Below are 240,982 nucleotides of genomic sequence, written 5' to 3'. Positions count from 1 at the left end.
TTATGCAAAATGAAGACTAAGGATTTCCTGAAAATTGAGGCAAGCTCTCTAGGAGGTGAATAAACAAGCAAATTATTTCAATTGTTTAAAAAGGACAACAGCTTACCAATTTGAAGTATATCTCTCACCCCAGCAGTGACTTCCCTTTTGTATGTGTGGCTATGTTTAATGGAGACTTACAGGTTTTATTTTTAATGGTTCTGAGGGGAAAGGGACTGGAAGTTTTGTGATGAGGACAAGAATAGGGAGGACTTTTAAAGTGGAGGATGTGTGCCAACTTGATTAGTGACATTGCGTACTCAGATACTACCCAAGGGAGGCAAACCTAAATGTAGATGGCTTGCTGTCTGCAATACCGGGAAGCAAAAGAAGTATAGAAAGGGGTAAATGGGTCCTTATGTAGCCTGCTGGGATGGTTCCTTTCCGGTTGCTGTTACACATCTTTAATAGCTCCTTAGCCACAGAGTTTGGGCTATTCACTATCCACTGGATGTTAAGTGTGAACTTCACTTTTCCTAAGAATTACAATTTTGTGAAGCACCATCACCATCAGAGATGTAAGATGCAGCTATCTCGTCAGACTCATCCATCAGCCCAGGCCTGTATGTTTGCCCAGCCTGGGGTTCATTAGGAAAGGTAGTTGTATTCTATTTCTGAACTCCTTCCCCTTAGTGGCCACTGAGGCAGTGAAACACTTCACAGCAAACTTAAAATCATTGAGTTCTTCCATGTAATAAAGTTTTCTGGCAGTAGGATTGGATAAATGAGCCTCAAGATGGGAAAGAGACACTCTCCCGAAAGGGGGAGCTTTGCTGTTTGATGTCTTTTTTCTGAAATCCATGACCTAGCGTTAGTCAGAAGCTGATAGTCTTTTTACCTATTTAACGTTAACATTCAGCTAAGGGCACCCTGGTAACCCCCAATTAAAGGAGTCTACCATGTGCCTGGCTAGCTTCCTAGGTGTTAAATGTCTAGCCTTCAACAACTCTGTGTATATGCAAAATTGTCACACTTGGCTCTGATTATGAAGTCAGCGTGTCCCCCACCGAACCAAGTGGCCTTTGCCTATGTTCATGTCACTTAGTGAATTTGCCATTGCAGGATAATCCCAGGATTGCCCATGTTTTTGCCTATTTCACTTTCCAGTCCACTGTGAAGCAGGTGGTTAGAGCAAAATGGAACGGACGTAGTTTCCTCCTATAAAAGCACTGGAGGGCACTGCTTCCAAGTCAGCAAATAAGCCACCTTCAATATTTGACCCTTACTCACTTCCGGCCCCTTGGACGAGGCTCCTTCCAGTGAAGTCCTGGCACAGTGCTGGTGAGCACAGGATGGACAGGAATTGGCTGAACAACCCTGGATGAGGCAGTAAAGAACCGGGGTCCCCGACAAGTGTAAGCCATTACCCGACCGCCTAGAGCAGGCTAGTTTCCTGAGATGGTGGCTTTTTCTCAAGGTTTAAATGTGTATTCTGTTTAGATGAGCCCTTTAGGGCAAAGGCTGAACAGCTCTGGTTGAACCAGAAAGCTCTAGCCTAGCCAAGTGATGGAACGGAGGTCCTGAGAGATTTGGGATTCATTTGTAATTTGGTATAAATCTGGGTAAGGCTTTCTTTTCCCACGCATACATTCTTTTTTTTTTTTTTTTAAGAACTTTTATTGAGATACTGTTAACATACAATAAACTGCATATATTTAGACTGTACTATTTGGTACCCCAATCTCCCAATTCCCCCCCAACCCTCCCCGCTTTCCCCACTTGCCCACGCATACATTCTTACAGTGACTACAGACAGGGCCAAGACTCCTCGGGGGGGCGACAGGTATGGGATGAGCCCACTTTACACCAACGGCGTGAAAGAGGAAGAGAGGCTCCGGGCGGGAGCCAGGTCGTGGCGGGCTTGCGAGGAAGCGGAGGCTGAGCCGGCGCGGGGCGGCCTGGCCACACAGGCATTGCCCCGCGGCCGGCAGGCGGCGCTGTCCGCACCCGCGCCCGCCCCTCTGGGCGCGCGACCCGGGTCAACCCCGGCCCGGGGAAGTGTCCCTCTCTGCCGCTGGATCCCGGAGCGGGGGTCAGTGTCGCCCCGCGCGGCAGCCGCGGCCTCCAAGTCCCGCGGGACTCTGGGCCCAGGGAGGCGCCGGGGCCCCGGGGTCAGGAGCGGGGCTCGATCCCGCGCGGCCGGGAGGCGGCGCTGGTCCCAGGTCCCGCGAGGGCCAGCGGACCTCGGGAGGGGGCGCCCGATCCCGCGCCGCCGGCGCCGCTTCCCGGGAAGTTTCAAGTTTGCCAGCCCTGGCGGAGGGGCCGGGGCTTCCGGAACCGGAGGGGGCGAGAGGAGGGGCCGAGCGGCCGGAGAGGCGCCATGGAGGAGGGGGCACCGCGGCAGGTGAACGGCGCGCGGAGGGGACGGGCTGCGCGCGCGCGGGCGGCGGGGTGGGGGGCGCCTAGTTCACCGCGCGGGGCGCCTGGGGCTCCGGCCGCGTTCCCGGCCCTCCCCGCGTCCCTTCCCGGCCCCCTCCCCGGGCCCCCCTACACCTTGGCAGGGCAGTCCTGAGCGCTGGGGGTGAGTCGTTCCTGCCCCCCGCAAACGTCCCCAAGTCACCTCCAAGTGACTCAGAGCAGAGCCTCCCGTCAGGCCAGCCCATGAGCGCGTCTGCATCCGCAGTCAGGGCCACCAGGGTAGGCACCAAAGTTTCCTAAGATCTGTTCTTCCAGGTAGGACTCTAAGGCTGATGATGTGCATCCGCTGGGAAAGCTAAGTTGGGGGCTGGGGGGGTGGGGTGTGCAGGCACCTAGGGACCGGTCCTGGGGCGGGAGAAGGGTGTGTGCGGCAGGCGCAGGGCGCCAATCCCTCGCGGTTGTGGGGTCCTTCCCAGAGCGCACAGGCAGGCGGGGCGTGGGGACCCCAGGGGGAGGCGCCTAGCCCAGCGCCCGGGCGGGAACCTGCGGGTACACAGAGGGCTCCAGCCCAAGTGGCCAGGGGGCGGGCTTCCCGCCGGAGCTGGCAGTAGGTTCGTGTGGGCACCGGGACGAGGCTGTGTGTCTGTTATTGGGAGGTGGGGGTGGGGTGGAGGTGGAGTTCTAGCCCAGAGCTAACGGGGGTGGGGACGTTTGTGTACAAGACAGCGCCCCAGCCGCGGGGCCGAAAGGGAGAGGTGTGTGCGCACTTGGCAGGATTCCAGCCCGGAGCAGGCTGGACCATGGGCTCTGCTCAAGGGTGAAGTGTTCTCCACAAGACTCCTTGAGTGCCCCCACCCCTTGGGCAACTTTCAGGGCTGCGTCTGTCCCCTCCCTCCCTCTTCCTCCGGAGGTCCCTCGGCCTGTTCCAGCCGTGGCTTGTACACATTTTCCGATTTCCTGTTAACCTCCGCCCAGCAGCGGCTGCTGGGTGACTCAGGACCCCGGTGCCGGGCCCCCAGCTCCATGGGATCTTTGTTTGCTCAGGCCTTTGGCTCTGGCCCTCTGGCCTGGGGCCCTCAAAGGATTTCCTGAGCCCCACCCCTGCCCTCTGACAGACGGGCCAGCGGGCCAGCGCAGGCCTGGGGTGGGGGGGTCCCTGAGGCTGGGGTAGTCACCCCTTCCACTGGGCTCAGGAGATGGAGAGCCGACAGGTAAGGTGGAGGCTCTGAGAGAGTCCTTGGGGTGGGGGCGTCATGGGTCACCCTGGGCTGAGGTCAGCTTTGGCACCCGTTGGTTTGAAATGGCCTCTGGGAAGGAGGTTTTCCTCTTTCTTGCTCCCACTTGAGGTGAAGTAGTGAGAGAGCCTTCTACTTCCTCCCAGGAGCTGAGCTGGGAGTGGGCCCCTGGAGACCTGCTCAGCCCCTCTGTGCCTCTGCTTTGCCACCTGAGGTGTTGGAATGTCAGGGGAACAGCCTTGGCTTCTACTCAGGCCACAGACTGCACTGTCTGTGTGACCTTGGGAGGGCTCTTCTTAGTGCCAAACCTCTTTTCTGGTCCCCAGACCTTAGACTGGATCACAGACTGAGAGCAGCCTGATTAAGTGTGGCTGGCAGGGAGAGGCTGGGGCCCAAGAGATGGTGCCTCTCCCTCTCTGTGGTGGCTTTGGGCAAATTACTTACCCTTTCTGTGTCTCAGCTTCCTCATTTGTAAAATGGGGATAATAACTGTCCCTACCTCATGGGGTTGCTGTCAGGATCAACAAGTTAATATCTGCACAGCTCTTAGAACAGAACACCAATAGGCATTAACAATTTCCGCCCCTTACCCTTCTCTCTAATGGCAGAGGACAGGAGCATGGGCAGGATAGTCTTGGGGTTTCCATTGGCTTAGGGATACTAGCGCTAAGATCAGAGATGCTTCCCAAACCGTGTGTGTCAGTCCTGGGTGCCGTCCACACCTGCCTGCCTCCCCCTCCTTCTGTGATGACCTGGGGCCACGGAGGTGGGGACCGAGGGGCCTGACGCCTCTGCCTTTCCACAGCCGGGGGCGGGCCAGCGGCCCCCAGGGGATGAGAAAGAGGCGATCCGCCGGGCCATCCAGAAGGAGCTGAAGATCAAGGAGGGTGTGGAGAACCTGCGGCGGGTGGCCACAGACCGCCGCCACCTGGGCCACGTGCAGCAGCTGCTGCGGTCCTCCAACCGCCGTCTGGAGCAGCTGCACGGGGAGCTGCGGGAGCTGCACGCCCGCATCCTGCTGCCCGGCCCCGGGCCTGGCCTGGCTGGTGAGGGAGAAGTCTGAGCAGGCCCCTGGGGACAGGAGGCAGCAGGCTGACCCAGCTACTTGGCCTTGGCCCTGACCTCTCTCAGAGCCTCCTCATGTAGCCCCTGCTCAGGAGGGGCAGGGAGGAGAGAGCTAGGTCAGGCAGGGCTCTCGGCGCTGGGTGAGGTGTTCGTGTGCCTCCCACTCTTTGTGCACAGAACCCGCGGCCTCGGAACCTCGGCCGCTGGCAGAACAGTCAAGGGCCCGGCACCTGGAGGCTCTACAGAGGCAACTGCAGGTAGAACTGAAGGTCAAGCAGGGGGCCGAGAACATGACCCACACGTACGCCAGTGGCACTCCCAAGGTAAGGCCCTGGGATCTGAGGGGAAGAGATTTGGCTCTCAGATTATTAGAGAAGGTGGTGATCCAGCTGCTATTCTGATAGGGAAGTGCAACCCAGCCACTGACTTTGTAAGGGAGACAGTCTCACCCTTAGTCTGATGGGGGAGGCAGAGCCCCAAATCTCAACTTGGTGGGAAAGGCATGGCTCGAACCCCTAGTCTAACAGAGAAGGCAAAACACCAGTCTAATGGGGAATCCCAGCCCAAGTCCCCAGTCTGGTAGGGAAGGCCCAGCGCCTGTCCCAGCTTCCAGCATGGTGTGGAGGCTTGTCCTGATCTCATAAGGGAGGCTTGACCTTAGCCCTCCCTTGTCTGGTCTGATGGGGCAAGCTCTGCCCCAGACCTAGTCTAAAAAGGGACGCTTGACTGTAGTATCTGGCCTATCGAGAGAGGCTTAGCTTCAACCCTGGACTGATGGGGGAGGCACGCTCCAGTTCCCTGTCTGACCAGGGAAGCTCTGGCCTGGTCCCAGCCCGATGGGGCATATGTCACAACCTCATAGGAGAGAAAGCTTCTGGCAGCTGCCCAGCAGATGCTCCAGGACAGCCAGCTGAAGGTGGCCCTGCTGCGAATGAAAATCAGCAGCCTGGAGGCCAGCGGGTCCCCTGAGCCAGGTGAGGCTTTGAGAAGTGGGGGTGGGCAGGGCGGAGCAGGGCATGGGGCTGAGGGCTGAGCCCCCTCCTCCCAGGTCCCGAGCTGCTGGTCGAGGAGCTGCGGCACCGGCTACGCATCGAGACTGCTGTGGCCGAGGGTGCCAAGAACGTGGTGAAGCTGCTCGGTAGCCGGCGAACGCAGGACCGCAAGGTGCTGGCCGAGGTCAGATCGTGGTCCCCTCCCCCTGGTGCTTCTGTCTGGGTGGTACCAGCCTCTGCAGTGGGGGGAGACACCCCTGGACTGGCCATGAGGGGGCGGCAGCGAGCAGACAGGAGACACATTCATGTCTAGACCTCATCCAGGGTGTCTGCGGGTGGCCTGAGCCGCTGTCCCTGCCGTTACCCCGTGGCCCTGTATCCCCTGCCTGTACCCCTTCCGCAGGCTCAGGCGCAGCTCCAGGAGTCCTCCCAGAAACTGGACCTCCTGCGGCTGGCCTTGGAGCAGCTGCTGGAGGGACTGCCTCCTGCCCACCCTCTGCGTGGCAGGGTGGCCCGGGAGCTACGGACTGCTGTGTCTGGGAGCCCCCAGCCTTCAGGGACACTCGTGAAGCCCACCGCCATGACAGGTACCCGGGAGTCCCTCCTTCAGAACTCTCCTTCCTTTCCAGGGAGGAGCCTGAAACACAATGGGGAAGAATTTTAGAGAAGACTTCCAATCCTGGCTTCACCATCCCCTAGCTCTGTGACCTTGTGCAACTGACAGCCCCTCTCCAGACCTCAGTTTATCACTCTGTCAAATGGAGGTGCTAACAGCACCTACTTCATAGGGTTGCTGCGAAAGTTCAGTGAGTTGTTGCGTGTGAGGTGCTCAAGACCGTGCAGGCGCAGAGAGCGCTCAGCAGTGAGGCTATGATTGAAGTGAGGAACCAGGAGAGTGCTTAAAGTGCCAGTGTTAGGGAGCTCGCAGCCCTGGAGGCCTTGATACTCAGGCCCGGGCAGTTTGGACTATTAGAAAGTTCTTCCTTTTCCCAAGCTGGATCTGTCTCCAAATCTGACAGTGTTAACTCTGGAAGGCCTGAGCTTCCCACCTGGGACGCGGTGCCAACCAGAGAGCCCAGCCCCTGCCCACACAGAGCTGGTGCGGCGTAGATAGGCCACATCTCACTGTGAGCGGAACTGAGAAGGGGAAGTACGGGGGCTGGAAGGGCCCCCTCCCCTGGCCTTGGGGAATCAAGGAATGCTTCCTGGAAGGGGTGGTGTCTGAGCTTGGCCTTGAAGGGCTTATGGGAGTTAGCCAAGTAGACAAGTTGGGGAAGGTGGGGGTAAGGGCTTGTTAAATGGCCTAAAATTCAGATACTTGGGGCCACCCCATATCCTGTCTTCCAGCTAAACACCCACATTCCTCCAGTCATTCTTCCTAAGATGATCTTCCCACGCTGGGCACTGCCTTGGTTTATAAGGTCTCTCAGAGTATAACCCTTAGGCCCAGACTCCCTAAATGGTGCTCTTAGGCCCAGTGTATGTCCTCAAGAGCTGCTAGAGCCCCACTGCTTCCTCTACCCTTTGAGGGACAAATCTCTAATGACCCTAAAAATGGATCTGCTCGGTTGGCAAAACATGCTGGTACCCATGGCAGGAGGGGGGGCTGAGCTGGCGCTCCTTTCCGCTGTACAGATGGAGAAACCGGCCCAGGGGAGAGGTGGGACAGGGCAGGCAGCCAGGCATCCTGCTTCTTCCCAGGCTCTCATCCCTGCCATGGTGCTATCTCTAGGCCCTGAGCCCTGGGCAGCGTGTCACCATGCACTGTGGTCCCATGCAGCCTGGCCGAGGTCTGAGTCTACTCTTCTGCCTGTGTGTCCCTGCTTCTTCCAACACGTAGAGAGTGCGCAGGAGAGGAGGACCAGTTGGTCGGCCCCGAGGGTGGCAGGTGGTTGCCGAGGCCTAATGTGGGCAGGGTCTGGGTTTAGCTCCCTCCAGGAGAAGGTAGCGTTCCTGGGGCCCCAGGGGTCCATTGGAGGATGGCACCTAATGACGGCCCCCCACTACGCTCCCCGACAGGGACGCTGCAGGTCCGCCTCCTGGGCTGTGAGCAGCTGCTGACAGCTGTGCCTGGACGTTCCCCAGCGGCCGCGCTGGCCGGGAGCCCCTCCCAGGGCTGGCTTCGGAGCAGAGCCAAGCAGCAGCGTGGTGGAGGCGAGCTGGCCAGTGAGTAGGGGGCGTGGGGAGCTGGGGAGCAGTGATGGACCCCGCTCCTGGCCTGCCCTGAGCCCCAGCTCTGGCCCTGCAGGTGAGGTGCTGGCTGTGCTGAAGGTGGACAATCGTGTCGTGGGCCAGACGGGCTGGGGGCCTGTGGCCAAGCAGTCCTGGGACCAGACCTTTGTCGTCCCCCTGGAGCGGGTGAGGGCTGCCCTTGTGTGGACAGGGGTGACCGTGGGCCACGGGGTGGAAGGCCGGCCAGGTAGTGGCTGGTGCCGTGCTCCACCCCTCAACCTGGCCTCCCCCTCGTAGGCCCGAGAGCTGGAGATTGGGGTGCACTGGCGGGACTGGCGGCAGCTCTGCGGTGTGGCCTTCCTGAGGCTGGAGGACTTCCTGGACAATGCCTGTCACCAGCTCTCCCTCAGCCTGGTGCCACAGGGCCGGCTCTTCGCCCAGGTGCCCACCGGCCCCTGCCCTCTGACCTCGTGGGTCCCTGGCTCCGTTAGAGCAAGGAGGGCCTTTCAGACTGTGCCCCCACCCACACATAGGGGTGGAAATCGAGGTCCAGAGGGAGGAGATCTCCAGGAAGGAAGGGTTCCCAGCCCCTTTCTGAGGACTTCACGGGAGTCCAGCGGCTGCATCCTTTTCCTGACTGCCCTGCAGCCTATGTGACCCTGGACCAGTCCCTCTCTTCTCTGGGCCTCAGTTTCCGCACTGGTACCAATGAGGATGTTGAATCCATCTCTCTGAGTCCTTCTGGCTATTGCATCTGTTGACCTGGGCTCAGGCTGGGAGCCTGGAGGCTGAGCAGGTGCCCGTGGCAGGTGGGGTGGGAGGGGACTGGTCTTCAGCCCTGCCCCCTGCCCCCTGCAGGTGACCTTCTGTGACCCTGTCATTGAGAGGAGGCCCCGCCTGCAGAGGCAGAAACGCATTTTCTCGAAACGCAGAGGTGTGGCGTGGAGAAGGCTGGCGAGTAGGGAGTAGGGCTGGGGCCCTCAGGAGACCCCAGGACTGAGCCCCCTTTTGCCCCAGGTCAGGACTTCCTGAGGGCTTCCCAGATGAACCTCAGCATGGCGGCCTGGGGGCGCTTGGTCATGAGTCTGCTGCCCCCCTGCAGCTCCCCGAGCACCCTCAGCCCCCCGAAAGGGTGCTCCCAGACCCCAGCCACACCCCGGGGGGCGGCTGACCCTGCCTCGCCCAGGTGAGGAGCCTCGCCCCAGGCTGCCTGCTTGTCTGCGGAGGAGTCCCCTCTCTCCAGATGCAGACGGCGCCTGTCCCTGTCGCTCTCCCTCTGACCCGTCTATCTGTCTCGCACGGCTGTGTGTCCACTCCCCGCTCCAACTCCCCGCTATTCCATCTGCCTGTGCTCGGTCATGTGTCTGCTTCCCCCCCACAGTAACTTCCCACCCAAGAAGACCCCCTTGCGAGAAGAGATCCAACCCCCACCCAAGCCCCCGCGCCTCTACCTGCCCCAGGAGCCGACCCCTGAGGAGATGCCGGTGAGGGGCAGCAGGGCTGGTCACCCTGGGGGCTGCCTGGGTGGGGGCGGCAGGGCTGGAGGGACAGAGGAAAGGAAGCCCCGCTCTGCCCTGACCCCTCTGCCCTCACAGCGCACCAAACGCCCCCACATGGAGCCCAGGACTCGACTCGAGCCGTCTCTGCCAGCCTCAGCCACCAGGTACCCCTGGCAGGCTTACCTTGGAGTTTGAGATTTTTGTCCACCCGGGAGTTTGCGTGTCAGACATTCACACATCACCCCGGGGTCCTTGGCTTGCTCTCAGGTTCTCACTGGCTGAACCCACATTACTGAGCTCAGCCTGCCTGCCAGACCCCAGGAAACTGCAGTCCCAGGTGCCCCCACCGAGGCTCTCCAGCCCCTGCCCCTCCCGCCCCACAGGTGGGGACAGCCCAGGACCAAGCATGGGGCGGGCTTGGAGCAGCTCTTGGTGGAGCCCCAGCCCTCGTCCCAGGGGCTTCCTGTACCCTCTCTCTTGCAGGAAACCCCCCCGGCTTCAGGACTTCCGCTGCTTGGCCGTGCTGGGCCGGGGCCACTTCGGGAAGGTAGTGGACTGAGGAGGTGCGGTGGAGGGGGTGGGCAGACCCCAGCATGTTAGCGAGGGGGACTCGGGGGTCTGTGGGGCAGGGAGGGGGGAAGTAGACTCCTGTGCTACCCACCTGGAGCCTAACCTCTCTCCGGTCCCCAGGTGCTCCTGGTCCAGTTCAAGGGGACAGGGCAGTACTGTGCCGTCAAAGCGCTGAAGAAGCAGGAGGTGCTGAGCCGGGATGAGATAGAGAGGTGTGTGCTGAGGCCGGGGGGCTCCCAGCACCGGAGCACCTGGAGGGTACCCAGGATGGCAGGCCTGGGCTGGTGGCCCCAGAAGGCAGCTGAATGCTACTGGGGCTCATAAGAGGTGACCCTGTGGGGCCAGCCAGGCCTGGGCTCTCTTTTTAGCAATTGTACTTGTTAACTGTGTGCCCCTGGTCCCCTCTTCTCTGCACCTCATCTGTGAAATGGGAACAAGGTGGTTGTACAGATTCAAGACCTATGTGGGGGACTTCCCTGGTGGTCCAGTGGTTGAGACTCTGCACTTCCACTGCAGGGGTGCTTGTTCCATCCCTGGTTGGGGAACTAAGACCCTCATGCCATGTGGTGCAGTCAAGAAAAAAAAAAAAAAAAAAAAGGTCGCCCCTGTTGCGTATGAACCATCCCCTCTACCTGCCTGGCACTTTGACTTAAGAGCCAGTGACCCAGGGGTGTTGCGTGGGTGACAGGGCACAAGCAGGGGAGGTTTTCATTCCCTTGTGGGTTCCCTCCTTCCCTCTAAAGCCCACACCCTCCTCTTGCAGCCTGTACTGCGAGAAGCGAATCCTGGAGGCTGTGGGCCGCACGGGGCACCCCTTCCTGCTCTCCCTCCTTGCCTGCTTCCAGACCTCCAGCCACGCCTGCTTCGTGACTGAGTTTGCGCCCGGTGGCGACCTCATGATGCAGATCCACGAGGACGTCTTCCCTGAGCCCCAGGCCCGGTGGGTTCCCATCGCTCCTGTCTGTCTCTTCCAGCGAGCCTTCCCTGATTCCCTGTACCTGGCGACCCCTTCATCTTGCTTCCTCCAGGGTGCCCATCAGCAGAAGAGCATGGAGGCGGGGATGCCTTGTTTCAAATCCTGGTTATCAACCCTCACAGCACTTGTGACCTCAGACCTCAGTTTGTGTAGCTGTGAATTGGGCTAATAACAACTATTTCATAAGCTTGTTGCATTGATGACCATAACATTTAGAAATTGCGGAGCACAGGAACTGGGGAGCTGTAAGTGACTGCCAGCTGGAGTTGTTACTTCTTGCCCAGCAGAGTGTGGGCTCTGGAGCCCGGGTTCACGTATCAGCTCTGCCACCAGCTGTGTGACCCTGGGTGGGTCATTTGCCCAGAGTCTCAGATCCTCATTTGAAAAATAGGCATGATGGAGGGTATCCACGGTGGGCTGCTGGGAGGAGGCCAGCATAGGCATGAGGACACTCGGTGTCATCCCTGGCACAATCTAGGATCCCAGGAAGGGCAGGCTGTTATCTGGAGGAGCCCCGCCCCCGCCACACATGAGGTTCCTCCCAGTCTCTCACCCACATCTGATTCTGCCCAGTACATCTGGGGTTCGCAGGCCATGGCCATCTTGGTGCCTCCCTGCCCTGGGCCTGAACTTCCCCCTGCACCACCCCTCCAGGTTCTATCTGGCCTGTGTGGTCCTGGGGCTGCAGTTCTTACACGAGCAGAAGATCATTTACAGGTAACTTGCCCCCCAGGTGCTGGGGGAGTGGGCGAGGGGGCAGATGCTGCCCTCCTCCTGGGCTGCTCTAGGGTAGGTGGGACGGCTGTTCCCTGGGCCTCAGAGCTTCTCAGCCCCTTTGATGCGCCCCACCTTGCCCTCAGAGACCTTAAGTTGGATAACCTTCTGCTGGATGCCCAGGGTTTCCTGAAGATCGCAGACTTTGGGCTCTGTAAGGAAGGTGAGTGTGTCCCGTCCAGGATCCCGTGTCCTCCAGCCATGCTCACGCAGCCCAGGCCGGCAGGGTGGTGGGCAAGTAGCAGCTCCAAGGAAATCTGCCTCCCAGCCCTCATTCCAGGGACCAGCTGGACACATCGGCTCATCCTTCCCAGCCCTAAAAGCTCTGAAAGAGCCCCTTGCCCTGGGCCAGAGGGAGAGCCTGGGCTGGCAGAGGGCACTGGGTTCTGCTTTCTGTGGGACCCTGGCACACAGGCTTGGCTGAGGCTCGATTCCTCATCCGTCAGGGGGCGTGAAAACCGTTCCCATCTCCAAGGCTACGGGGTTAGGGCTTGGCCCGGGGATCAGTACGTGGGGTCATAAGGCTTGGTGGTTGGTTTTTTTTTTGGCTGCCTTGGGTCTTCATTGCTGCACGCGGCCTTTCTCTGGTTGTGGCGAGTGGGGCTACTGTTTGTTGTGGTGTGCGGGCTTAGTGCCGTGGCTTCTCTTGTTGTGGAGCACAGGCTCTAGGCGCGAGGGCTTCGGTAGTTGCAGCACGTGGGCTCAGTAGCTGTGGCACAGGGCTCTAGAGCGCAGCCTCAGTCGTTGTGGCGCACGGGCTTAGTTGCTCCACAGCATGTGGGATCTTTCCAGACCAGGGCTCGAACCCGTGTCCCCTGCATTGGCAGGCGGATTCTTAACCACTGCGCCACCAGGGAAGCCCCCGCGGTTGATTCTTACAACTGCAGAGGTTCTTGTGGATGACCCACCATGCCGGCATCAGTGTGGATGTTGGTTTGCAGGGATCGGCTTTGGGGACCGGACGAGCACCTTCTGTGGCACCCCGGAGTTCCTGGCCCCGGAGGTGCTGACCCAGGAGGCCTACACGCGGGCGGTGGACTGGTGGGGGCTGGGCGTGCTGCTCTACGAGATGCTGGTGGGCGAGGTGAGCCCTGGGCGGGGGGCTGCTGGGGCCTCCAGGTCGGGTGGGGTGGGGGTGGGGGTGGCCCATGAGCCCTGCTGAGCCCCCATCCCCGCAGTGTCCGTTTCCAGGAGACACTGAGGAGGAGGTGTTCGACTGCATTGTCAACGCGGAAGCCCCATACCCCCGCTTTCTGTCGGTGCAAGGGCTCGAGCTCATTCAGAAGGTGATCGCCGCAGGGTCCAGGGCTGGGCCGGACAGCGGCTTGCGGCTCTTGGGGCGGGGGTCTCCCTAGCCGAGAGGCTGGGGAGGGGGAGGAGGGCAGTGCCTGGGGCCGAGCACCCTGAGTGAGCACCTGTCCTCTCCCCCAGCTCCTCCAGAAGTGCCCCGAGGAGCGCCTGGGGGCGGGCGAGCGGGATGCCGAGGAGATCAAGACACAGCCTTTCTTCAGGGTGAGTGGCCAGGGCCGCCGTGGTCCCCGCGCCTGGCACAGTGGGGACGTCGAGGGCCCACGGGGCTCCCGTTCCCGTCGTCTGAAGCACCTCTGCCCTCGCCCCCAGACCACCGACTGGCAGGCCCTGCTCGCCCGTGCCGTCCGGCCCCCCTTCGTGCCCGCCCTCTGCGGCCCCACCGACCTGCGCTACTTCGAGGGCGAGTTCACGGGGCTGCCGCCCGCTCTGACCCCGCCCGACCCCCGCAGCCCCCTCACCGCCCGCCAACAGGCCGCCTTCCGGGACTTCGACTTTGTGTCTGAGAGGTTCCTGGCGCCCTGAGGGCCTCCCGGCCTCTCCACCCCGTGCCCCCGCAGGCGGTTAGAGCCTCGGCCTGCCCACCTGTCTGCCCACCTGGGCGCCCTGGTATTGATGAGCCCTTGGGACTCAAGGTGGCAGCCACGGGCTGCTGTCACGGGCTTCGCTCAGTCACCGGGCAGAGTGCCGCCCGCCCCCTTCTCCTGACCACCTGTCCCCTGCCCCCTGCGAGACCTGGACCAGAAAGGGTGGCACGGCAAGGAGTGGTTGGTTTTTTTTTTTTAATACTTGACTTGCATTATGGATGATTAAATTTATAAAACTGTGCACTGGAAGCAGTCTGGCTTGGGGGGCGGGTAGAGGTCTCCGAAGCCCAGGTCCTTTGTGTCTGAGCCCCCCCATGGGTCCTCGTCCTCCTTTTCTGCCTTTGGAGGGCAGAGCTGCCCACCGAGGCAGGGCTCTGCCCGCCCACTCCACTCTGAGGCCTGGGACGCGTGGGCAGGAGTGAGGAGCCCCAGGCCCTTGGAGGGCCAGCCCCCTGGGTGCAGCCCCAGCCCCCTGGGTGCAGCCCCTCTGGTTTTTAGGCACAAGATGGTGGCCCGGACTCCAGCGACCCTAAACAGCCTGGCTGCTGCCTTCCTCCTCCTCCTCCTCCTCGGCCCAGAGGGTCTCCCAGGACCCTGAGGGCCATCCGCAGAAGAAGTGGGCCAGGTTGCGGGTTAGGCCGCGGTCGAAGGGGTTGCCGGGGCGCTGGCGGAGGTAGGCAATGCGGTGTGAGGAGATGAACTCCCAGGTGGTGGTGTTGTTGGCCACCAGGTAGAGGTGTGAGGCTAAGAGCAGGCTGGCCACTAGGGAGAAGAGTGACAGCAGCAGGAAGGTGGCGAACAGGAGCCCACTGGACCGCAGCCAGAGCCCCCAGGGCTGGAAGAAGCGGAGGCCAGACCTGCAGGGACGGAGAGGGACAAGAACTTAGAGCTGGGGGGGTGGGGTGCAGAAGAGGGGGCGGCGGGCTGCCCCAGGGAGCCCAGGTGGGTCAGCCATTCAGGAGAAGGTCTAAGGCTCCTGCAGAGGGAGCCTGGCTCTCTGCACACCCGGTAGGTGCCTGCTGCCTGCCCTCCCCTACACCCAGGGCGCTGGGGGAACCCACCATGCCAGGTACAGGCCCCACAGAAGCACCACCAGCTGCAGCACCAGGTAGGCCACGAAGAGCGGGTGGTTGCGCTCCCCCACGCAGTTCTCCATCCAGGGGCAGTGGTGGTCGTAGCGGCGGACACAGCGACGGCACTCACGGCAGTGCCGGGCCCGCAGGGGTTGCTGTGGGCACAGAGGGAGTCAGGCCTCAACACCAGCTCCCCTCTGGGCCCGACAATGAGGGCAGGAGGTCAGGGCTGGCATCTGGGAGGCCTTCCTGGAGGAGGGATGAGGTCCAGGAGTTTCAACCTTGCCCGCCCCCTGCCACGGATGTCCCTGCATCACCCACCAGCACCATGCAGTATCTGCAGCGCCGCACGGGGATGGCCTGAGGAACCATGGCTGTCTGCTCTTCCTTGGCCTCCTCCTGAAAATGGGGGGACAGAGTATGAGATGGGGTTCCCTTGGGAGGCAGAGGACACTGGTGGGTAGCTCCCTTGGGAGCCAGCTTAGCTCTGGGTGTGCACATTTTGGGGCCCATCCCATGTGTAAAGGTGGTAGAGTGGGGCAGAGTGCCCTGGATTGCTGTGTGACCTTTGCCAGTTACTTCCCCTCTCTGGGCCTTGGCAATTTCCTCATTGTAGCATTGTAGCATGGGGCTCTACATCTGGCAAGACGATTCCCTGGGATTCCCTAGGAAAGGCCTCAGCAAAGTCCAGCATGAGACTGTGACTGGGGCCTTGAGTTCCCTGTTGGAGGGAGGAGGTGTTTGGGCCCCTGGTTACCTGGGGCTGGGGCAGGACATTCACGTATCCCGGGTCCATGAGTGACACAGCCAGGTAAAGCAGCAGGGAGCCCAGCACCAGGAGCAGGAAGGTGAGGGGCAGGAGCAGCTCCCCCTGCTCTTCCCACTGCCGCAGTGCTGGAGAGGCCAGAGGGGGAGAGTGAGGCTGGGGCAGTAGAATAGGAGGGTGAAGGGGAGGGGTTAGCTGCAGCTGGGCAGTGTGTCCCTGGCTAAGGGAAGGCCTGGAGATGGAGTCTGATGAATGGTCAGGTGTGGCCACTGCATAGTGTTCAGGAGGAAGAAGTTCAGGTCCAGCAGGAAAAAAAAAAAAAAAAAAGAAGAAGAAGAAGCAGTTCATCTACACTCCCTGGAGGGCAATAGGGAACCATGGAAGGATATAGGGTCAGCTATGTTTCTGAAAGCCCTTTTACTGCTGGAGTAAAGGTGGATCAGAGGGGAGGCCTATCCAGGACACGGAGAGGAGCATGTCTGGACAAGGGCACTGGAAGGAAGGGTGGAGCAGACGGGATGGACAGAGTGGGGTAAGGGGGCTGATGGGGCCAGACTTGGCTGGATGTAGGGGAGAGGGAAGAGGGGTCTGAGGGGTCTGGCTCTGAGAATGGGAGAGGCTGGGCAGGTCCGAGATGCTCAAGAGACAGAACTAGAGGAGGGCGGGGCCCGCAGGCTGGGATGCTGCAGAGGGACAGTACAGGAGCCCAGGCCAGGAAGGGTCCAGTCCATGGAGGTGACTGAAGGTTTCTGGGGGGCAGGGGGCTGAGGAGGGAGGGGCAGGAGACAGCCAGATAGCAGAGAGTAGACGACTCTGGTGCCCCTTGACTTTAAAAGGGAGCGGAGGAGGAAGGAGTGTTGCATTGGGGGTTTTTTTTCCGATGGGGAGACAGCCGGTTTTTAGGCTAAGGGGCAAAGGCAGTGGAGGAGACGTGACGTCTTGGGAGGAAAGTGAGAATGCCCCGGTCCGGGGGCTTAGGCTGGAGCAAGGAAGGACGGGTGTCAGCTGTGGTGGTGGTAGTGAGGGAGGGTGAAAACTTGTGCTGGAGGTGGCCTGTGGCAGGTGAAGAGGGGGAAGGGTGGAAGGGGGTCGATGGGATGAATGAATGCTACCAGAGCGAGAATCAAGGATGAGGACATGAGGGACAGGCTGCTCCCCTCTGCGGTGTTCTCTTGCCTGAGGGTGGGGAGCCTGGACTTGGGCAGCTAGAGGCCACGGGGCTGGGCGGGATGCCAGTCCTTCATCTAGTTGATCCTTGGAATCTTGGGAGTCAATTCCTGGGAAGGGTCGGGCGGGTCCCAGGATCAGGGGAGATTGGGGCTCGAGTCGGTCGTCAGATCTGGTGGGCACCGGGTGGATCCTGAGACAGACAGGGTATCTGGCAGCAATCAGGAAGATTCTGGGATTAATTAGGGATCAGCTGGGTGGTAGGCGGAAAGCAGGTGGCTCTTGGAATGAGAGATGGGGAGGGGGCCTCAGGAGCTGGAGGAAATAGGGTGAATCCCAGGATCTCCTGGGCTTTGGCAAGAGACTCAGTGAGACCCAAACATCTAGGGAACCCCGCGGAATCGGGTGGGTCCGGGGTCGCGCGGGGTCCGGCTCACCGGTATCATGCAGGAAGAGCACCAGCGTGATCCCCCAGGTCAGCACGGTGTGCCCGGTCCGCACCAGGACCCCAGGGCTGAGGAGCGCCCAGGGCGCCATCGCCTCCGCCCGGGGCCCCACCCGGAAGAAGCGCTCAGAGGGGCGGGCCCTCCGAGGGAGAGGGCCCGCGGCCACCCGAGGATTGGAGGATGCGGGCTGTGGGCGGAGCCGGATTGGGTCAGGGAGGCTGTCTATTGGACGGCAGCTGCGGCCGAGTAGGCCCTCGAGCCAACAGGTGCCTGAAAAGGCTGAGGGCGGGGCCGGCGCGCGCGCAGCCGGTAACTCCCCCAGCCCCACCCCCACCAGCCAGGTAACTTTCGAAAGCCGGGGAGCAGTCGCGAGTCTCGCTCGACCCAGCCACACTGGGCTTCCACCACCAGCCTCAGGGCCACAGTCTTACGCATGCGTGCAGCTTCCTGGACGCTTCAAAGATCCAGGTGTTGCGACTGCAGCTTGCAGAATTGTGCCTGGTTCGAGGATGTGATGCCTGAGGCCTCGAGGGGGACAGGACTCTCCCAAGGTTGCTCCGTGGTGATACCCTTACCTCCTCCTATTCATTTTCAGGTATTGCAGGTGGGATGAGAGCAGAGTGGAGGTACGTGGTGCAGATTCTGGCTATGAGGGGCCCAACTTGGGTCAGAGTCACAGATCCCAGCGCTGTCCCTTCCTACCTGTATGAGCTTGGGCAAGTTACTGAACCACTCCGAGCTTTGTTTTCTGTCAATATAGTGGAGACGATAACAGTACCCCCCTCCTGAGGTGGCTGGAGAACTAAATAATGGAAATAGAGTGTCTAGCACAGGACTCTGTCTCCCCAGCTCTAAGCCAGCGCCTACACCCTCCTGACTTGCCCAACCCAGGGCTTCAGGCTATTCTACGATGAAACCTCATCATTCACTGCTTACACTCCTTCACTGTGTCCGCAGGGCCTTCTCCATTCAGCCCTGTCTTTCCTCCTGTTCCTCCCACTGATACCAACATCCACCTTCCTCCATCAGATGGGCGCCCTTGCGGCTCTACAGAGTAGTCTTCTGACATTTGCTGTTTTTGTCAGCTCAACATCCCCTTTTCTGTTGGGGAACTGACTCTGCCCCATCCTGTGTGGTTCTGGAGGAACTGTGTCCCTCACTCCACAGAGTGGTGGGAGACAGAGTGCGGGCATGTGACTGGAAGGCCAGACATGGTCCCCATCTCATTATCCCCAGTGATTGGTCCTAAGTGGTGGGCATATGACTTGGCAAGGCCAATCAGAATCATTTCATGAGAGTACTGTATAGATGCTGAGAGAGAAAGGGGCATTCTTTTGGATCTCAAGCATAATAGGATATAATGGCAATTGGCGGCCAGCTTTATGCTATGTGGAGAGAGACTCTGGCAGGAGAGACGGAGGCCAACTACAAAGAGACATAGAGTTAACCAGCACTGAAGGAGGGAGTGAGAGACAGTCTTAACAACATTGTCTGGGCCCCCCAATCCAGCTGTGCCTGAAGCCGATCTTAATGCTAGCTTCCCAGTTGCATTCATCAGTGACATTCCTCCTACCTTTCACTAAGTGTTTGGGTAAGTGTTTGAGCTGAGTGTCTGTCACTTGCAACTCCGTCTTAATTACTACAATGGCTGCATGACTTAGTGTGCTGAGTGGGGACATCTACCTACTACATTATCAACTTAAATAATCCTGAAGCTTCCATGAGTCAGCCACTATGCTGGTGTCAAAGATAAATAAAGTCGGACACTAGTTAAAGTTGTGAGGACAGATTTTAATCAGTAATATACTATTGCAGTAGGGAAGAGGATCCAACATGAACTGGATGCAACTTTGATTTGTACAGAGGTGTCTGGGTTTTTTAAAGGGACAATGAGGGAGCAGAAATGGGGAAGGGGAGGGGCTTGAAGAGACTCAGGGAAGTGAAAAATTATTGATACAAAGAGTGGGTCAGGGTAAATGCTGATTAGGCCAGCTGTGTCTGCTAGCTGGCAATAATTGAAATTAGGCTTCTATCCTCCCACAGAGACTGGGAGACAGAGGCCTGATCCTTCCTGATGATTACATTTTAAAGGGATAGCTTTCAGGTCCTTGAGAAAGACGCTCCTGAGTTATAGAAGTTACAGATACACCTCAAAGGGACAGAGGAAGCATTCACAATTGTAAGCCCTTTTTAGTTAATGCTCTAAGAAAGGGTGGTCAGGGGCCTGTTATCAGGTGTTGGTTAAAACAGCCAGTAAATTCTTTTGGCAGCCTGGAGCTTTCTCAGGCAAGCACTTTAAGGGGGGCTAGGGTCATCCTTGAGATGACTGTGTTAGGGTTTAAGTCTTTTAATGTCAGAGAAGAGTGGACGAAATCACTTGTGCTGAGGAATCCGTAGTGTTTTGGGTTTTTTTTACTGTGGACTTTTCTTAAAATTGATTATTTATTGGCTGCATTGGGTCTTCGTTGCTACACATGGGCTTTCTCTCTAGTTGCGGCAAGCAGGGGCTACTCTTCATTGTGGTGCATGGGCTTCCTCACTGCGGTGGCTTCTCTTGTTGTGGAGCATGAGCTCTAGGTGCTTGGGCTTCAGTAGTTGCAGCACATGGGCTCAGTAATAGGCTTAGTTGCTCTGCGGCACATGGGATCTTCCTGGATCAGGGATCGAACCCGTGTTCCCTGCATTGGCAGGCAGATTCTTAACCACTGCAGCCACCAGGGAAGTCCTAACGTGGACCATTTTTAAAGTCTTTATTGAATTTGTTACAATATTGCTTCTGTTTTATGTTTTGTTTTTTTGACCCTGAGGCATGTGGGATCTTAGCTCCCAGAACAGGGATTGAACCTGCGTCCCCTGCATTTGGAGGCGAGTCTTAACCACTGGATCAGCAGGGAAGTCCTGAGTCTGTAGTTTTTATAGGCCAAGATTAAGGCCTAGCGGAGAAGAGCGCTTGGAGCCTGGCTACAGTTTGGTCTAGGAGAGAACCTCTGTCACTGGGTGCTGGGGACACACCCACCTGGCATGTGTGGGAATGGTTCCACTTGATCTGGGGCCAGTGCCCTGATTGTTCTTTGGGGAAGGGCTCTCCCCCACTGGGTGCAGCCTCAGTAGTACTTCGGGACCTGGAAGGCACTGCTGATAGTTATACTAGGACAACAGGTGTAAGCCAGGACCGTCCTGGGCAAAGCCAAGTCAGCTCGTGGTTTGGCCCCGGCTCCTTCATCCCCGCCGGCTGGTGCCCTCGAGCCCTCACTCTGCTGCAGCGATATGGGCTCCTTCATGGTTCTCCCCGCAAGGCCCTTCTCCTGGCAGGGCCCTCTGTCTAGGGCGTCCTTTCCCTGGCCTGCTACAGCCAGGCCTGGCAGCCCGGTCTTTTTGTTGGATTCAGCTCACATCTCCCCTTGTAAGAAGTCTCCCCTGTCTGTACGGGACGTCGTGCTGTCCCTCATCTGCACATGTGCTCTCCCCTCTCCCTAAAGGGCTGTAGCCCAGCTAACTTGTCTGTCCTGTCCCCTCCCACTGGCCCACAGGAGGGGCCTGCTCTGTGCTCCTTTCTCCCTGCTCCTCGCACACTAGGTCATGATCTCGTGTTTAACATTTGTCTCTACCATCAGACAGCCATTCTGGGCAGGGGCCCTGTTGGTCTGTTGCCAGCTGTCCCCTCAGTGCCTGGGCACAGGGGTGTGGAGAGACTGCAGAGGGAAAACAGCCCGATCTGCCACCTGTCCCCAGTCTGCAGTTGACCCTCTGGGGTGGGCACACAAACCAACCCAACACACCCTCACTCAAGGCCCACTGCCCGAGCCAGCCCAGGCCCCTCTCCAGACCCTATCCCTTCCGCCAAAAAAGACACTCTGCTCCACTTTGCACAAAAATGTATTTCTGTGACATCCCAAAGTACAGACATTTACCCAGGCCCCAGGTGGTAAAGCAATGCAATGTGAGCTCTGTCCGGGGTCTGGCTCAGGCCACGTGAGCATGGAAGGGAGGGGCAGATGTGGCCCATCTGCTAAGCTGAGGGACTCGGGCAGCTGGCCTTTCCCAGGGCTGGGAGGGAAAGACCGCAGGGGAAAAAGGCCAGGTGCCTGTCCCCTGGACTGCTCATCCAGCCTGTTCTGTCTGGAGGCAGAAACACCAGGAGAATCCAAAAACAGGCCCAGGGGAGGAGGAGGGAAGAAAAGCCACCCCCAAGGGCTGCCTGCAGAGTCAGCTCTGCTCCCCGGCCCCTTGTTCCAGAGGGGCCCCCTCACCGCCGTCAGTGCTGTGAGAAGCAATTCGGAGTGACGTCAAGGGAGGAGCACAAGGTATTTGGCGATACATTTGTGTCTCACACGTCTCTGAAACACAGCACGGAGGTTTCCGAGGGAAAGCCTGGGGCAGAGCGGGAGGGGCGCGGGAAGGGCTCCGAGTGCCGAGCGGGCCACTGCAGGACGCGCCACGTGCTGGTCTGGAGGTGTCTGCCTGTTGCCGCCGGGAAAGCCTGGCGCGCGGACCTCCTGCCTGTGAGAGAGGTGTGGGGTCCTCTGGGCAGCAGGGCACCAGGGCGAGTGAGGCAGGCTCAGTTCTGCTGGTGGGGTGCCAGGGCACCGTGGGTGCTGTGGGCCGATGAGGGGTGGGGAGTGAGGGAGCAGGCCCCTGGCTCTGGAAGGCGCTGGCTTCCAGGGCAGGGGGCAGGTTCCGGATATGTTTGGCAGAAGGGGCAGTGGAATCTGCCCGAGTTCTGACCAGCCCTGGGCTGGGGCCTTCGACAGCCTGGGACCTGGTGGGAGACTAGGAGGCAGCCTCCGTAGCAGCGTGGCCTCAGGCAGGCCCGGCCAGAGGGCGGCAGAGCCGCTGTGAGCCCTGCTCCTTGAGGGCGCTCTGAGGCTGGGGCTGCCTGGACCTAGGCAGGTACAGCTCACTTCCATGCCCCAGAGGCCCACAGCCGGGAGCACCAAGGCATCTGGGAGACCCAGTGGGGTTCGTTTTCATCTCCAAACCCCATCAGCCGCACCCAGGAACCTAGATGGCGTTCTCAGGCTTTGGTGGGTGGGTGAGGGTGCTGGAGTGGGCTATCAAAAGCCCACTGCCTCTCCTAACGGGAAGCGAGGCTGAGGTTGGAGATTACAGGGCAAGGGCTGGACACTCACAAGGTTAGAGGCATTTAGTCTGGCAGGGGTAGGAGTGAGTGTGGCAGCGATGAAGGCTTTGAGTTGGGGCTTGAGAATGGCCAAGGAAGCTGCAAGGACTCAGGGAGTGTTTCTTTTGTTTTTGTACAGAAATCATACACACAAAACTTCACACTTCCTAACCAAAAAAAAATAATATATATATATATATAATATATATATCTCACTAATGTTAAGGAAAAGCGTCAATTGTGCAAAAGTCCCCCTGTGTCCCTGCATCCAGTGGGAGGCTCCCCGGGTGGGGATCTGCCAGCTGGGCTGCTTGAGAGCGCTTCCTCCCGGCCTCACGGTCCAGAGCAGTGGCGGTCATGGGGGCAGAGGCCTCTATCTGGACGTGTCCATGTTCTCCTCTTTAAAGTTACTGCAGTGCTCAATCACCTTGCTGGAGACAACGGGAGAAAGAAGATTGGAGGGCAGGCTTGGCTTGAGGTGGGCCCAGCCCCTCCCAGCCGATCAGGCTGCTGGATTTATCAGCACATCTTAGCCGTGATGCTGATGCTGAGTGAGATGAAGTGTACGACGTGGTGGGCAGAGTGGCCGGCGTGTGCGGGGTACCCAGGAAATGGTACTTTTGGCCATGAACACCATCAGCCCTGTGCTCCCCTCCTACCTCCCCAAGCCCCCTTTCCCACCTCTCAACACCAGGGCATCTGTGGTTAGGGGCTTCCCTGAATCAGCTCAGGCCTGATCTCCAAAACCTTCGCTCTTTTTTTCAGCAACATCTTCCCTCTTCACTTTTTCCTGGTCCTTTCTCTTCCCCAAAGTCTACTGGTGGTCCCCAAACTGCCGGCACGTCAGATTTGCCCAGAGATTGTGATCCAGTGGCAGGGCTGGGTGGGGCTGGGGCAGCTGTGCTTGCACAAATACCAGGGCCCAACACCCTGCAGCAGCCAGGTCCCAGTGCGGCATTTGGGAACCACCCCTCATGCTCAGATCTCCAGTCTCTCTCCCCCTCTAGTCTGGCCCTTGGGAACTGCTGTCAGGTGTCACCCTGAACCCTGCACAGCCTTCCCATTTACACTAAGCCTTCGGGTTGGTGGCAGGAGTGTGTGTGTGTGTGTATGTGTTCACTACAGCCTCCATGGGCTAAAGAGGTGCCACAATGCCTTTTAGGAAGTCAGGGATGCCTGGGGTGGGACAGGACTCGTGAACGGGCTGAGGGATTTCTCCTAAGCACCCTGCCATCAGGCTGACCAGCTCAGGTACACATCTCAGGTCTTACAGAGATGTTCAAAGTGACTGGGGTAGGTTACGGGTCAGTCTTACCCAGTGCTTCTCAACCCTCCTGGGAGCCCTGTTGACAATGTGTATTCCAAGACTCACCGCCCAGACCCACTGGAAAAGAAAATCGAGGGTGGGGCTGCACGTTTTTTAACAATGCTTTTAGGTGAATCTTTAGGGAGACTGGAGAAGCACTCATTTTACCATTCCCAAACTCAGACAGATCTGTCAGTTAAACGTTTAAGCAGTGCCTTTTGCCAAGAATAACTGCAGAATCAGGCAGTGAATCGTCATCTGAGGAGCCTCTGGGCTCCAGCCCCCCCCACCCCGCCTCAATACTCTTTATTCTACACTGTGCTTAGAACTGAGGTAAACTTAACTCCGTTCTCTTCTAAAATGGATCCTGGAGAAAGCAAGGTCGTTACTGCTAATTGTGACACGCAGCATCTCTGAGAGTCTCTCTTGTGCACCGATGGGTGTGAGATGACGGTAGATGGTATTTTAGACCCACTGCCATGTAGTGGAACCACACGGCAGCGGAAGGCCTGACGGCTCTACATGTCCAGGACCTTCCCGTTCAGAACCTCATATGCATTCTGCCTGATCCCTAGAATGTGTTTTACTCTACTCTGTCCTCTCTTTAGCTGGAATGTCTTTGGCCAAAAATAATGACAGACTCTGACCTGACTTGCTAATGCCCAGGGATGAGAGGATGGGACTTGCTGGGAATAAAAGAAAACCAAGCTTACAAATGAGGGCAAGATGCTCCGTTCAGAGCTTGATCATCCAGTTTCCGGCCACACTGTGGCCAACATGACACGCAGGGAGGCCCCAGCTGGACATCAGTATGCTGTCCCGCCTCCACACTCAGCTCCAAGTTGTCCCCGGGAATTTCAGCCATTCCTAACCACGAGGGGGCCCAGCTGTGTGCCTCGCTCCCCCAAGTCTAGGCTCCGAGCAGAAAGTCTGCCAGTCTCTCACCGGGCCATCTCCTTGGTCTCCTGCCGCGCGGTCGCCGTCTTGATCATGTCCCTCAGGAGAGGCATCCCACCTTCTTTGATCAGCAGAGGGCAGTACTTGTCCGCTGTGGGGTAGGGGCAGACAGCAGGTGACTGGGGGGCGGGGGGGATTTCTATCAGCCTGCTGCCCAGAAACCCACCCTTGTTGCGAGGACTGCCCTCCCAGAAGGGGGATGAAGACGTGGCCCCGAGTGAGAGCACGGCTGCAGCCCACCATGAGCCATGTGTGCCCAGCCCCGGGGCCCAAGTTCCTGAGGCCACCTGGGGGAAGTGAGGGTGAATCCCCTGGAAAAGCCTCTTCCCTTCTTTGCCCCACAGTGGCATTTTCCCCCCAGATGTCACCCAAACCAGCACCTTCTATTCTCTGAGAAGTTTCTGTAAAAATAGAGCTTCCGAAGCGCTGCGCTTGGGTATCCTGATCCCACAGATCCAGGAGCCTGTATTTATTTGTTCTTTTGCTAAATACCTCCAGCCAGGATGGAACCAGCAGGCCTACCTATGGGGTGGCTTCATGGTTCACTCCAACAAAGAACATTCTGGGGGTTGGTATCCCAGGGCTATACACTCCACGGAGAACACGGGCATTTCAGTGGCCCTCCAGCAGCTCTATACAGTAGGAGCTATTTTTATCATCTCCATTTAATGATGAAAGAGCTGAGGTTCAGGGAGATGAAGTAATCCACTTGAAGTCACTCTAGAGGTTTGTCTGAGGGAGTCCCGGCTCAGGGCTTTCTCTGTGCTATGCTGCCTCTTTGAGGTAAGGTGCTACATTTTAGTAAGACTAACCTCAAGGAATAATTAAAAATTGGCTAATGCTTGTTGACCAGCTGGTATGTGCGAAGCACTCTTCTAAACACTTTACACGTCTTATTTCACAGCAATCCTGTGTGGAAAGTACTATTATCATCCCATTTTAAAGATGAGGCAATTGAGACACAGGTTGAGAAACCTGCTCAAAAAAAAAAAAAAAAAAAAAGAAAGAACGAAAGAAAGAAAGAAACCTGCTCAAAGTAACAGAGGCAGTCTTCGCCCAGGGCCTGCACTCCTATCCACTCTGCCAGTAACAGGGCTGAGTAGCATCCAGGCACCAGGGCTCAGAACTTTCCTCTGGTTCTCTTTTCACATCAATCTTATGAGGTGTTAATATCCCCATTTTACAGAGGAGAAAACCGAGGCCCACAGAGGCTAAATAACCTGCATGAGATTACATAACCAGTAAAGGAGAGAACTAGGGCTCAAACCTGGTCTGCCATCAAAATCTCTTAGTGTTGCACCCTCTTTTTCCTCTCCCCAAAGCCACTGAGCAGAGAACAGTTCAGGCTCTTCTAAGGGAAGGCAGGTGTCTCTTTGAGGAAATGAGTGAGAGCTGTTTTAAAGTTCTCTCCTGGGACTTCCCTGGTGGTGCAGTGGTTAAGAATCTGCCTGCTAATGCAGGGGACACAGGTTCGAGCCCTGGTCCAGGAAGATCCCACATGCCACAGAGCAACTAAGCCCGTGCACCACTACTACTGAGCCCACGTGCCACAACTACTGAAGCCCGAGTGCCTAGAGCCCTTGTTCTGCAACAAGAGAAGCCATCACAATGAGAAGCCCATGCACTGCAACGAAGAGTAGCCCCCGCTCACTGTAACTAGAGAAAGCCCGCGTGCAGCAACGAAGACACGATGCAGCCAATAAATAAATAAATAAATAATACAATTTCTTAAGTTCTCTCCTATTCTCTCGGAAGTCTGTTTCCTCAGGGGTTAGTTCTTGGTTTTGGTTGGTCTTACCCTGCCTTATAGAAGGCATGGAGATTCTTGACTGTTCACTCACATGGAAGCAGGAAACATTAAGAAAGCCGTCTGGGCTCTCAGGATGGGCTGGCTCACCTGGGAGGGGCCTGCCATTATGTGGGGTGTCCCACCAACGCCGGAAAGTGGAGGGCTGGGTGCTGAGGCACACACGCCGACACCAGCTCTCATAGTGCTCACCCGATCATCACCTCCCTGAGGGCAAGTCTGCTTCAGCTGATGAGTGAATAGACTGCGAGTGGGTACTCACGGTAGACAGACACCAAGTTGTACAGGGCCCAGGTGGCCCAATGCTGGCTGACAGGTGAGATGCCCTGGGGCAGGAGGCGAAGAATTGGCTCAAATGACCTGTAGGAAGAAAAATCAAGGTCACCTTTTTTTTTTTTTGGCTGTGCCGCACAGCTTGCAGGAGCTCAGTTCCCCAACCGGGGATTGAACCCGGGCTACTGCAGTAAAGGCCCAGAATCCTAACTAACCATGAGGCCACCAGGGAACTCCCTCAAGGTCACTTTTGATCCACCAGGGAACTCCCTCAAGGTCACCTTTGATGCCGAGCATTGGGGGAGTGCATTGTCTCCCGCTGAGGGTTTTTCCTGGCTGAAGGTCCTGTGCACAAACGATGAGCAGGCCAGTAGGATGGAGGGGATATGGGGGCATCCGGTCCTTCAGCCCATTTCAGGCTCCACAAAGGGAGCTCCCTTGTGAGAGGGGTCATGAGCATGAGGGAGGGAGGAGGAACACAGAGCAGGTGGTGCAGAAACTTGGGACCACGGCAGGGAGGACAGCCCCAGTCTGAGGGATGGGGGGCTGCGAAGGACCCTGGGAAGCAGAAGAGATTGTGCCTGCACTTTCCATAATGGCCTTCTACGGGCCATCTGGAGTCATGGTCCAAAAGCCTGAAAAACGTATGTGCAACCTCCACCCCTGCCCCGGGCCAGTGATTCCACTTCATCTCTCCTCGGAAATGACAGGAGTTGGAATGTTGGCAAAGCCACGAGCAAAAGCCTGTTCCTCCCAGCATGGGTTTTCAACTTCAATATCAATCAGTATGTGACGGCCCAGATGCACACAGAAAGTGACTCAGTCATAAAACGATGAGGGAGACCCATAGCTGCGGCTGGAAATCCAGTCATGAGATAGTGAGACGTGATGCCAGCTGGGCTGGAGGTAATTAAATCTATGCACAGAAAACTGCTGGAAGGGGAGATGCCAGAATGTTAGGGGAATGCTCTTTTAGGGAATTAATGGTTTCCGTTTTGTTTCCTGTTGTATGTCTGTATTTTCTCCCCCCCCTGCCCACACACACAGCTGAACACGTATCAAATGTTTGTAGACGATAGGCTCTGGGTACACACAGGTGTTGATGTGGGGAAACAGGCACCAAGCTGTAGAGGTGAGATGTGCGCCTTCACGTGCTGTGTTCTACATGGACTACACCTCGGTTAGTAAGACCCGACAGAGGACTAGGAGAAGGGCAGGCAGCTCTCATCAGACCCCGTTGAGCAGGAGCGTCCTGTCCCAGCACTTACCCCACATCCGCACCCGCCCCTACCCGCTCCGCACCTGTAGTTGATGTTTCTCCGTGAGTTGATGTCCCAGCTCTGGATAGCTGCCCACATGCGCTCCTCCACTTCCTCCCGCTGGGGTTCACAGATGCCCCAGGCCTCAGGCCCATCAAACATGATGTGGGAGAGGACGCCGCAGGCATTGTAGGAAACCTCAATCCCATCGGCCTTGCTTTCCAGCAGGTTGCTGCCAAGAAGAGAGAAAAATGGAGTCCTGATCCCCAAGTCCCTCTTCAGATACCAGCTGCTGGATCCCAGCTCACAGACCAGACGCCAGAGGTACTATCGATTTCTTTATCTCTTATTATCCATGTCCAGATGAATTGTGTTTTCATTTGTTTTTTGGCCATGGCTTGTGGGATCTTAGTTCCCCAACCAGGGATGGAACCCAGGCCCTGACAGTGAAAGCACGGAGTCCTAACCACTGGACAACGAGGAATTCCCCAGATGACTTCTAAAGGGGATTTGAGGTCACTTAAGATATAGCTACAAGAGGACCATTTATGGAGGGTTGAAAGAATAAGAAACTGCATTATAGAGTGAAGGCAACATTTCTAACAGAAATCTAGGCTAAGGGCAGTTGCTGCAACTGAGCACTGACTAGAGCTCTGAGCATCCTGGCAGCCAAGGCAAAAAGGGAAAGGAGAGAAGTACCAACCTGAAGACACTGATGAATTGGGAAGTCATCAGCTGGGGCCGTAGCTCCTTCACCTCTGCCACGTTCCCCAAGAGTCCCAGCATATTCCGATGTAGCTCCTGCTTCTCTGGGAACTCCTGGCAAAATGAGAGCCATTGGGGTCATATCAATGAGTACTTAATTAGTGCCTGATACTGGTAACCTAGAAGCTTTATGAGCTCTGTCTGGCCATTTCAACTAGACAAATAGTGGGTGCAATCTGCTACCCTCCTACCTCCCAGTACACCTAGGACAGTGCTGGGTACACACTACAAGGGATTAAAACAGTAGGGCTCCTTGCCACAAAATTGAAGGCTGAGTGGAGATCAGACCTAGAAAATTAGGAATGGCACAAACATGATTCTATTTACCAAAGCTCAAAATATTAGTTTAAGGGAATCTTTTTGGAAACTGGAGCAAGCAAATAAAGAATGAGTTTTAGGATGAACAGACCCCCCTACTGGACAGAATTCTGTCTGGCTGACATTTCAATGGACCCCAGCCAGACCTGGGCACTCTGAGGAATCATGCCGAGGATAGGGCTGGGTTTTCCCTTGGAGGTAGGGCTCTAAGAGAGGGCCCAGCCAGGCCATCTGGGTCAGGGAAGACCTCTGGAGTGCCTGTTAGCCGCAAATCCTGGGCTGGTGGGCCTGTGAGTTGGCCCCCACTGCCCTTGCGTGGGGACCATGGGGAAAGGGGTTGCTGGGTGACCTGGGGACAGAAGAGCAGCCATGTGGGGGTCAGGGAGGCTGATGCCGCTGGAGAGGGCGCTACCTTCAGGCAGTCCAGGAAGAGCTTCATGCCGTTGAAGTTGAGGAACATCTCGCAGTTGTCGGGCGTCTCGTCCGTGATGTTCCACAGGGCGCTCCAGGAGAACTCCATCACCTGGTCACACTGAAGCGAGGAGAGGGCTCAGCACAGGTTCACCTGGATGGGCCCGCAGGCTCCTGGCCCTGCTGAGGGGGTCCCCTGACACAAGGTGGACACGCCCCCAGGGGCAAACCAGTCACCCCTCAGGCTAGGGGAGGGGCAGGGAGGCTCCATGAAGACTCGACTTACTATCTTGTCCAGCAGCTTCTTCTGAATCAGCTTCAGCATGGTCTGTGGGCAGAGAGGAGAACTTGAGGGGGGCCGGGGCTTCAAGAGCTACCATGTCCCGCAAGAACCAAGATGGGGGAAGAGTCAGCAACTCTATTCCTGTTAATACATCCTGACGAGACCAAATCTGTTTATTTGGGAGGCTGCTGGAAGAAGTGCAACCCACAGATCTGGTACTTGGCTTCAGGAGTCCTGGGTGCTAGTCCTGGCTCGACCTTGATCCCGCGTGGCTATGGGCGTGGCCCTCCCCGTCCTACAGGCTGCAGCCTCCGCAGTGATGAATGAAAGGTGGAGCCTGGCTGTGCCTTCCTCATTCTTCCCTCCCTTTCTTCAGCAAAGGTTTATGATCTCCCCAGTGTGCACCGGGCCCTGTGCTAGGAAGTGCTGGGGATGGCATGATGGAAGGAACAAGTGTGGCATCTTTCCCTACAGCGCTCCCACCCAGTGGGTAGGCCGACATTAAACAGTCGCTCAGATGTTTTATTTCATCGCAGTTGGGAAGACAAGAGGGACACCTGGTCTGAGGAGGCAGGAGTGACTTGTACAGTGGGACCTAACAGGGGAGTGGAGAGAGAAGATGACAGAGTGTTCTAGGTGGAAGAAATCTATGGGCTGTAAGCAACATTCACTGTTAGGAAATTCTTCCTTCGGAAGTAGCTTTTCTTTGGCTGCTCCACGCGGCATGTGGGATCTTAGTTCCCCGGACCAGGGATTGAGTGGGTGCCCCCTGCAATGGAAGCGTGGGGTCTTAATCACTGGACCACCAGGGAAGTCCCAGGAAATTCTTCCTTTGGTCCAGCCTAAATCCTCCCTTCTGGCAGTAGGACTATGGAAGAGGAAGGGAGGGAGGAAGGGAGGGGCAGCCCCCCCCACCAAACGCACCACAACAAAGCCCATCTTGCCCACGGCCTCCTTGTGGTCATTGTCCACCTGGCAGACCAGGGCGTTGCACAGGTGCACGGCAATGCGCTGGATGGACTCGTCCTGCCGCGTGGGGTTAAGGATGCTGAGCAGGAGCTCGTTGACTCGGCGGTACTGGAACTCCAGCTCCTCAGGGATGCTGAAGTTGCAGAGGGTCAGGCAGCAGTTCCGCTGGACCTGGGCAGGGCCGGGAGACAAGCGGAGCACAGTCAGGGTCAGACTTGGGAGCTGGACTTGAGGGGCTCTCTAGAGGTGAGAGATCATCCCAAGCTGTGGTGGTCCAGGAAGGCTTTCTGGAAGAGGAGACTACAAGACTTTTTTTTTTTTAAACATTTTTAAAAAACGTGAACTGTAATATACAGAAGAGTGCATAAAACACAAATGTATAGTTTTGCAGATAATTATAAAGCAAACGAGCTTTTCAACAACCATGTAATCACCACCTGGGTCAAAAAATAGAATGTTGCCAGCACCCAGAAGTCCCCATAAGTCCCTTCCTGATTGTAAGCCCCTCTCCCTATGAGATAGCCCCATCCTGTCTGTCTCTCTCGTTCTCCCTCTCTCTCTCTTTCTTTCAAGATTTATTATTTATCTATTTATTTATTTATTGGCTGTGTTGGGTCTTCATTGCTGTGCGTGGGCTTTCTCTAGTTGTGCCGAGCAGGGGCTACTCTTCATTGCAGTGCATGGGCTTCTCATTGCGGAGGCTTCTCTTTTTGTGGAGCATGGGCTCTAGGTGTGCAGACTCCAGTAGTTGCAGCACACAGGCTCAGCAGTTGTGGCTCGTGGGCTCTAGAGTGCAGGTTCAGTAGTTGTGGTGCACAGGCTTAGTCACTCCAAGGCATGTGGGAACTTCCTGGACCAGGGATCGAACCCGGACCAAGAATCCACATTGGCAAGTGGATTCTTAACCACTGCAGCACCAGGGAGGTTCCTGGCCTTTCTATTTGAGAGATTCTCCAGCATCTTGCGGCTTTTTGTTCCACCATAGGTTTGTGAGATCCGTCATGTTGTTATTAGTAGCTGAAATGCCTTCATCTTCTTCACTTGCAGTACAGAATTTCAATTTACACATCCAGTCTACTGCTGGTGGATGTTTGGGCAGACTTCAGTGTTTGGTTACTTCAAACAACTTCCTGTAGGTGCATCCTGGTGTCCACGTGTGTGGACTCCTCTAGGGCCCCCACTAGTGGGGTGGAGCTTCTGGGTCACAGGGTGTGCATGTCTTCAGCTCTACCAGGTAACACCAGAATGTCCCCAAGGTGGCTGTACCAGTTTACACTCCCACCAGCAGCATGGAAGAGTTCTAGTCGCTCCACATCCTCAATTTTAATTTGTGTTGTCTGTGGGTTTATTTATTTATTTATTTTTTACAGTATTCTCTGCACATTTGCCTCATAATTTAATTTCCTTCTATCCTTTCTCATTAGCTATTGGAAGTTCACCATACTTCATTACTTGTGTAAATTAGAGGACATCACCCTTGTTAACTCTGTCCTTTTTTCCACTACAATATACACACATTTTGTAATTTGAGAAAAAAATTTAAATTATAAAAGCAAAACTTACTCACTGTAAAAAGTTCAAATAATACTATCTTAGCAGAAAGTTAAAGTGCCCCACTTCATTCTTCAGAAGTAATCGCTGTTAAAAGTTTGACGCACAACTTTCTAGATTCTTCTACCATGGAAATACAAATATATATTTGGGGGAGGGGAGAGGTGAAAGAAGGTTTTATCCATATTGGTCCAAAACTTCTCTTCACTTAACATGCAGGGCCATCGATCTTTCCACCTTAGGATGTACAGATTTACCATCATATCCCGTGATGTGGGCAAATTGTACATTACTTTTCCAGATCCAGGCCCCTGTTGTTAAAACATTTTGGTTTCCTCTGACTTCTTATTTAATCAAGAAGGGAGGATGTACATGTATCTTTTTCCTTTAAGAACATTTCTTTCTTTTCTTTTTTAAAATTTTTATTTGTTTTTGGCAGTGTTTTGTCTTTGTTGCTGTGCACGGGGCTTTCTCTAGTTGTGGCGAGCGGGGGCTACTCTTCATTGCGGTGCACAGGCTTCTCAGTGTGGTGGCTTCTCTTGTTGCAGAGCACAGGCTCTAGGTGCACAGGCTTCAGTAGTTGCAGCACGTGGGCTCAGTAGTTGTGGCTCACAGGGTCTAGAGCACAGGTTCAGTAGTTGTGGCGCACGGGCTTAGTTGCTCCATGGCATGCGGGATCTTCCTGGACCAGGGATCGAACCCATGTCCCCTGCACTGGCAGGCAGATTCTTAACCACAGCACCACCAGGGGAGTCCCTCTAAGAGCATTTCTAACTGTGGAATTTACGCCAAAAGACAAATGCATTCACAGTTTTGTCAAGTTCTGCCAGTTGTCCTGCGAAGAGGTTGTCCAGATCATATCTCACCAGTGGACAGTGGGAGAGTGTTCTTCCCCTGGCCTTTGCCAACAGGTGTCATCAATTTCTCAAGTCAAAAAGTGATATCTTGTTCCTTGAATTTCTGTTTCTTTGAAAGAGTTTACTAACTTGCAAGTCTTCAACCAGCATTCTTTTCTCGTTAAAAAAAAAAAAAAAAAAGACATGCCTTTTACCTGATTATAAAATCAATCTCAATGCAGGAAAAACTGTTGCTCTAAAGTCTGCAGTTGGCAGGCAGTGGGAAAGGGGGCCTTCTCAGCCCTGCAGAGGCTATGTCCCCACCAGAGGCTTTCTGGAGGAAAATGCAAGAATACATACCACATGCTTTAAATGTATACAGACCCACTGCTCCAGCCATTCTCCTTTTAGACATGTCTCTCTCATAAGGAACATCAATTACATGTATTCGGCAAGGCCTCATTTGAAACAGCAAAACATGAAAAGCAACCTCAATGTTCAGCCGTGGGGCTGACTCAGTAACTGCAGCCTGTGTATTTGGGGGAGCCCCGTCGTGCTACTCCGTGGGGATGGGGCTTGGCCACTGCCTCTGTGCTCCAGCCCAGAGTCAGCACCAGGGCGGCCTCTCCCTGGATGAGGACCGCTTCACACTGTGCTGGCACCAACAATTAGGAAGCTCGACTGTTAAAACCAGCTGCCCTGGGGGAGTAGAGCTGGGATTAGAACTTTCATTTTCTGGTTAGTACATTTTCTATTACTTGAATCTGTTTGTTTTCGAAGCATTAGGTATCTCACTTTTGCAATCACAAAAGAAACACTGCTTTTAAAATTTTGTTGTAAAACGTTTTTGATATGGGAGATGTTCACATTCACAAGACACTGTTGAAATGAAAATCCACGTTACACAAACAGTACAAACAGAATGGTCCCATTTACTAAATGAATGTGCACAGACTAAAAGCCACAACAATAGACATCCAATGTTAATGGTGGCTATCTCTGTGTGCTGGGATTACGGGTGTTTTTGGTTTTTTTTTGCTTAATACCTGTAATTTTTTTCCAGTAAACATTTTGATTACTTTTATAATAAAAGCAGTTAATGAAAAAAATACCCACCCCAGCAGAGTGTTACTGGGCAGAAGGGCTGAGGAGTCAACATGAGCAAAGGCCCAGAGGCAGGAAGACAGGGCCCCTGGGGGAGGGCGGCAGAGGGCGATGGACTGGCTGGCTGGGGACAGGTCCCGAGGCCCTGAATGCCACGTCCCAGAGTCTGGGAGTGATGCCGTGGGAAAGGGGGGTTGGGAGGGGGCGGTACAGAGCCAGGAGAGAAAAGGTGAGAGCAAGCGTGGCACGCAGAGGGAACTGCGAGCCTGTTGGCCAGGCTGGGACACAGGGTGAGCAGGAGGCGGGGTGGCTGGGCCAGAGTGGGCACCGGGTGGGGGCTCACCGTCACCTCCTGGTAGGATTCCATGCCATTCAGCACCACCTGGATGACCTGCCGGCGCAGCTTGACACTCTGCTCTGAGCGGTACTCGGAGTTGGTCAGGTAGAAGAGGGCAGCACTGCCTGTCACCTGAATGTTCTTGTCATACTTGTGGCACTTGAGGGCCGTGATGACCAGCTGTATGAAGACAGGGTACGGGCCGGGGTTGGCCAGGCCTGTCGAAGTTGTGCACAGACAGGCGTGGGGCTGTGCGAGGGGGCTTGGGACAAGTCCTCTGGGGCAGGGCTTAGCCTGATCCTGCTCCCTGAAGGCAGAAGCGGGGGCAGGCCACGGTCCTGGGACAAGGCCAGTGCTGGGGGGCCAGCTAGGGGCTGAGAGACGGGGTTGGGGCTTGGGAGGTAGGACGGCCGGTGTCCTGGGGAAGAGGAGGGGTGTAGAGGAGGCAACGGTGAGAATGTACCAGAGCCCAAGGGCCCCCAGGGTCGGGGCTGACCTTCAGGGCCCGCAGAAGCTGGTTGCAGCGCTCGATGCGTGCGATGTCAAACAGCAGGTTGATGGCCCGTGAGGTGATCTCCGGCCTGTGCTCTGTGTAGGCCTCGATGGCGTTCAGCACCTGCTCCTCATTTTTGTCACCGCTTACCTGGAGACGGAGCAGGTTCAGAACATCCCGGAGGAGGCCAAGTGGTGGCATGCCCGATCCCAGCGCCATCTGTAGCCCCAGGGCAGACACCCCGCTCCCTCCTCCCCGGGGGCCCTGGTCCTCTCCTCCACACTCCCACTCTCACTTTGTAGGCCGGGATGTGTGTGAGGCGGCACAGGGAGGTCTCGAAGAGCCCAAGGAACTGCAGCGGCCTCTTCAGAGCTCGGAAAGGCGTGATGCTGCTCTTGGCAGGCTCGATGCTGAGGGGAGAGGGCGTGGGGTGAGTGGCCGGGGGTGCGGGGCTGCCCTGGGTTCAGCACAAGCGAGGGCCTCGCCCTGCGAGTGGCGAGGCATTTCCTTGGGGCCCTCTGCTAGGGCCTCCAGCCTCATCTCTTTTGTTTTTCTAAGGCAGGGGACAGACATAGACCCCACCTCTTGATGGGATGGTGACAAGATCACATTGTAGAAAATCCCACCTGCCGTTCTAATGAGGATGTATTACCTTTAGGTTCTCCCAACAGTCATGAAGGGACATGCCCATCAACCAAACCCCACTCCAGTCCAGCTGGGGAGAGGGCTTACACTCAACGACAGCTGGATGGATTTAAATCAGCTCTTTCCTCCAACCAACCAACCCGGGGACCAGCCTGTGTGCCGTAACACCTAATGAGTGGCGGGTATGCCGGCCTCACCTTAACACCACCACACTGGCTCCGGGCAGTCTGAGTGCCGTAATCTCTCAGTTATTCCCCGTGCTTGTACCTCCAGCCTTTGCACATGCTGTTCCCTCTGCTAGAACACCCTTCCTCTGGCAAACTCAGAATGAGCTTTCATTACAGCCTGGATGCCATTCCTCCTCCTCCCTCCTTCCTGATTCTCAGGGCAACCTCAGAGCCCTGTGCTTCCCCCACCGCAGCCCCCGTAATGACCTGTCTGTCCCCACCAGCTCATACAGACCCAGAGGGCCTGATTCGTTTCCTTCTCTCCAGCATCCAGCACAGCACTTGGCAGAGGGGTGCTTAGTCAGTGTTTGTTGAATGACTCCCTGCTAGCAAACATGGCAGGTGGGTCCCCACCTGGTCTGTCCTGCTTCCTCGTCCATCTTGGAGATACTGCAGTTCTCCAGGATCATGTGGCCAGAGATGTCCAGGGACATCAGGTTCCCCAGCTTCTGCACAAAGAGGCTCAGCACCTTGCGAGTCAGCTTGAACTTGTAGTAGCTGGAGAGGCGGTCTCGGGAGATGTCCAGGTGTCTGGAGATTGGAGTTGGGGGCACAGGTCAGGAGCTGGACACAGACTGGGGCTGCCTCGTAGACCCCTGCTGTTTCAGTCTGTGAAAGGGGACGGCCCATCCCTGCCACAACCACTCCAGGGCATTCTGGGAAAAAACGTGCTGGGACCCAGGTGCCCTGAACAGCCCCGATCAGACTGAAACAGTGGGTTTAAGGACTGGGACTGTGTCTCCTGTCCCCACCTTCTGCCTGGCCGGGGGCTCAGGAACCTTCTGAGACTGACAACTCCTCCCACCCGCAATGAGCTCTGGGCCGGCAGCTCACCGCAGCTTGTGCAACTGGACGATGACACGGATGTGGTCGTCCGATAGGTCCATGTTGTAGAGCACGAGGGACACCAGGCTGTCTTTCCACTGGGTTAGGAAGGCTGCGTCGCTCGTCTGGATGCCAGAGAGGTCCAGGGCAGCCAGCGAGTTGAGCGGCTGTAGCAGGGACTCCACAGGGACCCCGTCGATCATGCGGCCCAGGTTGAGGAAGCGCAGGCGGCTAAAGCCCTCGAAGGTGAAGTCCTTGACCAGCACCTGGCAGGTGGGGTTGACGAGGCACTCGTCTTCACAGCCCCCCGGGTTCTCCTCCTCGTAGAAGATGTTGGCACAGCCAAAGAGGCTCAGGGACACCAGGGTGTGGCTGAAGCTCCTCAGCGTCTGCAGGCTCTTGGCGGACAGCTTCTCACAGTTGGTCAGGTACAGCTCCACCAGGTCCTGGCGGTGGGCACAGCCCCGTCATCCTCTCCGCACCCCCAACCCAGCCTAGGCCTGGCCCTGGGCCACAGGTGGGGCTTGGGGAGGGGTCTGCACAACGGGAAGAGTGCTGGAGGGGCCTCGGATTGCTGGACTGGAGGTGCGCGGTCCTGCCCCGACTCCCTGTCTGACCGTCTTGGGTGGCCTCCCATGGCCATCCCCAGTGCCTGGTGACCAGGTCTCACCTGCTTGCGAATGGCTTCCAGGTCCTGGTCCTGCACCAGGTCCTCGCGGAGGTGGATACGGGTGAGGCGGGTACTGCGAGGGTCCGAGAAGAGGCTAAAGAAGCTCTCGTGTGGCTCAAAGTTGCAGGCGGCATTGACCAGCTCCACATACCTGGGAGGGAAGGAAGCCTGGATCGGGGGAGGGACCCTCATCCTCCCCTCAAGGCCCAGCACAAGCCCTCTCCTCCCTCCGAAGGCTTCCCTGATCACCCCGGCAGCAATCTCCATCTCCTCCTCTTCCTCACAGTATCTGGTTGGATCCTGACTACCCTACAGGTGAGACTAAGGGAGGCCCCAGGAAGCTGGAGTCCAAAGGTAGACCACCTAGTGATGAAGGGGCCTCTTATCAACAGCAAATCCCAAGCTCTTCCCCCTCGAACTGTAGATGCTTTTGTAACAAATGTACACGTCCACACTCCCCATCTTCTTTTTTTAAAAAATGTTTATTTATTTATTTGGTTGCACTGGGTCTTTTTAAAAATTAATTAATTAATTAATTAATTTTATTGGCTGTGTTGGGTCTTCATTGCTGCACATGGGCTTTCTCTAGTTGCAGCGAGTGGGGGCTACTCTTCATTGTGGTGGCCTCTCTTGTTGCAGAGCACAGGCTCTAGGTGCATGGGCTTCAGTAGCTGCGGCACATGGGCTCAACAGATGTGGCTCATGGGCTCCAGAGCACAGGCTCAATAGTTGTGGCACATGGGCTTAGTTGCTCCGTGGCACATGGGATCTTCCTGGAGCAGGGATTGAACCTGTGTCCCCTGCACTGGCAGGCGGATTCTTAACCACTGCACCACCTAGGAAGTCCCTGCACTGGGTCTTTGTTGCAGCAAGTGGGCTCCTTAGTTGTGGCTCATGGGCTTCTTAGTTGTGGTGCACCAGCTCCTTAGTTGTGGCTCACCGGCTCCTCAGTTGTGGCATGCAAACTCTTAGTTGCAGCATGCATGTGGACTCTAGTTCCCTGACCAGGGACCGAACCTGGGTTCCTGCATTGAGAGCATAGTCTTAACCACTACGCCACCAGGGAAGTCCCCTCCCCATCTTTTTTCTTTGTTTAAATAAATTTATTTATTTATTTACTTTTGGCTACACTGGGTTTTCGTTGCTGTGCACAGGCTTTCTCTAGTTGTGATGAGTGGGGGTTACTCTTTGTTGTGGTGCACAGATTTCTCATTGTGGTGGCTTCTCTTGTTGCGGAGCATGGGCTCTAGGTGCCTGGGCTTCAGTAGTTGCAGCATGGGGGCTCAGTAGTTGTGGCACATGGGCTCAGTTGCTCCATGGCATGTGGGATCTTCCCGGACCAGGGATCGAACCTGTGTCCCTGCACTGGCAGGCAGATTCTTAACCACTGTGGCACCAGGGAAGTCCCTCCCCATCTTCTTTAATGCAGCTTCTGGTTCCTTGATCAGCCCTTCCAGGACCCTGTGCAACAGGAAGACTGAGCCAAGGGGTTTGGAGTTCCCAGCTGGATACAGGGCAAGCACTCAATAAAACTCTGTTGAGATAATAGTGGATGCAAGGATCCTGGTCTGGTGGAAAAGGCTGTGGAGTCAAACACTCTGGAATCTAAATCCTGGCTTGGCTGTTCACCATCTGGGCAACTTCACATGAGTAAGTGAACTTCCCCAGACCTCAGTTTCTTCCTCTGTAAAATGGACACAACTCTGCTCTGCAGTGTCCAATCTAGTGCCTGACCCAGATTAGATGCTCAGAACATTTTTACAGGTTGGGCTCTCAGGTCATACACAGATTCCCACTTTTATAGGCAACTGTCTGGTCTAACCATTTCCCTCTGGGCATCTGGACCAAACCCCCAGCAGTCAGGCATGTATATCATCCTTCTAGCAGCCTCTGTTAGTGGGGGGGCCCTTGGAAAAGATACACAGAGATTTTTTTGAATGATCTGATCCCAGCTCAGGGGTCCATTAGTAAGGCACTGGTGCGTAAGCATGTAAGTGTTCAGGTTCACACACAGACACATGTTCACAGGCACACACACAAACACACACACACACAGAGGACAGCATACAACTCCTTCATTTATATTACATGAGAGGTTTCTACACCCACTCATAGGTGTAATGCACATCTGCAGTTTCACACTCAAACCTACCCTGTGCTGTAGAAGCCCATGTGTGTGCACACACTCCTTCACGTGCACACCCCTCCACACACACACCCCGACACGCACAGTTACAACTTTACGGTTATGGAGAGGCCGGTGTTCTGCACCCGCGGATACCCACGTGTGTGCACAGCCCCACAGCGCGCACACACAATGCGCCCAGTTTCTCCGCACACACTCACGCGGCGGCTCGGACCCTCGGCCCCGCCCCGCGCCTGCTCACTCGTTGACGAGCCGGTCACAGATCTCGCTGGGCAGGAAGATGTCTGGGTGGAGCCGCAGAGTCTCTCTGTCCAGCAGGTAGCCCAAGGTGCCGTCCAGGTTGCGCAGGCAGAAGTCGGTGCAGAGGGCCATCAGGGACTCGGGGGTGTCAGACGCCATGCTGGAAGCAGACAGGTGGGCCGCTCCAGGACAGGGGCCCCCAGGGGCAACGGTGACTGCCCGACACTCACAGGATCATTGGCAAGGCCACAGGCTGGGGAACGGGAAAGAAGCTAAGTGAGCCACGCATGAGGGCCAGAACCACCAGCTGCCCTGCGTCCACTCTCTGAGTAGTAAAACTGAGGACCTAGGTGGCATATACAAATTAGCAGCTTAGCAGGGTCAGGGCCCGGGACTCCTGATTCCTTCCTTCCTTCCCTGCCCCGGCCTGTTGTGCTACCACCTACGTGTGATTTGACCTGCAAAGAGCAGGGGCGTGGTCTGAATATTTCCAGAACCTCCCAATGTCTGTGGGCAGATGTGTGTGTTGGGGATCCAGTGCTTGGGTGGGGATTACAGAGGCTTTTTTTCCCTTTTTTTTTTGTTTTGGCCATGCTGCACAGCTTGCGGGATCTTAGTTTTCTGACCAGGAATTGAACCCAGGCCAAGGCAGTGAAAGCACCGCGTCCTAACCACTGGATCACCAAGGAACCCTACAGGGGCTTTAGTTAACAGCCACATTGGGGTGTCCATTGCTGTGTAACTTAACCTGTATACAGCTGTCACTGTTTGAACACTTAGTGTGCCAGGGCTTTACAGACGCGTCATCACCGAATCTCACTGTATATGATTAAGAATGAAGGCTCCTCCCGAGAGAAATGAAAATATACATCCACATAAAAGTTGTACATAGTGGGGACCTCCCTGGTGGCGCAGTGGTTAAGAACCTGCCTGCCAATGCAGGGGACACAGGTTCGAGCCCTGCTCCGGGAAGATCCCACATGCCGCGGAGCAACTAAGTCCGTGCTCCACAACTACTGAGCCCACGTGTCACAACTACTGAAGCCCACGTGCCTAGAGCCCGTGCTCCGAAACAAGAGAAGCCACGGCAACGAGGAGCCCACGCACCGCAATGAGGAGCCCGTGCACCGCAATGAGGAGCCCGCGCACCGCAACGAAGAGCAGCCCCTGCTCGCCGCAACTAGAGAACGCGTGCGTGCAGCAACAAAGACCCAACACAGCCAATTAAAAAAATAAAAGTTGTACATAGTGGTATTGGGACTTCCCTGGTAGTCCAGTGTTAAGACTCCGCACTCCCAATGCAGAGGGCCTGGGTTCGATCCCTGGTCAGGGAACTAGATCCCACATGCCACAACGAAAAGATCTCACGTGCTGCAAGTAAAGATCCTGCATGCCGCAACAAAGATCCTGCGTGCCTCAACTAAGACCCGGTGCAGCCAAATAAATAAATAAATAGTTAAAAAAAAAAAGATGTACCTTAAAAAAAAAGTGGTACATAATGGTATTATCCATAACAGCCAAAAATGGAAACACCTCAAATGCCAATCGACTGATGCACGGATAGACAAAAACAGGGTGTATCCAGGCAATGGAATCTTATTCAGCAATAACAGGAATGAAGTACTGACACACGCTACAACACTGCACCTTGAAAATGTTACGCTAAGTGAAAGAAACCAGTCACAAAAGGCCACATATTGTATGATTCCATTTGTATGACATGTTGAGCCAGAACAGGCAAACCTACAGAGACAGAAGTAGATTAGTGGTTGCCAGGGGCTGGGAGGTTGGGGTGGGGTGGGGTGGGACTGCTAATGGCTGTGGGTTTCTTTTCGGGGTGAAGAAAATATTCTAAAATTGACTGTGGTGATGGTGGCACAACTCTATGAATATATCCAAAACCCACTGAATTATCAACTTCAAGTAGATGAACTGTAAGGCACAGGAATTACGGCTCAATAAAACTATTATTAAAAAAGTAAGGTCTCGTCAGGCAGAAAAACACAAATACTGTTTGTACGATATCACTCATGTGGAATCTAAAAAAATAAAACAAACTAGCGAACATAACAAAAAAGAAACAGACTCACAGACACAGAGAGCACACTGGTGGTTACCAGCGGAGAGAGGGAAGGAGGAGGGGCAGGGTAGGGTGAGGGAGGAAGAGGTAGAAGCTCCCGTGTACAAAATAAATAGTCTCTAAGGGTGTATCATACAGCACAGGGAATATAGCCACTATTTTATAGTAACTATAAATGGAGTCTAACCTTTAAAAATTGTGAAGCAGTATGTTGCATACCTGTAACACATAATATTGTACATCAACCATACCTCAGTGAAAAAAAAAAGTGGGGAATTCCCTGGCAGTCCAGTGGTTAGGATTCCATGTTTTCACTGCTCAGGGCCCAGGTTCAATCCCTGGTTGGGGAACTAAGATCTCGCAAGCTGCAAAGCGCAGCCAAAAATAAAAAAAAAAGTGAAGTCTCCTAGTATTTTCATGACCTTGAAGTAGGTAGAGCTTTCTTAAGTAGGACTTGTAGGTAAAAATGATAAACTGATATGCACTGAAGTGAAGAACCTTCATTCATACATACACAAAAATTAATTTGAGATGGACCACAGACTTGTATGTGAAAGGTAAACCAGTAGATTTCTAGAATAAAGCATAGGAGTATATTTTTATGATTTTAGAGTAGGCAATAGTTTCTTAAATAGGTCACAAAAACATAGGGAAACTGATAAATTGGACTGCCTCAAAATTTTAGATTCTTTCCTCAAAAGGTACCATTAAGAGAGAGAAAAGGCAAGCCACAAACTAGAAGATGTTTCCAATAACATATCCAACCAGACTTGTATTCAGAATATATAAACAACTTCTACAGATCAGGACATAGCATCCAATTAAAAAACAGACAAAGGACTTGAACAGGCATTTCATAAAGGATAAGGAAATGGGACAAGAAACATAAAGGAAAGGAAAACCACAATGAGACACCACTTTGCACCCACCAGAACGGCTCACTGGAAACAATAATACAGGCAACACAGAGCCTGTGTTACAGTGAAGCCATGGAACAAGGGGAGTCACCCACACTGCTGGTGACGGGTGTGAACTGGGAGTGTAACTGGAATACTGTGTGACACTATCCACTAAAGCTGAACAAACACATATGTTCAATGTTCAGCAGCTCCACTCCCAGCAGTGCATATAAATGGTCACAAAGAGACACAGAGGGACTTTCCTGGTGACGCAGTGGTTAAGAATTTACCTGCCAGTGCAGATGACATGGGTTCAATCCCTGGTCCGGGAAGATCCCATATGCCAAGGAGCAACAAAGCCCGAGAGCCACAACTGTTGAGCCCGTGTGCCACAACTACTGATGCCCACGCACCTAGAGTCCGTGCTCTGCAACAAGAGAAGCCGCCGCACTGAGAAGCCCACGCACCAAAGAGTAGCCCCCACTCGCCACAACTAAAGAAAGCCCATGCACAGCAACAGACCCAATGCAGCCAATAAATAAATAAATAAATAAATTTATATTTAAAAAAAAAGACATAGCAGCGCTATTCCTAATAGAACAGAACCTGAATGTCCACTGACAAGAGAATGAATATTACAGTCTGCTCACCAATGGAACACTACACAGCAATGAGAATGCACCACTTCACAGCAGCTTGGACGAACCTCACAACGTTTAGGGAAAGGAGCCAGGCGTGAAAGAGTGTATACTCATATACAGAATGAATCCATTTATGTTTTACTCCCTTAAGTTATAAAACAGGAAAAGCTGGGACTTCCCTGGTGGTCCAGTGGTTAGGACTCTGCACTTCCACTGCAGGGGGCACGGGTTCCATCCATGGTCAGGGACCTAAGATCCCACATGCCAGGTGGCATGGCCAAAAAAAAAAAAAAAAAAATTGTTTTTAATTAGAAAAAAAAAAAGGAAAATCTAATCAGTGGTGGCAGAAGTCAGGACTGTGGTTACTTTGGGGGTTTGGCTCAGAGCTGAGAAGCTTCTAGTCCCTTATCTGAGTGCTGGGCATACAGGCGTGTGCACTTTGTGAATATTCAGGGAGCTGTATATTATGACGTGTGCACTTTTAAAAATGTATATTGCAATTCAACAAAAAGTTAAGAAAATGGCCTGGACACCAAAAGAGGTCCACGTTTAAAAGGGAGTCAGGGTTCAGCTAAGTGATATTTTTACTGACTGTGCATCTTCAGCTACAATAAGCAGCTAAGAGAGAATGAAAACTGAACCTTCCCATTCAAGTTGAATGAACAAGACAGAAAACGATCCACTATTTATAGACCCGAGGACAGTCAGGAATGAGTTCCAGACCATTTTCCTATGACAGTCGACATCAGAAAGGGGAAAAAATAGGCAAAATGAATCTATGGTGTTAGAAGTCAGGTGATTACCTTTGCACGGAGGCAGTGATTAGAAAGTGGCCGGAGGCCTCTGGGAGGGCTGGGACAGGTGTGTACAACTGTGGAAATTCATTAAACTGTCTACTCATGCTTTGTGGGCCTTTCCTTGTCTCTATTATCCTTCAATAGCTGTTGCATTTTTTTCGTTTAAGTGAAGGCTCTGTGGTTAGACAGATCTATGTTTCAGTCCAGTTCCACAATTCACTGGCATATTACTTAACCTCTCTGGGCCTCAGTTTCCTCATCTGGAAAATGGGGACAATAATCCCCACTTCACAGGGATGCTGGGAAAATGCCTCGTCTCAGGCTTGACACGACTCAGTGCACAACAAATGGTGGTTATGAGCCCACCTTACAGATGAGGAAACTCAAGCTCAGAGACAGGGGCTACTCTGTCCAAACTGGGAATGGGAACGTCATCTCTTGGAGGGTTCTGTAGGAGTTTAGGGCCCAGCATTGCCCCTGGCTTCTTGGAGCCTCTGGGTCCACATGTGAGCCTTCCAGGCTGCTCAGGAAACTGAGTGGGCGGCCACAGAACACTGTGCCCTTTGCAGTGGCCAGTTCTAAGTTCTGGCAGCACCACTCACTGGTGACCGTGCGCTAAGAGCTCTGGAGCCAGGCCAACCCAGCTCCAAGTCTCAGCCCTGATGCTTAAGAGCCGGTGAACTTGGGCAAGTGTCTTCACCTCTCTGCACCTCAGTTTCTTCTCTAAAATAGAGAACACTGTGTGCAGATGACACGGAACAATATAGAAAGGGCTTAGCATGGTGCCTGGCACATAGTAACTGCTCATGAAAAGGCAGCTTTCATCACCATCACCATCATCCCCTTCTCCTACCTCACCTGCCCTGGGCCCTAGAGCAAGGTCTCTCTCTGCCCAGCTCCAGGCCCTTTTCCCCAGGCCTGGGTCTCCTGCCACGAGGCCCATTGTGCCAACTGTCCCACTGGTGCCATGAAGCCCTCGAGGAAGAGCACAATAAACAGGCTGCCTGGACTCCGGGCCTGGCCTTCCCCTGCTTGCACTCACTTTCAGATCTTCGAGAGGGCAGCAGCCTCTTGCCTACAAAAGTGGACCCAGAGGGAGCACCACTGGCAGGGAGACGCGCCCTGCTGGAAACCGCAAGTCCAATCCCTTCAAGCAGTCACTCAGGGCCTCCAGAAGTGGAACCAGCTCTGCGGCCTACTCACTGCCCGCTGATTCCCTACTCCAGCTGAACTGGCCTCCTTCGTTGTACTGGCAATAGGCCAGAGGCACAAGGTCACCTTCAGACCTTCGGTCATCTACTTTCTACTCTACATACTGCTCCCAGCCCCCACAAACGGGGGGGGGTTGGGGTTGGCAGTATGTCCCTCCTCCAGGAAGCATCTCCCAACCACTCCAGCCTACATGACCTTTGAACTCTCCTCTTTGCTCAGCTGTTGTCTATGCACCCTCAGGCCTAAGTGTCACTTCCTCCGGGAAGTCTTCCCTGACTGGCCAGGGTGCTCTTGCTGTGTGCCCCCACAGGCCCTACCATAACAACTAACATTTTGGATTGATGCTGCTTTAATTATCTGGCTTCCTGGCCAGATGGCCAGCTGCACAAGGGCAGGAACCGGGCTGTCTCCTCTGGCATCATCCCTGTACTCAGCCCAGGGTTACTGTCTACTGAGCACTGTGGGTCCAAGGGTGAGCGAAACCAGTCAAGGTCCACGTCCTCATGGAGCACACTGGCTCTGGAGGGAGACAGACATCCACCGAAGAAGCACACAAACCCACGCCACGTTACTGGGCCCAGTGCTCTGAAGGACAGGGTGGGACCTGGGCTTCTGGGTGCCTGTGCCAGGGGACCTGCCCTGGACTGGGGAGTCTGGGCAGGCGTCCTTGGAAGTGACATTTCAGCAGCGATTCAAAAGATGAGTCATAGTTCACTCGGGTGGCGGGGAGAGAAGGGAAAGGCGTCCCAGGAAGAAGGATAAGATGCTCACAGGCTGAAAGGGCAGAGGGTGTGGGACACTGGCACCACGAGCCCAATACCACGACTACTGGCTGAACAAAGGGCTGCTCACCCCACGTGGGCCTGACACGTTGCAGGGTTGTAGCACGTGCAGGGAACCCGGCAGGCAAGGCACACTCTCAGATCCTCCCACCCACCGTGCCCAGGACAGTGCTGGGCACCCAGTGGCCCCAGTGGAACCCTCACCACTCTGGATGAGAGAGCCAGCCATCAGGGTCTTTGTCCTTTTTGCAGGATGAGATGAGCCCAGTCACCCAGGTAGCCGCTCTGCCCTGCCCTGCTCCCCAGGTGGGAGACACACCACCTTGTCAGCCACCAGGATCACCAAAAGCCTTCAAAAGGTAACCAGGGCAGATGGCATGAATCTGCTAGCCATCTTTGGGCAGTGCTGACCCCGGGCATGGGGGGGGGGGCCGGGGGTAGGGTGAACTGGAGGAGGAGGGAGCCGTCCATCTCAGCACCGAGGCTGAGAGGCCTGGGGGCCACATCGCCCTGCCACTTGGGCCCCTTCCAGCTGCAGCCCGGCACTGGGCAGAGGTGGCCATCTCTACCCACCCCATGCCCAGCCCCTAGGACTCCTCACTCTTGTGACAGGCACCAGCCATCTGGGATTCTGGCAACCGGAGACAGAAGGAACTCCGATGATGACAGAACAGCACACAGTAAGAAAAACCCTGTGTCCGTCTCCATCCCATCTCTTGCATGGATCCACCATGACCTATGACATCCTGGTGGGTGGGGGCAGTGGGGAGTGAACAGCAGCGGCCATCTCCAAGTTGGCTGCTTCCTGTCTGAGCTCCTTATGGGCTTTATTTCATTTGGTCTCTAACTTAACCAACAGATGACAGTCGCTAGGATCCTGTGCTTGCGGCTAATTCATCACTTGTTTAACAATTTGTCTACCGACCCCTCCCCCAGCCCATGAGCTCCAGCACAGGAACACTTTCTGCTTCCGCACTCCTGGATCCTCGGGGCCCAGCCTGTGCCTGGCACATAACAGAATAAAGGTTTGCTCTTACCTGAGTTACCACACGAAAAAAACGCGAGGTAGAGATTGTTACCCCATTTTCTGATGAAGACACTGAGGCTTGTCTAAAATCACACAACTAACAAGAGTGGGACGCAATCCAAACCTAAACCAAACCCATGCTCTCACCAAACCATCCAGTCTTCTGTCCATCCAATGGAGGGGGAAGAGAATCCTAGGTCCAAAGGAGGAAGCATGGGACCCCACCAGTGTCCTGACACCCAACCGACAGAGAGGCTGGGGAGCCAAAAGCTCTGAGCCTTGGAGCGGCACCCACCCTGTGAAATATTAACCCAGGAGCTGGGGGAAAAGCCCAGACAAATATCCTATTTACAGAGGCTGGAAGCTTTCCAGGAGGGAGCAGATCACAGGCCAGTAATGGGGGTGGGAGGCTGATGTGAAGGGAGTCAGGGCAAGTGCAAGGGGTCCCCTGGGGGCAGGGGTGCAGGTGAGGATTTGAGGGCATCCCAGGAGGTCGACAGCCTGCAGAGAATAATCTGCAGGGGGGGTTACATTAGGAAGATGTGGAAACGGAATGAGAGGGGAATGCACACCCCCCCTTCCTGGTGGCACGGAGGCAGAGGGGCCTTACGGATACGTGGCTTCCAGGCTTCCAATCCAACAAAGACTGCACTGAGCACCGTATTCCAAGGACTCCGCTAAGTACTCCACATGCACTAACTCACTTAATTCTCCCAACAACTACACGAGGCAGGAGTTATAATCCACAACTTACAGATGAGGCAGCTGAGACTCAGTGGTGATGTAACTGGCCACGGACTAGGTATATGTACATGGGTCTATATGTACATATCAATATGTATACACGTATTCATTAGTTTGAGACCCAGAATTTTGAGCTTTCCATGCATAGTTTCATTGAAGCCACAAATAATCTATAAGGACACATTATTTTGTTTTCCAGATGAAGAAACTGTGGTTCAAAGGTGTGCAATGATGTGCCCAAGTCCCCCAGTAAGTGCCTGGCTCTCGCCACCATTATGCTACGGGCAGGAACTGTTTCTCCCAGCCTCAGCTCTCCCTTCTACGGCATGAGCCTTCGCCTCCTTACAACCTGGAGTGTCCTTGGGCAATAAGCACAGATGGCCAGACATCACTGGGAACTGTCCTACGGGCATATATCATTTTTTGATCACAGGACTAGAAGCCTCCTGAGGACAAGACCCAGTGTGGCCCATGGGGTTTCCATGACCCAGTAAGCATGTGACTGGTTGGCTGCAGGTGAAGGAGCCTCAGCTCCATGAGGTCCCCAGGCAATATTTTCCAGCCTCAATATCCACCAGGGTCCTTATCTGTCAATGGGTTGCCAACAGCACCTACCACATGGGGTTGCTGAGAAGATGCCATGAAATAATAGCAAGAAGGTTCTAACCACTAATTATGGAGTGATTTCCTAAGACTAATGCTTGGAGAGATCATTCTGCTCATTTCTGAAGCTGGAAAATCAGCTTCAGTGATTGAACCAGTTATAGGATGTTGGTCCCAAAGTGAATGATCCCCCAGGGGTCTCTGAACTCGCACTTCAGGAGTCAAGAAGAGCTGAGGTACTGAAGGCCTCTGCCCAAAAATAAGTCTGCAGAATCCTGGTGGTGCTGATGATAATAAGAAGTGTTTTTACTTTATAGAGGGCTTTAGAATGCACCGAATTCTTTCAAAGCCTGTGTCTCATCTCATCGTCCCGGGAGCCTTCAGTTAGTGTAGAGATAGGAAAACTGAGGCCCAGAGAAGGGATAGGACTTGCCCAAGTTTACACAGTGAACCAGCAGCAGAGCCGGGCTTGAACCCAGCTCCCCAGATGACTAGCCCGAGGTTCTACCCGCAACAACCGGCTCCAGCACCCTGGCTCTCAGCGTTGGTGTGCTCTGACTTTTCATTTTCAAATCTTCTGGCCCAGCTGCCCTGCTCAGCTTATGACCCAGGCCTGATGACACAGTCCAGGCTTGGGGGTTGAGGAGAGAGAGCAACCATTGTTCCATTCCCTATAAGGCAGGCTGCAAAATCTCAGCCTCTGCTGGGCACGTCTAGGATCAACGGGCTCCATCAGCAAATCAGCCACACACACCCCAACCACATGAACAGGGCCAACATATACTGCCCCTCCCAACCCATCTCCATGTCATATTTATTTCAACACCATCATTTAGCCTATATTATGTGGCAGAATGGGGATTTTCTGGGCCCTTTAAAAAAAAAAAAAGCCCCCATAACCTTCCGCTGGCGTCAAAAAAGCCAGGACCAACCTACCATGACAGTGACGTGCAACCACTGTTCCCATTGAGGGGTGACAGCCGGTTCCACCTTGTCTCCCCCACTGTTCTGCAACATTCTACTAGTTCAGGGAGGCAGCCAAGAGCTGGTGACATCACCAGCTGGTGCTAAAAAGAAAGCATTTGAGGTAGACACATGCAAACATTTCCTCACCATCGTCACTGCCATCAGCACACCTGCAACGTCCTGAGGACTTAATATGTGCCAAATAGTGCACTAAGCACGTCCGTGCATGACCTCTCATTTAGCCCAACAACCCTATTTTACAGATGAGGACACTGAGGTGGGAAAAGGTCTCTCGCCCAAGTTCTCACAATCAGAAAGCAGGTGGCGTGACCAGATTTAACTATGGTGCTCTATGGCTGTCCTTTCAAAATTGATTCCATCAATGGTCATTATAAAGATGGAGAAAGAGTACTTACAATACCAGGCCAGAGCACAATGGCCATTTGTCATCTAGAACAAATCTATACTTTCTCTGACCACCAGACACTTCAAATTAGTACAGTTCTGAAAGGGTGCCCTGATAGACACTCTGTGACCCTGCATCACATGAACAGCCCCTGGTATCCTCCCCACCATTATCTGGTCCCTACTCTTCTCTACCCTCCTTGTCAACCACTCTTCCCCTCCTTCACTCTGCTCCAGCCCTAATGTCCTCTTGCTGTTTTTTAAAACCATCAGATATACTACCTCAGGACCTTTGCACTTGCTGCATGGCTTACTCCCTCACTCCCTTCAGGTCCCTGCTCAGATATCACCTTATTAGAGCCCTTCTCTGATCACCCTCTATAAAAAAGGGCAACCCCACTCTCTGGCCCTTACCACAGCCCTTCCTGTTCTTCTTCTCTGCCCTACATATATTTTTCTTCACCTTACATATATTTCCGATTTGCTGAATGCACAAGTGATCTGAAACAGAGAGAGCCCCCTCACCACTGGCAACCACGTCCTGCTCTAAGTACAGTCTCCTAAGACCCTTTTCAAAGCTGTCCTTAATGCTCATTCTAACCAGTTTGAACCCTGAAGAGAAACATTCTGTGGGAAAGATCATATGCAGTGATTTTTCCATGGAGGCATCAGGCATTGCCCCTCTGATTTAAAAATCAAATGCGCTGACAGGCACAAAGACTGGAAATCTTGGACTCCTTGGGCCAAAAAGCAGCCAAGTCAAGTTCCACCCACAGAGCGATAGTAGCCAGCAGTCGGTTTCACTTTCAACTCACCTATCCAGCTCCCTTGGCCCTTAGGTTTGCAATCCCACCCCCTCCCTTTCCCACCCTGTTGGATTTCCCCACACCTTGTCATCCCTGAGCACGGCTTTGGGGGAACTTAAGCTCATCCAACAGGTAGGAGGGGCAGAGGCTGGCTTTTGCAGCTCTGCATCTACCCCCATTTTGTAGGGGCATGCGACAGGGCGTCATTTTCTTTCTGGAGGAAGGGTGCTCACTTTTAAAGGCATGTTTCTCAGACCTGGCAGCAGGAGTAGAGAGAGGAGTCCTCCCACCACCGGCCGAGATGGACCTTTGCAAATGGTTGCAGCGGCGATGGTGCGGCACCGAGGCAGGAGAAGAAAGGGGGAGGACGCAGATACATCCCTTGGCCCCGGGAACGGACGGGGTGCTTCCTCGGCGAGGAGGAGCGGAGGATGTGGCCCAGGAGAATCCCAAGCCAGAGCTCCTGGGGAGGCAGGGGATCTCGTCAGGCTAGGGCCGGGGTCTGGGGAAGACGGGGGTCGACGGGGCGGAGCTTGGGATCCCAGGGACCAGAGCTCCGGGCGGGATGAGGGTCGCGCCGAGGGGACCCCGTGGCCTTTACCTTGCCCTTAAGACTGCGGGCGGGGCTGAGGGCCGCCGGGTGCTGGCTCCGGGGCCCGGCCCCTCCCCCGATCCGGCTCCTATGGCTCGGAGCCTGCAGCCGCCGCCGCCTCCGCTGTCAACAAACCCGCGGCGCGTCACTTCCGGGGCCGCCCCTTAGCAACAGCGAACGGCTTCCCCTGACGGGTCCCGCGGCGAACGCGGGCGGCAGCGGCCGAAGGTTCCGGGGACCCGCGGAGCCTCTTCTCCTCGGCGCCGGCCGGGTCTGCGGGTGCAGGAGGGGGCGGTGGGTCCCCACTCCGGTCCTTAGCGTGCTTCTCACGGGCTCTCTCTGGGCTGGGGAGGCTGGAGGAGTCCCGCTCGGTGACACCGGCTTCCGGGCCCGCTCGGGCCTGCGGTTCCCCGGCGCCCAGGGAATGGTTAAGGGCGGACCGACTCCACCTTCCTCGTCAGCACCGACGTGCCTCCAGCGCCAGCCCCTACCTCCAGCGCCTTATTGAACATCTCCGCCTGGCTTCTCCGCAGGTAGCTCACACCCACGCGTCCAAAAGCGGTCACCATCTTCCCCCCAAACGCGCTGCTACTTCTCCAGCCAGTGAATGCGCCCTCCAGGCAACTCGGCTGTCACCTGGGAAATGGGGAGCCGGCCTTGGCCCCTGCGTTTTCCTCAGCTCCTCGTCCAGTCGCCAAGTCCTAAGGATCTCTCAGCCTCTCCCCTCCTCCTCCAGCAGTGCCCGACTCTGTGCACCATCATTTCTCTTCTGGATTTCTGCAACAGCCTCCTAATGGAACTCCCTGCTCCCTCCCCTCATTCTCTCCACAGTTCCACAGTGAATTTTCCAAAACCAGTAAATCTGATCAGGGCACTCCTCTGCTTATAACCCTTAACGTAGACGACAAGGATGTTCTGTCCCCCTGTCTCTCTCCACGCTCTCCCCTTACTCCCCCCCCTCCCCCGCAGCTTTTCATTCCCCATCCAGATAGTTTAAAACGTTTTTGGTTCTTTTAATGATCCTCTTCGCTTCCATAGGCTCAAATGATTTCTTCCCTACTAAAAATACTTTTCTTGCTTCCATCACTATCCAGTACACATTCCTCCTCCTTCTGGTCTCAGTTTAGATGCTACTTTCTTGACACGACCCTGCACCCCCCCCCCCCAATAATTAGTTTTGTGGATGTTTTCTTCTGCACAGTATCTTTTAGTCTTTGACCATTTATAAGTATGTTTGTACAATTTTGAATCCTTTAGAAAGTCTTTTGATTGTGAATTATCAAAATAAGATGTCCTTGTTAAAATAAAAAATCTAAACAATACAGAAATATATTGTGCGAAAAAGGAAAAGCCCCATTGAAACCCTACCCCAACAACAATTTCATTCCCTTCCCCAGAGGGTACCACTCTTTAACAGTTTGGTGAGTATCCCCTTAGTCCTTTAAAGATATGCATGCATATGTAAGAGCTAAAACTATAAAACTCTTAGAATATAAAGGTGTAAGTCTTTGTGATTTAGAGTTAGGCAGTGGTTTCTTAGATATGACACCAAAAGCATAAGCACAAGAGAAAAAATAGACAAACTGGATTTTATCAAAATTAAAAACTTTTGTGCTTCAAAGGGCACCATCAAGAAAGTGAAAACACAACTCAGCATGGGAAAAGATATTTGCAAATCACATACCTTGTAAAGAACTAGTAATTCAGAATATGTTAAGAATTTATGATGAAATAGTAAAAAGGCAAGTAACCCAATGTAAAATAGGCAAAAGACTTGAATAGACATTTCTCCAGAGAAGATATGCAAATGGCCAAGAAGCACATGAAAAGATACTCAACATCATTAGTCATCAGGGAAATGCAAATCAAAACCTCAAAGCGATGGACTTCCCTGGTGACGCAGTGGTTAAGAATTGGTCTGCCAATGCAGGGGACATGGGTTCAAGCCCTAGGGAGGATCCTACATGCCGTGGAGCAACTAGGCCCATGTGCTGCGGCTGCTGAGCCTGCGTTCTAGAGCCCGAGAGCCACAACTGCTGAGCCCACCTGCTGCAACTACTGAAGCCTGAGCGCCTAGAAGCCCGTGATCCACAACAAGAGAAGCCACCACAATGAGAAACCCGTGCACTGCAATGAAGAGCATCTCCCACTCCACGTAACTAGAGAAAGCCTGCAACTAGAGAAAGCCCACGCCAGCAACAACGGAGACCCAACACAGCCAATAAATAAATAAAATAAATTAAAAAAAAAACTCTCAAAGAGATACAGTTTCATATCCTAGGATAGATATGATCAAAGAGATAGGCAATAACAAGTATTGGCCTGGCCAGGATGTGGAGAAATGGGAACCTTCCTGCATTGCTGCTGGGAATTGAAAATGGTGCAACAGCTTTGGAAAACAGTTTGGCAGTTCCTCAAAACAGTTAAACATAGAGCTACCATATGACCTAGCAATTCCACTCCTAAGTATATACCCGAAAGAAAATTTTCATAGCACCATTATTCATAATAGTCAAGAAGTAGAAATAACCCAAATGTCCATCAACTGATGAATGAATATGATATGGAATAATACAGTCATACAATAGAATGTCATTTGGCAAGAAAAAAGAATGAAGTACTGGTACATGCTACAATATGCATGGAACTTGAAAACATTATGGGAAATGAAAGATACAAGTCACAAAAGATGATACACTTACGATTATATTCTTATGTCCAGAATACACAAATCTATAGAGACAGGAAGTAGATTAGTGGTTTCCTAGGGCTGAGGGCATGGGGGAACTAGGAATTACTGCTAATGGGTATAGGGTTTCTTTTTGGGGTGATGAAATGGTCTAAAATTAGATGGTGATGATCATTGCATGGTTGATGGTTGATAGTTGGATATGTACAGTTCTGTGGATATTCTGAAAAACAGTGAATTACTCACTTTAAGTGCATGCTCTAAATGTGTGTGAATTATATCCCAATAAAGGTGTTAAAATGCATTTATATACATGTGTATATGTAAATTCAATGCAGGATGGATTTAACAATATAAATACGATCATGCTATACAAATTGTTCTGTGACATATTTTTATCACCTTTTATGTCAGATCATATTATTGCTGTTTAATTCTTTTGAATGGTTGCATTGTATTCCAGTAATTGCACAGTTTTCTTATTGGTGGAATTTGGTTGACAGAAAAAAATATTGCTCATAAATTCTACCAGACATTTAAGGGGTAAATAATACCAAGTAATACCAATTCTACACAACTTCCATAAAACTGAAGAGTAGGGAAGACGTTCCTACTTATTTTATGAGGCCATCATTACTCTGATACCAAAGACAGGCAAAGACATGACAAGGATATAAAACTACAGGCCAACATCCCTTGGGAATATAGATGCAAAAATTTTAACAGAATTTTCAACAGAATAAATACACAATAAATTGAATTCTTAACAGAATAAACTGCCACAGAGTTTGTGGCAATTTGTTACAAAAGTAATAGGAAACTAATACAATAGTCTGTGTAGAACAAAGTTCTGTGGAATCTACAAAAAAGCTTCCCAAACTAATGATTGAGTTTAGCAAGATTTCATGACAGGAGACCAAGAAAAGCAATTCAAAATAAATAATAATGTATTATAAATTAATTTATCATTATAAATAATAATGAAAACAAAAGGCAATTTTGTTTCTGTATTCCAGTAATAAATAGTTAGAAACTGAAATTTTAAAAAATACCATTTACGGTAGCATCAAAAAATATGAGTTAGGAATAAATCTGACCAATTATGCGTAAGGCCTGTACACTGAAAACTACAAAACACACCTGAGAGATTAAAAACCTAAATAAGCGGAGCCATGTGTTACGTTCATGGACCAGATGATTCAATAATGTTAGGATATCAGTTCTTTCCAAGTTGATCTGTAGTCTCAAAGCAGTGCCAACCAAAATCCCAGCAAATTTTGTTTCCTAGAAATTGACAAGTTGATTCTGAAGTTTATATACAATGTGAATTATCCAGAGCAAAAGCCAAAATTGCCTTTAAAAAGGAACAGAACTGATGGACTTACACTACTTTTTTGTTAAAGCTTTTCTAAAATGTTAATTAATTGGCTGCGTTAGGTCTTCATTGCTGCTCGCGGGCTTTCTCTAGTTGCAGAGAGGGCAGGCTACTTTTCGCTGGGTGAGCTGGCTTCTCATTATGGTGGCTTCTCGTTGCGGAGCACAGGTTCTCCGTGTGTGCATGCTTCAGTAGTTGCCACACTCGGGTTCTAGAGTGCAGGCTCAGTAGTTGTGGCACACAGGCTTAGTTGCTCTGTGTCACATGGGATCTTCCCAGACCAGGGATGGAACCCGTGTCCCCTGCATTGGCAGGCAGCATTCTTAACCACTGTGCTACCAGGGATGGACTTACACTAATTAACTTTAAGACATTATAGAGCTACAGTATATGGCACTTCAAGGCTTACAGAGCTACTTAAACAGTGTTGTGAGGCCAAAAGTATAGACAAGGAGATTAGCGTCGTGCAACAGAGAGTCCAGAAACAGACCCTGCACGTTTATGATTGATTTTGCCAAAGTTGCAAAGGCAATTCAGTTGGAGAAAGGATAACCTTTTCAACAAATGGTGCTGGGGGGACTTCGCATGTTGTCCAGTGGGTAAGACTCCATACTCCTAAAGCAGGGGGCCCGGGTACGATCCCTGGTCGGGGAACTAGATCCCGTGTGCATGCTCAACTAAGCATTCACATGCCACAACCAAGAAGTCCACATGCCACAGCTAAAGATCCCTCATGCCACACTGAAGATCCCGCATGCCACAACAAAGCTCCAGCGCAACCAAAATAAATAAGAAAAAAAATTTTTTTTAATGGATGTTTTTTAAAACAACAACAACACTGGACAAGGAGCAGATTCGAAGGAAGGTACTTTGCTAGGCATAACTCCACGCTCCACCCACTTCTGCCAGGAAGAAGACAAAGAAAAGAGCCATAGTAGCTGTGCGCATCTCTTCAACTGACTGGAAGCCACTTTTTGTAACAATAATAAACTACCTAGAGCCTCAGTACTTGGAAAAAAAAAAAAAAAACCAACAACAACAACAAATGGTGCTGGGACAATTAGATATTCATATGAAAATAAGTGAACTTTGTTACATACCTCACACTATTTATAAAAATTAACTCAAAATGGATCTTAAACATTTAAAAATGGATCTCAGATCTAAATGGAGAACCTAAATCATAAAACGTGTAGGAGAGGGACTTCCTAGGTGGCGCAGTGGTTAAGATTCCACCTGTAAATGCAGGGGACACGAGTTTGATCCCTGCCCCAGGAAGATACCACATGCTGCAGAGCAACTAGGCCCGTGCACCACAACTATCGAGCCTGCGCTCTAAAGCCCCTGAGCCACAACTATTGACCCCATGTACCACAATTACTGAAACCCATGCACCTAGAGCCCGCGCTCCAAAACAAGAGAGGCCACCACAATGAGGAGCCCGCATACCACAACGAAGAGTAGCCCCCGCTTGCTGCAACTAGAGAAATCCTGTGTGCAGCAATGAAGACCCAACACAGCCAATTTAATTAATTAATTAATTAATTAATTAAAAAATGTGTAGGAGAAAATCTTTGTGATATCAGAGTATGTACACGTTTGAGGGACATGATATCAAAGGTAGTACGGTCTTTATCAAAATTAGGAACTAACGCTCTTTGAAAAAAACACTGTTAAGAGTATATAAAGGTAAACCACAAACCACAAGAAAATATCTGCAAATCACATATTTTATTTTATTTTTTTAAGGTCTTTATTGAATTTGTTACAATGTTGCTTCTGTTTTGTTTGGGTTTTTTGGCCGGCAGGTTTGTGGGATTTCAGCTCCCTGACCAGGGATCAAACCCCCACCCCCTGCATTGGAAGGTGAAGTCTTAAGCACTGGACCACCAGGGAAGTCCCCACATATTTTAAAAAGATGTACCAAACACATTAAGATGGCTATGATCATAAAAATAGAAAATAACAAGTGTTGGTTACAGTGTGGAGAAACCGAAACAGTTGTGCACTATTGGTGAAAATGTAAATGGGTACAGCCACTATGGAAAACAGTATGGCAGCTTCTCAAAAAATTAAGAATAGGATTACATATGGTTCAGCAATTTACCTTCTGGGTATATACCCCAGGGTATTGAAAACAGGGTCTTGAAGAGATATTTGTACACCCACGTTCATAGCAGCATTATTTGCAATAGCCCAAAAAGTAGAAGCAACCCAAGTGTCCATTCATGGATGAATGGATAAACAAAACATGAGCTATTATTCAGCCTTAAAAAAGAAGGAAATTCTGACTCATGCTGAAACTTGGATGAACCTTGAGGACATTATACTAAATGAAATAAGCCAGTCACAGAAATAGATAAATACTGTATTATCTCATTTATGTGAGTTACCTAGAGTAGTCAAATTCATAGGGACAGAAAGTAGAATGAAGGTTGCTAGAGGCTGGGGGAGGGAGAATGGGGAGTTGTTTAGTGGGTGTAGAGTTTCAATTTTGCAAAATGAAAAGAGTTCTGGAGATTAGATGCACAACAATGTGAGTGTACTTAACACTACTCAGTTGTATGCTTAAAAATGTTTTGGATGATAAATTTTATGTTATGTACATCTTGCCACCATTAAAAATAAAAAAGACTTGCATCCAGAAAATCTAAAGAATTCTCAAAACTCAATTTCAATAAGAAGATAAGCCATTGAATAAAAAATGGGAAATAGGGACTTCCCTGGGGGCGCTGTGGTTAAGAATCCGTCTGCCAATGCAGGGGACACGGGTTCCGTCCCTGGTCCAGGAAGATCCCATATGCCAGGGAGCAACTAAGCCCGCAAGCCACACCTACTGAGCCTGTGTACCACAACTACTGAAGCCTGTGCACCCAGAGCCCATGCTCCACAACACGGGAAGCCACCGCAATGAGAAGCCCGCGTATCACATCAAAGAGTAGCCCTCGCTTGCCACAACTAGAGAAAGCCCACACACAACAGTGAAGATCCAACACAGCCAATAAATGAATAAATAAATAAATTTATTCAAAGAAAAACAATGGGAGGGCTTCCTAGGTGGTGCAGTGGTTAAGAATCCGCCTGCCAGTGCAGGGAACACGGGTTTGATCCCTGCTCCAGGAAGATCCCACATGCCGCAGAGCAACTAAGGCCATGGGCCACAACTTTTGAGCCTTCGCTTTAGTGCCCATGAACCACAATTATTGAGCTGTGTGCCGCAGCTACTGAAGCCCACATGCCTAGAGCCCGTGCTCTGCAACAAGAGAAGCCAGGGCAATGAGGAGCCAGTGCACTGCAATGAAGAGCAGCCCCCGCTCACTGCAACTAGAGAAAGCCCGTGCGCAGCAATGAAGACCCAACACAGCCAATAAATAAATAAATAATAAATTAATTTTAAAAATGGGAAATAGATTTGAACAGATAACTTCCCCAAAGAAGATATATAGATGGCAAACACATGAAAAGATGCTCAACATGATTAGTCTTTAAGGAAATGCATATTAGAACAACAGCAAGATACCACTACCCATCTACTAGAATGTGTAAAATAAAAAGACTGACCACACTACGTGCTGATGAGGGCGTAGTACAACAGAAACTTGCATAGACTTCTGGTGTGGGTGTAAAATGATACAACCATTTTGGAAAATGGTTTAGCAGTTTAAAAATTTAAAATTCATCCAGCCATTCCATTCCAAGAAAGAAGAAAGTATATGTACATATAAAGACTTGCACATGAATGTTCATAGCAGCTTTAGGAGTAATAGCCAAAAAATGGAAACAACCCAAATGCTCAACCTAGATGAATGGATAAACTATGGTTGATTCATCTAGTAATGGAATCTACAGCAATAAAAAGGAATGAAGTGCTAATACATGCTACAACATGCACAAATCTCAAAATAATTATGCCGAGTGAAAGGAGTCAGATAAAAAAATCAACAATTCTAGAAAATGCAAACTAATCTGAGGAAGAGGGGAGGAGATACAAAAAGGCAGGAGGAATCTTTTGGGGTCAAGGGATGCGTTTATTATTTTTAGTTATATATGTGTCTAAACCTATGAAAATGTACACTTTAAATATGTGTTATTTACAGAACATCAATTATACCTGGAAGCTGGTAAAATTATATTAAAGTGAAACAGGGGAATTCCCTGGCGGTCCAGGGGTTAGGACTCCACGCTTTCACTGCTGAGGGCCCAGGTTCAATCCTTGGTTGGTAAACTAAGATCCCAAAAACCAAGAGGTGTGGAAAAAAAAAAAAAAAAAGAAAGAAAGAAAAAAAAAGAAAAAGAAAAAAAGAAACCACTGGGGAGAACCTATACATTTCAATATAAAAAGTTTTTTTAAAAAATGGTATTAATTCTTGTCAAATTGCTCTGTGAAAAAGTTGCATCAGGGACGTCCCTTGGTGGCGCAGTAGGTAAGAATCTGCCTGTCAATGCAGGGGACGGGCTGGATCCCTGGGCGGGGAAGATTCCCACGTGGCTTGGAGCAACTAAGCCCATGCACCACAACTACCAAGCCTGCGCTCCAGAGCCCGAGAACCACAACTACTGAGCCATGTGCCACAACTACTGAAACTTGTGCACCTAGAGCCCCTGCTCTGCAACGAGAGGCCACCACACTAAGTCTGAGCCGCCACTCGCTGCAACTAGAGAAAGCCCCTGTGCAGCAACAAAGACCCAACACAGCCTAAAAATAAATAAATTTATTAAAAAATATATATGGACAATTACGCACATATGTACGCACATATGTACACACAGGTATAGAGAAAAAACATTGTAAGGCTGCCAGCTGTTTTTTTCTCTTGGGAAGGATCCTGAAATTTTGGCTTTGCTTTTCCATTGCTCTGATATCATGGTAAATCTCATGTTCACGAAACTCAAAAGTCAAGGAAACACTGAATTGTAGTCCTGCTCTTCCATCCAATATTTACTGAATCATCTGCGCGGTGCAGTCACCTCTATAGGCGTGGAGGGTTCAGCAGTGAAAAGACCAGCCTGGAGGCCTGTATAGTTTAGCAGGGAAGGGCTACATCCCTGAAATAACTCAGTCGCTTATTGCAGGTGAGAAACGTGAAAGGAAGAGAACAAGGTGACAGGTAAATAACGTAGTTGGAAGCTGAGGCCCAGGAAAGGGCAAGGAATAGCCTTCGGCCGGCGCGCAAAGTCTGCGCGGTCACCTGCGCGTCCACAAACTGGGCGCACTAGGTCCGCGGGCCGGGGGGCGGGGTCTTGTTCCCTGCGTCCTCTTGCCCCACCCACCCCGCCGGGCCGCCAGAGGGCGGCGGGGAGATGGGGTGGCACGTGAGCTGAGCGGGGCGGGGCGGGGCGGAACGCGCGCGCCTGCGGCTGAGTTTCCTGTCGGAGGCCTTTGCCCAGCGCCCCGCGTCCCTGAGGGGCGGCGGAGGCGGCGGCGGCGGCGGAGCAGGCAGCTGGGGGGATCCGGAAGTCAACACCATGTTGAGTCTGCACAAGAGCCGGTAAGGGGCCACCGGGGCCGACCAGCCAGGCCACGCCTGGCCAGGTTGCCCCCTCTGACCTGCGGAGGGGGCGCGCAGATGCGACAGGAACCGGGACCTCCCCCTCGTGCCCCCCCCCCCCCCGGGCAGAAGGTTTTGGGCGCCCACTTTCCAACCTCTTTGCTGTGGGCCTCAGGGGGACACGGAGCGGGGACACCGCTCCTGCCCCTCAGTGTCGCCCCTTCTGTCTCTCTCTCCCGCACCCCAGATCCCTTCCCCTGGTGTCTCCCTCTTCCAGGGCCTCGATGCCCGATCCCACCCCCACCTCCCGTCCCTTTTTCCCTTGTTAACCCTTTGCCTCGGTACCCTCCTGTGTCCAAATGCTCCCCGCCCCACGTGCCCTTTTCTTACTAGAAATGCTAGAAAACCTGGATTCTCCAGTTTGTTCTCCCCTCAGGCCAAATCCTGCAGCGTTGGCTAATTTTGTTCACTCTTCAGTTTTCCTCCAGAACTTGTTTTTAAAACCTTTTGTCCTTGCCTGCGGGCAGGCCCAGAGGTCTTCTAATGGTCATATATTTGAGCTTGGAATGCTGCCGATTACACAGCTTCTTGTCTACAGATCAAATTACTCCTGATTCCTAGGGTTTTTTTGAGTTCAGATAGCGGCAGTGTGGTTTGGGCCTGGCCAGCAGGAAGTGCCCCAGTATATGCCAGGTCACGAAATATTAGAATGTGTCTAATTTCATGGTGCTCATTTGAGAACCTCTAGACAAGAATATCTCTACATTCCTGGGCTTACAGGAAGAAGTGATTTCTAGTTCTCCAAAACTGCCTTTGGCCAGGATTTTGCCTGAGCTTTGCCATCTTTATGTACCAAAAGAGTGGGAGGAACAGGTTGGAGACTGGTGGTGTAAGGGAGCTGTGGGCTTTAGGAGTGGTTGCTAAGCCTGTCATCTTGGGGTTTGGTTGTTCCTCATTTGCCTCCCCTCCCTCCTCCTAGGATTGCAGATTTCCAGGATGTCCTGAATGAGCCCATGATTGCCTTGGAAAAGCTTCGTGAACTCAGTTTTAGTGGTAAGAAGCAACTCTCTGTTTTCAGGGGTTTCCTAGAGCAGTGTTGTGACTAAGATGGAGGGGAAGGTGCCCAAGGCCACCCATGGCCAGTTCTGGGGGGCCAGCCTGCCCTCTGGGACCATCTTCAGATTCTGTGGAGCTGAACAACCAGTGACTACCCTGAGCTGGGAGGGAATTCCTGGAGCAGTGGCGGCCGCAGTTAGTATGCCTGTAGGCCTTAGGGTGCTTATTGGCCTGTAAGTGATGCTGATTGCTTCCTGAGAGTAACTGGAGGGTGGAGGGGAGACCTCTTGAGTCGAGGTCAGGTCTCTCCTCATGCCTCAGCAAGCTTCCTGTCTTGTAGAATTTGGTTTAGCTGCAGAGTGGTTCCTGGTTCTCTCCCTGGCTTAGGATCAAAGCCAACTCAGGCAACAGTGAACTTTGGTTAATGGTAAAATTCCAGCCTTAAGACTGGAATTTCACTTTAAGGAGCTGAACCCCAGCAGTTTTTGACTTTGCCCTCCCTGGCCTGGTTAACTTTTCAGCGTAGAGACTTTTGCTTGTCTTTAAGCATACCCCAAGGTGTTCTGGGTGGCTTCCTGTGACTGCTCTGCCCTTGTGACTTTATCAGCAAGGAAAGCTCGAGTCGCCCCCTTCATTCCCATGCAGATTCTGAGGTGGGGGCATTAGCTCCTGTTCATGGTACTAGGGAGACCGTAGTAACAGCTGCTTTAGCGAGGTTCATGACAGGAGAAGTTTGTCTTTCTGTTTAGGAGTGATATTTAGGCCCTAAAGATCGTGAGGGGTTCTGGGATCTGTGCTGAGCTGACACATCTTCCAGGGCCCTGGGGAGGCAGTGGTTATGAGTCAGGCCTGTGTGTGAGTCCTTGACTGCTCTGTCTTTACGGATGAGTTTCTTTATCTGTAAGATGGGGACAGTGGTGCCGATCTTCCCTACTTACTAGGGCTGTAACGAGGATTAAGTGAACTAATGTCTGTAAAGCACAAACCACTTACTATTCATAGCTTAGTTTCTGTTCCACAGATACTTATGGAATACCTGCTGTGGGCCATGTCCCGGGCTAGATACTGGGACCGTAAGACAGATTTCGTCCTCGTCTTTCTGGGGCTTACCCAGTAGTAGGGGTTAAAGATGTTAAGCAAATATACAGATTAGATTATACAGTCCCACTTGCGATGGCTGTTGTGAAGGAGAAGTGATGGCACCAGTATTGTTTATGTCAAGGGACCTGACTCTGGGAAGAGATGGTGGTTGGGAAGAGACGGTGGTTGGTAAAGGCTGCTCTTGAGGAAGAAATATCAAGGATGAGAAGGTGTTATCCTCAAAAGAACATGCCAGACAGGGGTCACGGAGAGAGGGTACACACAGGATTAGCATCTAGCCTAGTAATCTTTCTGGCAGAAAATGATCCTTGAAGAAGTACTTCTTGCCCATTCCACTCCCTGCTGACTGGCTCCGAGGTGGAGGACTGGGGGGTTCTGGGACTCTGCGGGGGCGTGACCTTTGCCTGCTGTGTCCACAGGCATCCCCTGTGAGGGCGGACTGCGGTGCCTCTGCTGGAAGGTGGGTGTGCCTGTGCTGGGGCTTCTGCTCTGCTGAGAGTCCCTGGGTTCCTGCATGGGCTGCCCCCACCCCCGGCCCCTTCTTCCTGTTCTCTGTCTTTCCTTGCTTGTCGCAGGAAGCTTTTCTGGGAAGTTCTGGGTTTTCTGTTTCTCTTGGCGTCCCCTCCAGGATCCCCTTGGGGATGGAACACTTTGTAATGCCAGTGAAGCCCTCTGCTTCCTGGTCCAGACAGCGCAGTGGAAGTGATGCTTATTGGGACAAAAAAAAGCTTGTGCTTTGCCTAAAGCCTTTCGCTGAGGTGGGAGCAGAAGCCCAGTGTCCTGGTTTTCCAACCCCTTTGAGCACAAGGTTTTGTTATCATTTGGAAGAGTCTGTATGAGGAAACGCAGTAGACAGGGCTGGTTCGGGATAAAGGAGGGGGAAGCCAGTGGGGAGAAAACGGGAGGCTACCCCTAGCCCATACCTGCGTTCCTGGGTTTTATTTAGCCCATCTTGCTGTCTCTGGGCTATATCAGACATTTTCCTTCAGGCCTCTCAGCCTCCGTCCACTTCCAGGGTTGGGCTGGGGGAGGTGCCAGAGTTTTGTTCTTCTCTGTCTGTGCAGATTCTCTTGAACTACCTCCCCTTGGAGAGAGCCTCATGGACCTCCATCTTGGCCAAGCAGAGGTGAGACCTTGATGGGGGGAATGGCGGGAGGGCGTTGGTATCAGACAGAGCGGGTAGTGTGAGCCCGGCCCCCTTCTTTTGCTGCCGCTCTGCTCCGGGCTCCCTGGGTGAGACCTCTGGGCACCATCCCTCTTTACTCTTCCCACCAACAGGGAGCTGTACTCTCAGTTCCTGAGGGAAATGATCATCCAGCCTGGCATCGCCAAGGCCAACATGGGTGTGTCCAGAGAGGATGTGACCTTTGAGGACCATGTGAGTAGGGGTCAGCAGTGGGGACTGAGGCTGCAGAGTGGGGAGCGGTGTGGGCTTCGGAGGGGGCTCAGTCCCTCACCCCAGAGGCCGGGTGCGGCTGGTCTGGGGCCCCTCTGGCCCTCCCAGTGCCCCCTTTCTGTGTTTGGCTGTTCAGCCCCCGAGGGCTATCGTCTCTCCCTGTTCTCCGCATGCTCCGGGCCCAGTCGGGACTATAAGCGATGGCTGAGGTCCCGGGAGTGTATGTGCAGCGCTGCGCCGGGTCCTCTGTGTGCATTGTCTCCTTTCCTCCTCAGTCCCCTTCCTTGAGGAAGGTCCTGCGATACTGTAGTTGGAGTCAGAGCAGGGCAGGCAGGAGGATAAACTGCCCTTCTGTTCGCAAATACTGAGCTCCTCCCTGGTGCTTCGCATTTGGAAAGTGGAGATGGATTGGACCCAGGCCGATCCTCCAAGGACTGGAATTTGCGACTCAAAGCGTTAATGAATTAGATTCAAAGAGACCTAATGGTGCAATATTCATTCATTCATTCAGCGAGTGTTTCGTGAGCCCCTGTTATGTGCAGCATTCTAGAGCTGTGGACAGGAAAGACAGAGTCCTTGCCGGGCAGGGAGGGAGGTACTCAGAGCAGCCTGCGGGGCTCGGCTGCTGGGTGTGGAGTGTGATTGAGGTTTGGGAGGCTGTGGGGGCCTGTGCTGCCCCTCGACTAGCTTGCAGGCTGTCAGCCACAGCTGAGTCTCTGGTGGGAGTGCTGGTTCGGGGCCACTGCTCAGGCCTCCAGACTGGTATCTGCTCCTGGGGTCCTAGCCAGCCAAGGTTAACAGAGCATCTCGTTCCCGCCCCCCACAGCCCCTCAACCCCAACCCCGACAGCCGGTGGAACACGTACTTCAAGGACAACGAGGTGCTGCTGCAGATCGACAAAGATGTCCGGTGAGCAGGGCCCTGGGGGCTGGGAGCCGGGCCCTGGGGCTTCTGAGGGCTTTCCAGTTCTCCTGCCCTTTCCCTTCCCAGCTCAGGCCCACAGGCAGTGTTTGAGGACTTGCTGGTGAATTGTCCTGGGAGTTGGCAGCAGGCCTGGGCTGGGGCCGGCTGTGCGGTGAGCGCCCGGCTCTCCGCTCTCCCTGCCTTAGTTTCAGCTGCAGCCCAGGCGTCTGTGGATTCACCTGCTCCTTCCTTCAGCAAATACTGAGGCCCCGCCACATGGCAGGCTCAGTGCCAGGCCGGGGGTTGAACACGGAATAGATAGACGTGGTCCCTCTCCTTAAGGAGCTTAGAAGCTGCGGGAGAAGATGGGAAGACAGGTGCTCAACAAAGTAGATCTTCCGTGTCACTGACGTTTCTGGTGAATGCACTGAAGGCAGAGTTCAGGCTGCCTCAGGGTGGTCGGGAAGCCTCGGCTGAGGAAGCAGCTGAGATCTGAGGAGTGGGGGCCTCGGGAGGAGGGAGGGATGGGCCGTGGTGCTGGGCCAGGAGCTGCCCACTGGAGGCCCTGAGAGCCTGCAGAGCTTGGCTGACAGTAAAGCAGTGCGAAGGCCACTGTGCCTGAGGCCACGCCGGAGGCAGGCAGGGGTTGGACCTTGGACTCCATCCCAGGGCCGTGGGGCAGGAGTGACAGGGTCAAAAATGTGTTGTTTTTTTTAAAACTGTGGTCTGCCCTGTGTGCATGTGGGTGCTGTTCCCCTTGGTAGAGAAGCGTGCAGACGCTGGCTGTGCTGTCCTGTTGGGTTGGCGAGTCCTCTCCCACAGGAGAGGCCGGGAGGCCTGTCTGCCATGGGCCTAGGAGTTAGAGGCTGGGTCCTGGAGTCTGCCTGCATGCTTTCAGTTCCACCTCCACTGCTTGTTAGCTGTGCTTCCAGTTCCTTGCCACGTGGGGCTGCTCCTCTCCTGTGCTCATTGTGCCAAGGCCCCTGGTGGGACCCCAGCCCCCCGTGGCTGAGCTGAGAGGCCGAACGGGCTGCCTCCTTTCTCAGGCTGGTGTTGGGGAGCTTCTACCCACGAGGTGTTTAATAGCCCCTCTGTTGCCAGGAACCACATCTTGAACCCGGTTCTGGGGAAACAGGTTCTTACCCTGGTAGTGATTGTAGCATGTTGTTCAGTGTTCCTAGAGGGCAAGTCTGTAATGTGCTCTGTGTAAGAAGTCTAGAAAACGTGTGTGTACCGCAATACATATATTTCAGAAACTTGATCACGTTCTAGAGACTGTCTCCCAACTTGCTTTTTTCTCTTACTCGATCTTGAACATCTCACCATGTCAGCTGTGTAATATTTGTTGTTTAACGTGTAACTTAACTAAACCTCTTTTACCATTTTAAGCCATAATACAGTTAATACTTTTGTACACATTAGATATTTTTGACATGGAAAGATGTTTATGGTTTAAGAGAAGAGTTAGATTGTAAGACCCTAAGGACACGCTTAAAAATGTCTGTGTGTGAGTGTGTGTGTGTCTGTCTGCAAATACACGTAAGATATAGGGGTATGTATACATAGGCAATGATTATATTGCTTTTGAAATAAAATGTTATTAGGTTAAAACACACACACACAAAAGGCTTTGGGGATGTCTGGGGCACCCGGCAGCAGGGTGCTGGTAGGATGCCCAAAACCTCCGTGCTGAGTGACAGTGCTCTCATGTTCCCTCTTGACAGGAGGTTGTGCCCAGACATATCCTTCTTCCAGAGGGCTACCGAGTACCCCTGCCTCCTCATCCTGGACCCCCAGAATGAGTTCGAGACCCTTCGTAAGCGGGTGGAACAGACGACGCTGAAATCCCAGACGGTGGCCCGGAGCCGGAGCGGGGTCACAAATGTGAGAGGCACCGTGGCGACCCCAGGGACTCCCTGTGACAGCCTTTCCCTTCCTGCTTCCCTTGGACTGGTGGCCACAGACCATCGGGCCCCTGACAGTCTGCCCTGCTGACAGTTACCCAGAGCAACCTCAGTCCTGCCTGGTCCTCCTCTGGGCTCTTTCTGAAAGTCAGGCATCAAAGGCTGGTGTAACGGGTGCGAGGGAGGGCCCCTCTGTGCAGTGAGGGAGCCACACTTGTGGTTGGTGGTGGAGACAGGTGCTTGGAAAAGTGACTGCAAGTGTGGTGAGGAAGTGGAGTGGGACCTAGTCTGGTCATCAGGGAAGACTTCCCTGAAGAAGTGACATTTAAGCTGAAGCTTGAAGGATGAAGAGGAAAGAGCCTTCCAGGTGGAGAGGAGGGCATGTGTGGATGGCTGGAGAGAGTGGGGTGTGTTCAAGAAAGGGAGGAGTCCAGCATGAGGTGGGGTGAGGCAGGGTCGGGGAGAGGGTTGCTGGAGAATGCTAGAGAGGTGAGTGGTGGTGTGGCCACGTGGGGCCTTTATCCTGAGGGCTGGGGATGCTGGCGGCATTCCAAGAGCAGGGATGTGATTTAAGTCTGCCTTTGTAAAAGATTGCTGTGGGCACTGTGGGGACATTAATTGGAGGGGGCAGGAATGGAGGTGTCCAGGCAAGGGTCGGTGGGGGCTGGGGCTGGGGTGGAGTGGAGAGGGATGTGAGAGACCTAGGAGAAGGGAACGATGGGTCTTGTGCTGGCCAGGTTATGCTGAGTGTTTGAACCTCAATCTTCTAGCAGATTCCTGTGATTCTGAGAAGCTGCTTACAGCTAAACAAGTATCTTGTCTTATTCCTTAACTTAAATCCACTGCTTTGGTACCTAGAGATTTGAGTTCCTCAAAATTTTTCACTGTCCAACAACAGTGGAAAAATCCTCTGTAACCTCCAACAAGCTAGAGACAGGTACTACTGCAGAAGCTCGTTTTCCCCTGGTGGAGTGACCAGTCAGGGCTTTGTGTTTCCAGGAGAGCAGCCACATTCCCCCACGGGTGATGGAGTCATTCTGGCTGATGCCCAGGTTCCACGTGTTGTGGACAGAGCTGGGAGTGTCAGGAGGTGTCAGATGCTCGGCTAAATGACCCTGTGGCTGGCTGGGTTGGTGGTCCTCCTGCTTGGTTGGCTGCTGATGTTCTGGCTGCATGGCAAGATGGGGACCTGGTTTCTGTTGTTAATTTGGCTACAGTAATTGGTGGCTGAGAACCGATTTTAGGTTTGGACCTGGTCCTGGTGTAAGAGAACAAGACCACAAGCTCTATCGCTAGACCTCTGGACCAAGCACAGTTTAAAGCTGACTGTGCTTGGACCCTGGGCAAGAAACACCAGACTCACCTTCCTGGGCCTCCGTCTCTTCTGTAAACTGGGCGTGATCATTTCCACCCTGTCTGGCTTTTGAATTGCCCAGAGGATGAAATGAGGTCATGGCTGTGAAGATTCTTGGAAAGCTGGAAAGTAGTGGGCACTCTCTGAGGCCTGGACCTCAGGTTCTAGAGTCAGCCAGTCTGGGCTCACTTAATGCGAGATGTGTGAGGAGTGGCCTGACACTTCTGAGCCTCAGTTTCCTCATCTTGAAAGTGATGTTGACACTATCCTAAGCTGTACAGGGCATTAAACAGGAAGGCTTGTAGAAGAACTCTGTCTTGCACATAGAATACTCTGGGTAAACATTAGTGATGTGTGTATATGTGTGTGCACATGTACACGCGTGTATATGTAGTGGAAAAGGGAGTTTAATGTCCCCAGGCCTCTAGGCTTCCAGGATGGCTTCATACTCTGTCCCTACGTGGGTGTGCCTGTGGCTGTCATACAGGTAACTGCATGCACCTGAATCTCTCTCTCTTTTTTTTTTCTTGGCTGCACCATGTGGCATGCGGGATCTTAGTTCCCCAACCAGGAATTGAACCCGGGCCCCCTGCATTGGGAGTGCAGAGTCTTAACCATTGGACCACCAGGGAAGTCCTGGCCTCTGAATCTTTACGAAGCTCCCGAGGGGTCCTGATGTTGGGGGCCTCTGCTCTATTGCATGAGTTTTTAGTGCGGATCATCCTCTCTTCATTCATCTCCCAGCTTTTTCTTATGAAAATTTTGAAACATTCAGAAAAGTTGAAAGGAATACAGTGCACGCCTATATACTTTCTACCTAAATTCAACAGTTGTTAACCTTTTGCTATGTATATGTGTGTGTTATATATAGACAGAGAGTAAACTGCAGGTGTCCTGACCCTATACCCCCAGGTCCTTCAGCAGGCATCCCTGGAGATTAAGGACATCCTCCATACCATGGTCTCATCTACGAAGATTACCCATAATCTGTAATAATACCTCATATCCAATCCAGGATCGGGTGTCCTTGTTCATACCAAGAATATTTTTGTTGTTTTAAATCCAAACCAGGACCTAGTCAGGGTTTTTGTGTTGCATTAGGATGTTTTGTTTTTTTAGTCTCTTCATCTGGAGCAGGCCTCCATTCCCCCTCACCCCACAACACAGAGTCTTAACCAAGTTGTCTGTTTTGTGTTTGATATACTTTTAAAGTTTTTGTTGTTGTTGTTTCAATTTTTATTTATTTTTGTTATTTATTTATTGACCGTATTGTCTTCGTTGCTGCGTGCGGGCTTTCTCTAGTTGCGGTGAGTGGGGGCTACTTTTTGTTGCAATGCGCGGGCTTCTCATTGTGGTGGCTTCTCTTGTTGCGGAGCACGGGCTCTAGGCATGAGGGCTTCAGTAGTTGCAGCACATGGGCTCCGTAGTTGTGGCTCACGGGCTCTAGAGCGCAGGCTCAGTAGTTGTGGTGCACGGGCTTAGTTACTCCACAGCATGTGGGATCTTCCTGGACCAGGGATCGAACCCGTGTGCCCTGCATCAGCAGGCAGATTCTTAACCACTGCGCCGCCAGGGAAGTCCCAAAGTTTTTTCTTTTAATTGAAGTATAACTTAAAATAAATGCACAAATCTCAGGTAGACAAGTAGATGAACTTTTCCTTATGTGTACACACATGTAACTGCCAACCAGATCATGACATGGAACATTTCCAGTATCCAGAAAGGTCCCTCATGCCCCTTCCCAGTCAGTACCCCTTTCCTCAGAGGTAAGCACTGTTCTGACTCTTATCACCGTAAATTAGATTTCAGTCCAGCTGACTCGTAGAATGTCACACATTCTGGATTTGTCTGCTTGTTCCTGGTTGTGTTGGGCACGTTCCTCTCTGCCCTGGGTTGCCCATGACATGGAAATTCGGTTTCGACTTACTGGTGAACATATCTGGTGAGAACATACTGTCGGTAATGCCACCCACCTTCTTAACGGGCTCCTCCTCCTCTCCCCCAGATGAGCTCCCCACACAAGAACTTGGCGCCCTCAGCCGTGAACGAGTATGAGGTGCTGCCCAACGGCTGTGAGGCCCACTGGGAGGTGGTGGAGCGGATTCTGTTCATCTACGCCAAGCTCAACCCTGGCATCGCTTACGTGCAGGGCATGAATGAGATCGTGGGGCCCCTCTACTACACCTTTGCCACCGACCCCAACAGTGAGTGGAAAGGTAAAGAGACGGGGCTCCTGGCTGCCCACGTCCCTAATGGCTGCCTCCTGGAAAAACGGACCAAGGAGAGCCAGGCTAATGGGCTTTATCAAGCTGTGCAGCTCACTTCCCTATTTTGGGCCTCCTTTTTCTCTCTGTCGAATAAGGGGGTTGGTCTGGATCACCTCAGAGATCTTTTCTGGCTTGAACTTTCTAGAATGTTAGGTGTTTACCGATCTCTTGATATTTGTAACTGCGTTTCTGGTAGAGGAGAACTGTGTATACAGGAAGCTGACCGATAGAAAGGATGTAAATCAATAATGGTTCAAAAAATGTCAGCAGAAGAGCTTGTAATCGGTTGCTAAGCCAGTGTACATTGTTGCCAGAGGTGTGAGAAGAAAGAAGTGGGAACTCCCTGGTGGTTCAGTGGTTAGGACTCCATGCTTTCACTGCTGGGGGCGTGGGTTTGATCCCTCGTTAACTAAGATCCCATAAGCCCCATGGCATAGCCAAAAAAAAAGTGGTGTCTTTAGTCTGCGAGGGGAGAGTGGTCAGGGACAGAGGAGGGATGCAGCCTGACCAAGGCAGGGTGAGTTGGTGAGGCTCTGAGGTGAGGTGAGGGGGAGGTCTCATGTAGGCACGCGGTGGGGTGGGACTCGGCGGGGCAGCAGTTCTCCCGAGTGCTGCCCTCACCCTACCCGTCTCCCAGAGCACGCCGAGGCAGACACCTTTTTCTGCTTCACCAACCTCATGGCTGAGATCCGAGACAACTTCATCAAGAGCCTTGACGACTCACAGTGTGGCATCACCTACAAGATGGAAAAGGTGTACTCCACCCTGAAGGATAAGGACGTGGAACTCTACCTGAAACTGGTGAGGACCCCCAGGACCATGCAGGCCAGGGCAGACAGACAGCAAGGGGCAGAGAGCAGCAGGCCCAGGCTGAGGCCTGGCTGGACTCTGGGGATTGGAAGTGGCTGCTGCTGCCAGGGACCTGGGTGCTGAGGCAGGGCTGGGGCACCGGGGCAGCGGGTGGTGGGAGCCTAGCAGCCTGGGGGTGGGGGGTGGATACAGTGCCCCGAGTGCCAGGCACGGTGCAGGGCGTTCACCTTATGCTTTTAGTTCAGTCTGTTAGAGCCTTCCAGGAAAGGAGGAATAAACTTCATTTTTAGAAATTAGCGGAGTGGCATTCCATGTTTATTTCAGGAACCGGTTCAGTAAAAAGAATGTTTATTTTTTAAACAAAACTAGTTTTGTTGAACAAGAAAATATATATAAACATATCTTTTTAAGCAGATATGGAATTATGTCTTGCTGTCTTGTAACACGCTTTTCAGTCAGTAGTATTCACTGTGGCTGACCAGCGGGGCTCAGCTCCGTGGGGAACAGTTGCCTTGTGGGGTTGTCGTATGGAGTAAATAAATGAGATATTTAACGTGTTAAGCACAAGGCTAGGCTTGTAATGAGAGTCCAATAATTGTTTCTCTGTCTCTAAATCCAAAGTTATAATCTGTGTAGCATTTTAAAAGAATTTGGGCCATCCTTTATACATCTGAGGAGCTGATGTAAAAGTTTGGGTATCTGGCTTCGCTCAAAAAATCAGACAATCTGCCAGCATTGGCTAGCAGCAAGCAGCAGCTGCCCCTTTCACTGAGCGAGGCTCTCTAGGCGCCCGGTGCCATCCCCGCCTCAGTGTGCCTGGCGCTCGTGCCCGGCCTGCCGCTTACCTGAACTCCTGTCTAATAGGCTGCATGGTGTTCCGTGGCCACCAGCCCACACGGATTCTCGCACCCACCCCGCACCTCTGTCTCCCCAGCAAGAGCAGAACATCAAGCCCCAGTTCTTCGCCTTCCGCTGGCTGACACTGCTGCTGTCCCAGGAGTTCCTGCTGCCTGATGTCATCCGGATCTGGGACTCCCTGTTCGCTGACGACAGCCGCTTTGACTTCCTCCTCCTGGTCTGCTGCGCCATGCTCATGTGAGTATGGCTGTGAGCAGGGGGCGGGCAGGGCTGCTCTCGTGGGGCTGGAGTGAGCCTCTGGGATTCTCAAGGGCGCATCCAACCCGACTCGCTGTGGCAGGAGCCGGAAGGGGCCTGGTGGCCCTGCACTCAGAGTGGCCCTGAGGCCCAGTGCTTTTGTTGCTTGTTTTTCTTAGACTGATCCGGGAGCAGTTGCTGGAAGGGGACTTTACCATAAACATGCGGCTTCTGCAGGTAATGGAGTTTGGAGGGGCGGGCTCGGTCTTTAGCCGTGAGGCAGACACTTAGCAGGCGGCCACCCCAGGCCAGCTGCTGTGACAGGCTGCGTCACGTTCAGGGGAGGGTAGCAGGGCTTAAGAGTCCAGACCCCTGAGGCAGATCTGGGTTTGGATCTGGGTTGAATCTGGCTTTGCCATTGACCTTGAGTGTGGTGTGGCCTTGAGTGAATGAATGCCTTGGCTTTTCTGAACCAAGTGCTCTGCGTAAGTAAACCATGCCTGGGCCACAGCCCTTATCACCTGGTACGTGGTGATAATGCCCGTTGGTGAGCGTGCACAGACCCGGGGAAGGAAAGTGTGTGCCTTAGTGGTTAAGAACATGGGCTCAAGACTCAGGCAGTTTTAGGTTCATATCTTTGTTTTACTGTGCTAGTCACATGACTTAAGCCAAGTGGCAACCTCTCTAAGCCTTAATTTCTTTGCCAGTGCCTGGCCTGGGGTTGGTTTTCAATAACTTCATTGACTAGATCTGCAAGACGGGCAGGTTGATAGTAACCCCTTATCGGGCTGTTGAGGTGACCCAGTGACCTCATGCGTGGACGGTGTCCGCCAGCCCTGTGCCAGGCTCATTGTGGAAGGAGCTCAGGGGTCAGTGGCAGGAGGTGGGGAGAGGCGAGGCAGGTGGTATTGGTCCTAGGGAATGGGCTGTGAGATCTTTTGGGTGGTGACTGGTTGGGTTGGTTAAGTTAGTGCTGCAGTGGGTGTAGCAATAGCTTCATGCAGGGTTTGGGCAGACTGGGTGTGTCTGGTCTCCTGTGGTCCCTGCCCCTTAGGCCCAGGGGCCAGCATGGTGACAGGTCCACTGGGGAGGTTTGGGAGCGGCAGAGCTGGTGAAGGGTGGGCTCACTTCACAGGCATACTGTTGGCTTTTCCCTGCCTAGGATTACCCCATCACAGACGTCTGCCAGATCCTACAGAAAGCCAAGGAACTCCAAGACTCCCAGTAGCCTGGCATCAAGAGGCGCGGGTTTGGGAGAGAAGCTCCCGCCAACCCCTGTGCCCTGGCTTCTGGGATGTGCAGAAGCCCGTGGGGTCCCAGCCGAGGGGCCGCTGCAGGATCGGCCTGCCCCAGGCCTCACCTTGGCCGCTCGCACCGGGGGCCCCGCTGTGCCCCGCTCTTTCCTAACCACCGAGCCCTGGCTCCTTCCCCCACCCCTCCAGCCCTGGACCCTTTGCCCAGGCTGCTGAGCAAGGCGGGAACTCATGAGGTTGCTTCCTGGGGCTGGGGCTGGGGCAGACTGTGGACCCTGGGAGCTGGTAGGGGCCCTCCCTGCCCTGCTCTGCTGTTCCCTTCCTGCTCTCCTGCTCCGTCTCCTGGGCACTGGTCGGGGAGGTGCTTGGCAAATGAGCCAGAAACTGCTTCTTCTGGAGGTTGGTGCTTGGGCTTCTCCACGGGGAAGGTGACACTGTGAAGGAGCTAAGAGGCTGCCAGGCCCAGGTCACACTCTCTCCCCTCCCCACTGAGTGTGTCTGTGTGTAGTTGTGGGTTGCTGTGTATGTCTCTTAATCCTCCTGGTGTCTGTCTGTGTGTGTGAGTGTGTGTGGTGTGTGTGGAGGGAGGTGACTCCTTCTAGGTCTCTGCTTCTCTTTGTCTTGTCACCTCTATGCCTCCATCCCCCCCTCTCTCCCTCCACCTCTTTCATTGAGGGTGTGTGTGGCTCTCGCGCTGTCCACCCCTCCCTTGCTCTCCATCTGCCCTCTCTTGGGGTGCCTTATCCCCAGCCTCTCCCCCACTCTCCCCTCTCTGCTCAAGAACCCTGGAGACAGAATGAAGAGTATGGCTCAGCATAGCTCCTGGAGGTCAGTCAGCCTTGGCCTTTGCAGCCTGTTCCTATCCCCCAACTCTAGGCTCCCAGGGCTCCCAGTCCACAGTGCCTCACTTGAGGGCACTGAACCCGTGCCCAACCACAGAATTCCTGGAAACCCAAAGCTGCTGAGAACTGATGGCCCGTGAAGCTTTGAGCGTCACCCTCCTGTCCAGGGCGGGAGGAGGGAGTAGAGGAGAGCCGGGTCTTCCAGAGGTTCCCCCAAACGTCCTTCTCTCCCAAAGGAAAAAGGACATTAAGGTTGGGATCCAGGTGCTTCTAAGATGTAGTTGTTCTCATGGCTTCCAGGTGCCGACCCAGGGCAGGCGAGTCCCAATAAAGGCAAGTGAGACTAAAGGGAGCTTCTGTGGGCCAAGCATGGCTGAGCTCAAAGGCCTGGGTCCTGCAGGCCAGGAGAGCCACGTCTCCCGCAGGCAGGGGAGCTGAGGAGGTGCTGGCCCTTCTCTGGTCTCCTGCTGGGGCTGTTGCCAGGATCTGGGGCAGGATGGTTCTGAGTAGGGGCAGCTGGCTCCTCCCACACTGGGCTGTGGGAGGAGTGGGCTTATTCTGACCAAGTCCCTTCCTCCTTTTGTGAGGAGGCAGGTGGTTTGCACCTGGAAGGCTGGGTAGTGTAGCACAGGTCCTCTTCATCTTCCCAGACTGGCCTGCGGGGACCCTCATGTCCCCCAAAGCCTTCCTGAGTCTGGCAGCCCAGACTTGTGGCTGTGGGCTGGGAACAGCTTCCCCTAGGCGGCTCCTTTCCAGGCTGTTCCTTGGATGCTTCTGGGACTTCATGCACTTGCCTTTTTCCTCCTCCTCTCCCAACACAGTATTTGGGAGAATTTTACTATTTATTCAGACTCCTGGTTATTTATTGAAGATTGGTAAGTGCTTGATTTGGGGATGAAGGGTAGGGCTGGGAAGGTGGAAACCAGTTGGAGACATGGTCTTCCTCCTGACCTTCCAGGGCCAGTCAGCATTCTCTCCCTCTGCCTCTGGGACCTTCCTGGTTTTCCAGTAGGTCCTGTCTGAGAGGGCTCTGAGCTCTGTAACAGGAAACGAGAGAGCTGGTATCCTTGCCAGCCTCCAAGACTCTGGCATGGGGTAGAAATACACTGCTTCCCAGCAGCCTGGCTCACCCTCTTCCCAGAACTTGTCAGCTGGTGGTTCAGTCCCAACTTGATCCCTTCACAGCCTGAGGCCTGGGCCACAGCCTGGGACCCAGCAGACACTGCCCAGGACATCTGATGCATTCCTTCTTGCCTGTCCTTATGTCTGTCCTCCTGGGACCATACTACTTGAATCACTGCATCTAATTTGTCTCAGTGGCAGACCTGGGTCCAGTGCCCTCTCTGACCTTGTGATGAAGGTCAGAAGAGCACAGGGACCATGTCCAGGTTAGACTGAGCTCCCCAGTGGGAGGTCCTGCCCTTGGCAATTGCCCCTCCCCAGACTCTCAAGGGAGGTCCCCAGAGAGCCAGCGACCCCGAGGGTTCCTACTTGGGAAGCTGCCTCCAGGACTTTGGACGCTTACAGAATTAGCTGTATGAATTCAGCAGGTCTCACTCCAAGGGTCAGAATGTTATTCTGCTTTTTTTTCTTCATCTGTTTTGTTTTTTGAATCAATGCTGTTGATGACAAGTTGTCTTTAATAAATCATATGTTCTTTGCAATGGGCGCTGGTTCAGTGATGGGCTGAAACCTTCAAGACCTCAGAGCAGAAAAAAACGTTTGGTCAAAAAATGGAGTCAAGGAGGCTCTTAGAGTGGTCAAAGGAAAAGGCTAGGAAATTGTTGGACTGTTTAATTCTTCTTTAACAACTGCAATTCGCAGCTGGCAGTAGAAGAGCGTGTGTACTGGGGCAGACGGTATTATATCATGATTTCATAGCAAGTTATTTTTTTAGATTGAGAAAAAATTGAAATCCAACAGGTCGTTAATAGCCCACATCTGGAGAAAATCACTGATAACATGTTGGTCTTTTCATTGATGTAGTTTTTATTACGTAATTGTCATTTTCTTGATATAGAGTTTGGTATATTGTCTCCCTCCTCACGTTAGGTGGTGAGCAAGTTGCTGTATGATTTTAAAATATTTTTATGGTCTATGTAGTCTTCTAATAGGCTAAAAATGTCCGAAACCAGTACCTATTTCTGAATATTTTGCTTATTCCCGAAGCCTCTGTTATAAGTAATACGGTGGGGAATCCTTGCGTTCCTGATTTATTTCCCCAGCTCAGGCCTCTAAGTGATTTACAAGGTATGAACCTTAAGGCTTTTTGTTTTTTGGGGTTTTTGCCCGCTGCGGGGCTTGCGGGATCTTAGTTGCACAGTGGGAGGATCCCTCGGTGGAGACCTGAGGGGGCGGGGCGGGGCGGAGCCGGTCCTGGGGGCGGCCAGTCACGCCCCGCGGCGGCGACGCCACGCCCCCCCAGGTTCCTCTCAAAAGGTCAAAGAAAGGGCGCTGGGACCTCCCGTTGGGCTGGCCCTGACCCTTACTGGGGGTCTCTAAAGTATAATATTAATACTTTGGAGCGTTCGTGAGTGCGAGGGACCCACGTCCCGCCGTCTCACGCCTCCACGCGGCGGGCCCCGCAGGCCTGTGCGGCCCCTTTAAGAGCCTCCCGGGCCGGACGTCGGAGGTCGCGGCGTTCCCTCGCCGCCGCGGACCGCTCCGCATCCGCTCTGCATCAGCTCCGCGGCCACACGCCAAGGCCATGCGGTTGCTTCGCGCCGGCTGGACCCTGGCGCTGGGCGCGGGGCTGGGTGCAGCCGCCGAGGGCTGGCGGTGGCGGCGGCGGGCGGACGCTCGGGCGGCGCCGGGACTGCTGAGCCGGCTGCCCGTGCTGCCCGTGGCGGCGGCGGCGGCTGGGCTTCCCGCCGTGCCCGGGGCTCCGGCGGGCGGCAGCCCCGGCGAGCTGGCCAAGTACGGGCTGCCCGGGGTGGCGCAGCTCAAGAGCCGCGAGTCGTACGTGCTGTGCTACGACCCGCGCACCCGCGGCGCGCTCTGGGTGGTCGAGCAGCTGCGGCCCGAGCGGCTCCGCGGCGACGGCGACCGCCGCTCCTGCGACTTCCACGAGGACGACTCGGTGCACGCGTACCACCGCGCCACCAACGCCGACTACCGCGGCAGCGGCTTCGACCGCGGCCACCTCGCCGCCGCCGCCAACCACCGCTGGAGCCAGAAGGCCGTGGACGACACCTTCTACCTGAGCAACGTCGCGCCCCAGGTAGCCCCGGCGGCGGAAGGCGCGGCCGCCGCTCGCCTCTGGGCCTCGATTCGCTGCTCTGCAGAATGGGAAGGCTGCCCGGCGCGCGCTCTCCGCCAGGCGCCTGGCTAACCACACCGCGCGCCGCAGGCCGGAGGGCCGGAGCGGCGCGGCGCTGGGCACCCACACTGCACTCTGATCTTAACCGAGGGCCCCCTGCCGCCTCTCTGATCTTCAGTTTCCTTGTCTGTAAAATGCGGGTAAAACTGGTATTCACCTACCTCTCGCAGAGGCGCTGGAACTGAAAACACCATGCACATAGATAAAAGTACTGAGCGCACTTCCTGGCCCAGGGCAAATATTCAGTAAATACCAGCTATAATGAGGGAAGTGATTCTCAGACAAAGTGACTGGCCCAGTGTCACACAGTGGGAGGAGCCCCAGGCAGTCTGTCTAGAGGACCCTGAGCTTTCAGCCATTGTCCTACCCTGCCTTCCTTCCAGAAGTAAAAAGAAAGATAGCTGCACGCAGTGGCAGTTACTAGCAGTCACTGTGCACCCTGGACTGGCTGCCCAACCTCCAGCCCTGTTCCCACCAGGGCCTGACACCCACGTGGAGGGGGATGTCTGGCTCTGAATGAGACCGGTGACGTCCCAGCCTCTGACCTGACCAGTGCTCCCCCAGGAGCACAGTCCCCTCCCTACCCACTTGACTAGACACTGCTCAGGACCCCCAGAGCTCAAGTGGTGGAGTCGGGAGCAGATTCCTGACCTTCCCCACTGAGTTCTGCGTGGGTTCAGACTGGGAAAAAGAAAGGAGAGATGGTTGGGAGAGCAGATCTTCCCATGAGCCCCTGGGGCAGGGGCAGGCCTCTTTCCTTCTGGGCGACTTGCTCTTTGGAGTTGAGAAGCAGCTTTGAGACCCGGGATGCTAGTTAGTGCTCCTGCTCTAGATAGGGGCCAGCTAGCACCTCCTTGAGCTCTATCCCAGCGCCACCCTCATGACTCTGGCCTAAGTGACTCTCCTTCCATGAACCTGTTTCCTCTGCATGCTTGTCCCCACCCCCCACCCCCTGCTGGAACCTTCTGACTTGGTCTCAGTGCCTGCCCTTCAGGGCCCCAGATGGGGGCGGGGGCAGCCCTCTGACTGCAAATGTCCCAGCCAATCTCACCGAAGCCCACCTCTCCTGCCAGGTGCCCCACCTCAACCAGAATGCCTGGAACAACCTGGAAAAGTACAGCCGTAGCCTGACCCGCACCTACCAAAACGTCTACGTCTGCACCGGGCCGCTCTTCCTGCCCAGGTAAGGCTAGAGCTGGGGGGCCTGGAGACACCAGCACCTCCCAGTCATCCTGTCCAGGCTCCCCCCAGGCTCTGTGTCAACACCACCAGGTCCCCAGTCATCTGGTTTCTTGGCAAGTCTATCCATTCCCTGCCCTAGGCCCCCCAATTCTGTGAGGGTGAGTCAAAAATTATCTGCACTCTGGCTGTATAACTTAATTAACTTTGAGAAAAGACAAATACCTCATTTTTCGACAAAATCTCCTTGCTTTTCAGTACACGTTTTCCCTGACCCTGAGCCTTCACTCTTGTTTCTCTGCAGCCCAGCCTCCCAGGTAGAAGGGACTGAGCTCCCCTGGGCTTGCTTGGTGAATTTTCTAGCCTGCTGAGGACTGGGATGAGTGAGGCTAGAGATTGTGGCCAAATAGCTGGCTCTGCCTGGAATGGAACCCAGGCCCTGTCACCTAGTATCTGGGTCCTGTGGGCAAGTGACCTCAACATTCTCTCCTGTGAGATGCAGATAATACCTGTTAGCTACCACATGCTTGTTTAAGGGATGGTGGATGTCACTATAGTAAGGGCACAGCCCGGGCTTGCTGAGGTGGTGGTTGGGGCAGTGATACACTTCAGTTCGCAACTGCCTCCTCTGGCCTGCTGAAATGGAGGGACTCCACGGAGGCCTAGCCTGAAGTCACCCATCCAGTGTTCTGGGCACCTGCTCTGCCCCAGGCCCTGTGCTGGTGCTGGGAATTCCTCTGTCACAGCCCTGCCTGTTTGGTGCTCACCCTCCCCAAGGAGAGACAGACAGGCATCAAGTGTCCACACGGATGAATGTGAAAGAAGGCCTGATTCTTTCTGCAGCGTTTATTGCAACCACCCACTCTGCCTGACCCAGTGTTGGGGGTGAAGCAAACAGGGGAAGAGTGAGTCTCTACCCTGCAGGGAGCTCCCAGCCTTCTGAGGGAGCCAAGCTGGGCAAAGAAGCCTCACACTGAGGGGGTAGTCCTGCAGGTTGACACACGTCAGAGGTCGGGTCAAGGAAAGCTTCCTGGAGGCGGTGGCCTTGGGTCTGACCAAGCCTCCCAGGAGCCCTGAAAGGCCCCGTGTGCCCGGGTCTGCTCACAGGATGGAGGCGGACGGGAAGTCCTATGTGAAGTACCAAGTAATCGGCAAGAACCACGTGGCGGTGCCCACCCACTTCTTCAAGGTGCTGATCCTGGAGGCAGCAGGCGGGCAGATCGAACTCCGCTCCTACGTGATGCCCAACGCACCTGTGGATGAGGCAATCCCACTGGAGCGCTTCCTGGTGCCCATCGAGAGCATTGAGCGGGCCTCGGGGCTGCTCTTTGTGCCAAACATCCTGGCACGGACGGGCAGCCTTAAGGCTATCACTGCAGGCAGCAAGTAAGGGCAGCCCTAGCCAGACTGTGGGGTCGTGGGGCCTGGGTCGAATTAAAGGTGTTTATTTTTGGAGACAAGTCTTAAGTGTGTCTGTCACACGTGACCTGTGGGAACCTCTGGCTTCACCGCCGCTTCTTTGCCATCTTGAGCTCGACAGAACCTTCAGCTGGGCCGGGCACCTGCCTGGGTGAGGCCAGGCTGCAAGGCAGCCAGGGAGATGAGGATGGCTTCCTGGAAGAGAAGCACAGCAACAGGCTGGGGCCTGGAAGGCTAGTGGTTCCCCGACTGCCTAGGACCCAGCCCCTGGGGGTATGCTGCCCTCAGCTGGGCCCAGGAGGGTTAAGGACAGGCCCAGCTTCATCCTGCAGGTCTGTCACCAGCCAGGAAAGGGCCTCACCTCTCTGCTCCTCAGTCTCCTCCTCTGTAAGATGGGGATGATCATCATAATACCTGCCTCCCAGGGTCGGGGAAGGGGGAGGGGACAGGCAGGAGAGCCCCTGTGCAGGTGTCAGGAGGGTGGGAGCAGGGGTTCCTGCTGGGAGGCTGTGGCCGGCGCGCGCGCAGCACTCGGCCGTGGCAGGGCCCTGAGCGACAGGTAGACTGAGGCCGTCCACCTGTTTGGTCACCACCCTTTGAGACCAATGGAAGCAGTGGCACCTTCCCCTAGCAGGTGCCCACAGGCACAGCAAGCTGTGCTGCCCTCGGAAATGGCTGCCCAGGTGGAAGGCTCTCAGAGCTGGTCGCATCCTGTCTCCCATGGGACAGAACTGCCAGCGTGAAGGGCTGCCCTGCCCACCAGGGTCAGACCCGGGGAAGTGGAACACGATGGAGCGTACAGCTAAGGGAACAGGCCTGGAGCAGGGTTGGGTGGGGTCTCCTGGGTCAGCCAACCTGGGAGCAGCTGGATGGGCACCAGCGCCCAGGACTTCTGACTCCCAGGTCACTCTTAACCCATCCCTGCTGCGGTTCTGCCATGGTGAGAGGCCGAGGGGCTGAGGAGACCGCTCCAGAGAAGGCTGGCGCAGGGCAGCCCTGGGCAGGGTGGGGGTGCGGAGAGAGTTGCAGCCCTCCTTGGACAGACCCCGAGGCTCCGGCCCCTGCTGGTGGTGAACTGGCTGGGCCTGGAGGTTGGGGAGGCGGGCGGGTGGGCTCACCTCTGTGCGGATGGTGCGGCTGCCCTGGTTGGGGCAGGTGTTGACGTACAGGTCGAAGAGGACACTGGGTTCAGCCACCTCCAGGTTGGGGTCAGCATCCACTCCAGCTTCCAGCCCTTGGAGGCCCCCAAACACCACGAGAGCGTGCCTGGCGCCCACAGGAGGGGATCACCGACTGCCCGTCAAGGCCCACTGAATGCAGGCCCCGCCCCCAGAGCCCTCAGCCCCCATACGCAGCAGGGGCCCAGTCCCTACGGCTTTGCCCCCACCAGTCCGGTCCCCTGCTCCATTCCTCCTCCTCTGGCTGAACCCACCTGAAGTTGGGAAGCTGGGCGGAGGCCACATCTGATCCTCGCTCTGATGTCCCGATGGTCAGGTCATAGCCGTCCTGGAAGGGGGCCTCAGCGAACACAGCACCTGGGGGGAGGCCAGCTCACTGGGGGCCCCGTTCCCCACAAGCCACCACCACTTGGCTGTGTGTGTATGTGCTGGGCTCATGGTGGAGGTACCCTTCACTCTTGCTGGGAAGTCAGGGATGGAGCAGGCAGAGGCCACGCCTGTACTAGTTGGGGAAACAAAGCAGCGGGTGGGGAGGAAGGAGCTCTGAAACAAGCAGTGGACCTTTCACTTACTTGGCCCTCTCGCCCCCATTCCCGACCCCATGGCAGACTTTATTAAAGATGCTTTTCCTTAGATGTCCTTAAAAGCATTCCAGGCAGTGAGTGCACTCAGGGTGACCAAGGCCCAGAGAAGGAAAGGCACTTGCCCAAGGACACACAGCAAGTTAGTAGGATTAGGACCCTGGTCTGACTTTTGGGTCAATCAAGGCTCTCTGTGGCCCCCAGACAGAGAGAGGACGGATGTTCACAGGAAGAAGCTGTGTCCTTACTGAGGCAGGAGGCCAGGCGGACCGTGTAGCCCCAGTAGAGACCAGCTTTGGTGCGAGGGTCCTGTGACGACACGACTTTTCCACGGTAGGTCTTGCTTTCTGGAGGGGAAGCAGACAGGCTAAGAAAACAGGGCGAGGGGACAAGGAAGTGGAAGGCGGCGGCTCCGAGCCTGCAGGCAGGCCGGGCTGGGGACGCTTCAGGATACCTGGGAGCTGCTGCTGGTTCAGCCGCACCGTCACCCGAAGTCCAGGCTCCAAGTTCTTGTCAATCTTCACCTCCTGAGGAGAAGGAAGAAACTGGTGCTGTTCCCCACAGGACAGCAGGGGTCACTGCTCTCCCAGACACGGGGGCACATCAGGGGTCCAGGTCACCCTGTGTGCCCCACTCCCTGGCACCTGGGCCAGATCTGCTCCCGAGACCATTTTTGCAAAACGACTACTGCGAGACACTGGGCCAGGCCTGGCACAGGGTAGGAAGTACAAGGGTGAGTCAAAAATTATCCACACTCCAGTTATATTAAAATTTCTGTTGGCCGCACTGTCTTATCAGCACTTTCCGCTCAAGGCTACTGTCCCCCCAGTCACTGCTGTGCAGGTGTGAACGTATTACATCAGTTCATTTGTAACTGTGGTGCGAGCAAAAATGGATGCCCCACCTGTGATTTTCACGAAAGAAGAGCAGTGTGCAGTGATTCGTTTTTTGTGGTCTGAGGGTGTGCACGTCCACACACTTCTGCCCACACTGTCAACACTCTGCAAAAACTTCGTTTTTAGGTGTTAAAGCATCCTCCCTATAGTCCTGATCTTGCTCCATCAGACTTTCACCTGTTTGGTCCCCTGAAAGCAGCCATACGAGGACGAAGATTCACTTCTGATGAAGAAGTGAAGACAGTGAGTGGTGCATTCATGGCTCGCAGCTCAGCCTAAAACATTTTCTAATGAGGGAATAACAGAGCCTGTTGACAGATGGACAAAGTGTATTGAAAAGCAAGGAGATTAGGTTGAAAAATGATATATTTGTCTTTTCTAAAAGTTAATTAAATTCAACAACCAGAGTGCGGATAATTTTTGACTCACCTGCATATTTCCTGAGTAGCTGAAATCCTAGTTTCCTGCATTCTGGTGGCTGTCCACTCACTAGCTCTAGGAGTTGGACTGCTCACTTACCCCTCTGAGCCTGTTTCCTAATCTGTCAAACAGAAGACATTCCATAAACAATAGCTATTGTTACACCATACAGGACCTGGTGTGGAGGAAATGCTGACTACGTGGGAGCTGTGATGAAGGACACGTGATGTTTGTGTTCTGTCCCAGTTTTTTGTTTGTTTGTTTGTTTTTTTTTGGCTGTGCTGCATGGCTTGTAGGATCTTAGTTCCCCGACCAGGGACTGAACCCGCACCCTCGGCAGTGAAAGCATGGAGTCCTAACCACTGGACTGTCAGGGAATTCCCTTATTTTGAATTCAGGGTGGAGCACTTGCTTTCTCTTTTGAGGGTTTCACGTGCCTTTCTCCTTTCATCTGGGTCTGGCGCATCCTGGTCTGCTTTTAGGCAGTTACCTCAGGTCTGTCGTGTTTGAGGGGAGAAGATCCCCACACATTGAAATGTTCCTGCTTCTGACTCTAGGAGACGTGAGATTAACAGGAGGAAATGAACGCGCCGATCCCTGGCTCAGTCTCACACTGGAGCCGCCCCAGAGGGATTTTGAACTTGATTTTGCCAGGTTTTGTTCTGGTTTGTTTTTAGCGCAAGGACTACCTTCTGTTGATGTGCTTTTTAAAACACAGAAAATTCTGCTCCTGGCTTTATCTGTTGAGCCCTATTTTAGGCACTTCTCTGGCCCAAATCTGCATCAGTGGGGAACTGGCAGGCAGAAATGCCTGGGGTCAGGGCTCCCCATCCATGTACCCTCTGTAGCCAGGGCGTGCCTGGGAAGTATGTCTCGATCCACGCCCCCAATGCCTACCTTCTTCATGCCACAGTTGACAAAGGAGCCCTGGCCCAGCCGGGTGGGCCGGTCCACCACAATGCCCTCTCGGAACTCGGATTCCTCATCCTGACGCATGTGGTGAGGGCTGTCCAAGGGGTTCAGGAGCCCTGTGGTTGGGGAGGGGCCAGGAGGAGTCTGGGAGGTGTAAAGGCACACGTGGTGGTGGGGGTGAGGGTGGGAACCCTGGTCCAGGTTCCAGCTCTGCCACAGCTCTGCCGCTTACCACCAGGCACAGGCCTTGCCCGCCTGGGCTTGCTTTCCCAACTGTACCACGATTTCTCAGGGTCTGGGCGATGATCCATGGGAAGTGGGGGTCAGACCCCCACCAGCCTTACCTGCAAACTGTAGATCCTGATGCTTGGGGAAGAATGCCTTTCTCAGGTACCTAGGAAAGGATGCAGATCTTAGGAAGTTGCCAGGGAGACCACCTCCCATCCGACCTGCACGGCGACCACCCTTCCCGCACGCTCTGGGAAGTCTGTCCTTCATGCTCTTACTGTGGACACTCCAGGTACTGCAGGATCCGGGCCAGCTGCACACACGCCTGCCCCTTCTTGCCGACTCCCCTGAATTCCCCCTCCACAGTCCTGGAGAGAGAAAGACAGGGCCCAAGCCCACTGGGTTCCCTTAAGAGCTCCTCCTTGCAGTATGACCTCTGCAGCGCCCCTGCTTTGCAACTCCACCCACTAGGGTTACAGCGGGGGCACTCAGACAGGATTCTCAGCCTGGGCAAGTAGGCAGGGAAAAAAGTGAAGCCCATCCAATCCTGACAGCCCCTCCTCTCTCCCTGAGCCCTGGGACCCGCTGGATGGCCCCTCACTTGGCATCTTGACCCTCTTCATCAAACACCACAATCTCATCCACGCAGAAGATGACGCAGGCTCTGGCAATCTGGCCGGCCAGGTAGGTGCGAAGCTCGGGTGACTGGGCGTTGTCCAGGATGGAGCCTGGCAGGGCCACGCTCAGGGTGTAGTGCCGCCCTGGGCAGGACAAGGGTGTTCGTGGTCAGTCTGGGAGGCCAGAGCCATCCCTCCCCTCCCTTCCTCTAATCCCAGCGCCAAGAGTTAGAGAATTTTCCCACTGGGAGGAATTTTGAGATAAGCAACATAGACCCAACTCCCCTCTCCAGGCCTCAGTCTCCCCAGGAAGAAAATAGACTTGATGGTCTCCAGGGCACCCATGAGCAGGGCATACCACTGGGCAACGCCAGGGAGTGGTTAGAGGCCTATATTCACATCCTCTGCTCCCTACCGCCTCAGTTCTCCAGGCATCAAATAGGGCTAGTAATGAGAGTTAATATTTATTCTTCGTGCCTTTTGTGTGTGTACATTTAACCAATAACCCTAGGAAGGGACTTCCCTGATGGCGCAGTGGTTAAGAATCTACCTCCAATGCAGGGGACACAGGTTCCAGCCCTGGTCCGGGAGGATCCTACATGCTGCGAAACAACTAAGCCCGTGTGCCACAACTACTGAGCTCGTGTGCCACAACTACTGAAACATCCACACCTAGAAGCCCGTGCTCTGCAACGAGAAGCCACCACAATAAGAAGCCCATGTACCACAATGAAGAGTAGCCCCTGCTCGCCACAACCAGACAAAGCCCACACAGCAATGAAGATCCAACATGCCAATAAACACATAAATAAATTTATTAAAAAAAAAAAAAGGCAACGAAAAAAACAAAAAACCCCCTAGGAAGTAGGTACCACCATGATCCCCACTGAGAAGTGGGGACCCTTTAGCCCAGAGAGATCAAATATGTGACCCAGGGTCACACAAAAGGCCAGACAGCTGGCTCCACAGGGACCACTACACTTACCCTCCCAAAGTCATTCAAAGGGAGCCACATGAGATAAAGAGCTTCCCTGGTGTCTGAGATGGCTGACATGCTAAGTTTCTATCCCCACTGTCATCATCATCACTGGTAACCACTGGGCTTACAGGGTACAATATGGCCCTCTGAGCCTTCAGAACTTTGGGTCTGGCCGAGGAGGAAAGATACAATTTGTTAGGGTAGATCCGGATGTACAGACACGAAGGACATCCAGGACACAATGTGGGATGAGAAAAATCAGGTCCAGAAGTGCGTGGAGAAAGCAGTCTCATTTTTGTAAAACTGTATCTATATACCTGTCTCCACGTATATAAGTCAGTCTTAACATAATAGCTGGAGAAACATTAACTGCAGTCTTCGCTGGGATTTTTCTTTTCTTTATCGTTTTCTGAATTGTTTGAGGAGTTTTGTTTTGAGCATGTATTATTTAATGAGAAAAAAGAGACATTCTTATTATGAAATCAAAATAATTAAGGACTATCCCTGGTGGCGCAGTGGTTAAGAATCCGCCTGCTGTTGCAGAGGACATGCGTTCGATCCCTAGTTCAGGATGATCCCACATGCCAGGGAGCAACTAAGCCTGTGAGCCACACCTACTGAGCCCGTGTGCCACAACTACTGAAGCCCTTGCGCCTGGAGCCCGTGCTGCACAAGAGAAGCCACCACAATGAGAAGCCCGTGCACTGCAACAAAGAGTAGCCCCCACTCACCACAACTAGAGAGAGCCCACTCACAGCAACGAATACCCAAAGCAGCCAAAAAATTTTTTTAAATAAAAATTATAAAAAAATAATAAAAGTGGGCTTCCTAGGTGGCGCAGTGGTTAAGAATCCGCCTGCCAATGCAGAGGTCACGGGTTTGATCCCAGCTCCAGGAAGATCCCACATGCCACGGAGCAACTAAGCCCGTGTGCCAAAAAAAAAAAAAAAAAAAAAAAAGCCAGAGGTCATCAGAATAGATTAAAAAAACAAGACCTCATTAAAAAATAATAATAATAAAAGTGAAATTAAAGCACGGAAAGTGATCAATATAAAAGTAAAAAATAACTATCATTACAATGATGAGGTTCTGGAGGCATAAGGTTATGATATATGATGCTTACCCTCCACAGAATTGAAATCTACCTAAGTAGGAAGTTAGGACTCAGTTTTCTGGGTCCCTCGCATTCTCTGAGCCTCAGTTTCCCCATCAGGACAAGATGTCTGGACCCACTGGCCCCTGGGGGGCCCTTCCAGCTGTGCCATTCTCTGCCCTGCCCAGGACCTGACTGCTTACCCCGATCTTCCCTCTGGGCAGCTGCCTCCTCCTCCTGCTGGCACTTGGTCTGTTCCTCCTGAGCTCGCTGCCGCTCCAGTTTTTTCATCATCTTGAGATTCTTCCACTTCTTTTTCTCCTCCTTTTCTGGATAAGAGGACACCCCGATTGGTGGAGGGAAGAGGGACTTGGAGGTGAGGAGGACCTGGAGAAGTCCAGGAGATGGTGTCCTCTCAGCAGGGTCAGCCTGGGCTCTCCAATGCTGCTGAGAGAGCAGCCAGAGGAGCCTCCCAGGGCTTCTGGCCCCTTCTTCTGCATTTTGGGTACTGTGGGACTTAAAGGGGCCACATCTGGTGGCTTTTCCCCAAGATTCAGCTGTGCACTGATGGAGTGGCCCGGGGGAGAGGTGAGCACAGACACTCAGCTCCTCATTGCGCCCACCCCCCAGTCCCACACTTACTCTGTTGCTTCCATTTTCTCCACTCCACCCTCTGGCCATGTTCACCCTGGAGTAGGAGTGGGAGGAGATATAGGAGTGAGGCTGAATGGTCACATCTGAGAGGGGGTCCCACGTGCTGCTCCACAGCTGTCCCCTTTCTTTAAATGGGGGTGGTGAGGGACTTCCCTGGTGGCACCGTGGTTAAAAATCTGCCTGCCAATGCAGGGGACACGGGTTCAATCGCTGGTCTGGGAAGACCCCACATGCCTCGGAGCAACTAAGCCTGTGCGCCACAACTACTGAACCTGTGCTCCAGAGCCTGGGAGCCACAACTACTGAAGCCCGCTCGCCTAAAGCCTGTGCTCCACAGCAAGAGTAACCCCCACAACGAGAAGCCCACGCATCCCAACGAAGAGTAGGCCCCCACTCTCCGCAACCAGAGAAAGCCTGCGCGCAGCAAGTAAGACCCAACACAGCCAAATATTTAAAAAATTAAATAAAAAATTGGGGTGGTGAGGAAACCAGGGAACACCCCCCCACACACGCTGTTGCCCAGAGAGGGCATCAGGAGGGCAGGGACCTGTTGTACCCCCAGCGCCTGAGACCACACCTGGCACATCGTAAGCATTCAACAAATTGGTGAATGCGTTCCCACTGGAGAGAAGAGGAAATAGGTTCAGGGGGACAGCACATGCCCACTGCCATCCTGGTGTCAGAAAAGATACACCACGAAAGGGCTCGGAATTCCGATCCGAGTCCCGTCTTCTGAATCCGGGCCCCGGCCAGAGTTGCCACTAGCGGCTCGGGCAGTGAGTTACCCGACGCTGTCCCGGCTCTGACTAGAACCCCGGCTCCCACCTCCGGTTCTCATCCGGACAGGGGTGCTTGAGGCCACGAGCATGCGGCACCTCGGGGATTCCGGCCGCGGAGTAGCGACGAGCAGGGAGCTAGAGGTGCGGCCAGGCCCCGCCACTGGCCCCCACGAGGCTCTTTCTCTTGCTCCCACCCCGCGCCCTGCCGCCGGCTCCCACATCCCTCCACCTACCGGGCCGCAGGGCCGCTTCCTCGCGCGCTCCGCCATGTTGGCTGCACGCCGTCGGCCCCGCCCAGCCAATCAGACGCACCCCTTCCGGCAACACCTCCTCCGAGCCGTCCAATCGGAGAGTCAATGGCGCGCGAGGGCGTGGCCTAGGTGCTGGGCTGTGAGAGCGCGTGGGCCCTGGGCCGGCTGCAGGGGGTGGGCTCCTGGGGGTGGGCGGGGCTCAAACGCGCAAGGTATCAGGTGCTCTCCCGAACGCTTGGACCATTGGAGAGCTGCCCTCAGTCTCCGGTCGAGCTCGAAACTGAAACCTCAGCTTGGGACCCTGAGGCACAGAGCCGGAGTGCGATTCAGACCTGGCAATAATTTAATCCTATTATTTTATAGATTCGTTCATTTGCTCTCTCCTTTAACTATCAGACTTTTTTTTTAGAGCAGATTTAGGTTTACCGAACATTGAACAGATAGTACAGAGTTCCCACATAACGGCCACTCAGTGTCTGTTGTTAACATGTTACGTTAATGTGTACATTTGTTATAGTTGATGAGCCAGTATTAATGCATAGTTCATAGTTTCCATCAGGGTTCACTCTTTGTGTTGTACACTCTGTGGGTTTTGACAAATGCATAATGTCATATATCTACCATTACACTAACCAACAACGTTGATTCACGGCCCTAAAAATCCGCTGTGCTCCACCTTCATCCCCCACCCCTCAAGCCCCTGGTAACCAGGAGGCCCCTGATCATTTTTACTGTCCCTGTAGTTTTGCCTTTTCCCGAATGTCATATAGTTGGAATCAGACATTATGCAGGCTTTTCAGACTCCCTTCTTTCATTAAGCAATATACATTTAAATTTCCTCTGAGGTAGGAGATAGATGGGCCCCTGGGCCACACAGCTGGTGTTTGTCAAGTGGAGTAAAATTGAAGCTTTGTTCTCACCCAGACACTCCAAGGACAAAGCTAGTGGCAGAAGCTGAGCTCTGCTGAAGTAAAGACATAAGATGACCACTCCTGAGGTCAAGGAAAACGTCCCTGTCTGCACATGCACAGGAAGGCTCCCTGGGAGTCAAAAAGGGAGGGGGCACCACCCCATAAGTGTGGACATACACTCACAGGTCTCTGCGGTGGGATCTATCTTAGTGAAAAGTTGTGCAAATGCATCTTGGGGAGGGTCCTAGGACCAGTTAGTTGTGAAAAAAGAAATGAGATAATTGGCCAAAGGTAAACAAAGACCCAGAAGAATTGTCCTATATAAGTAATTTTGCATTCCTGCTCATTAGAAAGGATGCCCATACAATTTCTCTCTGGGTGTGCATTTCTGCCTTGCTTCTGACTTAAAACTTTCTCTGTGTGCTCTCTCATACGTTGTGCTATGTCTCCACTAATAAACTTTGTACCTGTTTTTACAGTTTTTGCCTCCTCAAAACAGTCTTGCTTTTAAATGGGGGAAAGAGTCAGGGCCCCTTTTCTTCTAGCCTCTAGCTCCTGGTGGTCTATCGATGAGGATTCCTGGTTTTCACTCTGGTTACCCAGGTTCAATTCCTGGGCAGGGAACTAAGATCTCTCTTCAGGACCTGCTCACTGCGGTCTCTCCGAGATCACCCCCATATCTTCTAGTGGCTTGATAGCTCATTTCTTTTTTTCTTTCTTCTTCTTCTTCTTTTTTTTTTTATAGCAGGTTGAAGATACTAATACTAATTTTTTAAAATTTATTTTTATTTATTTGGTTGCACCAGGTCTTAGTTGTGGCTTGCTCCTCAGTTGTGCCATGTGAACTCTTAGTTGCGGCATGCATGTGGGATCTAGTTCCCTTACCAGGGATCGAACCTGGGCCCCCTGCATTGGGAGTATGGAGCCTTACCCACTGTGCCACCAGGGAAGTCCCTGATAGCTCATTTCTTTTTACTGCTAGGTACTATTCGTTGTATGGATATGCCACAGTGTGTCTATCCATTCACCTTTTGAAGGACATTTGGTTGCTTCCAGTATTCAGCAATTAGGAATAAACTGCTGTAAATATTCATGTGCAGGTTTTTGTGTGGACATGACTTTTCAGCTCATTTAGGTAAATAGCTCTGGAAGTCTGATTGCTGGATCCAAGAGTAAGACTATGTTTAGCTTTATAAGAAATTGACAAACTGGGACTTCCCTGGTGGTCCACTGGCTAAGACGCCACGTTCCCAATACAGGGGGCCTGGATTTGATCTCTGATCAGGGAACTAGATCCCACATACCGCAACTAAGAGTTCACAAGCTGCAACTAAGAGTTTGCATGCCGCAACTAAAAGATCTTACATGCAGCAACGAAGATCCTGCATTCTGCAACTAAGACCTGGCGCAGCCAAATAAATAATAAATAAATATTTTAAAAAAAGAAAAGAAATTGCCAAACTGTCTTCCAAAGTGGTTATACCATTTTGCATTCCTACCAGCAAGGAATGAGATACACTTTCTTTTCTAACTAAATTTGAGTCAAAGTTCATTCAATCAACAAATATTTATCACGCAGATCCTATTTTGAGGCAGGAACTCCCTGTGCTAACTGCCAGGGACACAATGGTGAGCAAAAGCAGATACTGATTTGGAGTTTGCAATCTAGTGGAGGAGAGATTAATTTCTAATTCAAAGTGTGTGTTAACATTACAGGTGTTGGGGCAGAGGTTAAGAATCTGCCTGCCATTGCAGGGGACGGGGGTTCAATCCCTGGGCCGGGAAGATCCCACATGCCTTGGAGCAACTAAGCCCGTGTGCCACAACTACTGAGCCTGCGCTTTAGAGCCCTCGAGTTACAACTACTGAAGTCCGCGTGCCTAGAGCCTGTGCTCTGCAACAAGAGAAGCCACCGCAATGAGAAGCCCGTGCACTACAACAAAGAGTAGCCCACGCTCGCCACAACTAGAGAAAGCCCGAGCATAGCAACGAAGACCCAACGCAGACAAAAATAAATAAATAAGTTTATCTAAGAAACAAAACATTACAGGGGTTATGTTTATTTCACTGTTCCCCCCTCTCCCATATCTGAATGAAAGGCCAAGTCATTTATGCACCTCAGTTTGGCTGAGCTTACTCAGTCTAAGATCTGGAGCTTCTGTAGAGCCATAGATTTGAGTGACGGGCAGATTCTGTATTGGTTCATGAGACATGAAACCTTTGGTCAGGGTGATTCTATCCAAATAATCTATGGGTTTACCCCCTGGAGGACTCTCTTATCATCAGGCTATGTGTAGTACGGCTAAGGGGCTCCAAGCCTAAGTCCCTGAGTTGTTATTTTATTTTGCAATCTTGACTTTGGAACGGTGATAGTAGTATAAAGTCATAGTTTGGAAAGGAAGAAAGTAAAGCGTCCTATGTCATAACATCAAGTATGTTCCAAACAGCAATTCTCTGACATCAAGTGGGTGCCCTACACTTCAATTCTGACAAGTTGGCATGGACCTCATAGATTAAGGGATTAGTCGCACAGGACTGCCTCCCACTTCAGATGCCAGCAGCAAGTGGGGTTCCCAGACACCCACACTTCTGCCTAGCTGACCACAAATTCCAGCATTTCCATGACTGCCCTCCTCCCCCCGTTAAAATTCAATACTTTGCTGAAACGATTCACAGCCCTCAGGAAAGTGCTATACCTACAATTACAGTTTTATTATAGAAGATATACAAATCCGGAACAGCCAAATGGAAGAAGTATAGACACCAAGGTCTTTTTTTTTTTTTTTACTTACTCTTATTTTATTCAATTTTATTTATTTATTTTAATTTATTTATTTTATTTTATTATTATATTTTTGGCTGCATTGGGTCTTCGTTGCTGCGCGCAGGCTTTCTCTACTTGTGGAGAGTGGGAGCTACTCTCTGTTGCGGTGCTTGGGTTTCTCACTGCGGTGGCTTCTCTTGTTGTGGAGCACAGGCTCTAGGTGCGGGGGCTTCAGTAGTCGTAGGGGTCTCAGTAGTTGCAGTGCTTGAGCTCAGTAGTTGTGGCACACGGGCTTAGTTGTTTCACAGCACGTGGAATCTTCCCGGCCCAGGGATGAAACCTGTGTCCCCTGCATCGGCAGGTGGTTTCTTAACTACTGTGCCACCAGGGAAGCCTGGAGATCAAGGTCTTGCGGGAGGAGTGTGCAGGGATTCCATGCCCTCTCTGGATGGGCCAGCCTACCAGCTCATCGTTATGTTCACCAACCCAGAAGCTCCTCGAGCCTCACTGATCCAGGGTTTTTATGTGGGGTTTTATTACATATGCACAACTGATTAAATCGTTAGCCATGTGACTGAACTCAATGTCCAGTTCCTTTCTCCTCCCTGGAGTCTGGGTTTGGGACTGAAAGTTCTGACCCCCTAATCACATGGTTGAAGGAGTTCATTTTGAGTAACAAAAGACACTGCTATCACTCGTGAAATTCCAAGGGTTTTAGGAGCTCTGTGCTAAGAACCATGGACAAAGACCAAATATGTTTTATTATACTATATGTTCCCATCATACCGGGTTTTGATATGAGCAAAACCCATGAGCTTGCTATGCAAATGCAACTTCAAGACAAGTCCCCGGTACCACCTCCCAAATGATTTCAGGAGCTGCATTGCTTTCCACTGGCAGGCCGATCCCTGGAATCAAATCCCACTTCTACCTTTACCAGCTGGATGGCCTCAGGCGAGTCCCCTTGATTTCTTTTTTTTTTTTTTGCAAGTATTCATCAAATGTTTATTACCTGAATGAATGACACATAATTTCATCCAACAGTCTTCAAATTGCTTAAAACTATAACAATATTTAACTTTTCAAATTTCATATGACCTTACTCTTTCTGTGCTCTAGTTTCTAAAAGCCTGATAATTCTTTTTCTTTCTTTTCAAAAATTCGGCATCATAAAATTGTTTTAGTTCGAATGAAAAGGTACACAGCAGTAAGCTGGAAGCAAGACCTTAGTTCTGGGGCCAGGAGTCCTAACCACTGGACCACAGGGACCAGAGGCTAGGGCCTGGGTCCTTAGTTCTTGCCTGCCTTGTCAGGAATGAATTCAGGAGAGGAGGCAGAAGGTAAGGAGAAAAGTAAAAGTTTAATTGGAAAAGCAAAGTACGTGGGGAAAGACACACGGGAGAACTCAGAGAGAGGCACGCCTTTGGGAAGTTTAAATCCTTTACAAGGGGGCAGTTTTCCAGGTCTGTCTTCCTTCTGGCTAATCATCTTGCCTTGTCCCTCCTGGCTGATTAGTCTCAGGACCCTCCTCATAGGTGCGCACGCACCTCTCCGTCAAGATGGATCCTGCCATGAAGGCATCTGGGAGAAGCAAGACTCATTACGGCCTGGAGCTGTCCCCTGATTTTGACCCCCCAGGAGCCTTTCTGTGCATGCGTAGCGTCTCCCTTGCCCCAAGAAGTGGCGGGAGCGGAGATCCCTCAATCCTTTATCCGAACAAGGTTTTGTCCGTCTTTGTTCTTGCCATGACTGTTATGTTAAGACATCCGCAAGAGACAAAGCCTGGCTATGTACCCTGTCTCTGTCATTGCTTCCATTTCGGAGAGCAAACAGGAGGCTGATTTTAAATGCCTAACCTGAAGCCCACCTATCTCCTGTCTCAGGAAATGCAAACAGCAGGCTAGTTGTAAGTGTCTGGTCTGAAACCCACTTTTTCCTGCCCCACGAAATATAAACAGGAGGCCAGTTGTAAATGTCTAAGCTGAAGCCCATCTATCTCCTGCCTCACCCTCACCTCCAAAGTGGTCTCCTCTCTTGTAAGATGGAGGCAGTAACTCCTGTCTCACATTGTTATTTAATGAGATGGGGGGCATGCATGTGGCCAGTGTGCTGGGGTGTACAATAAATGTTAGGGGTGACATTCCTTTCCCCTTCTGTCTAGTTATGTAACCCCTGGCAATCCTGGCCTGGACTCTGATCCATGTGGGATGCAAATGCTTGTGTCTTCCCTGTTAGCCACTCAACTGAGGTCCCATCACACCCCCCCCCCACCCCCAACAGCAAATACCATCTGAGCCCCCAGGCCTGGTTTTACCATTAACTAACTGGGTGACTTCGGACAAGTCCCAAGTTCCTGCCCTTCTTTGGGCCTCAAAACACATTTGTACAAAGACAGTCTGGGATCTGAGGTTCAGGGAGGTGGGCAGTGCCTTCCATGCTGACTAGGCTCCCGTCAGCAATTAGCACCAGGGTGTGAAGCAGAGAGAAGCAGCCAATAAGTCTGAATAACTTAAAACTTTATTAAGGGCAAAAAGTACTGGCTTGAGGACTCAAGCCTAAAGGTAACTTCCCAAGATCAAGCTTAGATAAGGAAAGAGGGATATCTGAGGCCTGGCTGGGGCCAGGACTGGGACCCAAGGCCAGTACACTACTGCACTCTGCCCTCTGAGTCCCAGCAGAGTTTGGGGAGGCCAGAGGGGACCCAAGACCATAAAGCCCAGCACAGGGAGGACCAGGGAGAGGCGCCAGTCAGGGCTCAAAAGGGGGGGCTCCTCCTTGGGGTCATTCTCTGTTACAGAGAAGGGATCCTCCAGTACCATCTACCTCCAACCTGGGGATGGCTGAAACCTAGACAAAGACACAGCTCTGCAGAGTGTGCAGGGACCAGGCAGGGAAGGGCCCAGGGGGTGGTGTCAGGGCTCGAGCTCATCCTTCCACTTCTGCAGCTTCTTGTCCATGGCCTGGAGTGTGGATTCATCCTGAACCAACACAGATAGGTCCTACCTCTCTCCCCACACCCCCAGGAGGCCTGGGCAGGCTTCGGGAGGTCTTCCCTCCCCCAGCCCTGTCCTTTACCTTCATGAAACAGAACCGGATATAGTGGTCAAAGAACTTCTGATGTGGCACGCTGAAGAAGATGGAGACCGGGATGGCCATCAAGCCCTGGGGAGGAGGAAGCCCGTGTCTCAGTGGCCCCACAGCCCAGCAGGCCTCGGCGGGGCTGGGGGGGGCGGTCCAGGGGGTCAGAGAGGTTCCATGATGAGGTAGGAGAAGGAAAATTAGCTTCAATGCGGCACCTCCCAGTGCTGTGTCAAGGTCAGAGGAAAAGCATCCCACAGCATCATTCCAAGTCCCTCCTGATGTACAGAGGGGAGAGGGAGGCTGAGGGCGGGGAAGATCACACGGCAGGTCAGGGCAGAGCCATAGAATAAATGTCTTAGAATCATAGCTCTGAGCTGGATAGACCTCAGAATTAATGGGTCAACTTCTCACTGTACAGATGGGAAGACTGAAGCCCTAAGAGGGCAGGAATTCCGGCCAGCCCATAAGGCATACTTGAGCAAATTAAAAAAGGCTCCCATTCCCTGAAACGGATGCAACCCTGTACCACGGCTCACAGCAGCAGCTGGGCTGGATTTTGGCGTATCAGCCCTCGGTCAGGCACCCTCAGCAGCGCACAGCCTGTAAAACACACACGGTGGCCGTGGCAGGGGCCCAGCCCACCTTGTTCTTGATCATCCACTTGACGAAGCGTCTGTCATAGGGCTCATCTGCAGCGCCAGGCAAGTCGGGCATCTTGCTCTCTGGGGGACAGAGGCCACGCTGAGCCCCAGGCAGCCTCCAGGGCCCCACACCCGGCCCAGCCCGGCCAGTCCCACTCACGGAAGTCCGAGATGTCTGTGATGAGGAAGTAGCTGCCTTGGGGGATCACGGGCCTCAGGCCCACAGACTGCAGGCTTTCTATCATGTGGTCACGGCAGCGCTGTATGGCCTGTGGGAGCTGCACAAAGTAGCTGCTGGTTTGGCCAAAGTGCAGCTGCTCCCGCTCAAAGCTCTGGGCTACTGCGGCCTGGGGAGGGCGGAGGGACAAGCGGGTCAAGAGTGACCTGACCCTGGAGCCAGCCCGAACTCCTCTCTTGCCCGGCTGCTCTACCCCCCCGCCCTCCCTCACCTGGGCCTGCGTGGGACAGTGAAAGATGGAGTTCTGGTGCACAGTGCGCAGGTGCTTCAGGAGACTGTCCGGGCCCAGGACCCAGCCCACCTGGAGCAGGAACACAGGTAGAGGACGAGGCCCTTCGGGGCCTGACCAAACCCTTTCTGGGTTCCCAGGCCCGCCTCTCCTACCAAAGACTGTAGAGGGAGGGGTCACCCTGACCCTCGTTGACTCACCTTCCAGCCGGTGGCACTAAAGGTCTTGCCAGCGCTGCCAATGGTCAGGGTGCGTTCCCACATGCCAGGGAGGCTGGCTGCCCAAGGCCAAAGAGAGCAGCTGCTGAGATGGGGGCGGGGGCAGGGGAGGGGTGGTGGCCGGGCCCCAGCGGGCACCCAGGCTCTCAACGCTGCGGACTCCACTCTGTGCTAAGCTATCTGCAGGGCTTATTTGAGCTCACCCTCGATGACAACCCCGGGAGGCAGGTGCCACTGCATTCCCGTCCTCAGAGAGGTGAAGTCACTGCCCCAGGTCACCTGACCTGTGTGGGTCCAGACCCCTTGGTCCTAATCACCAGGCCTGCGCTGACACCCAGATTGGGCTCGAGGCCCTGCCACGAATCTCCAGGGGAACGGGGGCACCCTGGCCGGCTTGGCTCACCGATGCTGACGTGTTGGCACCCATCGTAGACCAGCCACTGGTAGACCTCGTCGGTGATGCACACCACGTCATGCTGCTGGCACAGGCTGGCCACCAGCTCCAGTTCTGCCCTGGAGAACACCTGCAGGGACCGTCCCCAAACAGAGAGGTCTGCTCAGAGAGATGAAAAGACACAGCCAGAGCCAGTGCTGAGGGCTTTTCTGCCCCATCCTATCCCTGCAATAGTCACCCTGTGAGGTCAGTTGTGAGACGACAGAAAAAATATACATATTGGTTTCTGCCCCGGTTCCTGGCACAGAACTCCTAAAATCCTTGTAAATTACTAAGTGGTAAGAGCACTAGAAGCATCTCTTGCTCTAATAATTGGTCTTTGATCCTGACCTTAACATAGGGCTTGGAAATTCTTGTAAATTCCTCAGTGATGAGAGCACTAGAAGCATTTTTGTTCTTATAAGGTGACTCTGAGTGGGCTCCTGGATTGGGGCTGGTCACCAAAAACACCAAGAAAGCCGTGATTAGAAGCCTGAAATTTCCAGCCCCCACCCTCCCCCTCCCCCGCCACTTCTCCAATGAGGGGAGAGGGGTTGGAAATGGAGTTGATAATTGAAGCCTCCATAAAAATCCCAATAGGACAGGGTTCAGAGAGTGTGCACGTGGGTGAGCATATCTGGTACCAGGAGGCTGATGCGCCCCAGCTCCACAGGAAAAGAAGCACCTGTGCTCGGGAACTTCCCAGACCTCACCCTACGTGTTTCTTCATCAGGCTGTTCATCTGTATCCTTTATCATACTCTTTAATAAACTGGTGACTGTAAGTAGGTGTTTCCCTGAGTCCTGTGAGCCACTCCAGCGAATTAACGGAACTGAGAAGGGGGTTGTGGGCACCTCAGATTTAGGTCAGAAGCACAGGTGACAACCTGGACTTGTGATTGGTGTCTGGAGTGGGGTGGGGGGGAGTCTTGTGAGACTGAGCCCTTAAACCTGTGAGATCTGACACCACTTCCAGGTAGATAGTGTCAGAATTGAATTAAATTGAGTTGACCTGTGGGACACCCAGCTGGTCTCACAGAATTGCTTAGTGTGGGGGGAAAAATACCACATGTCTGGTGTCAGAAGCATTGTGAGTGTGATAACTGTGTGACAGTAAAGGAGAAAAACAGGTGGAAGGCTCGGTCTTCCTTTATATCGGTTCTGTCACGTACCCATTTTCCAGATGAGGAAACTGGAGAGGTGAAGTCTCTGGCCCAAGTTCATGGGGAAGTCGTGGAGGCATCCAGCCCACTCTACCACACAAGCCTTGATACCTTCCCTGGGGATCCCTGCCCCAGGCCCTGGGACCCCTGGGAGCCTCGGTCCCCAGAGCGCATCGCAGGTAGCCCTCCCACTTCACAGACAAAGAAACTGAGGTCCCACGGCAGCGCGTGAGTAACAGCAGGGACATGAGCCAATCTGGAGGGGTCCCTGGAGGAGGTCTCTCAGGTACCTTTCCCAGGGGGTTGTTGGGCGTGTTGAGGATGAGGGCTTTGGTGCGAGACGTGAACTTGCTGGCCAGCTCCGTGGGGTCCAGCTGCCAGTTGCTGCTGGAATCCAGTTCCCCCTCCTGGGTGGGGCTCTGCAAGAGCAGATGGGAGGGGGTGGCAATACTTACCCACCTGACTTTCATCTCAAGGGATTCGGCCTTCCTCCCCCCCCAGGCATCTGATCCCACTGTCTCTCCTCTGGGGCTCTGGACCCTGCTCCCCGCATCCTGGAGAAACTGGCCTCCTTCACCTCCTTCCTTCTTTCCCACCTCCCGGGGTTCAACCCAGCACACTCCTTGGACCCCTCTGCCCGCCCACACCCCCACCAGCATCCTCACCGGCTTCAGGGACACAAACACAGGGCGACCCCCTGCCATCAATGTCATGGGCTCGTAACAGTCAAAAAAGGGCTCGATGATGATGACCTGGTACAAGGTCAGATTGCTGGGGTTGGCATCACGCTGACCCTTCACCCCCCACCCAGCCCTGGTCTTGCCCACTCACCTCGTCCCCTTCATCCACCAGGGCCTGGAAGGCTGTGAACAGGGCCCCATAGGCACCCACAGTCACCAGCACATTCTTGAGCGGGTCTATCTCCTGTCCCAGCAACTTTCCGAAGAAACTGGCCAGGATCTTTGTCAGGGGTGGGTAACCCTGCCGGGACAGCAGGAATCAGCTGCCTGGCTCAGCCTGGGCCCACCCTCCCGCTCAGATGCATCCAGGCAATTCTAGCACCTTCCAGCAGCAAGCCTGGGGGCAGAGTCAGCTCCTGTGGGGTGAGTTCTTTCATCTCAACTTTAGTTAAGATGCCAGCACTTGGCAGGAAGCCTGCTCTGTGCCAGGCCCAGCATCCAGGGCTGGGATTGGTGGCGAAACAGAGTGCATGTCTTCATGGAGGATGGTCCAAAAGGGCCCTGAAAATAGCAGCAACTCCACACTTTCAACACCTCCCTTTAAGTTTAAGAAGTACTTTCATGCCATCTGATCCTCTTGGCAGCCTCGCAAGAGAGGTATTATTTGATCTCCACTGTTTGACTGGTAGAAAAACAGTGACCCCAGAGAAAGGAAATGACTTGCCCAAGGTCATGCCAGTTGAAGTGCAGGAATAGGACTTTACGTTGCAGCTTGGGAAGCACCCCACTTTGAGAGAAAGATTGGATTCATATACTTGTTTGCTGAGGACACTTACAAAACACTCCAGGCTAAGCCAAGGGACTGAAACCTAAGGTCTAGAACTTAACTAAATAATTCACTAAACCAGATTTGACTGTATAAAATTGAAAAATTTCTGTACACCAAAATATTCCATGAGCAAAGTTAGAAGACAAAGGGAGAAACACTGCAACATAAGAAAAAGAGATAAGATACTTAATATATAAAGAGCTCGTTCAAAGCAATAAGACAAAGATATATACTCAAATGAAAAAAATGAGGTCAGTCAGGAAAGAAAAAGTGCTGAGGCCCAATATGCATGTGAAAAGAATGAACATTCCTGCCAGCTCTGAGACCAGCCTGTTGGGTGTGTAAGTAAACCTTACTAGAGGGCAATTTGACAATATCTAGAATAGGCTGAAACACATACACCCTTTGATTCTCTTGTTTTACTTCTTGGGATTTATCTGAGAGAAATATTCACATATGTGTTGGGGCTACACAAAGAGACATTCACTGTGGCATTGTTTAATAGTGAGATAGCCAAACCAGATCACCAGCGTAGGGCTGGGTAAATAGATTATGGCACATCTAGGCAATGGAATACTATGCAACCATCAAAAAGAAAGAGGCTAATGAGGTACATATACACAATGGAATACTACTCTGCCATGAAAAAGAACAAAATAATGCCATTTGCAGCAACATGGATGCAACTAGAGATGATCACACTAAGTGAAGTAAGTCAGAAAGACAAAGATACATACCATATGATGTCACTAATACATGGAATATAAAATATGCCACAAATGAACCTATCTATGAAACAGAAACAGAATCAGGGACAGAGAGAATAGACTGGTGGTTGCCCGGGGTGACGGGGGTGGGAGAGGGATGCACTGGGAGTTTGGGATTAGCAGATGCAAATTGGTATATATAGAATACACAGACAACAAGGTCCTATTGTATAACACAGGGAACTCTATTCAATATCCTGTGATAAACAATAGTGGAAAAGAATATGAAAAAGGATGTATGTACATGTATGGCTGAGTCACTTTGCTGTACAGTTGTAATTAACACAACATTGTAATTCAACTATACTTCAATAAAAAATAAAGAAAAAGAATGATGCTGTTTTGACATGGAAAGATGCCTATGTCATACTATTTAGTGAAATAAGTCACAGAATATTATTTACAGTATGAGTCCATTTGTGTTAAAAACCACAAATCTCACATACACATTTGTGTTTATATAAGCATTTTTAAAGTTAAAAGTTCCAAAGTCTAAACACTCAGCAAAGTAGCAAATTGTTAGTGGTTATCTCTGGATGGTGGGATTGGAGGAAACTTACCCCCCTATCCCCAGAGGTGCACACCAAAGTTTAAGAATCTACTCCAAGGGCTGGTAAATATTTATTCTGTGATTCTTTAGAGAAAAACTTTGGATTTAGAGTCAAAACGATCAGCAGCTTGTCTTTCAGGGCTCAGCTTAGGGGTCACCTCCTTCAGGAAGCCTTCCCTGATCTCCCAGGTTTCATTCCCTCCTTCCTGCTCCCAAGTACCCCATTCTCCTCCATCACAGCATATCAACTACCTTTGTCTTCTGCTTTTGTTTTGGTTTTTAGTCTGCTTTTCCCACTAGACCATAAGCTCCCAGCTCATGCTTTTTTTTTAATCTGTCTTCCCCCCAGATCATAAGTGTCCCAGGGCCCGGAACAAAGGAGACAGCAGGTGAACACTGAACCATGGCCGAACTGAATTCCTGAGGCTCTGCCCCAAGAACTCTGACACCCAGAGAGGCCTGCTGCCCAGAAAGATCTGTCCCTTCCTCCCCCAGACCCCCTCAGAGGTTCATGTCCGGGGACCCCCAACAGGGCTGGGAGACTCACAAATGCCTTCGTGTACTGGTTCAGCATGAAGTCCCCGCTGACAGCGTGCTGAAAGGCTTCCGTGGCGAAGTCCGGGGGCGGGAAGTCTGGGAAGCCTTGGCCCAAGTTCACGACATCGGCTTCACTGGCCAGCTTGACAAACTCCACCCTGGGCAACACACAGAGGGTGGGTACCAGTCCAACCCTCCACCCGGACCTGGCCTTCCACTCGCTTCCAGGACCGGGTGAGCAAGGCATTGGGTTTGTTCTAGGAAAACTGGATAATCAGCATCCACCCTGGCCTGGAGACCTGTGGTCATAACTAGTTCCAAGCTGATCACATGTCTTAGCCTAGGGGCTTTCCAACTTTCCACCAGGATCCATAGTAAGAAATCACTTTAACATCTCAAACTCTGTAGAGCACAAACATGGACTCAATGTCCTCCTTCCGGGGTGATCCACTGCAGTATTTCCCATCTTATCCACCTCCAGTCTCGAGAAATACTTGTTAAGCGCCCCTAAATGGGTCTCATGACCCGTTCACGTGTCTGTCAGTACCACACTCTATGAGACATGTTCTGCTCCTCGGTCACAGCAGGGACGGAGAAGCTGGGGTTCGCGCGACTTGCCCAGTGGCTCCCAGTTAGCACAGGCAGCCTTTGGGTCCACATCTGTCTAAAGCAACAGTTCTGCTGTTGACAATTACCCTGGACAGACTGGGGCCCCACCAGCCCTGCCATCTGCCATCTCTGGTCCCGACCACCTTTCTTCCAGCCCTGCCTGATGGCCACCTCTTCAGGGAAACTGGGACAGAGGCTGAGAGGCTGGATGAAGAGGCTGGTATGTGGTTCCAGGTTGGTTGGGGGCAGAGGGGTCAGGCTTGGTGGAGTTGAATTTGCATAACTATAAATATCATTATGTCTAAAATTGGTCATTTTCTCTCCAGAGCTCCACAATGTCTCTGAAGACACAGAATTGCTGAGGCTCAGAGAAGCCAGTGACCTGCCCAGAGTCACACAGCAGCTAAGGCAGAGCTAAGATGCAACGTCAGGTGGTGGCTGCTCCGTGGTGGCTGGCACGGGGGAGTCAGGCTCAAATACCCTACAGAGACCGGCTGCCCTATAGTTTGGGCCCCTAGGATCCTGATCCTCAGGCCACCACCCTGGGGTCAGCAGGAACTTGGGGCCTTTTGTGGCCCTCATCCCTCCTGGCACTCCTCCCCTGTCCTGTGCATTCCTCCCAGACCAGCTCCTGCTCTGCCCTGCCTTTGCATGAGACTTAGCCTCTCCCGGCCTCAGTCCTTCCTTCTTTACAATGGGTGTGACAGATTTAAGAGTCTGCTGGGTCTGTGAGTCAGAAAAGATTCTTCCTGTCTCTCCCAGACAGTCATTTCCTCCCTCTGAGTTGGACTTTACCTTATCTGCAAAATGGGCCACAAGCCTGCCCACCTGCCTCACAGAGAGGACCGAGGGTGGCAACCTGGGGAGCAGGAACCTGGAGGCTCAACCTAGAGGGCAGTTGGACGTTATGGGGCCTTTGGGCCTGGCTCCCCCATCCCAAAGACCACGGTGCATCAGAGAAGATGGAGGTGGAAGATTTTTGCAAAACATTTTTGCTGTATAGGAGGGGAGTTTGAAAGAAAACATGGTCCTCTTCTTGGTAAAAACAACAGCCTTTTTTTTTTTTTTTTTTTACACATATAGAGGTAGCTCTATGCCCTTGGCCAAGGGAGGGGTGGGCCAGGAACAGGGGTTGGGGGGGGAAGCAGGAAGGTCCTTAAAACTTTCTCACACATCTTCCATTGCATCTATCGTATCATTAGTGACAAGGGGCACATATGTCTTTCATATTTAGAATAAGTCAATAAAGAAAAGATGTTAACCTCTGCAAGTGTCGGTGAGGGGCTGCCTATGTCTTACCTTCTTATATTCCTTAGCTTTGCTTGTTCTGTACTAAGTGTGAAATAAAAGAATCCCTGGAAAGCCCTCAGCGTGGTGCCTGGGTAGTGGCCATCGCTCACACAGTATTTCACCTCATTCTGCCAAGACCCTTCAGGCGAAACGGAATTATCTCCATTTTCCAGCTGGGGACCTGAGGCTCCGAGCAGGTGAGTCACCGGCCCCAAACGCCACAGCCAGGCAGGGTGAGGCTGAGATCTGGACCCAAGCTGGCTGCTGGGGGTCTCGCCTCTCATGGGCTGTGGCTGCAAATCTCCTGTCCGACTCCAAAGCCATCCTGGGTACCACTGAGTTACTGCAGACCCAGGGACCACCAGCCCCGTCCTGCCTGCGAGCCCAGGCCCCCCCCCGCCCCCGGCCCGCTTCCCTCCCCAGCCCTGCCCGGCTCACCATGGGTTGTGGTCGATTCTGTCCAGCCTGCGAGCCTGCAGCCGTTTGGCCATGGTGAGCTGGAGACAGAGCAAGCGAGGGTCAGTGGTGGAGCCCGGCAGCCTGGGACCCCGGGTGGCAGCTACCCTGTGACCGCAGCCTCCCGTGCACTCCTCTCCTCCGCGAGGAGGCAGAGGGAAGGACTCCCAGAGAAGAGAGGGGGCGGGCTCCTCCTGCCTCCCCAGGCCGCCAGCTCCTCCCCGCTCCACCAGCCTGGACTTGCCCCCCTGCTGCCCAGGATCCACTTGTCCTGGGACACAGTCTGGATTCCTTCAGGTTAAAGTTTGGCCCAGGAGGGGCTGGGGCTGAGGAGGAGGAGCAGGAGGCAGAGGGAGAGCGGAGCAGGGCAAGGACCACGGCGACAGTGACGGCAGCAGCCTCTTGCTAAGCACTTCCGTTGACTTCTCAGAACCACCTGGTTGGGCCCATTGTACAAATGAGAAAGCGGAGAGGCGAGCGGGGAGAGGGATGTGTTCACGATCACACAACAGATACACTCAGACTCAGTCCTGTTGAAGACAAGGACATGTTCTGACTTGGGCAAAGGGGACACTTGCTCGGTCCCGGGCGGGGGGGCAGCTCAGGGGACCTCCCCTCCCCTTCTTCCCTGTGTTCCTTCCAGGCCAGCTTCCCTCTCACCCACAGGTGTGCAGACACTGGCCAGGCCTAAGAACCACCAAAGTCAGGTCCTAAGCCTGCCTTGGCTGGGTGACATCGCACAGGTGCTTTAGCTCCTCCTGCCCTCAGTCTCCCCATCAGTATAACAGGGGCCTGGGCTTCGTGGTCCCTCAGAACCTCCCGGTCCTGTGGGTTGGGGTCTCAGACGGCCGACAGGTGGTGGGGCCACCAGCTGTGGCTAACAGCGAGCCCTCACTGTTCCTCCTGGTCTTAGTCCCCACAGCACCCCTATCAGAAGGGCCAGGATAACCCCCCTCTAAAGATGAGGACACTGAGGCTCAAAGAGGTTCAGGGACTTGCCCAAGGTCTGAGGAGGAGCTGGACAGGACCATGGTCAGGGTGGCAGCACCAGCAGGGCTCCGAGCACTGGCCCTTGCCCTGGAGGAGGGCCTGGGGATGGTCTGTACACGGGCCAGGCTTTTCCACTGCCTGGGAGTCCTGCTGATGTGAGTGATTCACAGAGAGCCCAGCACGCAGCCTGGCACCTCGTGGGTACTTGGCTAACATTGGCATCCCTGTCCCTTCACGCATCTCTGACACCTCTCAAGAGGCCTGGCACTCAGCACATGTCAAAACAGTTAAAAACAAGAGCATGAGTCCTGCCAGGGAAAATGATGTTGTCACCAAAACGTTAGCCAGCAGTGATTACCTTTTTTTTTTCTTTTTTTTTTATGTACCTTGTGGCCCTGAGGACAGGGTGGTATCTTTTTTTTTTTTTTAATTTAAATTTATTTATTTATTTTATTGACTGTGTTGGGTCTTTTTTTGCTGTGTGCGGGCTTTCTTTTAGTTGTGGTGAGCGGGGGCTACTCTTCGTTGTGGTGCGTGGGCTCCTCATTGCCGTGGCTTCTCTTGTGGCGGGGCTCGGGCTCTAGGCACGTGGGCTTCGGTAGTTGCAGCACATGGGCTCAGTAGTTGTGGCTCACGGGCTCTAAAGCGCAGGCTCAATAGTTGTGGCACACGGGCTTAGTTGCTCTGTGGCATGTGGGATCTTCCTGGAGCAGGGATCGAACCCGTGTCCCCTGCATTGGCAGGCGGATTCTTAACCACTGCGCCACCAGGGAAGCCCTGATTATTATTATTATTATTATTATTTTTTTTTAGCAGTGATTATCTTTGGTTGGTTAGTTAACAGATTATTTTGTCTTCTCTTGCTTATGATGTTCTTATTTTCCAAATTTTCTAAAATAAATGTTTTCTTTTTATGATTAAAAAAATGTGGGGGAAAATTATATTTTAGAGGAATGTTTATAAACGTGATATACTGAAATCAATAAAACAGGGTTTCAAATAGCATCTATGCTATGATTATGTTTAAAAAAATATTCCATATTTGTATATATTTTTTCTATGACCATATGTGAATAGAAAAAAAAATTTAGAAGGAAACATCAAAATGTTAACAAAGGTTCTCTCTGAGTGGTGGAATTATAGGTGATTTAATTATAAGTGTACTTTTCTGTTTCTAAGCTTTTTGTATGGAGATCATATATCTGATTGATTCTGATTTGCGTATTTCTGCACGTTGCACTTTCAGATGTGTCTTAGAGTCTACAGCATGAGTTTAATTGGCAATTTCCCCCTTTACTAGTTCATAAAATAACAGTGTCTCTTAATATTGATGGCATTACGGGTTCAATGATATAAGGAATTACTTTTGAATTGGATGTGCATCATAAAAAAATAAAGCAAAGATGAGTCAGGGGCAGCGGAGGGGGTGTGGGTAGAGGTTGGAGTGAGGGAGTTTGAGGAGGGTTCGGGTCGGTGAAGGAGTAGAGGGGTACGGGGCACAGAGAGAGCAAAGGAGGTGAATGGAGTTGAATGCATTTAGGAAGGAGATAAAAAAGGGGGACCCCAGAAACCTGGGGTGCTCAGTGGAGTGACCTTTGAGTATGCCACACACTACTTGGATAAGTAAGGGACCAGCGCCTGTTCTTGAGCTTATGCATATGATATTTATTCAGCCAACACTTATTAAGCACCTACTGTGTACCAAACACTGGGCTGGGCACAGGGGGTGATGGGGAGGCAGCAGCACCAAGGAGACCATTCAGATGCACAGCTACAAGTTCTAGATTAGAAGCAAAGGCAAGGCAGGGGCCCACACCCAGGCTGCAGTCAGAGAAGGCTTCCTGAAAGAGGAGGCTCATGCATAGCTTTGAAGCCAGGACCAAGCCAGATCCCAGGAGCCCTGGGTCACGCAAGCAGCAGAGTACAAGGAGCTAGAGCACTTACAGTCTGGTGCAAACACCGGGTGAGTGAAGCTCCAGACTTCTTTCCCCAGAAGGGCCCCATCAGGTGCAAATAGATGGCCGCTGCCTTCCTGAACATGCCTCCCAGAGCCATGGGGCACTGATGATGTTTCCTCCAAGGGCAGAGGAGAGGGAGGAGAATGCCTTGGCCAGAAAATGGCTCTGAACCCAGGACTTGGTCCCCTCCCCGCCCAACAGCTCTAATAACAACAACAACAAGTGCTAATATTTATTGAGTAGTCAGTGTGTGCCAGGCATGGTTGTCCCTCAGTCCTTGAAACCCTGGGACCCCCATCCCCCCAGCATCCAGAGTGACCCTTTCAAAATGTATATCACCTCTAATTAAAAAATGGTCCAGGAAAAAAAAAAATGGTCCAGGGACTTCCCTGGCTGTCCAGTGGTTGAGACTCCACGCTCCCAATGCAGGGAGCATGGGTTTGATCCCTGGTCGGGGAACTAAGATCCTGTATACTACATGGCACGGCCAAAAAAAAAAAAAATTCCAGGTGAAGATTATGGATGCCCCTGACATTGCAGACAGAGCCAACCCTACACGTTCTGACTCTGGAAACACACATATTACCTGCAAATTATTCCTGTGCTAAAACCAGATCTAAAGCAGATCATGCCTCTGGATTTCTAAAATACAAGGGACAGAAGAACATGTTAAATTGTACCATGGAGATGCAATTAACAAATTCAGACTGATGGAAACTCTGCAGAACAAATGACCCTGTTTCTTCAACAAATAAAATGCAAGAGGGAAAAAAAGCCTGGAGCATTACAGATTAAAAGAGACTCAACAGACATAAATTTAAAAATGAATGCCTGGAAAAATAAGAAAAATGTTGAAGGACACACTGCACAATTTCAAAACTTACTGGGACTTGCCTGGTGGCACTGTGGTTAAGAATCCACCTGCCAATGCAGGGGACATGGGTTCGATCTCTGGTCAGGGAAGATCCCACATGCCCAGAAGTAACTAAGCCTGTGTGCCACAACTACTGAGCCCACGTGCTGTAACTACTGAAGCCTGCATGCCTAGAGCCTGTGCTCCTCAACAAGAGAAGCCCCTGCAATGAGAAGTCCGCTCACTGCAATGAAGAGTAGCCCCTGCTCATCACAACTAGAGAAAGCCTGTGCACAGCAACAAAGACCCAACGCAGCCAATAAGCAAATAAATTAAAAAATTTTTACATAAATAAATATAGTTAAGATGAGTTAAAAAAAAAACTTACTAAAAAGCTAGAGGAACCAAAAAAGTGTGGTACTGGCATAAGAATAGACATATAAATCTAGGGAATAGAATTGACAGCCCAGAAATAAATTGCTATTTGGTCAACTGCTATTTGACACGGGTGCCAAAAAAATTCAATGAGGAAAGGACAGTCTTCAACAAATGGTGCTGGGACAATTAGATATCCCCATGCAAAAGAATGAATTCGGGGACTTCCCTGGTGGCGTAGTGGTTGAGAATCCGCACGCCAATGCAGGGGATACAGGTTTAATCCATGGGCTTGAAAGATCCCACATGCCTTGGAGTAATTAAGCACACAAGCCACAACTTCTGAACCGGGGGGCTACAACTACTGAAGCCCACACACCTAGAGCCTGTGCTCCACAATAAAAGAAGCTGCTGCAATGAGAAGCCCATGTACTGTAAAGAAGAGTAGCCGTCCATCACCTCACCCCCCCCTACAATTAGAGAAAGCCCAAACAGAGCAATGAAGACCCAATACAGCCAAAAAATAAATAAATAAACAAATAAATAAATAACTATTTTTAAAAAGTTGAAAAGAAAATAACCTTAAAAAAAAAAGAATGAATTTGCACTTCTATCTCAAACACAAAAATTAACTCAAAGTGGATCACAGACCTAAATGTAAGAGTTAAAACTACAAAACTCCTTGAAGAAAACAGGAGTAAACCTTTGTGACCTTGCATTAGAAGATGGTTTCTTATATACAACAGCAAAAGCACACGCAATGAAAGAAAAAGTAGATAAATTGGACTTTATCAAAATTAAACAGTTTTGTGTCTCAAAGGATGCTATTAAGAAAGTGAAAAGACAACCCACAGTATGGGAGAAAATATTTGCAAATCATGAATCTGAATCTCTTCAAAGAGATATAAATGGCTACTAAGCACATGAAAAGATGTTCAACCTCATTAGTCATTAGGTAAATGCCATATTAAGATACCACTTCTCACCCACTAGAATGGCTATAACAAATAAGACAGGTAATTACAAGTGTTTCAAGGATGGTGAGAAATTGGAATCGTTGTATATCACTTCTGGGAATGTAAAATGGTGCAGCTGCTGTGGAAAACAGTCTAGAAGTTCCTCAAAACGTTAAACATAGAGTTACCATGTGACCTAGCAATTCTGCTCCTAGGTATACACCCAAGAGAAATGAGAAAAAAAAGTCCACACAAAAACTTGTACATGAATATTCATAAGCAGAATTACTCCTAATAGTCAAAAAAGTGGAAACAACCTAAATGTCCACCAATTGATGAACAAAATGTGGTAAATCCATATGACTTAACAATATCTTTTTTTAAAAAAATAAATTCATTTATTTATTGGCTACGTTGGGTCTATGTTGCTGCACACTGGCTTTCTCTAGTTGCGGCCAGTGGGGCTACTTTTCATTGTGGTGCGTGGGCTCCTCACTGTGGTGGCTTCTCTTGTTGCGGAGCACAGGCTCTAGGTGCATGGGCTTCAGTTGCGGCACTCGGGCTTAATAGCTGTGGCGCACGGGTTTAGTTGCTCCGTGGCATGTGGGATCTTCCTGGAGCAGGGATTGAACCTGTGTCCCCTGAATTGGCAGGCATATCCTCAACCACGGCACTACCTAGGAAGCCCAACAATATATTTTTTTAAAATTTTATTTATTTATTTATTATTTTTTGGGGGGTACACCAAGTTCAATCATCTGTTTTTATACACATATCCCCGTATCCCTTCCCTTCCTTGACTCCCCCCCGCCTCGAGTCCCCCCCACCCTCCCCGCCCCAGTCCTCTAAGGCATCTTCCATCCTTGAGTTGGACTCCCTTTGTTATACAACAACTTCCCACTGACTATCTATTTTACAGTTGGTAGTATATATATGTCTGTGCTACTCTCTCGCTTCATCTCAGCTTCCCCTTCACCCCCCGCCCCCTCCCAGACCTCGAGTTCTGCAGTCCATTCTCTGTATCTGCGTCCTTGCTCTTGTCACTGAGTTCATCAGTACCATTTTTAGATTCCGTATATGTGAGTTAGCATACAATATTTGTCTTTCTCTTTCTGACTTACTTCACCCTGTATGACAGACTGTAGTGCTATCCACCTCATTACATATAGCTCCATCTCATCCCTTTTTATAGCTGAGTAATATTCCATTGTATATCCAACAATATTTTTGATAATGAGAGAGAATGAAGCACTGACACACGCTACAACATGGATGAATCTTGAAACATTATGCTAAGTAAAGGGAGCCCATCACAAAAGACCACAAATTGTATGATTCCATTGATATGAAACAGGCAAACCTACAGAGATAGAGAGTGGATTGCTGATTGCCTTCAGCTGGGAGTGCAGTGGGGGTCGGGGGGAGTGACTGCTAATGGGTATAGTGTCTTTCTGGTGTGATGAAAATGTTCTAAAATTAGACTGTGATCATGGTTTCACAAGTATGAATATACCAAAAACCACTGAATGGTACACTTTAAGGTTGAATGGTGCATGTGTTATATTTCAGTAAAGCTATTTTTAAAAATTGCCAAGGTTTGGGACTTCCCTGGTGGTCCAGTGGTTAAGACTCCGTGCTCCCAATGCAGGGGGCCCAGGTTTGATCCCTGGTCAGGAAACTAGATCCTGCATGCTACAATGAAGAGCCTGTGTGCCACAACTAAGACCCGGCGCAGCCAAATAAATCAATATTTAAAATAAAATAAAATAAAATAAAAATTGCCAAGGTTTTTGTTTGTTTTTAAATTAATTTTTATTGGAGTAGAGTTGCTTTACAATGTTGTGTTAGTTTCTGCTGTACAGCAAAATGAATCAGCTACACATATACATATATCCCCTCTTTTTTGGATTTCCTTCCCATAGTACAGCTACGCTTCTGATTGTTGTTTGCATGATGTATCTCTTTCCATATTTTTACTTTCTACCATTGTCATCCTTATATTTAAATTGTTTTTTAATTCTAATCTGATGTTTTTTGTATTAACTGTAATACTTAATCTATTTTTATGTTATCAAATTATTATTTTTTAATGGAAATTAAATAATGTTTTATTCATTCAATAAGTTGTCTGTAATAAACAGAGAAATAGAGAAAACAACCAGATATTATATATTGGGTTGGCCAAAAAGTTCGTTTGGGATTTTCTATACAATCTCTTTTTTTTTTTTAATATTCATAGACCTTACAAATATATTTGACTTTATTTCAATGATATATTTTTTTTAACATACAATAAACTTCATATATTTAGAGTGTACAACTTGGTATCCCAATCTCCCAATTCATTTCCCCCCAACCCTCCCCGCTTTCCCCACTTCGTGTCCATATGTTTGTTCTCTACATCTGGGTCTCTATTTCTGCCTTGCAAACTGGTTGATCTGTACCATTTTTCTATATTCCACATATATGTGTTAATATACGATATTTGTTTTTCTCTTTCTGACTCACTTCACTCTGTATGACAGTCTCTAGGTCCATGCATGTCTCTACAAACGTCCCAGTTTCATTGCTTTTTACAGCTGAGTAATATTCCACTGTATATATGTACCACATCTTTTTTATCCATTCATCTGTTGATGGACATTTAGGTTGCTTCCATGTCTTGGCTATTGTAAATAGTGCTGCAATGAACACTGGAGTGCATGTATCTTTTTGAATTATGGTGTTCTCTGGGTACATGCCCAGCAGTGGGATTGCTGGGTCATATGGTAGTTCTATTTTTAGTTTTGCAAGGAACCTCCATAGTGTTCTCCATAGTGGCTATATCAATTTACATTCCCACCAGCAGTGTAAGAGCCTTCCCTTTTCTCCACACCCTCTCCAGCATTTACTGTTTGTTGATTTTCTGATGATGCCCATTCTCACCTGTGTGAGGTAATGTCTCATTGTAGTTTTGATTTGCATTTCTCTAATAATTAGTGATGTTGAGCAGCTTTTCATGTGCCTCTTGGCCATCCCTATGTCTTCTTTGGAGAAACGCCTAGTTAGGTCTTCTGCTCATTTTTGGATTGGGTTGTTTGTTTTTTTGATATTAAGCTGGATGAACTGTTTATATATTTTGGAGATTAATCCTTTGTCTGTTGATTCGTTTGCAAATATATTCTCCCATTCTGAGGGTTGTCTTTTTGTCTTGCTTATAGTTTCCTTTGCTGTGCAGAAGCTTTGAAGTTTCATTTCACTTATTTATTTTTGTTTTCATTTCCATTACTCTAGGGAGTGGATCAAAAAAGACCTTGCTGTGATTTATGTCAAAGAGTGTTCTTCCTATGTTTTCCTCTAGGAGTTTTATAGTGTCTGGCCTTACATTTAGGTCTTTAATCCATCTGGAGTTTATTTTTGTGTATGGTGTTAAGGAGTGTTCTAATTTCATTCTTTTACATGTAGCTGACCAATCTTCCCAGCACCACTTATTGAAGAGGTTGCCTTTTCTCCATTGTATATCCTTGCCTCCTTTGTCATAGATTAGTTGACCATAGTTTATCTCTGGGCTTTCTATCCTGTTCCATTGATCGATATATCTGTTTTTGTGCCAGTACCATACTGTCTTGATCACTGTAGCCTTGTAGTATAGCCTGAAGTCAGGAAGCCTGATTCCACCAACTCCGTCTTTCCTTCTCAAGATTGCTTTGGCTATTCGGGGTCTTTTGCGTTTCCATACAAATCGTAAAATTTCTTGTTCTAGTTCTGTGAAAAATGATGTTGGTAATTTGATAGGGATTGCATTGAATATGTAAATTGCTTTGGGTAGGATAGTCATTTTCACAATGTTGATTCTTCCAATCCAAGAACATGGTATGTCCCTCCATCTGTTTGTGTCGTCTTTGATTTCTTCCATTAGTGTCTTATAGTTTTCCGAGTACAGGTCTTTTACCTCCTTGGTTAGGTTTATTCCTGTCTGTTAGTTGTTCTCCTCCTTATTCACTCTCCTCATCCTACAGCAGCGCCAGCAAATGTTTTCTGCATCGGGCCAGAGCAAATATTTTAGGTTTGGCAGGACAGTCTTTGTTGCAGCTTCTCAAGTCTGCTGCTGTAGTGAGAAAGTGGCCTTAGACAACACGTACACAGACAGGAGGCAGCAGTTTGCCCTGGGGTCTCAATTCTCTGAAGATTTTAAGGAGAGGTGTTGATTTTTCACTTTGCTCAGTTTTTTAACTCGTAAGGACAGAGCGACAACTTCCAAGCTCTTTACATGCAGGACTGGAAATCAGAAGTCGCATAGAATCTACCTGTTCACAGCATTTCATAGCTATCAGGGGACTTCCCTGGTGGTCCAATGGTAAAGAATCCGTCTTCCAAAGCAGGGGATGTGGGTTCAGTCCCTGGTCAGGGAACTAAGATCCCACATGCTGCGGGGCAACTAAGCCCACGCGCCACGACTACTGAGCTTGTGTGCCTCAACCAGAGAGAAAAAAACCCGCACGCCACAATGAAAGAGAAGCCTGCACACCACAATGAAGAGACAGCGTGTCAATGAAGATCCCGTGTGCCACAACTAAGATCTGACGCAGAGAAAAAATTAAAGAAAATAAAGAAAATACATAAATATTTAAAAAATAACTATCAGTTTGACACTCTAACTTTATTATAGAGAAGAAATAAAAGGAAAGTACTTTATAACCCAGTAACAGATAGTTTAGTATGTAAATGCTCAGGCTTGCCCACACTAGTAGATTCTAGGAAGTAGACAGCTGTTGGCGGCTGCTCGTAAGAAATGTTTGCCCTGAACTGGGCAATTCCCTAGGCTAGTCCCTTCTAAATCCCCTCCCAACCCAGCCTCTTCCTCCAAGGTCTTTCAAAGCATCTCAGAGCCCTGAAAACTAGCCATCTGTCCAAAGGTGGGGCACTTCCTCCTCTGTGCCTCACTCAGTCATCAGCTTCTCCAGAGCACATTCTCTGGTCAGGCCCCAGCACGGCCATGAGACTACAGGGTGGACCAGGCCTGGTGAGAGATGCCCACAAACACCATCTCCTTCGTTATCTGGCGAGTACTTCCTGACAAGTGCAAAGATGTGTGTTATGGCTCGAATTGTGTCCTCCAAAATGGTGTGCCTGAGTCCTAACTTCTGGCACCTGTGAATATGGCTTTATTTGGAAATAAGATCTTTGAAGATGTAATCGATTTAAGACGAGGTCATACTGGATACAAGTGGACCTTAATCCAATATAATTTATGTCCTTATAAGAAGAGAAGTAGAGGGACTTCCTAGGTGGTGCGTGCAGTGGCTAAGAATCTGCCTGCCAATGCAGGGGACACAGGTTTCATCCCTGGTCCAGGAAGATCCCACATGCCTCGGAGCAACTAAGCCTGTGCGCCACAACTATTGAGAGCCTGTGCGCTAGGGCCCGTGTGCCACAACTATTGAGCCTGTGTGCCGCAACTATGGAAGCCCATGAGCCTAAAGCCTGTGCTCTGCAACAAGAGAAGCCACTGCAATGAGAAGCCCATGCACTGCAAAGAAGAGTAGCCCCCGCTCGCCACAGTGAGAGAAAGCCTGTGTGCAGCAATGAAGACCCAACGCAGCCCATAAATAAATAAATTTATTGAAAAAAAAAAGAAGAAGAAGAGGAAGAGGAGTAGAGACACAGACACCCAGGGAGAAGGTCATGTGAAGATGGAGGCAGAGATTACAGTATTGCGTCTACAAGCCAAGGAACACCAAGGACTGGTGGCAGCACCAAAGCTAAGAGAAAAGTGTGGGCCAAATTCTCCTCTGGAGCCTTCAGAGAAAGCATGGCCCCAGTGACACCTTGATTTTGGACTTTTAACCTCCAGAACTGTGAGAGAGTAAATGTCTGTTGTTTAAACCACCCAGTTTATGGTACTTTGCTACGGTCGACCAGGAAGCTAATACAGTGGGACACGAGGGGGCGCTGGGGACACAGCCCTAGGATGCAGGAGTTAGGGCGGGCTCCTTGGAGTTTGTGGCCTTCAGGCTGAATCCCAAAGGAGGGGAAAGGGTGCTGGGCGGTGCAAAGGCTGGTGGAAGAGAGCTGGGAGATTCTAGGAGCTGAGAAGTCAGTCTGGCCAAAGTTTACCCTCTAATTTCTCAGAATTGGGAGTACTCCCTGGAAACCAGAAGTACTCCCTGATCCCTGTGGCTGAGAACCAGAGCCTGGAGCAACAAAGGGCCGTGTGATTATTATCTGTGGAGGAACATTCCAGGTATGTCACGTCAGGGGGTGGTTGTCAGTGTGCTTCAGCTTCCCTCGGCCAGAGGACGAGAGGCCCATGGCCAGGTCTGAGCCCGTTGCTGGTCAGAGTGGGTTCCTTGTGCCCAATGCGTGTTCTAGGGGGACCAACCATCCCACTTGCCTGGGATTGAGGGCTTTCTTGGGATGCAGGACTTCCAGTGCTAAAACTAGGACCATCCTGAGCAAATGGGGACGGGTGGTCCCCTTAGACTGGCCGAATGTAGGGTTGGGTGCTCCCGTCCTGGGCCTGATGTCCTGCTGACTCCTCCAGACGGAATTAGTCCTATGGGACCCCCCCTTGACCACCTCCTGAGCACTTGGTTCAAAATCTGCTGTGCCTGGTAGGCTGATCTTCTCTCTGACATGGTCGCCCGCATCACTCCATGTCTATCAATTCCGTCCTTTCTCCTAAGGTGGTTACACCTCCTCTGCCCCAAATAGTGCTTTCATCATCGCATCGGATTACAGTGGCAGGAGTAATATTAATACAACCACTTTAATTTGCTCACTGAGCCCAGACACGGTGATAAGGACATACGTATGTCATTGGACCCTTTCAACAGCCCTGGAAAGCAGCTGCTATCCTCACCCCCATTAACAGGCAAGGAAATTCATAATAATGAGAAAATAACAACAAATACTGAAATGGAGCTCCTGCAGGTTGGGGGAAGGTCTGCATCACTGGATGCCCAGCACAAGGCAGAAACTCACAAGGGAAAAGATCCCAGCTTGGCAGACCTTTTCCCTCCTCTGCCACAATCTCAGTCCTTCACCCTCACTGCCAGCTCTCGGGAAAGGTGGTACCTTGGGGCTGGAAGTGGCATGGGCCACCTGGCTCCATGGAGGGCAAGGAGAGCCTGCGTTAGATGAGGACATGCTTAAATAGTCTCGCTGCCTCGGGGCTGAGGCTGGAAACCAAGATCAGGCTTTCACTGCAGGGGACTGCCAGGGTTGGGTTGGCGTGTGTGTCCAGGTGAGTCTGTGGGCACAGGAGTGAGCATTACACTGCACCCTCTGTGGGGCAGGTCTGTCCTGCCAAACCTTTGGTGTGCACCTGGGATCAGGCACTAAGTAGACCCTTAGGGAGAGGACTGGGACACAGGCTTTGGGGTCATGCAGACCTTGGCTGTGTGACCCAGGGCAAATCACTTTGCCTCTCTGAATGTCAGTTTCCCTATCCATAAAATAAATAAAAATAAGATAGTTCATGCAAAGCACTTCACTTAGTGCCTGGCACATAAAAGGTGACCATAAATGACAGATGTTAATAATAGAATAAGGACTTCCCTGGTGGCGCAGTAGTTAAGAATCCACATGCCAATGCAGGGGACACGGGTTCGAGCCCTGGTCTGGGAAGATCCCACATGCCTCGGAGCAACTAAGGCCGTGTGCCACAACTACCGAGACTGTGCCCTAAAGCCTTAGAGCCACAACTATTGAAACCCATGCCTAGAGCCCGTGCTCCACAACAAGAAAAGCCACTGCAATGAGAAGCCCGTGCACCACAATGAAGAGTAGCCCCCCTCTCTGCAACTAGAGAAAGCCTGTGCACAGCAACAAAGACCCAATGCAGCCAATAAATAAATTAATTAATTAATAGAAAAAAATAAAAATAATAGAGTGGGCACTTCTTGGGGCTTAGATGTGAGTGAATTCACACAGGCTTGCTGGTGGGGCTGACTTCTCCATCCGTCCTCCCCAGGAGGCTTAGTGCTGAGGGCCTGCGATAGTTTCAGGGGCCTATGAAAATGTTTTCATTTTAATTTATTTTAAAATAAGAAAAAAAGAGAATATAATAACAATGAATGTATAATAATGAATCCAGCCTGGATGATATTTGTTCTTTATACGAACATAGTTGTAAAATATAATTTTTATTTTTTTTTAATGGAGAAAGGGGTCCATGAAGTAAAAGTGAATAGGGTCCCTGAAAGTTTTAATGTGATCTTGAACATGGGTAAATCCGTGTGTGGTTGTGACTTCACACACAAATAAGACTGTTTGGGGGTGGGGGTGGGGGCCGGTGGGATGAGTTGGGAGATTGGGACTGACATATATACACTACTATGTATAAAATGGATAACTGATGAGAACTTACTGAATAGCTCAGGGAACTACTCAGTGCTCTGTGGTGACCTAGATGGGAAGGAAATCTAAAAAAGAGGGGATATATGTATACGTATAACTGATTCACTTTGCTGTACAGCAGAAACTAACACAACGCTGTAAAGCAACTACAGTCCAATAAAAATTAATTTAAAAAAAAGTGTTTGCCCTTGAGCACTTGGACTCTGTCAGTGCTTGTGAGCATGTGGGTATTGTGGGGACAGTTTCCAGGAACTTGAAGGGGAGGGAGAGGCCACTGGGGGTCTGAGCCCAGGGCAGGAAGGGCACAGGTGGTCACGTGGGCTGCCCGCACCAGCAACACTGCCAGGTGTCAGGACATTGCCCTGGGGGGGAAGTGGGTGCTTGTTGTTCCTGAAGCCTCCAGCAGGGGGCACTCAGAGCCAGCCCTGTCTAGACTTGGGGCTAGCTGGCCCTGGGGCTCCACATATTAGGACAAAGGACAACTTTCCTGCTGCTAGAGGGGACTGTGGCCTCATTTCCTAGAGGAGGTTCACCATGGGGAGTGTGCTGGTCCTGGCCCACCTTGAGGAGGGACTGCTGGCCTCCCAGTCCAGAGTTCTCCCATTGACTGGGCTGACCTATCGACCTCCACAGGGACTCATTCATAAACACCCAGGGGCTCTCACCCATTTGGAGGCATCTGGCAGCCTCTGGGGCAGCCCTTCCCAGGCCACACTCACCTCCAACTCCCCCTGTGCTTCACCCCTCATCCTTCAGGAAGCAGGTCTTCCCTGGACCACTCCTCTATAGCCCTGAAGTCTGTGCTAAGGGTAGTGACAATGGCCTTTTATTTACTGCACGCTTTCTCTGTGCCAGGCTACCTGCCGAGCACCTTACAGGGTCCATCACTTTTAATCCCACCAGAAAGGCTGCATCAAGAATCTACGTCACATCCCCAAGGCTACAGCTAGCATGCAGCGGAGCGGGGATTTGAACTCAGGGCACTGACTTCAAAGCCTGTATTCACTGCCACTGCAGAGCAAGGGGAGGCTCTGAGCAGTGACACGATGGCTCCTTGGGCCACTGACTCGGACTCCCAGAAACATCCAAAGAAGCACAGACTGATAGATGCTCAATGGGAAATGAGAGACTTTGGTCCAGTCCTCACATTTTATGGAGGGGATTCTGAATATCAGGGAGGGGAACTGACCAGCCCAGATTCCAGTGGGACCAGGTCACCTGAGTCACAACGCTGGCATTTTGCTCATCCTAGCAGGCTGCCTAGGACATTATGCACGTGGCCCAGAGGAAGCTGCTCAATAAACTTTTGTTGAATCAGAGAATGAATGTTTATCTCTCCAACTGGACTGTGAGCTCCATTAGAACAAGGACTCTCCTCTGTTCATCTTTTTTTTTTAATGTGAGCCATTTTTAAAGTCTTTATTGAATTTGTTACAATATTGCTTCTGTCTTATGTTTTTTCTGTTTTTTGGCTGTAAGGCATGGGGAGCTTAGCTCCCCAACCAGGGATCGAATCCACACCCCTTGCAGTGGAAGGTGAAGTCTTAACCACTGGACCGCCAGGGAAGTCCCTATTCATCTTTTTATTGTCAACATCTGGTGCAGGGACTTAGGTGCATGCCTTTTTATCACTTCAGCAAATATTTACTGAACTTCAATTATGTGCTATGTCTTAGACTAGCCGCCAGGCACACAAGGGTGAATAGGATAGCTTTCTTTCCTTCAAGGTGTGCACATAGAATGAATGAGACAAACAAGTAACCGACCATTCTAATATAGTGTGAGCCTTAATATGCAAAGGATTCTTATAAATCAATAAGACCAACATTTTAATAGGAAAAAAGTGGGCAAAAGATATAAATTCACAAAAAAAGAAAATAGCCAATAAAATCGAAAAGATGCTGAAGCTTGTCATAATTAACAAAATGCAAACTAAAACGAAACACTATTTTCTGCTTCTCAGGCAGAGAATAAGAAGACTGAGATATACCAAGTCAACACTATAATGCACTAAAATCATTGGTATAAGTTTTGGAGGGTAACTTAATAACAGTGACTTACATTACTCTTTGACTTTAACAGTTCATCTTCTAGAAGTTTATCTTACAGGGATATTCATACCTATACATAAAGAGGTGTCCACCTGGATGATTAGTGAAGCATTGTGTGTGAAAGAGAAAAACTGGAGACAATCTGATATCCATCAGTTGGAAGCTGGTTCAATTTGGTATGATTTATCCATACAATGGAATATTGTGCAGCCACCAAAAGGAATGAGATCGCCCCTCGCATTCTGACATGAAAAGATATTAAAGTTACATGAAAAATGTGTGCTGATTTCAAAACTTACTACAAAGTTACAGTGATCAAAACAGTGCGGCACTGGCATAAGGATAGATATACAGGCCAATGGAACAGAATTGAAAGCCCAGAAACAAACCCAAACGTCCATGGCCAATTAATTTTTGACAAGGGTGCCAAGACCATTCAATGGGGGGTAAAATAACCTCTTCAACGAATGGTGTTAGACAACTGGATAGCCACTTGCAAAAGAATAAAGTTGGACCTCTACTTACTCCATCTACAAAAATTAACTCGAAATGAATCAACGACCTTAATCACATTCTTGATAGTGTCCTTTGATGTACAAAGGTTTTACGTTTTTATGAAGTCCAAACAGAATTACCTTATGACCCAGCAATTCCATTCCTAGGTATTGAATATATACCAGAAAAAAAAAACATATGTCCGCACAGGAACTTGTACATGAATGTTAACAGCAGCATTACTCAATAGTGAAAAGGTGGAAACAACCCAATGTTGTTCAAGTGAATGGATAAATTGGGATAGATTCATACGACGGAAGACCATTTAGCCATAAAAGGGAACAACAGACATATTGATACATGATATAACTTGGATAAACCGTGAAAACATTATCCTAAGAAGTCAATCACAAAAGGTCACCTATTGTATGATTACTTTCACAGGATATACCCAGAATAGCCAAATCCGTAGAGGCAGAAAGCAGATGAGTAGTTACCAGGGCATGGGAGGGGGAAATGTGGAGTGATTATTCAGTGGATACAGGGTGCTTTATACATTGAAATGAAAATGTTTTGCAACTAGAGAGAGGTGGTGGTTTCACAACATTGTGAATACACTAAATGCCACTGACTTGAATACTTTAAATGGTAAATTGTACGTTACGTGCATTTTACCGCAATTTAAAAAATGTATGGTAAGAAAAAAAAAAGTATGTTGAAGACAATATACTCCATTTGCATTTTAGAATTATACAGATAGATACATATGTGGTGGTGCACACAAATACACACACACACACACACACACACACACTGTCCTTGCTTCCCGCTGTGCTGAGAGACTGTAAAAATCACCATGCAAGCTGAAATCATGCAAAGAGAACTTATAATTAATGGGAAAAATTATGATTGTTCTGTGACCTTTCAAAGTTGTTGTCAAAGCACTGAAAACTCTTGATGGTCTGTTATATATGTAGGGACAAATGAAAAAGTAGTAAAACTAATGATAATAAATTGAATATTTATTAAATTACTAGTGTAATTTAAATGAAAAACATTGAGAATTCAAGTGTTTTCTTTCTTTATCAAAATGTATCAAGGATGACCCAGCAATCCCATGTCTAGGTATACATCCAAAGGAAGCAAAATCCCTATCTCGAAAGATATCTGTACTCCCACCATGCATTGCAGCAGCATTATTCATGAGAGTCAACATTTGGAAACAACCTAAGTGTTGATGGGTGAATGGATAAAGAAAATGTGGTATTTATGTATATACAATGGAGTATTATTCAGTCTTTAAAAAGAAGGAAATTCTGCCATTTGTGACAACATGGATGAAACTGGAATACATTATGCTAAGTGAAATAAGCCAGAAAGAAAAAAGACAAATACTGTATGGTATCACTTATATGTGGAGTCTGGAAAAAAAGAAAGAAATAAGTCGAACTCATAGAAACAGAGTGTAGAATGGTGGTTGCCAGGAGCTTTGGGATATGGGAAATAGGGAGAGGTTGATTAAAGGGTACAAACTTTCAGTTATAAGATGAATGACTTTGAGGATCTAATTATAGCCTGGTGACTACAGTAGATAATACTGTATTGCATAATTGAAATTTGCTGGGAGAGTAGATCTTCTCCCTAAAAAAAGGGTAACTATGTGAGGTAATGAATGTGTCAATCAACTTGATTGTGGGAATCAGTTCACAATGTACACATACATCAAATCATCAAATTGTACACTTTAAATACATTACAGTTTTATCTGTCAGTTATACCTCAATAAATCTGGGGAAAATTACCAAGAGTAGTTTGAACAGTGCTTGCCTTCTTCCAGTTGTGTAACTTAAGATACTGAACGAGCATCTTTTCCATGCATTAGTGAATCATCATACTCCTTTCTAAGTTTAGATCAACTTATATTTTATCCTTTGTACTTTCAATGTCATGAAATATATCTGGCAGTTCCTTCAATGTGTTGTTTTTGCTGGCATCACTTCCTCGGGACAACTTCATCCTTTTTGTCAGAACCACTTCCATTCATGCGTCGATAGATGCGCCTTCGCTAAGTTTGCCTGGCTGCATACCTAGAGCTTCTGGAATAGCGAATAGCTGCGGTGTCAACATTCTCAGAGCCAGCTATTTTTTTAATCACTACATTTATCTTCAATTCAAGTTGCACTTTCAGTGTTATCACTCTGCATTTCTGTGCTGCACTTTCATGTGTGTTGGCCAATTCCCTCTTTTGCTTATACATTTTTGTAAAATGTCACTTGGGTTTATCACCGAGAGACGGGGGCAACACAACGACATGCTTTGCTGTCTGTGTAGGAACAAAATAACATGCATAGTGACCAATCCACGACAGGCTTTGAAAGAAGTGATATCATTGGTCACTGGCCATTACGCATCTGTCATTTCCACAGCGGTTTGTGGACAGAAGAGCTAGCAGCACAGCCCATACTTTATGCAATTACTCATAGTTAACATAACATGAGACTTCCCTGGTGGCACAGTGGTTAAGAATCCGCCTGCCAACACAGGGGACATGGGTTCAATCTCTGGGCCGGGAAGATCCCACATGCCGAGAAGCAACTAAGCCCATGCACCACAACTACTGAGCTTGTGTTCTAGAGCCTGTGAGCCACAACCACTGAGCCCTTGTGCTGCAACTACTGAAGCCTGTGCACCTAGAGCCCGTGCTCTGCAACAAGAGAAGCCACCACAGTGAGAAGCCCGCACACCACAACAAAGAGTAGCCCCCGCTCTCTGCAAATACAGAAAGCCCACATGCAGTAACGAAGACCCAACGTAGGCAATTAAAAAAAAAGAAAGAAAAAAGAAGAAAAGAAAAAAAAAGTGCAGTAGGAAGGGGCTAACCATGGGTGTGAGATGCAAACTTAGACTACATTGATTTGGCCCCTATAGATTCCTAAACATTAAAAAAAAAAAAACCTAATATGGCAACTGAAATTTGAACCATGTTATTGAGGGACTGGTGTTATTTAACTAAACCACGGTATCTGAAACTCATACAAAGCAAGGACTGACTGCCTGATTATATACTGTATATGTTTGTGCATAAATTATTAACAGTGGCTTTCCCTGGGATTGGGTTGGGGGTCTTATAAACTTCCAGGCAGTTTTTGTTTGTTTGTTTGTTTTTTTAAGTGAGGTTGTGAAGTTCTGGAATCAGATCTCAGACTGAAGTCATTTACTATCTATGTGACTTCTGGCAAATTACTAAATCTTTCTGAGAATCATTTCTGAAATGAGAATAATGATAGTTCCTGCCCTGTGGGTTATAGTGAGAAATCAACACGATAACACACGAAAACCACTTAGCCTGGCTCTGGGCGAGGAGTCAGAGTTCCACAAATGTCATCCTGCTATTGTTATTACTAAAATTTAGCCTGAGAAGTGCTGCAATGCAGGCAGCTCTTGGGAGGCCAACCCTTCCTGGAGAGGGAAGCAGAAATGTACCAGGTGATCTTTAGGACACCTTCCTGCGCAGGCTTCCAGGCATCTAAGATCTCATGCTTCCTTGCTGTCAGGTGAGGGGCTGGTGCCCAGCGGTCAGTGCCTCCTCCAGCACACGCCTCCATCAGTCTGAGCAGCTATTGGCCACCTTCTCAGCCAGAGGCCACCACGACTAGTGAACAGCAGGTGGATGACCCCTCGGGACACGCCTCAGCCACCAATACTCTGGTGGCTGATGTCAGTGACACCTCCCGCTGGATACAGCCTGCATTGAGACTGGATAAAGTCCAAAGCCTCCCAAGCCTGGCCTTTGGAGCTGGCCTGAATTCAGACTCGCAGCTTCCACGTTCTCTCCTCTTCCAAATGTACAAATCCTTTGCCTCTGAGTAGACATGGCCCATCTTTGCTCAAGCTGTGCCCTGCCTGACATGCCCTTTAATCTGATCCCCCTGGCTGGGCTGAGCCCCAGCTCCGCCTCCTCTTGGAAGCCTTCCGGGTTGGCCTGGGCCCTCCCCTGAACTCAGAGCACCTAGTATCCGCCTGACCCCTGTGCTAAACTCTCATCCTCACAACAGCCTACAGGAAGGCATCGTTGTCCCTATTTTGCTCAAGAGGAGAATGAGAAAACTTCACTTAGCTGAGAGAGCCTGAGCTGGGATTCAAACCCCGGTTCACTTGCTTCCAAAGTCTAAACTCTCTGCCCCAGATCCTTCTTTCAGGAGGTGGGCATTGCTGCCTCTATCAGCTCCCCTGCCTACAGGAGACCATCAGTCTCTGGGGACAGGAGCCATGCCTTTTCCAGCATCCACCCTGCATGGCAGCTTTCAAGGACAGGCAAGGCGATTTTGGCTTTGCAGCCTGGCCCCACATCACCTAAGCCAATTCTGCCTAGTAAGGATATCTGGTTTTATTTATTTATTTATTTATTTATTTATTTATTTTTCATGTTACATAACTTATTTATTTAAAAAAAAATTTGGTTGCACCTTACGGCATGTGGGATCTTAGTTCCCTGACCAGGGATCAAATCTGTACCCCCTGCATTGGAAGCATGGAGTCCTAACCACTGGACCGCCAGGGGAGTCCCAAGGATATTTGGTTTTAGTATTTCTCAATAGCGGCACACTTGGTATTTGGGCTGAGTCAGTTCTTTACTGGGCAGATCTATACAGTGCCTAGAAGGATGTTTAGCATCCCTGGGCTTAAAATGTCAGAAGCCCTCCCCTCCCCACTCCTGACTGGGAAAACACAAACCATGGCACCTCCGGAGAAGAGGCCTGGGGAGGGGGTACCATGCCCTGGCAAGACCAGTCTGTTACATGAACAACCACAGAAGATGAAAGCTTGGACTTGGATAAAATGGTCCCAGCTCCACTCTGAACGAGCTATAGGACCCCAGTCATGCCATACCAGGCTCAGCTTCCTCATCTCTACAATGGGAACAAAAATAATACAATCATGCCCGGAAAGCATGTAGCACAGGTCCTGGCCCACTTAACCTGTCAATGACAGTAAGCTATTAACATTTAAACCTATAAGACTTTCCATAAAAATTAGTTTACAACAAAAATCTCTCGCAGATAAGCAATCCTGACTTTGTTTGTTTTGGATCTAAAAATACAGAGTCCCTACAAGACAAGTGTTTGGTGAAAACTTGTCGAGTCAATGGTTCTGCCCCAAGGGAGGTGACAGCCTGTCTGGCCAGTTCTAACAAGTGCTCACTGACTTAGACACAGTTCCCCTTGGCTTTGGAATTGGCAAAGGAGAGAGAAATGGCTTCTGGAGCCCAGACTGCAGATTTCTGGGCCAGAGGGGTTGGTGGGTGGGGATCCAAGTGAGATACGCAGGAGGAAAGCCACTCCTTTTTCCTCTTGGCACAGGATCCGGACCCAGAATAGAAATCTCACTCTTTAGGGCAGTTTTACATATGGAAGAAGAAACAATATATGTATATATATTTAGTGCCTGGCAGGAAGATAAGAGAGAGTCATATCAGTTTTATAGATGGAGAAACTCTCAGAATGGGGAAGTGACTTACCCAAAGTGGATGTCGTAGAAAAGCGCAGAAGGACCCGAGCTGTGAATCCAAAGCTTGTATCACTGTCCAAGAATGAGGAAGTGAGATGAGGGTTTGGGAAGTATTTCAGGGAGCTGGCAGTGCCATCTGAGTGTGGGATGTGGTCCCAGGTCTGTTAGGGTAGGAGAGACGGTGATTCCTCTCTTGCTACACCTGGAGTGACTTTGGGCTGCTGGCTACGGAAGGGGGAGGGGCATACAGGCAACCTGATAACCCCGGCAAGCATGCAGATGGCCAGGAAGACAGGAGGAACATTCCTGTGTTGACACCTTTGTTCACATGGGCAGAGTTCTACATCAGCAAGTTGGCTGCCACTCTGGGGGCCAAATGAATGGGGATGGGGGCATTAGTGTGAAGGACTTCCTTATCACTAACCCTCCTGTGTTCCTTTGTTGCCCCCGTCTGGATTTTGAAATCTGGGAGTCCCACCCTTTGGGGATATGGGAGTTTAAGTGTGGTGTGGACGGTGGGAAGCCACAAATGTTGCCATGTGGAGGTAATCTCTAGGACAAAAGAGCGATTCAGGTGGAAGCCAGACTGATCACTTCTAATCATGTCAGTTATCTCCAGGTATGAGTGTGTCTCTGCTCCAGTCTCCAGCTTCATCACTTCTCCTCCCAGGTATCTTATGCATCTTTCAGTCACAGATTAAAAGTCACCTCCTTTGAGAAGCCCTCTGTGATTCCACTCGGACTGAACTAGGTGCCACCTCCTCTGTGCTCCCAAGGCCTGAGCTTCTGCCCACCCATCGCGGCGCTCATCACAGGTGCTAACCGCTGGGTTGTCTGTTGCCCTGACAAGATGCCAAGAACAGGAACTGTGTGTCTGTCCTGTTCTCCATCAGCTCCTCAGCCTCTGGCAGCTCAACGAGCTCACCTGAGGTGTCTCAAAGAATTAGTGCTGATGATCCCAGGAGGCTGAGGGAGAGACCAAGGAGCCCAACAACCTCTCCAGTAGTGGGGGAGTGAGGATTTGTGGGACCCTCTTTGGGCAACGTTTTTGTTTTTAATTGAAGTGCAGTTGATTTACAGTCTTGTGATGGACAACTTTCTTAACTTCTCTGTACTTCACTTACTGATCTGTAAAATGGGGCTGGTCTGTGTGTAAAGCACAAAGTAGGACACGAGGGAGCACTCAGTGTCAGCGATTGTAGTTAGTTCTGCAGGAGGGGACGTGGAGGCTCAGGGAGGTATGGGCCAGGTCGAGTCTCAAGACTGGAAAGGGCAAGCCTAGGACTCCAGTCTGGGTTCTGGCCTCCAATGTGTGCCTCTCTTCATCCTACACTGCTGGTTGTCTCCTGTCTTTTCCACTTGCTCAGTCAATAAACAGCTACTGGATACCGGCGGGATGCCAGGTCCCAAGCAGAGTGTTGTCTGGTTGATAACAAAAAAGCTTCTCAGGAGGGAGTGGGCATCAGCATAAAATCCTCCTGGGCTCAAATTCTAGCTTTTCCACTTCCTGGCTATGTGATATTACTAAGGTCTAATCGCTGAGCCTGTTTCCTCCTCTAATAATGGGGAAATACAAGACCTCTCAGCAGGAGAGCTGAAACCAAGGCACTGGTCAGCACTAGATAAATGGGAGCCAGTTATTATCTTCAGCATCCCATTTTATTTTTAACCAACCTGGGCGCTAGGTAGTAAATTCTTCCCCCTTGTCCGGGCACCCAGGACCCCAGTTCTCCTCTCCGAGGCCACCACAGTTAACAACTCGTGCATGGTGCACACACCGGCAGACACCCAAGGCCCCACACACGTTCCTTCACACAAACGGTAGCACCCATCAACGCTGTTCTTTTCGCCCCCTCCCTTCTCCATCTACGGTATCTTGGAAGTGGTCCCATTTTAGTGCATACGGAACATTTTCCTTTTTAGCAGTTGCATAGTATTCCGTTGTATGGAGTCTCTTTTAACGTGGCTGCTGTTACTATTATCAATCTGGGAACTCCGAGGATCCAGAGAGCTGTCGAGCTGGAGTCCGGCACCCGGTTCCAGCCCCGGCTCTGCCCAGATTTCGCCCAGTCGCCTTGCGCTCCCTCTCCCCCACCGGTACCGTACGATCGCGGGGGTGGGGGTGGGGCGGGGGATGGGGGTGCAGAGAGGACCAGCCTGGCGGGTCCTGGTGTCCGAGTGCGGGTCGGCGAGTAGCGCGCGCAACAGCTCCGGGCTGGGCCAACCTCTCGGCGAAGCCACTCCGCTATGTCAGCAGCAGCAAACGCAGCGAGTAGTCTGGCACAATCGAGCTCGGAACCGGTTATCAGGCCCTCCCACCTCCGCACCTGACCTCCGGGCAGCAACGCTCAGGCACCAGCTACTCACCCCCGCCTCGGCCGCTTCACCCTTCGTCCCTGACCCCGGAAGGTTACAGCCGTCCCTGTCCCTTTAAGGGGGCCGAGTCGGGGCTCCGCTACTTCCGCCCCGAAGCAACATGGCGCCAGCAGGGAGCGGAGCGGGGTGCGGGCGTGAAGAGAGCTCCCCTCAAAAAGATGGCAACGCCCTGGCCGCCGCGTTCGCGCCCGACGGTGACGTCACTTCCGGGGCGGAGGAGGTTGAGTGGTGCAGTGAGGGACAAACAAAAGGAGGTGCCGGAGGGGCGCAGCGGCCGGCGGCGGGACAGAGCGGCAGGGGCTCGGGGCTGCCGGCCGGGCGGCCGGGCGCGGCGGGCCCAGGTGAGTGGGTGGGGTGGGGTGGGGAGGGGGGCGCCAGCTGTCACCTCTCGAAATCCACTCCTCTACGTCCCCGGCCAGCTGCCCGGCCCCGGGCGCCCCGGGCAGCTCAGGCTCTGCCCGCCGGGACCGGCTCCCTGGGGGCCTCCCGCGACAGCTCGGTTCGGCCTACCTCGGGTTCCCCATCCCCCGGGTCACCGTGGCCCCCGCCTCTCCCCGGTGCCGCGGCGCGCGAGCCCCCTCCCTGGCACCCCAGTGCCTCCCTGCGCTCTACATACCGGGAGTTTCCGCCTCGGCTCCCCCAGGTCCCCTTGTCATCCCCTGGGTTCCCCCAGATCCTCACCCCTCCACACACACACGCCCCCCTTACTGGAGGTTCCATCTCTGGGCTGTCTCTTTGGTAGCTTTTTTCCCCCCGTTTTCAAAGGTTCCCCTTGCTCTCTTCTCTTGGACTCCTGGCCCCCTCCTCTTCCCTTGGACCCCTCCCTCCTCTTGGTTGGGCGGGAACTGTGCCCTGACTTGGGGGCAGATCCCTGGCTCGGCTCATGGGGCCTGTCTGGGCTGGGGTTCCTGGGAAGCCCAGTCCAGGGTCTGAGGCTCCGGACCCTGCCGGTGTCCTGTGCGTCCACATGCGCCTGAAAGCCAGGTCTGATGAGGTGCGAGCTGGAGACCCAGCAAAGTTGGCTCCCTAGCTGAAGCAGCACAGCCGCTGGTGCTTGAGGTTCACGATGATTCTGCTCCTTTTGTTGACTGCTTCTTTCCCCTGGTCTGGACTGGAGTGAACCAAGATTGGGCTGGTTCTCAGCTGATGCATGTGCTGCCTTTTTTGGAAAGGAAGAGAGATGGTTGGGGAGTATCTGGCAACCTCTTCCTGATGGGGGCTTGGCTGGAAGGGTGGGGCCGCCCCTCTCGGGCTTTTCCCTTACCCTACCCCCGGAAGCCTTTTGAGGATGAGGTGTGAAGATGAGGAGGGAGCGAGTGTGGTGAGGGAAAGGGAATTTGGGCCTAAATTGTGGAGGAAGGATTTGGTGGAACTGAAAGGCTCCCAAGGGCCTCTCCCACCTTTTCCATTAGGAGCACCTTTTACCCCTGATGAACTGTATCCTGCCCTCTGAGTAGCAGACTGGCAGACAGACAGACTGGAGGCAGGAGGAGGAGGTCTGATGTTGGTGATCCTTCCTGTGGAGGGGGTGGGGGAGTGAGAGTTTGTTCAGAGGGGCTGGGCAGTGTGCGTGGCTCAGTCACACTGGCATTGCCTTCTTGAAGGTCAAGTTTTCCTCTGGCTCACGAGGGGAGGCAAGGACAGATGACTTGTGCTGGAGGACTGGCTTTTGGAGAGGTGCTGGGGCATGAATGACTGGGCCCTTGCCCCCCTGTCTTCCCAGTTTTAGAGATTCTTTGGGGTTAGTTCTAATGTCTCTGCCTTCCGGCAGCTGTGGGGCACAGAGCAAGGGCCCAAGAAATGTTTGTGACTTCCCGCTGGAACTCAAGCAGATGCTCCATCCTTTGGGCACACCCACTAGGAAGCCGTTTCCTCTACAAACTTCGAATGGCCTTTCTGGACAGCTGTAGCTCCTGAGTATTGTCCCAGTAGGTCAGGACTCAGGGAGCTGGCTTGGCCTGGGCCTTGCCTGTAGCAGTTGGAGGGAAGGGATCAGCCTGGTTCCTGATTCTCCTGAGAGTGGAGGTGGTCCTGGGTTTTCACAGGCTGATGGTCTAAGACTTCACGGGGAATCTGGTGGGTTGAATGTGGGGCCCTGGAGCCCAGAACACTATGTCTCCATCCCTCGACTCATTCATTCATTCAACCATCCTTTGGCAAGTACCTGGCCTGGGCCAGAAATGGTGCTAGGAGAACACAGTCCCTAGCTACAGTCTGGGAGGAGAGGCAGACAGGAAAACGTTGATACAGTGGCCAAGATAATACTAGAAATGTTACGGAGGCAGCTCAGAGGAAAGAGGCATTAGCTGTGGGTAAGTGTGTAGGGAGTAGTCAGCATGTGTTTCCTGGAAAAGGAAGAATTAGAAGAATCAGTGCCAGTGAGTCCTGAGGCCTGAGTTTTGGGCCTGCCTCTGTCCTGGGCAAGTGACTGGCTTTCCCAGCCTCAGTGGGTATCCCTCTCCTTGCCAAGGAGGGTGGGGGTGGGGGTAGAGGCTGGCTCCCATGGCTTCTGTGCCTTTATCGACCCAGGTGCTGCATTGCCTAGCTGCCGTCACTCTGTGTGGGATTGCTGGGTCATTGACTGTCTCCCTGTGAGGCTGGAGACCGCCTCCTGCTTCTTTCCTCCCAGCACAGTGCCTAGCGTTGAGTAGGTGCGATCAATGGTCAGTGGTGTAGATGGCTGAAAGGCTCCACGAGTCCTTTGTGTAACCACGCCTCTCCGCCCCACTTCTTGCTAACTCCTCCTTGTCCTTTGGCCTTCCCCGATGGCTGGGCCGCACTCCCAGCGTCTGGCTTGTTTAAACGCTCCCTTGACTCTGTTGTAGTCTGATCACTCTTCTCTCCCCACTCTCCTAACTTGTCTTGTTTGCTCCTGGGAACAGTTCTGACCAGAGTCCCCGGCATGTAGTAGATGCTCACTAAATGCTTCTTGACTACAGATGATGGTTGGACTGTGTGTCTCGGTCGAAATTGTGTGTCTGGGTTGAGGGCATGTCTCTGCCAGGACCCAGCTCACCCGGTTAGAGCTCACCTCTCGCCACTTCCTGCCTGCAGTCCTAGATCCAGCCATGCTGAACCGCTCTAGATGTTGTGTTGTTTCCCCTCCAGGCAAACATGTGCTGTTCCTTCTGTCTGGAACGCTCTCTCTCCAACTCCCACTCTTCCCCAGGAGTCAGCTCAGGCAACACCCTCTCTAGGGAGCCTTCCCTGACCCTACTAGTCTAGGTCTAGTGCTTCTTGCATGTTCTCATAGGGCCTGGGCTCCCCCGCAGCGGAGCCCCAGGCTCTCAAGAGCCAATTGTAGTTGTTGCCTTGGCACGTCCCCAGTATGCTCTCTGATTCTCCGACGTCACCCCAGAGCCCAGCCCAGGCCCGCCACCGAGCAGGGGCTCCGAAACTGTCGGCAGTGCAGCAGGTAACGTCGATGGTCCCACACATCCCTGCTGACGGTGGCTCTCGCTTCCTCATAGGGAGGCAGCTTCCATGGAGCAAAAGGAATGCCAGGACCCTGCCCAGACAGACGTGGGCCAGCCTCAGCACCGACAGCCCGCTCTCAGATAGCAGAGCCGTCCGCAGGGTAAGGAGTGGGCCCCCTCCTTCCAGGCCAGCCACGGCCCCTGGGCAGGTGCCTTCCCCAGCCTGGAGGGCAAAGGGCAGCGTCTCCGTCCCTGCAGCCTTTTGCTCTTCTGGCTGGAAGGCCAGGGCTTCTAGGGCAGAGGTGCCAGAAGACAGAATTCTTCCTCCTTCTCCCGACTCAGTGGCCAGCTGAGTAGCATGTGGCTGCCATGCTCAGCTGGCATGAACTTGTGCTGCGAACCCCTGGTTTTTGTCAGCCTGGGTGGTGGTTCATGCTATGTCGTGACCACGTTTCCCCAGGTGTGTTCTGTGAAACACCACTTTCTTTGGTCACAGTGGTCAGGTGACTCCAGGAACAATACCTTGTTGTAGCCTGCGCTGCAGGACTTCTCAGAGCCTTGAAGGATGTCTCAGAGCTCGCTGAGAGAATGACGAGTCTCTGAGAGGGTGCTAGCAAGTCATGTTCCCCCACACTTATTTGATCGGTGGACATCTTTGGGGATGGGGGTTCCTCGGCTTATGCTTTGGAAAACAGCTCCCAAAGGCAGAAGCGTGCAACGGTTAGGACCCAGACTTTGTAGTCAGACCTGGGTTTGAGTCCCAGCTGTTACGTGCTCGACAGGTGATTGTGGGCCAGTCACTGTACCCTCTGAGCCTCAGTCTCCTCCTCTATGAGAAGAGAATAATATTAGCACTTTGCCTCCCTTTAAGGTATTTTGAAGATTAAATATGTTGATATAGGAAAGGTAGCACAGGGTGTCCTAGAATGTGTTCCCTAATCATAGCAGGTGTGTGTATAAGCTGCTTAATAATCTGTAAAACAAACCTTATCAATGATTTGCTGAAGCTCAGGCAGTGGCCTTGATTGCCCCGTTTGCAGATGTGGGCTCAGGGGGAGGAAGCAACTTGCCCAAACTCATCAGGAAGGAAAGCAAGAATGTGGAATTAAGCCAGGTCCTGGAGCCCTGGGCTGGGGTCCTTTGTCCTGTGCCTGAGGGCTCCCTGCCTCCACCTCCCACCTTGGCTTTTTGTTGAGGAAGGCCTGGCCCTCCCCAGCCAGGATTTTAGAAGAAGTGGTACTCTCTCTCTTTTTCTTTCTTTCTTTTTTTTTTTTTTTGTAATTACCAACAAAGTTGCATCTCATTACATGTTTTTATAATGTCTTTTATTTTAATTAATTAATTTAATTGGCTGTGTTGGGTCTTAGTTGTGGCATGCGGGATCTTTGTTGTGGTCTGTGGGATGTTTTGTTGCAGCGTGTGGGCTCTTCATTGCATTGTGTGGGCTTCTCTAGTTGTGGCTTGGGGGCTTCCCTCTAGTTGTGGGCGCTCGGGCTCCAGAGCACGCAGGCTCAGTAGTTGCAGCTCACAGGCTTAGTTGCCCTGCTCATGTGGCCTGTGGGATCTTAGTTTCCGACCAGGGATCGAGCCCACGTCCCCTGCATTGGAAGGCAAATTCTTAACCACTGGAACACCAGGGAAGTCCCTATGATGTCTTAATTTTAATGTCATGTAGAAAGTGGGAGTCTCCCATGATCCCCATCTCCAGAGATGTGAGTGAGGAGGGGTAGAGTCTCCTACGTATATGATTACCATTTGCTTATTTTCCTAAAATCGAGTCCTATTAGAGCTGCTGGTTTGCAGCTTGCTCTTGTTTCATTTAATGGTCTGCCCTGGACCTCTTTCCCGGGAGAGGGTAGAGCTGTAGGTGAGTGCCGTCAGAAGGTCCCGACACGCTCCCGTTCCTCCCACCCCCACTGCTCCCCTGCCTCCCCATCCTGGGGCTTTTGAATTGTTTTGTCGGGGCACTTACAGCAGCTGAGGGGGGTAGGAAATGCCTGGTGTGTGATTTTGTTGACTGTCCTGTTTATTGGGAGAAGGTCAGCAAACCCCAGGCCTGCCCTGTAGGAGTTTCCTGTTGGTTTTGAGGAACTCTTACCCACCCACCCAACAGGGGAGGCCTGAGCGGAGATCCCTGGCCAGGGATGAGCGGGAAGCAGCAGGTCCTACTTATCTGAGATCAGAACTCCTGCCCCGTGCCAGGGAGGAATGGCATGGGCCAGCCCGAGAGGTTTCGGCCTCCAGGTTTTGGCCCTCCTCTGTCTGCCTGAGGCAGGGGCCGCTGTGTTGCATTGGCCTGAGCCTGACAGTGACTCGGTTCCATGGCTCGATCTTGGTCACCCAGACGCTCCTCTCAGGTTTCAGCCTTGAGGGTGGACAGGCGGGACTACGGTGGGGGCAGTGCTGCCCTGGGACCTGGGTCTAAAGATGCTCCACTGGGGTGTAGACCCCTCAGGCTGGGTTTTGGCAGGAGGGTCCCCCGGCCTGGCAGCCTGGCTTGGCAGGACACCCTGGGAGTGAGGTCTGTGCAGAGATGCGTCCTTCGGCTGGCGGTGCTCAGCTCTCCCTCCGGACCCTCTCCCTCTCCCCTGTTTCTTCCTCCCAGTCTTTCCTGGAGTCTTTTTCCTTCTGGCACAGGCCACTTCGGGCCGCTTCTGGCAGGCGCCCCGGAGCTGGCCTCTCGGTGGACGATGCTCTGCTTGCCCTCCATCCAGCCGCAGAGGCTTCACGTCCATGGTGGCAGTGGTCCAAGCCCAGGTGGCCACCAGTCACTGTGAGGTTTGCCATCTTACCCTCCTGGGTGAGGTCGCGTCACTTTTACAGGCGAGGAGACCCGGGCTCGAGGTGTGAGGGCTCTCGCCCAAAGTCGTACAGTTCAGGTGGCAGAGTCAGGACGAGAACCTGGCTCCATTGGCCTTGGCTGCCTGTGCTCTTTCTACCCCACCTTCTGTTTGTCTCTTTCTCTAGGTTCTCGGGCTTGGGGGCGCTTCAGAGTCGCCAGGGAGCTTGTTCAAAATGCTGGTTCCCTGGGACCTGTCACCGCAGGCCTGCAGAGTCAAAGTGAGGGGGTGGGCCCAGGAACCTGACTTTGAAGAAGCTCCCCAGGCCGTCGTGAGGCTGGGGGCCTGCCGACCATGCCGGCAAACACTGACCAGGGCGACCCCATCGGCCCTGATCCCCACCTCCATCTGCCACCAGAACAACTGCCCTTGGTGTGGAAGCAGGGCTGGGCTCCCTCAGGCTCCGGATTTTAGCGACTTCCCAGTGTGTGTGGGGGGGGTGCTGAGGTTTCTAGAACAGCTTTTACTCCCAGCCACAAACATCTTTCCGATGCACTCTTTCCTGATGTGTCTCTACTGCATCTCACATCTCATAGTAAGTTCTATGTTTAACCATCTCTTGAGGACTGAAAACCTCAAAATTAAATAGGCACTGTGATACAGCCTTATGCCTAGAGCAATGTTCCACTGGAGTCAAAGTGGCTGTAAAATTCCATGGCTCTCACATGGCACCTGGGCACCCTCGGAGGCACCACTGCCAACCTCACGCCCCCGGCAGAGTCGGCCAATTGACAAATATGCTGACTGGGTTGGGCGGCGCAGGAAGCCTTCTGTCACATCTCCCTGCTGGTGCCCTTGGGTCAGGATCCCTGAGTACAGCCACCCTCCAACCCAGAGAGCTGGGCAACAGGCAGCTTATGTAGGGCAGGCCCCTTCCATCCCAGTCCCCTGGGATCTCAGCGGATGCGTCTGTGGCCTCCCTTTGGATGCTTCTGCCCACTTTTTGTATCCTGTCTTGGAAAGCCATGCTGGTGTTCAAAGCAGATCAAGACCTACCTTCAAGTCCCTTCTGCCCGCCTTGGGCAGCAGCTGGCTTCCAGGCCCAAACCCAGAGCTGGGTTCCCGCCCAAAGTTTCCTGAAAGCTGTACCTGAGAGACCAGAGGCATCTGAGTATGGCCTGCTAGAGTTCCCTGCAGAGACCTTGATTCCACGTACCCCTCTGGAAACGGGAGTCTTGTCCCAGGAAGCATTTCCAGGGTTCTGGGTGCCCCGGCAGGCCCAGGAGACCTGCTGGCCTTTGAGACAGGTGGCACAGTGGAAAGGCAGACCTGGGTGATCTTTCCCACTATCTTCTAGCTGTGTGGCCTTGGGCAGGTCAGTTAACCTCTCTGGGCCTCAGAGTTCACACTCTAAAGGGACTGATAAAACCTACCATAATGGTAACAGCAGCTGACATTACAGAGTCTCACTGTGTGGCTGGCCCTGAGCCAGAAGCTTTCTATGGACCGCCTCGTTCAGTCCTCACCACTGCCGTACCATGAATAGATGCAGCGGCCACTTCATAGATGAGGAAACTAGAGCCCTGGGAGGGAAGTGACTTTCCCAGAGTCACACGCTGGTCAAGTGGGGTGTCACCGTACGGCATTCCTGGAGATTGGGTGCCGAGGCCCAGGAAGTGCCGGGCGCAGTGCTGGCCCACCGTCCACATCAGTGACCGGGAACTCATGTCAGTAACACGCCAGCCTGGTGGGCTGAGGGGTCGGCCTGAGCCTCGGGCCTCGCCTGCTGCCTCTGCGTGCTTGGCTCGGGGAGCCAGCGCAGGAAGCCCCAAGTGGGTGTCTGATACCTGTCACCCTTCCCCCTGGGAGGCCACCGCACCCTTGCGCGTTTGCATAAGGACCAACCTGTTTGGGAGGCCCAGCCCACACAAAGAGCAGTTTGGAACTGAAACTTGTTCCTTCCCCGCTCCTGACCCGGACTGTCTCCCCTCTTCTTTCCCCGGAAGGTGAGGGTGTGCCCTTCCACGCAGGGTGCACGGAGCCAGGCGGCGCCCCCAGCCCACAGCCGCTGACTCACCCCGGCTGGGTGTGGGGGCCTCAAGGGCAGTGCCTGCGCTGGGGCGGGTAGGGGCCGTGTGCACCAGATGACGAGTGGGCCCTCTCCTCCCCATTCTGCTCTGGGAGCAGAGAAGGCCCCAGGGTGCTGACCGAAGAGCAGATTCACAGGGCCAGAGTGCTCCTGGGACAGAGCCTGTGACCCAGTGTCTTCCTCGGGCCTCTTGGGAATGGCCCCTCCCCCTTGCCTGGGAGAGCCTTGAAGGGACAGCCTCCCCAAGTGTGATACAGGAGGGGCGAGGGGCGCCAGCCTCCCGCCTCCCCTCCCTCCCGCCTGGGAAGTTTTCCCAGCCTCTCTATTTGGGCTTTAACAAAAGGCTCTCTGTACCCTGTTTACCCACAGCCTGGCCTGCCTGCCACGGCTCAGGTGTGAAAGCCAAATCTCTGCAGGCCACCGTGGGGTTGGAGCATGCTTGGGTGGGCGCCCTCTGGACCGAGGGGGCAGCGTGTCATTTCTCTGACTTCCTTCCCCGTCTGTGGGAAGCACTGGGAGGAAATCAACAGTGTGGACCAGGCTGGACACCTAGGGGTGGTTCCATGAGCTACTCGCCAGCTCTCTGCCTCTGTCCTGTCCTGGGGTCTTGAGCCTGGGCTCCAGAAGTTCAAGGCCCTTGAGTGTGGTCTCTGAGTCCTGGGAGGTCCTGAGGGCCTCGGGGAAGTCTGGTCTGTGCTTGGAGGTGTTTGTGCTTGTGGGTCAGCCCTCTTGTGGGTATCTTCCTCCACTACATTCTGGGAGGGTTTTCTGCAATGGCAGGCAGGTTTAGGTAAGTATAGTGTGCCTTCCTCTGTGCCAGGGCTTGGGTTGTCCCATATATGTGCATTATGTTATTTTTAATTCCCACAATAAGCCTCTGAGATAGGTACTGTAATATTCCCATTTTATAGGTGAAGAAACTGAGGCTCAAAGAAGAAAAGTCATTCATCCCAGGGTCTGAGCTCACCCACCCTGAGGTGTTGCTTTCCTGTGCCCTGTCGAAGTGTGTGTGTTACCTGGGTAGGGCAGGCAGGGGCAGGCTAACCTTTTTCTTACATGGTAGGTTTTACTTCTGGTAAAACTCTTTTACAGTCTTCAGAAACCACACGATGAGGGAGGTCTTTTGTTTTTTTTGTCAAGTATTTTTTTCTACTCACAAAAGTACAAAATTTAAGTACCCAATACTGGAATATTATATCTGATACGTCATACATTTTGTATACTGGTCAGCATCTTTTATGTTATTATGACTTAGTATCCCTTGGGCATCTTTTTGTTCACTGTATACAGATCTGTGAGGTAAGTAACACTGTTCTTATTTTAAAGTTGCAAAACAGCTTGAGCTAAATAATTTGCCTGGAGTCATGGAATTATTTCATGCTTAGAGCTGGATTTGAACCTGTGTCTCCTGAAGTCCAAAGTTATTGTTCTTCACACTCCCCGAGATCTGCCTGCTGCCGGGGGTGGGGAGGGGGCTCTCTGGGTTGCCTCAGTCCTGCTGCAGGAACCTGGCCCTGCTTCTCTCCACCTGTGTGTGCTGCACACTGGAAGGGTCTGGCCGCATCCTCCCCCACTTGGTCCTCTCCCAGGGGCAGGGCAGGACCAGGCAGGGGTGGTGCTGCGTCCTGCAGTTTCCTCAGAGGCTGCTGCGCCAGCCAGGAGCAGGCCAGTTGGAAGGAGGAGCTGAATCTGCTGCCCTGGTGATTGTCCAGTAGCTGCCGCCGCCAGCCCAGCCTGGTAGGTGTGCGGACCCGAGAGAGGACCCACCAGGAGGGGTAGACACAGATGACTGTTTTGGTAAATTTTGTATGACATGGTTTAAGGACACACGAAAGTTATAAAACTAGAACAGATATCGTTGTACCCAGGACTCAGCTTTGTCAAATCTTAATATTTTGCAATAATTGCTTCAGATACACCCCCCCAAACACACCCCCACACCCACCCCCACACCCACACCCTCTCTCTCTCCCTGCCTCAAATCATTTCAGGCACAAGTGAAGCCTCTTCCCCAATCCTATTTTTTTCCCTTCTCTAGATGAAATTATCATCTTGATTTTGGGGCTCTCCATGCATTTTTTTTAACTGCAATATATTTATTTTTTTAAGTTTTATTTATTGGGTGCATTGGGTCTTCGTTGCTATGCACGGGCTTTCTCTAGTTGTGGCGAGCAGGGTCTACTCTTCCTTGCAGTGCGTGGGCTTCTGATTGTGGTGGCTTCTCTTGTTGCAGAGCACGGGCTCTAGGCTCGTGGGCTTCAGTAGTGTGGCACTCCGGCTCTAGAGTGCAGGCTCAGTAGTTGTGGCACACAGGCTCAGTTTCTCCATGGCATGTGGGATCTTCCCGGACCAGGGATCGAACCCGTGTCCCCTTCATTGGTAGGTGGATTCGTAACCACTGTGCCACCAGGGAAGTCCGAATACATTTTAATATGATCAATAGATCAGTCTCTTCCTGTAAGGATTTGTACTCTTTGTGATAAGAAATCCTTCCCTGTCTTAAAGACATCAAGATGGCATCTTAGATTTTTCTTTAAACGTTTTCAAGTTTTGCTTTAGGTCTTTAAAAGAAATTTTTTTAAATTTTTTAATTAATTAATTTTATTGGCTGTGTTGGGTCTTCGTTGCTGCACATGGGCTTTCTCTAGTTGTGGCAAGCGGGGGCTACTCTTTGTTGCGGAGCACGGGCTCTAGGTGCTTGGGCTTCAGTAGTTACAGTGTGTGGGCTCAGTAGTTGTGGTGCACAGGCTTAGTTGCTCCACGGCATATGGGATCTTTCCAGACTGGGGCTCGAACCCATGTCTCCTGCACTGGCAGGCAGATTCTTAACCACTGCGCCACCAGGGAAGTCCCTTAACTCATTGGAATTTATTTTCCTGTAAGGAGGTAGATGAGGCTGTGCTTTTTTCGCATAACTAAGCCAGCTCTATTTATGAACACCCATTCTTTCCCCACAACCTGCATAGCCGACACTATTATGTCTAAGTTTCCAGAAATTTCGGGGTCTGTTTCTAGGCTCACTCTTCTAATCCTCTGGTCCATACATCCATCCCTACATCAACACCACGTTGGCTGAATTCCTAAAGCTTTATAGTAAGTCTCCTCCCACATTATTCTTCTCAATTATCTTAGCTATTCTTAATCCTTTGGAATCTTGGTTTTTAAAAGTCTTTTTTCTTAATTACCTGAGTAACATATGCTTATAATAGAAAATAGAGGTAAGTTTGGGGTGAAAAAAGATTGTAAACAGCAGACTAATCTCACTGCCAATGTTTTTCAAATATACTTCTGTTATTGCAGAAGGCTTATGACTCTGTCACAGTTTTGTTACCTACTTTTTGTATTTAACATATTTTGTCCTGTTATCAAGTCATCAAGTGTTTTGCTCTAACATGTTTTCATTATTTCATGGTATTCCATCATCTGATCATTTAATAGGTATTTAACCAATCACTCAGTAACAGCCATCTGGATTGTTTCCAGTTTTCCTGGCATATAAATCACATCATGATGAATGTTCCTGTAACTAAACCTTTGTCCCAAAGTCTTTCCCTGACAATTGCGGGCCGCCCTCCTACCGCCTCTCCCTCCTGGCTCAGCCCAGTTCAGCAAACCTTTATTCTACTTTCGAGTTCTGGGCTCTGCACAGGGACTGGGATGAATCTGGTGTGGCTCCTGTCCTGCAGGGCTCCCAGCCTACTCCCACCCCCTCGGTGGTCTCTCGCCCACAAGCTTTACCTGGTGCAGCCAGGGTGAACCCCACCTTGCTGGGGGGTGTTGAGCCCTGACCTCCAAGAGGTCACAGTCTGTAGCTTTAAGTGATGCATCTGTTCTGGAAGAAGGAGGATTAGTTGGACCGGAGCGCAGAGCAGGGCACATGGCCTTATCTTTCTCGGCAGCCTCGATTTCAGCCCTTTAATCTTTGTCCTCTATTCAGGATCCTCTCCAAAATCTCCATCTCTTGGGGTGGGGGAGACCTGACCTGACCTGACTCCCCATCACCCTCCTGAGATTGCCCTCTGAGAGCCACAAAAGAACTCCTGAGCTCTCCACGTGAGGGCTTATTATTTCTTTCTTTTCTCCTAGACTCTATTTTATATTCGGTACTGCTTTTCAATCACAAAGGTGATGCATGCTGGTAAAAAATTACAGTTTCCTTTCATCTCGCCTCCTGTCCCCACTCTAAGAGGGAGCCATTCCCCAAGTTGGCCAGGGATTATCCACATGGGATTGTATTTATTTAGTATTCTGGATCTTGCTTTTTTCTGAAATGGCATTACATACAGAGCTGCTTTATTCTGCTGAAAAGGCCCTGTTGCGTTCTAGCGGCTTCTTTAAGGGACCAGGCTCTGCTTCCTGCCTGCCTCTGGTGTGCCTGGCCTCATCTGACTCTGTCCCTTTGCCAGGTGTCAGGGCAGGCGTTGCGGGTGCTTTTCCTTCTTCCCTTTCCTTCCTTCACGCTCTGGTTCTGCGCTCTTTTCATCCACCCATAGACTGTCTGTTGAAGTCAGGATTGCTGGTGGGGGGGGGCCAGGTCTGCGTCTGTCTTAGCCTCCTTCCACAGATGCGGGAACCAGAGCTCAGAGAGGTGGAGTCACCTGCCCAGGGTCTCTCCATTGCTGAGTGGCAGAGCCCAGGCTGGCCCGGCTGGCCCTCTCCCTCCAAGTTCCATCACCGCTGCTCCTTGCCCTCCACCTGCCTGAGGTCAACCCCCAACACAGGTGGTCCAGGAAACTTCACTCCGGTGACTTCCTGATAGTCCTGGGAGCTTGGCAGGGTATCTGTTACCATGTGCATTTTATGGGTGGGGAAACCAGGTCCTGGCTGCTGGAGGCAGGGACGGCCAGGACCGGGGAGTGTCTGTGGCGGTGCTGGTGGGAAGGGGGGTGTCAGGGTGGGTGGAGGCCTGGATCACATGCCCCTTGGTACCTTGACCACCTTATACAAAATCTGAGCACATCCATGACAGATTCTTTTTTTTTTTTTTTTTTTTTTTTTTTTTAGGAGGATTCCCTTTTCTCCACACCCTCTCCAACATTTATTGTTTCTAGATTTTTTGATCATGGCCATTCTTTTTTTTTTTTTTTAATTTATTATTTTTTTTGAGGTACACCAAGTTCAATCATCTGTGTTTATACACATATTCCCGTATTCCCTCCCTCCCTCGACTCCCCCCCACCCTCCCCGTCCCAGTCCTCTAAGGCATCATCCATCCTCGAGTTGAACTCCCTTTGTGATACAGCAACTTCCCACTGGCTATCTATTTTACAGTTGGTAGTATATATATGTCTATGCTACTCTCTCACTTCGTCTCAGCTTCTCCTTCACCCCCTGCCCCCCCAAACCTCGACATGACAGATTCTATAGCTGGGAAAAAAGGTCCCCACTCCCTTGAGTCTGCACCTTTTCCCTTATGGTGCTTCCCTGACCACCCCCAGGTGTGCCCTGGGACACCTGTCAGGTGGGGACCTGCTCCATCTGAATGGCTGTCTGGAAGTGCTGCTTGTTGGGGCTCCGCTCCACATCTGGGTTTGAAGGTGGCCTCGCTGACAGGCAGTGTGAAGTTGGGCACATGACTTCTCTCTTCAAGCCTCAGTTTCCCCTGTCTATAAAATGGGCATGAGGAATATTATTCATCCTAGAAAAGGAAGGAAATTCTGGCACCTGCTACAACGTAGATGAACCTTGAGGACATGTTAAGTGAAAGAAGCCAGTAGTAAAAGGACAAAAATTGTGTGATTCTACTTATATGAGATACCTAGAGTAGTCAAATTCATAGGGACAGAAAGGAGAGTGGGGGTTGCCAGGGGCTGGGGAGGTGGGAATGGGGAGTCAGTGTTCAGTGGGGACAGAGTTTCAGTTTTGCAAGATGAAAAGAATTCTGGAGATGAGTGGGTGGTGGTGGTTGCACAACAAAATGAACAGACGTAGTGCCGTTGAACTGTTATGGTTAAAACACTAAAAATGGTTAAAATAGTCAATTTTATGTTATGTGTATTTTAGCACAATAAAACAGTTTTGAGAGAAAAAGGGTGCCAAAACAGCGTGCACCTCCTGGGCTCCTGCGGATTCTGGGCCGGGCCCGCATCCTCAGCACAGGAGCTATTCCAGCTACGGGCTGTTTCCTCACCTTGAGTCACCAGCTCCTGCGGCAGGTCCGTTCACTGGCCCTGCCTACCTGAGGGGCGTCTGGCTTCTTCCCAGGGCCCTCAGGGTTGGGCAGGAACGGGGAGGGGTCCAGAGCTGCCTCAGCTTCCTCTTTGGCCCAGCCCCGCCAGGCCAGCCCAAATACATCTGAAGCTGTGGTCCTGCCCACCACCCCCAGGCCATGCCCTTCCCTGCCCCACGTCTTCCTTATCCCTCCTCAGGTGCTCGCTTGATACCTTTATTGAGCACCTGCTGTGTGCGGCAGACCTTCGTCCTCCAGCAGCATCTAGAGGGAAGGTTGAGGACAGATGACACCAGCCCACACCGCCTGCTGCCCTACTCTGCACTAAGCGCTTTAGAAGCATGGACTCCCCTGGGCTCTTCCCAGCAGCCCAGTGAGAAACTTGCCGCCACCAGGGAGCACCCTGCCCAAGGCCAAGGTGACGGCAGAACCCCAGCCTGTCCACTGGTCTCTTCCCAGTCAGCCGTGTGTGCTTGTGGCTGCTGGCTCCGCCCCCACCCCACCCCCCGTCACCCCATCCACTCCAGAGGGGCTGCTCTGACCACCTGGCCGTCCTTTCTTGGGGGCCAGTTGTGGGGAAGGTGCCCAGTCCCTGGCACCCTGGGGACTAAAGCCTGGGCTTTGGCACCTGCACCTTCTTTCCAGATTTCCCTCAAAACACCATCAGGTGGACTTCCTAGGTGGCGTAGTGGTTAAGAATCCGCCTGCCAATGCAGGGGCCATGGGTTCGCGCCCTGCTCTGGGAAGATTCCACATGCCACGGAGCAACTAAACCCGTGCGCCACAACTGTTGAGCCTGTGGCCTAGAGCTCGTGAGCCACCACTGTTGAGTCCATGTGCCGCAACTAGTGAAGCCCATGCACCTAGGACCCGTGCTCCACAAGAGAAACCACTACAATGAGGAGCCCGCACACCACAATGAAGAGTAGCCCCGGCTCGCAGCAACTAGAGAAAGTCTGTGTGCAGCAACAAAGACCCAACGCAGCCAATAAATAAATTAAATAAATCAATTTATTAAAAAAAACAAAACACCACCATCAGAGAGGGCAGTGACTTGTCCAGAGTCCCACAGTGAGTGGGTGGCAGAGGTGAGGTAGAAACACGGAGCAGCTAGAGGGTTACCCCCCCACACGAGGCCGGGCCTGCCTTCTAAGCTGTGTGACCTGGGCCCTGGCTCTGCCCCTCTGAACCTCCGTGGCCTCAGCACAGTGGAAAGGGCACAGCCCTGGGCTGAGGAGGCACCAGGAGCCTCAGGGACCAGCACAGGACCGTCCCCTCCACGAAGCCCCCCTCAGCAGGGAGGTGGCGTCTGTCTCTCCTGCTGTAGCCACGGCTGCCGCCTGCCCTGACTCAGTCCGGTTATTCGGACACTCCTCTGTCTCTCCCACCCCTCCCCACACGCTCACACTGGACTGAGAGCCGCCTGAGGCAGGAACCTTTTATGGGTCACATTTATTGCCGAGGCCAAGGGCTGAACAGAGAGTTGAGAACGTGCTTCGGGACAGGTGTGGGGGGCGCAGGGAGCCAGACACACCGGGTGGACGGGACTGTCTCCTACCTCTTGGAGCCTCAAGGTCCCTCACCTGTGACGGAGCTGTGGACAGTTCCCACCTCAGACCCTGAAGGAGCTAGGAAAGTGACATAAGCAAAGCCCCAGGACCGCAGGGGCCTGGAGGCAGCTCCTCACCGTGAGAGGCTGGGTGTTCTCCAGTAGGTGACACACCCACTCCCCCGAAACAGTGAGGTTGCAACCACATCCTGCCTGGTCATAAACTGCCCCCACCCCCAGCGCCTGGCATCCTGCCCTGGCAGTCTCCTCCTGAACTCTCAGGGGCAGGCTGTTGCATGTTCTCGGGCCCTCTGTCCTGCCCCTCCTCCCTTCCGGTCCCCAATCTTTGGGCGCCTGCCTGGATGTGGACCGGGGGAGCCAGGAAGGGAGGGGGGAGTGTCGGGGTATCTCTCAGCTGGGGGCTGGCTGCGTGATTCAGCAGGCCCTCCCCTGGACGGCCGCTTGCCCAGGAGTGTGGGTGGTGCGAGGAGCCCGCTCATTAGAGGGCCCGGGCCTTCCTGTGGCGGGGGGGGACTCATCCTGGCCTGTGAGTCCCGGCCTCACCAGGAGGGCTGACCCCTGGGCTGGGGCCACCGGCCCAGGGCAGGTGGTGGTGTCTGCTGGCCCTGCGGTGACCTGAGCTCTGGGAACTCCGGGAGGCAGGGAAGCTGGACTCCCGGGCTCCGCCTCTTGGTACTGCCCTGTGTGGGGCCTTGGGCAGGTGGACAGCACGACTGTGTGGTGGTGAGGACCTGAGTGGGGAGGTGGAGGGACAGGCCTGGGGTTGGTCTCGGCTCTGCCCTGAGTAGTAGAGTGACACTGGGCAGGTGACTCCCCTGAGCCTCAGTTGTCCCATCTGTGAAATGGGGCCAAGGATAGGCCCTGCATCTGTACGTCAAAGGGACTCCACGAGGAGGATTCTGTGGTAGAGGCCGGCTGGGGCCTGGCAAATGTCCTCTCTTGAGCACCCGGATTCCCTCAGGGGGTCTAGGTTTGCTTTCCTCCGGTCCTTGCCCGTCCCGGCGTGCCTGAGGAAGATGGAACAGGAAGCAGCTGGTGTTTGCAGGGAGGCCCTGTTTTACGAAGTGTTTGTGACTATTGTCACTATTAATATTATCAGTAATCAAAATAAGGTGTCCCAGTCCCGTAACCTGGGCCGCCTCATGCCTCTCCCAACGAAACAGACCCACCTGGCAAAACACAGGTATTTAGGGATTTCCCCGGCAGCCCAGTGTTTAAGACTCTGGGCTCCCACTGCAGGGGGCACGGGTTCAATCCCTGGTCAGGGAACTAAGATCCCACGTGCTGCCGACGAGGCCCAAAAAAAAAGCGAGTCCATACTAAGCCCCCTCTTCTGCATTTGGCTTTTCTCACACTTTGAATAAATCTCTTCAGACCACTGGTGCGGCTTCATGGCAGATGGTTCTGAGTGAACTGGGGGCTTTCAACTAGCCCCCCTGGTCGGTCTGATCGTTAACAGGATGTTGTCTAGACGGGAATTCTGGAGGGCTCCTGTGGGTCGCTGTGAGGCTCTAGCGATCTGTCAGCGTGGCCTGGGCCTCAGTGCTCAGCCTTCCTGTCTGTGAAATGGGGAGGCTGCCTGCCTTCCCTCTTTGGTTTCCCAGCCACCTGGTGACCGTGTGGTTTCTGGACAAAGGCCGGCCCGTGGGTGTCGCCCAGCTAGCGTGACTCACATCTAGACTCCAGGTGGAATTTTGGACAGTGGGTCCGTTGTCTCCTGCCTCTGACCCCGGGGCCTCAAAAAGCCAGGCCACCCCGCAGTAACCCCCCTCCTGTGGGTCCCTTTCAGGTTGAACCATGATTCCGGTGACAGAGCTCCGCTACTTTGCGGACACGCAGCCGGCGTACCGGATCCTGAAGCCGTGGTGGGATGTGTTCACCGACTACATCTCCATCGTCATGCTGATGATTGCGGTCTTCGGCGGCACGCTGCAGGTCACCCAGGACAAGATGATCTGCCTGCCGTGCAAGTGGGTCACCAGGGACTCCTGCAACGACTCGTTCCGTGGCTGGGCGGCGCCCGGCCCAGAGCCCCCCTACCCCAACTCCACTGTCCTGCCGACCCCTGACACCGGCCCCACGGGCATCAAGTACGACCTGGACCGGCACCAGTACAACTACGTGGACGCCGTGTGCTACGAGAACCGCCTGCACTGGTTCGCCAAGTACTTCCCCTACCTGGTGCTTCTGCACACGCTCATCTTCCTGGCCTGCAGCAACTTCTGGTTCAAGTTCCCGCGCACCAGCTCGAAGCTGGAGCACTTCGTGTCCATCCTGCTCAAGTGCTTCGACTCGCCGTGGACCACACGGGCCCTGTCAGAGACAGTGGTGGAGGAGAGCGACCCCAAGCCGGCCTTCAGCAAGATGAACGGCTCCATGGACAAGAAGTCATCGACGGTCAGTGAGGATGTAGAGGCCACCGTGCCCATGCTGCAGCGGACCAAGTCTCGGATCGAGCAGGGCATCGTGGACCGCTCGGAGACGGGAGTGCTGGACAAGAAGGAGGGGGAGCAGGCCAAGGCGCTATTCGAGAAGGTGAAGAAGTTCCGGACCCACGTGGAGGAGGGGGACATCGTGTACCGCCTCTACATGCGGCAGACCATCATCAAGGTGATCAAGTTCATCCTCATCATCTGCTACACCGTCTACTACGTGCACAACATCAAGTTCGATGTGGACTGCACCGTGGACATTGAGAGCCTGACAGGCTACCGCACCTACCGGTGCGCCCACCCCTTGGCCACGCTCTTCAAGATCCTGGCGTCCTTCTACATCAGCCTGGTCATCTTCTACGGCCTCATCTGCATGTACACGCTCTGGTGGATGCTGCGGCGCTCCCTCAAGAAGTACTCGTTCGAGTCCATCCGTGAGGAGAGCAGCTACAGCGACATCCCCGACGTCAAGAACGACTTTGCCTTCATGCTGCACCTCATCGACCAGTATGACCCGCTCTACTCGAAGCGCTTCGCCGTCTTCCTGTCAGAGGTGAGCGAGAACAAGCTGCGGCAGCTGAACCTCAACAACGAGTGGACGCTGGACAAGCTGCGGCAGCGGCTCACCAAGAATGCGCAGGACAAGCTGGAGCTGCACCTCTTCATGCTCAGCGGCATCCCCGACACCGTGTTCGACCTGGTGGAGCTGGAGGTGCTGAAGCTGGAGCTGATCCCCGACGTGACCATCCCGCCCAGCATCGCGCAGCTCACGGGCCTCAAGGAGCTGTGGCTGTACCACACGGCCGCCAAGATCGAGGCGCCCGCCCTGGCCTTCCTGCGCGAGAACCTGCGGGCACTGCACATCAAGTTCACGGACATCAAGGAGATCCCTCTGTGGATCTACAGCCTGAAGACGCTGGAGGAGCTGCACCTGACGGGCAACCTGAGCGCGGAGAACAACCGCTACATCGTCATCGACGGGCTGCGCGAGCTCAAGCGGCTCAAGGTGCTGCGGCTCAAGAGCAACCTGAGCAAGCTGCCTCAGGTGGTCACGGACGTGGGCGTGCACCTGCAGAAGCTGTCCATCAACAACGAGGGCACCAAGCTCATCGTCCTCAACAGCCTCAAGAAGATGGCCAACCTGACGGAGCTGGAGCTGATCCGCTGCGACCTGGAGCGCATCCCCCACTCCATCTTCAGCCTCCACAACCTGCAGGAGATCGACCTCAAGGACAACAACCTCAAGACCATCGAGGAGATCATCAGCTTCCAGCACCTGCACCGCCTCACCTGCCTTAAGCTGTGGTACAACCACATCGCCTACATCCCCATCCAGATTGGCAACCTCACCAACCTCGAGCGCCTCTACCTGAACCGAAACAAAATCGAGAAGATCCCCACCCAGCTCTTCTACTGCCGCAAGCTGCGCTACCTGGACCTCAGCCACAACAACCTGACCTTCCTCCCTGCCGACATAGGCCTCCTGCAGAACCTCCAGAACCTAGCCGTCACAGCCAACCGGGTGAGTGGCCCGTAGCGGGGATGCTCTGGAGGCCCCGTGTCTCGGGACGGCCTGGGGCTCCTGAGTCTGGGGTCTTCAGCTGTGGTTCCCAGAACGACCTGGGGAGGAGCTGGTTGAAGATACAGGTTTCTGGGCCCTGGCCCAGACCTGCTGAATCAGAATCTGTGGGGTTGGGAGCCTGTCTCTGCCACAGAATGCGGCAGAGTTCTGCCAGGAGGGGTGGTGTGGTTGGGCGGGGCCTGTCCCCGAGGTAGTCTTGGGCGGGTTCCTCGTGGGCAGGGATGTGCACGGGCAGGAGGTCCACGGCCTGCCCTTCTCTCTCAGGGCTCGGTTGTGGGAGGCAGGACTTAGCCTGGAGCTTGCGGGGTCTTCCTCGGCTTGTCCTGGACCAGATTTGGAGCCCAGGATGGGCCCACCAGGGACAGAAACTTTGTGGGTGGCTGGTACAACTCGTAGCACCACTCACACCCTCTCCCCTCTACGTTTTGTGGGTGGTGGATGGCAGAGTGGGGCTTTGTTGGGGCTGGCTTGTCACCACGTGTCTTTCTGGAGAAGAAATTGTGCAAACTGTTGTGGGCCCGCAGCGCTAGAGGCCACACCTGCAGAGGATCAAGACCTTTGGCGGCTCCTGTGCGCCAGCCCCTTGCCTGTCCGGCAGCCCCTTGCCTGTCTGGGGGAGCCCCCCACCCAAGGGCCCATCCACAGAAGCAGGCGGGTGGGGGTTGAGGGCAGGTGCTCTGTGGCTTTGTGGCCTGGCCTCTGCCATGGAAACAAAGCCGCAGCTGCTGGGGTACCTCCCCTTGCCCTGCCCACCCCTGCTGGGGACCTGCAAGGAGGTTGATATTGGCAAGAACGTCTTTCCGGTTCCTACTGTGGTTGGAAACCCTCTCACAGTGAGGCAGGTGCTTTCAGGGTGGACACTCTCACAGTGAGGCCAGGGGTGATGGAAGCCCGTGGCTGGGGGCTGGGACGCTGAGGGGAGACCCGATCCAGCCAGCACCTCTGCGCCTGTGCTGCCGGCAGCGGCATGAAGCAGCCCCGTGGGTTCGTGCAGCTCCTGCTCCATGTCCACCCTGTGCTGGGCACGCTGCTCCCAGCAGCCCAGGAGTCCTCCCAGCAGGAGCACTCTCCAGCGGCCTGGAGGCAGGTTGCTCCTGAAATGCGCTGTTCCAGGACAGGACACGCCTTCTCCAGCATCACCCAGATTGGAGGGTCCAGGCACCCCAGACCACTGACCACTAGAACCCTCGCCTCTTCCCTGAGCCTCTCTCCCTGCAAACCACAGAGATTGTGACGCACCCTTTCTCCCCCATGTGATACCTGTGCGCATGTGTGAGGATGTACGGAGTGAAGGTCAGATCCCAGGTTGCTTCATTCTGGAGAATCTGCCCTCAGGGCCTGGGACATGCCCACTGGTCAGGAAGAGTGACCTTCTGAGGATAAGACCCATTTGGGGAGCACGAGACAAACACAATCCCTCCTTTAGCATGTTGAGGGGGACCAAGTGGCTCCCCCAGAGCACAGCGTGGAGCCAGATTGCCCCTGGGGTTGGGCCGACTTGGGCATCCCGGGAGCCCTCGTAATGCCTACTCTGTCCCGGGAGCTGTGTGGGCACCAGGTCTTGATGGGCCCTCCCAGCCAGTGGAGGGTGTGGCCAGCCTCCAGCCCGGCTTCCTGACCTGTCCCCCATCCCCAGCTCCTCACCCCAGGCATGGTTGTTAGGTCATGCCTGTTGGCTGAGTCACCCCTCAGGAAGAGCTGGTGGCCGGCACGCTGTCCTGAGGAAGGCGACCCTCTGACACCCAGTTCAGCACAGTGCTTAATCATGTCCTGTCCCGCCTCCTGGAATGTCAGAGGCCTTTGTAGAGAAAAGTTCACTTGGGCCAGTCCTGGTCAGGCTCTTCCTTTTAGGCAGGAGCCCCCCGTCCTTCCTCCCGCTGGGCCTGGAGGGTCCTCGAGAGCCACCCCGGACTACGGGCTATGTGTGTGTGGACAGGCAGGGGCGAGTATGGCCCGGCTCAGGGCCTCGGCCTCTGTCTTCTTAGGTTTAAACTCGTGCTAACCGATACCTCTATAAGTGGATATTTTCATTCGTCCACTTGTTTGATTATTCATTTATTCATTGATTTGGTGAATATTTTTTGAGCGCTGCTAGTGTGGAGCAGGGAGCTGGGCACCCAGGAACAAACAAGGCCCCCAGCTGCCCATCCTGAGCTCATGTCTCGCAGGGAAAGACAGGTAACAGCAGTTAGCACAGTGAACAAGACTAGGCTGGGGCACAGAGGAGGGGCCTCAACCCGGACTTAACCCAGGGCAGGCGGGCTTCCTGGAGGAGGGGACATCTCACCTGGCCCTGCAGGACGTGGAGGAGTTAGCCAGGTGAAGAGGAAAGGGAGAGTCCAGGAGGCTCTGTCCACAGGGAACTGAAGCCCAGGGGGAGGAGCGGTGAGCTGAGCCCTGGAATGTGGACTTTCCCCTGAGGCCGGGGCTGAGGAGCATCCTGTTCTTCCCGTTTGCTTCCTGATAATCCGCTCCAGGTCCTGTCCCGTCCCTTCCCTTCCCTTCCCTCCCCTCGTCGCTCTGATGACAAGGACCTTGGCTCTTTCATCCAGTGCCTGACGTGGAGCACAGTGCTCACCGAGTTCCCACTGATGGAGCAATGATGGAAGTAGCTGCCTTGGGCTTCAAAGAGCTCACTCTTGCCGCAGCTCTGGGGGTGGAGGCGGGGCAGGACAAGAGGTCAAGAGCTGAGAGAAAACCCACATGCAGCTAGCAGGAGGGGGTGAGGCCTCGACTGGCAAAGGCTGCCAGGGATGGAGAGACAGACGGAAGTGGGGGAGACTTTGGGAGTGGCATCCACAGGACTTGGGCAGGATTGGATGCGGGGAAGGAGGGAGAGGTCTGAGGTGACTCGAGGTTTTTCATGTGGCTGCCTGGGTAGCTGGAGGGTCATTGAGGCCGGATGCGGGACGAGGCCCAGGATCTCAGAGAGGAGAGGGTAGCTTGCATGTTGGGACGTCCAAGTTGGGTCAGCCTGAAGCTCAAGGAGTCATCCCCCCAGGCTTCTGGGTGAAGATGGGTCCTTGATGAGATCATGGGGGAGAGGATGGAGGGAGAGGGGGTCTGGCTCAAGCCTTTGGGATGGACAGCGAAGAGCAGGGCCAGGCAGGAGTGGGTGGGTGCATAGCTCACGGGAGAGTCAGGTGAAAGGAGAGCAGATGCAGGTCCAGTGGATTAGGAGTGACCGTTGGTGGCTCTGGCCAGGTAGTTTCCAGGGTGGGCAGGGGCAGAAGCCCAAACACGGCGGGCCGAGGAGAGAGATGGCGTCTTTCCAGATGAATCGTTGGAAAGGTTGGAGAGGCTCCTGGGAGGGTTGTCTGTTTTTCAAAGACCAAGTGGACTTGAGGGGGAGCCAGTGTTGATAGAGGGGAGCTGTTGAGGTCCCTGAGGAGGTGGGAGAGGGCAGGACTGGGGTGACGGGAAATGACTTCACGCCTTCGGCACATGAGCAGATCCCGCGAGGAAGGACAGGAGTGGCCCCCTGGGTGGGACACAGCCACTGAAGGCACCTTCTCTTCTTTCCATGCCGCCTGGAGAGAGCTCACTGCTGGGGCTGGGGGGTGCTCCGGGGAGGGGGCACGTCAGGTGGAGAGCTGCAGTGTGAGCTCCAGCTCTGCCACCTGCTGGCCCAGCCTCTCCTGCTCCCCAGGCACTGTGTCACCAGAGGAGGCCAGTGTTGGGCACAGTGGGGTCTCTGGGAGGCTCTGGCCCCTCTGACCTGCCAGTGCCCACTTCCCATCTGCTCTCTCACCTTCACGTCCCTACTGACCTGGAAGCTGCCTCTGCCCCATTCCTGACCACTGGACCCAATAGTGGTGGGTTTGGAGGCCCAGGTCAGGAGTCCCCTTTAAAACATCCAGTGTCCCTCATGGCATGGCCTCTGCCCGGCCTCAGCCTCCTCAGCAGGAAAATGGGGACAGTGACAGAGCAAGCTCCCCGTCAGCCTCATGTGGGCTCGGGCCCAAGTGCCCTGGCTCTTGCCCTGCTGGAAGGATCCCTCCTGCCCACCATATCTGAAGGAGGCAGTTGTAGGAAAACAGGCTCAGTAAGAGCTCATGTTTGTAGCTGATTGCTCACAGAAGGGCGGGGAGGAAGCTGGCTTTTATGGGGCTCTTCCCATGTGTCAGGAGACACGGCAGGTCCCCACCCAGGCTGCACCGTCAACAGTGTGGACAGTTAGAGCACGGATTGTTGAACCAGGTTCAAGTCTTGGCTCCACCACTTTCTAGCTGTGAACCTCTAGGCAGGCTGGCTCCTTTAGGGCCTCAGTTATCCCATCTGTAAAATGGAAAGAATGTTAACAAAATACTTACAGGTAGTTCTGAGGGTTTAGTGAGTTAATAGCATCAGTGCTGAGCAAACCTGCCTTGTAGTAAGTGGCATGTGGGTGTTGCCCATTATTCAAATTTTGCGAAATCAGAAGGAGGGGGCTCTGAATGGCCACCACTGGGTTCCCAGCAGCCACCATCAATCAGCCTGTGACTTATCAGATAGGGAAACTGAGGCTTAGGAAGGGGAAGTGATTGGCGACCTCTCCCCAGGTCTCAGCAGCAGTTAAGGGTATGGAATTTTCTCAGCAGGCTGCTCTGCTTTCATAAATTGTTCTCAAATGAGGCAGAACCAACAGCCTGGCTCCTGGTGAGCTCTGGGCCGTGGAGGAGGGGGTGCTGTTGGGAGCAGCTGGCTACTGTGATTTGCTTCTGGGGTGCCAGGCTCTGGGAGACAGCAGGGAACACGGCACACCCAGTCCTGCCCTCTCAGAGCCCCCCATTGCCAGGAGATCAAGTAGTTTCACCATGGAGGGATTGGTGCTGTCGGGGGGACGTGGGTGCCACAGGTTACCAGGAGGTCAGGGAAGGCTTCCTGGAGGAAGTGACTGCAGAGCTGAGACCTAAAGAACCCGGGAAAGTTAGTCGGACTTGGGCCCAGCTTGTGCTGGTCCCTGGGGTCTGGGGTAGCTGAAATGGGCATCAGAGAGGGCGCCGGTGCCCAGGGGAGGGAAGCCTGGGGCCTGGAGGCCCAGGTCCGAGCTGTGCCCGCCTCACTTCGCCCTCTGCTCCTTCCCTGCAGATTGAGGCGCTGCCCCCGGAGCTCTTCCAGTGCCGGAAGCTGCGGGCCCTACACCTGGGCAACAACGTCCTGCAGTCGCTGCCCTCGCGGGTGGGCGAGCTGACCAGCCTGACCCAGATCGAGCTGCGGGGCAACCGGCTGGAGTGCCTGCCCGTGGAGCTGGGCGAGTGCCCTCTGCTCAAGCGCAGTGGCCTGGTGGTGGAGGAGGACCTGTTCAACACTCTGCCCCCTGAGGTGAAGGAGCGGCTCTGGAGGGCCGACAAGGAGCAGGCCTGAGCACCCGCGGGCGCCGCCGAGTGTGGGTGGCCTGGAGCGGCCGGCAGCGGGGCCTCCGGGGAGGCCTCAGGCCCGGGAACCCCGAGCCCCGGACAGAGGCAGGAGCTGGGGCCTGGCGACAGGACCGCACCTGAGGGGCTGGCCCCTTTTCTCCTGAAACTGATGCCCCCCCAGGGCAGGTGCCTGAGGGGGAGATCAGAGACCTGAGTCTGTCTCCAAGCGAGTGCAGTATTTGGACAATCAGGGCCTCCTCCCTGGAGGCCATCTCTGCCCCAGAGGCCGAGCCCATGCCAGAGGTCCAGGGACACCTACTTATTTCTTGGTATTTATTTTTGCCACCTCCCATCGCCTCCCTCCAGATAACTTATACATTCCCGAGAAAGTTCAGCTCAGATGGGGGGTTGTTTGAGGAAGGGTGGGCTGTATTTCCCTTTTCCTTTTTTTTGGTGACGCCCCCAGAATTTAGTGCCCACCCAGACTTGAGCAGAGCAGTCCAGGGTGAACCAGCTGTGGGACCGTCATCCCAGAGGTGCCAGGCTGGGCTCTGGTGGCACAGCCTGTGGGAAATCAGGCCACCAGGTGGAGAGGCCAGGCCTGGGGTTTGCCGCGACAATTTAGATTTTTTTTTTTTTAAGTAAAAAAAAAAATTTTTTTTTAAAGCTTTGAAAATTGATGGTTTCGGTATTAAAAGAAAAAACTAAAAAAAAAAAAAAAAAGGACACTAAAGGCCAGTGAGTTGGGGTCTCAGGGTGGGACAGCAGTTCCCCTTGAACAGAGCAGCAGGACCCTGAACTGTGTTTCCTTCCCCCGGGGTGCAGGCTGCAGGATGTCTTCCCAATCTGCTGTGACCTTGGTCCAGGAGTCTGTTCCTCTCCCCTCCTAGGGCGGGGATTGTTTTGTTTTGTTTTTGGTGTCTTGTTTTTTTCTCCTCCATGTATCTTGGCAGGCTCTCATTTCTGTGGCTGTTGGCCAAAGGGAATGTTTCAGAGCTGCCCAGAAGGGAGGGGACTCGGGTTGGCTAATCCCCGGTTGAACGGTGCTCCATCCCCCCCTCCCCCACCCCCCGTCGTCCCTCGTCGCAGTGTTAAGGAGCCCAGAGGAGCCACCTCACCCGGACTCTGCTTTCCCACCTCATGTGTCATGAGTTTGCCCAGTGCCACTACTGGCCTCTGCCGCCAGCCCTGTCACCACTTGGTCCTTCAGAGCGGACACTGGGAGGTGGGGTCGAGGGTGGGAAGGTCGCCGCCGGGGAGGGCAGACTCCCCAGGGTCTGGTTCCAGTGTCTGTCCCAGGTGCCTGGCACATGCAGCCCACTCCGCGCCTGGTGGCGGGAAGCCAGCTCCCTTTAGATCAGTCACCGGGGTGCCCACCTTCGAAGGGTCTCCGCCTTAGATCGATCACTTGGACACTAAGGCCCGTTTTAGCGTCTCTTGTCTTAACGATTATGTCCATTCGTTCATTTGTGTTTTCTGCGTCGTATCATCGGATGTAATCCTCAGAAATAATGCACACTAGCCTCTGACAGCCATGAAGCAGTCCGTTACACGTGAGTCTGAACTTGTAGACTCGGTTCGAATATCAAATAAATCTATAACAGAAAGTAGCCTTTGGAGGTCTCCGTGTCGGGGGGGACCCTTCCCTCGGCTCTCTGAGGCCCACTCGGCCCCGTGGACTGGTTTGTGGAGTCACCATTTATCAGGCACCTAGAAGATAATGAACTCTGCTCCTCCGCCTGCACCGTGAAATCGGAAGCTCCTCGGAGGCAGCTATCAGACACGAGCTGGATGCAGCCCCTGTTACACATTATCGGGCATGGGCGCCACCGGGATCCCACAGCCAGCATGTTCTCTGCCGGCCGGAGGCCTGGGGTTCGGGCCCTCCTGAGCGTTGATTGGGGGCGGGGGGGGGGGTTTGGAATGGGAGCGATAGTCTTGGGTTCTTGTCCCAGCTTAGTCATCCCCTGCGTGAAGCTCAGCAGACCCCTTCCCTCCCGTGCCCTCCACATCCCCATCTGTGCAGCGGGCACGTCTACTCTGCTCTCATCGGTCCCTTGTAATTCCAACAGCTAGTCTCCAGCTTTCTGCAGAGGCAGGCCTGACTCAGCTCCCAGCCCCTCTGGGCTGGAGGTGCCGAAGATGCTGGGGTCAGAAGCAGAGGCTCGGGGAGGTGGACGGAGTTGCCCTCAGATCCTAGCTCTGCCCTTTCTTTGATGTGGGCCCTCGGTTTCCTCATTTGTAGAATCAGGATGGTATTGGCAACCTCACAGTATTGTTACTCAGCTTCGTGATAATTTTGCTGGTAGGTGGAGCTTTTAGCGGCGGGCCTGGCTCCTGGGTATCAATACATGATGGGTCTTCCTCCTGGCCCAGCGAGGCTGGTGCTGGGCCAACATGGGCTCTGGGGCAGGGGTCTTTTGGTGAAGAAAAAAGGCCACTGTGTCTGACCTTGGCTTTAACAGTGAGCCCTTAGCTGCTGCTCGGGCACCTCCTCTGGGACACACCAGAGTCTGTCCTTCCTCCCTGCACAGGACTGACCCCCCAGGTAACCTCAGGAGTGAGTCAAGAGTTTCTCCCTCTTCTGCCTCGCTCGTGGGATTTTTGACTGGGAGGCTGAGCCTTTGGGCTGGGACCCCCTATAACACCCTCCTGTATGAGTGGAGGTCTTCCTCTCCCATCGGGTCTGGTACCTCCCCACCAATGCCCACAGCCCCACCTCAGGCTTGCGGTGGCCCAGCGCCCATTCTGGAGCTGATTAGCTTTTGGGAAAAAAACAGCAATGTGGAAACACCGCCTACCCACTTCCCAAAGCCGGAGTCCTGTGAATGAACAAATCACGGGAAGCCCGGCCCCTCCCCCTCCCCTTCCCCCAACCCAGGGCTCTTCACTCAAAACCACACTGGTGGCCTTTTCTCTGATTATAACAGCAGTTTGGAAAACTTGGGGAAGTTCAAAAAATAGAAATACCCTCACATTCCGCCCAGAACAGCTCCTGCTGACATATGGTGAACAGTCAGTGGGCATTTTCCAAGTGCCCAGGAGGTACTTCTGTTGTCCCCAGTCCACAGATGGGGGAAGCAAGGCCTGGATGTGAGCTTAGGTGGGGGTTCCCCGAGGAGCTGCCAGCCCAGCACTAATTCGAGACCCTCACTGTGCTCCTGGCACAAGGCAGGTGTCTCTCGGGATCTGTTGGGAAGGGGCCAGGACAGCTGGGAGCGGAATCTTGGTTGTATTTCCCCAAAGGGTTCTCTGTCTTCCACCCACCTTCCTCACCCAGCCTGTCCCCTGGGAACCTCTTCACCCTCCAGCCTCAGGAGCCTGCGGGGCTCTCCCCTCCCCTGGCTCTCGGCTCTTGGGAAGCAGGGACCAAGTAGCTACTCCCAGTGCGGTGGCCCAGAAAATACGATTTGACGCAGGGCCGAGGCTCCTGAGGGCTGAGCAGTGTCCCCACGCTCATTCCCGAGACACTCTGTCCCTTCGCCATTCAGAAAGCATTATTTCAGGGAGGGCCAGTGGCCAGTTTTCAGAAGCAGCAGCCAGAACAGCCCCGTCAGCTGCTGAGCAAGGCTGGCTGGCAGGGTGGGTGTGCTGACTGCCGGCCTCCGCCGTGCCAGCCGGCCTCAGACACCAGCATCTTGGGCCTGGGGGTGGGGAACAGGAACCATGGCTTCCCTCTGCCTCATTCTGAAGACCCAGGCCCCGGCTCTAGCCCCTTTCCCTTTATAAGATCCCCCCTCATCGTCTACCTTCCTCGGAGCTGCGGACAGATCTGTAATCCTCTCAGGACCTAGAGAGTCTGGGATCAGAGCTGGGGGGCGCCCAGGGACCCGGACAATCCTCTGAAGCCCTCTCCCACCTCTGGGATGCAAAGCTCAGAGCCTGTTTGATGCATGTGCCCCTAGGCCCACCCCCCATCCCATCGCACTCCGAGGTTGCTCTGGTGGCCTGGGGACTTTCTAATCCTGCCTTGACCCAGGGGCAGACATGGGTCGGAGGTCACAGTTAGTGGTGGCACCTGGATGGGGACTCAGGTGTCCTCCTGCCTGCCCAGACGCTCTTAGAACGCAATTTTTGGGCACCTGGTAAACAGCCAGCTGGGAGTGGTTTCTGGAAAGAAACTGGAAGGGGGCAGTTAAAGGCCTTGTAGGAGATCAGAGATGGCTAATCCTGGATTAGCTGGGGGGATGGACCTACGATGTGGGGCAGAGACAAGGGCGGCCCCACCCAAGGACAGAAGTGAGAGGGTGTGGGTGGAGGGGCTGAAGGTTGGGATTCGGTTTTCTCTGGGCAGGGAAGGGTTAAATCCTCCTGGGCTTCCCAGGCTCCAGCCACTCTCCCCTCCTGACCTTTCTCCTCTCCAGCCTTGGGTACAGTACCCAGAGCCACCCGTGAGTCCTGCCTCGTCCTCATGGCCTGCCTGAGCCCCTCACAGCTCCAGAAGGTAGGGACCTGCCTGGCGGGGGGCGGGGGGGGGCCCTCCGGACTTGGAGTAGGTGATCCCGGGGAACTCGACCCCACCCCCTTACATTTTTCAGAAGAGGAAACTGAAGCCCAGCGTGGTCGGTTCACAGCCACGACCCTTAACTTCTGCACACAGCCAGGCGGTGGGGTGGGGATGTGTACTGGAAGAAACCAGAAAAAAACCCACAAGATCTTGTGAGCTGGGGGCGGGGGCGGGGGCGGGGGTCCGGGAAGGGGCGGGCCGACGAGGGGGCGGATCCACCCATCCCACCCCACCTGCTCGGAGACTTAAAAAACATGACCCTTGTTTGATCCTGATGGCAAGAGGAAAATGCAAAAAAATACAGAAGAGCTCAAAAAATAAAATTTAAAACCACCTATAAATTCCTGTGCTGAGACAATAGTTTGGTATACAGCCCTTGAATCTCTAAAAGGTCCAGGGGACTTCCCTGGCTGTCTGGTGGTTAGGACTCTGCTCTTCCACTGCAGAGAGCACAGTTTGATCCCTGGTGGAGGAACTAAATCCTGAAAGCTGCGCTGGGGGGCCAAGTAAATTAAAGTCCATCGTCACAGTAGCTGCCGCCAATTGATTGCTTGCTGTATGTTTCATGAAGGAGGCACTACTGTGCTCCCCATCTAAGTCTGAGGGCCAGAGAGGGGAAAGCACTTGCCCAAGTTCTCGCAAATTAGGGTACTAACTTGTATTTGGCTTTTTAAAAATTTGTTTATTTTTTGGCTGCGTTGGGCCTTCATTGCTACATGTGGACTTTCTCTAGTTGTGGAGAGTGGGGGGCTCCTCTTCATTGCAGCGCGTGGGCTTCTCATCACAGTGGCTTCTCTTGTTGTGGAGCATGGGCTCTAGGCACACAGGCTTCAGTAGTTACAGCACGGGGGCTCAGTAGTTGTGGCTCTTGGGCCCTAGAGCACAGGCTCAGTAGTTGTGGCACACGGGCTTAGCTGCTCCACGGCATGTGGGATCTTCCCGGACCAGGGCTCAGAACCCATGTCCCCTGCATTGGCAGGTGGATTCTTAACCACTGCACCACCAGAGAAGTCTCTGGCTTTTTAAAAAAAAAATCTCACAATGTATCTGGAACACATTCCCATGTCAGTAAATATTTTTCTATCAGCTGTGTTGTATTCCAGGTAGATTAAACCCTCCTTTGTGTGATAGGTTCACCTGTGTGCTGGTTTGTTTGATGTCTGTCTCCTTCCCTAGACTAACTTCTGGGAGGCAGGCATCACGGGTGGCTTGCTCATGACTGAATCTCCAGCTCCTAAAACCATGTCTGGTGCACAGTAGGTTCTCAGCCAATATTAGTTGGATAAATGAATGAGGCTGTATTTCCTGGAGGGTTAGGGTGGGGACACCTCCCCTTCTAGTCTCCTTCATTCAAGCAGCCAACACTGATTGCTCTTCACTGGGCGGTAGGATGTCATGGCCAGGGACGGGGGCAGAGCAAGGAACAGGATGCTAGGTCCTGCCGTCACATGGCTTCCGGTTTGGGGAAGGGTCAAATCAGTCCTCATCAAGGGCGTTTGAGGGCAGGGAGAAGCCTGAGCCTCCTTCCTGCCTGCAGTTTCGGGAGGATGGATTCCTGGTGCTGGAAGGATTCTTGTCTGCAGACGAGTGTGTGGCCATGCAACGGAGGATTGGCGAGATGGTGGCCGAGATGAATGTCCCTCTCCACTGTCGCACAGAATTTTCCACCCAGGAGGAGGAGCAGCTGCGAGCCCAGGTAAGTGCCTGGAGCAGGTGAGGATGCGATCTGGTCTTTGATGGGGGACTCAGTCGCCAGCCAGAGCAGCAGCCTGGAAAGGTAGGGTCCCAAGGCCCATGGGCTCATTCTGACAACGAATCAGGCTCTGAGCTTTCCGTGGAGTGGGCTCCAGACTAAGTATGTTATATACATATTTCCTTTACTCTCTACTGTAAATTTACAAGGTCAGCATTATCGCCCCCATTTGATAGGTAGGGTAAATGAGACAGCTCACTTGCCCGAATCTGCACAATTAGTAGCTGACAGAGTCAGAATTTGAACCCAGGTCTGCCTGATACCAAGTTCATGCTGTCACAGCTCTGCTGTGCTTCCTTAGAAGTTTTCCTGCCACAAAGGACCTCTGTGTGGTCACTAAGCCAGCACAGGCCAAGTGATTCTGATGGGCCCACCTGGGTAAGTCATCCCCCAATGAGACCAGGAACTCTGTTTCCCCCAGTGATCTAATAGGACTCAGTACAGTTTGAGATGGGTAAGTTGGGGCCCAGGGGTTCTCCCACACAGTTCTCTTAACCCTTCATAGTCTGAATTTATAAATCTGCTTACCGCTGGGCCCCCCAAGCCAAAGCTGTGGTCCAGGCTCAATAATAGGGCTCACTCTTACTCACAGCAAGGAGCTTCTGCCATCTGGTGGCCACAAGGGGAATTACAATGACTGGAAGCCTTGCAACCCAGAACATGGGAACTTCAGAAGGAAAAAAGGTTACAGAGTGACACTTTCCTCCCAATGCTGGGTTTCACTTGGCTGCACTGGTATTTAGTAATCACTACTGATGTTGTGAAAGACTTTGCAATGGGTATTAAAAGAAGGAAAGACTGGCAGTGCCATGTCTAGCTCTCCCTTCCAGCTTACCTGCACCTTTCACTGTCTTTGAGTTATTTGACCACTCTGTAAGTTGTATAGAACTGATAACAACTTACATGATACTTACTGGTCCATAGAAATGGGTATGAAGTGGGCCTGGCTGGATGCAATTATTGCCCTTATGGCTAGATCAGTTTGCACTGATTTGTAAATTCATTTCAGTGTTTCTTATTGCCTATATTTGTGTGGTTCTTGGAATTCTCCTTTTATTTTTTTAAAATTAATTTATTATTTATTTGTTTATTTTCATTGGCTGTGTTGGATGTTCGTTGCTGTACGTGGGCTTTCTCTAGTTGTGGCGAGCAGGGGCTACTCTTTGTTGTGGTGTGTGGACTTTTCATTGCAGTGGCTTCTCTTGTGGAGCACGGGCTCTAGGCGCATGGGCTTCAGTAGTTGTGGCAGTCAGGCTTAGTAGTTGTGGCACATGGGCTTAGTTGCTCCGTGGCACGTGGGATCTTCCCGGACCAGGGATAGAACCCGTGTCCCCTGCATTGGCAGGCAGATTCTTAACCACTGCGCCACCAGGGAAGTCCTGGAATTCTCCTTTGAACGTGTCGCTGGGTCCCTTGTGGATTGGGGAGTTAAGGAAAATCTTTAGCATCATCGTCTTTAATCTTATTATCAATTGTGCTTCCCAGACTTGTTTCCCTCCTAGTGCAGAGGAGTTAAGAATGGTGAAAAAAACCTTTTAGTTTTCAGTGGGGAGGGCTTGGAAAGGGCCAGTTGGGTCACTGAGTTGAGCCACGCAAGGCACCATGAGAACAGATGTGTGCAGGTGAGGGCGTGGTGGGGTTGTGCCACTTGGAAACCCACGTAGGGGGATTGGTGCCACTCAACGGTACTTATGTTGCCATGAAGGGAGATATACATTGTGATCATGGGCAGCTAAAGCCACAAGGAAAACATGGGGCATCTCCCTGGAGCATCATTTTCATAGGATGCTAAGAAATTTGAAACATGCTAGTAAAATTAACAAGAAGGGAGTTCCCTGGCTGTCTAGCGGTTAGCCTTCGGCACTGTCACTGCTGTGGCCAGGGTTCGCTCCCTGGTCAGGGCACTGAGATCCCAGAAGCCACACAGTGTGGTCAAAAACAAAAACAAAAACCAATAAAATTAACAAGGAGATGTTATTAAGAAAAAAGAAAAAGATTAGTAATAGCTCATATTTATCGAGCATTTAGCCGTGCCCTCGCTCGGTATTTTCTGTTTAGCAGCAGTGGTAATGATAATAATAAAGGCAGATATTCACATGATACCACATTCCAAGGACTGTTCTAGTGCCTTATGTATACTGACTCATAATCCCTACAACACCCTATGAGACAGGTGCCTTTTTTTAAAAAATAAATTTATTTATTTATTTGTTGGCTGTATTGGGTCTTTGTTGCTCTGTGCAGGCTTTGTCTAGTTGCAGTGAGCGGGGGCTACTCTTTGTTGTGGTGCACGGACTCCTCACTGCCATGGCTTCTCTTGTTGCGGAGCATGGGCTCTAGGCGCATGGGCTTCAGTAGCTGCGGCACACGGGCTCAATAGTTGTGGCTCATGGGCTGTAAAGCACAGGCTCAATAGTTGTGGCGCTCGGGCTGAGTTGCTCCGCAGCATGTGGGATCTTCCTGGAGCAGGGATTGAACCTGTGTCCCCTGAATTGGCAGGCGGATTCTTAACCACTGCACCACCTAGGAAGCCTCAAGATAGGTGCCTTTATTTTTTTTATTTTTTGGGGGGTACACCAAGTTCAATCATCTGTTTTTATACACATATCCCCATATTCCCTCCCTTCCTTGACTCCCCCCCGCCTCGAGTCCCCCCCACCCTCCCCGCCCCAGTCCTCTAAGGCATTTTCCATCCTCGAGTTGGACTCCCTTTGTTATACAACAACTTCCCACTGACTATCTATTTTACAGTTGGTAGTATATATATATCTGTGCTACTCTCTCGCTTCGTCTCAGCTTCCCCTTCACCCCCCGCCCCCTAGGATAGGTGCCTTTAATAGCTCTATATTTTATGAGGAAACTAAGCTTGGAGACTTTCAGTAATGTGGTTGTGGTCACAGCCAGTCAGGGGCAGTGCTGGGATTTGAACCCAAGTATTCTAGCTCCAGGGTCTGTGTTCTTATTTTCTAAAAGATTTAGCCTCTACCTGAAGCCTCCAACAATTATTCCCCTTTTACAGATGAGGAACCTGAGGCTTTGAGAGGTAAAACAAGTGGCCCAAGGCTCCCTGGGAACAAGGCTTGTTTGATCTAGCCATTAAATGAGTCATATGATTTATTAAGAGGTTTCCAAGAAATTCCATGCTTGTAGCTTCTGGCTGTGCTTCCAGGCCCTTGGGGTTCCCATTCACTGGCTATGCCGCAGTGGACAAGTTTGAGAAGCTCCAGCGGCATCTGTATTCACATCTTGTGGGATGCGAAGCATCTGAATCCTCTTCCCTCTCTGCCAGGCCCACCTGTGACCCTGTGATGCTTTATCAGTCCCTTTGATGTCCCCTCTCCACAGGGTAGCACAGACTATTTCTTAAGCAGCGGCGACAAGATTCGATTCTTCTTTGAGAAAGGCGTCTTTGATAAGAAAGGTTTGGAGCCGGGGCCCTAGAGGGGTGGGTGGCTGGACTTGGGTATCTGCCCCACTGGGGCTGGGGAGACACTGAGGCCAGCTGCCCGTGGGAGGCTGGACTCCAGTTCTTCTGCCTTGACCTGTCCCTTGTGCCGCAGGAAATTTCCTGGTCCCTCCAGAGAAATCTATCAACAAAATTGGCCATGGTAAGCAGGGGCTTGGGGGAAACTGAGGTCTGGAGAGTTTGGGGACTTTCCCCCAAAGCGCATGATAAGTTAGTAGCCCAACAAATAGCATGTCTCGGTGCTGGCTCCCCCTTGGGCCCTGCTCTCCTGTGTCTTACGCTAATCGCATGACACTGCCACTGCAGCACTGGGAAGAGGGGGCCATTTGGGCCACCCCTCCCATGCAGATGGGTGTGTGCAGGCCCCAGGCATATGGGGCTTCTGGGTCCCATCGCTTCCGGAAGCCTCCTTAAGGAACACTGCACATGTTGACAAGGTCCCTGTTCCAAGATCCCCAAACCAAGCTAGGAAACACTCTTTTTTTTTTTCAGGGTCACACGTTACAATTTATTTTGTAGAGTGCTTTTTGGTTTCTTTGGCCATGCTGCGCATCTTGTGGGATCTTAGTTTCCCAACCAGAGATCAAAACCTGGGCCCTCGGCAATGAGAGCACTGAGTCTTAACTACTGGACCACCAGGGAAGTCCCTGTAGATTGCTATTTAAATTTGAAGTTATATCATGGTAGCTTTGTTTTTTCACAAATTGTGGTAAAATACTATAAAATGTACCACTGCAACCATTTTGAAGTATACAATTCAGTGGCATCAAATACACTCAACCCTCACTTTTTGTAATAACAATAGTAGTAAATGGTGAGAAGTGTTGACTATTCTGTGCCTGGCCCTGGGCTGTGCTTACAGCCCAGGAGGCAGGGCTGATCTCTTAGTCCCATTGTACAGAGGAGGAAACTAAGGCTTATGGGAGAGAAACGGGTGCTCAAAGTTCTACAGAGCAAGTGGCAGTACTGAGATTGCTACCAAGTGATGGGTCCTTTGGAGTCCTTGGTCCTCTGAAGGGTGGCCAGTCAGGGCTAGAACGTCAAGAATAAGGTCATGGGTGGGGCAAAGGCACCCGTGGGGCCCCTTCCTTGGTTATAAACAAGCAGAAAGCTTAATGGATAGAAAATAGGTGAGAACATCAAAGTGAGGCCTGACCCTGGGTGCCCAGGCCTAGGTGTGGGAGGGATGCGTGGGGGCTGAGGACTAGCTCTTCAGCCCACCTCTGTCCTGCAGCTCTGCACGCCCATGACTCTGTCTTCAGGTGTGTCACACACTCCCCCAAGGTGCAGGTGAGTAGATATGTCAGTGAGGGCTGGCGAGTGGGCCAGATATGAGTGTGGGTGGGCTGGCCGTGTGACCTCTGCCCCCTTTCAGGCTTTGGCCAGAAGTCTGGGCCTCCAGATGCCCGTGGTGGTGCAGAGCATGTATATCTTTAAGGTGAGCTCCCCGTCCTTCCCAGGCCTCAGTTTACCTTCTGTAAAATGGGCACAGTACTCATAGCAAGCCCCTCCTTACAAGGCCACAAGCTGCCTCCCTGAGGAGTTATTATTAAGTGGGCAGGAGAACACGAAAATCAGTCTCCTCTGGTTAGGGGGTGCCTGCCACTTAGTTGGGGCTCAGTTAAAATTTGGCAGCTCCCAGGGCTGCCTCCTCCCTTTGTGGCTATTGAAATGCTCTGCTCCCAGCTTTCAAGGCCCAGCTCAGTGCACCTCCTCCAAGAAGACTTCCAACTGCCTTGGGAAGAGAGGATCCATCTCTGACCCTAGAGCCCAGAGGCTCAACCACTGGCCTGGCCCCCAGCCTCTCCTGCTGCCTCTCACTTGTGCCTTGTGTTCTTGTTAGGCACTTGTGTGCTCAGACTGGGAGCTCCCTGCTAGGCAGGGTGGCTTGTCTCTTCGCAGCCCTCCTGGGCCTGGCACACAGTAGGTGCTCAATAGCTGGGTGCTGACGCGGAAGCCTTGCAGATAAATACCCGTGGCCGGGGAAGAGCATCCCACTCGGGTGGCTCCGAGCAGCCCCTGCCCCTCCCCGCTCTCCCTGGCCTCACCCGGCTACCCCTCTCTCTTGCAGCAACCTCACTTCGGCGGGGAAGGTGAGCAGGCTGGGGGGCCTGGCAAGGCCCCGGTGGGAGATCTGGGACTTGAGAAGTTGTCTGGTCTCCAGAGGGAGGGAAGGCGCCTGTCGAGATGTCCACAGGCAGCAGAGAAGCCACCTTCTGCTGCTTCACGAAGGAGTGGATGGCAGGGAGGGTGTGTGTGTGTCTGTCCAGGAGCCCTTGGCACAGTGGTTCTCAAACCTCGCAGCAACTCCTTGCTGGTTACAAATACAGATTCCTGGTCCCCATTCCCAGAGGGTGGCAAGGGCCTGGGAATCTGTATTTTACCAAATTCCTTGGACGATGATTTAGCATAGAAATTGGTAATCTGATTACAAACCCCCTCGATACACAGATACCCTTTCCAGCCCCCTTCACAGGTGATGATCCACTTCTCTCAAATACCTCCAGTGACAGGGGCTCACCCCCCTGCAGGCAGTTCTTCCTTTCCTTATACGAGCCCAAGTCATTCCCCTTGTGAGGCCCCCTCCTCCCCACCATCCAGCCGAGGACAGTCTCCTGAAGGGGTGACCATCCCCTCCCAGAGCCTTCTCTGCTCAGTCTAGCTCCCCAGCTCCTTCCGCCATTCCTCCTCCAAATGTTCTGGGGCCCCCACCATTAGGACACCTTCACGTGGACACTGTCTAGATTGTCAAAGTCCCTCTTAAACTTTGGTGCTCAGAAAGCACACGGTTCCCCAGAAAGGGATGAGTCAAGACTAGCACCCCCTTTTGTTATTACAGACTAAGGTCCTCTGTTCAGTGGTTCTCCATCCTGCCTGGACCCCAGCATCACGCAGGGGCTGTTTACAGTGAGGATGCTGGGACCGTTTCCCCCTTCACACCCAACTTCCTAGTCTTAGACCACTGGTGGTTTACAGTGGACCCTCTGGTGGCTGGAGGTGCCTCTCCCTGGTTAAGGACAGCAGCTTGAGTTACCTGGCTGGAATTAAACAATAGCAGCTGCTTTTTAGGCAGCAATTATAACGTCAGGCCCTGTACTAAGCACTTTCCATACATTGTCTCAGAATCCTCCAGCAACCTCGTAAGGTTAGGTTATCGTTGGGGCTGCTCTATGGTTTAGGAAATTTAAGCTTTGAGAGCTGAAATCTCTTGCCCAGAGTCTCTGGGCCAGGAAGTGGTGAGAGTCTAACTGCTCATGCGAAGCCTGGGCCTGGAGGGTCCTGGGAGGGCTGAGTGCGTAGAAACGAGGCCAAGGTGAGGTGGGTCCGGGCTCCTCATGCCCAGACGGGCCCGCTGCAGTCTCCCCTCACCAGGACGCCTCCTTCCTGTACACGGAGCCCCTGGGCCGGGTGCTGGGCATGTGGATTGCTCTGGAAGACGCCACACTGGAGAACGGCTGCCTCTGGTTCATCCCTGGCTCCCACAGAGGTGAGGCTATCTGCCTCTCCCTGCCCACTCATCCCCACTCCCCACGGGAGAGGGACCTGGAAAAAAGAGGCGCTAAAGGCCCCATCTTGGCCTACAGGTGGAGTGTCGAGAAGGATGGTCCGGGCCCCAGCTGGCTTGGCACCCGGCACCAGCTTCCTCGGGTCTGAGCCAGCCCGGGATGACAGCCTCTTTGTGCCCACCCCAGTGCGGAGAGGTAGGGGAGTGCAGAGGGCGGGGAGGAGGGCCCAGAGGTCATGCCTGGGGCTCTGTGCTTGCTCTGACCACCCAGCTCACCTGAGGGCTGGGTGGGCACTGGGAGGTCTGAAAACTGCGTGATTGACAGCAGGGGCTCCCAGATCAGGCTGGAATCCAGCTGCTGCTACTTCTGGGCTGTCTCTGTGGGCAAATGACTGAACCTCTCTCAGCCTCCGTTTCCCCAGACATAAAGTGGAGAAGCCAGTGAGATGTCACATGTAAGATGGTGTGCCAAAAGTGCTCACAAATCCTGGCTGTCAGCACACCCTTCCTTTTAGAAAAGGGAAACTGAGCCCCTCCTCTGCGTTCATGGCTGAGGCTCCAGCTAGCTGGCATGGGACAGAGAGCTTCTGCCTGGTTCTGTATACGCCGCGGAGCGGGATGCCCTTACTGAGGCTTGCCAAGGGCGAGGGCCACAGCAGAAGGGACTTGATCCCAGCGGAACCCACGTCCAACAGCACAGCCTCTACCCTCTGAGCTTCCAGGGATGGGAATGGGATGAATAGGCCACAACACCACTTGAGGGAGGGGGGCGCCCACCATGTCCCTTCCTGCCCTGAGTGCTCTCCTGACCTGCTGTGTCCCTGGCCAGGGGCCCTCGTCCTAATCCACGGAGAAGTGGTGCACAAAAGCGAGCAGAATCTCTCTGACCGCTCACGCCAGGCCTATACTTTCCACCTCATGGAGGCTGCTGGTACCATCTGGAGCCCAGATAACTGGTAGGTGGCTGGGTGTCTGTGTGCCCCAGACAGCGCCCGAAGAGGTCCTGGAGGCTGGGAGCAGTGCTACTAGCACCTCAAGGTCCTCTCCCCGTCCTCTGCAGGCTCCAGCCGACAGCCGAGCTGCCCTTTCCCCCACTGTATACCTAAAGCCCCTCTCAGAGTGCAGACGCTGTCCCCTCGGGAGAAGCTGTGGGCTGCCAACACCAATGCCTCGCCCAACTGCCTAGCTGCGACGACGGGGAAGCCGCATCTCCCCTCCTGGGCTTTCCTTCTGCTGGTGTCTTGCAGACAGGCAGGCACGAGGTGGCTGCGGGGCAGCAGAAGCCCGGGCCGGATGCCTTTCCTGAGATCCGTCTCTGCCTCAACCTACCCCAACACAATCTCCCGTTAGAGGCAGCTGCACAGCCACAAAAGCGTTCTGGCTGCTTCTCTGCCAGCTTCTCATTCGTCTCCCCTCTCAGATGGAACTCCTGGTCATTATAGTGCGAGACACTGAATAAAAATGACTTCTGACTGCAGCATCTTGATCCTTCTTTCCAAGCAGCCTTGCTCTCAAGCTGAGAGCCCCACTGAAAACCATCCCAGGTAGCCCAGCCCTGCCTGGAGAGGTTGCGTGACGTTAATAACAGTACGTGACATTCAGTGGGCATGCATGGTGCCAAGAGCTTTCTGTGCTTTATCACCAGATCCTCACCCCCTTCAGGTAGGTGCTGTTTACCGATGACGGAGCTGACACATGGGGAGGGTAAGGGACCTGCTCAAGCCCCACGGCTGCTCAGGTGTTTGGCGAGGTCAGCTGGATCCAGAGTCTGTGCTTCTAATCTCTACACTCCCAGTTCTCCATGCTCGGGAGGGGAAAGAAGACCAGGGCCTGGAATCTAGTCTTAAGATTCTGGTTCTGGCTGTGTGACCAACTCGATTTCCGGTCTCAGGCCAGGCCCTTCTCTCTGGGCCCGTTTTGCCACCTGCACCATCAAGGGGCCGGACTAGGGCCTCCACGGGTCCCTCCTGTTTGGGCATGCTTGGCAGGCACCCAGACCTGCAGGAATAACTACAAAATCCAAAACCTGCTTGGCTGGGGTCTGGCCCAGAGGTTGCAAACTGGGGGCCACCAGCCGATTTAGAATGTAGAAGTGTTTTGCCTGGGCCTCAGCATTAAAAAACAAAACAAAACAAAGAAAAAACCCACAACTTTTTACAATTGGGAGATTTCATATAACAATCCAGGTTTCTAAACTTCCTTGAATGAGGTCAACAGCCTGGGGCTTGTGGTCTAGCCTACGTGACCACTGGCTGGAGCTGCCTCCTTACAGGTACGTGTGCTTCCCGCTTCCCTTCCCTGTCCTCCCTCATTGCATTACCTGCCTGGCCTCAGCGGCCTTATGATTTCATGACCTTGATTTCCAGCCCCTACTCTATATGTGAACAGCCCCGCCCCCTGGGGAGTCAGTGGGGCAAAGCCGGCACTCACGTACTGTACATGCTAACATGGTACTGCCTCCTTCAGCAAGCAGTAGCGGGGAGCCTGAGCGAAGGGAAGGGTTTGTTAACTCTCCTTTGAGCCCAAAAGCAATGTCTCAATACTCTCCTCTGTGGGAAAGGGCTTGGCGTTGATGCCCAGGCAGAAGCACAAGCTCCCAGAGCTGGGGTCCTCGCTTCCGGCCTTGGTAGGCCAAAGTTCTCACCTCTCCCAGCTAGGCCCCTGTGAGGCTGGTGAGAAGTGGGGAGAACCTGGTCCAGCTTTGAGAAAACTGCTGTGCTATCTTCTCACTGATGGGAAATGTTCATTCAGCGAAGGTCTGCCGAGTTCCTGCTGCGTGCCAGGCTGTGCTGGCACCGGGGAATGCTGTGGGGAACCAGGCAGAGCTTGACTCTGCCCTCAGAGAGCATGGCTGGAGCATGCCCTGCCCCTGGCAGACTGATTCTGAACTCTCAGTAAACTTCACCAGCCCCCGAGGCTCTAATTTCTCGCCAAGAGAAGAGACCAACACAAGTGTGGACATGACTGGAGGATGAGAGGTCTCAGGAGGGACTCCTTGACAAGGACCCCGTGCTGTCCAGGCTGTCATTCGTCAGCACCACTCAGCCAGGCAGCAGAGGCCTTGAAGCAGGGCAGGGTTGGCTGAAACAGGTAGTCAGCTTAGCACGGGATCATCTTCCTCCAGCCCTTCCAGGGATGCGTCAAGTCGATCCCATCTCTCCCCATCAGCTTTCCCGAGCCCAAATGGGAGAAACAACATGCACTTGGCTACTCTCCTCTTGGATTCTCCTCTGAATGAAGCCAGGGGAGTAAGGTCACTCTGGTCTCCAAGTACAACCCACATAACCCTTTAGTCTGCCCGGCTTTTTGCTGAGATGAGGACTGGCCTCGGGTAACGATGACACTTTCCCTCACTGATGGGACACTTTTGCACTTATGTGCAGGCCCTGGGCTGGTCACCTCACACACGTCACTTCACCAGAACCTCACAACACCCCATGAGGTACAAGCTCTTAGTATTCCCATCTTGCAGACAGGAGAACTGAGGTCTAGAGTGATTAAGCAACTCACACAGTTAAGAAGCAGTGCAGCCAAGGATTCTGACCAAATAAGTCTGACACCAGAACCTTAAGTGTTGACCACTCTGTCCTACGGCCTCCAGTGTCCACTCAGACACCCTGAGGAATGCAAGGTGAGGGGCGGCCCTATGGCACGCTCAAGCTTTTAGAGCTGTTGCCCTATCCTTCAAGCCTCTTTGCTTTTTTAAATAGCACCAAAACTAAAACCAGGAACGCTTTGATTTTTATTTTAAATCTGAACCAACTGAAAAATTAAACCTGCTTCTACCCCCTTGGCTCTTCAAGCCCCAGTGGCTGGCTGCTGTGGGGACCATTCGTCCTCCCCATGTCCCTGTTTCCTTCATTGCTGCTGCAGAGCAGCTAGGCCATCAGCAGTATCAGGAGGTAGAGAGGCAAAAGGAGGTTGTCTATCTGTGTAGTGTATGCTTCTAGGAGGGACACGGTGCTGATGGACCCCAAAATCCAAGCATAACTGTAGTTTAGGTCCACTCCACTGTCGAAGATTAAGATCAGAGCTACAGAAATGATCTGGGCAAATATAGATGTCATGGTCCCCTCAAAAGTCTTTTTGGTTCCAGGCCAGCGAATCTCCCCGATGGTGCTGCCGAATATGGAGGCCACAGTGTCGCCCACACCGACGGCAAGGACGCCTGCATAGGGGACTAGGGCCCTGGCTCCCCCTAGGCTACCCTTCTGTGTGCAGGGTCTGGGGACTAACCAAATGGGAAGAGACATGCCTAGGAGTAGGTAGATGTGGGTCAGGATGAGTGGTCCACTGTCTCGTTCATCCAGGAAAAGGGACAGGAAGCTTCGCAGAGTGTGGCCCAGAGGCTTGATGCGGAAGTAGCGCACGTACTCCAGGAAGATGAAGACCGCCAGACATACGGTGGCGGCCACGTAGAGCAGTGGCCGGTCCAAGATGATACCTGGGATGTAGGTGGCTACCACGATGAAGTGGAAATACTTCCGAGCAATGGTGGGGGCCTGGTGCTTCTTGGACTCGGAAGCTGACCGCTTGGCATTCTGGTATAGCACCACCAGGCAGGCCAAGGTGGCCAGCAGAGACCAGTAGGTTAGAAGGTAGACTCGGGTCTCTGTCTGGAAGAGGAATTGAAAAAGCCACAGCAGAGGGTTCCTGCGGATGAGCCGGTGCAACCAGGGCAGGACCACGCCAAGGCCCAGTACACAGGTCATGAGGTGGAAGAAGATGGAAGAGGCCCAGGTGCCTGAGTCCATGAAAACGAAGAGGGTGCTGAAGAAGATGCCCATGAGCACCATCCCTACCACCACCACCAGCAGGAAGAAGTCCAAGGGGTCCCCCTGGCTTTCCACCACCGTCAGAGAGCGCTTGATGAGCTGGTTGAGCATAAAGCTGATGCCACCCAGCACCAGCAGTGCCTCTCCAGGGGTGAAGCAGCGGGGCAGCAGATACAACAGGATCATGTTGAGGTAGACGAAGATCAGCAGGACCTCCAGGACCTCGATCACCTCGCCTACACTCAGCGAGTGCTTCATGATATAAATGATGACGCCTCCAGCCAAGCCCGAGATGACACAGGTGTTGGTGGGCACCGGGCGAGTGATGCCCAGTGCCAATACTGATGAGAAGAGGGCCACTGCCATGCCAGTGGCCGCCACCACAATTCCAAACCGCTCGAAGTATGGGTTTCCGGCAGCCTGGCAGCGCTCCTTCATAACCAGCCCGAGCAAAGGCATGACCACCGAGGCGGGCAGGAGACCACTGTTTGCAGACATTCTGAACTGGAAGACTGCGCTTCCCTGCTGTAGCAGCCGGTCCCACTTGTACTGGACGTAGAAGGCCTGCACCGCGAGGGCCACGGCGCACCACGAGTACCGATCCCACACGGCTGCGTGGATGCTCAGCACCACTACGAACACCACTGCCGCCTCCGCCAGCACCGACCCGCTCAGCGGAGCCCCGGACCCAGGGGCCGGGGGAGCGCGCTCTCGAGTCATGTCTCTAGACCTGGGGCCCCGGGGAAAACCGGGGTGACTAGGGACGCCCTGGACGTCGGGCCCTTTAATCTCCGCCCGGCAGAGAGCGGTAGCTTCGTTCAGCCAGCACCTTCTCTCTTCGTTCTCCGGCTGCGAGAAGGGAAGCTCCACTGTAGGCCACTCTGTGCTGCCTGAGGGCTGGCGTCGGGCCACGCTCCACCGCCACCCACCTACGGCGTAGACGTCGCCCCTCGGCAGCCTCCCTCAGAACCTCGGCCGCCCTCGCCCGGGGTTGCTCACCTCTCCGGGAATCGCCATGTTGGCCCCGCCCCGCCGTCACGTGACGGAAAGCCCCGTCCACGCCCCTAGAGGCGCGTGGTCACGTGGGCGTGGCGTCTGGGGGCGTGGCCAGGGCGCGCGCGCGCGCGAAGATGGCGGCGGCCGCCGGTGATCCGTGTGTGAGGTGCGGAGCGGGCCGAGTCGGCGGGGGTGCCTGTGAGGCGTGGGGTCGAAGCCGAGCGGAAGAGGGGCGGGAGTTGGGGGCGAGTTGTGGCAGCGGCGGCGGGCGAAGGCCGGCTAGGTGGACCGGCGCCGGGACGGGAGGCGGTTACGGCCAAACGGTCCCCGCGCGCGGGGATCTGAGGCGACTTCTCCAGGAGGCGGGCGGGTGCCTCACCCCTTCCCCGGGAGTCGGCCTCCCGTCTCCCCACTCGGTCCCTTGCCCTTCCTCCCCTCTGCCCGCGGCGCGTCGCTCGGCGGCCCCCGCCCCCCAGCGCGCTTCCTGTCCGGCGTGACGCTCCCTCAAGGCGCGACGGGGCGCTTCGCGGTCGCCCGGGGGAGCCCCCACCCGGGCCCGGCTGCAGCCTCCTGTGCCCGGCCCGGCGGCGCTCCCCAGGTTCCCGCTGGTGCTCGCGTCGGGAGGTCTTGTTTCGGGCGTCGCCGAGCCGCCTCCTGGCAGCTTCTGCCCTCTTTCGCCGCTCAGCGTTTCATTCACCCGTCTGTCTGGTGGTTTTCTCCTGCACTGCTTCCGGCAGCCGGCATCGCAGGCACTGTGCTGGGCTTTGGGGATGGGAAGAGAAAATATTAAAAGGAGACGGTGCTTACCAGCCTGCTGGCGTACTAGCGCCAGACACGGGCGCCGCGCTTTCGTTTCTGCGCGTTCTCTCCTTGAACTCGCACAACTCCAGCAGGCACCTTGTAATTTACAGATGACTCACAAACCCGGCTCCGAACTGGCTGAGTGGGAAAGTGAGGGTTCAAACCCGAGCGTGTCCGGCTGCGAAACTTTTATCTGGATCGCCTGACGTCCGTCTCCCACTCACAGCTCCAAGTGCTTTCCATCCTCCCTTCCACCCTCCCGCCTAGGCGTCCCGGTCACTTCTCGTTCCCTGTGCCGGCGGTGTTTCCCCACTCTTTTGTCTTGTTCACCGCCTTAGTCTCAGCACCCAGAAGAGCTTGTCACAGGCTCTCAGTAAATGTTTATTCCATTTGCCACTTCCTTCATCTCTCTGCTCTAGCGAGATTTTCTTCTTTGGAACTTCCATTGAACTGCTTCTGAGCCTTGTGAGGACCAGTTTGCTTTCTCCTCTGGCGTTTTCGCGTCAGCTCTTATGTCGGGCAGCACCGTGGTCACTGTGCTCTCCTTTTGTTAGGCTTATCGTACAGTCATTGTGGAGCTCGGGTAAAGTTTAGCTCCTGCAGGGCAGGGTGCACTCTTTAATGAAAGAAGACAAGGGAAGGAAAACTGTTAGTCTGCCTGAAAGATGCTTGCTTCATCCTGGAGAACCTACCAAACTCATACTTGAGGGTGGAGGAGATGACACTAGGATTTCTAGGCACTGCTTTGCTCATAGCTTGTTTTAGGAGCGATCTTTCTTTTTTTTTCCCCCTTTCTTTTTGTGTTGGAAGGCATGTGGTAACGATTGGGATTATACTGAACAGCAGCTTTCTGTTTGAAATGCCTAGAGGTCTGAACTAAGAAGAAACTTAAATTCTATTCCTGGTGCCTGCTGATTTGCAGATGACCACAGACAGGCCATCTTACCATTTGAGTCTGTTTCTCCAAATGTGAATCCTTTTCAGAGTAGTGTTGAGGTGGCTCTGAAGCATGTAGGAAACTGTATGTTAATATGAGTTGGCAGTAGTCAAAAATGCAATAATACTCTTAAATCACTCAGGGTTTTGGGAGAATCACTGAGGGATTGACAGAAAGTCATTTTGAATATTGGCATTTTGGGGTATCTGTTGTGTTCCTTAGTTGTGTGCTAAAAACAAAGAACGTAGTTTGAAAAGCTTGCTGCTTAGCTTAAATCTCAGTTCACATAAGAGAGGTGTGCCTCATCTGTGGAGTCAGAGCATCCATGAGCAGTGGCCGCTTTTATTCATTATTTCCATGTGTTTCGCAAAAGAACTATCTCAGAGTAGGTTGGCTGTGTCTCAGGCTTTCTATCAAAAGGACTCAGTTGTAGAGACTTATTTCTAATTTCCTAGCTGCTTTCATCCAAAGGTTTCCAACCATATGGATCTCTCTGAGGAAGATAATTTCCAGTTTCCATTAACTTCAGCTCTTTTAGGAATGGAGTTCCATGTTGCCTGCTAGAACATTGGACTGCAAGTCAATACATTTTTTTAACCTTACTTTTGAGGCAAGTTATTTAATTTCTTTGCCTTAGTTTCTTCCCAAAACGCTTAGCTCAAATTTATTTATTTATTGTGCAAATAAATGACAGACTGTAGCACTTATTTCATTTCTTGAAAGTATATATAGAAGATGTTACCCTGAGGCTTGAGTTGGACATCACAATTCCAGCCATGTCTGTTGGGTCTTTAGAATCACCTGCTCAAACCTCCAGATCTCAATTTGAGGTGGTCTTTCATTGATCCCTGGATTGGTTCCCAGGGACCTCTCTCTTCTGACTCTTTTCTGTCCTGTATGGTTATATTCCTTTGCAGTTTCTCATTGTTAGGATCACGCCCTTTGGTACTTTCTCCTTTTTTGCTGATTGTATAAGGTGTGTTTAACTCCCTTTATCATTGCCAGCGCTAAGCTCGTGAGCATCGTGAAAGGTCTTAGGTTTATTTGGATCCTTATTATTCCTAGACTGTAAATGTCTAGGAATTGAGGAGCCACTAACACTCATTTCTGCAAGGATTCCCTTCGTGATAAACTACCATTTTCTCCTTTATTCTGTCTTCTCTTGGCACTTCTGCATATAATAATTGCGTTTCCTAGTTTTTCTGTTCCAGTTAGGTTGCAGGTCTAAAAGGGACTCATATCATTCTTATTCCTTAATATTTGCTTATCAGCATGTGTGTTTTGAGCCTCTCCTGTGTGCCAGCTGCTGTGTTGGGGTATGGTCTGCTCCTGTAGGACAGAAAGCTTCCTCATTATTTGCCTGCTTGCAGCATGAAATTCTTGGGTGCAACTCAGGCAGTGTAACGTAATGATTAAACTCTGGAGTCCTGCAAACCTGGGTTCAAGCCCTGGCTCCATTATAAATTAGCTTTGTGATCTTGCAGAAGTTACTTAACCACTCTGAAACCTTAGTTTCCAGGTGAGAAAATGGGGATAATAATAGTATTTGCCTCATAAGTAAGTTGAAATATTCAGTAAGACAAAAATTAAAGACTTAGCACAGTGCCTTACATAACTGCTCAATAAATGTTGGCTAATTTTGTTATCAAACTCATTTTCAATAAACATTGTTTTTGACACCTTGTAATGAAAAGACCATAATATGGCTTGGTTTTGTGAATGAGAATCTTAGTTTCTAAAGAAATAGCTATTTTTTTTCTTTTAAGTAGTAAGTGTAAAAGTTACTGTATTTCTCTGGGGAGTGATCTATCTCTGGTCTGTTTTGTAGCAGAGTCTTTTTCTCCCCATCCCCCATCTCCACCCCGCACCCCCCCAAAAAAAGCCAATATATCAAACGTAAAAAAGGCAAGGAAGATCTATACTGACCAGGTCTTTTACCTCCTCCTCTGAGAAAAGCTGATGCCCTAGAGCAGTGGTAATTTAGGAATTCATTTGAGTACTCATTTTATTTTAATTAATTAATTAATTGAGTACTCATTTTAAAATGTACATTTCCCATGCCCAGCCTCTGAGAAAGAGTAGCTCTGGGTGATGACCAGGATTCTGCAGTGTTGCTCTGTTTCCAGCTGATTTTGCTGTTTGTTCTGAGGACCAAGTATATTTTGAGAAACACTATTTTAGGACATTTGTTTGTTTGTTTTAACTGTGCAGATTTGGTGTAACGAATACCCACAGCTTGAATTTGAGTAAACAAAAAATTCTGGATCCTGGCCACTAGTCCTTGAGTATGGGTAGTGGTATTCTCAGTCTCTTGGAATCACTGCTACCTAGCTAGTTAGAGATCAAAGTTCTGAAAGCAAATGCAGAGAAATTTAAGCTCATTGATGCCCTCTGTTTTGAAATTGGAAGATGTATGATCAAGAAAGAGTGATTTAGTTCAGGCATACAAAAGCCTTCAATTAATGATAAATTTCTTTCCATTAATTGTGATGTACTGTTAGCCCCATTATTAACTGTTTATTATGTAATAGGTATCTATTTTTTCTTTTTTGTGCAAACCAGAAGCTATCCTTGTAAAGTAAAAGTATATGCCATTTTAAATAAAGTCCTTCCCTTTATTTTTTGCTAATTCAGATTTATCAAACAAATGTTAGATGGTTCAAAATTTGCTATAAATTTCTCTAGTGAGCTTGCTTCTGTCTTTAATTTCTTAGGGCTTGGCTTATTCATACCTTTTAATATAGATTATTAGTATAAGGGACGTATTTGTTTCATCAGCTGCATCTAATCTCATTTTTGAATAGTGAATGCTCTCTTGTTATCAGAAAAATGATTAGTGATTTTCACACTGCAGTTGTGGGAGTTGGTGCTTATTGATTCAGCAGAATCGAAGTTGCTTTCTTAAAAGCATTAACCCTTAGGAAAGAGAGTTATAATTTTTAAGTGTCTTTAATCCTCTTTTGATGGGAAAACCTTGTAAGACCATTTTTAAGTAGATAGGGCTAGTGCTTTGTGTTACTGTCTTAATGGGGAAAAGATTTTTCAATTTATCCTCATAGTATAACCTGCATTCTTCTGGTTAACTATATTTTATTAGGACCTGTTCATCTTCTCTCTGAAGATAGGCTTTCTAAGCAGTGTTAATTATTTCAGGTTACTATTCTAGGGCTTATTTAGGATCTCCCAAAAGGTAACCCCTGTGCTTTTCATAATTCTTTCTTGAGAGAATTTCTTAATGGTTACATTTTGAAAGTTAATTCTAGATTTAAAAAACCCACAAAACATGTTTCCTGAAATTCCAAAGGCATGGATGAGGGAAGGAACTGGGCTTAGCATGTGGTTGGGAGTATATATGAAGAGTTCACTGGGGCAGGGACTATATCTTGTGTGTGTGTGTGGTGGTGGGGGTTTGATATCAATATTAAATTTCTTGATTTTGATAGTTGTACTGTGTATGATGTCCTTGTGTTTATTTATTTTTAAAAATTTTTTTTAAAATTAGTTTCTGTGAACTAATTGGGAACCTAATCTCTCTCTTTTTAAATTTATTTATTTATTTTTACTGGCTGCCTTGGGTCTTCGTTGCTGTGCATGGGCTTTCTCTGGTTGCAGAGAGCAGGGGCTACTCTTCCTTGCAGTGCGCGGGCTTCTCATTGCAGTGGCTTCTCTTATTGCGGAGCACTGGCTCCAGGTGCGTGGGCTTCAGTAGTTGTGGCACGAGGGCTCAGTAGTTGTGACTCACGGGCTTCTTTGCTCCAAGGCAAGTGGGGTCTTCCCTGACCAGGGCTTGAACCCGTGTCCCCTGCATTGGCAGGCGGATTCTTAACCACTGAGCCACCAAGGAAGTCCTCTCCTTGCTTTTAGGAAAGACACACTGAGGTGTCTAGGGATAAAGGAGCACGATATCTCTAATGCAGTTTCGTATAACTTTGGAAACATATGTGTGTGTACGTGTACAGATACACAAATGTGTGCATTTTTGTATTATGTATATGATACAGTTATATACACATACAACGTGGGAGAAAGAAGATAATAAAACAGATAATAACTGGTGAATCTGAGCAAAGGGTATATGAAAATTCTTTGTACTGTCTGAAGCAGAAGTTGCCTCCATGGCTAGAGAGAAGACAAAGGCCTTCTGGGAGATGGATTCACCAGTTCACTCTCTTCCTTCATTTTTCTTTTTGTTTCCTCTTGCCTTGATGTACATTCATTAAAGGACTCACTTTTTTAGTCTTGCTGGAATTAAGTTAATTAAATCTGTAGCAGATTCTGATAAGATGTATATGGTAAGCTCTTGAACAGCCACTGTTTTTTTCATCACTGTGTCCGTATTCCCCAAAGATGCCACATTTCTCCAGAAATACGCCTGTTGTTGAGTAATGAGCGGATGGTCTTAGAGGGTCTTCTGGGGAGGCAGGGGGCAGCTGAGGCTCACTGCGGGGTCAAGGACACTGGTGGCGGAGGTACTGGGGAATACTCATCGGTGGGAGCTGTGCTGGAGGCTGCCATTTTGACACCAGACCTGGCTCCACTCCTCATGTGTGGTTTTTGTTACCTCCTGTGTTTAGCACTGCATGTGGCACCTAGTGGGAATTCATTAACGAATGAATGAATGCAGTGCCATTCATAGTAACTGTTAGACTTTATTTGATTGAGAAAGTGCATCATGTCAAGTATTTAGAAAATTTTGTGGAGGTGATGGGTCCTGAAATAGATTAGTCTTTTCCTAGATTCTTGTTCCTTATTAGTCACTACATTTTAATGAGAAGGGAGGAGATAGGAATACTGAATTGAGGCATCTTCTTAGCATAGATGTACTAGAATTCATTAATTACTGTATTTCATTAATTCTAAAATGTCTATCTATCTATAGATAGATTTTTTTTCGAAAGAGCAAGATTACCTCTGCTTTCTGTCATTTTTCAGGAGCAGTAGAGAACTGTGGACAATTCTGCTTGGAAGGTCAGCTCTGAGAGAACTGGTAAGTGGTGTGTTCTTGAATGGATTCTTTGGTTCTTTGTGTAGCTTCTATTGCTGAAAAACCCCTTCTCTTTGAAATAGGAAGTAAACACCTTTTTTTTTTTTTTTTTTTTTATTATTTTATTTTATTTTTTTTGGGGGTACACCAGGTTCAATCAATTGTTTTTTTTACACATATCCCCATATTCCCTCCCTTCCTTGACGCCCCCCCCTCGATTCCCCCCCACCCTCCCTGCGGGAAGTAAACACCTTTTTTAATTCCAAAAGTTAATTCCTGTTTTACTGCTAAAACAGGCATTATGCACTCCCCACTTCTCTCTGCTGAAATGCAGTGTGTCTTACAGCCTCGTCGTTGAAATTTTCTGAATCTCCACTTTTCTTTGTACCTTAGTGATTCCTTTTCTGAAAAGATGCCAGTGCTACTTGACTGGCTGCTGGAGGTAGGGGGTATAAACACCATTTTACTGCTGCAGGCTAAGAAAGGTCCTCAGGCCTTTTCTCTGTCTCATATTGACTTACCCTTTCTTCCTTTTCCGTTTTGCTAGCTGCTTAGGTCACATAGGCTGAAGTTTTTAGGACATTTCCAAGTATATAATCAATAAAGAACAGTTCTTCATGTTGATCCCTGGGTGTTCTGACTCTGTGAGGGTGAGGTGTTAAGATGACATTTAATTATTACTAGTATTGTTATTGTAATTAACATAATGAATGTTATATCTTTTTTAGAGCCTTAACGTTTTTTGATATGCCTTCATCTGATAATTCCACTTCTGAGAATATATCTTAAAAGAAAGAAATCCTGAAAAAGTTTTGCGCACAAAGCTCTTTACCATAGCGTTATTCATATAAATAAAGAATTAACAGCCAGCTTAAGTGTATCTAACATTAGAAGAATGGTAAATAAATTATGATCTAGCCACTTGATTAAACATTATGCAACCACTAGAAAGGATATTTATCAAGATTTTCATAATAAGGTTAAATCATTATGTTAGAATGTTAAGCAAAGAAAAGCAGGCTACAGAATTCTGTATTCAAATTGTTTCAACTGTGGGGAAAAATGCATATTAAAAAGACTTGAATATGTTATCCTCAATGTAAACCTGGAATCTGATTAAAATTATGTTTGTATAATTTCCCTCTTCTTTTCCAGAATCAGATTGAGGCAGAGCTGAATAAACATTGGCAGCGGCTGTTAGAAGGGCTTTCTTACTATAAACCTCCCAGGTATGGCTACTCTCTGGGTCTCGTTTGAGTAATTTCCCTGAGGAACCTGGCATAGATGAAATCATCCTCATGTAGGATTTTATGGTATGACTGGGTTAGATCAGAGAGTATATAATTTGGTTACCCAGGGAAAAAGAGTAGGGCACATTTTTTTCTGTCTATTGAAGAAAAGGAAATTCCTTTTTGAAATACAGTATTGTCAAATCCATTATATAAGTCTAGTGTCTGGGGATGAGGATTTAATAAATCCTCAATTAATATTCCTAATATTTATTTCAGTCCATCATGTTTGTGTGAGAAATGTCAGCACCAAATGCTAGGATATAGCAGTGAACAATGAAAATAACAGCTGACACTTATATATTGTTTACTATGTGCCAATTACTGCTCTAAGCACTAGACTTAGGGTAAGTTATTTAATCCTCACAACAGCCCTTTGAGATAGGTACTATTTTTAGTCTTTGTTTGAATATATAGATTTTTTTTGTTGGGCGTGGAAAAGAATAATAATAAAATATAAAGTGGTTAAAAAAGAAAAGAGAATACACCTGGTAGCACCAGACGCTTATCTTAATTCCTAGTCCAGATCTCATTCTATTATGCATCATAGTTCTCTAGCTGCCCTCATTTCCCTTCTGCTTCTGAACAGTCGTTGATTTTATTACATCTTCACCTTCCATCTTCATCCTCTTAGATTAGTGAAGAACTTTCTTTGTTTGATTATCCAGTAATCTCTTCCCCATAATTATTTTGAAGTAACTCCCAGACATCATGTTATTTTATCTGTAAGTACTTTACTATGTATCTAGAATATATGAACTTGAAAAGAAGAAGATAAGCACTGTATTAGCACATGTAGGTATTTTTATTATTATTGTTTCCATTTTACAGATGGGGAAACTGAGGCACAAAGAGGTTAAGTAACTTGCCCAAGGTCACACAGCTAGTAAGTGGTAGAACCAGGATTCGAACCTGGCAGTTTTACTCCAGTGTCTGTGTTCTTAATCATCATTCTGTGTCGCCTCTTTCAGACCTTATTGTTTAACTTTATACTAGCCTTTGTGTTGTGGATTTTCTGTGAAATGTGAGAGTCTCTCTAAAAAAGAAATCCAACAACAATATGCTTTAGTTCACAGAATAGGCATTCGTGGTATAAGTTTCTTCTTTTAAAGATAAAAGTTCCCTTTGTAGTAGCATGGGATTTAAAGTCTGACAGACTTTTTTTTTTAAACTGCAGGCTTAATTTAAATTTAACACAGATAATGTCCTCTTTCTGTTACAGGATTCAGCCCAGGGTATCACATTGCATTTAGTTGCCTCCTTAACTGTTAGCTGTGACAGTATCTCAGTCTCTCCTTCGTTTTCATGACCTTGAATAGTTTTGAGGAAGACTGGTCAAGTATTTTGTAGCAGAATGCCCTCAATTTGGAATTGTCTGATTTTTTTTTTTTCCATTATTAGATTGAGGTTGTGGGCTTTGGGAAAGAATACACACAGGTGAAGTACCGTTCTTACCACATCATGGCAGAGGATACATATTATCCACATCAGGTCACTGGTGATGTTAACCTTGCTCACTTGGGTAAGGTGGCATTTGCCAAGTGTCTCTTCTGTAAAGTCCTTTTTTTTTTTTTTGTTCTTTCCCTACTCTATTTTTCAGAAGTGAGTCACTTGGTATAGCCCACTTTCAGTGTAGGGGTGTAGTGGGATTAAACTACCTCCTGAAGGGGCTAGCGTATATGTGTGTTATTGGGACTTCTTCTGTAAGGAAGATTTTTCCCTTCTCCCCCATTAACTTATATATATATATATATATATATTTATTCATTCATTAATTCATTTAGATCATTATGGACTCACCTGTTTCATACTTTGTTTATACGTTGTTTTAGCTTTGGCCATTGGGCATTCTTTCAGATTTTTGACATGTCCCTATCCTTTTGTTTTCTGAGTATTTTCTTACTTTCCAGCATTACAAAATGCTCCAGGCTCACCTGGTATATTCCCCACCCCAGCTCTAGAATCAGCCATTTCTTCAAGGAGTCCTGATACCTTTTATTAGAGAATGGTAGTAGAAATCAAGATCTAGGTGCTGGGTGTGCTCGCTGCCTCTGGGATGTCGTAGCTTCTAGGCCTTCTTTCTCAGTGGACATAGCTAGATAATATGTGTATGTACACTAACAGACCTGGTTTTAAATTGCATCTCAACTTTTTATTAGCTGTGGGATTTTTGGTAAGTTATTTATTCTTTCTAAGTGTTGGTGATTCCATTTGTAAAATGGGGATAGTAATGTTTACCTTCCAGGATAGTTGTAAGGATCAAAAATAATTAATGTAACTAAGTAGATCTACGAATCTTATAGTTATAACTATAGTTTGTAACAGACATATACTGTATTTATTACTTAGACATAGTTTTGTGTTATAAAGTCTGTGGAGATGAACTTGTGTGTGTGTGTATATTTTATAGGCACCTAAAGGACAGAAAAAGGTCTGTAGTAAAAATATCTTTAATATATATTTTTTAAACCCCTAGAGGGTCATTGAGAATGAGGAAATGATTCACTCTTCTTTTCATAGTCCAAATTCAGCTGAAAAAGTGAAAGCTAATAAAGATGTAGCTTCACCACTGAAGGAACTGGGTTTAAGAATCAGCAAGTTTTTGGTGAGTAAAAATTAGCACTGGCTCCGTTTATTACCTGCAAGGGGGATATACTTGGTTTTATTGTTAGTGATTGTTAGTGAAAATTCAGTTTCAGTTTTAGAGATTAAATTGAGCATATTATATTTCAAAAATGCCAAAGTTGCAACTTCTCTTGCTAAAAGCCACAAGTCAAGTTGCCTGACCGTGTTTACTGCATATCGTAGAGTTATCTTCAGCATACTTGTGGTGTTCTTTAAGTTGACTACATTGCATTTAATTATGTAGCTGTTTCCTTTTAATTTTGGAAACCCAGATCATGCCTGCTGCTATATTAACGTGCTTGGTGAATAAGCACAGTTGTTTTCTGACATCTAATTTTAACTGGCGTGTGGATTACATGTCATTGTCAGCTCTTTTTTTTCCTCCTATTTGGACTAAAATTATGTTGTATGAAATCTTTGAAAATAATTTTTGTTTATTCAAGTTGTGTTCTTTCCAGAGGACGAATCTTTAGATTGCTTTGCATGCTTTGTGTGGTTTCTGACCTGAGGTGGCTGTTCCTCCCTTATAAGCTGTGTTTTCAGGGTCTTGATGAGGAGCAGAGTGTGCAGTTACTCCAGTGTTACCTTCAAGAGGATTACAGAGGTACTCGGGACTCACTAAAGGTTTGTAAGTTAGGTCCAGCTCCCTTCTTCTGCCTTTATCTTTTTTCTTGTTGGTTTTAGGTAATTCAAGATTTTGGTACCAGTTCTCTACAACAGAGTTAGGTGATCAGATGCTGCCATTCTCAGGAAAGACTTTGTAAAGCTTTAAAAAACGTATGCTCAAGCCAAGGTCTGTCCTCAGACCTGGAGGGGTGGAGAGGTCAAAGATTATTAATCATAGAATCACAGGATGTCAGAGCTGAAGAGGACTGGAGACAACGTCTAGCCTCTCCAGCCCCTGGTTTTATATATGAGGAAATTAAGGCCAGAAGAGAGTGGCAGGGATTTGAGCACAGACTTGGAAACACTTAGGTAAAAAAATGTATCCAGAAATGAATGGGCAATTATAATCTTGAAGGGTAAGGGGAACATGTTTACCTTTTTCTTCATTAATTGATTTTGCTTATAAGATGGCTCTTTGTTCTTTTTTCCTTCAGACGGTACTGCAAGATGAGAGGCAGAGCCAGGCCTTAATCCTGAAGGTCAGTGCTAGTCACCATTTCCATTCTTTAATGTAAAATTGGGCAACAGCTTCTTGACCTTGTGTTCCTGGGTATTGCTGTCTTTTTAAAATGCAATAGGATTAATTTGAATTTTTAAATTTCTTTATCTTTGTCTTTCTTTGCCTTTATTTCTTTATCTTCCCCCACCCCCAGAGTTGTCTTTTCATTTTCTTTTTGATTTCCTTTGCTGTGCAAAATCTTATAAGTTTGATTAGGTCTCATGTTTTTTTTTTTTTTTTAGAACTTTTATTGAGATACAGTTAACAGACAATAAACAGCATATATTTAGAGTGTACAATTTGGTATCCCAATCTCCCAATTCATCCCCCCCAACCCTCCCCGCTTTCCCCACTTGGTGTCCATGTGTTTGTTCTCTACATCTATGTCTCTATTTTGTCCTTTCTTGTCTCTTGTAACATTTTTTATTTTAAAGTCTATTTTATCCGATATGAGTATTGCTACTCCAGATTTCTTTTGATTTTCATTTGCATGGAATATCTTTTTCCATCCCCTCACTTTCAGTCTGTATGTGTCCCTAGGTCTGAAGTGGGTCTCTTGTAGACAGCATATATATGGGTCTTGTTTTTGTATCCATTCAGCCAGTCTGTGTCTTTTGGTTGGTGCATTTAGTCCATTTACATTCAAGGTAATTATTGATATGTATGTTCCTATTACCATTTTCTTAATTGTTTTGTTATTGTTTTTGTAGGTCCTTTTCTTCTCTTATGTTTCCCGCTTAGAGAAGTTCCTTTAGCATTTGTTGTAGGGCTGGTTTGGTGGTGCTGAATTCTCTTAGCTGTTGCTTGTCTGTAAAGCTTTTGATTTCTCCGTCGAATCTGAATGAGATTCTTGCTGAGTAGAGTATTCTTGGTCGTAGGTTCTTTTCTTTCATCACTTTAAATATATCGTGCCACTCCCTTCTGGCTTGCAGAGTTTCTGCTGAGAAATCAACTGTTAACCTTGTGGGAGTTCTCTTGTGTGTTATTTGTTGTTTTTCCCTTGTTGTAACATTTCTCTGTCTTTAATTTTTGTCAATTTGGCTACTGTATGTCTTGGCGTGTTTCTTCTTGGGTTTATCCTGCCTGGGACTCTCTGCGCTTCCTGCACTTGGGTAGCTATTTCCTTTCCCATGTTAGGGAAATTTTCAACTATAATCTCTTCCAATATTTTCTCAGGTCCTTTCTCTCTCTTGTCTCCTTCTGGGACCCCTATAATGCGAATGTTGGTGCGTTTAACATTGTCCCAGAAGTCTCTTAGGCTGTCTTCAGTTCTTTTCATTCTTTTTTCCTTATTCCTTTCCACATCAGTGATGATCACCATTCTGTCTTCCAGGTCACTTATTTGCCCTTCTGCCTCAGCTAATCTGCTGTTGGTTCCTTCTAGTGTAGTTTTCATTTCAGTTATGTGTTGCATATCTCTGTTTGTTTGCTCTTTAATTCTTCTAGGTCTTTGGTAAACTTTTCGATCTTTGCATCCAGTCTTTTTTCAAAGTCCTGGATCATCTTCACCATCATTATTCTGAATTCTTTTTCTGTAAGGGTGCCTATCTCCTCTTCATTTAGTTGTGTTTCTGGGGTTTTATCCTGTCCCTTCATCTGGTACAAAGTCCTCTGCTTTTTCATTTTCTCTATCTTTCTGTGACTGTGGTTTTCAGTTCCACAAGATGAAATACTGCTGATACTGCTTGATACTGCTGTCTGACCTCTTGTGGAGGAAGCTATCTAGGAGGCTCCTGCATGCTTCCTGATGGGAGGGACTGATGGTGGGTAGGGCTGGGTGGGCAGAGCTCAGTAAGACTTTAATCTGCTTGTCTGCTGATGGGTGGGGCTGTGTTCACACCTTGTTGGTTGTTTGGCCTGAGGCTACTTAGCACTGGAGCTTACAGGCTCTTTGGTGGGGCTAATGGTGGATTATGGGAGGGTTCACACCAATGAGCACTTCCCAGAACCCCTGCTGCCAGCGCCCCTGTCTCCTTGGTGAGCCACAGCTGCCCCCCACTTCTGCAGGCAACCCTCCAACACCAGCAGGTAGGTCTGGTTCAGTCTGCTATGGGGTCACTGCTCCTTCCCCATGGGTCCTGGTGAGCACACTTTTTTGTGTGCCCTCCAAGAGTGGAGTCTCTGTTTCCCCCAGTCCTGTGGAGGTCCTGCAATCAAATCCCGCTGGCTTTCAGAGTCTGAATCTCTGGGGATTCCTCCTCCCGTTGCTGGACTCCCAGGTTGGGAAGCCTGACGTGGGGCTCAGAACCCTCACTTTAGTGGGTGGACTTATGCAGTATAACTGTTCTTCAGCTTGTGAGTCACCCACCCAGCATTTATGGGATTTGATTTTAACGCGATTGCGCCCCTCCTACCGTCTCATTGCGGCTTCTCCTTTGTCTCTGGATGTGGGGTGTCTTTTTTGGTGAGTTCCGGTGTCTTTCTGTCGATGATTGTTTAGCATTCAGTTGTAATTCCGGTGCTCTTGCAAGAGGGAGTGAGCGCACGTCCTCCTACTCCGCCATCTTAATCCTGTCTCTTCCTAGGTCTCATTTATTTTTGGTTTTGTTTTGTTTTTTAATTATTTATTTTCTGTCTGTTGGCTGCACTGGGTCTTTGCTGCTGGTCACAGGCTTTCTCCAGTTGTGGCAAGTGGGGGCTACTCTTTGTTTCAATGCTCGGACTTCTCACTGTGGTGGCTTCTCTTGTTGTGGAGCCATGGGCTCTAGGTGTGTGGCCTTCTGTAGTTGCAGTACGCAGGCTCAATAGTTGTGGCACACAGGCCCTAGGGTGCAGGAGCTTCCGTAGTTGCTGTGCGTGGGCTCAGTAGTTGTGGCTCATGGGCTCTAGAGCACAGGCTTGGTGGTTGTGGCGCATGGGCTTAGTTGTGGTGTGTGGGATCTTCCCAGACCAGGGATTGAACCCATGTCCCCTGTATTGGCAGGCAGATTCTTAACCACTGTGCCACCAGGGAAGTCCCTCCGTTTGTTTATTTTTGCTTTTATTTCTATTGCCTTGGAAGACTGACCTAAGAAAACATTGCTATGATTTATGTCAGAGAATGTTTTTTTGCCTTTGTTCTCTTCTAGGAGTTTTATGGTATCATGTCTTATTTTTAAGTCTTTAAGGCATTTTGAGTTTATTTTTGTGTATGGTGTGAGGAAGTGTTGTAACCTCTAACTTGATTTACATGTGGCTGTTCAACTTCCCCAGCACTGCTTGCTGAAGAGACTATTTTTTTCATTGTGTATTCTTGCCTCCTTTTTTGAAGATTAATTGACTGTAGGCGTGTGGGTTTATTTTGGGGCTCTCTATTCTGTTCCATTGATCCATGTGTCTGATTTTTTTGGTTGTTTTTGTTTGTTTGTTTTTTCGGCTGCACTGTGCGGCATGTGAAACTTCCCCAACCAGGGATCAAACCCATGCCCCCTGAAGTGGAAGCGCAGAGTCTTAATCACTGGACCACCAGGGAAGTCGCCATATGTGTGTTTTTGTGCTAGTACCACGGTGTTTTGATTACTGTAGCTTTGTATGTAGTATTATCTGAAGTCTGGGAGGGTTATGCCTTGGCAATTCTGGGTCTTTTATGGTTCCATATGAATTTTAGGATTATTTGTTCTAGTTCTGTGAAAAATGTCTTGGGTAATTTGATAGGGGTTGCATTAGATCTTTAGATTGCTTCGGGTGGTGTGGCCATTTTAACAGTATTAATTTGTCCAATCCAAGAGCATGGGCTATCTTTCCATTTCTTTGAATCATCTTCAGTTTCCTTTATCAGTGTTTTCTATTTTATAGTTCTCAGCATATAAATTTTCACCTTTTTGGTCAGGTTTATTCCTAAGTTTTTTTTCTTTTTTGGAGCGATTTTATTTTCTTATTTTTTATTTAAAAAATTTTTTATTTTATGTTGGAGTATGGTTGATTTACAATGTTGTGTTAGTTTCAGGTGTACAGCAAAATGATTCAGTTATACATACACATATATCCATTTTTTTAAGATTCTTTTCCCATATAGGTATTACAGAATATTGAGTAGAGTTTCTTGTGCTGTATAGTAGGTCCTTGTTGACTATCTAAATGTGATTTTTTTTTTAATTGGGGTGTAGTTGTTTTAGAATGTTGTGTTAGTTTCTACTGTACAGCAAAATGGAGTTCCCTGTGCTATACAGCAGGTTCTCATTAGTTATCTATTTTAAACATATCAGTGTATATATGTCAATCCCAATCTCCCAATTCATCCCACTCTCCCTTTACCCACCTTGGTGTCCATGCATTTGTTCTCTACAGCTATGTCTCCCTCTAGATGTGATTTTATTTTTTTATTATTATTTTTTAAATTAATTTATTGCCTCTGTTGGGTCTTCTTTGCTGCGTGTGGGCTTTCTCTAGTTGCGGCGAGCGAGGGCTTCTTTTTGTTGCATTGCATGAGCTTCTCATTGTGGTGGCTTGTTGCAGAGTTCAGGTTCTAGATGCGCGGGCTTCAGTATTTGCAGCGTTTGGGCTCAGTAGTTGTGGCTCATGGGCTTAGTTGCTCCACAGCATGTGGGATCTTCCTGGACCAGGGCTCAAACCCATGTCCCCTGCATTGGCAGGCGGATTCTTAACCACTGTGCTGCCAGGGAAGTCCCCTGTATAACTTTACTTGTATCCTCGTTCATGAAGGTCTTTTGCTTTTTTTTGGCCTAACACTGTTTCCATTTCTGTGATTGCTTATATAGATCGAACTTTCTAATTCACATCTTTAAGTGATTTTTTTATCAGTAAATTTAAAATTGAATATCTTCTATGCAGAGGTGAGTAACTGATTTTGAATCTCTGTGTTCTTCCCAGATTGCAGATTATTACTATGAAGAAAGAACCTGTATTCTTCGTTGTGTCTTACACCTTCTCACTTATTTCCAAGATGAAAGACACCCCTATAGGGTAAGCCCATTCAGTCCTCTTGTTTCTCTTTACCCTGTAAAATTCAATCCTTTTAAATAATTTGTTCATATTTCTGTTCATTTGAATATTTACCTTTTACTCAAGATAGAAGTTACTCTGTTTTGGATTTTTTTCTTTTAAGGTTGAATATGCAGACTGTGTTGATAAATTGGAAAAGGAACTAGTTACAAAATATAGACAGCAGTTTGAAGAGCTTTATAAAACTGAAGCACCAACGTGGGAGACACATGGAAACCTCATGGTATGTGGTTATTGGGCCCTCCTGTAACTCTCAGGAGAATTGTATATCTGGTCATGGAGCTTCAGGTTAAATTATTTATTCATCTATGAACTTAAAATATTTATAGATTGTCATTCTTTACAAAAGTTTAAACATGTCACATGAATCAAAACACTGACTTCAACTAATGATATTTAATTTGAACCTTCCCTTTGACTTTGTCTATCCAGTTAATCTATTTTTTTTCTTACTTCAAATATTCTCTTAGTGGTTTAATGAAACTCCAAACCCAAGATTTCATCTTCTTTATTATCATTATATCTGTTGTGTGTGACACTAGTCTAATTGTTTTATCCTAAATCTTAAACCAATCTGTGTATAGATTTATAGATTAGAACATGACCTTTTTTATTTTGAAAATAATGTGTTTACTAGAACAATTCAACCAAAATATAGACAGTAGCTATTTAAAATACTTAATAGAAGAAAAGAGCTCACTTATAATAGCAGCAAAAGTATAAATTTCTCAGGAATTAGCTTACGACAATCCAAAATCTAAATGAAGGGAACTTTAAAATGCTAAAAGAATATAAAAAGTCATAACCAGATGGAAAGATGTGGCACATTCTTTTTTTTTTTTTAAATATTTATTTATTTTTGGCTGTGTTAGGTCTTAGTTGCAGCACGCGGGATCTTTCATTGGGGCATGCAGGCTCTCTAGTTGTGGTACAAGGGCTCCAGAGCACGTGGGCTCTCTAGTTGTGGCTCGCCAGCTCAGTAGTTGTGGTGCACGGATTTAGTTGCTCTGTGGCATGTGGTGGGATCTTAGTTCCCCGACCAGGGATTTAACCCATGCCCCCTGCATTGGAAGCCGAATTCAAGAATAGGCAGGAAATTTTTGAGAAGGAAGATTAGCTTTATTTTATTAGATAATAAGACTAAAATAATTTAAAGCATGACGTTGGTACATGAATAAATAGAGTGATAAATAGGACATAGTAGAAAGTCTAGTGTAGACCCAATGCTGATAGAGAATTAGTGTATGATAAAGGGGCATTTCGAATTCATGGGGAAATGTTGGGTTTTTCAATAAATGGTGTTGAAACTACTGGAGAAAAATCAAATTGTATCTCTACCTCATTCCTTCTAACAGAAGAAAATCAGGTATCAGTGGTTTAAATTTTAAAAATTCAACTACAGAAATACTAGAAGAAACATGGGACATGGTTTTGTTTTATTGTTTTGGAATGGAGAAGACTTTTTAAAGTAAAATTCGGGACTTCCCTGGCGGTCCAGTGGTTAAGACTCCATGCTTCCACGGCAGGGGGCACAGGTTTGATCCCTGGTTGGAAAACTAAGCGCTGTGCAGCCAAAATAAATAAATAAATAAAAATAAAGTAAAACTCAGAAGCCATAAAAAAAAAAAGGTAAACCCAGCAACATCAAATCAAAAACTTTTATAAGGCAAAAATACAAAAATAGTGCTATAAGCAAAGTCAAAAGACAATCTCATAGCACAAAGGGTTCTTGAAATAGAAAGGATGCCTGTAAACCAGTAAGCAAAACTGAATAGAAGAACAGGCAAATGAAATGGACATATTTACGTGACAACACTCGCATCCAAGGGATGGGATCATGGGCACTCACATTTTGCTGTTTGGATTTGTATATTTTTTAGTGGAAAACGTTATGACAACATCTAAGAATTGAAAAGCACATATTTCTTGACCTAGTAGTTCCACTCTAAGAGTTTATCCTGTAGATAAATTCGCACTTACATGAAATGACTGTGTAAATGACAAATCTGTAGCATCTCCCAGATTTATTCAGATATAATTTACATCCAGTAAAATTCACTCATGTTAAGCGTACAGTTTGAGTTTTGGCAGTTGTATATAGTTACATGCAGTAACCACCTTCATGATCAATATATATTGATAGAACATTTCAGTCTATCCAGTAAGTTTGCAGTTAGTCTGTGAGCCCTGGCCCCCAGCAACCACTGGTCTGAATGAATGAATGTGTATGGCCTATTCTTGGAAGGAAAGACAAAAACCTCTAACAGTGGTTGCCTCTGGGGATAGATTTGGATGACTGGGCGATAAGAATTGTAGGGAGGGAGACTCTTTTTTTTTTTTTAATCTTATTTGTATACCTGTTTTACCTGATAAAAATAACTTGAAGAATTTAAATGTATTTTAAAATCTGACTTTATTTCTCTCCCATTTTTCTCCATTGGTTGTGCAGACTGAGCGCCAGGTGTCTCGCTGGTTTGTTCAGTGCCTTCGGGAGCAGTCCATGCTGCTAGAAATTATTTTCCTTTATTATGCATACTTTGAGATGGCACCTAGTGACCTGTTGGTATTAACCAAGATGTTTAAAGAGCAAGGATTTGGTAGTAGGCAGACTAACAGGCACCTGGTGGATGAGACCATGGATCCTTTTGTGGATCGGATTGGGTAAGTATGATTGAATTGAGGTCTTAGGACTTGTACAGTATTTAGATTATTGATATTAGAGTGGTCCTGTGAATAGGTGAGGGGAGGGGCTAGGTATACTTTTCACATAACGGGAGGGTGAGTAGATGGGTATACTACCCATGTTCCAGGTCATTCAGGGAGTGAAGACTTGGATTGAAAGGGATATCTTTTCTCAAAATAAGTATCACATTCTATTCTTTTACTTATTGTTTTCATCTAAGGGTTCATCCTTTTGTTCTACAAAAAATCCATTGAGCTACTCTTGTAGACCAGGCACTGCACGGATGCTAAGAAGACAGTGATAAATAGGGGAGGTGTATTCCCTGCCCTCCTTGAGGTCATAGTCTATGGACTTTGAATTTTATGGAAATGGATATATCCACATTTGGAGGCCTGTTTCCTCTGTGAACAAAAATACACACTTGACCATTGAGACAGTTGATCTGGGCTAGATGTAACTGGTGACTGTAGAAACTTTCAGTACTAAATCTGCCCTTTGGTAGGCAGAAGCCACATGAGACTACCAAACATTTAAAATATGGCTGGTGGACTTCCTGGGTGGTCCAGTGGTTAAGACTCTGCACTTCCACTGCAGGGGGTGAGGGTTTGGTCTGTGGTCAGGGAACTAAGATTCTACAAGCCATGTGGTGCAGCCAAAAAATAAAAAATAAAATATGGCTGGTCAAATTGAGATGTGCTGGAAGTATAAAATACATACTGGGTTTAGAAGTCTTAGTATGAAAAAAAAGTAAAATAACTCAATTTTTTTGACACTGAAGTGTGTTGCATTTCACCTTATTCTCCATTGAGGTTCAGAGTAGCATGTATGATACCATGATATTGTTTTTCTTTCCAGCTACTTCAGTGCCCTTATCCTGGTGGAAGGTATGGATATTGAATCCTTGCATAAGTGTGCTTTGGATGACAGAAGAGAACTGCACCAGTTTGCCCAGGATGGGCTGATTTGTCAGGTGATCTTGGAACAGCCTCTTATATTTTCAGACGGTTTGTAGTTAGTAGTAAGTTTTTAACCACTCAGCTATTACTACCAAATGAAATTTTCCTTACTGTGGAATTTGTGGTTCTACGTTGTTGAGAAGTTCATTGGATTGGAAGAAATCTCAGACTTGTTAGTTATTTGCACAGAGGTGATAGTTGAATCTGTGAGAATGAGTAGAGTCACTGAGGGAGATGATATAAGGACAGGAGAGGCCCAAGGACAGAACCTTGGCCATTGTCTGCATTTACGGAGCCTGTGAAAGAGGAGTAAAGGGGAAGAACATTGAGATGGGATGGTCAGAGAGATAGAAAAAGAAGAGAGATCTGAGAAAGTTCTAGAAGGATCAAGGGAAATTTTCTAAGGAGTCTCCATTTGAACATGTATTTTATAATCTTAAATTAATACTAGTTAAAATCAAAAGAGAAGATTATGGGTAAAGGGAAGAGTAATTGAGGGGTCTGTTAATGAAGTGGCTGGGGCTTGGGAAGAGTAAAATGTTTGTATGGGAGAGAGGGGCCACTGTGGGTGAATGGAGGACTTATTAAGCACGGTGAAGGATCCTCTGGAAGGGTCTTGACCCTTTCTGTTAAGTGGCACAGATGTTGTTTTCTCTTTTCATTAGGATATGGACCGTTTGATGTTGACCTTCGGGGACATTCCACATCATGCCCCAGTGCTTTTGGCTTGGGCTCTCCTCCGTCACACCCTAAATCCAGAAGAGACAAGCAGTGTTGTCCGGAAGATAGGTGGCACCGCCATCCAGCTGAACGTATTTCAGTACTTGACCCGACTACTCCGCTCACTGGCCAGTGGGGGAAATGATGTGAGGCTTGGGCTGTTGGCATTTGAGCATGAGAGTGGGCAGAGAGCAGGGCAGAAGCTCCTTAATGAATCACGATAATAGTGATAATAATCGTCAGTGACATGGTGGGGATAGTTCTGTAACCAACCTTTATAGAGCGTTTGTCGTGACAGACATTGTGCTCAGCACTTTCTGAACAGTATCTTGTTTCATCCTTAGAACATTTCTGTGCACTAGGGATCATCATCCTGTTTTACACACTAGAAAATTAAGACTGAGGGGAATGAAATTTGCCAATAGAAACAAATTGGCAGTTGGTGGTGGATACAGTGTGAATCTGCTGTGTCTGACTCTGCCAGTGTGTTATGCTGTGCCACTTAGTATCTCTTAGAAGATAGCTTTGTTCATGATGACTGGAGGAATCTTTTTGGGGGGCTTATTCATCAACTGTAACAAGATGAATTAGAAATTCTCTTGAGTCTTATGTTGGGGCTTAATTTCAGTGGCACAGTTTAATCAGCTTGTTTTGACATGCTAAATGAAACCTCAGCCAACTTGTTGGCACTGGTTGATTTATCTCAGAGACAGTTCAGGCAGCTGCATCATTCATACCAGCACATAGAAGCTCTGTCCTTTTTGTAGGCTGGAGGTGGTTTTCTTCCTCACGGAGACTGATCATTTTGAAAATGGTCCCTTTCTGAAGTTTTTCTTGACTGTGTTGTAATATTTGTGGTTCCTGCTTTCTCTTTTCTCTCTTTGTCTTTCTGATCTTGGGACTAAATTGGGAAAATTATGAAGCCTCAGGTTCTCTTCCCATTTGTTTATAGAGACTATATGCATGTGATGGGATGGTGCTGAATCTAGAGAAGAGTGAGGTTACTCAGCATTACCCGCTGACTCCTTTGTCATTGCAGTGTACCACCAGCACCGCGTGCATGTGTGTCTATGGACTCCTTTCTTTTGTTCTGACCTCGCTGGAGCTGCACACACTGGGCAATCAGCAGGTCAGTGTCTGGCTTTCACGAGACCGTCTTCACTGCCCTGCTTTGCAATCAGAGATACCCCTTTGGAGCTGATATAACACAGACTATATACTTCAAGTGTAATTTGTTTATTGCTGTTTTTCACTTATTATAAAAATGATGCATATTGATTAAAAAATTAGAAAGTGCTGATAAAAAGAAAAAGCTGTAATCCCACCACGCAGGATAACCTATGTTAACATTTTGATGTGTTCCCTTCCAAATATAAAAATAAAACAATTCTCTAGAAATGGGATCACAATGTATATACTGTTTTGTAACCTATTTTTTTTTACCCTTTAGTGCATTTGTCCCACACATCTGTGGATGCTAATAAATACTCTTGTGCAATAGTTTTTAAAATGAAATATTTCAGAGTTATACCAAAGGAGACAAAAATTGTGTAATGAACCCTCATGATCCCATCACCAGCTTCTAAATTATCAACGCACAGCTGATCTTATTCATTTCTGCCCCTTCCCTCCTTGGTTATTTTGAAGCAAATCCCAGACATCATTTAGTTAATATGAATATTTCAGTAAAAGTTCACAACCATTTTCATACCTAAAAAAAAACATATCTTCAAGTAATCAAGGCAGGGTTCAAATTTCTATTATAAATGTCATAAGTTTATTATAAGTTTGTTTGTATCAGGATCTAAATAAATAAGACCTATACATTATTGGTTGAAAAGATTTCTTGTAGTCTGTAGCCATGCTGTCCACTGTGATAGCCACAAGACACATCATTGTCTAGATCCGTTAATCCCTTAGGGGTTACGAAATGGCACAGTTTTGACTCTGTCTTTCCTCTTTTGTTTATTGGTTGGAACATTGCTATAAAAAAATTTGTTTCATCCGTATACAAATATTGAATCATTATTTTGTGCACCTGAAACTAATATAATGTTATGTCAATTATTTCTCAATTTAAAAAAAAAGAAATTTGCTCTCATTATTTGATACTCTGATTTAGAGTACTGTACATGCTTCTTTTCCTATATTTATCACTTTTCCATAGTACCCGCCACCAAGTTGGCTAGTGAGGCTTTTTTAATTTTTTACATGGCATTGTGAACTCATGGGTTTAACCATATTAGCTGTGTTTTAATTCATTGCAGTCCTTATTCTTTTTTTCGTTTTTTGTTTGCCTGCAGTTAGTATTCTTATGCTTAGATTGTTCCATCTTTGGCTAGTAAAAGCTTTTTTGGATTAGCTTCTGAATCTGTTTGACATTCCCCTTACATATTTTGATAGCTCTGTTGCTTTCTGATATGACAAAATCTTGCAGGATTATCTTAGAAGATTTCTTGCTCCAGACCTGGAATCTGCCATTTCTACAAGGAGCCCTGGTTCCTTTCAGTGGGAAATGGTATTTGAGGAGTTTATAACTGAGTCATTGTATTTGTTTTTAATGATGAGTGACTTGTTTTTTTGGAAATGGAATAAACTAATTAAGTTGATGAAAATGAATATTAGCATTGGAGAGAAATTGGTGTTGATTGAAAGATTCAATTTCCAAAGCTTGAGGAGCACAGGACAAGCTTTGCACCCTTTGCCAAAATTCTAGTCACATTTGGACCCTACTCTGTGCCTGGAGGATTGGTGTTAACATTTTGGGGTTACAGGTGTCCTAGTACTTGGAATTTTTAAGAAAATCATTTCATAAGCCGTCACTAGATTCCCAGTGTATGCCAAGCTCTGTGCCAGGTGCTGGGGAGGAAACATTTAAAAAGGTGTTCTTCTTGCCCTCTAGGCACACACTTAGCTGAGCCTAGTAGTCCCTCACGTTTACGTGGCATTTTAAAATTCACAGCTCATTTCCTCATACATTATCTCATTTAAGCCTCATGACAACACTGTGAAGTAGATAATAGTTTCACCATTTTAGAATTTGAAGTTCAGGAAGGTTAATTTGCCTAACATCATACAACAGATTAAGATTACATCCATTACTTTTTAAATTAATTAATTAATTAATTAATTAATTGGCTTTTGGGTCTTCGTTGCTGCGTGCAGGCTTTCTCTAGTTGCGGAGAGTGGGGGCTACTCTCTGTTGAGGTGCAAGGGCTTCTCATTGAGGTGGCTTCTCTTGTTGCGGAGCATGGGCTCTAGGCTTGAGGACCTCAGTAGTTGTGGCTCTCGGGCTCTAGAGGGCAGGCTCTATAGTTGTGGCGCACGAGCTTAGTAGCTGCGTGGCGTGTGGGATCTTCCCGGACCAGGGCTCGAACCTGTGTCCCCTACATTAGCAGGCAGATTCTTAACCACTGCACCATTAAGGAAGCCCTCATCCCTTACTTTTTAATCCCAGAATTCTTTCTGACATACTATATGAAGGTATTATTCATGTTTTTATTTTAATAGAATATAGTTAAAAAAAAAAAAAAGATTTGTTCAAGTAGGGAAAATAAGCCATTTTCTCCCCCCCCCCCCCCCCCCCCCCCCCCCAAACAGGATGTAATCGACACAGCTTGTGAAGTCCTGGCGGACCCTTCTCTTCCGGAACTGTTCTGGGGAACAGTAAGTATGTCAGAGGGAGTCATGCTATGGTATTTTCTGTAGCAGAATAATTTATTAGACACTTACTTTGTGATAGATCTTATACTAAGTTTTTAAGTCTATTTTCTCATATAATCTATACAAAAATCTATGGATTGGTAGTGTTATTATCAGCACCGTTTTGCATGTGAGGAAATGTGATGCTCAGAGATGTGAAGTGACTTGCCCAAGCTTGTCACAGCTAGACAGTCAGGATCAAGATCTAGTTCTATCTCACTTGAGTCCCTAGTCCACATTAACTGGTGTGTTCTCTCTCCTGCCCACCAAGTCTTTTTTTTACATTGAGAGTCTGAGACACCAGTAGTGCTTTAACTCCTGAACATACCATTGGGCGATTGTAACTATGTCTTAGGAATTTTCAGAATATTGTTAACAGGTTTACAGTAAGATTTTGGCTTTGGAGAGAACAGTTGCTCACCAGTACTTAGTCTTAGCATTGACGGCCTCAAGCCTTAAGGTTCAGCTGTTGAATAAATCTGTTTTCCCTTAAACTGTGGCCTGACTGATTTGCCTGTATATCTTACCCTCTTTTTCCTGAGATGCTATCCAGTCTCACAGAATCAGTGTTCCTAGGAGAAACTGGTGGGAAACAAAATTCAGATTGAGGATGTATTGCTCACATGTGGTGCTAACTGCTGACATGTTGCGGGTGCTTTTTGTGTTAGTGGAAACAGGTCATGCACAGGTGAATGGTGTTTTCCTATGGAGAGGATGGCAGAGGTCACTGGAGGCAGCAGTAGTCTCTCATCAAGTCCTGACTCAATCAGTTGTTGATAGCCTTTTTCAGTGGAAATGTGGAAGTCTTAAATTATTAGAGAGGAATGATGTCTGCCTAAAGGAAAGGATTAATTTGACATTTCCTTATGATTCTGGGCAGTTCAGAGGTGTTAATTTGTGGATAATGTGAAGTCAGTGACTTCTCCCCTTCCACCATAGGAGCCAACCTCTGGTCTTGGGATCATTCTGGACAGTGTGTGTGGAATGTTTCCCCATCTCCTTTCCCCACTCCTGCAATTGCTACGAGCCCTTGTATCAGGGAAGTCTACTGCCAAGAAGGTAGGTTGTTCAGTTAGATGCCTAAATAGAGTGGGAGATGTTTTTTATGAATCCTTTTTGCCTTCCAAATTGAAATTCCACTGCCATGGTAAGAATTAGTCTGAAGTTGAATGAAAAATGCCAAAGATAGTGCCTCAATCCTATAAAATTAAATTAAAATCTTTTTATTAAGTACCTGATGTAGGTATTGTGTGAGTAAGACAAAGTGTGAAGTTCCTTAATATCTAGTTGGAAGAGAATAATGGATATAAGAAATAAGTGATAAAGCCAGGTGGTATATAATTAATGTCATCTGAGTGGTAAAGACCTTACTGTTCAGGAGAGGCAACTGTCTGTGGAGTGAGGGGCACCTTGAGTTGGGTGTCAAAGAATAAGGAGAATTTGACAAGGAGTGCAAAGGCAGTTCTAAGAAGAGTCACAGGGATGGGTCTGTAAGAAGTTTGAGAGCCAGCACATGGTTTGACTAAAAGAGCAGAAAAGCAGATGGGAAAGACTCCTTAAATGTCCTCTTGGTAAATGTGTGGCTGAGTTTTTTTCCCTGTGTTGGCAGGTATATAGTTTCTTGGATAAGATGTCTTTCTACAATGAACTTTATAAGCACAAGCCCCATGATGTGATATCCCATGAAGATGGAACTCTGTGGCGGAGGCAAACACCCAAACTCCTATACCCTCTTGGTAAGACAGACAGACCCTAGTTCAGTAGTCTCTTTTCCATGGCCTCTGTGTGGACCTTACTGCTGTTTTTATATTTCATGTGGGTGCCTCCACTGTGCTTGTTGATTTGCTTATAAATTTTTAGTTCGTTTCTCACTTTTTTACATCATTAGATTGTTTTACTTCAGAAATCATGCATGTTCATTATAACAGGGGAAACGGTGCAGAGGTACATTTTAGAAAGTGAATCTCTCTTCAGACCTGTCGCCATCAGATAATTAATGTTCAGAATTTGGTGTGTGTCCTTTTACACATTTCTGTGTTCTCTCACAAATTCATTCTGCAAGTTGACTTTATTACATGTGAATCTGACTCATTCTTTTTTAGTAACTACGTAATTATTCTTGAGGTTCAATAATTTTTTATCTTTCCCCTTCTAGAGGACATTTAGGCTATGTCAGGTTTTTGCCACTGTGAACAGTGCTGCTTTGGGGACATGTACCTTTATATACTGGTGCTTTTAGTTACATAGAATCCCCAGTGTGGGGTTGTTGGGTAAAGGATATACACTGTAAAATGTTTAAGCACCACTGACAGATGAAATGGATTTTTAAAAATGTGGTATATATAGGTGAGACATCAAGCCTTCCTAAGAGAGCCAAAATGTGGAATGTCATTCAGCCTTAAAGAGAAGAGGAATTCTGACACATGCTATAAGATGGGTTAACCTTGAAGGCATGATGCTAACTGAAATAAAACATTCCCAAAAGAACAAATACTGTATGATTCCACTACTTAGAGTAGTCAGATTTACAGAGACAGAAAGTAGAATAGTGATTGACAGGACTGAGGGATGGGGTGATGGAGAATTATCGATTAATGGGTACAGAATTTCAGCTTTGCAAGATGAAAACAGTTCTTTGGGTGGGTGGTAGTGATGGTTGCATAACCATGTGAGTGTACTTAATGCCACTGGACTGAACACTTAAAAATGGTTAAAATGATAAATTTTGTTTATTTTTTTACCACAGTTTAAAAAAATAATAAAAAGTTTTGGATAGTGTCAAATTAAGTTGTAGGAGAATGTTGCAGCAATTTCCTTTCCTACTGGCAGTGTGTAAGTGACCCGCCAGCAGTTGTAAGCTCATATGTATTCCATGTGCTCAAGGAGTAAAATGTAGAAGGAACAGCCTTACTTTTCTAATCTTGGCATCACCACTGACTTACCCAGTGACCCAGGCACCTACCTTTCCCATGAGGTGGTCTTGCTATAGTCAGCATTTGGATGGAGGACCACTCTGCACTCAGCTGTTTTTCAGACACATGGAGAGACTCACTTCCCAGATAACAAGAGAGGGCTTTTGTTTTTCCTTTTCTTCTTAATGGAAGAAGCTGTAGCAGTGCTGGATACTAGGAAGAGAGACTGTGCATCTGTAAATATTGCTGCCTGTTATAGGAGTCACCTCTTCCTATTAGACTAATTTCTCTTTTTCCCTTCCTTAGGGGGTCAGACCAACCTTCGCATACCTCAAGGCACTGTGGGCCAAGTGATGCTGGATGATAGGGCCTATCTGGTGCGCTGGGAGTACTCCTATAGCAGCTGGACCCTCTTCACCTGCGAGATTGAAATGCTGCTTCATGTTGTTTCCACTGCAGGTGAGGTCAGCTTTGGGAGACGTCTCTGTGGAAAGAAAAATGGTCATGCTTAGAGGATTGGGGTGTTTTTGCTTTTTTTGTTTTTTAAGTTTTTAACTTTTTAACAAATTTTATTTTATATATTTATTTATTTGGTTGAGCCAGGTCTTAGTTGTGGCAGGGGGGCTCCTTAGTTGTGGCTCTCCGGCTCCTTAGTTGTGGCATGCAAACTCTTAGTTGTGGCATGCATTTGAGATTTAGTTCCCTGACCAGGGATTGAACCTGGGCCCCCTGCACTGGAAGCACAGAGTCTTAACCACTGTGCCGCCAGGGAAATCCCAAGGATTTGGAAGATAGAGAATTTCAAGAAAAGATTCAGAATCATCCAGATTGTGATTAGCGCAATTTGTTTATCTGGGTCTCAGAGACTATTCAGTGATGTTTTGTTTTTTTTAATAAATTTATTTATTTACTTATTGTCTACTTTGGGTCTTCGTTGCTGCACACGGGCTTTCTCTAGTTGTGGTGAGCAGGGGCTAACCTGTTGCCATGCGCAGGCTTTTCATTGTGGTGGCTTCTCTTGTCCCAGAACACAGGCTCTTAAGTGTGCAGGCTTCAGTAGTTGCAGCATGCAGGCTCAGTAGTTGTGGCACACGGGCTTAATTGCTCCACGACATGTAGGCTCTTCCCTGGTCTGGGCTCGAAGCCATGTCCCTGGCATTGGCAGGCAGATTCTTAACCACTGTGCCACCAGGGAAGTCCCTTTATTTAATGATTTTTTTTTTAATTTTTTATTTATTTATTAATTTTTTTGGTGCACGGGCTTAGTTGCTCCGCGGCATGTGGGATCTTCCTGGAGCAGGGATCGAACCTGTGTCCTCTGCATTGGCAGGCGGATTCTTAACCACTGCGCCACCTAGGAAGCCCCTATTCAATGATTTAAAGGAATTGTTTTCATTGAGATCACAAGCTTCTTTCCCCCTCAGATGTGATTCAGCACTGCCAGCGGGTCAAACCCATCATTGATCTGGTCCACAAGGTCATCAGTACAGACCTGTCCATAGCAGACTGCCTCCTGCCCATCACGTCCCGCATCTACATGCTGCTGCAGCGGTCAGTATCTGGTAACTCCACTGGGTTAAAGTCCACACACGTTCCACTGTGGGCAGCCTTGGTATGGTATGTATTCCCAGCTGAAGGCTTTCCTGTTTTCACATCCCTGCTGCCAAGAGGGACTTGGGAAGAGAGAACTGAAAAATATTTGTGGTGGAACAAGTCATATCATTTGTTTTACTAAGTACAGTGCACTGTTCTTCACCCAGGTTAACAACAGTGATCTCCCCGCCTGTGGATGTCATTGCTTCTTGTGTCAACTGCTTGACCGTTCTGGCTGCCCGGAACCCAGCCAAGGTGAGACACCAAGTCTTCCTCAGAGCCAAAAAATGTCACACTTGGTGTATACCTGAAGACACATGTACATTTATTTGACTCTTTTTTCCCCTTCTCAGGTCTGGACTGATCTTTGTCACACAGGCTTTTTACCTTTTGTGGCCCACCAGGTCTCCAGCATGAGTCAGATGATCAGGTGAGCCAGGTCTGAGGGGGTGGCTAGAGTATATCCCCTGGGAGTACCATATCCATTTCAGATCTGAAGCTAGCTTCATTAGTTTTAAAGATGCTTCTCTGTGCCCGTTTACTCTGCTCCTTGCCTGTTCAACCCTCTCATGGGAAATGAGTGAGGGCAAGGCAAGGGAGGTGATGGGACTTGGGGCTCAGAGGCTGCTTTCCTCTTAGGCCAGCACTGATGGTTCACAGTTTCTAAAGCCTGAGAAAGAGGGAGAGATATTTCTCATCCAGCATAAACCACCTTAGGTACCTGGGAGTTAACTTTCCAGTCTAGAGAGTCCAGAGGTATCTGGATCCAGAGGCTCGACTTTCCCTCTTTAAGCCATAGTCACTCTGTACTTTTCCTTGTTTCATGGCCACTCAGGCTTGCCTGGCAGACCAGTTTTTAATACACGGCTCCATCTTATTACCTGAGCATGCTTTCCTTGCTCTCTTGCTTATACGACAAGGATGTTTTCCTCGTGTTTATTTGATTTTTCACTTTTGAAGTTGTATATCAATAAAGTCTTTGATCCTTATTCTGGATATCAAATAGCTTAGATTTGATTAATTCCTTTGCAGAGCTTTCCTATTTTATGCTCAAGCCATCTAAACAATAACAAGAATGCTCTGTGATTATAATTTCTTGAAATCTTGAAATCGTCCCATTCTTTTTCTCCCCTCTGCCTCTCTGTCTTTTCCCAGCGCTGAGGGGATGAATGCTGGAGGGTATGGAAACCTCTTGATGAATAGTGAACAGCCCCAGGGCGAGTACGGGGTCACTGTTGCCTTTCTGCGCTTGATCACCACTCTTGTCAAGGTAAAATCTGATCGAATAGAACCATCTGAAATAGTTTCCCTGCCCCTAGCTACTGTAGTCATTTTGCAGGTAGAACAGTTGTCCTGAAGTTATAGTGGTAACAGTTTCTTTGTATTGAGTATTTATTGTGTGCCAGATTCTATAATAGATGTTTTATCTGTGTTAACTTAATACTCAGAGGCTTTACGGTGTAATGCAGTGACTGTCAACCTATTTTGACAAGAGCCCAGGGTAGTACATACACGTTACGTCATGTCCCAGTATACACTCTGTATGTTTACTTGAAGCAGAGTTTCACAGTACAGCACTACTGTTACTAAGCAGGGTGCACTCTGATGTTTTCTTTTTTTTTTTAATTAATTAATTTATTGGCTGCATTGGGTCTTCATTGCTGCACGCACGCTTTCTCTAGTTGCGGCAAGCGGGGGCTACTTTTTGTTCTGGTGTGTGGGCTTCTTATTGCGGTGGCTTCTCTTGTTGCAGGGCACGGGCTCTAGGCACAAGGGCTTCAGTAGTTGTGGCACGTGGGCTCAATAGTTGTGGCTCTCAGGCTCTAGAGCGCAGGCTCAGTAGTTGTGGCACATGGGCTTATTTGCCCGCAGCATGTGGAATCTTCCTGGACCAGGGATCGAACCCAATGTCCCCTGCATTGACAGGCGGAGTCTTAACCACTGCACCACCAGGGAAGCCCACGCTGATGTTTTCTAATGAGCTGATCTCACAGTCCACTAATGGATCACAGACAGCTCTGTTTGAAAAATACTTGAGTAGCATGGATTTTGGAGTGAGAATTAGGCTTACATTTCAGGTTGACCATTTACTAGCTGCATGGCCTTGGGCAAGTATTGAATTTCTTAGAACCTCTGTAAACTGGGATGATAAACGTCTCTAGCTCATGGAGTTGTTGAGAGGGCCACACATGAAAGATACTTAGCACAGTTCCTGCCTGCAGGAATCAGTCAATGAATGCTTAAATAGATAGAAACAGTCTTATGTAGAGATAGGGATATAGATATTGACGTTTATTTAAAGAAGCCCCGTTTTTACGATAAGGAAGCTGGTGGTAACAAGTAATATTAGGACACAGAATTTTGAGTATCAGATCTCCTTTCTGATATCCGAGTGATGGGGTAGAGATTAGGGCAGTGGTTGGTGATCATGACGGTGAAACTGGAGTTCTCCATCATCACCAGTCCTGTATCCTCTGTGTTCAGGATAGACCCCTCTTCTTCTGAGATTAGCCTTCATCCCTCTCTTTCTTGTAGGTGCATTTTGTGACATTGTCATATTATCTTTTTAGTCCCTTTCTCTATTCTAGAGAAACCTACAACTTGGATTCAGGTGAGCTAGAGTATTCTGACGTTTCTTTTTTTTCCACTGATGGCCAAGGTTTGCCCAGGTTTCCTTTGGACCTATGACTTTGGAGTTAAATCTCTAGTGCCCAAATGACTTCCCCCTAAGTGGCATAAGCGCTCACAGCATGGTTTCTTGTAGGGGCAGCTTGGTAGTACCCAGAGCCAAGGCCTGGTGCCCTGTGTCATGTTTGTGCTGAAGGAGATGCTGCCGAGTTACCACAAGTGGCGCTACAACTCCCATGGCGTGAGAGAACAGATCGGTAAGGGAAGCATGGGCAGTGGAGATGGGAGGAGTTTCTGTCTCCCTGGATCTTTCTCTCTTTCTTGGGATAAGGGTCATCACACAAGGCCACGTCATTCCTCTGTCTTTCCTGGAGTCCAGGTTGCCTGATTCTGGAGCTGATTCATGCAATACTGAACCTGTGCCACGAGACAGACCTGCACGGCAGGTAGGAGGGGGTGATTGCTACAGGTCGGTACTCCCGGATGCTGCTGCCCCGCAACCCTGCAAGGGGAGACATGGGCTTCTGCTGTGCAGCGCCAGCTCAGTCTTCCAGAGAACTGAGCTTGGTTGGGTCCAGAGCTCAATACTCTTGGGATTCTGATTTGCTTTCCACCAGGCTGTTTCTCCTTTCTCCCTATGAAGAAAGAAGAGCAAATGAAGTGGGAACAAGGTTGTTCCCAGTGAAATTGTACACACACACACACACACACACACACACACACCTTTTTTATGACCTTTACAAAAGTGATGCATGTTCATAGGGAAATAGGGCAAAATGCCCTTTGCAAACCTAGGTACCAGAGATAACTATTAACAAGCTAATGTGTATCTAACTCTGTAACTTTGTTTCTGTGCCACTGCACACAGCTCTGTCTTGTTTTAAGGGTTCCGTGCCTTCCATTGTATGAGTTAATTATGATTCATTTCACTAAGCATATCCATTAATTGATGGACATTTAGATGATTCCTCAGGGTCTATTTAAGGAAAGGAATCAGAGTGGCTTCCTCTGGCAGAGAGAGCTGGTCTGTATCACTAGTGTCCAGCTGTTTAGGTTTGGACAATGCCCTTTCCTTCTGGTAGTAAATTTGGCAGCTCCCCGGTAACTGAGAACGCATCTGTCTTCCAGTCACACCCCCAGCCTGCAGTCTCTCTGCATCTGTAGCCTGGCCTATACGGAAGCAGGGCAGACGGTGATCAACATCATGGGCATTGGCGTGGACACCATCGACGTGGTGATGGCTGCTCAGCCTCGCAGGTGGGCGTCCCTTGCCACTTCCCCCCATTTGTCTTTATTGTGCCTGCGTGCTGTAAGAACTTCAGTGTAAGAAAGACAACCTTGTTCTTCCCAGGACATAGCCTTTGTGTAACCTAGTGGCTGCTGTGTAGACGGGCTCGTAGCAAAGGGAGTTGATTGCTCCTCTCTCCTAGTTTGGACTGGGGCCTCTAAAAGAAGCTGTTGAACTCTGGGATTATTGTTGGAATCTAATTCATGAGAGCACATGTGTTGCGAATGAAGTCATGTTGTCTGAATCAACTTTGGTTTCCATTTGGCACCCTAGTGATGGGGCAGAGGGCCAGGGGCAGGGCCAGCTGCTAATCAAGACAGTGAAACTGGCATTCTCCGTCGCCAACAATGTTATTCGGCTGAAACCTCCTTCTAATGTGGTGTCCCCCCTGGAACAGGCTCTCACACAACATGGTACGTATTTTTCCTGCAATCAGTAGCATTTCTGCCCATAAGTACGTACTTCAGGCTGCGTTTTAAGACGTCAACACTATTTTCTGATGAACTCTTTGAGGAAATTTGGGAATGATCACCAGTTCCCATCCTGGACTTAGAAATAAGAAAACAGTATCATACTTCACTTCTGCTTCTTATTGATGACAGAATAGTAGTAAAGAACACATGTTCAGAGTCAGACTGTCTAGGTTCAAATTTTGGCTCCAACCAGCTTTGACCTTGTACATATTATTAAACAACTCTCCCTCAAGATTTCTCATCTATAAAATGGGGATAATGGCAGTATCTACCTTGTAAGATTATAATGAAGATTAAATTACTACCTGTAAAACCTGGTCCCTGTTTAGTATTGACTGTTATTACTCTTTGACTTTAAACTACTCATTTAATCTCTTTGAGACCCAGTAAACATGTATCTTTTTCTGCTTTTAATGAATTGGATTGAGCTATTTACCGCCAAATCCTACCTGTCCCCTTGGCTACCGGATTTGCTTTGGTCCTCCAAGTACTTGAGAGTAAATTCCCTCACATACGTGAGCCTCTTTGAACAGAAGCCTCTCTTAAGAGCTTGACTCGGGCATACTTTGTTGTCTAAACTGTTTTCTGTACTTCTTCAGGTGCCCACGGGAACAACCTTATTGCTGTTCTTGCCAAATACATCTACCACAAACATGACCCTGCTTTGCCACGTCTTGCCATCCAGCTACTGAAACGTCTGGCCACGGTAGGATCCCACCTAACGAGTCAGAGCCCCAGAAAACTGGCTTTGTGCTTGAGACCACTCTTGCTTTCTCCCAAGAGAAGTAGCTAACTTGGACTTTTAAAATGATGTAGCCATAGAGACACACACACACACACACATAAACACACACGTTTTATGAGAGGGTTTTTTTCCTGATTATAAAAAACATACCTACTCATTTTAAAATATTTATTTAAATGTTACAGATAAATGTAACATAGAAAGTTACGGTACCCTATGATCTCATTCCAAGAATTCCTGTGAGCAGGTTGGTGCGCATTACTCTGGATTTCTTTTTATCTGTGCTTATATATTAAAGGATGTTTGGTGTGAGCTTTTGTTCTTTCCAAAAGCAGAATTCCACGAATCACACTGTTCTGTGAGTAGCTTTCTTCACTGAACACGATATCTTGCAGTCTTGCCATGGGGGCACTCCGAAGCTGCCTCATTCTCTGCTGCTTGTGTGGTGTGCTGTAGAATGGATGCACCCTCATTTACCTGGGCTATTGCTGTCTTACTGTTAAACAGTGCTGTAGTGAACATTCTTATCCACAGAACTCTAAACTTTTGTTTATAGTTCCTAAAAATTGGATATCAGTGAACATTTTAATTTTTATTAGAAGTTTCGAAATTACCCTCCAAAAAGGATTGTAACAGTTTATACTCCTAAAACTCAAGTCTTGTATCCTTGCCACAGTGGCTTCATCAGTTTTTTAATCTCTGCTAGCCTAATAAACAAATCAATATTATCTTTTTTTTGGACTTTGCATGTATTTAACCATGAGAGAGATTATGCATCTTTTTATGTTGATTACTATTTCTTCTGGGAATCGTTTGGGTATCTTTTGTTGCAGTTTGGAGTGATGTCTCTTGACCCAGCTGTCCATCTGGATGTTTTTCTTTCTGGCATTTTCTGAGAGTCCTTCAGCATCTTTCTGCAGGAACCTGTTGAGGTTTTTCTGGATGTAGAGCTCTAAGCCTGTGTGTCCTGGTCTCCACCAGGTGGCCCCAATGTCAGTATATGCCTGCCTGGGCAATGATGCAGCCGCCATCCGCGATGCCTTCCTGACCCGACTGCAGAGCAAGATTGAGGACATGCGCATCAAAGTCATGATTCTGGAATTCCTCACAGTTGCTGTAGAGACGCAACCAGGCCTCATTGAACTGTTTCTGAATCTGGAGGTGAAGGATGGCAGTGATGGCTCCAAGGTGAGCCTGCACCTGGGATGAAGCTGGGAGATGGCTCCCTGGGAGGTGGGTGCTGGACTCATGGTTCTGGTTGTTGGCAGGAGCTGTGGGACTGAACTCTCGCCTGCCCCTCTTGCAGGAATTCAGCCTCGGGGTGTGGAGCTGTCTCCACGCGGTGCTGGAGCTGATCGATTCTCAGCATCAGGACCGCTACTGGTGCCCACCCCTGCTGCACCATGCAGCTGTTGCCTTCCTGCATGCCCTGTGGCAGGACCGTCGGGACAGTGCCATGCTGGTCCTCAGAACCAAGTGAGTCTGACACCAGGAGTTACTTGACCTCCAGAGCTCATGTCCTGTCTGCAAGATGGGGTAACAGTCATTCTGAGAGATTTGTTGTGGCAGGTCACTGGGCACCTGCGTAAAAATGCTTAGTGCCTGGGTCGGTATGTGGGAGTTCATGCTCTTTTTCAGGCTGCCACCAGCAGGTGTAACCTTTACTCTGATGTGTTTCCCTTTGAGTTCCCACTTTTTGTGTTCCTGCCTTCTGTCAACCTTCCAAAACCATTGTTCATGAGAAACAGTAGCTTCAGATGAGAGTGGCTTACTCAAGCCGTTGAAGTGAATGGAACACACTGTTCTCTTGGACCCTGTTTTTGTCCATGGAACCCTTTATGTTTTTGTAGGAGCAGGTGACCTGTACAGCAGCTGTTAGGGTTACCTCTTCATAAGATGTGGAGAGGTAACCACCAAGAGGAGAAAAGGACTGTGTGAGAGAGTGTGATTTCCAACATGTGTTTTCTTTTTAGACCCAAGTTTTGGGAGAATTTAACCAGTCCACTATTTGGAACCCTCTCTCCTCCCTCAGAAACATCCGAGGTGAGCTGTGGTGGAGGGAGGGACAGTGCCTGAAAGTCCCTGGGAGTAAAGGCTGGGCCGTGAGACTCAATGTGGAAAATGACTCCTCCCCTAATTAAACAGCCAAAATGTTTTCTTCACTAGAAACTTCTTTCTCAGAGAAGTGCTTGCCTCCTCTCCCTCTGAGGTCTTGCTCTGGGAAGGAGAGTGGCACGCCCTGCTCTGTGTCACTGGCTCCGTGGTCTTCTCCACTCACTTGGAGACACTGCGGACCTGACGCTTCTGCCCTTGCAAGTTAGATGCCCATTCACATTCGCTAGGGAACGTGCTTTCTTTGGTGTTGGGGCCCTGCTCTGTTTCCCTGTGGGAGGGAGGGGCACCAGGGAAGAGGCTCTCACGATTCTCTGCTCTCCCCTCCACAGCCCAGCATCCTGGAAACCTGTGCCCTAATCATGAAGATAATTTGCTTGGAGATATACTATGTAGTTAAGTGAGTCCCTCCCCCTTTTGAGATTTTAATTAGAGGTTTGTGGTGGGGGGACCCATGGTAGTCTACCGCTGAGTGCGTGGCTTTATGAGCCGAGGCAGAGGAGAGAGCTAGTTTGGAGCCATTTATGGAGGGCCGCTGATCTGTGTCCCTGGCCAGTCCATTGATGGCATTTATGATTGTCAGAAAGAGTTATGGTGAAGCAAACTCCATGTGCTCGGGATTATATGGAGGAGGAATCTTGGCAAAGGCCTCAGCCTAACCCATTATGTTGAGCAAGAAGTGTGAGCCCCACACATTGGAGCTGATCCGGAGCCTTCGGCCTTTAAGCCCATGTGAGGTTGCTTTCTCTGCCTCAGCAAGGGTCTGTGCCCATCACATTCCCGTCTCCTTTAAAACCTAACTGTAGGTTTTGTTTTTTTCTCAACACCCTAGGGGCTCATTAGACCAGTCTTTAAAAGATACACTCAAGAAATTTTCCAATGAGAAACGCTTTGCCTACTGGTCAGGGTATGTCAAGTCCTTGGCAGTTCACACGGCCGACACAGAGGGCAGCAGCTGCACCTCCCTGGTAGAGTATCAGATGCTGGTCTCCGCCTGGAGGATGTTTCTCATCATTGCCACCAGTCACGTAAGAACCTCCTGGGGCGGTTTTTCACTTTGGTATCCTAGCAATGATATGCTGGGATGCCTAGCACATAGAGCCCCTTGGGATAAAGAATGAATCAGGGTTTTTCTCTGAGAGCTAAAATGTAACAGGTTCTGTGCCAGATATGTGGTGTTTGAGGGCTTTGGGGCCAACAAGAGACCCTTAAGGAAAGTGCAGAGAAGTAATTTTAAATCCCTTCAGACATTCACAAAAGCCTCCTATAGCCACTTTTGTGGCCCTGGATGGGTCTTGGGGGCTCCCTTCCTTCATCCACCTCTTGCACAGATGGATAATTGCTTTCTCACACTAACGTGTCCTGTGGACACTAGGTACATATTTGTTGACTGATCAGCAGGTAGCTGTAACGGCTGCAGCAGCACCCTCTGTAGAGAATAGTTGGGTTTTCACTGGTTCTAGAAACTGCATTTCTTCGTCTTCTTAGAAAAAGAACAGAGGCTGTTGTCTCTGCAGCGTGGGTCTACAGAGCATCTGTTTTTAGAGAGAGAGTTAATGTTTGCATTTTTCCTTGGCTTTTTGTGTGTGTGTGCTTTGACAACATCATGCTATGTAGTAAGGACTTGGTATTGACCTGTTTTGCACTAGGGAATCCGGATTAATATCTTGATTTCATTAATAACTTCATCTTGATAGATGCCCTTTGTTCCAGGCACACTTTTACATCTTCCGTGACTTGTTCCCTAGTGCCAGACTGCCCTCAGCCTTGGAGCTTGGCTTTGGCGCAGTGGTTTTGGACCCCTGAGACCACAGACACAACAAAAGGCTCGGCCATCTTTGGGGAATGACTGATTCCCCAGGGAGTAATCTGTGTATCACCTGCCTTTTTAGGTCCAACCTGGGCAGCAGTTCTTGAATTGCAGCTCTGAAAATTCCACCATCCTCTTTTCCCCTAGGAAACCTGTCTGGTTTAGTCCAGGATATTGATCATTCATCCATTCATTTAATGGATGTTAATGGAACGCTTACTGTGCCGGGCACTGGGATGCAGCAGTGAATAAGGCAGATACGGTCTTTGATCTCACGGAGGGTGGCACACCAGAGAGGCAAACTGTAAACAGATTTACAGAGAAATATAGTTTGAGATTGTGGTAGTTCACTGTGAAGGAAATAACCAGGTTGCTATGGTAGCGACTGCTAAAGGAGGATAGAAGTGGTTGGGAGGCCCTCTCTGAGGAGGTGCTGTCCATACTGAAGCCTGAGTGTGCGAGGAACCTTCCAGACGGTGCTCTAGGCAGTCGGAGTCATAGGTGCAGGGTTCCAGAAGTGAGGAGTTCGGCCTGCTTCCAGAGGAGGAAGGAGGCCAGTAGGGCTGGAGTCGTGAGTACAGTGGGGATGATACCAAAATCAGGTGGACCAGATCCTCAGGGGCTCCCGGGCCTTGTAGAGGAGTTTGTGTCTCCAGAAGGGTTTCACTGGAAGCCTTGAAGGGTTTGAGCAGAGGAGGGAGGTCATCAGGGGGAGGAGGTGAACCTGGGCTTGGTTCTGACCATGGCTAAGGTGGACAAAGGCCCTCAAGCCCCATTTTAATCAGGAAGGTGGTGGCTAATTACCTGATGGAGGACCCACCTTTCTTGGCTTCTGAAGTCTGGGAAATTTTCCTAACTGACGTTGTTTTCCTGTTCCTGTGCAGGCAGAGATAATGCACCTGACCGACTCTGCAGTGCGTCGCCAGCTCTTTCTTGACGTGCTCGACGGGACCAAGGCGTTAGTAAGTGTGTCTGGGAGATTTCCCATTCCTCTCAGGGAGAAGGTCTCCGAGGTCAAATAGCAGCTCACAAGCCTGCAGCCGCACGAGTGGTCAGGTCAAAGGGCTCAGGTGGCCTGGGAGGCCCGAGGCTGCTTTGGGAGGCAGAGGTCTGCTGCCGCCGTGCCAGCCCGTGACCGCTTCCCCGTGACCCACCCCTGTGAGCTCGTGGTTGGCAGAGAAAGGCCTGAGGCTGAAGGTGCTTGTGGATGGAGTTCCCATCTTCCCACCGTGTCCGCTCACAGGAAGCCTGACGTAACTGTGTGCCATCTCCCCGCAGCTCCTAGTCCCCGTCTCCGTGAACTGCCTCCGCCTCGGCTCCATGGTGTGCACTCTGCTGCTGGTTCTCCTCCGGCAGTGGAAGAGGTGAGCCCCGCGTCAGGAGGGGCAGCCTGCCCCGTCCCCATCCTCTTTACTGACCCTCGCGTTCCCGGAGGAGGGAGGTGGGTGTGAAATGGGCTGGCCTCCCTCGTGGGGCACGGGACTGAAGCAGACACCTGATGTGAGGTGCACTGCCCCGCGGGCGTCCTGACGGGGAGCAGGGCCGTGTGTGGCCTCTCTGTGAGGTATGTTCTCCCCTCCCTCTCCACTCCATGTGTTTCTAGGGAGTTAGGTTCTGTGGATGAAATCCTTGGGCCCTTGACAGAGATCCTGGAGGGAGTTCTGCAGGCAGACCAGCAGCTCATGGAGAAGACCAAGGCCAAGGTGTTCTCGGCGTTCATCACGGTGCTGCAGATGAAGGAGATGAGAGGTGTGGGGTGGAGAGGAGTGGGTGGAGCAGTCTCCTGGCCCCTGTCAGCCAGCCTGGGCAGGGCTTCCTCCACTTCCGAGCCAGACACTTCTCCTGTGAGGCTTGAGTTTTCAGTCTTAGAACTCTTGTCTTCAGGAAAACTCTTTTTCTTCTCCCCTACCATGGGACAGATGCGCTCCATCTTAGTACACTATGCTCCCAGCCACCTGCCTGGGACAGAAGCCTTGGTGAGCATGACAGTGTCCCCTCCCGTCTGCCTTGCAGTGAGCGACATCCCCCAGTACTCCCAGCTTGTGCTGAACGTCTGTGAGACCCTCCAAGAAGAGGTGATTGCACTCTTCGACCAGACCCGCCACAGTCTGGCATCGGGCAGTGCCACAGAGGACAAGGACAGCATGGAAACTGACGACTGCTCCCGGCCCCGGCACAAGGACCAGCGGGATGGGGTGAGGGGGGCACCTGGGAAGTGGTCTGTTCTTCCCACACGCATCCACAGGGGTGAACTGCTGCCTGCTCTGTGCCCGGCCCTGGGGGCAATTAGTGAAGAAGATAGTTAGTCACAGCCTGATGGGGAAAGTGAATAAATCAGACTGTGCAGAGACGTGTCAGAATTCCATTGTGGCAAGTCTTACTGGGGTGGAACACAGGGAGAACATGCAGCGTGGAGTTCTCACCTTATCTTGGGATTCAGAGAGAAAGCGCCCTTTCAACAGTGACTTAAAGCATTGGTAGAGCAGGACAGGCCACGGGAGTGGGGGAGATTCAGGCAGCAAGGATAGCGTGTGCTGACCTGTGGATAAGAGTCATCTAGGGTGAGCCAAGATGAAGTGAGGCCTGGAGAGCTGGGGACTAGATTACCAGCAGCCTTGTCAGGGTCTGGTCTGGGTCCTAAGTGAAATAGGAAACAATTTAAGGATTTTAAGCAAGAGAGAGAAGAGATGAGATTTGTACTTTAGAAAGCGTGCTGGATACAGTACAGAACAGTGTTTTTCAAACTGTGGGTCGGGACCTATTAATGGGTCTTGAGCTCATTTGGTTACAACCAGCATTTTTTAAATGAAAGAATAAAATGTAAAAAAATAGCATGCTTTGCGGGAGGTGAGGGTGGGTAGTGTTTAATGAAAACACGTAACTGTGTGTACACTGGCACACAGTGTAAAAGTGTGTACTACCGGGAGAGGCCCGTGGTCAGAAGCCCCTGGGGTGAAGAGTGGAGAGGACCCAGAGAGAGGGGAGGGCCGTTTTGGAGGTGACTGCAGTAGTACAGCGAGAGGGGAGGTCACTTTGCCTCCACGCGGCAGTGGGGTCAGGTGGCGGAGCTGGGAGGGGCGAGGACATGGCTTGATGGCAGTTTGGGATTGAGGGGAGGGGAGAGGCAGAGCTGCCGGATGCGGGCCCTCAAGTCCTGTCTCAGCTCTGCCTCCCTCGGAGGCATGGGTGACCGGGTGAGGTCCGTCCTCTTCCCCTCCTTCCCCCGCACTGCCTCCTTCCCTTTTACCCATCTTTGCCCCTGGGCCCCAGCAGGTGTGTGTTCTGGGCCTGCATCTGGCCAAGGAGCTGTGTGAGGTGGACGAGGAGGGTGACTCGTGGCTGCAAGTGACCCGCAGGCTCCCCATCCTGCCCACCCTCCTCACCACCCTGGAGGTGAGCCTTCGCATGAAGCAGAACCTGCATTTCACCGAGGCCGCGCTGCACCTGCTCCTCACCCTGGCTCGCACCCAGCAGGTAGGAGGCAAGCCTGAGGGAGCCTCTTTGCTTGTGCTGGGTGGGTGCTGATGCTGCCTGTGATTCTCCCAACCCAAGACCTCCACCTGCCCCTGAGTGGGGCGGCTGCAGTGACTGCTTCTGTCTCATGCTCCGTCTTTCCCTCCCAGGGGGCCACAGCAGTGGCTGGAGCGGGCATCACCCAGAGCATTTGCTTGCCCCTCCTGAGTGTGTACCAGCTCAGCACCAATGGGACAGTGCAGGTGAGTGCCAGTGGCCCGCCACTGCCTCCCCCCGCGCCCCCTGGTGCTTTCACTTGCCCAGAAGTTGCTCTCTTAGTGGCCTAGTTAATGCACTGATGGTACAGAATCCTCCCCGCCCCCACACTGACCTCTAGCAAAGAGAAGCTCACACAGTTAGTGAGTGCTGGACCCGCGTCTAGAACCTAGGATTCTTGTTATCTCTGTTGGGTGCTCTTTCTTTGTAACTGCTGGCTTTGGACCCCCTCCGGCCCTGCCGGCGCCCATTCTAGGAGCTTTTCTAGCTGCTGGCTTGCAAGGAGGCCCTGCTGTACCAGTCAGCTGGGTTCCTTGGCATGTGTCCTGATCCTGTCTGCTGTCTATGTTTCAGACACCTGGCACCTCCCGGAAGTCCCTGGACGCCCCCTCTTGGCCAGGCGTCTACCGCCTGTCCATGTCCCTGATGGAGCGGCTTCTCAAAACTCTGCGCTACAACTTCCTGACCGAGGCCCTGGACTTTGTGGGCGTTCACCAGGAGCGGACCTTACAGGTGAGGGGCTGCTGGCATCTTTGGGGTCTGGGAACGGGGTTCAAGGGCATCTGGGCTCTTCGGGACTGAGGCTAGGCCGTGGAGGGGTGTCAGTGCTCCCACTTCTGAGATGCCGTAAGGACTGCTGGCCGATAGGCTGATGGCGCGGCTGCTCTGCTGAGGGAGGGGTCGGTCTGGGATCAGCTCAGACGCAAACCTCTTAGAAACCACTTTGTCCAGCCACCTGTCATGCCGCCACCTCAGCACGTTTGTGGGCCCAGGACCTTTCTTCCCCGTGGGAGGGTGGGAGCAGGCATGGCAGTCCCTGAGTCACCCCATCCTTCCCTGTGTGTTCTCTCCCCCCCCAGTGCCTCAGTGCAGTGAGAACGGTGCAGAGTCTGGCATGCCTGGAGGAAGCGGACCACACCGTGGGCTTCCTCCTGCAGCTCTCCAGCTTCAGGAAGGAGTGGCACTTCCACCTGCCTCAGCTCATGCGGGATGTCCAGGTGGGGCCTCAGACCTGCTTCTTGGAGGGTCTGGGGAAATGCTGGCGGTGGGGAGCGGGGGTGGGCACGTGGGAGTGGGACGGGGCAGGGAGTGATGAATTGCAGGCCTGTTTCTAGAATGTGGGCTTTTTCTTAGGTAGCACAGGGTTTGGTTTCACATTGCTCCCGCTGGAGCTAATTTTCCCTCCACAGCGTAGGGCAGCCTTATAGGTTGAGAACCTGGGTTCTGTGGGGTTGACCTCGGTTTGCATCCCTTAGAACAGGACTGAAGCTGGGAACCAGCCGGAGAGGTGGGTAGGGAAAGAACACAGGTTCTGGACTTGGACAGGCCTGTCACTTGCTGGTGTGTGACCTTGTCTAAGTCACTTCATCTCTAAGCCTTTTTCTTCTTCTGTAAGATAGGAAAATTATCCCCAGCTTATTTACTTAGAACCTTATACTGTGCCCAGCATCTAGCTGGGTCCCAGGGAAACTGTCCAGGCATCTGTTCACCCAGAGTCTGCAGCTGAGCATGCTTGGTGGTTGTGAGATTTTGAGCTAGAGAATGTAGGGAGGGGCTCGGGGCCGGGAGAAGCTCGTCGTTACCATAGAGCCCTGCTTGGTTGGTCCAGTCAGTTGGCTGGGCTGCTGCCTTGAGGATCCTCCTCACCCCTCCCCTGGGTTCTCTGCAGGTAAACCTGGGCTACCTGTGCCAGGCCTGCACCTCCCTCCTGCACAGCCGCAAGATGCTGCAGCACTACCTGCAGGTAAATGAGTCCCTGCCCGCCACGGCCGCCTGGAACGCCTCACCCCTGGCTTCTCTGGGCTCCAGCCATCTCTTGTCTCTGCCCCAGAACAAAAATGGGGAGGGCATCCCCTCGGCTGTCGCGCCTCGAACTCAGCGGCCACCCACAGCTGCCCCAGCTGCCCCTTCCTCCAAGCAGCCCACCCCTGACACAGAGGCCTCGGAGCAGCGGGCCTTGCACACCGTCCAGTATGGGCTGCTCAAGATCCTCAGCAGGACCCTGGCGGCCCTGCGCCACTTCACCCCCGACGTCTGCCAGATCCTGCTGGACCAGGTACCAGCCCCGCCGCGCCACCAGCCTCCAGTGGAGCTGCGAAGGCTCTGCTGTGCCCTGCTCTGCACCAGGAGTTGCCTGCATCCTGCAGGCCCAACATGGCTTTCGTCTTGCCTTGCAGTCCCTGGACCTTGCCGAATACAACTTTCTGTTTGCCCTGAGCTTCACCACTCCCACCTTTGACTCCGAAGTGGCCCCCTCCTTTGGGACCCTTCTGGCCACAGTGAACGTGGCCCTAAACATGCTTGGAGAGGTAAGTTGGGTGTTGTCTGGCCCCTCAACCCAAGTCTTCCTCCCAGTTACCGCTTCCTAGCTTGACCCCAGGCATGGGTATCTCACCTTCCTTTCATAAAGTGAGTATGGAATGAGTGTGAGAGTTAAATGAGTAACTGATAAAATTGCTTAGCATAATAAGCTCTGCAAAACGGGACGCTCTCAGTGAGTTGGAGATGTTACTGTTACGTTATTTTTTTTTAACCCATTTCTCTTCCTCCAGCTGGACAAGAAAAAGGAGCCTCTCACCCAGGCAGTTGGGCTCAGCACACAAGCAGAAGGGAGCAGGACGCTGAAGTAAGAAAGCCCTCCTTGTGGAATCTGGCTTGGGGTTGGGGCCGTGTTGGGCTGGCCATTCTGTGGGCTCAGTGGCCCTCTGCAGCAGCGCCCCACCTGCCCTCCTCCAGGTCCCTCCTGCTGTTCACCATGGAGAACTGCTTCTACCTGCTCATCTCCCAGGCAGTGCGTTACCTTAGGGACCCAGCTGTGCACCCCCGGGACAAGCAGCGGATGAAGCAGGAGCTCAGCTCAGAGTTGGTGGGTTGGGTGGAGGGCTCTGCCTGGAGGGGTGGGGCCCCTGGGGTCCCGGCCCCCCACTCCCCGTGGCCGGCCCTGAGGGTGGGGGACTCGGGGCCTCATCGGGTCCTTTTTCTCTCGCAGAGCACTCTGCTCTCCAGCCTCGCACGCTACTTCCGCCGGGGAGCACCGAGCTCCCCTGCTGCTGGCGTCCTTCCCTCTCCTCAGGGCAAGTCCGCCTCTCTCTCCAAGGTCAGCCCTGAGAGTCAGGAGCCTCTGATCCAGCTAGTGCAGGCCTTCGTCCGACACGTGCAAAGATAGGGCGTCGGCCTGCCGCCCGCCTACCACTCTCCACCAGCCTGCATGGCAGCCCTGGGCAGCAGGGGTGCTGCTGTCCCGACGGGCCCATCTGGGGCTGAGGGCAGCTCCTGTCACCCTCTCCAGAGTAGCGGTGGCTCCAGCCACCCGCCCCCGGCATTATTTTTGTAACAGATCAAGAGGTCAGCGGCAGGGGTGGGAGCCACGAGTCCGCTGCACTCACAGTCTCACTTCAGAATGCCCCCGAGAGGTGTATTCCTGTCCTTCAAGCATTCCCCACAGCACTTGACCCTGGCCTGGGGGAGGGACGGGGGAGCCAGTGTCACGTGCAGCCAGGAGAGGCTGTATGCACAGGTTTGAGAATGTTTTCCACGCTCTGTTCTTGCAGTTTTTGGTAATACTGTGGTCTATTTATACAAATATTAAAATACTGTTTATACACAACTGTGTGGGGTGTACCTTCGAAGCCCAAGGACTAGCTCTCAGAGTATCGAGCTGCCTCCCTCGGCCAGGGCCCAGCGTGGAGTGGAGGCGTAGGGAAGGCAAGGTCCTGACCGTTGACTTATTAGCATCCTTCCGTGAATGTCTCGGAGCTGGGGGGGTACGGGGTGGACACTCAGATTTTGCCTTCTTTGGCCTGCCCGGGTCTCGTCCCCTCACCCTCACCACGCACTTCCAGCTGGCTGAGCTTAGCACTGGGTAGAGCCTTCCTTGAAGCTTTACTCTTTCTATGTATAGCTCTGTGCCTCCCCCTCCCTTCAGAAGGCCCAGCAGTGGGGCCCACCAGCCTTTGGCCTCCTTGGGACTTAATCCCAGAGTTCCGGGCCCGGCTAGAAGCCTTAATCTAAAACCTGGCTTGTAGCCCAAAGCTACCACTTGAAGTTTCTGAACCAGACTGACCTGGGCTAGAGTCCCTGCGTGGCCACTTGCCAGTTATAGAACCTTGAGGAGGGGACTCATCTCTTCTTCCCTCATCTGTGAGGATGACACAAGAATACATGTGAACATGCTTGGCTCAGTGCTGGGCCCTGGGGAAGCACTGCCAGCTGTCAGTTACTCAGTTTTAAAGCATCATGCAGATTTTACCATCCACTCCACTCTGCCCGACTTTAGGCAAGTTTTTCTTAGAAATAAAATGTCTGTTACGCAGCTTCATGGGAAGTCCCTAGTGATCCAGTGGTTAGGACTCTGCGCTTCCACTGCAGGGGGCCTGAGTTCCATCCCGAGCTGGGGAACTAAGATCCAACAAGCTGTGTGGCGTGGCCAAAAAACCCAAACCCAAAATCCCCCCCAAAACGCTGATGACACAGCTGCAGGAGAACAGGACTCCCTCCCTCCGGAGGGCACAGGGTGCTGGGGGGCCCTTGCTCGCTCTAAGAACTCCCCTCCCCTCTGCCCTAGTGCTTCTGGGAGGGGCCCACAGCAGGGGCTTTGCCCTTTCTGGACATCACGCTCCCACCCCCACCCCCGCCCCAGGAGGGATGGTGCAGGTGTGAAGTCTGTTCCCTTTCCCACCTGTGAGGCCCGCGACCCCACCAGAGCCCAGGCGACATGCACACGAAGGATGGTTTATTATTCGTGACTGGCTAGAGAGCAAGCAGACAGGCAGAGTAAAAAGATCAGTTAAAAAGTGAGTGTGGAGAGGGGCAGGCTGCAGCCACCATACTTGGCTTGAGCGGTAGGGCTGGGAGGGGAAGGGGAGCACCAGGCAGATGCTGCCAGGCTCCCCTCCGCTCCAGCTCCTCCAGAGAGGACAGCACCCTGTCCCCGGGCCGGCCACAGGCCTGCCTACCTTTCCCCCTTTGCTGCTTTTGGCAACTAAAAGGCAGGTGCTCTCTTGCCCAGGGTGTGCCCCAGGGCCTCCCCAGGCCGTCTGCATGGACTCCCGTGGCCCTCCGCGCGGAGGGCAGCTGCTGCAGCCAGGCCCGCCCTCCTTAGCAGGAGCCGGGAGGGCCGGGGCGCTGAGGGACACAGGCAGGGGTGGGGGCTCCAGAACCAGGTCAGAAGCAGGGCAGGGGCTGGGGTCATTCAGCCTCTGGGGCCCCTCGCAGCTGGATGACCGGGGGCAGGACAGGATGGGGTCAGTCTCCCCACCCTGAGCAGCTAGGTCACCGGCAGACTAGAGAAGTGGCGGGGCTGCACCCGCCCTCTCCTGCTTAGCTGAGCAGTTCCAAGTAGGTGACGGGCACCTTGCCCTTCTTGTTGCCTCTTTCGCCAATGAGCCAGTCAGGGTCCATGCCAGGCAGGCTGTAGACGGTGATGAGCTGAAGGGGTGGGCAGAGAAGGAGGGTCACGCCCGGCCAGGCAGAGCCGGCCCACGACGAAGAGGAGACGGACTTGCCACCTCCCCGACACACGGGCACCAGCACCTCCTCAGGGGCTCTAAGGAGACGGATCAGAGAGGCTGCTTCCTCAGAGCTGGAGCCGCCTCCGCCCACCCCGCTGGTCCTAGCTCTTCCCCCAGGGCCCCTCCGAGGCGGAAGCCGTGGTGCAGGGTCTGCAGGCCCCACGCTCCCTCTCCGGTTCCCTGGCGCTGCTAAAGCCGGCCCTGCCCCGCGCTCGCGGCACCCAAGCCCACCTCATCGGCCAGCAGGGCCAGCTCGCTGCTGTCGGCGGCCTCGTAGTCGTAGAGCACCCGGGCCTTCCGGGTTCCGCTGGCGGGGGGGGCCACCTCCTCCAGGCGCAGAGCGGCCTCCCCCGGCGGGGCCAGGCCGGCCACGGGGGGTCCCACGGGCATCGTGGCTGCGGCGGTGGTGGGCGAGGTGCTGCTGAGGGGCGGGGAGGCGGGCTCCGTGGTGCCCACAAAGGTGCCTGGAAATCTGGAGAGGACAGCGGGGGCACAGCTCAGCAGCCAGGAGCCCCGGCCCCGTGGGAGTCCCACATGCCCTGAAACATGCCAGCGGGGCCCACGGCCGCGGAGCCAAGGAGACCCGCTACTTACATGGCTCCCTGGGAGCTGGCGGCATGAAGGCAAGAGGGAAACAAGAGGAGAGTGAGGTGCTCCCGTCACCCCTGCCACCACCCCCAGACAATCCTGAGAAACCGCGCCACAGGCCCCCAAGGCCAGCCACCTGTCATCCTGCCCAGGTGCCGGGGCCCAGAGAGGGGTGCAGCGCCCCACCATGGTCGGCAGCCCTCCACCCAGCCCCGGGCGCCACGGGGCTTTCTGAGCTGGGGGGTGTCAGGGCTGGGAGCCAGGGGACCCCGGTGGGCACCTGCCCAGCTGTTTCTGCAGGTCCAGCATGTGGCGGTAGCACTGTGCGTAATAGGTGGTCTGGGACTCGATGAACTCATGGAGGCAGCGAAGGTGGTTTACCTGCGGGCAAGAGGCCCATGGCGGATGGGATGCGAGGGCACAGAGCACCCCATTCCCCACCCTGTCCTCTGCAGACCCGGGCCCGGAATTCGATGTCTTCTGCCCAGGCCTCTTGCTCCCTGGGTTTGGAGGGAGGTACCCACCCTTTGGGACCTGCTGGGCCAAGGCTAACTCCCACCCTTACAGACCGTGGTGGGCTCAAGCGCCCCCTTCCCCACCTGCCTCTGGGATCCAGTTCACTCGCTGCCTCAACATGGACTAGTCTCATGGGGACACAAGGGGCGGCAAGAAGACAGTGGACGACAGGAGGAGGAGACGGGGGCTGGACTCACGTGGGTGCTACTAATTCCCTCCAGCAGGAGCCGGGTCACTTCTGCCTGCCGGTCAAACTCCGTCTGGGCCACTCGGAGCTCCTGCTCAGCCTGGGAAGGGCAGCGTATGAGCACGAGAGCAAGAACCACCCCAGCTTCCTGCCCATCAGCCTTCTCCCGTGCCCCGAAACCGCCCAGGCACAGCCTCCTCTTCCCTTCTGTGGCAGCCGTCGCTTCCCCCGGGGATGCAGACATCGGTGGCAGGGGTGCACTTCCCCCCCTGACCTCAGGCCTGGAGCCCTGACCCCTGGAGGAGCGACAGCCTGCCTGGACCCCCCCGAGGCCAGGTCCTGGGCGCGCAGACAGAGCCTTGGGTACCCAGACTCGGTCTCACGTGCGTGTTCATTTGTCCCTCTGACGCCACCACCCGTCAGGGGCAAGTTCAACCAACAGCTGCCTCTGAGGGGGCCCACTGTGCGCTACGGGGCAGAGGGGAAGGGACAACCCTTACCGGGGCCCCAGCCGTGGAGGGCGGAGCCCGGACTTAGAAACAGACCCTCCCCCAGTGGCGGCTGGGGAGCCCGGACTCCCGTTCCCCACCCCCTGCAGCCTCTTCCCCGAGCCCTGACTCACCTTGTCCACCTCATCATTCCAGAGCTGCGGAGACCACACCGGGACCGGTCAGCGGGGGAGGGAGGGGGCACCGGTCAGCAGGGGAGGGGAGAGGAGGCCGGCTGAACCCCAGCGCCCGGGCCCTGCCCCAGCTCCCTGAGACCCCAACCTCCTCCCACCCACACTCTTCCCAACGGCCCCCCCACAACCCGACAAGGAGCTGAGGCTGGGGTGAGGCCTGGCGTGAAAGGGGCGGCTCTGACATCCTAGTCCATCCAGTCCCACATGCCACATGCAAGGAGGGGGACAGCCAGCTGGGAAGTCCTGCTTGGGTTTCTCCTGTCGCGGAAGTCCCCAGCCTCGGACTGGGGTCTCAAGGGAGACCGAGCGTCCCCCACCCCACCCTGACACTTGGCGAAGGCTGGTGGGCTGGGAGGCAGGACTTTGTGACCCTGGACCAGTCACTGAACCTTTCTGTCCTTCGGCAGAGAAAGGCAGCCTCGTGCCCGAGTCACACTGGGGTTCAAAGGCACAAGGAAAAAACAGGGCCGTCTCCACCCTCCTGGGTAGTCCTCCTTCCACTCGGCCCAGGAAGGGGGGCGGGAGGTGTCATCCAGATTCTAAAGAAGAAAGACCCCCCTCCCCCCGCCACGGCTTAGGAGACCCACGTCTCCTGCCCGCTGCTACCCTAAGACGTGACCTGCAATGCGGAAAGCAAAACAAGGCCAGCCCTGTGGACAGGGGTGTCCCACCGCAGCGCCATTTAGCAAATCACAGCACGGGACGTGACCTCCACGTGGACACACGTCGGAGACCCAGCCACAGGGGCCCAGGGGACTACACTGTGGTTCACATCCCCGAGGACAAATGACCGCACACGGCAACATGCTCATGACAGATGGAGAAGAGCCACAGGGTCTGTGCGGGAGGATGTCACGGGGGGGGGGGGGACAGAGAGGCAGAAAAAGGCACAGCGGTGGTCTAGACAGGCATGATGGGATAGGTGCGATCGGCCTATCTCCCAGACTAAACAGTAAATACCACACATCTCAACAGAGCTGCAGGAAAAAAAGACACCAAGACATTCAACGTCTTCCTGATCCAGCCCCACCCATCCCACCTCCGCCCCTGCCCCAGCCTCACGCTCAGCTTCAGGCCAGCTCAGGACACATCCGTTCTCCAACCTCTGGGCCTCGGGCCCAGGCTGCTCCTCCCACCCGCTGTGTCCTCCCACCCTCCCTGCCCAGTCTCAAGCACTTTCACGACACTCAGCAGATGTGCTACGGAGGCAGCTGGATGGACAGCACCGTCCTTGCCCCCCATGGAGGGGTCTGTGACCTCGTGGCAGGCCAGGCCCAGACCTCCTCCCTCTCCTCCAGGGGGACAGTGAGTGGGGGTGGGAGCAGTGCCTGCTTTGCGAGGGGCTGGGGGCAGGTGGACTCTCAGGTCCCCTGGAGATGGGGCCGCTGCCTCCCGAAGTCCACCAGGCGGTGCAGTGCTGCGGGCCAGGCTCACCTTCAGCGCTGGGCAGGGAGAAGCAAGGCCAGCAACATGGGGACAGGGCACAGGCCTCACCAGGCGCGTGGCCCCTGCCTTAGCCTCGGGCTCCTGTTGGCCGCATCAGGCCCTGGGGGTGGGGGGTGGGGGGTGGGGGTGGGGGGCGGGGCGGGGGCGCTTACCGCGGAGGCGCTGGCCGAGAGAATGTAATTACGCGGTCTAGTCTCCTGAAAGTCAGGCATCGTCTGGCGGGGAACAGAGTTCACGGGGGGGGAGGGGGTCACACGTGGCTGGGGCCAGGCCGGGAGGCCGCCCTAGACTCTCCCACAGGGAGGTGCCAGGAGCCCCCGACCCCATGGACAGGAGGCTACAGACAAATACAACACAGACCCCCTCCTCCCCGTGCCCACCACCTGCAGAGGAGGCGGGCTGAGGGGTTCGTAGAGTCGAGACAAAGACAAAGACAAAGCGGGTGGACACACCAGGGAGCCCCGGAGAGCAGAGGCGACCAGGAGACAGCCCGTGGCTGCTGTCAGGGCCCTCACCTCGGGCAAGCCACAGGCCAGTCCCCGGGCCCCCGCCTCACTCAGGCCCCAGTTAGACCCACTGTCCTCCAAACAAAGCCCACCCCCACCCGGCTTTCTCCATCCAGAACCTCCGCACACCACATCTCTCGTTCCTGCAGCAAGGCCCCTCCCCCACAATGAGGATGGACAGATGGCTGTGTGGATGGACAGAGTGACAGGCTTTCAACATTTGCAAAAAGCTGACTCACAGGCTCCAATGCCTGGCGTCCCCCCACACCAGAGGCTACACGTGGTAGAGGCTCCGGCGGGGAGACCAGCTGCTTGCAAAATGCCCGGAGGACATCCCCGGCTGGCCCCGCACTGCGGGCCCAAGGCCGAGATGGGCAAACCAGAAGCAGCACAGCACATGGGACAGGTATACTCACATCTCCCTCACACTGAGCCAAGTTACCCAAAGCAGAACGGAAAGGAACAAAAACAAAGAGTTAGTGAGTCCACAGCGCAGGCGGGAGCAGGCCCCCGGGTACTGGCAGGAGGGACGCACAGCCCCGCCCTCTGGAAGGAGTCCTCTGACGTGTGTGCGTGTGTGTGCACGCCTGCGTGTGTGTGTGTGTGTGTGCTCCTGCGTGTGTGTGTGTGTGTGTGTGTGTGTGTGTGTGTGTAGGGGTAGGAAGGAGGGGGTGCACTGCTGGGCTGGGGTCCTCTGGGATGCTGTAGCTGGGCTGCCGGGGCCCAGCTCGGGAGGGGTATCCTGCCTAGGCCAAAGCCTTGAGCTTGTCTGGGCCAACTGGTTGGAGAAGATGTTGTGCCACTCCAGTGACTAAGGACGGGCTCCCTGGCCTGGCTGAGGGAGGAAAAGCTTGTCCTGGCCAAGTTACTCCAGAGAGGTGGTCCAGCCCTGAGTGGCGGGGAGACTGTCCTGTCCAGGTGACTTAGACAGCCATACGTCATCCTACCCAAGCCCAACAGGACTCCAGTGGCTGAGCCCCTGCCTCCAGTCCAGACCCCACACAACTGGGTAAGCTGGGACTCCGCCCATGGCTCTCACCAGAGGCACTGCCCAGGCTCCGCGGCCCCAGGCGGCCACACTGAGGGAGGAGAATGCAAGGAGGGTTGGGGGCTGGAACTCTCGTCGGGGAGAGGTAGCCTGGGTTGGGCTTGGCTTTTGGCCGAGGGCCCGGGCAGGCACAGGTGGCAATTTCCCTGGCGTGCCCTGGACCTGACCTGGTGGTTCCCTCCCCAGGGTGTGAGGTGGCCTTTCGGCCCCTGCACCCTGAGCAGCCTGGCCACCCTCGAAGCAGCTCTCCCAACCCTGGCCTAGTCCTGGTCAAAATGTCCCACACTGTGTCCCATCAGCCTGGCTGAACAGGCCTCCGTGAGCCGAGAGTGAAGGCAGAGCCAAGACAGCCCAGGCCCCATCCAGTGTCACGGGGCTCCCTGGAGGGCCCCTCAGACATGCCCCTGGGCAGGCGGGCATCCAGCCCCGGGGCCCTCCACACCACCGCAGGGGAGCCTGAGCACAGGGTGCCCTGGGACCAGCGCTGGAGCAGCGGGCAGGGGAGTTAGTAGGGGAGCCACGCCCGGGCAGAGCCGGAACAGAGCCGAGCACCCAGGGGGACAGGGGTGCAGGGAGGGCGGGGGAGGGCGGGGCATGCAAGAAGCCAACCGGCTGTCGTCTGGGGAGGCCGCGGGCTGCCCCGAGCCCAGGTCAGGGCACTGCTGGTCCGCCCGCCCCATCAGTGTCTGCCCTGGTCCCAGAGCTCTGGGCCACCAGGCGTCCGTCGGGGGTGGGGGCCGAGAGGCGTGACCTGACGCGGTCAGCCTGGAGCAGTGCCTTCCAGCCAGGCCTCTCCAGGCAGGAACAGCAGGGCGAGGTCATGCCAAACACCAGGTCCCTTCACTCCCTCCCTGGCTCCAACCAGGACCGGATGCTGGCAGGACACCTACCGTGGCTTTGGCTTCTGCGGCCTTGGCCTTCTTCAGCCGTGCTTTGCAGGCATCCAGGTCCAGACGCCGGTTTTGGAGGAGCCGCCTCTCCTTCTGTGGGGGTGGGAACAAGGAACAGTGAGACCCAGGGCAGCCCTGGGAGACCCCCGGCCCTGGCAGGGCGAGCCCACAGGACCATGTGGTCAAGACAGGGAAACTGAGGCCACTCAGTCCATAAGAGCCATGTCTGGGGAGGCCCCAGGAGTGCTGGGCCCACCAGGGAAGGAGAGCCTGGGTTCACAAGCTCAGAGGAGAGGGCGGCCATGGTTACCAGGGAGCACGTGGCCCCAGGCCCCTCACCGAAATCGTCTTCCAGTCCCCTTCCAGGAAGTTGCGCAGGGGCGTGAGGAAGTTGATGGAGGCCGTGTGGATAAAATCCCTCTCTGCAGCTCCCAGGTGCTTCTCTGCATCTGCCACCTTGGTCAGTGTCTTCCCTGAGAAGCAGAGTGGAGGGGTGAGGAAGAGGGTCGGGCTCAGGCCACTCTGACCCCCAGGAAGTAGGGGAGAGCTTGGAGAGAGATGTACTGAAAGGCAAGAACACAATGGCTGGCCTGGGAAAATCTACATATCCATTCGCCCACCGTCAAATAAACAGTGGCATGCCCGAGGAACAGCACTTTACACAGCCACGATAAAGATGGTGGCAGGGAGGGGACATGGGGATATGGGTATAAATACAGATGATTCACTTCGGTGTAGAGCAGAAACTGGCACAACAGTGGAAAGCAATTATACTCCAACAAAGAGCTTAAAAAATAAAAAGGTGAGGGGGTGGGACTCCGAATGACACATGAAGGAGCTCAGCAAATCCTCTCCCGAGAAAGCAATAATAAAACTGTACACAGGGGCTTCCCTGGTGGTCCAGCAGTTGAGACTCCATGCTTCCACTGCAGGGGGCCCACGTTCCATCTCTGGTCGGGGAGCTAAGATCCTGCAAGCTGCACAGCGTGGCCAAAAATACAACCAAATTTTTAAAAAAGTGTTAAACATAAACTTACCACACGACTCAGCAATTTCACTCCCAGGCGTATAACCAGAAGTGAAGACATATATCCTCACAACAGTTCATATGCAACTGTTCACAGCGAAACAACCCAAATGTCTCTCAAACAAGTAAGTGGATCTACCCATACAATGGAACGCTCTTCAACAGTTAGAAGGAATCAAATCCTAAAACACACCATAGCATGGATGAACCTCAAATACAAAGAAGCCACATGCAAAAAACAATATATTGCGTGATTCCACTTATATGAATTATTCAGAAAAGGCAAATTTATAGAGACAAAAGCACATTATTTGGCTGGGGGTGGGAGTGGGGACTAACCATAAGCAGACAAAAAGGACTTTTTTGCGGGTGATGGAAATGTTCTTTAAATTGGATTGGGGGAGTCACCCAAGTCCAGGAAACAGAAAGTCCCACACAGGATAAACCCAAGGAGGAACATGCCAAGACACATAGTAGTCGCATTGACAAAAATGAAAGACAAAGGGAAAATATTAAAAGCAACAAGGGAAAAGCAACACATAACGTACAAGGGAATCCCCATAAGAGAACCGCTGATTTTTCAGCAGAAGCTCTGCAAGCCAGAAGGGAGTGGCACAATATATTTAAAGTGATGAAAGGGAAAAACCTACACCAAGAATACTCTACCCAGCAAGGCTCTACTCATTCAGATTTGATGGAGAAGTTAACAGCTTTACAGACAAGCAAAAGCTAACAGAATTCACCACCACCAAACCAGCTTTACAATAAATGCTAAAGGAACTTCTCTAAGCAAAAAAGAAAAGGCCACAACTAGAAACAATAAAATTGTGAAATGGGGCAGCTCAGCGGTAAAGGTAAACATATAGTAAAGACAGGAAATCACCCACACACAAACGTGACATCAAAACTAGTAATCATGAGAGAAGGAGAGTACGAGTGCAGGATATTTGAAATGCATTTGAAATTAAGAGACCAGCAACTTGAAACAATCACATATGTATATATATAGACCGCTATACCAAAATCTCATGGTAACTGCAAACAAAAAATTTACCATAGATATTATATATGCATGAAAGAGAAAAAGGAATCCAACACAACACTAAAGATAGCTATCAAATCATAAGAAAAGAGAACAAAAGAGGAAAGGAAGAAAACAGGCCTACAAAAACAAATCCAAAACAATTCACAAAATGGCGATAAGAACATACACATCCGGCTTCCCTGGTGGTGCGGTGGTTGAGAATCCACCTTGCCAATGCAGGGGACATGGGTTCGAGCCCTGGTTCAGAAAGATCCCACATGCCATGGAGCAGCTAAGGCCGTGTGCCACAACTACTGAGCCTGCACTCTAGAGCCCGCGAGCCACAACTATTGAGCCCATGTGACACAACTACTGAAGCCCGTGCGCCTAGAGCCCATGCTCCACAACAAGAGAAAAGCCACAACCATGAGAAGCCCGCACACCGCAGTGAAGAGTAGCCCCCACTTCCCGCAATTAGAAAAAGCCCGTGCACAGCAACGAAGGCCCAACACAGCCAATAAATAAATAAATAAATAAATAAAATTTATTAAAAAAAAAAAAGAACATACACATCAATAATTACCTTAAATGTAAACAGATTAAATGCTCCAACCAAAAGACACAGATTGGCTGAATGGATACAAAAACAAGACTCGTACATATGTTGTCTACAACAGCCTCATTTCATTTTCTTTTTTTTTTTTTTGTCATGCTTCACAGCATATGGAATCTTAGTTCCCTGACCAGGGATCAAACATGCACCCCCTGCATTGGAAGCGCACATTCTTAACCTCTGGACCATCAAGGAAGTCCCTTTTCTTTCTTTTTTTATTTTTGTTAAGAGATCCATTTCAGATCTAGCGACACATGCAGACTGAAAGTGAGGGGATAAAAAAAGGTATTCCATGCAAATGGAAGTCAAAAGAAAGCTGGAAAAACAATACTCATATCAGACAAAATAGACCTTAAGACTTACAAGAGACAAAGAAGGACACTACATAACGATCAAGGGATCAATCCAAGAAGACACTATAACCACTGTAAATATATATGCACCCACCACAGGAACACCTTGATACATAAGGCAAATGTTAACAGACATAAAAGGGGAGAGTGACAACAATATAATATTGGGAAACTTTAACACCCCACTTACATCAATGGACAGTTCATCCAGACAGAAAATCAATAAGGAAACACAGGCCTTAAATGACACATTAGACAAGATGGTCTTAATTGATATTTCTAGAGCTTTCCATCTGAAAGCAGTAGAATACACATTCTTTTCAAGTGCACATGGAACCATCTCCAGGATAGATCACATGCTGGATCATAAAGCAAGTTTTGGTAAATTTAAGAAAACTGAAATCATGTCAAGTATCTTTTTTGACCACAATGCTATGAGATTAGAAATCAAGTACAAGAAAAAAACTGCAAAAACCACAAACACATGGAGGCTAAATAATATGCCACTAAACAACCAATGGCTCACTAAAGAAAGATGAAATAAAAAAACACCTAGAGACAAATGAAAACACAATGCCAAAACTTACAGGACACAGGAAAGGTAGTTCTAAGAGGGAGGTTTACAGCAATACACACTTACCTCAGGAAACAAGAAAAATCTCAAACAACCTAACCTTACATCTAAAGCAACTAGAAAAAGAAGACCAAACAAAACCCAAAGTTAATAGAAGGAAAGAAATCATAAAGATCAGAGCAGAAATAATGAATTAGAGACTAAGAAAACAACAGAAAAGATCAATGAAACTAAAAGCTGGTTCTTTGAAAAGGTAAACAAATTGATAAACCTTCGGCCAGACTCATCAAGAGAAAAAGGGAAAGAACCAAAATCAATAAAATTAGAAATGAAAGGAAGAAGCTACAACTGACACCACAGAGATACAAAGGACTGTAAGAAACTACTACAAGCAATATTAGCCAATAAAATGGAGAACCTAGAAGAAAAGGACAAATTCTTAAAAAGGTACAATTTCCCCAGGCTGAACCAGGAAGAAAGAGAAAATATGAAGAGACCAATTACAAGTACTGAAATTGAATCTATGATTTAAAAACTCTCAACAAACAAAGGTCCAGGACCAGATGGCTTCACAGGAAAATTCTATCAAACATTTAAAGAAGAGTTAACACCTGTCCTTCCGAAACTATTCCAAAAATTGCAGAGGAAGGAACACTTCCAAACTCATTCCATGAGGCCACCATCACCCTGATACCAAAACCAGACAAAGATACCACAAAAACAAAAAATTACAGGCCAACATCACTGAAGAATATAGATGCAAAAATCCTCAACAAAACACTAGCAAACAGAATCCAGCAATACATTAAAAGGATCATACACCATTACCAAGTGGGATTTATTATAAGGATTTTTCAATATCTGCAAAACAGTGTGATTCACCACATAACAAACTGAAGAATAAAAAGCATATGATCATCTCAACAGATGCAGAAAGAGCTTTTGATAAAACCTGACACCCACTTATGATAAAAATGCTCCAGAAAGTGGGCACAGAGGGAACCTACCTCAACATAATAAAGACCATATATGACAAACCCACAGCTAACATCAATCTCAACAGCGAAAAGCTGAAAGCATTTCCTCTAAGATCAGGAACAAGATAAAGATATCCACTCTCGCCACTTTTGTTCAACATAGTTTTGGAAGTCCTAGCCACAGCAGTCAGAGAAGAAAAAGAAATAAAAGGGATCCAAATTGGAAAAGAAGAAATAAAACTGTCACTGTTTGTAGATGACATGATACTGCCCACAGAAAATCCTAAAGACACTACCAGAAAACTACTGGAGCTCATCAATGAGTCTGATAGTTTCAGGGTACAAAATTAATACACAGAGATCTGATGCATTTCTATACACAATGAATGATCAGAAAGAGAAATTAAAAACAATAAATACCTAGGAATAAACCTACCTAAGGAAGCAAAATGTATGTACTCCACAAATTATAAGACACTGATGAGAGAAATCGAAGATGAGGGAATTCCATGGTGGTCCAGTGGTTAGGAACTAAGATCCCACAAGTTGCTCGGCGCAGCCAAAAGAAAAGAAAAAGAAATCAAAGATGACACAGATAGAAAGATATACTGTGTTCTTGGACTGGAAGAATCAATATTCCCAAAATGACTATACTACCCATGGCAATCTACAGAGTCAATGCAATCCTTATCAAATTACCAACAGCATTTTTCACAGGACTAGAACAAAAATTTTTTAAATTTGTATGGAAACATAAAAGACCCCAAATAGCCAAAGCAATCTTGAGGAAAAAAAAAAGCAGGGCTGGAGGAATCAGGCTCCCTGACTTGAGACTATATTACAAAGCTACAGTAATCAAAACAGCATGGTACTGGTACAAAAACAGAAACTTAGATCAATGGAACAGGACAGAAAGCCTAGAAATAAACCCACACACCTATGGTCAATTAATCTATGACAAAGGAGGCAAGAATATACAAATGGAGAAAAGACAATCTCTTCAATAAGCAGTGCTAAGAAAACTGGACAGCTACATGTAAAAGAATGAAAGTAGAAACTTTCTAACACCATACACAAAAATAAACTTAAACTGGACTAAACACCTAAATGTAAGACTGGATACTATAAAAATCCCAGAGGAACACATAGGCAGGACATTCTTTGACATAAATCGCAGCAATATTTTTTTGGATCCTTCTCCTAGAGTGATGGGACTAAAAACAAAAATAAACAAATGGGACCTAATTAAACTTAAAAGTTTTTGCATAGCAAAGGAAAACAAACCAAAGGAAACAAAATGAAAACACAACCTACAGAACAGGAGAAAATATTTGCAAATGATGCAACTGACAAGGGATTAATCTCCAAAATACACAAACAACTTATACAGCTCAATGTCAAAAAATAGAAGATCTAAACAGACACTTCTCCAAAGAAGACATACAGATGGCCAAAAGGCACATGAAAAGATGCTCAACATTGCTAATTATTAGAGAAATGCAAATCAAAACTACAATGAGGTATTATCTCACACTAGTAAGAAAGACCATCATCAGAAAGTCTACAAATAATAAATGCTGGAGAGGGTGTAGAGAAAAAGAAACCCTCCTACATTATTGGTAGATATGTAAATTGGTACAGCCACTATGGAGAACAGCATGGAGGTTCCTTTAAAAAGAAAAAATAGAGCTACCATATGATCCCGCAATTCTGCTCCTGGGCATATATCTGGAGAAAACCATAACTGGTAAAGCTATATGAACCCCAATATTCACTGCAGCACTATTCACCATAGCCAAGACATGGAAGCAACCTAAATGTCCACCAACAGATGAATCGATAAAGAAGATGTGATGTGTGTGTGTGTATATATATATATTTATACACACAATGGACTACTACTCAGCCTTAAAAAAAGAATGAAACAATGCCATTTACAGCAACATGGATGGACCTAGAGAGGATCATATTAAGTGAAGTAAGCCAGACAGAGAAAGAAAAATATCATATGATACCACATATGTGTGGAATCTTAAAAATGATACAAATGAACTTATTTACAAGACAGAAACAGACACACAGACATAGAAAACAAACTTATGGTTACCACAGGGGACAGAGGGTGGGAGGAGAAATAAATTAGGGGGTTGGGACTAACATACACACACGACTATACATAGAACAGATAACCGGCAACACCCACTGCACAGCAAGGGGAACCTGCTCAATATTCTGTAATAACCTAAAAGTGAAAGGAATTTGCAAAGGAGTGTGTGTGTGTGTGCGCGCACACGCGTGTGTGCACGCGCGCATGTGTATAACTGAACCACTGTGCTGTAGACCTGAAACTAACATGATATTGTAAATCCACTATACTTCAATTAAAAAATAAATTACGTAAAATTTTAAAAAATAAATAAAGTGGATTGGGGGGATGTTTGTACAATTCTGTAAATTTACTAAAAATCATCAAATTACACACTTAAAACAGGTGCACTTTATAGTATATAAATTGTACCTCAACAAAACTTGAAAAATAAAAATTGAGGTGGCTCTATAAATGCTACTGTGAACGGATACCTGTAAGACAATGCCAAGTTTAAAAATCAGGTTGCAGAACAGTATACATAACATAATCCTGTTAAAAAATGTACACAAGCCAAAACCGGGTAAGGGAGGCTGCTGCCGCTTCTTTTAGTTTTTGGCCATGCTGTGTGTCATGCAGGATCTTAATTCCCTGATCAGGGATCAAACCCGTGCCCCCTGCATTGGGAGCACAGAGTCTTAACCACTGGACCGCCAGGGAAGTCCTGGGAGGCTTCTATTTTTACTCTATTTTCATCTCCACTGATCGAGGTGTTTACAAGTAGAATGAATCCAGGTATCATGTGTGTAAATAAAAAAGCAGAGAAAGGAAGGAAAGAAGGGAGGGTGGAAGATTAGCTCCAGAGACCGTGACCCCCTTACCGTAGGGTGTGGTGGGCCCCAGCTCACTGGCCGCCTCCGCCATGTACTGAGCCAGCAGCTCTCCGTTGGTGACCCTCGAGGGCACCTTCCTGTCCAGCTTCTCATACAGGAACTCCTCCACTCGGGCACCTGTGGGGAGACAGCGGCCAAAGCCAGAGGGCTCTTTGGTAGGAGCCTGAGGATGAAAGTCATGGTGACAGAAACAGACCCAGACCAGGGCCTGCCCACAGGGGTGCCCAGCCTGGTGACTTCCAGAATATTCTCTCACAGATTCTCAACCCTGCGAGACAGGCACTCGACCCTGCGGAACCCCTCACTCTAGAGAGTAGGAAGCCATGGCTCAGAGACGTGCAGTGCCTGACTGAGGTCACACAGCTGCGGCGGGTGATGGGCCTGAAGGCAAGGCCCCCCACACCCTGCCCCGGCTTCTCCCTCATTACAGCACGGATTTACAGAGCATAACACACAAACGAACAATGCCCTGGCCCGGCCCCAGAAAGCTCTCGGCACACTCACTTAGCTAACAGCAGATGTACAGGCAGACACGCCTCCTGATCCCAGGAGGGCCCTCTTCCCACAGGTTTTCCTGCAGCTGTGGCTGCCTGCTCCGTGCTTGTGTGTGACTCTGGGTAAGTCCTCTTTCACCCCTGAGCCTCACTGCCTTCCCTCCAGTGACCTGGTTCCCGTCTCTCCTACCTCTTCTCCCAACTATGTTTTAGTTTCCAAGCATTTCTTCAACTCCTCTGTGCAAACCTTAGTATTCCCACTGTCCCAGAGAGCACCTCTTGGAGCCCAACACGGAGTCTGCTGTTTTCTTTAACTGAGAACCCCCCCCACCCCCACCAGCAGCCTTAAGCCCCAAGAGTCTAACTCAAGACCTGCCTGCCGCCCAGGCCCACCTACACAGCCTCAGCAGCCCGGGCCCCTGCCCGCGGCCTCTCGCCCCTCGCCCCTCGCCCAGGGCCGGCCCATGTCCACTCACTGGGGTTGGGTTGCAGCAGCACCTCTGTCTGCCTCAGGATTTTCTCCGTCCAGTTCTTGGTGCTGTCCGCCCGGGCCAGAAGGTTCTCAAAGTGGGCATCAAGCTCAGTCTTCTCGGCCTGGCCAAATTTCTCCTCTGTGAACTGTGGGCAGAGCACCCAGGGGTGGAGGGCTCACGACTGGGCAAGGGAAGACCTGCCCCACCCATCTACCTCTCCCACCAGGTTGGAACTCAGGCCCCAAGGTCAAGAAACACTCTGCCCCGACCTGCTCTGTGACCTTGATCAAGGTACAACCCTGCCCTGGGCTTCAGTTTGTTCCTCTGTGAAATAAGGCGGTTGGACCAGACTTTGGGGATCATAGCTTCTTTTAGAAATCCAATGAAAGATAAAGACTCCCTCACCCTAGAAATGCACATTTGTACAAAATCAGACATACAACTTAGGGTGTAAGGAGCCCTTGGGAGCTCATCACTAAGGGTCCTTCCACTTTGACTCTCAAGGAAAGCACTTGGTAACAAGTGCTCAGGGAACAAAAGGGGTGCAGGGCAAGGTCTGGGGTTATCAGGAGGTTCCATGGGGAGCTGGAAGCCATGGGGACAGGGGCAGCAGGGGAGTGAGTGGGAGGAACCCAGGTTCCAGAATCAGAGGGACCTGATTCAAGTCAGTTCTGATGAGTTGTGTGACCTTGGGCAAGTGGCTTTGCCTCTCTGAGCATCAGTTTCCTGAGCTGAAGATGGGAATAATACATAGCAGCATCTTCCTCATAGGCTGTGAGAATGAAATAAAAAAGATGCGGATGAGACATGACGGCTAGGATCTGGCAGGGAGTCAGTGTTCAATGTAAGTGCTGATGCTGTCAAGAGCTGATGGGCAGAGAGATGGCTGGGAAGGAAGGGGAGCATGGGGGTTGGATGGCCACATGGCAGGCCTCCGGTTGCCTGGTGTGGTGGACGGAGAACAGCACCAACTCATTAGAGCCAACTGCTGGGCACGCCCAGGGCCCAGAAAGCTTGGCAGCCCCGCCCTAAGGCCAGGAAGGGACCAGGATGTCACAAGGGTCCCCCTTCAGAGCTGGCATAAGCCATGGGGGCCACTTAGGAACAACCAGGAACCGGCCCAAGTCCTGGCCTCTCTGATCTCAAAGGCCCTGTCCAGCCAAGGGCAGGTCACAGGCAAACAGCAAAGGGGTGAAGACCTGCAGGAGTAAGATCGGCCCTGACAACAACAGACACTGCTGAGTGCATCTGCAGCCCGACCCTGCACTCAGGCCGGTCCAATTCCCCACTTCACAGAAGATGCCGCTGAGGCCGAGCAAGAGGCAGGCTGTGCTGGAGTCAGGGTCATCGGGGCTGGGGGTCTGGAGGTCCTTCCCAGATGACTAGGCAGCGGTGAGTCACCCAGAGGCTGAGGACAGCTCCAGCCGCAGGGAGCGGGAGGCACCCCCACAATCAGGCTGCTCCAGCTCGGCAGCTATCAATTATGCATGGGGGCTTGGGTTTCTCTCTGCAGGGCTCGGTGGGCCAGGGTTATAGGCTGCGGCTCCCCACCTGGGAACCAGCTGCTCCCGGCCTCCTCCCAGTCTCCCGACTCCTCTTCCTCCTCACATTCCCCAAACTGGTGCCTACCAGAGCCAGGACCCGAACAGGCCTCACCTTACCCAGACCCTTCAGCGGGTGGCGTGAGCCCACTGTCTAGATGAGAAAATCGAGGGTCAGAGGCAAAGTCACCTCTCTGGTCCTCAGTTTCCCCCTGGAGGATGGGGATAACAGGACCTGTTTCACAGAATATTTGGGAGGTGCTTAGTTCTGTGGTCAGCACACAGTATAGGCCTGCTAAATGCGAGCTGATGCCATCACCACCACCACCATCATTATCATGAAAAAAGGTCTCCCTCAGGTCCCTCCTCAGCTCTCAGGAGGCACCTAGGGACATCCTTCCCCCAATGACACCAGCCACTCTGACTCAGATGTCACCCTCAGTGTGCACCTCAGTACCTCCCCTTCTTACCAAGGTTAACGGCAGCGCTCCCTGCCGTGCCACCTGGTCACCCGCCCCTCACACCACACATCCACCCAGGTTCAAAGGCCTACCGGACTTCCCCAATGTCTTGGGCATCCCTCCCACATGCCCCGCTGCCTGCCTGGTTCGGATGAGAGCAATGCCACAGCCTCCCTGGCTTTTATGATCGTTACTCCTACCACTGCTGTTAGTAATACCACAATTACTACTAACAGCATGAGTACCAGCACTTCCACTGCCCACTCCCACCTCCACTGGCATCTTACCCAAGTATGCCAGGGTACCCTTAGCTGGGCTGTTCCCATCACCTGGAACGACTCTGCAAACCCCTCCCGACTTCAAAGGCACAGATCGGGGGCTGAGAAGCCATCCTACAATCCCCCGTGCAAAAGGGATCCGGCCTTCGGATTCTTATCCCAGCGCCAAGGTCCAGTTCCCTATCGGATGGGGGTGGGGTGAGGCTCTTAAAAGTGTCCTCGGCACACAGAGGGGCTGAGCGCTCCCCCAGCATGTCCTGCAACCTGGCAAGGTGGAACCTACACAGAGGAGCTGCCCATACACTGATAATAAACTGCCCTGTCCCTCCTGGCTGACTTCTACCCCAGGGCAGACTGGCCTCAGGAGGGTCTCCTGAGTGTGCTCTCCTGCCCAGGTCACATCTCAAGCCCCTCTCTCTTCTGGCTGCCACCCTGCCCCATCCCTGCCAAGAGGACGGGCCCAGGCTTCAGAGGCTGATGCCTGCAGAGTCCGAGGCTGCTCCCTGCAAGATGGCAGCAGCAGGGGGTGGGTGTGCAGAGCCAGAGAAAGCCTCTATTTATAAAGCTCCCAGTTCCCTCCTCCACCCTGGAGGCGGGGGCCTGGGCGCTGGTTCCCACTCCAGTATGGGTGACCCAGTGGGCCTGGCCCCACCAGGTGAAAAGAGGCCACAGGGCCCAAGCCTCTCTGCACCCCAGGCTCTGCAGACCTGGCCAGGTCAGGTGCTAGGGCCCCACAGTAGCAGGAAACTGACAGATCAGGTTCCTCCCACATGTGGGAGATAAGGTGGTTGCTATACCAACACTGGGGAGAATCCCCCACCTTCGGATGGACTGGGGCTGGCCAATGAACTCTGGGCTGCTAGGGCTGTGGTCCCCAGCAGGGCTTGGAACACAGAGCAGCAAACCCTCTCTGGGGCACAAATCCTCAAAGGGACACTGTGCTTTCTAGTAAACACGGGCACCTGGGCTTCCAAGAGACTGTCTGGGGCTGGGCTCCCCCAGAGAACCGACAACCACGGCAAGGACAAACTACAGGATCTGTTCCCAGAGCGCTGAGACGCGCCAAGCCCCAAGCCTGCAGCCACCCTTGCAGGCAGACGGGTGCGACCCCTGATTGACAGACAGGGACATGAAGGCTCCGCGAGAAGTGACTTGCCCAAGGTCACATGCTGCACGGGTGCAATACGAACCACATTACACCAGGAGTGACTTGCCTAGTGAGCACGTTCACGCGGAGTGCCCAGGACACTCACATCCATGCTGAGAGGGAGGGATTGCTAAGGCCATTTTTCAGACTGAAAAACTGAGGCCCAGAGAGGTGAAGGCCCGCCTTCTCAAAGTCACAAGAGGGGGCATCCAGGCCCACAGCTGACTTCTGGTCTTCACCATTACATTAAGCTGCTTCAGCTTCTCTCCTTGTCCCCAAATGGATAGGACTTGTTCTAATCCTAGTATCACCCACTGTACAGCTTCCCAAGGGGGCACCCAGCCAAACCCCAGCCCACCCCCCCCACCAAATCAGGAGAAATAATAGGAAACAGGCCTCCCATGGAGCAGAAAGGAAATGACCCCAGCCCTCCTGGCTTCCAGCCTGACTCTCCAAGCGTGTAAGAGGGACCTGAGGGAATCCGTACCACCAGCCCATTGCACAGGTGCGGAGACTGAGGGTCTGAGAAGGAGTCGGGGCGGGTGCTCGAGTCCTTGGGCCAGGAACCCGGGCCTCCACACGTCTGCCGGGAGTCAGAGTCACTGCTGGCAAGGGCAGGGAGACGAGAGCCGCCTGGTACCCTCTGCCCTCCTCAGCGGAGCCCTAACCGGGGCGGGGCGGGCGCCAGGACAGCGGGATAAGCCGGCCGGCCGGTCGAAATGGTGGAGGCTGACACCTCCCCCCGCCACCCCAGGCAGCAGGGCCGAAGCAGGCCCGGCTCAGTCCTCGGCCCTGGGCCACGCTGAGGGCGCGGCCAGTGTGGCCGGCCGCCCCGGGGCTTTTCTCTCTACCGGGCAGCGCAGCAGGAGGAGGGGCGGCGGGGGAGGGCGACCCCGCAGCGGGGAAGGAGCGGCGGCCGCGAGGGCTTTCTCCCGCGGCCCCGGGCTCTGCGGCAGGGGTGCCGCCGGCCGCGCGCGGCCCAGGGCGCACGGCCTCACCTGCATGGCCCGGGTGAAGAAGATGCCCGCGTCCGACGCCAGCTTCTTCATGTTGAAGTCCATGGCGCTCCTCACGGCCGGCCGTGTCCGGCCCGAGCGCCGTCCGGCAGCCCCAGGCCCGCCGCCGCCGCCGGCCCGCACCGCGCCCACCTGCTGCCGGTGCGCCGGCCCTCAGTGCGCCCGCGGGCCCCTGCTGCCGCCGCCGTCGCCGTCGCCGCCTAGCCTGCCCGAGCGCGCAGGGCGGGGCGCCGGCCGCGGGGGAGGAGCCTCCCGAGGGGCGGGGCGGGGCGGGGCGGAGGGGCCGGGCTCTAGGCTGCTCACCGCTGCCCCCTGCGGCCGCCGCCGGGCCGTGCTCTATCGCTTGCTCTTCCTGTGGCCCCCACCCTCGGCGCGCCACACCCCCCCGTCCCCCCCGCCCCCCCGCCCCCCCCCGCCCCGGGCCCACTTGGGCCTCTTATTCTCCCTTATGCTCATTCACAGTCTCCTCGCTTTTCTGGATCTTTCTGTGCCGACCATCACCACCTGGACCTCTTCTAGCCCCTCCTCCTCTTCTGCCCCCACCTTGGAGACACTAAGGACAACTGAGCCAGGGGATAGGCTGGCTGGGGACTTGTCCTCCACCACTGGGGAACGGCTGTTTGGTCCCCGGAAACCCTCTTATTCCCCCAAAGTTGGGGGAGGCTGTGCTGAGGAGTTAAGAGAAGGAGGAGAGAAAGGGAGGCTTCCCGTCAGCCCAGGTGGAGGAACGCTCCAGGCACGGACATGTGCTGACCTTGAACCACCTTCTCACAGCCCCAGACAGGCAATAGGATGGCCTGCACATACATTCCCCCCACTCACGGGGCTTGGAAGGGGCTTATTACCTGTTTCCTTTACTCCTGGCTCTCTACCTCTAGACTTCTTCTTACCCAATGGAGAGCTCTATTCCTGAACTGGTACCCTTTCCTCTCTGGCTCTGTCCCCTGGATTCCTGGCTTCTTTCTCCCTGCACTTACAGCAGTTCCCCATCTTCTACCCCAGCCTGTCTGTCCAGAGTGAGCTTCAAGTCACCTGGGGGTTTATTAAAAATCCCTGGCCCCACATCCAGACTTGGTTCTCTCAGTTCAGGTGGGGCCCTGCAGGTGGAGTCTTGAAGAGCTTCCAGGTGATTGCAGTGTGCACCGCAGGTTCAGAACAACTGATGCGCGTTATTATTTACATAGGGCCATCATCAACTTTCGTGTCACTCACACACTTGCGGTTCATCATCTGTTTCTTTATGTGTTCACTACATATTTTTTTTAGGTGAGGTGGACATTTATCATTTTTGCCTTAAAAAATTTTTTTTTTACATTTTATATTGGAATTAACAATGTTGTGATTGTTTCAGGTGCACCACAAAGTGACTCAGCCATACATATACATGTATCCATCATTACTTATTTCTATTTGTATTGGTCATTGACTTATTTACCAGTGTCTGTCTGAGCTGACTATATCATTCATTTAGCCAGCATCCAGCCATATCATCTTTCAACAGCCATAAATCAATCTATTTACATGGTCCTTCATTCGATAACTACATTGAGCACAGTTAAAGAAAAATATATTCATGACACTTGTTAAGGATGGTAAGGAAGACTTTATTCAAAAGAGACTTGTGCAGTGGGGGTTTTGCAGTAGGGGAGAGAGATTGGGCTCAACTCCAAGTAGAACAAGGACAAGCGGAGATTTATAGCCAATGAGCAGAGTGGGGGTCAG

The 240,982-nt window shown here is 51.3% G+C and overlaps 12 protein-coding genes, 1 long non-coding RNA gene and 1 other non-coding gene across 33 annotated transcripts; 7 read left to right on the top strand and 7 right to left on the bottom strand.

Annotated features, from left to right (window-relative positions):
• Positions 1-2,237: 2,237 nt before the first annotated feature.
• On the top strand, positions 2,238-13,816 carry PKN3 (protein kinase N3). Of its 3 annotated transcripts, none has more exons than XM_057720934.1 (22): positions 2,238-2,383; positions 4,438-4,678; positions 4,875-5,020; positions 5,560-5,671; positions 5,746-5,873; positions 6,093-6,276; positions 7,709-7,855; positions 7,938-8,047; positions 8,159-8,302; positions 8,720-8,795; positions 8,879-9,047; positions 9,243-9,345; positions 9,457-9,524; positions 9,844-9,907; positions 10,051-10,142; positions 10,694-10,870; positions 11,561-11,623; positions 11,767-11,843; positions 12,622-12,683; positions 12,859-12,966; positions 13,112-13,192; positions 13,301-13,816. In XM_057720934.1, exons 1-22 carry the CDS (start codon positions 2,360-2,362, stop codon positions 13,511-13,513), a joined length of 2,589 nt encoding a protein of 862 aa, XP_057576917.1. In that variant the 5' UTR covers positions 2,238-2,359; the 3' UTR covers positions 13,514-13,816. The 3 variants fall into 3 exon arrangements, with proteins under 3 accessions (XP_057576917.1, XP_057576915.1, XP_057576916.1); XM_057720932.1 differs by having other exon boundaries at positions 12,622-12,764; XM_057720933.1 differs by lacking the exon at positions 2,238-2,383 and adding an exon at positions 3,164-3,608 and having other exon boundaries at positions 12,622-12,764.
• ZDHHC12 (zinc finger DHHC-type palmitoyltransferase 12) lies at positions 13,763-17,157 on the bottom strand. Its single transcript, XM_057720937.1, has 5 exons — positions 17,019-17,157; positions 15,406-15,542; positions 14,970-15,047; positions 14,637-14,803; positions 13,763-14,432 (listed from the first exon to the last, which is right to left on the bottom strand). The coding sequence occupies exons 1-5, from the start codon at positions 17,116-17,118 to the stop codon at positions 14,105-14,107; spliced, it is 810 nt and encodes a 269-aa protein (XP_057576920.1). The 5' UTR covers positions 17,119-17,157; the 3' UTR covers positions 13,763-14,104.
• Positions 17,158-17,544: 387 nt separating this feature from the next.
• On the top strand, positions 17,545-46,311 carry LOC130845362 (uncharacterized). The gene is made up of 3 exons (XR_009051391.1): positions 17,545-17,622; positions 27,977-28,072; positions 46,232-46,311. It is a non-coding gene; the product is annotated as an uncharacterized LOC130845362 (long non-coding RNA).
• On the bottom strand, positions 20,888-51,261 carry ZER1 (zyg-11 related cell cycle regulator). Of its 4 annotated transcripts, none has more exons than XM_057722455.1 (17): positions 51,132-51,247; positions 50,764-50,993; positions 39,570-39,821; positions 37,183-37,333; positions 36,522-36,958; positions 36,042-36,218; positions 35,111-35,225; positions 34,819-34,965; positions 34,329-34,502; positions 30,450-30,665; positions 29,529-29,570; positions 29,244-29,363; positions 28,452-28,567; positions 27,792-27,980; positions 26,479-26,576; positions 24,398-24,500; positions 20,888-22,577 (listed from the first exon to the last, which is right to left on the bottom strand). In XM_057722455.1, exons 3-17 carry the CDS (start codon positions 39,725-39,727, stop codon positions 22,520-22,522), a joined length of 2,301 nt encoding a protein of 766 aa, XP_057578438.1. In that variant the 5' UTR covers positions 39,728-39,821; positions 50,764-50,993; positions 51,132-51,247; the 3' UTR covers positions 20,888-22,519. The 4 variants fall into 4 exon arrangements, with proteins under 4 accessions (XP_057578438.1, XP_057578436.1, XP_057578439.1 ...); XM_057722453.1 differs by having other exon boundaries at positions 50,787-50,993; XM_057722456.1 differs by having other exon boundaries at positions 34,335-34,502; positions 50,787-50,993.
• A 9,300-nt stretch (positions 51,262-60,561) lies between these two features.
• TBC1D13 (TBC1 domain family member 13) lies at positions 60,562-76,313 on the top strand. Of its 2 annotated transcripts, XM_057724364.1 has the most exons (12): positions 60,562-60,675; positions 61,655-61,728; positions 63,252-63,292; positions 63,897-63,958; positions 64,111-64,210; positions 65,055-65,137; positions 66,856-67,015; positions 70,395-70,605; positions 71,294-71,457; positions 72,401-72,561; positions 72,741-72,798; positions 73,724-76,313. In XM_057724364.1, exons 1-12 carry the CDS (start codon positions 60,653-60,655, stop codon positions 73,787-73,789), a joined length of 1,203 nt encoding a protein of 400 aa, XP_057580347.1. In that variant the 5' UTR covers positions 60,562-60,652; the 3' UTR covers positions 73,790-76,313. The 2 variants fall into 2 exon arrangements, with proteins under 2 accessions (XP_057580347.1, XP_057580348.1); XM_057724365.1 differs by lacking the exon at positions 63,252-63,292 and having other exon boundaries at positions 60,593-60,675.
• TRNAG-CCC (transfer RNA glycine (anticodon CCC)) lies at positions 68,949-69,021 on the bottom strand. Its single transcript has one exon. It is a non-coding gene; the product is annotated as a tRNA-Gly (tRNA).
• Positions 76,314-77,088: 775 nt separating the features above from the next.
• On the top strand, positions 77,089-80,609 carry ENDOG (endonuclease G). The gene is made up of 3 exons (XM_057720513.1): positions 77,089-77,876; positions 79,049-79,158; positions 80,262-80,609. The coding sequence occupies exons 1-3, from the start codon at positions 77,364-77,366 to the stop codon at positions 80,542-80,544; spliced, it is 906 nt and encodes a 301-aa protein (XP_057576496.1). The 5' UTR covers positions 77,089-77,363; the 3' UTR covers positions 80,545-80,609.
• On the bottom strand, positions 80,570-89,225 carry SPOUT1 (SPOUT domain containing methyltransferase 1). Its single transcript, XM_057720511.1, has 12 exons — positions 89,144-89,225; positions 88,120-88,165; positions 87,681-87,806; positions 85,390-85,549; positions 85,067-85,156; positions 84,905-84,954; positions 84,546-84,676; positions 82,787-82,859; positions 82,581-82,679; positions 82,006-82,108; positions 81,692-81,839; positions 80,570-80,768 (listed from the first exon to the last, which is right to left on the bottom strand). The coding sequence occupies exons 1-12, from the start codon at positions 89,177-89,179 to the stop codon at positions 80,700-80,702; spliced, it is 1,131 nt and encodes a 376-aa protein (XP_057576494.1). The 5' UTR covers positions 89,180-89,225; the 3' UTR covers positions 80,570-80,699.
• Positions 89,226-95,337: 6,112 nt separating this feature from the next.
• Positions 95,338-128,558, bottom strand: KYAT1 (kynurenine aminotransferase 1). Of its 10 annotated transcripts, XM_057720504.1 has the most exons (16): positions 128,450-128,558; positions 126,093-126,243; positions 108,091-108,146; positions 107,491-107,620; positions 104,539-104,597; positions 102,212-102,359; positions 99,670-99,819; positions 99,504-99,590; positions 99,129-99,257; positions 97,647-97,767; positions 97,226-97,302; positions 97,008-97,097; positions 96,719-96,905; positions 96,560-96,639; positions 95,912-95,998; positions 95,338-95,814 (listed from the first exon to the last, which is right to left on the bottom strand). In XM_057720504.1, exons 3-16 carry the CDS (start codon positions 108,132-108,134, stop codon positions 95,749-95,751), a joined length of 1,455 nt encoding a protein of 484 aa, XP_057576487.1. In that variant the 5' UTR covers positions 108,135-108,146; positions 126,093-126,243; positions 128,450-128,558; the 3' UTR covers positions 95,338-95,748. The 10 variants fall into 10 exon arrangements, with proteins under 10 accessions (XP_057576487.1, XP_057576492.1, XP_057576493.1 ...); XM_057720503.1 differs by having other exon boundaries at positions 95,810-95,998; XM_057720509.1 differs by lacking the exons at positions 107,491-107,620; positions 108,091-108,146.
• Positions 128,559-128,677: 119 nt separating this feature from the next.
• On the top strand, positions 128,678-154,558 carry LRRC8A (leucine rich repeat containing 8 VRAC subunit A). 2 transcript variants are annotated; one of them, XM_057721428.1, is made up of 4 exons: positions 128,772-128,799; positions 131,929-132,035; positions 146,272-148,436; positions 153,567-154,558. In XM_057721428.1, exons 3-4 carry the CDS (start codon positions 146,280-146,282, stop codon positions 153,840-153,842), a joined length of 2,433 nt encoding a protein of 810 aa, XP_057577411.1. In that variant the 5' UTR covers positions 128,772-128,799; positions 131,929-132,035; positions 146,272-146,279; the 3' UTR covers positions 153,843-154,558. The 2 variants fall into 2 exon arrangements, with proteins under 2 accessions (XP_057577412.1, XP_057577411.1); XM_057721429.1 differs by lacking the exon at positions 131,929-132,035 and having other exon boundaries at positions 128,678-128,799.
• On the top strand, positions 131,947-168,543 carry PHYHD1 (phytanoyl-CoA dioxygenase domain containing 1). 2 transcript variants are annotated; one of them, XM_057721430.1, is made up of 12 exons: positions 131,947-132,035; positions 158,200-158,279; positions 159,880-160,038; positions 163,441-163,516; positions 163,656-163,703; positions 164,796-164,851; positions 164,937-164,999; positions 165,633-165,654; positions 166,920-167,048; positions 167,146-167,262; positions 167,896-168,022; positions 168,127-168,543. In XM_057721430.1, the coding sequence occupies exons 2-12, from the start codon at positions 158,247-158,249 to the stop codon at positions 168,170-168,172; spliced, it is 876 nt and encodes a 291-aa protein (XP_057577413.1). In that variant the 5' UTR covers positions 131,947-132,035; positions 158,200-158,246; the 3' UTR covers positions 168,173-168,543. The 2 variants fall into 2 exon arrangements, with proteins under 2 accessions (XP_057577413.1, XP_057577414.1); XM_057721431.1 differs by lacking the exon at positions 164,937-164,999.
• Positions 168,544-170,759: 2,216 nt separating this feature from the next.
• On the bottom strand, positions 170,760-173,693 carry DOLK (dolichol kinase). Its single transcript, XM_057722254.1, has 2 exons — positions 172,841-173,693; positions 170,760-172,690 (listed from the first exon to the last, which is right to left on the bottom strand). Exons 1-2 carry the CDS (start codon positions 172,856-172,858, stop codon positions 170,945-170,947), a joined length of 1,764 nt encoding a protein of 587 aa, XP_057578237.1. The 5' UTR covers positions 172,859-173,693; the 3' UTR covers positions 170,760-170,944.
• On the top strand, positions 172,924-218,520 carry NUP188 (nucleoporin 188). 2 transcript variants are annotated; one of them, XM_057722252.1, is made up of 44 exons: positions 172,924-173,003; positions 179,508-179,562; positions 180,715-180,788; positions 183,369-183,453; positions 184,017-184,097; positions 184,574-184,618; positions 189,448-189,540; positions 189,683-189,802; positions 192,029-192,240; positions 193,118-193,232; positions 193,884-194,084; positions 194,978-195,067; positions 197,539-197,604; positions 198,580-198,699; positions 199,250-199,376; positions 200,859-201,011; positions 201,977-202,103; positions 202,313-202,400; positions 202,499-202,575; positions 203,301-203,415; positions 204,910-205,030; positions 205,153-205,219; positions 205,902-206,030; positions 206,335-206,474; positions 207,134-207,240; positions 208,261-208,467; positions 208,586-208,755; positions 209,253-209,322; positions 209,724-209,791; positions 210,224-210,419; positions 212,086-212,163; positions 212,480-212,565; positions 212,805-212,950; positions 213,215-213,396; positions 214,475-214,675; positions 214,825-214,917; positions 215,285-215,443; positions 215,791-215,928; positions 216,600-216,674; positions 216,762-216,986; positions 217,108-217,239; positions 217,483-217,556; positions 217,667-217,796; positions 217,920-218,520. In XM_057722252.1, exons 1-44 carry the CDS (start codon positions 172,972-172,974, stop codon positions 218,094-218,096), a joined length of 5,247 nt encoding a protein of 1,748 aa, XP_057578235.1. In that variant the 5' UTR covers positions 172,924-172,971; the 3' UTR covers positions 218,097-218,520. The 2 variants fall into 2 exon arrangements, with proteins under 2 accessions (XP_057578235.1, XP_057578236.1); XM_057722253.1 differs by lacking the exon at positions 172,924-173,003 and having other exon boundaries at positions 179,538-179,562; positions 183,325-183,453.
• A 1,125-nt stretch (positions 218,521-219,645) lies between these two features.
• On the bottom strand, positions 219,646-239,478 carry SH3GLB2 (SH3 domain containing GRB2 like, endophilin B2). Of its 2 annotated transcripts, XM_057723945.1 has the most exons (12): positions 239,243-239,478; positions 234,821-234,962; positions 233,839-233,967; positions 226,643-226,776; positions 226,304-226,396; positions 224,012-224,074; positions 222,803-222,952; positions 222,354-222,377; positions 221,742-221,831; positions 221,309-221,409; positions 220,672-220,912; positions 219,646-220,357 (listed from the first exon to the last, which is right to left on the bottom strand). In XM_057723945.1, exons 1-12 carry the CDS (start codon positions 239,303-239,305, stop codon positions 220,250-220,252), a joined length of 1,338 nt encoding a protein of 445 aa, XP_057579928.1. In that variant the 5' UTR covers positions 239,306-239,478; the 3' UTR covers positions 219,646-220,249. The 2 variants fall into 2 exon arrangements, with proteins under 2 accessions (XP_057579928.1, XP_057579929.1); XM_057723946.1 differs by lacking the exon at positions 222,803-222,952 and having other exon boundaries at positions 239,243-239,477.
• Positions 239,479-240,982: the final 1,504 nt, after the last annotated feature.

Source organism: Hippopotamus amphibius, chromosome 2 (assembly GCF_030028045.1).
Source record: "Hippopotamus amphibius kiboko isolate mHipAmp2 chromosome 2, mHipAmp2.hap2, whole genome shotgun sequence".
Lineage (NCBI taxonomy): Eukaryota > Metazoa > Chordata > Mammalia > Artiodactyla > Hippopotamidae > Hippopotamus > Hippopotamus amphibius.
The sequence above is the reverse complement of the archived record's forward strand: the minus strand, read 5'-3'. Positions and strand labels throughout refer to the sequence as shown.

Coding starts and splice junctions, on each gene's coding strand:
- SPOUT1 (XM_057720511.1), bottom strand. CDS start 89,179: ATGGCGGAGCGCGCGAGGAAGCGGCCCTGCGGCCCG. Junction 85,550..87,680: donor TGCCCAGAGGGAAGATCGGG/GTAAGCAGTCAG, acceptor TGTCCTGCCCAG/GGCGGCACTACACCCTGAGC. Junction 85,157..85,389: donor GAAGAGGGTCAAGATGCCAA/GTGAGGGGCCAT, acceptor TTCTCTCTCCAG/GACTGTGGAGGGGGAATTCA.
- KYAT1 (XM_057720500.1), bottom strand. CDS start 103,125: ATGACCAATTTTAGACATAATGATATTTATAGTTATGCAAATTCAACT. Junction 99,591..99,669: donor TGGTGGATGAAGGGGACGAG/GTGAGTGGGCAA, acceptor ACCTTGTACCAG/GTCATCATCATCGAGCCCTT. Junction 95,999..96,559: donor AGTGGATGATCAAGAACAAG/GTGGGCTGGGCC, acceptor CCTCCTCCCCAG/GGCTTGATGGCCATCCCGGT.
- ENDOG (XM_057720513.1), top strand. CDS start 77,364: ATGCGGTTGCTTCGCGCCGGCTGGACCCTGGCGCTGGGCGCGGGGCTG. Junction 77,877..79,048: donor TGAGCAACGTCGCGCCCCAG/GTAGCCCCGGCG, acceptor CTCTCCTGCCAG/GTGCCCCACCTCAACCAGAA. Junction 79,159..80,261: donor GGGCCGCTCTTCCTGCCCAG/GTAAGGCTAGAG, acceptor GTCTGCTCACAG/GATGGAGGCGGACGGGAAGT.
- SH3GLB2 (XM_057723945.1), bottom strand. CDS start 239,305: ATGGACTTCAACATGAAGAAGCTGGCGTCGGACGCGGGCATCTTCTTC. Junction 234,963..239,242: donor TCTTCACCCGGGCCATGCAG/GTGAGGCCGTGC, acceptor CTCTGCCCACAG/TTCACAGAGGAGAAATTTGG. Junction 226,777..233,838: donor GGGGCCCACCACACCCTACG/GTAAGGGGGTCA, acceptor TCTGCTTCTCAG/GGAAGACACTGACCAAGGTG.
- PKN3 (XM_057720932.1), top strand. CDS start 2,360: ATGGAGGAGGGGGCACCGCGGCAG. Junction 9,525..9,843: donor CTGCCAGCCTCAGCCACCAG/GTACCCCTGGCA, acceptor TCTCTCTTGCAG/GAAACCCCCCCGGCTTCAGG. Junction 12,765..12,858: donor ACGAGATGCTGGTGGGCGAG/GTGAGCCCTGGG, acceptor CCATCCCCGCAG/TGTCCGTTTCCAGGAGACAC.
- PHYHD1 (XM_057721430.1), top strand. CDS start 158,247: ATGGCCTGCCTGAGCCCCTCACAGCTCCAGAAG. Junction 163,517..163,655: donor AGGCGTCTTTGATAAGAAAG/GTTTGGAGCCGG, acceptor CTTGTGCCGCAG/GAAATTTCCTGGTCCCTCCA. Junction 164,852..164,936: donor CACACTCCCCCAAGGTGCAG/GTGAGTAGATAT, acceptor GCCCCCTTTCAG/GCTTTGGCCAGAAGTCTGGG.
- ZER1 (XM_057722454.1), bottom strand. CDS start 39,727: ATGGCGTCTGACACCCCCGAGTCCCTGATGGCCCTCTGCACCGACTTC. Junction 34,966..35,110: donor CACACATCCCGGCCTACAAA/GTGAGAGTGGGA, acceptor CTCCGTCTCCAG/GTAAGCGGTGACAAAAATGA. Junction 34,503..34,818: donor AGCTTCTGCGGGCCCTGAAG/GTCAGCCCCGAC, acceptor GTCTTCATACAG/CTGGTCATCACGGCCCTCAA.
- TBC1D13 (XM_057724364.1), top strand. CDS start 60,653: ATGTTGAGTCTGCACAAGAGCCG. Junction 65,138..66,855: donor CAGATCGACAAAGATGTCCG/GTGAGCAGGGCC, acceptor CCCTCTTGACAG/GAGGTTGTGCCCAGACATAT. Junction 70,606..71,293: donor CCCCAACAGTGAGTGGAAAG/GTAAAGAGACGG, acceptor CCCGTCTCCCAG/AGCACGCCGAGGCAGACACC.
- ZDHHC12 (XM_057720937.1), bottom strand. CDS start 17,118: ATGGCGCCCTGGGCGCTCCTCAGCCCTGGGGTCCTGGTGCGGACCGGG. Junction 15,543..17,018: donor GCTCTTCCTGCATGATACCG/GTGAGCCGGACC, acceptor TGGCCTCTCCAG/CACTGCGGCAGTGGGAAGAG. Junction 15,048..15,405: donor ATGTCCTGCCCCAGCCCCAG/GTAACCAGGGGC, acceptor CCCCATTTTCAG/GAGGAGGCCAAGGAAGAGCA.
- NUP188 (XM_057722252.1), top strand. CDS start 172,972: ATGGCGGCGGCCGCCGGTGATCCGTGTGTGAG. Junction 180,789..183,368: donor TCTTACTATAAACCTCCCAG/GTATGGCTACTC, acceptor TTCTTTTCATAG/TCCAAATTCAGCTGAAAAAG. Junction 198,700..199,249: donor GGAAGTCTACTGCCAAGAAG/GTAGGTTGTTCA, acceptor CTGTGTTGGCAG/GTATATAGTTTCTTGGATAA.
- LRRC8A (XM_057721429.1), top strand. CDS start 146,280: ATGATTCCGGTGACAGAGCTCCGCTACTTTGCGGACACGCAGCCGGCG. Junction 148,437..153,566: donor TAGCCGTCACAGCCAACCGG/GTGAGTGGCCCG, acceptor CCTTCCCTGCAG/ATTGAGGCGCTGCCCCCGGA.